We start from the raw sequence: 288,358 nt of genomic DNA on the forward strand, positions 1-288,358 counted from the left end.
CTGCTGTTGTGGGAAACGGCCACAAGGATGCAGCATTTCTCGATTCCCAAATCTGGGTACTAGGGCAGCAGAGCCGTTCTGGAAGTTGTCTGCCTAGGTTTTCAATTTGGATGGAATGTGCCAGGAAAACCCCCCATAAGTTTATGTCTCATTACTCCTAGTTCGTTGTTTTAATTTTTTCAATTGGGGTAATGGTTAGAATGTTGCTTGTCCAAGGTGTACACACTCTGGTTCATCTACATATCATATATACCTATTTATGTAGAGATCCTCTTCCCGTGTAAATTATTACAGAGTGTTCCGTAATCCTTCCTTGCTATATGGTCGGTCTTTTTGATATATGTATATAATATGTATTTGTATACATATGGTAACGCTAATCTTCATGTATCCATTCCCCCCACCTTTCCTTTTAGATAAGCATAGTTTTTTTTTTTTAATAAGTCTGTGATTGCCTTTCTCTGTGGAAATATGTTCATTTGTGTCAGTTATTAGATAACGCCTATAAGTGATATCATAGGTTATAGGACTTTTCCTTTCCGACTTACCTCATGTTCTGTGATTATCTCCAAGATCATCTATGGTGCCTCAAACAGCAGTGTTTCATTGTTTTCCATGGCTAGTATTCATTGTGTACATGGACCACTTCTTCTTTATCCTTTCGTCTGTTGATGGACATTTTGGTTGCTTCACTGTCTTGTCTATTGTGAATAAGGCTGCAGTGCAGCTTTTGCAGCCCGGGTCTTCTTCATTCTGGTCTTCTCAGGTGAGAGGCCCTTTGGTGCGCCTGCTGGATTGAATGGTACCTCAATTTTTCTTTTCAACGCAGCTTCTTTCTGTTCTCATTATTAGCGTTTAACCCTTTTACATCTCACCAGCAGCTAGAGGGTACACAGTTCTCTTAAACCTCTTCAGCATTTATTGTTTGTAGACTTTTTGCCAATGGTCAGTCGACTGGTGTGAGTTGAAAACTTTTTGTAGATTAGATTGCATGAGTCTAATACTTCCTGAGGCTGAGCTTTTATCCATTTTCCTTTTTTTTTAAAAGAGAGTGAGTAAAACTTACCTCTTCATACTATCTTCATGAACATTTTGCCTGTTTTGATTTTTTTTATCCATTCCCTACCTCAGCACAATTTTGAGGGCAGGTGTCCTTTACAGCCCTGAGTCCTTGTGAATGGTAAGTGACCATTAGCTGGGGGTTAAAAGCTGCTCTTGCGGGAATCGGCCACAAGGCGGCAGCATTTCTCCTTTACCAAATCTGGTTACTAGGGCAACAGAGCCTTACTGGAAGTGGTGTTCTAGGTTGTAAATTAGAATGGAATGTGCGAGGAAAAAGCCCTTTAAGTTTATGTCTCCTTACTTCTTGTTGGTATTTTTAACTTAACTTTTATTTTTTCTCACAGCAAACTTGATTACAATGTTTTGTTTGTTCTAGGTGTGCAAGATGTGGTTCTTTCACACATATACATATATCTATTCTTCTTCGGATCCTTTTCCCATGTAGGTTATGACACAATGTTGAGTAGTCTTCTCTTGGTATTGCGTAGGTCTTTGGTGATTCTATATTTCACATGTGTTTGTATCTCTCTGTTAACCTCAATATGGTAATGTATCCAATCCTCACACCTGTCCATTTGGTGAACCATAAGTTTTTTAATGAATCTATGAAAGTGTTTCTCTGTGGAAATATCTTTGTTTGTATCATTTTTTAGGTAACACCTATATGTGATACGATAGGATATGTGTTTTTCGCTTTCTCACTTACTCCAAGTTGCGTGATTACTTCTAGACTCATCTGTGGTGCTGGAAATGGCATCGTTTCATTTTTTTCACTAGCTCATATTCCATCTGTACAGGTAGCAGTTCTTCTTTGTCCACCCATCTGTCGGTGGACTTTTTGGTTACTTCCATATCTTGGCTACTGTAATACTATGCAATGCAGATTTGCGTGCCTGTGTCCTTCCAATTCTGTCTTCTTAGTTTATAGGTCCAGGAATAGGTCTGCTGGAACATATGGTAGCTCAATGTTTACCTTTTAAAGGCACCTCTATTCTGTTCTCCTTAGTGGCTCTTTCCAGGTTACGTCCCACTTAAAGTGGAGGGTATGTATTTCTTCCCAGCTCCTTCAGGATTTATTCTTTGTAGTTTTTGCTGATGGTTATTCTGAGTGGTGTGAGCTGATACCTCTTTGTGGTTGAATTTGCATGTGTCTCATAATGCGTTGAAATTGATCTTTAAGACATGTCCTTTTTATTTTTCCAGCTGTGATTAGAGCTTATTTCTTCAAAGTGTTTTCTTAAAGTATGTGTCACCATTTGAAATATTTTGGCCATTATCTCCCTCAAGACATTTTGAGGGCAGGTTTCATTTACAGCCCTGCAGTACTTGTTCATATGAAGTGACCATTAGCTCAGGCTTTAAACCTGCTTTTGCAGGTAACGGCCAGAGAGCGGCAGCCTTTCTACGTTCCCCTTGCTGGTACTAGGGAAACAGACCTACCGGCCAGTGGTGTTCTTCGGTTATAAGTTAGAGTGCCATGTGCCCGGATAAACCCACAAATGTTGATGTCTCCTTGCTTTTGTTTGTTTTTAAATTTCATTTATATTTATTATTAGAGTAATATTCCATTGTGTACGTGGACCACTTCTTCTTGGTGCATTCCTCGGTTGATGGACATTTTCATTGCTTCCAAGTGCTGGCTATGGTAAATCTTGCTGGCGTACAGGTTTGCCAGCCTGTGACTTTTTGATTCTCATTTTCTCAGGTGATAGGCCAAGCAGTGGTTGTGATTGATTGACTGGTAGCTCAATGTTTCCCTTTTCAAAGCACCTACACTGTGTTTTCATTAGTGGCTCTTTACATGCCCCCCCTTACAACCGAGGGTACGCATTTCTCCACACTCCCTTCACCGTTTATTTTTTGCAGCATTTTTCCTAATGGCCATTCTGACTGCTGTGAGCTGATAGGTTTTTGTAATATGGGTATGCCTGTCATTAAATTTTTTTAAAATTCATCATATTCCTACATCGTTCTCTTTTCTCTTAAAAGAAAAAACCGTGAGTACAATGTAGCTCTTGAAATTGTCTTCTTCGAAGGTTGCCCTCTTTTGAATTTTTTGGTCGATTTTTGACCCCAGAAATTTTCTGGAGGGCAGGTGTCATTTACAGAACTGCAAGTTGGTGAAAATTTAGTGACCTTTCGCAGTGGGTTCAAACCTGCTGTTGTGGGAAACGGCCACAAGGAGGTAGCATTTCTCCATTCCCCAATCTGGGTACTAGGGCAGCAGAGCCTTTCTGGAAGTCATTGTCCTAGGTTGTAAATTAGAATGGAATTTGCCAGGAGAAATCCCCATAAGTTTATGTCTCATTACTTCTTCTTGGTTTTTAAAAGTTTTTTAATCTGGGTAAAGTTTAGAATATTGTTTATCCTAGGTGTACACAATCTGGTTCATTTGTACATTATGTATGTCTATTAATGTACAGATCCTCTTCCCATGTAAAATATTACAGTGTTCCGTCGACCTCCCTTGCTATATGTTCGGACTTTTTGATACATGTACAAAATATGTATTTGTATATGTATAGTAACACTAATCTTCATTTCTCAATTTCCCCCCTCCTTTCCTTTCAGATGAGCATAGTTTGTTTTCTCAGCCTGTGAGTGTCTTTCTCTTTGGAAATACGTTCATCTGTGCCAGTTATTAGATAATGCCATAAGTGATAATATAGGATATAGGTGTTTTGCTTTCCGACCTACTTCATGTTTTGTGATTATCTCCAGGCTCATCTATGGTGCCTCAAAGAGCAGTGCTTCAATGTTTTCCATGGCTAATATTCCATGTGTACATGGACCACTTCTTCTTGGTGCATTCCTCTGTTGATGGACATTTTCGTTGCTTCCAAGTGTTGCCTATGGTAAATATTGCTGGAGTGCAGGATTGCCAGCCTGTGATTTTTGATTTTCCTTTTCTCAGGGGATAGACCCAGCAGTGGGTATGATTGATTGACTGGTATGGTAGCTCAACGTTTACCTTTTCAAGGCACCTCAATTGTGCTTTCATTAGTGGCTCTTACCACGTCCCCCTTAGAATCGAGGGTACGCATTTCTCCACAATCACGTCAGCATTTCTAGTTTGCAGCATTTTTGTTGATGGCCATTCTGACTGGTGTGAGCTGACAGGTTTTTGTAATTTGGGTTTACATGTCTGTAAAAATTCCTACAATTCATCATTTTTCCACGCCTTTTACTTTTCTGTTAAAAGAAAAAAGAAAGAAAGTGTGAGTGTAATATACCTCTTCAAATTTTCTTTTTGGAAGGTTGCACTCTAGAATTTTTTGGTCGATTTTCGACCTCAGTATTTTTTGGAGGGCCGGTGTCATTTACAGACCTGCAATTGGTGAATAATTAGTGACCTTTTGCAGTGGGTTCAAAGCTGCTGTTGTGGGAAACGGCCACAAGGATGCAGCATTTCTCGATTCCCAAATCTGGGTACTAGGGCAGCAGAGCCGTTCTGGAAGTTGTCTGCCTAGGTTTTCAATTTGGATGGAATGTGCCAGGAAAACCCCCCATAAGTTTATGTCTCATTACTCCTAGTTCGTTGTTTTAATTTTTTCAATTGGGGTAATGGTTAGAATGTTGCTTGTCCAAGGTGTACACACTCTGGTTCATCTACATATCATATATACCTATTTATGTAGAGATCCTCTTCCCGTGTAAATTATTACAGAGTGTTCCGTAATCCTTCCTTGCTATATGGTCGGTCTTTTTGATATATGTATATAATATGTATTTGTATACATATGGTAACGCTAATCTTCATGTATCCATTCCCCCCACCTTTCCTTTTAGATAAGCATAGTTTTTTTTTTTTAATAAGTCTGTGATTGCCTTTCTCTGTGGAAATATGTTCATTTGTGTCAGTTATTAGATAACGCCTATAAGTGATATCATAGGTTATAGGACTTTTCCTTTCCGACTTACCTCATGTTCTGTGATTATCTCCAAGATCATCTATGGTGCCTCAAAGAGCAGTGTTTCATTGTTTTCCATGGCTAGTATTCATTGTGTACATGGACCACTTCTTCTTTATCCTTTCGTCTGTTGATGGACATTTTGGTTGCTTCACTGTCTTGTCTATTGTGAATAAGGCTGCAGTGCAGCTTTTGCAGCCCGGGTCTTCTTCATTCTGGTCTTCTCAGGTGAGAGGCCCTTTGGTGCGCCTGCTGGATTGAATGGTACCTCAATTTTTCTTTTCAACGCAGCTTCTTTCTGTTCTCATTATTAGCGTTTAACCCTTTTACATCTCACCAGCAGCTAGAGGGTACACAGTTCTCTTAAACCTCTTCAGCATTTATTGTTTGTAGACTTTTTGCCAATGGTCAGTCGACTGGTGTGAGTTGAAAACTTTTTGTAGATTAGATTGCATGAGTCTAATACTTCCTGAGGCTGAGCTTTTATCCATTTTCCTTTTTTTTTAAAAGAGAGTGAGTAAAACTTACCTCTTCATACTATCTTCGTGAACATTTTGCCTGTTTTGATTTTTTTTATCCATTCCCTACCTCAGCACAATTTTGAGGGCAGGTGTCCTTTACAGCCCTGAGTCCTTGTGAATGGTAAGTGACCATTAGCTGGGGGTTAAAAGCTGCTCTTGCGGGAATCGGCCACAAGGCGGCAGCATTTCTCCTTTACCAAATCTGGTTACTAGGGCAACAGAGCCTTACTGGAAGTGGTGTTCTAGGTTGTAAATTAGATTGGAATGTGCGAGGAAAAAGCCCTTTAAGTTTATGTCTCCTTACTTCTTGTTGGTATTTTTAACTTAATTTTTATTTTTTCTCACAGCAAACTTGATTACAATGTTTTGTTTGTTCTAGGTGTGCAAGATGTGGTTCTTTCACACATATACATATATCTATTCTTCTTCGGATCCTTTTCCCATGTAGGTTATGACACAATGTTGAGTAGTCTTCTCTTGGTATTGCGTAGGTCTTTGGTGATTCTATATTTCACATGTGTTTGTATCTCTCTGTTAACCTCAATATGGTAATGTATCCAATCCTCACACCTGTCCATTTGGTGAACCATAAGTTTTTTAATGAATCTATGAAAGTGTTTCTCTGTGGAAATATCTTTGTTTGTATCATTTTTTAGGTAACACCTATATGTGATACGATAGGATATGTGTTTTTCGCTTTCTCACTTACTCCAAGTTGCGTGATTACTTCTAGACTCATCTGTGGTGCTGGAAATGGCATCGTTTCATTTTTTTCACTAGCTCATATTCCATCTGTACAGGTAGCAGTTCTTCTTTGTCCACCCATCTGTCGGTGGACTTTTTGGTTACTTCCATATCTTGGCTACTGTAATACTATGCAATGCAGATTTGCGTGCCTGTGTCCTTCCAATTCTGTCTTCTTAGTTTATAGGTCCAGGAATAGGTCTGCTGGAACATATGGTAGCTCAATGTTTACCTTTTACAGGCACCTCTATTCTGTTCTCCTTAGTGGCTCTTTCCAGGTTACGTCCCACTTAAAGTGGAGGGTATGTATTTCTTCCCAGCTCCTTCAGGATTTATTCTTTGTAGTTTTTGCTGATGGTTATTCTGAGTGGTGTGAGCTGATACCTCTTTGTGGTTGAATTTGCATGTGTCTCATAATGCGTTGAAATTGATCTTTAAGACATGTCCTTTTTATTTTTCCAGCTGTGATTAGAGCTTATTTCTTCAAAGTGTTTTCTTAAAGTATGTGTCACCATTTGAAATATTTTGGCCATTATCTCCCTCAAGACATTTTGAGGGCAGGTTTCATTTACAGCCCTGCAGTACTTGTTCATATGAAGTGACCATTAGCTCAGGCTTTAAACCTGCTTTTGCAGGTAACGGCCAGAGAGCGGCAGCCTTTCTACGTTCCCCTTGCTGGTACTAGGGAAACAGACCTACCGGCCAGTGGTGTTCTTCGGTTATAAGTTAGAGTGCCATGTGCCCGGATAAACCCACAAATGTTGATGTCTCCTTGCTTTTGTTTGTTTTTAAATTTCATTTATATTTATTATTAGAGTAATATTCCATTGTGTACGTGGACCACTTCTTCTTGGTGCATTCCTCGGTTGATGGACATTTTCATTGCTTCCAAGTGCTGGCTATGGTAAATCTTGCTGGCGTACAGGTTTGCCAGCCTGTGACTTTTTGATTCTCATTTTCTCAGGTGATAGGCCAAGCAGTGGTTGTGATTGATTGACTGGTAGCTCAATGTTTCCCTTTTCAAAGCACCTACACTGTGTTTTCATTAGTGGCTCTTTACATGCCCCCCCTTACAACCGAGGGTACGCATTTCTCCACACTCCCTTCACCGTTTATTTTTTGCAGCATTTTTCCTAATGGCCATTCTGACTGCTGTGAGCTGATAGGTTTTTGTAATATGGGTATGCCTGTCATTAAATTTTTTTAAAATTCATCATATTCCTACATCGTTCTCTTTTCTCTTAAAAGAAAAAACCGTGAGTACAATGTAGCTCTTGAAATTGTCTTCTTCGAAGGTTGCCCTCTTTTGAATTTTTTGGTCGATTTTTGACCCCAGAAATTTTCTGGAGGGCAGGTGTCATTTACAGAACTGCAAGTTGGTGAAAATTTAGTGACCTTTCGCAGTGGGTTCAAACCTGCTGTTGTGGGAAACGGCCACAAGGAGGTAGCATTTCTCCATTCCCCAATCTGGGTACTAGGGCAGCAGAGCCTTTCTGGAAGTCATTGTCCTAGGTTGTAAATTAGAATGGAATTTGCCAGGAGAAATCCCCATAAGTTTATGTCTCATTACTTCTTCTTGGTTTTTAAAAGTTTTTTAATCTGGGTAAAGTTTAGAATATTGTTTATCCTAGGTGTACACAATCTGGTTCATTTGTACATTATGTATGTCTATTAATGTACAGATCCTCTTCCCATGTAAAATATTACAGTGTTCCGTCGACCTCCCTTGCTATATGTTCGGTCTTTTTGATACATGTACAAAATATGTATTTGTATATGTATAGTAACACTAATCTTCATTTCTCAATTTCCCCCCTCCTTTCCTTTCAGATGAGCATAGTTTGTTTTCTCAGCCTGTGAGGGTCTTTCTCTTTGGAAATACGTTCATCTGTGCCAGTTATTAGATAATGCCATAAGTGACAATATAGGATATAGGTGTTTTGCTTTCCGACCTACTTCATGTTTTGTGATTATCTCCAGGCTCATCTATGGTGCCTCAAAGAGCAGTGCTTCAATGTTTTCCATGGCTAATATTCCATGTGTACATGGACCACTTCTTCTTGGTGCATTCCTCTGTTGATGGACATTTTCGTTGCTTCCAAGTGTTGCCTATGGTAAATATTGCTGGAGTGCAGGATTGCCAGCCTGTGATTTTTGATTTTCCTTTTCTCAGGGGATAGACCCAGCAGTGGGTATGATTGATTGACTGGTATGGTAGCTCAACGTTTACCTTTTCAAGGCACCTCAATTGTGCTTTCATTAGTGGCTCTTACCACGTCCCCCTTAGAATCGAGGGTACGCATTTCTCCACAATCACGTCAGCATTTCTAGTTTGCAGCATTTTTGTTGATGGCCATTCTGACTGGTGTGAGCTGACAGGTTTTTGTAATTTGGGTTTACATGTCTGTAAAAATTCCTACAATTCATCATTTTTCCACGCCTTTTACTTTTCTGTTAAAAGAAAAAAGAAAGAAAGTGTGAGTGTAATATACCTCTTCAAATTTTCTTTTTGGAAGGTTGCACTCTAGAATTTTTTGGTCGATTTTCGACCTCAGTATTTTTTGGAGGGCCGGTGTCATTTACAGACCTGCAATTGGTGAATAATTAGTGACCTTTTGCAGTGGGTTCAAAGCTGCTGTTGTGGGAAACGGCCACAAGGATGCAGCATTTCTCGATTCCCAAATCTGGGTACTAGGGCAGCAGAGCCGTTCTGGAAGTTGTCTGCCTAGGTTTTCAATTTGGATGGAATGTGCCAGGAAAACCCCCCATAAGTTTATGTCTCATTACTCCTAGTTCGTTGTTTTAATTTTTTCAATTGGGGTAATGGTTAGAATGTTGCTTGTCCAAGGTGTACACACTCTGGTTCATCTACATATCATATATACCTATTTATGTAGAGATCCTCTTCCCGTGTAAATTATTACAGAGTGTTCCGTAATCCTTCCTTGCTATATGGTCGGTCTTTTTGATATATGTATATAATATGTATTTGTATACATATGGTAACGCTAATCTTCATGTATCCATTCCCCCCACCTTTCCTTTTAGATAAGCATAGTTTTTTTTTTAATAAGTCTGTGATTGCCTTTCTCTGTGGAAATATGTTCATTTGTGTCAGTTATTAGATAACGCCTATAAGTGATATCATAGGTTATAGGACTTTTCCTTTCCGACTTACCTCATGTTCTGTGATTATCTCCAAGATCATCTATGGTGCCTCAAAGAGCAGTGTTTCATTGTTTTCCATGGCTAGTATTCATTGTGTACATGGACCACTTCTTCTTTATCCTTTCGTCTGTTGATGGACATTTTGGTTGCTTCACTGTCTTGTCTATTGTGAATAAGGCTGCAGTGCAGCTTTTGCAGCCCGGGTCTTCTTCATTCTGGTCTTCTCAGGTGAGAGGCCCTTTGGTGCGCCTGCTGGATTGAATGGTACCTCAATTTTTCTTTTCAACGCAGCTTCTTTCTGTTCTCATTATTAGCGTTTAACCCTTTTACATCTCACCAGCAGCTAGAGGGTACACAGTTCTCTTAAACCTCTTCAGCATTTATTGTTTGTAGACTTTTTGCCAATGGTCAGTCGACTGGTGTGAGTTGAAAACTTTTTGTAGATTAGATTGCATGAGTCTAATACTTCCTGAGGCTGAGCTTTTATCCATTTTCCTTTTTTTTTAAAAGAGAGTGAGTAAAACTTACCTCTTCATACTATCTTCGTGAACATTTTGCCTGTTTTGAATTTTTTTATCCATTCCCTACCTCAGCACAATTTTGAGGGCAGGTGTCCTTTACAGCCCTGAGTCCTTGTGAATGGTAAGTGACCATTAGCTGGGGGTTAAAAGCTGCTCTTGCGGGAATCGGCCACAAGGCGGCAGCATTTCTCCTTTACCAAATCTGGTTACTAGGGCAACAGAGCCTTACTGGAAGTGGTGTTCTAGGTTGTAAATTAGATTGGAATGTGCGAGGAAAAAGCCCTTTAAGTTTATGTCTCCTTACTTCTTGTTGGTATTTTTAACTTAATTTTTATTTTTTCTCACAGCAAACTTGATTACAATGTTTTGTTTGTTCTAGGTGTGCAAGATGTGGTTCTTTCACACATATACATATATCTATTCTTCTTCGGATCCTTTTCCCATGTAGGTTATGACACAATGTTGAGTAGTCTTCTCTTGGTATTGCGTAGGTCTTTGGTGATTCTATATTTCACACGTGTTTGTATCTCTCTGTTAACCTCAATATGGTAATGTATCCAATCCTCACACCTGTCCATTTGGTGAACCATAAGTTTTTTAATGAATCTATGAAAGTGTTTCTCTGTGGAAATATCTTTGTTTGTATCATTTTTTAGGTAACACCTATATGTGATACGATAGGATATGTGTTTTTCGCTTTCTCACTTACTCCAAGTTGCGTGATTACTTCTAGACTCATCTGTGGTGCTGGAAATGGCATCGTTTCATTTTTTTCACTAGCTCATATTCCATCTGTACAGGTAGCAGTTCTTCTTTGTCCACCCATCTGTCGGTGGACTTTTTGGTTACTTCCATATCTTGGCTACTGTAATACTATGCAATGCAGATTTGCGTGCCTGTGTCCTTCCAATTCTGTCTTCTTAGTTTATAGGTCCAGGAATAGGTCTGCTGGAACATATGGTAGCTCAATGTTTACCTTTTAAAGGCACCTCTATTCTGTTCTCCTTAGTGGCTCTTTCCAGGTTACGTCCCACTTAAAGTGGAGGGTATGTATTTCTTCCCAGCTCCTTCAGGATTTATTCTTTGTAGTTTTTGCTGATGGTTATTCTGAGTGGTGTGAGCTGATACCTCTTTGTGGTTGAATTTGCATGTGTCTCATAATGCGTTGAAATTGATCTTTAAGACATGTCCTTTTTATTTTTCCAGCTGTGATTAGAGCTTATTTCTTCAAAGTGTTTTCTTAAAGTATGTGTCACCATTTGAAATATTTTGGCCATTATCTCCCTCAAGACATTTTGAGGGCAGGTTTCATTTACAGCCCTGCAGTACTTGTTCATATGAAGTGACCATTAGCTCAGGCTTTAAACCTGCTTTTGCAGGTAACGGCCAGAGAGCGGCAGCCTTTCTACGTTCCCCTTGCTGGTACTAGGGAAACAGACCTACCGGCCAGTGGTGTTCTTCGGTTATAAGTTAGAGTGCCATGTGCCCGGATAAACCCACAAATGTTGATGTCTCCTTGCTTTTGTTTGTTTTTAAATTTCATTTATAGTTATTATTAGAGTAATATTCCATTGTGTACGTGGACCACTTCTTCTTGGTGCATTCCTCGGTTGATGGACATTTTCATTGCTTCCAAGTGCTGGCTATGGTAAATCTTGCTGGCGTACAGGTTTGCCAGCCTGTGACTTTTTGATTCTCATTTTCTCAGGTGATAGGCCAAGCAGTGGTTGTGATTGATTGACTGGTAGCTCAATGTTTCCCTTTTCAAAGCACCTACACTGTGTTTTCATTAGTGGCTCTTTACATGCCCCCCCTTACAACCGAGGGTACGCATTTCTCCACACTCCCTTCACCGTTTATTTTTTGCAGCATTTTTCCTAATGGCCATTCTGACTGCTGTGAGCTGATAGGTTTTTGTAATATGGGTATGCCTGTCATTAAATTTTTTAAAATTCATCATATTCCTACATCGTTCTCTTTTCTCTTAAAAGAAAAAACCGTGAGTACAATGTAGCTCTTGAAATTGTCTTCTTCGAAGGTTGCCCTCTTTTGAATTTTTTGGTCGATTTTTGACCCCAGAAATTTTCTGGAGGGCAGGTGTCATTTACAGAACTGCAAGTTGGTGAAAATTTAGTGACCTTTCGCAGTGGGTTCAAACCTGCTGTTGTGGGAAACGGCCACAAGGAGGTAGCATTTCTCCATTCCCCAATCTGGGTACTAGGGCAGCAGAGCCTTTCTGGAAGTCATTGTCCTAGGTTGTAAATTAGAATGGAATTTGCCAGGAGAAATCCCCATAAGTTTATGTCTCATTACTTCTTCTTGGTTTTTAAAAGTTTTTTAATCTGGGTAAAGTTTAGAATATTGTTTATCCTAGGTGTACACAATCTGGTTCATTTGTACATTATGTATGTCTATTAATGTACAGATCCTCTTCCCATGTAAAATATTACAGTGTTCCGTCGACCTCCCTTGCTATATGTTCGGTCTTTTTGATACATGTACAAAATATGTATTTGTATATGTATAGTAACACTAATCTTCATTTCTCAATTTCCCCCCTCCTTTCCTTTCAGATGAGCATAGTTTGTTTTCTCAGCCTGTGAGGGTCTTTCTCTTTGGAAATACGTTCATCTGTGCCAGTTATTAGATAATGCCATAAGTGACAATATAGGATATAGGTGTTTTGCTTTCCGACCTACTTCATGTTTTGTGATTATCTCCAGGCTCATCTATGGTGCCTCAAAGAGCAGTGCTTCAATGTTTTCCATGGCTAATATTCCATGTGTACATGGACCACTTCTTCTTGGTGCATTCCTCTGTTGATGGACATTTTCGTTGCTTCCAAGTGTTGCCTATGGTAAATATTGCTGGAGTGCAGGATTGCCAGCCTGTGATTTTTGATTTTCCTTTTCTCAGGGGATAGACCCAGCAGTGGGTATGATTGATTGACTGGTATGGTAGCTCAACGTTTACCTTTTCAAGGCACCTCAATTGTGCTTTCATTAGTGGCTCTTACCACGTCCCCCTTAGAATCGAGGGTACGCATTTCTCCACAATCACGTCAGCATTTCTAGTTTGCAGCATTTTTGTTGATGGCCATTCTGACTGGTGTGAGCTGACAGGTTTTTGTAATTTGGGTTTACATGTCTGTAAAAATTCCTACAATTCATCATTTTTCCACGCCTTTTACTTTTCTGTTAAAAGAAAAAAGAAAGAAAGTGTGAGTGTAATATACCTCTTCAAATTTTCTTTTTGGAAGGTTGCACTCTAGAATTTTTTGGTCGATTTTCGACCTCAGTATTTTTTGGAGGGCCGGTGTCATTTACAGACCTGCAATTGGTGAATAATTAGTGACCTTTTGCAGTGGGTTCAAAGCTGCTGTTGTGGGAAACGGCCACAAGGATGCAGCATTTCTCGATTCCCAAATCTGGGTACTAGGGCAGCAGAGCCGTTCTGGAAGTTGTCTGCCTAGGTTTTCAATTTGGATGGAATGTGCCAGGAAAACCCCCCATAAGTTTATGTCTCATTACTCCTAGTTCGTTGTTTTAATTTTTTCAATTGGGGTAATGGTTAGAATGTTGCTTGTCCAAGGTGTACACACTCTGGTTCATCTACATATCATATATACCTATTTATGTAGAGATCCTCTTCCCGTGTAAATTATTACAGAGTGTTCCGTAATCCTTCCTTGCTATATGGTCGGTCTTTTTGATATATGTATATAATATGTATTTGTATACATATGGTAACGCTAATCTTCATGTATCCATTCCCCCCACCTTTCCTTTTAGATAAGCATAGTTTTTTTTTTTTTAATAAGTCTGTGATTGCCTTTCTCTGTGGAAATATGTTCATTTGTGTCAGTTATTAGATAACGCCTATAAGTGATATCATAGGTTATAGGACTTTTCCTTTCCGACTTACCTCATGTTCTGTGATTATCTCCAAGATCATCTATGGTGCCTCAAAGAGCAGTGTTTCATTGTTTTCCATGGCTAGTATTCATTGTGTACATGGACCACTTCTTCTTTATCCTTTCGTCTGTTGATGGACATTTTGGTTGCTTCACTGTCTTGTCTATTGTGAATAAGGCTGCAGTGCAGCTTTTGCAGCCCGGGTCTTCTTCATTCTGGTCTTCTCAGGTGAGAGGCCCTTTGGTGCGCCTGCTGGATTGAATGGTACCTCAATTTTTCTTTTCAACGCAGCTTCTTTCTGTTCTCATTATTAGCGTTTAACCCTTTTACATCTCACCAGCAGCTAGAGGGTACACAGTTCTCTTAAACCTCTTCAGCATTTATTGTTTGTAGACTTTTTGCCAATGGTCAGTCGACTGGTGTGAGTTGAAAACTTTTTGTAGATTAGATTGCATGAGTCTAATACTTCCTGAGGCTGAGCTTTTATCCATTTTCCTTTTTTTTTAAAAGAGAGTGAGTAAAACTTACCTCTTCATACTATCTTCGTGAACATTTTGCCTGTTTTGAATTTTTTTATCCATTCCCTACCTCAGCACAATTTTGAGGGCAGGTGTCCTTTACAGCCCTGAGTCCTTGTGAATGGTAAGTGACCATTAGCTGGGGGTTAAAAGCTGCTCTTGCGGGAATCGGCCACAAGGCGGCAGCATTTCTCCTTTACCAAATCTGGTTACTAGGGCAACAGAGCCTTACTGGAAGTGGTGTTCTAGGTTGTAAATTAGAATGGAATGTGCGAGGAAAAAGCCCTTTAAGTTTATGTCTCCTTACTTCTTGTTGGTATTTTTAACTTAATTTTTATTTTTTCTCACAGCAAACTTGATTACAATGTTTTGTTTGTTCTAGGTGTGCAAGATGTGGTTCTTTCACACATATACATATATCTATTCTTCTTCGGATCCTTTTCCCATGTAGGTTATGACACAATGTTGAGTAGTCTTCTCTTGGTATTGCGTAGGTCTTTGGTGATTCTATATTTCACATGTGTTTGTATCTCTCTGTTAACCTCAATATGGTAATGTATCCAATCCTCACACCTGTCCATTTGGTGAACCATAAGTTTTTAATGAATCTATGAAAGTGTTTCTCTGTGGAAATATCTTTGTTTGTATCATTTTTTAGGTAACACCTATATGTGATACGATAGGATATGTGTTTTTCGCTTTCTCACTTACTCCAAGTTGCGTGATTACTTCTAGACTCATCTGTGGTGCTGGAAATGGCATCGTTTCATTTTTTTCACTAGCTCATATTCCATCTGTACAGGTAGCAGTTCTTCTTTGTCCACCCATCTGTCGGTGGACTTTTTGGTTACTTCCATATCTTGGCTACTGTAATACTATGCAATGCAGATTTGCGTGCCTGTGTCCTTCCAATTCTGTCTTCTTAGTTTATAGGTCCAGGAATAGGTCTGCTGGAACATATGGTAGCTCAATGTTTACCTTTTAAAGGCACCTCTATTCTGTTCTCCTTAGTGGCTCTTTCCAGGTTACGTCCCACTTAAAGTGGAGGGTATGTATTTCTTCCCAGCTCCTTCAGGATTTATTCTTTGTAGTTTTTGCTGATGGTTATTCTGAGTGGTGTGAGCTGATACCTCTTTGTGGTTGAATTTGCATGTGTCTCATAATGCGTTGAAATTGATCTTTAAGACATGTCCTTTTTATTTTTCCAGCTGTGATTAGAGCTTATTTCTTCAAAGTGTTTTCTTAAAGTATGTGTCACCATTTGAAATATTTTGGCCATTATCTCCCTCAAGACATTTTGAGGGCAGGTTTCATTTACAGCCCTGCAGTACTTGTTCATATGAAGTGACCATTAGCTCAGGCTTTAAACCTGCTTTTGCAGGTAACGGCCAGAGAGCGGCAGCCTTTCTACGTTCCCCTTGCTGGTACTAGGGAAACAGACCTACCGGCCAGTGGTGTTCTTCGGTTATAAGTTAGAGTGCCATGTGCCCGGATAAACCCACAAATGTTGATGTCTCCTTGCTTTTGTTTGTTTTTAAATTTCATTTATATTTATTATTAGAGTAATATTCCATTGTGTACGTGGACCACTTCTTCTTGGTGCATTCCTCGGTTGATGGACATTTTCATTGCTTCCAAGTGCTGGCTATGGTAAATCTTGCTGGCGTACAGGTTTGCCAGCCTGTGACTTTTTGATTCTCATTTTCTCAGGTGATAGGCCAAGCAGTGGTTGTGATTGATTGACTGGTAGCTCAATGTTTCCCTTTTCAAAGCACCTACACTGTGTTTTCATTAGTGGCTCTTTACATGCCCCCCCTTACAACCGAGGGTACGCATTTCTCCACACTCCCTTCACCGTTTATTTTTTGCAGCATTTTTCCTAATGGCCATTCTGACTGCTGTGAGCTGATAGGTTTTTGTAATATGGGTATGCCTGTCATTAAATTTTTTTAAAATTCATCATATTCCTACATCGTTCTCTTTTCTCTTAAAAGAAAAAACCGTGAGTACAATGTAGCTCTTGAAATTGTCTTCTTCGAAGGTTGCCCTCTTTTGAATTTTTTGGTCGATTTTTGACCCCAGAAATTTTCTGGAGGGCAGGTGTCATTTACAGAACTGCAAGTTGGTGAAAATTTAGTGACCTTTCGCAGTGGGTTCAAACCTGCTGTTGTGGGAAACGGCCACAAGGAGGTAGCATTTCTCCATTCCCCAATCTGGGTACTAGGGCAGCAGAGCCTTTCTGGAAGTCATTGTCCTAGGTTGTAAATTAGAATGGAATTTGCCAGGAGAAATCCCCATAAGTTTATGTCTCATTACTTCTTCTTGGTTTTTAAAAGTTTTTTAATCTGGGTAAAGTTTAGAATATTGTTTATCCTAGGTGTACACAATCTGGTTCATTTGTACATTATGTATGTCTATTAATGTACAGATCCTCTTCCCATGTAAAATATTACAGTGTTCCGTCGACCTCCCTTGCTATATGTTCGGTCTTTTTGATACATGTACAAAATATGTATTTGTATATGTATAGTAACACTAATCTTCATTTCTCAATTTCCCCCCTCCTTTCCTTTCAGATGAGCATAGTTTGTTTTCTCAGCCTGTGAGGGTCTTTCTCTTTGGAAATACGTTCATCTGTGCCAGTTATTAGAGAATGCCATAAGTGATAATATAGGATATAGGTGTTTTGCTTTCCGACCTACTTCATGTTTTGTGATTATCTCCAGGCTCATCTATGGTGCCTCAAAGAGCAGTGCTTCAATGTTTTCCATGGCTAATATTCCATGTGTACATGGACCACTTCTTCTTGGTGCATTCCTCTGTTGATGGACATTTTCGTTGCTTCCAAGTGTTGCCTATGGTAAATATTGCTGGAGTGCAGGATTGCCAGCCTGTGATTTTTGATTTTCCTTTTCTCAGGGGATAGACCCAGCAGTGGGTATGATTGATTGACTGGTATGGTAGCTCAACGTTTACCTTTTCAAGGCACCTCAATTGTGCTTTCATTAGTGGCTCTTACCACGTCCCCCTTAGAATCGAGGGTACGCATTTCTCCACAATCACGTCAGCATTTCTAGTTTGCAGCATTTTTGTTGATGGCCATTCTGACTGGTGTGAGCTGACAGGTTTTTGTAATTTGGGTTTACATGTCTGTAAAAATTCCTACAATTCATCATTTTTCCACGCCTTTTACTTTTCTGTTAAAAGAAAAAAGAAAGAAAGTGTGAGTGTAATATACCTCTTCAAATTTTCTTTTTGGAAGGTTGCACTCTAGAATTTTTTGGTCGATTTTCGACCTCAGTATTTTTTGGAGGGCCGGTGTCATTTACAGACCTGCAATTGGTGAATAATTAGTGACCTTTTGCAGTGGGTTCAAAGCTGCTGTTGTGGGAAACGGCCACAAGGATGCAGCATTTCTCGATTCCCAAATCTGGGTACTAGGGCAGCAGAGCCGTTCTGGAAGTTGTCTGCCTAGGTTTTCAATTTGGATGGAATGTGCCAGGAAAACCCCCCATAAGTTTATGTCTCATTACTCCTAGTTCGTTGTTTTAATTTTTTCAATTGGGGTAATGGTTAGAATGTTGCTTGTCCAAGGTGTACACACTCTGGTTCATCTACATATCATATATACCTATTTATGTAGAGATCCTCTTCCCGTGTAAATTATTACAGAGTGTTCCGTAATCCTTCCTTGCTATATGTTCGGTCTTTTTGATATATGTATATAATATGTATTTGTATACATATGGTAACGCTAATCTTCATGTATCCATTCCCCCCACCTTTCCTTTTAGATAAGCATAGTTTTTTTTTTTTTTAATAAGTCTGTGATTGCCTTTCTCTGTGGAAATATGTTCATTTGTGTCAGTTATTAGATAACGCCTATAAGTGATATCATAGGTTATAGGACTTTTCCTTTCCGACTTACCTCATGTTCTGTGATTATCTCCAAGATCATCTATGGTGCCTCAAAGAGCAGTGTTTCATTGTTTTCCATGGCTAGTATTCATTGTGTACATGGACCACTTCTTCTTTATCCTTTCGTCTGTTGATGGACATTTTGGTTGCTTCACTGTCTTGTCTATTGTGAATAAGGCTGCAGTGCAGCTTTTGCAGCCCGGGTCTTCTTCATTCTGGTCTTCTCAGGTGAGAGGCCCTTTGGTGCGCCTGCTGGATTGAATGGTACCTCAATTTTTCTTTTCAACGCAGCTTCTTTCTGTTCTCATTATTAGCGTTTAACCCTTTTACATCTCACCAGCAGCTAGAGGGTACACAGTTCTCTTAAACCTCTTCAGCATTTATTGTTTGTAGACTTTTTGCCAATGGTCAGTCGACTGGTGTGAGTTGAAAACTTTTTGTAGATTAGATTGCATGAGTCTAATACTTCCTGAGGCTGAGCTTTTATCCATTTTCCTTTTTTTTTAAAAGAGAGTGAGTAAAACTTACCTCTTCATACTATCTTCGTGAACATTTTGCCTGTTTTGAATTTTTTTATCCATTCCCTACCTCAGCACAATTTTGAGGGCAGGTGTCCTTTACAGCCCTGAGTCCTTGTGAATGGTAAGTGACCATTAGCTGGGGGTTAAAAGCTGCTCTTGCGGGAATCGGCCACAAGGCGGCAGCATTTCTCCTTTACCAAATCTGGTTACTAGGGCAACAGAGCCTTACTGGAAGTGGTGTTCTAGGTTGTAAATTAGATTGGAATGTGCGAGGAAAAAGCCCTTTAAGTTTATGTCTCCTTACTTCTTGTTGGTATTTTTAACTTAATTTTTATTTTTTCTCACAGCAAACTTGATTACAATGTTTTGTTTGTTCTAGGTGTGCAAGATGTGGTTCTTTCACACATATACATATATCTATTCTTCTTCGGATCCTTTTCCCATGTAGGTTATGACACAATGTTGAGTAGTCTTCTCTTGGTATTGCGTAGGTCTTTGGTGATTCTATATTTCACATGTGTTTGTATCTCTCTGTTAACCTCAATATGGTAATGTATCCAATCCTCACACCTGTCCATTTGGTGAACCATAAGTTTTTTAATGAATCTATGAAAGTGTTTCTCTGTGGAAATATCTTTGTTTGTATCATTTTTTAGGTAACACCTATATGTGATACGATAGGATATGTGTTTTTCGCTTTCTCACTTACTCCAAGTTGCGTGATTACTTCTAGACTCATCTGTGGTGCTGGAAATGGCATCGTTTCATTTTTTTCACTAGCTCATATTCCATCTGTACAGGTAGCAGTTCTTCTTTGTCCACCCATCTGTCGGTGGACTTTTTGGTTACTTCCATATCTTGGCTACTGTAATACTATGCAATGCAGATTTGCGTGCCTGTGTCCTTCCAATTCTGTCTTCTTAGTTTATAGGTCCAGGAATAGGTCTGCTGGAACATATGGTAGCTCAATGTTTACCTTTTACAGGCACCTCTATTCTGTTCTCCTTAGTGGCTCTTTCCAGGTTACGTCCCACTTAAAGTGGAGGGTATGTATTTCTTCCCAGCTCCTTCAGGATTTATTCTTTGTAGTTTTTGCTGATGGTTATTCTGAGTGGTGTGAGCTGATACCTCTTTGTGGTTGAATTTGCATGTGTCTCATAATGCGTTGAAATTGATCTTTAAGACATGTCCTTTTTATTTTTCCAGCTGTGATTAGAGCTTATTTCTTCAAAGTGTTTTCTTAAAGTATGTGTCACCATTTGAAATATTTTGGCCATTATCTCCCTCAAGACATTTTGAGGGCAGGTTTCATTTACAGCCCTGCAGTACTTGTTCATATGAAGTGACCATTAGCTCAGGCTTTAAACCTGCTTTTGCAGGTAACGGCCAGAGAGCGGCAGCCTTTCTACGTTCCCCTTGCTGGTACTAGGGAAACAGACCTACCGGCCAGTGGTGTTCTTCGGTTATAAGTTAGAGTGCCATGTGCCCGGATAAACCCACAAATGTTGATGTCTCCTTGCTTTTGTTTGTTTTTAAATTTCATTTATAGTTATTATTAGAGTAATATTCCATTGTGTACGTGGACCACTTCTTCTTGGTGCATTCCTCGGTTGATGGACATTTTCATTGCTTCCAAGTGCTGGCTATGGTAAATCTTGCTGGCGTACAGGTTTGCCAGCCTGTGACTTTTTGATTCTCATTTTCTCAGGTGATAGGCCAAGCAGTGGTTGTGATTGATTGACTGGTAGCTCAATGTTTCCCTTTTCAAAGCACCTACACTGTGTTTTCATTAGTGGCTCTTTACATGCCCCCCCTTACAACCGAGGGTACGCATTTCTCCACACTCCCTTCACCGTTTATTTTTTGCAGCATTTTTCCTAATGGCCATTCTGACTGCTGTGAGCTGATAGGTTTTTGTAATATGGGTATGCCTGTCATTAAATTTTTTAAAATTCATCATATTCCTACATCGTTCTCTTTTCTCTTAAAAGAAAAAACCGTGAGTACAATGTAGCTCTTGAAATTGTCTTCTTCGAAGGTTGCCCTCTTTTGAATTTTTTGGTCGATTTTGGACCCCAGAAATTTTCTGGAGGGCAGGTGTCATTTACAGAACTGCAAGTTGGTGAAAATTTAGTGACCTTTCGCAGTGGGTTCAAACCTGCTGTTGTGGGAAACGGCCACAAGGAGGTAGCATTTCTCCATTCCCCAATCTGGGTACTAGGGCAGCAGAGCCTTTCTGGAAGTCATTGTCCTAGGTTGTAAATTAGAATGGAATTTGCCAGGAGAAATCCCCATAAGTTTATGTCTCATTACTTCTTCTTGGTTTTTAAAAGTTTTTTAATCTGGGTAAAGTTTAGAATATTGTTTATCCTAGGTGTACACAATCTGGTTCATTTGTACATTATGTATGTCTATTAATGTACAGATCCTCTTCCCATGTAAAATATTACAGTGTTCCGTCGACCTCCCTTGCTATATGTTCGGACTTTTTGATACATGTACAAAATATGTATTTGTATATGTATAGTAACACTAATCTTCATTTCTCAATTTCCCCCCTCCTTTCCTTTCAGATGAGCATAGTTTGTTTTCTCAGCCTGTGAGGGTCTTTCTCTTTGGAAATACGTTCATCTGTGCCAGTTATTAGAGAATGCCATAAGTGATAATATAGGATATAGGTGTTTTGCTTTCCGACCTACTTCATGTTTTGTGATTATCTCCAGGCTCATCTATGGTGCCTCAAAGAGCAGTGCTTCAATGTTTTCCATGGCTAATATTCCATGTGTACATGGACCACTTCTTCTTGGTGCATTCCTCTGTTGATGGACATTTTCGTTGCTTCCGAGTGTTGCCTATGGTAAATATTGCTGGAGTGCAGGATTGCCAGCCTGTGATTTTTGATTTTCCTTTTCTCAGGGGATAGACCCAGCAGTGGGTATGATTGATTGACTGGTATGGTAGCTCAACGTTTACCTTTTCAAGGCACCTCAATTGTGCTTTCATTAGTGGCTCTTACCACGTCCCCCTTAGAATCGAGGGTACGCATTTCTCCACAATCACGTCAGCATTTCTAGTTTGCAGCATTTTTGTTGATGGCCATTCTGACTGGTGTGAGCTGACAGGTTTTTGTAATTTGGGTTTACATGTCTGTAAAAATTCCTACAATTCATCATTTTTCCACGCCTTTTACTTTTCTGTTAAAAGAAAAAAGAAAGAAAGTGTGAGTGTAATATACCTCTTCAAATTTTCTTTTTGGAAGGTTGCACTCTAGAATTTTTTGGTCGATTTTCGACCTCAGTATTTTTTGGAGGGCCGGTGTCATTTACAGACCTGCAATTGGTGAATAATTAGTGACCTTTTGCAGTGGGTTCAAAGCTGCTGTTGTGGGAAACGGCCACAAGGATGCAGCATTTCTCGATTCCCAAATCTGGGTACTAGGGCAGCAGAGCCGTTCTGGAAGTTGTCTGCCTAGGTTTTCAATTTGGATGGAATGTGCCAGGAAAACCCCCCATAAGTTTATGTCTCATTACTCCTAGTTCGTTGTTTTAATTTTTTCAATTGGGGTAATGGTTAGAATGTTGCTTGTCCAAGGTGTACACACTCTGGTTCATCTACATATCATATATACCTATTTATGTAGAGATCCTCTTCCCATGTAAATTATTACAGAGTGTTCCGTAATCCTTCCTTGCTATATGGTCGGTCTTTTTGATATATGTATATAATATGTATTTGTATACATATGGTAACGCTAATCTTCATGTATCCATTCCCCCCACCTTTCCTTTTAGATAAGCATAGTTTTTTTTTTTTTAATAAGTCTGTGATTGCCTTTCTCTGTGGAAATATGTTCATTTGTGTCAGTTATTAGATAACGCCTATAAGTGATATCATAGGTTATAGGACTTTTCCTTTCCGACTTACCTCATGTTCTGTGATTATCTCCAAGATCATCTATGGTGCCTCAAAGAGCAGTGTTTCATTGTTTTCCATGGCTAGTATTCATTGTGTACATGGACCACTTCTTCTTTATCCTTTCGTCTGTTGATGGACATTTTGGTTGCTTCACTGTCTTGTCTATTGTGAATAAGGCTGCAGTGCAGCTTTTGCAGCCCGGGTCTTCTTCATTCTGGTCTTCTCAGGTGAGAGGCCCTTTGGTGCGCCTGCTGGATTGAATGGTACCTCAATTTTTCTTTTCAACGCAGCTTCTTTCTGTTCTCATTATTAGCGTTTAACCCTTTTACATCTCACCAGCAGCTAGAGGGTACACAGTTCTCTTAAACCTCTTCAGCATTTATTGTTTGTAGACTTTTTGCCAATGGTCAGTCGACTGGTGTGAGTTGAAAACTTTTTGTAGATTAGATTGCATGAGTCTAATACTTCCTGAGGCTGAGCTTTTATCCATTTTCCTTTTTTTTTAAAAGAGAGTGAGTAAAACTTACCTCTTCATACTATCTTCGTGAACATTTTGCCTGTTTTGAATTTTTTTATCCATTCCCTACCTCAGCACAATTTTGAGGGCAGGTGTCCTTTACAGCCCTGAGTCCTTGTGAATGGTAAGTGACCATTAGCTGGGGGTTAAAAGCTGCTCTTGCGGGAATCGGCCACAAGGCGGCAGCATTTCTCCTTTACCAAATCTGGTTACTAGGGCAACAGAGCCTTACTGGAAGTGGTGTTCTAGGTTGTAAATTAGAATGGAATGTGCGAGGAAAAAGCCCTTTAAGTTTATGTCTCCTTACTTCTTGTTGGTATTTTTAACTTAATTTTTATTTTTTCTCACAGCAAACTTGATTACAATGTTTTGTTTGTTCTAGGTGTGCAAGATGTGGTTCTTTCACACATATACATATATCTATTCTTCTTCGGATCCTTTTCCCATGTAGGTTATGACACAATGTTGAGTAGTCTTCTCTTGGTATTGCGTAGGTCTTTGGTGATTCTATATTTCACATGTGTTTGTATCTCTCTGTTAACCTCAATATGGTAATGTATCCAATCCTCACACCTGTCCATTTGGTGAACCATAAGTTTTTTAATGAATCTATGAAAGTGTTTCTCTGTGGAAATATCTTTGTTTGTATCATTTTTTAGGTAACACCTATATGTGATACGATAGGATATGTGTTTTTCGCTTTCTCACTTACTCCAAGTTGCGTGATTACTTCTAGACTCATCTGTGGTGCTGGAAATGGCATCGTTTCATTTTTTTCACTAGCTCATATTCCATCTGTACAGGTAGCAGTTCTTCTTTGTCCACCCATCTGTCGGTGGACTTTTTGGTTACTTCCATATCTTGGCTACTGTAATACTATGCAATGCAGATTTGCATGCCTGTGTCCTTCCAATTCTGTCTTCTTAGTTTATAGGTCCAGGAATAGGTCTGCTGGAACATATGGTAGCTCAATGTTTACCTTTTAAAGGCACCTCTATTCTGTTCTCCTTAGTGGCTCTTTCCAGGTTACGTCCCACTTAAAGTGGAGGGTATGTATTTCTTCCCAGCTCCTTCAGGATTTATTCTTTGTAGTTTTTGCTGATGGTTATTCTGAGTGGTGTGAGCTGATACCTCTTTGTGGTTGAATTTGCATGTGTCTCATAATGCGTTGAAATTGATCTTTAAGACATGTCCTTTTTATTTTTCCAGCTGTGATTAGAGCTTATTTCTTCAAAGTGTTTTCTTAAAGTATGTGTCACCATTTGAAATATTTTGGCCATTATCTCCCTCAAGACATTTTGAGGGCAGGTTTCATTTACAGCCCTGCAGTACTTGTTCATATGAAGTGACCATTAGCTCAGGCTTTAAACCTGCTTTTGCAGGTAACGGCCAGAGAGCGGCAGCCTTTCTACGTTCCCCTTGCTGGTACTAGGGAAACAGACCTACCGGCCAGTGGTGTTCTTCGGTTATAAGTTAGAGTGCCATGTGCCCGGATAAACCCACAAATGTTGATGTCTCCTTGCTTTTGTTTGTTTTTAAATTTCATTTATATTTATTATTAGAGTAATATTCCATTGTGTACGTGGACCACTTCTTCTTGGTGCATTCCTCGGTTGATGGACATTTTCATTGCTTCCAAGTGCTGGCTATGGTAAATCTTGCTGGCGTACAGGTTTGCCAGCCTGTGACTTTTTGATTCTCATTTTCTCAGGTGATAGGCCAAGCAGTGGTTGTGATTGATTGACTGGTAGCTCAATGTTTCCCTTTTCAAAGCACCTACACTGTGTTTTCATTAGTGGCTCTTTACATGCCCCCCCTTACAACCGAGGGTACGCATTTCTCCACACTCCCTTCACCGTTTATTTTTTGCAGCATTTTTCCTAATGGCCATTCTGACTGCTGTGAGCTGATAGGTTTTTGTAATATGGGTATGCCTGTCATTAAATTTTTTTAAAATTCATCATATTCCTACATCGTTCTCTTTTCTCTTAAAAGAAAAAACCGTGAGTACAATGTAGCTCTTGAAATTGTCTTCTTCGAAGGTTGCCCTCTTTTGAATTTTTTGGTCGATTTTTGACCCCAGAAATTTTCTGGAGGGCAGGTGTCATTTACAGAACTGCAAGTTGGTGAAAATTTAGTGACCTTTCGCAGTGGGTTCAAACCTGCTGTTGTGGGAAACGGCCACAAGGAGGTAGCATTTCTCCATTCCCCAATCTGGGTACTAGGGCAGCAGAGCCTTTCTGGAAGTCATTGTCCTAGGTTGTAAATTAGAATGGAATTTGCCAGGAGAAATCCCCATAAGTTTATGTCTCATTACTTCTTCTTGGTTTTTAAAAGTTTTTTAATCTGGGTAAAGTTTAGAATATTGTTTATCCTAGGTGTACACAATCTGGTTCATTTGTACATTATGTATGTCTATTAATGTACAGATCCTCTTCCCATGTAAAATATTACAGTGTTCCGTCGACCTCCCTTGCTATATGTTCGGTCTTTTTGATACATGTACAAAATATGTATTTGTATATGTATAGTAACACTAATCTTCATTTCTCAATTTCCCCCCTCCTTTCCTTTCAGATGAGCATAGTTTGTTTTCTCAGCCTGTGAGGGTCTTTCTCTTTGGAAATACGTTCATCTGTGCCAGTTATTAGAGAATGCCATAAGTGATAATATAGGATATAGGTGTTTTGCTTTCCGACCTACTTCATGTTTTGTGATTATCTCCAGGCTCATCTATGGTGCCTCAAAGAGCAGTGCTTCAATGTTTTCCATGGCTAATATTCCATGTGTACATGGACCACTTCTTCTTGGTGCATTCCTCTGTTGATGGACATTTTCGTTGCTTCCAAGTGTTGCCTATGGTAAATATTGCTGGAGTGCAGGATTGCCAGCCTGTGATTTTTGATTTTCCTTTTCTCAGGGGATAGACCCAGCAGTGGGTATGATTGATTGACTGGTATGGTAGCTCAACGTTTACCTTTTCAAGGCACCTCAATTGTGCTTTCATTAGTGGCTCTTACCACGTCCCCCTTAGAATCGAGGGTACGCATTTCTCCACAATCACGTCAGCATTTCTAGTTTGCAGCATTTTTGTTGATGGCCATTCTGACTGGTGTGAGCTGACAGGTTTTTGTAATTTGGGTTTACATGTCTGTAAAAATTCCTACAATTCATCATTTTTCCACGCCTTTTACTTTTCTGTTAAAAGAAAAAAGAAAGAAAGTGTGAGTGTAATATACCTCTTCAAATTTTCTTTTTGGAAGGTTGCACTCTAGAATTTTTTGGTCGATTTTCGACCTCAGTATTTTTTGGAGGGCCGGTGTCATTTACAGACCTGCAATTGGTGAATAATTAGTGACCTTTTGCAGTGGGTTCAAAGCTGCTGTTGTGGGAAACGGCCACAAGGATGCAGCATTTCTCGATTCCCAAATCTGGGTACTAGGGCAGCAGAGCCGTTCTGGAAGTTGTCTGCCTAGGTTTTCAATTTGGATGGAATGTGCCAGGAAAACCCCCCATAAGTTTATGTCTCATTACTCCTAGTTCGTTGTTTTAATTTTTTCAATTGGGGTAATGGTTAGAATGTTGCTTGTCCAAGGTGTACACACTCTGGTTCATCTACATATCATATATACCTATTTATGTAGAGATCCTCTTCCCGTGTAAATTATTACAGAGTGTTCCGTAATCCTTCCTTGCTATATGGTCGGTCTTTTTGATATATGTATATAATATGTATTTGTATACATATGGTAACGCTAATCTTCATGTATCCATTCCCCCCACCTTTCCTTTTAGATAAGCATAGTTTTTTTTTTTTTTAATAAGTCTGTGATTGCCTTTCTCTGTGGAAATATGTTCATTTGTGTCAGTTATTAGATAACGCCTATAAGTGATATCATAGGTTATAGGACTTTTCCTTTCCGACTTACCTCATGTTCTGTGATTATCTCCAAGATCATCTATGGTGCCTCAAAGAGCAGTGTTTCATTGTTTTCCATGGCTAGTATTCATTGTGTACATGGACCACTTCTTCTTTATCCTTTCGTCTGTTGATGGACATTTTGGTTGCTTCACTGTCTTGTCTATTGTGAATAAGGCTGCAGTGCAGCTTTTGCAGCCCGGGTCTTCTTCATTCTGGTCTTCTCAGGTGAGAGGCCCTTTGGTGCGCCTGCTGGATTGAATGGTACCTCAATTTTTCTTTTCAACGCAGCTTCTTTCTGTTCTCATTATTAGCGTTTAACCCTTTTACATCTCACCAGCAGCTAGAGGGTACACAGTTCTCTTAAACCTCTTCAGCATTTATTGTTTGTAGACTTTTTGCCAATGGTCAGTCGACTGGTGTGAGTTGAAAACTTTTTGTAGATTAGATTGCATGAGTCTAATACTTCCTGAGGCTGAGCTTTTATCCATTTTCCTTTTTTTTTAAAAGAGAGTGAGTAAAACTTACCTCTTCATACTATCTTCGTGAACATTTTGCCTGTTTTGAATTTTTTTATCCATTCCCTACCTCAGCACAATTTTGAGGGCAGGTGTCCTTTACAGCCCTGAGTCCTTGTGAATGGTAAGTGACCATTAGCTGGGGGTTAAAAGCTGCTCTTGCGGGAATCGGCCACAAGGCGGCAGCATTTCTCCTTTACCAAATCTGGTTACTAGGGCAACAGAGCCTTACTGGAAGTGGTGTTCTAGGTTGTAAATTAGAATGGAATGTGCGAGGAAAAAGCCCTTTAAGTTTATGTCTCCTTACTTCTTGTTGGTATTTTTAACTTAATTTTTATTTTTTCTCACAGCAAACTTGATTACAATGTTTTGTTTGTTCTAGGTGTGCAAGATGTGGTTCTTTCACACATATACATATATCTATTCTTCTTCGGATCCTTTTCCCATGTAGGTTATGACACAATGTTGAGTAGTCTTCTCTTGGTATTGCGTAGGTCTTTGGTGATTCTATATTTCACATGTGTTTGTATCTCTCTGTTAACCTCAATATGGTAATGTATCCAATCCTCACACCTGTCCATTTGGTGAACCATAAGTTTTTTAATGAATCTATGAAAGTGTTTCTCTGTGGAAATATCTTTGTTTGTATCATTTTTTAGGTAACACCTATATGTGATACGATAGGATATGTGTTTTTCGCTTTCTCACTTACTCCAAGTTGCGTGATTACTTCTAGACTCATCTGTGGTGCTGGAAATGGCATCGTTTCATTTTTTTCACTAGCTCATATTCCATCTGTACAGGTAGCAGTTCTTCTTTGTCCACCCATCTGTCGGTGGACTTTTTGGTTACTTCCATATCTTGGCTACTGTAATACTATGCAATGCAGATTTGCGTGCCTGTGTCCTTCCAATTCTGTCTTCTTAGTTTATAGGTCCAGGAATAGGTCTGCTGGAACATATGGTAGCTCAATGTTTACCTTTTACAGGCACCTCTATTCTGTTCTCCTTAGTGGCTCTTTCCAGGTTACGTCCCACTTAAAGTGGAGGGTATGTATTTCTTCCCAGCTCCTTCAGGATTTATTCTTTGTAGTTTTTGCTGATGGTTATTCTGAGTGGTGTGAGCTGATACCTCTTTGTGGTTGAATTTGCATGTGTCTCATAATGCGTTGAAATTGATCTTTAAGACATGTCCTTTTTATTTTTCCAGCTGTGATTAGAGCTTATTTCTTCAAAGTGTTTTCTTAAAGTATGTGTCACCATTTGAAATATTTTGGCCATTATCTCCCTCAAGACATTTTGAGGGCAGGTTTCATTTACAGCCCTGCAGTACTTGTTCATATGAAGTGACCATTAGCTCAGGCTTTAAACCTGCTTTTGCAGGTAACGGCCAGAGAGCGGCAGCCTTTCTACGTTCCCCTTGCTGGTACTAGGGAAACAGACCTACCGGCCAGTGGTGTTCTTCGGTTATAAGTTAGAGTGCCATGTGCCCGGATAAACCCACAAATGTTGATGTCTCCTTGCTTTTGTTTGTTTTTAAATTTCATTTATATTTATTATTAGAGTAATATTCCATTGTGTACGTGGACCACTTCTTCTTGGTGCATTCCTCGGTTGATGGACATTTTCATTGCTTCCAAGTGCTGGCTATGGTAAATCTTGCTGGCGTACAGGTTTGCCAGCCTGTGACTTTTTGATTCTCATTTTCTCAGGTGATAGGCCAAGCAGTGGTTGTGATTGATTGACTGGTAGCTCAATGTTTCCCTTTTCAAAGCACCTACACTGTGTTTTCATTAGTGGCTCTTTACATGCCCCCCCTTACAACCGAGGGTACGCATTTCTCCACACTCCCTTCACCGTTTATTTTTTGCAGCATTTTTCCTAATGGCCATTCTGACTGCTGTGAGCTGATAGGTTTTTGTAATATGGGTATGCCTGTCATTAAATTTTTTTAAAATTCATCATATTCCTACATCGTTCTCTTTTCTCTTAAAAGAAAAAACCGTGAGTACAATGTAGCTCTTGAAATTGTCTTCTTCGAAGGTTGCCCTCTTTTGAATTTTTTGGTCGATTTTTGACCCCAGAAATTTTCTGGAGGGCAGGTGTCATTTACAGAACTGCAAGTTGGTGAAAATTTAGTGACCTTTCGCAGTGGGTTCAAACCTGCTGTTGTGGGAAACGGCCACAAGGAGGTAGCATTTCTCCATTCCCCAATCTGGGTACTAGGGCAGCAGAGCCTTTCTGGAAGTCATTGTCCTAGGTTGTAAATTAGAATGGAATTTGCCAGGAGAAATCCCCATAAGTTTATGTCTCATTACTTCTTCTTGGTTTTTAAAAGTTTTTTAATCTGGGTAAAGTTTAGAATATTGTTTATCCTAGGTGTACACAATCTGGTTCATTTGTACATTATGTATGTCTATTAATGTACAGATCCTCTTCCCATGTAAAATATTACAGTGTTCCGTCGACCTCCCTTGCTATATGTTCGGACTTTTTGATACATGTACAAAATATGTATTTGTATATGTATAGTAACACTAATCTTCATTTCTCAATTTCCCCCCTCCTTTCCTTTCAGATGAGCATAGTTTGTTTTCTCAGCCTGTGAGTGTCTTTCTCTTTGGAAATACGTTCATCTGTGCCAGTTATTAGATAATGCCATAAGTGATAATATAGGATATAGGTGTTTTGCTTTCCGACCTACTTCATGTTTTGTGATTATCTCCAGGCTCATCTATGGTGCCTCAAAGAGCAGTGCTTCAATGTTTTCCATGGCTAATATTCCATGTGTACATGGACCACTTCTTCTTGGTGCATTCCTCTGTTGATGGACATTTTCGTTGCTTCCGAGTGTTGCCTATGGTAAATATTGCTGGAGTGCAGGATTGCCAGCCTGTGATTTTTGATTTTCCTTTTCTCAGGGGATAGACCCAGCAGTGGGTATGATTGATTGACTGGTATGGTAGCTCAACGTTTACCTTTTCAAGGCACCTCAATTGTGCTTTCATTAGTGGCTCTTACCACGTCCCCCTTAGAATCGAGGGTACGCATTTCTCCACAATCACGTCAGCATTTCTAGTTTGCAGCATTTTTGTTGATGGCCATTCTGACTGGTGTGAGCTGACAGGTTTTTGTAATTTGGGTTTACATGTCTGTAAAAATTCCTACAATTCATCATTTTTCCACGCCTTTTACTTTTCTGTTAAAAGAAAAAAGAAAGAAAGTGTGAGTGTAATATACCTCTTCAAATTTTCTTTTTGGAAGGTTGCACTCTAGAATTTTTTGGTCGATTTTCGACCTCAGTATTTTTTGGAGGGCCGGTGTCATTTACAGACCTGCAATTGGTGAATAATTAGTGACCTTTTGCAGTGGGTTCAAAGCTGCTGTTGTGGGAAACGGCCACAAGGATGCAGCATTTCTCGATTCCCAAATCTGGGTACTAGGGCAGCAGAGCCGTTCTGGAAGTTGTCTGCCTAGGTTTTCAATTTGGATGGAATGTGCCAGGAAAACCCCCCATAAGTTTATGTCTCATTACTCCTAGTTCGTTGTTTTAATTTTTTCAATTGGGGTAATGGTTAGAATGTTGCTTGTCCAAGGTGTACACACTCTGGTTCATCTACATATCATATATACCTATTTATGTAGAGATCCTCTTCCCGTGTAAATTATTACAGAGTGTTCCGTAATCCTTCCTTGCTATATGGTCGGTCTTTTTGATATATGTATATAATATGTATTTGTATACATATGGTAACGCTAATCTTCATGTATCCATTCCCCCCACCTTTCCTTTTAGATAAGCATAGTTTTTTTTTTTTTAATAAGTCTGTGATTGCCTTTCTCTGTGGAAATATGTTCATTTGTGTCAGTTATTAGATAACGCCTATAAGTGATATCATAGGTTATAGGACTTTTCCTTTCCGACTTACCTCATGTTCTGTGATTATCTCCAAGATCATCTATGGTGCCTCAAAGAGCAGTGTTTCATTGTTTTCCATGGCTAGTATTCATTGTGTACATGGACCACTTCTTCTTTATCCTTTCGTCTGTTGATGGACATTTTGGTTGCTTCACTGTCTTGTCTATTGTGAATAAGGCTGCAGTGCAGCTTTTGCAGCCCGGGTCTTCTTCATTCTGGTCTTCTCAGGTGAGAGGCCCTTTGGTGCGCCTGCTGGATTGAATGGTACCTCAATTTTTCTTTTCAACGCAGCTTCTTTCTGTTCTCATTATTAGCGTTTAACCCTTTTACATCTCACCAGCAGCTAGAGGGTACACAGTTCTCTTAAACCTCTTCAGCATTTATTGTTTGTAGACTTTTTGCCAATGGTCAGTCGACTGGTGTGAGTTGAAAACTTTTTGTAGATTAGATTGCATGAGTCTAATACTTCCTGAGGCTGAGCTTTTATCCATTTTCCTTTTTTTTTAAAAGAGAGTGAGTAAAACTTACCTCTTCATACTATCTTCGTGAACATTTTGCCTGTTTTGAATTTTTTTATCCATTCCCTACCTCAGCACAATTTTGAGGGCAGGTGTCCTTTACAGCCCTGAGTCCTTGTGAATGGTAAGTGACCATTAGCTGGGGGTTAAAAGCTGCTCTTGCGGGAATCGGCCACAAGGCGGCAGCATTTCTCCTTTACCAAATCTGGTTACTAGGGCAACAGAGCCTTACTGGAAGTGGTGTTCTAGGTTGTAAATTAGAATGGAATGTGCGAGGAAAAAGCCCTTTAAGTTTATGTCTCCTTACTTCTTGTTGGTATTTTTAACTTAATTTTTATTTTTTCTCACAGCAAACTTGATTACAATGTTTTGTTTGTTCTAGGTGTGCAAGATGTGGTTCTTTCACACATATACATATATCTATTCTTCTTCGGATCCTTTTCCCATGTAGGTTATGACACAATGTTGAGTAGTCTTCTCTTGGTATTGCGTAGGTCTTTGGTGATTCTATATTTCACATGTGTTTGTATCTCTCTGTTAACCTCAATATGGTAATGTATCCAATCCTCACACCTGTCCATTTGGTGAACCATAAGTTTTTTAATGAATCTATGAAAGTGTTTCTCTGTGGAAATATCTTTGTTTGTATCATTTTTTAGGTAACACCTATATGTGATACGATAGGATATGTGTTTTTCGCTTTCTCACTTACTCCAAGTTGCGTGATTACTTCTAGACTCATCTGTGGTGCTGGAAATGGCATCGTTTCATTTTTTTCACTAGCTCATATTCCATCTGTACAGGTAGCAGTTCTTCTTTGTCCACCCATCTGTCGGTGGACTTTTTGGTTACTTCCATATCTTGGCTACTGTAATACTATGCAATGCAGATTTGCGTGCCTGTGTCCTTCCAATTCTGTCTTCTTAGTTTATAGGTCCAGGAATAGGTCTGCTGGAACATATGGTAGCTCAATGTTTACCTTTTACAGGCACCTCTATTCTGTTCTCCTTAGTGGCTCTTTCCAGGTTACGTCCCACTTAAAGTGGAGGGTATGTATTTCTTCCCAGCTCCTTCAGGATTTATTCTTTGTAGTTTTTGCTGATGGTTATTCTGAGTGGTGTGAGCTGATACCTCTTTGTGGTTGAATTTGCATGTGTCTCATAATGCGTTGAAATTGATCTTTAAGACATGTCCTTTTTATTTTTCCAGCTGTGATTAGAGCTTATTTCTTCAAAGTGTTTTCTTAAAGTATGTGTCACCATTTGAAATATTTTGGCCATTATCTCCCTCAAGACATTTTGAGGGCAGGTTTCATTTACAGCCCTGCAGTACTTGTTCATATGAAGTGACCATTAGCTCAGGCTTTAAACCTGCTTTTGCAGGTAACGGCCAGAGAGCGGCAGCCTTTCTACGTTCCCCTTGCTGGTACTAGGGAAACAGACCTACCGGCCAGTGGTGTTCTTCGGTTATAAGTTAGAGTGCCATGTGCCCGGATAAACCCACAAATGTTGATGTCTCCTTGCTTTTGTTTGTTTTTAAATTTCATTTATATTTATTATTAGAGTAATATTCCATTGTGTACGTGGACCACTTCTTCTTGGTGCATTCCTCGGTTGATGGACATTTTCATTGCTTCCAAGTGCTGGCTATGGTAAATCTTGCTGGCGTACAGGTTTGCCAGCCTGTGACTTTTTGATTCTCATTTTCTCAGGTGATAGGCCAAGCAGTGGTTGTGATTGATTGACTGGTAGCTCAATGTTTCCCTTTTCAAAGCACCTACACTGTGTTTTCATTAGTGGCTCTTTACATGCCCCCCCTTACAACCGAGGGTACGCATTTCTCCACACTCCCTTCACCGTTTATTTTTTGCAGCATTTTTCCTAATGGCCATTCTGACTGCTGTGAGCTGATAGGTTTTTGTAATATGGGTATGCCTGTCATTAAATTTTTTTAAAATTCATCATATTCCTACATCGTTCTCTTTTCTCTTAAAAGAAAAAACCGTGAGTACAATGTAGCTCTTGAAATTGTCTTCTTCGAAGGTTGCCCTCTTTTGAATTTTTTGGTCGATTTTTGACCCCAGAAATTTTCTGGAGGGCAGGTGTCATTTACAGAACTGCAAGTTGGTGAAAATTTAGTGACCTTTCGCAGTGGGTTCAAACCTGCTGTTGTGGGAAACGGCCACAAGGAGGTAGCATTTCTCCATTCCCCAATCTGGGTACTAGGGCAGCAGAGCCTTTCTGGAAGTCATTGTCCTAGGTTGTAAATTAGAATGGAATTTGCCAGGAGAAATCCCCATAAGTTTATGTCTCATTACTTCTTCTTGGTTTTTAAAAGTTTTTTAATCTGGGTAAAGTTTAGAATATTGTTTATCCTAGGTGTACACAATCTGGTTCATTTGTACATTATGTATGTCTATTAATGTACAGATCCTCTTCCCATGTAAAATATTACAGTGTTCCGTCGACCTCCCTTGCTATATGTTCGGACTTTTTGATACATGTACAAAATATGTATTTGTATATGTATAGTAACACTAATCTTCATTTCTCAATTTCCCCCCTCCTTTCCTTTCAGATGAGCATAGTTTGTTTTCTCAGCCTGTGAGTGTCTTTCTCTTTGGAAATACGTTCATCTGTGCCAGTTATTAGATAATGCCATAAGTGATAATATAGGATATAGGTGTTTTGCTTTCCGACCTACTTCATGTTTTGTGATTATCTCCAGGCTCATCTATGGTGCCTCAAAGAGCAGTGCTTCAATGTTTTCCATGGCTAATATTCCATGTGTACATGGACCACTTCTTCTTGGTGCATTCCTCTGTTGATGGACATTTTCGTTGCTTCCAAGTGTTGCCTATGGTAAATATTGCTGGAGTGCAGGATTGCCAGCCTGTGATTTTTGATTTTCCTTTTCTCAGGGGATAGACCCAGCAGTGGGTATGATTGATTGACTGGTATGGTAGCTCAACGTTTACCTTTTCAAGGCACCTCAATTGTGCTTTCATTAGTGGCTCTTACCACGTCCCCCTTAGAATCGAGGGTACGCATTTCTCCACAATCACGTCAGCATTTCTAGTTTGCAGCATTTTTGTTGATGGCCATTCTGACTGGTGTGAGCTGACAGGTTTTTGTAATTTGGGTTTACATGTCTGTAAAAATTCCTACAATTCATCATTTTTCCACGCCTTTTACTTTTCTGTTAAAAGAAAAAAGAAAGAAAGTGTGAGTGTAATATACCTCTTCAAATTTTCTTTTTGGAAGGTTGCACTCTAGAATTTTTTGGTCGATTTTCGACCTCAGTATTTTTTGGAGGGCCGGTGTCATTTACAGACCTGCAATTGGTGAATAATTAGTGACCTTTTGCAGTGGGTTCAAAGCTGCTGTTGTGGGAAACGGCCACAAGGATGCAGCATTTCTCGATTCCCAAATCTGGGTACTAGGGCAGCAGAGCCGTTCTGGAAGTTGTCTGCCTAGGTTTTCAATTTGGATGGAATGTGCCAGGAAAACCCCCCATAAGTTTATGTCTCATTACTCCTAGTTCGTTGTTTTAATTTTTTCAATTGGGGTAATGGTTAGAATGTTGCTTGTCCAAGGTGTACACACTCTGGTTCATCTACATATCATATATACCTATTTATGTAGAGATCCTCTTCCCGTGTAAATTATTACAGAGTGTTCCGTAATCCTTCCTTGCTATATGGTCGGTCTTTTTGATATATGTATATAATATGTATTTGTATACATATGGTAACGCTAATCTTCATGTATCCATTCCCCCCACCTTTCCTTTTAGATAAGCATAGTTTTTTTTTTTTTAATAAGTCTGTGATTGCCTTTCTCTGTGGAAATATGTTCATTTGTGTCAGTTATTAGATAACGCCTATAAGTGATATCATAGGTTATAGGACTTTTCCTTTCCGACTTACCTCATGTTCTGTGATTATCTCCAAGATCATCTATGGTGCCTCAAAGAGCAGTGTTTCATTGTTTTCCATGGCTAGTATTCATTGTGTACATGGACCACTTCTTCTTTATCCTTTCGTCTGTTGATGGACATTTTGGTTGCTTCACTGTCTTGTCTATTGTGAATAAGGCTGCAGTGCAGCTTTTGCAGCCCGGGTCTTCTTCATTCTGGTCTTCTCAGGTGAGAGGCCCTTTGGTGCGCCTGCTGGATTGAATGGTACCTCAATTTTTCTTTTCAACGCAGCTTCTTTCTGTTCTCATTATTAGCGTTTAACCCTTTTACATCTCACCAGCAGCTAGAGGGTACACAGTTCTCTTAAACCTCTTCAGCATTTATTGTTTGTAGACTTTTTGCCAATGGTCAGTCGACTGGTGTGAGTTGAAAACTTTTTGTAGATTAGATTGCATGAGTCTAATACTTCCTGAGGCTGAGCTTTTATCCATTTTCCTTTTTTTTTAAAAGAGAGTGAGTAAAACTTACCTCTTCATACTATCTTCGTGAACATTTTGCCTGTTTTGAATTTTTTTATCCATTCCCTACCTCAGCACAATTTTGAGGGCAGGTGTCCTTTACAGCCCTGAGTCCTTGTGAATGGTAAGTGACCATTAGCTGGGGGTTAAAAGCTGCTCTTGCGGGAATCGGCCACAAGGCGGCAGCATTTCTCCTTTACCAAATCTGGTTACTAGGGCAACAGAGCCTTACTGGAAGTGGTGTTCTAGGTTGTAAATTAGAATGGAATGTGCGAGGAAAAAGCCCTTTAAGTTTATGTCTCCTTACTTCTTGTTGGTATTTTTAACTTAATTTTTATTTTTTCTCACAGCAAACTTGATTACAATGTTTTGTTTGTTCTAGGTGTGCAAGATGTGGTTCTTTCACACATATACATATATCTATTCTTCTTCGGATCCTTTTCCCATGTAGGTTATGACACAATGTTGAGTAGTCTTCTCTTGGTATTGCGTAGGTCTTTGGTGATTCTATATTTCACATGTGTTTGTATCTCTCTGTTAACCTCAATATGGTAATGTATCCAATCCTCACACCTGTCCATTTGGTGAACCATAAGTTTTTTAATGAATCTATGAAAGTGTTTCTCTGTGGAAATATCTTTGTTTGTATCATTTTTTAGGTAACACCTATATGTGATACGATAGGATATGTGTTTTTCGCTTTCTCACTTACTCCAAGTTGCGTGATTACTTCTAGACTCATCTGTGGTGCTGGAAATGGCATCGTTTCATTTTTTTCACTAGCTCATATTCCATCTGTACAGGTAGCAGTTCTTCTTTGTCCACCCATCTGTCGGTGGACTTTTTGGTTACTTCCATATCTTGGCTACTGTAATACTATGCAATGCAGATTTGCGTGCCTGTGTCCTTCCAATTCTGTCTTCTTAGTTTATAGGTCCAGGAATAGGTCTGCTGGAACATATGGTAGCTCAATGTTTACCTTTTACAGGCACCTCTATTCTGTTCTCCTTAGTGGCTCTTTCCAGGTTACGTCCCACTTAAAGTGGAGGGTATGTATTTCTTCCCAGCTCCTTCAGGATTTATTCTTTGTAGTTTTTGCTGATGGTTATTCTGAGTGGTGTGAGCTGATACCTCTTTGTGGTTGAATTTGCATGTGTCTCATAATGCGTTGAAATTGATCTTTAAGACATGTCCTTTTTCTTTTTCCAGCTGTGATTAGAGCTTATTTCTTCAAAGTGTTTTCTTAAAGTATGTGTCACCATTTGAAATATTTTGGCCATTATCTCCCTCAAGACATTTTGAGGGCAGGTTTCATTTACAGCCCTGCAGTACTTGTTCATATGAAGTGACCATTAGCTCAGGCTTTAAACCTGCTTTTGCAGGTAACGGCCAGAGAGCGGCAGCCTTTCTACGTTCCCCTTGCTGGTACTAGGGAAACAGACCTACCGGCCAGTGGTGTTCTTCGGTTATAAGTTAGAGTGCCATGTGCCCGGATAAACCCACAAATGTTGATGTCTCCTTGCTTTTGTTTGTTTTTAAATTTCATTTATATTTATTATTAGAGTAATATTCCATTGTGTACGTGGACCACTTCTTCTTGGTGCATTCCTCGGTTGATGGACATTTTCATTGCTTCCAAGTGCTGGCTATGGTAAATCTTGCTGGCGTACAGGTTTGCCAGCCTGTGACTTTTTGATTCTCATTTTCTCAGGTGATAGGCCAAGCAGTGGTTGTGATTGATTGACTGGTAGCTCAATGTTTCCCTTTTCAAAGCACCTACACTGTGTTTTCATTAGTGGCTCTTTACATGCCCCCCCTTACAACCGAGGGTACGCATTTCTCCACACTCCCTTCACCGTTTATTTTTTGCAGCATTTTTCCTAATGGCCATTCTGACTGCTGTGAGCTGATAGGTTTTTGTAATATGGGTATGCCTGTCATTAAATTTTTTTAAAATTCATCATATTCCTACATCGTTCTCTTTTCTCTTAAAAGAAAAAACCGTGAGTACAATGTAGCTCTTGAAATTGTCTTCTTCGAAGGTTGCCCTCTTTTGAATTTTTTGGTCGATTTTGGACCCCAGAAATTTTCTGGAGGGCAGGTGTCATTTACAGAACTGCAAGTTGGTGAAAATTTAGTGACCTTTCGCAGTGGGTTCAAACCTGCTGTTGTGGGAAACGGCCACAAGGAGGTAGCATTTCTCCATTCCCCAATCTGGGTACTAGGGCAGCAGAGCCTTTCTGGAAGTCATTGTCCTAGGTTGTAAATTAGAATGGAATTTGCCAGGAGAAATCCCCATAAGTTTATGTCTCATTACTTCTTCTTGGTTTTTAAAAGTTTTTTAATCTGGGTAAAGTTTAGAATATTGTTTATCCTAGGTGTACACAATCTGGTTCATTTGTACATTATGTATGTCTATTAATGTACAGATCCTCTTCCCATGTAAAATATTACAGTGTTCCGTCGACCTCCCTTGCTATATGTTCGGACTTTTTGATACATGTACAAAATATGTATTTGTATATGTATAGTACCACTAATCTTCATTTCTCAATTTCCCCCCTCCTTTCCTTTCAGATGAGCATAGTTTGTTTTCTCAGCCTGTGAGTGTCTTTCTCTTTGGAAATACGTTCATCTGTGCCAGTTATTAGATAATGCCATAAGTGATAATATAGGATATAGGTGTTTTGCTTTCCGACCTACTTCATGTTTTGTGATTATCTCCAGGCTCATCTATGGTGCCTCAAAGAGCAGTGCTTCAATGTTTTCCATGGCTAATATTCCATGTGTACATGGACCACTTCTTCTTGGTGCATTCCTCTGTTGATGGACATTTTCGTTGCTTCCAAGTGTTGCCTATGGTAAATATTGCTGGAGTGCAGGATTGCCAGCCTGTGATTTTTGATTTTCCTTTTCTCAGGGGATAGACCCAGCAGTGGGTATGATTGATTGACTGGTATGGTAGCTCAACGTTTACCTTTTCAAGGCACCTCAATTGTGCTTTCATTAGTGGCTCTTACCACGTCCCCCTTAGAATCGAGGGTACGCATTTCTCCACAATCACGTCAGCATTTCTAGTTTGCAGCATTTTTGTTGATGGCCATTCTGACTGGTGTGAGCTGACAGGTTTTTGTAATTTGGGTTTACATGTCTGTAAAAATTCCTACAATTCATCATTTTTCCACGCCTTTTACTTTTCTGTTAAAAGAAAAAAGAAAGAAAGTGTGAGTGTAATATACCTCTTCAAATTTTCTTTTTGGAAGGTTGCACTCTAGAATTTTTTGGTCGATTTTCGACCTCAGTATTTTTTGGAGGGCCGGTGTCATTTACAGACCTGCAATTGGTGAATAATTAGTGACCTTTTGCAGTGGGTTCAAAGCTGCTGTTGTGGGAAACGGCCACAAGGATGCAGCATTTCTCGATTCCCAAATCTGGGTACTAGGGCAGCAGAGCCGTTCTGGAAGTTGTCTGCCTAGGTTTTCAATTTGGATGGAATGTGCCAGGAAAACCCCCCATAAGTTTATGTCTCATTACTCCTAGTTCGTTGTTTTAATTTTTTCAATTCGGGTAATGGTTAGAATGTTGCTTGTCCAAGGTGTACACACTCTGGTTCATCTACATATCATATATACCTATTTATGTAGAGATCCTCTTCCCGTGTAAATTATTACAGAGTGTTCCGTAATCCTTCCTTGCTATATGGTCGGTCTTTTTGATATATGTATATAATATGTATTTGTATACATATGGTAACGCTAATCTTCATGTATCCATTCCCCCCACCTTTCCTTTTAGATAAGCATAGTTTTTTTTTTTTTAATAAGTCTGTGATTGCCTTTCTCTGTGGAAATATGTTCATTTGTGTCAGTTATTAGATAACGCCTATAAGTGATATCATAGGTTATAGGACTTTTCCTTTCCGACTTACCTCATGTTCTGTGATTATCTCCAAGATCATCTATGGTGCCTCAAAGAGCAGTGTTTCATTGTTTTCCATGGCTAGTATTCATTGTGTACATGGACCACTTCTTCTTTATCCTTTCGTCTGTTGATGGACATTTTGGTTGCTTCACTGTCTTGTCTATTGTGAATAAGGCTGCAGTGCAGCTTTTGCAGCCCGGGTCTTCTTCATTCTGGTCTTCTCAGGTGAGAGGCCCTTTGGTGCGCCTGCTGGATTGAATGGTACCTCAATTTTTCTTTTCAACGCAGCTTCTTTCTGTTCTCATTATTAGCGTTTAACCCTTTTACATCTCACCAGCAGCTAGAGGGTACACAGTTCTCTTAAACCTCTTCAGCATTTATTGTTTGTAGACTTTTTGCCAATGGTCAGTCGACTGGTGTGAGTTGAAAACTTTTTGTAGATTAGATTGCATGAGTCTAATACTTCCTGAGGCTGAGCTTTTATCCATTTTCCTTTTTTTTTAAAAGAGAGTGAGTAAAACTTACCTCTTCATACTATCTTCGTGAACATTTTGCCTGTTTTGAATTTTTTTATCCATTCCCTACCTCAGCACAATTTTGAGGGCAGGTGTCCTTTACAGCCCTGAGTCCTTGTGAATGGTAAGTGACCATTAGCTGGGGGTTAAAAGCTGCTCTTGCGGGAATCGGCCACAAGGCGGCAGCATTTCTCCTTTACCAAATCTGGTTACTAGGGCAACAGAGCCTTACTGGAAGTGGTGTTCTAGGTTGTAAATTAGAATGGAATGTGCGAGGAAAAAGCCCTTTAAGTTTATGTCTCCTTACTTCTTGTTGGTATTTTTAACTTAATTTTTATTTTTTCTCACAGCAAACTTGATTACAATGTTTTGTTTGTTCTAGGTGTGCAAGATGTGGTTCTTTCACACATATACATATATCTATTCTTCTTCGGATCCTTTTCCCATGTAGGTTATGACACAATGTTGAGTAGTCTTCTCTTGGTATTGCGTAGGTCTTTGGTGATTCTATATTTCACATGTGTTTGTATCTCTCTGTTAACCTCAATATGGTAATGTATCCAATCCTCACACCTGTCCATTTGGTGAACCATAAGTTTTTTAATGAATCTATGAAAGTGTTTCTCTGTGGAAATATCTTTGTTTGTATCATTTTTTAGGTAACACCTATATGTGATACGATAGGATATGTGTTTTTCGCTTTCTCACTTACTCCAAGTTGCGTGATTACTTCTAGACTCATCTGTGGTGCTGGAAATGGCATCGTTTCATTTTTTTCACTAGCTCATATTCCATCTGTACAGGTAGCAGTTCTTCTTTGTCCACCCATCTGTCGGTGGACTTTTTGGTTACTTCCATATCTTGGCTACTGTAATACTATGCAATGCAGATTTGCGTGCCTGTGTCCTTCCAATTCTGTCTTCTTAGTTTATAGGTCCAGGAATAGGTCTGCTGGAACATATGGTAGCTCAATGTTTACCTTTTACAGGCACCTCTATTCTGTTCTCCTTAGTGGCTCTTTCCAGGTTACGTCCCACTTAAAGTGGAGGGTATGTATTTCTTCCCAGCTCCTTCAGGATTTATTCTTTGTAGTTTTTGCTGATGGTTATTCTGAGTGGTGTGAGCTGATACCTCTTTGTGGTTGAATTTGCATGTGTCTCATAATGCGTTGAAATTGATCTTTAAGACATGTCCTTTTTATTTTTCCAGCTGTGATTAGAGCTTATTTCTTCAAAGTGTTTTCTTAAAGTATGTGTCACCATTTGAAATATTTTGGCCATTATCTCCCTCAAGACATTTTGAGGGCAGGTTTCATTTACAGCCCTGCAGTACTTGTTCATATGAAGTGACCATTAGCTCAGGCTTTAAACCTGCTTTTGCAGGTAACGGCCAGAGAGCGGCAGCCTTTCTACGTTCCCCTTGCTGGTACTAGGGAAACAGACCTACCGGCCAGTGGTGTTCTTCGGTTATAAGTTAGAGTGCCATGTGCCCGGATAAACCCACAAATGTTGATGTCTCCTTGCTTTTGTTTGTTTTTAAATTTCATTTATATTTATTATTAGAGTAATATTCCATTGTGTACGTGGACCACTTCTTCTTGGTGCATTCCTCGGTTGATGGACATTTTCATTGCTTCCAAGTGCTGGCTATGGTAAATCTTGCTGGCGTACAGGTTTGCCAGCCTGTGACTTTTTGATTCTCATTTTCTCAGGTGATAGGCCAAGCAGTGGTTGTGATTGATTGACTGGTAGCTCAATGTTTCCCTTTTCAAAGCACCTACACTGTGTTTTCATTAGTGGCTCTTTACATGCCCCCCCTTACAACCGAGGGTACGCATTTCTCCACACTCCCTTCACCGTTTATTTTTTGCAGCATTTTTCCTAATGGCCATTCTGACTGCTGTGAGCTGATAGGTTTTTGTAATATGGGTATGCCTGTCATTAAATTTTTTTAAAATTCATCATATTCCTACATCGTTCTCTTTTCTCTTAAAAGAAAAAACCGTGAGTACAATGTAGCTCTTGAAATTGTCTTCTTCGAAGGTTGCCCTCTTTTGAATTTTTTGGTCGATTTTTGACCCCAGAAATTTTCTGGAGGGCAGGTGTCATTTACAGAACTGCAAGTTGGTGAAAATTTAGTGACCTTTCGCAGTGGGTTCAAACCTGCTGTTGTGGGAAACGGCCACAAGGAGGTAGCATTTCTCCATTCCCCAATCTGGGTACTAGGGCAGCAGAGCCTTTCTGGAAGTCATTGTCCTAGGTTGTAAATTAGAATGGAATTTGCCAGGAGAAATCCCCATAAGTTTATGTCTCATTACTTCTTCTTGGTTTTTAAAAGTTTTTTAATCTGGGTAAAGTTTAGAATATTGTTTATCCTAGGTGTACACAATCTGGTTCATTTGTACATTATGTATGTCTATTAATGTACAGATCCTCTTCCCATGTAAAATATTACAGTGTTCCGTCGACCTCCCTTGCTATATGTTCGGACTTTTTGATACATGTACAAAATATGTATTTGTATATGTATAGTAACACTAATCTTCATTTCTCAATTTCCCCCCTCCTTTCCTTTCAGATGAGCATAGTTTGTTTTCTCAGCCTGTGAGTGTCTTTCTCTTTGGAAATACGTTCATCTGTGCCAGTTATTAGATAATGCCATAAGTGATAATATAGGATATAGGTGTTTTGCTTTCCGACCTACTTCATGTTTTGTGATTATCTCCAGGCTCATCTATGGTGCCTCAAAGAGCAGTGCTTCAATGTTTTCCATGGCTAATATTCCATGTGTACATGGACCACTTCTTCTTGGTGCATTCCTCTGTTGATGGACATTTTCGTTGCTTCCAAGTGTTGCCTATGGTAAATATTGCTGGAGTGCAGGATTGCCAGCCTGTGATTTTTGATTTTCCTTTTCTCAGGGGATAGACCCAGCAGTGGGTATGATTGATTGACTGGTATGGTAGCTCAACGTTTACCTTTTCAAGGCACCTCAATTGTGCTTTCATTAGTGGCTCTTACCACGTCCCCCTTAGAATCGAGGGTACGCATTTCTCCACAATCACGTCAGCATTTCTAGTTTGCAGCATTTTTGTTGATGGCCATTCTGACTGGTGTGAGCTGACAGGTTTTTGTAATTTGGGTTTACATGTCTGTAAAAATTCCTACAATTCATCATTTTTCCACGCCTTTTACTTTTCTGTTAAAAGAAAAAAGAAAGAAAGTGTGAGTGTAATATACCTCTTCAAATTTTCTTTTTGGAAGGTTGCACTCTAGAATTTTTTGGTCGATTTTCGACCTCAGTATTTTTTGGAGGGCCGGTGTCATTTACAGACCTGCAATTGGTGAATAATTAGTGACCTTTTGCAGTGGGTTCAAAGCTGCTGTTGTGGGAAACGGCCACAAGGATGCAGCATTTCTCGATTCCCAAATCTGGGTACTAGGGCAGCAGAGCCGTTCTGGAAGTTGTCTGCCTAGGTTTTCAATTTGGATGGAATGTGCCAGGAAAACCCCCCATAAGTTTATGTCTCATTACTCCTAGTTCGTTGTTTTAATTTTTTCAATTGGGGTAATGGTTAGAATGTTGCTTGTCCAAGGTGTACACACTCTGGTTCATCTACATATCATATATACCTATTTATGTAGAGATCCTCTTCCCGTGTAAATTATTACAGAGTGTTCCGTAATCCTTCCTTGCTATATGGTCGGTCTTTTTGATATATGTATATAATATGTATTTGTATACATATGGTAACGCTAATCTTCATGTATCCATTCCCCCCACCTTTCCTTTTAGATAAGCATAGTTTTTTTTTTTTTAATAAGTCTGTGATTGCCTTTCTCTGTGGAAATATGTTCATTTGTGTCAGTTATTAGATAACGCCTATAAGTGATATCATAGGTTATAGGACTTTTCCTTTCCGACTTACCTCATGTTCTGTGATTATCTCCAAGATCATCTATGGTGCCTCAAAGAGCAGTGTTTCATTGTTTTCCATGGCTAGTATTCATTGTGTACATGGACCACTTCTTCTTTATCCTTTCGTCTGTTGATGGACATTTTGGTTGCTTCACTGTCTTGTCTATTGTGAATAAGGCTGCAGTGCAGCTTTTGCAGCCCGGGTCTTCTTCATTCTGGTCTTCTCAGGTGAGAGGCCCTTTGGTGCGCCTGCTGGATTGAATGGTACCTCAATTTTTCTTTTCAACGCAGCTTCTTTCTGTTCTCATTATTAGCGTTTAACCCTTTTACATCTCACCAGCAGCTAGAGGGTACACAGTTCTCTTAAACCTCTTCAACATTTATTGTTTGTAGACTTTTTGCCAATGGTCAGTCGACTGGTGTGAGTTGAAAACTTTTTGTAGATTAGATTGCATGAGTCTAATACTTCCTGAGGCTGAGCTTTTATCCATTTTCCTTTTTTTTTAAAAGAGAGTGAGTAAAACTTACCTCTTCATACTATCTTCGTGAACATTTTGCCTGTTTTGAATTTTTTTATCCATTCCCTACCTCAGCACAATTTTGAGGGCAGGTGTCCTTTACAGCCCTGAGTCCTTGTGAATGGTAAGTGACCATTAGCTGGGGGTTAAAAGCTGCTCTTGCGGGAATCGGCCACAAGGCGGCAGCATTTCTCCTTTACCAAATCTGGTTACTAGGGCAACAGAGCCTTACTGGAAGTGGTGTTCTAGGTTGTAAATTAGAATGGAATGTGCGAGGAAAAAGCCCTTTAAGTTTATGTCTCCTTACTTCTTGTTGGTATTTTTAACTTAATTTTTATTTTTTCTCACAGCAAACTTGATTACAATGTTTTGTTTGTTCTAGGTGTGCAAGATGTGGTTCTTTCACACATATACATATATCTATTCTTCTTCGGATCCTTTTCCCATGTAGGTTATGACACAATGTTGAGTAGTCTTCTCTTGGTATTGCGTAGGTCTTTGGTGATTCTATATTTCACATGTGTTTGTATCTCTCTGTTAACCTCAATATGGTAATGTATCCAATCCTCACACCTGTCCATTTGGTGAACCATAAGTTTTTTAATGAATCTATGAAAGTGTTTCTCTGTGGAAATATCTTTGTTTGTATCATTTTTTAGGTAACACCTATATGTGATACGATAGGATATGTGTTTTTCGCTTTCTCACTTACTCCAAGTTGCGTGATTACTTCTAGACTCATCTGTGGTGCTGGAAATGGCATCGTTTCATTTTTTTCACTAGCTCATATTCCATCTGTACAGGTAGCAGTTCTTCTTTGTCCACCCATCTGTCGGTGGACTTTTTGGTTACTTCCATATCTTGGCTACTGTAATACTATGCAATGCAGATTTGCGTGCCTGTGTCCTTCCAATTCTGTCTTCTTAGTTTATAGGTCCAGGAATAGGTCTGCTGGAACATATGGTAGCTCAATGTTTACCTTTTACAGGCACCTCTATTCTGTTCTCCTTAGTGGCTCTTTCCAGGTTACGTCCCACTTAAAGTGGAGGGTATGTATTTCTTCCCAGCTCCTTCAGGATTTATTCTTTGTAGTTTTTGCTGATGGTTATTCTGAGTGGTGTGAGCTGATACCTCTTTGTGGTTGAATTTGCATGTGTCTCATAATGCGTTGAAATTGATCTTTAAGACATGTCCTTTTTCTTTTTCCAGCTGTGATTAGAGCTTATTTCTTCAAAGTGTTTTCTTAAAGTATGTGTCACCATTTGAAATATTTTGGCCATTATCTCCCTCAAGACATTTTGAGGGCAGGTTTCATTTACAGCCCTGCAGTACTTGTTCATATGAAGTGACCATTAGCTCAGGCTTTAAACCTGCTTTTGCAGGTAACGGCCAGAGAGCGGCAGCCTTTCTACGTTCCCCTTGCTGGTACTAGGGAAACAGACCTACCGGCCAGTGGTGTTCTTCGGTTATAAGTTAGAGTGCCATGTGCCCGGATAAACCCACAAATGTTGATGTCTCCTTGCTTTTGTTTGTTTTTAAATTTCATTTATATTTATTATTAGAGTAATATTCCATTGTGTACGTGGACCACTTCTTCTTGGTGCATTCCTCGGTTGATGGACATTTTCATTGCTTCCAAGTGCTGGCTATGGTAAATCTTGCTGGCGTACAGGTTTGCCAGCCTGTGACTTTTTGATTCTCATTTTCTCAGGTGATAGGCCAAGCAGTGGTTGTGATTGATTGACTGGTAGCTCAATGTTTCCCTTTTCAAAGCACCTACACTGTGTTTTCATTAGTGGCTCTTTACATGCCCCCCCTTACAACCGAGGGTACGCATTTCTCCACACTCCCTTCACCGTTTATTTTTTGCAGCATTTTTCCTAATGGCCATTCTGACTGCTGTGAGCTGATAGGTTTTTGTAATATGGGTATGCCTGTCATTAAATTTTTTTAAAATTCATCATATTCCTACATCGTTCTCTTTTCTCTTAAAAGAAAAAACCGTGAGTACAATGTAGCTCTTGAAATTGTCTTCTTCGAAGGTTGCCCTCTTTTGAATTTTTTGGTCGATTTTGGACCCCAGAAATTTTCTGGAGGGCAGGTGTCATTTACAGAACTGCAAGTTGGTGAAAATTTAGTGACCTTTCGCAGTGGGTTCAAACCTGCTGTTGTGGGAAACGGCCACAAGGAGGTAGCATTTCTCCATTCCCCAATCTGGGTACTAGGGCAGCAGAGCCTTTCTGGAAGTCATTGTCCTAGGTTGTAAATTAGAATGGAATTTGCCAGGAGAAATCCCCATAAGTTTATGTCTCATTACTTCTTCTTGGTTTTTAAAAGTTTTTTAATCTGGGTAAAGTTTAGAATATTGTTTATCCTAGGTGTACACAATCTGGTTCATTTGTACATTATGTATGTCTATTAATGTACAGATCCTCTTCCCATGTAAAATATTACAGTGTTCCGTCGACCTCCCTTGCTATATGTTCGGACTTTTTGATACATGTACAAAATATGTATTTGTATATGTATAGTACCACTAATCTTCATTTCTCAATTTCCCCCCTCCTTTCCTTTCAGATGAGCATAGTTTGTTTTCTCAGCCTGTGAGTGTCTTTCTCTTTGGAAATACGTTCATCTGTGCCAGTTATTAGATAATGCCATAAGTGATAATATAGGATATAGGTGTTTTGCTTTCCGACCTACTTCATGTTTTGTGATTATCTCCAGGCTCATCTATGGTGCCTCAAAGAGCAGTGCTTCAATGTTTTCCATGGCTAATATTCCATGTGTACATGGACCACTTCTTCTTGGTGCATTCCTCTGTTGATGGACATTTTCGTTGCTTCCAAGTGTTGCCTATGGTAAATATTGCTGGAGTGCAGGATTGCCAGCCTGTGATTTTTGATTTTCCTTTTCTCAGGGGATAGACCCAGCAGTGGGTATGATTGATTGACTGGTATGGTAGCTCAACGTTTACCTTTTCAAGGCACCTCAATTGTGCTTTCATTAGTGGCTCTTACCACGTCCCCCTTAGAATCGAGGGTACGCATTTCTCCACAATCACGTCAGCATTTCTAGTTTGCAGCATTTTTGTTGATGGCCATTCTGACTGGTGTGAGCTGACAGGTTTTTGTAATTTGGGTTTACATGTCTGTAAAAATTCCTACAATTCATCATTTTTCCACGCCTTTTACTTTTCTGTTAAAAGAAAAAAGAAAGAAAGTGTGAGTGTAATATACCTCTTCAAATTTTCTTTTTGGAAGGTTGCACTCTAGAATTTTTTGGTCGATTTTCGACCTCAGTATTTTTTGGAGGGCCGGTGTCATTTACAGACCTGCAATTGGTGAATAATTAGTGACCTTTTGCAGTGGGTTCAAAGCTGCTGTTGTGGGAAACGGCCACAAGGATGCAGCATTTCTCGATTCCCAAATCTGGGTACTAGGGCAGCAGAGCCGTTCTGGAAGTTGTCTGCCTAGGTTTTCAATTTGGATGGAATGTGCCAGGAAAACCCCCCATAAGTTTATGTCTCATTACTCCTAGTTCGTTGTTTTAATTTTTTCAATTGGGGTAATGGTTAGAATGTTGCTTGTCCAAGGTGTACACACTCTGGTTCATCTACATATCATATATACCTATTTATGTAGAGATCCTCTTCCCGTGTAAATTATTACAGAGTGTTCCGTAATCCTTCCTTGCTATATGGTCGGTCTTTTTGATATATGTATATAATATGTATTTGTATACATATGGTAACGCTAATCTTCATGTATCCATTCCCCCCACCTTTCCTTTTAGATAAGCATAGTTTTTTTTTTTTTTAATAAGTCTGTGATTGCCTTTCTCTGTGGAAATATGTTCATTTGTGTCAGTTATTAGATAACGCCTATAAGTGATATCATAGGTTATAGGACTTTTCCTTTCCGACTTACCTCATGTTCTGTGATTATCTCCAAGATCATCTATGGTGCCTCAAAGAGCAGTGTTTCATTGTTTTCCATGGCTAGTATTCATTGTGTACATGGACCACTTCTTCTTTATCCTTTCGTCTGTTGATGGACATTTTGGTTGCTTCACTGTCTTGTCTATTGTGAATAAGGCTGCAGTGCAGCTTTTGCAGCCCGGGTCTTCTTCATTCTGGTCTTCTCAGGTGAGAGGCCCTTTGGTGCGCCTGCTGGATTGAATGGTACCTCAATTTTTCTTTTCAACGCAGCTTCTTTCTGTTCTCATTATTAGCGTTTAACCCTTTTACATCTCACCAGCAGCTAGAGGGTACACAGTTCTCTTAAACCTCTTCAGCATTTATTGTTTGTAGACTTTTTGCCAATGGTCAGTCGACTGGTGTGAGTTGAAAACTTTTTGTAGATTAGATTGCATGAGTCTAATACTTCCTGAGGCTGAGCTTTTATCCATTTTCCTTTTTTTTTAAAAGAGAGTGAGTAAAACTTACCTCTTCATACTATCTTCGTGAACATTTTGCCTGTTTTGAATTTTTTTATCCATTCCCTACCTCAGCACAATTTTGAGGGCAGGTGTCCTTTACAGCCCTGAGTCCTTGTGAATGGTAAGTGACCATTAGCTGGGGGTTAAAAGCTGCTCTTGCGGGAATCGGCCACAAGGCGGCAGCATTTCTCCTTTACCAAATCTGGTTACTAGGGCAACAGAGCCTTACTGGAAGTGGTGTTCTAGGTTGTAAATTAGAATGGAATGTGCGAGGAAAAAGCCCTTTAAGTTTATGTCTCCTTACTTCTTGTTGGTATTTTTAACTTAATTTTTATTTTTTCTCACAGCAAACTTGATTACAATGTTTTGTTTGTTCTAGGTGTGCAAGATGTGGTTCTTTCACACATATACATATATCTATTCTTCTTCGGATCCTTTTCCCATGTAGGTTATGACACAATGTTGAGTAGTCTTCTCTTGGTATTGCGTAGGTCTTTGGTGATTCTATATTTCACATGTGTTTGTATCTCTCTGTTAACCTCAATATGGTAATGTATCCAATCCTCACACCTGTCCATTTGGTGAACCATAAGTTTTTTAATGAATCTATGAAAGTGTTTCTCTGTGGAAATATCTTTGTTTGTATCATTTTTTAGGTAACACCTATATGTGATACGATAGGATATGTGTTTTTCGCTTTCTCACTTACTCCAAGTTGCGTGATTACTTCTAGACTCATCTGTGGTGCTGGAAATGGCATCGTTTCATTTTTTTCACTAGCTCATATTCCATCTGTACAGGTAGCAGTTCTTCTTTGTCCACCCATCTGTCGGTGGACTTTTTGGTTACTTCCATATCTTGGCTACTGTAATACTATGCAATGCAGATTTGCGTGCCTGTGTCCTTCCAATTCTGTCTTCTTAGTTTATAGGTCCAGGAATAGGTCTGCTGGAACATATGGTAGCTCAATGTTTACCTTTTAAAGGCACCTCTATTCTGTTCTCCTTAGTGGCTCTTTCCAGGTTACGTCCCACTTAAAGTGGAGGGTATGTATTTCTTCCCAGCTCCTTCAGGATTTATTCTTTGTAGTTTTTGCTGATGGTTATTCTGAGTGGTGTGAGCTGATACCTCTTTGTGGTTGAATTTGCATGTGTCTCATAATGCGTTGAAATTGATCTTTAAGACATGTCCTTTTTCTTTTTCCAGCTGTGATTAGAGCTTATTTCTTCAAAGTGTTTTCTTAAAGTATGTGTCACCATTTGAAATATTTTGGCCATTATCTCCCTCAAGACATTTTGAGGGCAGGTTTCATTTACAGCCCTGCAGTACTTGTTCATATGAAGTGACCATTAGCTCAGGCTTTAAACCTGCTTTTGCAGGTAACGGCCAGAGAGCGGCAGCCTTTCTACGTTCCCCTTGCTGGTACTAGGGAAACAGACCTACCGGCCAGTGGTGTTCTTCGGTTATAAGTTAGAGTGCCATGTGCCCGGATAAACCCACAAATGTTGATGTCTCCTTGCTTTTGTTTGTTTTTAAATTTCATTTATATTTATTATTAGAGTAATATTCCATTGTGTACGTGGACCACTTCTTCTTGGTGCATTCCTCGGTTGATGGACATTTTCATTGCTTCCAAGTGCTGGCTATGGTAAATCTTGCTGGCGTACAGGTTTGCCAGCCTGTGACTTTTTGATTCTCATTTTCTCAGGTGATAGGCCAAGCAGTGGTTGTGATTGATTGACTGGTAGCTCAATGTTTCCCTTTTCAAAGCACCTACACTGTGTTTTCATTAGTGGCTCTTTACATGCCCCCCCTTACAACCGAGGGTACGCATTTCTCCACACTCCCTTCACCGTTTATTTTTTGCAGCATTTTTCCTAATGGCCATTCTGACTGCTGTGAGCTGATAGGTTTTTGTAATATGGGTATGCCTGTCATTAAATTTTTTTAAAATTCATCATATTCCTACATCGTTCTCTTTTCTCTTAAAAGAAAAAACCGTGAGTACAGTGTAGCTCTTGAAATTGTCTTCTTCGAAGGTTGCCCTCTTTTGAATTTTTTGGTCGATTTTTGACCCCAGAAATTTTCTGGAGGGCAGGTGTCATTTACAGAACTGCAAGTTGGTGAAAATTTAGTGACCTTTCGCAGTGGGTTCAAACCTGCTGTTGTGGGAAACGGCCACAAGGAGGTAGCATTTCTCCATTCCCCAATCTGGGTACTAGGGCAGCAGAGCCTTTCTGGAAGTCATTGTCCTAGGTTGTAAATTAGAATGGAATTTGCCAGGAGAAATCCCCATAAGTTTATGTCTCATTACTTCTTCTTGGTTTTTAAAAGTTTTTTAATCTGGGTAAAGTTTAGAATATTGTTTATCCTAGGTGTACACAATCTGGTTCATTTGTACATTATGTATGTCTATTAATGTACAGATCCTCTTCCCATGTAAAATATTACAGTGTTCCGTCGACCTCCCTTGCTATATGTTCGGACTTTTTGATACATGTACAAAATATGTATTTGTATATGTATAGTAACACTAATCTTCATTTCTCAATTTCCCCCCTCCTTTCCTTTCAGATGAGCATAGTTTGTTTTCTCAGCCTGTGAGTGTCTTTCTCTTTGGAAATACGTTCATCTGTGCCAGTTATTAGATAATGCCATAAGTGATAATATAGGATATAGGTGTTTTGCTTTCCGACCTACTTCATGTTTTGTGATTATCTCCAGGCTCATCTATGGTGCCTCAAAGAGCAGTGCTTCAATGTTTTCCATGGCTAATATTCCATGTGTACATGGACCACTTCTTCTTGGTGCATTCCTCTGTTGATGGACATTTTCGTTGCTTCCAAGTGTTGCCTATGGTAAATATTGCTGGAGTGCAGGATTGCCAGCCTGTGATTTTTGATTTTCCTTTTCTCAGGGGATAGACCCAGCAGTGGGTATGATTGATTGACTGGTATGGTAGCTCAACGTTTACCTTTTCAAGGCACCTCAATTGTGCTTTCATTAGTGGCTCTTACCACGTCCCCCTTAGAATCGAGGGTACGCATTTCTCCACAATCACGTCAGCATTTCTAGTTTGCAGCATTTTTGTTGATGGCCATTCTGACTGGTGTGAGCTGACAGGTTTTTGTAATTTGGGTTTACATGTCTGTAAAAATTCCTACAATTCATCATTTTTCCACGCCTTTTACTTTTCTGTTAAAAGAAAAAAGAAAGAAAGTGTGAGTGTAATATACCTCTTCAAATTTTCTTTTTGGAAGGTTGCACTCTAGAATTTTTTGGTCGATTTTCGACCTCAGTATTTTTTGGAGGGCCGGTGTCATTTACAGACCTGCAATTGGTGAATAATTAGTGACCTTTTGCAGTGGGTTCAAAGCTGCTGTTGTGGGAAACGGCCACAAGGATGCAGCATTTCTCGATTCCCAAATCTGGGTACTAGGGCAGCAGAGCCGTTCTGGAAGTTGTCTGCCTAGGTTTTCAATTTGGATGGAATGTGCCAGGAAAACCCCCCATAAGTTTATGTCTCATTACTCCTAGTTCGTTGTTTTAATTTTTTCAATTGGGGTAATGGTTAGAATGTTGCTTGTCCAAGGTGTACACACTCTGGTTCATCTACATATCATATATACCTATTTATGTAGAGATCCTCTTCCCGTGTAAATTATTACAGAGTGTTCCGTAATCCTTCCTTGCTATATGGTCGGTCTTTTTGATATATGTATATAATATGTATTTGTATACATATGGTAACGCTAATCTTCATGTATCCATTCCCCCCACCTTTCCTTTTAGATAAGCATAGTTTTTTTTTTTTTTAATAAGTCTGTGATTGCCTTTCTCTGTGGAAATATGTTCATTTGTGTCAGTTATTAGATAACGCCTATAAGTGATATCATAGGTTATAGGACTTTTCCTTTCCGACTTACCTCATGTTCTGTGATTATCTCCAAGATCATCTATGGTGCCTCAAAGAGCAGTGTTTCATTGTTTTCCATGGCTAGTATTCATTGTGTACATGGACCACTTCTTCTTTATCCTTTCGTCTGTTGATGGACATTTTGGTTGCTTCACTGTCTTGTCTATTGTGAATAAGGCTGCAGTGCAGCTTTTGCAGCCCGGGTCTTCTTCATTCTGGTCTTCTCAGGTGAGAGGCCCTTTGGTGCGCCTGCTGGATTGAATGGTACCTCAATTTTTCTTTTCAACGCAGCTTCTTTCTGTTCTCATTATTAGCGTTTAACCCTTTTACATCTCACCAGCAGCTAGAGGGTACACAGTTCTCTTAAACCTCTTCAGCATTTATTGTTTGTAGACTTTTTGCCAATGGTCAGTCGACTGGTGTGAGTTGAAAACTTTTTGTAGATTAGATTGCATGAGTCTAATACTTCCTGAGGCTGAGCTTTTATCCATTTTCCTTTTTTTTTAAAAGAGAGTGAGTAAAACTTACCTCTTCATACTATCTTCGTGAACATTTTGCCTGTTTTGAATTTTTTTATCCATTCCCTACCTCAGCACAATTTTGAGGGCAGGTGTCCTTTACAGCCCTGAGTCCTTGTGAATGGTAAGTGACCATTAGCTGGGGGTTAAAAGCTGCTCTTGCGGGAATCGGCCACAAGGCGGCAGCATTTCTCCTTTACCAAATCTGGTTACTAGGGCAACAGAGCCTTACTGGAAGTGGTGTTCTAGGTTGTAAATTAGAATGGAATGTGCGAGGAAAAAGCCCTTTAAGTTTATGTCTCCTTACTTCTTGTTGGTATTTTTAACTTAATTTTTATTTTTTCTCACAGCAAACTTGATTACAATGTTTTGTTTGTTCTAGGTGTGCAAGATGTGGTTCTTTCACACATATACATATATCTATTCTTCTTCGGATCCTTTTCCCATGTAGGTTATGACACAATGTTGAGTAGTCTTCTCTTGGTATTGCGTAGGTCTTTGGTGATTCTATATTTCACATGTGTTTGTATCTCTCTGTTAACCTCAATATGGTAATGTATCCAATCCTCACACCTGTCCATTTGGTGAACCATAAGTTTTTTAATGAATCTATGAAAGTGTTTCTCTGTGGAAATATCTTTGTTTGTATCATTTTTTAGGTAACACCTATATGTGATACGATAGGATATGTGTTTTTCGCTTTCTCACTTACTCCAAGTTGCGTGATTACTTCTAGACTCATCTGTGGTGCTGGAAATGGCATCGTTTCATTTTTTTCACTAGCTCATATTCCATCTGTACAGGTAGCAGTTCTTCTTTGTCCACCCATCTGTCGGTGGACTTTTTGGTTACTTCCATATCTTGGCTACTGTAATACTATGCAATGCAGATTTGCGTGCCTGTGTCCTTCCAATTCTGTCTTCTTAGTTTATAGGTCCAGGAATAGGTCTGCTGGAACATATGGTAGCTCAATGTTTACCTTTTAAAGGCACCTCTATTCTGTTCTCCTTAGTGGCTCTTTCCAGGTTACGTCCCACTTAAAGTGGAGGGTATGTATTTCTTCCCAGCTCCTTCAGGATTTATTCTTTGTAGTTTTTGCTGATGGTTATTCTGAGTGGTGTGAGCTGATACCTCTTTGTGGTTGAATTTGCATGTGTCTCATAATGCGTTGAAATTGATCTTTAAGACATGTCCTTTTTCTTTTTCCAGCTGTGATTAGAGCTTATTTCTTCAAAGTGTTTTCTTAAAGTATGTGTCACCATTTGAAATATTTTGGCCATTATCTCCCTCAAGACATTTTGAGGGCAGGTTTCATTTACAGCCCTGCAGTACTTGTTCATATGAAGTGACCATTAGCTCAGGCTTTAAACCTGCTTTTGCAGGTAACGGCCAGAGAGCGGCAGCCTTTCTACGTTCCCCTTGCTGGTACTAGGGAAACAGACCTACCGGCCAGTGGTGTTCTTCGGTTATAAGTTAGAGTGCCATGTGCCCGGATAAACCCACAAATGTTGATGTCTCCTTGCTTTTGTTTGTTTTTAAATTTCATTTATATTTATTATTAGAGTAATATTCCATTGTGTACGTGGACCACTTCTTCTTGGTGCATTCCTCGGTTGATGGACATTTTCATTGCTTCCAAGTGCTGGCTATGGTAAATCTTGCTGGCGTACAGGTTTGCCAGCCTGTGACTTTTTGATTCTCATTTTCTCAGGTGATAGGCCAAGCAGTGGTTGTGATTGATTGACTGGTAGCTCAATGTTTCCCTTTTCAAAGCACCTACACTGTGTTTTCATTAGTGGCTCTTTACATGCCCCCCCTTACAACCGAGGGTACGCATTTCTCCACACTCCCTTCACCGTTTATTTTTTGCAGCATTTTTCCTAATGGCCATTCTGACTGCTGTGAGCTGATAGGTTTTTGTAATATGGGTATGCCTGTCATTAAATTTTTTTAAAATTCATCATATTCCTACATCGTTCTCTTTTCTCTTAAAAGAAAAAACCGTGAGTACAATGTAGCTCTTGAAATTGTCTTCTTCGAAGGTTGCCCTCTTTTGAATTTTTTGGTCGATTTTTGACCCCAGAAATTTTCTGGAGGGCAGGTGTCATTTACAGAACTGCAAGTTGGTGAAAATTTAGTGACCTTTCGCAGTGGGTTCAAACCTGCTGTTGTGGGAAACGGCCACAAGGAGGTAGCATTTCTCCATTCCCCAATCTGGGTACTAGGGCAGCAGAGCCTTTCTGGAAGTCATTGTCCTAGGTTGTAAATTAGAATGGAATTTGCCAGGAGAAATCCCCATAAGTTTATGTCTCATTACTTCTTCTTGGTTTTTAAAAGTTTTTTAATCTGGGTAAAGTTTAGAATATTGTTTATCCTAGGTGTACACAATCTGGTTCATTTGTACATTATGTATGTCTATTAATGTACAGATCCTCTTCCCATGTAAAATATTACAGTGTTCCGTCGACCTCCCTTGCTATATGTTCGGACTTTTTGATACATGTACAAAATATGTATTTGTATATGTATAGTAACACTAATCTTCATTTCTCAATTTCCCCCCTCCTTTCCTTTCAGATGAGCATAGTTTGTTTTCTCAGCCTGTGAGTGTCTTTCTCTTTGGAAATACGTTCATCTGTGCCAGTTATTAGATAATGCCATAAGTGATAATATAGGATATAGGTGTTTTGCTTTCCGACCTACTTCATGTTTTGTGATTATCTCCAGGCTCATCTATGGTGCCTCAAAGAGCAGTGCTTCAATGTTTTCCATGGCTAATATTCCATGTGTACATGGACCACTTCTTCTTGGTGCATTCCTCTGTTGATGGACATTTTCGTTGCTTCCAAGTGTTGCCTATGGTAAATATTGCTGGAGTGCAGGATTGCCAGCCTGTGATTTTTGATTTTCCTTTTCTCAGGGGATAGACCCAGCAGTGGGTATGATTGATTGACTGGTATGGTAGCTCAACGTTTACCTTTTCAAGGCACCTCAATTGTGCTTTCATTAGTGGCTCTTACCACGTCCCCCTTAGAATCGAGGGTACGCATTTCTCCACAATCACGTCAGCATTTCTAGTTTGCAGCATTTTTGTTGATGGCCATTCTGACTGGTGTGAGCTGACAGGTTTTTGTAATTTGGGTTTACATGTCTGTAAAAATTCCTACAATTCATCATTTTTCCACGCCTTTTACTTTTCTGTTAAAAGAAAAAAGAAAGAAAGTGTGAGTGTAATATACCTCTTCAAATTTTCTTTTTGGAAGGTTGCACTCTAGAATTTTTTGGTCGATTTTCGACCTCAGTATTTTTTGGAGGGCCGGTGTCATTTACAGACCTGCAATTGGTGAATAATTAGTGACCTTTTGCAGTGGGTTCAAAGCTGCTGTTGTGGGAAACGGCCACAAGGATGCAGCATTTCTCGATTCCCAAATCTGGGTACTAGGGCAGCAGAGCCGTTCTGGAAGTTGTCTGCCTAGGTTTTCAATTTGGATGGAATGTGCCAGGAAAACCCCCCATAAGTTTATGTCTCATTACTCCTAGTTCGTTGTTTTAATTTTTTCAATTGGGGTAATGGTTAGAATGTTGCTTGTCCAAGGTGTACACACTCTGGTTCATCTACATATCATATATACCTATTTATGTAGAGATCCTCTTCCCGTGTAAATTATTACAGAGTGTTCCGTAATCCTTCCTTGCTATATGGTCGGTCTTTTTGATATATGTATATAATATGTATTTGTATACATATGGTAACGCTAATCTTCATGTATCCATTCCCCCCACCTTTCCTTTTAGATAAGCATAGTTTTTTTTTTTTTAATAAGTCTGTGATTGCCTTTCTCTGTGGAAATATGTTCATTTGTGTCAGTTATTAGATAACGCCTATAAGTGATATCATAGGTTATAGGACTTTTCCTTTCCGACTTACCTCATGTTCTGTGATTATCTCCAAGATCATCTATGGTGCCTCAAAGAGCAGTGTTTCATTGTTTTCCATGGCTAGTATTCATTGTGTACATGGACCACTTCTTCTTTATCCTTTCGTCTGTTGATGGACATTTTGGTTGCTTCACTGTCTTGTCTATTGTGAATAAGGCTGCAGTGCAGCTTTTGCAGCCCGGGTCTTCTTCATTCTGGTCTTCTCAGGTGAGAGGCCCTTTGGTGCGCCTGCTGGATTGAATGGTACCTCAATTTTTCTTTTCAACGCAGCTTCTTTCTGTTCTCATTATTAGCGTTTAACCCTTTTACATCTCACCAGCAGCTAGAGGGTACACAGTTCTCTTAAACCTCTTCAGCATTTATTGTTTGTAGACTTTTTGCCAATGGTCAGTCGACTGGTGTGAGTTGAAAACTTTTTGTAGATTAGATTGCATGAGTCTAATACTTCCTGAGGCTGAGCTTTTATCCATTTTCCTTTTTTTTTAAAAGAGAGTGAGTAAAACTTACCTCTTCATACTATCTTCGTGAACATTTTGCCTGTTTTGAATTTTTTTATCCATTCCCTACCTCAGCACAATTTTGAGGGCAGGTGTCCTTTACAGCCCTGAGTCCTTGTGAATGGTAAGTGACCATTAGCTGGGGGTTAAAAGCTGCTCTTGCGGGAATCGGCCACAAGGCGGCAGCATTTCTCCTTTACCAAATCTGGTTACTAGGGCAACAGAGCCTTACTGGAAGTGGTGTTCTAGGTTGTAAATTAGAATGGAATGTGCGAGGAAAAAGCCCTTTAAGTTTATGTCTCCTTACTTCTTGTTGGTATTTTTAACTTAATTTTTATTTTTTCTCACAGCAAACTTGATTACAATGTTTTGTTTGTTCTAGGTGTGCAAGATGTGGTTCTTTCACACATATACATATATCTATTCTTCTTCGGATCCTTTTCCCATGTAGGTTATGACACAATGTTGAGTAGTCTTCTCTTGGTATTGCGTAGGTCTTTGGTGATTCTATATTTCACATGTGTTTGTATCTCTCTGTTAACCTCAATATGGTAATGTATCCAATCCTCACACCTGTCCATTTGGTGAACCATAAGTTTTTTAATGAATCTATGAAAGTGTTTCTCTGTGGAAATATCTTTGTTTGTATCATTTTTTAGGTAACACCTATATGTGATACGATAGGATATGTGTTTTTCGCTTTCTCACTTACTCCAAGTTGCGTGATTACTTCTAGACTCATCTGTGGTGCTGGAAATGGCATCGTTTCATTTTTTTCACTAGCTCATATTCCATCTGTACAGGTAGCAGTTCTTCTTTGTCCACCCATCTGTCGGTGGACTTTTTGGTTACTTCCATATCTTGGCTACTGTAATACTATGCAATGCAGATTTGCGTGCCTGTGTCCTTCCAATTCTGTCTTCTTAGTTTATAGGTCCAGGAATAGGTCTGCTGGAACATATGGTAGCTCAATGTTTACCTTTTACAGGCACCTCTATTCTGTTCTCCTTAGTGGCTCTTTCCAGGTTACGTCCCACTTAAAGTGGAGGGTATGTATTTCTTCCCAGCTCCTTCAGGATTTATTCTTTGTAGTTTTTGCTGATGGTTATTCTGAGTGGTGTGAGCTGATACCTCTTTGTGGTTGAATTTGCATGTGTCTCATAATGCGTTGAAATTGATCTTTAAGACATGTCCTTTTTCTTTTTCCAGCTGTGATTAGAGCTTATTTCTTCAAAGTGTTTTCTTAAAGTATGTGTCACCATTTGAAATATTTTGGCCATTATCTCCCTCAAGACATTTTGAGGGCAGGTTTCATTTACAGCCCTGCAGTACTTGTTCATATGAAGTGACCATTAGCTCAGGCTTTAAACCTGCTTTTGCAGGTAACGGCCAGAGAGCGGCAGCCTTTCTACGTTCCCCTTGCTGGTACTAGGGAAACAGACCTACCGGCCAGTGGTGTTCTTCGGTTATAAGTTAGAGTGCCATGTGCCCGGATAAACCCACAAATGTTGATGTCTCCTTGCTTTTGTTTGTTTTTAAATTTCATTTATATTTATTATTAGAGTAATATTCCATTGTGTACGTGGACCACTTCTTCTTGGTGCATTCCTCGGTTGATGGACATTTTCATTGCTTCCAAGTGCTGGCTATGGTAAATCTTGCTGGCGTACAGGTTTGCCAGCCTGTGACTTTTTGATTCTCATTTTCTCAGGTGATAGGCCAAGCAGTGGTTGTGATTGATTGACTGGTAGCTCAATGTTTCCCTTTTCAAAGCACCTACACTGTGTTTTCATTAGTGGCTCTTTACATGCCCCCCCTTACAACCGAGGGTACGCATTTCTCCACACTCCCTTCACCGTTTATTTTTTGCAGCATTTTTCCTAATGGCCATTCTGACTGCTGTGAGCTGATAGGTTTTTGTAATATGGGTATGCCTGTCATTAAATTTTTTTAAAATTCATCATATTCCTACATCGTTCTCTTTTCTCTTAAAAGAAAAAACCGTGAGTACAATGTAGCTCTTGAAATTGTCTTCTTCGAAGGTTGCCCTCTTTTGAATTTTTTGGTCGATTTTGGACCCCAGAAATTTTCTGGAGGGCAGGTGTCATTTACAGAACTGCAAGTTGGTGAAAATTTAGTGACCTTTCGCAGTGGGTTCAAACCTGCTGTTGTGGGAAACGGCCACAAGGAGGTAGCATTTCTCCATTCCCCAATCTGGGTACTAGGGCAGCAGAGCCTTTCTGGAAGTCATTGTCCTAGGTTGTAAATTAGAATGGAATTTGCCAGGAGAAATCCCCATAAGTTTATGTCTCATTACTTCTTCTTGGTTTTTAAAAGTTTTTTAATCTGGGTAAAGTTTAGAATATTGTTTATCCTAGGTGTACACAATCTGGTTCATTTGTACATTATGTATGTCTATTAATGTACAGATCCTCTTCCCATGTAAAATATTACAGTGTTCCGTCGACCTCCCTTGCTATATGTTCGGACTTTTTGATACATGTACAAAATATGTATTTGTATATGTATAGTACCACTAATCTTCATTTCTCAATTTCCCCCCTCCTTTCCTTTCAGATGAGCATAGTTTGTTTTCTCAGCCTGTGAGTGTCTTTCTCTTTGGAAATACGTTCATCTGTGCCAGTTATTAGATAATGCCATAAGTGATAATATAGGATATAGGTGTTTTGCTTTCCGACCTACTTCATGTTTTGTGATTATCTCCAGGCTCATCTATGGTGCCTCAAAGAGCAGTGCTTCAATGTTTTCCATGGCTAATATTCCATGTGTACATGGACCACTTCTTCTTGGTGCATTCCTCTGTTGATGGACATTTTCGTTGCTTCCAAGTGTTGCCTATGGTAAATATTGCTGGAGTGCAGGATTGCCAGCCTGTGATTTTTGATTTTCCTTTTCTCAGGGGATAGACCCAGCAGTGGGTATGATTGATTGACTGGTATGGTAGCTCAACGTTTACCTTTTCAAGGCACCTCAATTGTGCTTTCATTAGTGGCTCTTACCACGTCCCCCTTAGAATCGAGGGTACGCATTTCTCCACAATCACGTCAGCATTTCTAGTTTGCAGCATTTTTGTTGATGGCCATTCTGACTGGTGTGAGCTGACAGGTTTTTGTAATTTGGGTTTACATGTCTGTAAAAATTCCTACAATTCATCATTTTTCCACGCCTTTTACTTTTCTGTTAAAAGAAAAAAGAAAGAAAGTGTGAGTGTAATATACCTCTTCAAATTTTCTTTTTGGAAGGTTGCACTCTAGAATTTTTTGGTCGATTTTCGACCTCAGTATTTTTTGGAGGGCCGGTGTCATTTACAGACCTGCAATTGGTGAATAATTAGTGACCTTTTGCAGTGGGTTCAAAGCTGCTGTTGTGGGAAACGGCCACAAGGATGCAGCATTTCTCGATTCCCAAATCTGGGTACTAGGGCAGCAGAGCCGTTCTGGAAGTTGTCTGCCTAGGTTTTCAATTTGGATGGAATGTGCCAGGAAAACCCCCCATAAGTTTATGTCTCATTACTCCTAGTTCGTTGTTTTAATTTTTTCAATTGGGGTAATGGTTAGAATGTTGCTTGTCCAAGGTGTACACACTCTGGTTCATCTACATATCATATATACCTATTTATGTAGAGATCCTCTTCCCGTGTAAATTATTACAGAGTGTTCCGTAATCCTTCCTTGCTATATGGTCGGTCTTTTTGATATATGTATATAATATGTATTTGTATACATATGGTAACGCTAATCTTCATGTATCCATTCCCCCCACCTTTCCTTTTAGATAAGCATAGTTTTTTTTTTTTTTAATAAGTCTGTGATTGCCTTTCTCTGTGGAAATATGTTCATTTGTGTCAGTTATTAGATAACGCCTATAAGTGATATCATAGGTTATAGGACTTTTCCTTTCCGACTTACCTCATGTTCTGTGATTATCTCCAAGATCATCTATGGTGCCTCAAAGAGCAGTGTTTCATTGTTTTCCATGGCTAGTATTCATTGTGTACATGGACCACTTCTTCTTTATCCTTTCGTCTGTTGATGGACATTTTGGTTGCTTCACTGTCTTGTCTATTGTGAATAAGGCTGCAGTGCAGCTTTTGCAGCCCGGGTCTTCTTCATTCTGGTCTTCTCAGGTGAGAGGCCCTTTGGTGCGCCTGCTGGATTGAATGGTACCTCAATTTTTCTTTTCAACGCAGCTTCTTTCTGTTCTCATTATTAGCGTTTAACCCTTTTACATCTCACCAGCAGCTAGAGGGTACACAGTTCTCTTAAACCTCTTCAGCATTTATTGTTTGTAGACTTTTTGCCAATGGTCAGTCGACTGGTGTGAGTTGAAAACTTTTTGTAGATTAGATTGCATGAGTCTAATACTTCCTGAGGCTGAGCTTTTATCCATTTTCCTTTTTTTTTAAAAGAGAGTGAGTAAAACTTACCTCTTCATACTATCTTCGTGAACATTTTGCCTGTTTTGAATTTTTTTATCCATTCCCTACCTCAGCACAATTTTGAGGGCAGGTGTCCTTTACAGCCCTGAGTCCTTGTGAATGGTAAGTGACCATTAGCTGGGGGTTAAAAGCTGCTCTTGCGGGAATCGGCCACAAGGCGGCAGCATTTCTCCTTTACCAAATCTGGTTACTAGGGCAACAGAGCCTTACTGGAAGTGGTGTTCTAGGTTGTAAATTAGAATGGAATGTGCGAGGAAAAAGCCCTTTAAGTTTATGTCTCCTTACTTCTTGTTGGTATTTTTAACTTAATTTTTATTTTTTCTCACAGCAAACTTGATTACAATGTTTTGTTTGTTCTAGGTGTGCAAGATGTGGTTCTTTCACACATATACATATATCTATTCTTCTTCGGATCCTTTTCCCATGTAGGTTATGACACAATGTTGAGTAGTCTTCTCTTGGTATTGCGTAGGTCTTTGGTGATTCTATATTTCACATGTGTTTGTATCTCTCTGTTAACCTCAATATGGTAATGTATCCAATCCTCACACCTGTCCATTTGGTGAACCATAAGTTTTTTAATGAATCTATGAAAGTGTTTCTCTGTGGAAATATCTTTGTTTGTATCATTTTTTAGGTAACACCTATATGTGATACGATAGGATATGTGTTTTTCGCTTTCTCACTTACTCCAAGTTGCGTGATTACTTCTAGACTCATCTGTGGTGCTGGAAATGGCATCGTTTCATTTTTTTCACTAGCTCATATTCCATCTGTACAGGTAGCAGTTCTTCTTTGTCCACCCATCTGTCGGTGGACTTTTTGGTTACTTCCATATCTTGGCTACTGTAATACTATGCAATGCAGATTTGCGTGCCTGTGTCCTTCCAATTCTGTCTTCTTAGTTTATAGGTCCAGGAATAGGTCTGCTGGAACATATGGTAGCTCAATGTTTACCTTTTACAGGCACCTCTATTCTGTTCTCCTTAGTGGCTCTTTCCAGGTTACGTCCCACTTAAAGTGGAGGGTATGTATTTCTTCCCAGCTCCTTCAGGATTTATTCTTTGTAGTTTTTGCTGATGGTTATTCTGAGTGGTGTGAGCTGATACCTCTTTGTGGTTGAATTTGCATGTGTCTCATAATGCGTTGAAATTGATCTTTAAGACATGTCCTTTTTCTTTTTCCAGCTGTGATTAGAGCTTATTTCTTCAAAGTGTTTTCTTAAAGTATGTGTCACCATTTGAAATATTTTGGCCATTATCTCCCTCAAGACATTTTGAGGGCAGGTTTCATTTACAGCCCTGCAGTACTTGTTCATATGAAGTGACCATTAGCTCAGGCTTTAAACCTGCTTTTGCAGGTAACGGCCAGAGAGCGGCAGCCTTTCTACGTTCCCCTTGCTGGTACTAGGGAAACAGACCTACCGGCCAGTGGTGTTCTTCGGTTATAAGTTAGAGTGCCATGTGCCCGGATAAACCCACAAATGTTGATGTCTCCTTGCTTTTGTTTGTTTTTAAATTTCATTTATATTTATTATTAGAGTAATATTCCATTGTGTACGTGGACCACTTCTTCTTGGTGCATTCCTCGGTTGATGGACATTTTCATTGCTTCCAAGTGCTGGCTATGGTAAATCTTGCTGGCGTACAGGTTTGCCAGCCTGTGACTTTTTGATTCTCATTTTCTCAGGTGATAGGCCAAGCAGTGGTTGTGATTGATTGACTGGTAGCTCAATGTTTCCCTTTTCAAAGCACCTACACTGTGTTTTCATTAGTGGCTCTTTACATGCCCCCCCTTACAACCGAGGGTACGCATTTCTCCACACTCCCTTCACCGTTTATTTTTTGCAGCATTTTTCCTAATGGCCATTCTGACTGCTGTGAGCTGATAGGTTTTTGTAATATGGGTATGCCTGTCATTAAATTTTTTTAAAATTCATCATATTCCTACATCGTTCTCTTTTCTCTTAAAAGAAAAAACCGTGAGTACAATGTAGCTCTTGAAATTGTCTTCTTCGAAGGTTGCCCTCTTTTGAATTTTTTGGTCGATTTTTGACCCCAGAAATTTTCTGGAGGGCAGGTGTCATTTACAGAACTGCAAGTTGGTGAAAATTTAGTGACCTTTCGCAGTGGGTTCAAACCTGCTGTTGTGGGAAACGGCCACAAGGAGGTAGCATTTCTCCATTCCCCAATCTGGGTACTAGGGCAGCAGAGCCTTTCTGGAAGTCATTGTCCTAGGTTGTAAATTAGAATGGAATTTGCCAGGAGAAATCCCCATAAGTTTATGTCTCATTACTTCTTCTTGGTTTTTAAAAGTTTTTTAATCTGGGTAAAGTTTAGAATATTGTTTATCCTAGGTGTACACAATCTGGTTCATTTGTACATTATGTATGTCTATTAATGTACAGATCCTCTTCCCATGTAAAATATTACAGTGTTCCGTCGACCTCCCTTGCTATATGTTCGGACTTTTTGATACATGTACAAAATATGTATTTGTATATGTATAGTAACACTAATCTTCATTTCTCAATTTCCCCCCTCCTTTCCTTTCAGATGAGCATAGTTTGTTTTCTCAGCCTGTGAGTGTCTTTCTCTTTGGAAATACGTTCATCTGTGCCAGTTATTAGATAATGCCATAAGTGATAATATAGGATATAGGTGTTTTGCTTTCCGACCTACTTCATGTTTTGTGATTATCTCCAGGCTCATCTATGGTGCCTCAAAGAGCAGTGCTTCAATGTTTTCCATGGCTAATATTCCATGTGTACATGGACCACTTCTTCTTGGTGCATTCCTCTGTTGATGGACGTTTTCGTTGCTTCCAAGTGTTGCCTATGGTAAATATTGCTGGAGTGCAGGATTGCCAGCCTGTGATTTTTGATTTTCCTTTTCTCAGGGGATAGACCCAGCAGTGGGTATGATTGATTGACTGGTATGGTAGCTCAACGTTTACCTTTTCAAGGCACCTCAATTGTGCTTTCATTAGTGGCTCTTACCACGTCCCCCTTAGAATCGAGGGTACGCATTTCTCCACAATCACGTCAGCATTTCTAGTTTGCAGCATTTTTGTTGATGGCCATTCTGACTGGTGTGAGCTGACAGGTTTTTGTAATTTGGGTTTACATGTCTGTAAAAATTCCTACAATTCATCATTTTTCCACGCCTTTTACTTTTCTGTTAAAAGAAAAAAGAAAGAAAGTGTGAGTGTAATATACCTCTTCAAATTTTCTTTTTGGAAGGTTGCACTCTAGAATTTTTTGGTCGATTTTCGACCTCAGTATTTTTTGGAGGGCCGGTGTCATTTACAGACCTGCAATTGGTGAATAATTAGTGACCTTTTGCAGTGGGTTCAAAGCTGCTGTTGTGGGAAACGGCCACAAGGATGCAGCATTTCTCGATTCCCAAATCTGGGTACTAGGGCAGCAGAGCCGTTCTGGAAGTTGTCTGCCTAGGTTTTCAATTTGGATGGAATGTGCCAGGAAAACCCCCCATAAGTTTATGTCTCATTACTCCTAGTTCGTTGTTTTAATTTTTTCAATTGGGGTAATGGTTAGAATGTTGCTTGTCCAAGGTGTACACACTCTGGTTCATCTACATATCATATATACCTATTTATGTAGAGATCCTCTTCCCATGTAAATTATTACAGAGTGTTCCGTAATCCTTCCTTGCTATATGGTCGGTCTTTTTGATATATGTATATAATATGTATTTGTATACATATGGTAACGCTAATCTTCATGTATCCATTCCCCCCACCTTTCCTTTTAGATAAGCATAGTTTTTTTTTTTTTAATAAGTCTGTGATTGCCTTTCTCTGTGGAAATATGTTCATTTGTGTCAGTTATTAGATAACGCCTATAAGTGATATCATAGGTTATAGGACTTTTCCTTTCCGACTTACCTCATGTTCTGTGATTATCTCCAAGATCATCTATGGTGCCTCAAAGAGCAGTGTTTCATTGTTTTCCATGGCTAGTATTCATTGTGTACATGGACCACTTCTTCTTTATCCTTTCGTCTGTTGATGGACATTTTGGTTGCTTCACTGTCTTGTCTATTGTGAATAAGGCTGCAGTGCAGCTTTTGCAGCCCGGGTCTTCTTCATTCTGGTCTTCTCAGGTGAGAGGCCCTTTGGTGCGCCTGCTGGATTGAATGGTACCTCAATTTTTCTTTTCAACGCAGCTTCTTTCTGTTCTCATTATTAGCGTTTAACCCTTTTACATCTCACCAGCAGCTAGAGGGTACACAGTTCTCTTAAACCTCTTCAGCATTTATTGTTTGTAGACTTTTTGCCAATGGTCAGTCGACTGGTGTGAGTTGAAAACTTTTTGTAGATTAGATTGCATGAGTCTAATACTTCCTGAGGCTGAGCTTTTATCCATTTTCCTTTTTTTTTAAAAGAGAGTGAGTAAAACTTACCTCTTCATACTATCTTCGTGAACATTTTGCCTGTTTTGAATTTTTTTATCCATTCCCTACCTCAGCACAATTTTGAGGGCAGGTGTCCTTTACAGCCCTGAGTCCTTGTGAATGGTAAGTGACCATTAGCTGGGGGTTAAAAGCTGCTCTTGCGGGAATCGGCCACAAGGCGGCAGCATTTCTCCTTTACCAAATCTGGTTACTAGGGCAACAGAGCCTTACTGGAAGTGGTGTTCTAGGTTGTAAATTAGAATGGAATGTGCGAGGAAAAAGCCCTTTAAGTTTATGTCTCCTTACTTCTTGTTGGTATTTTTAACTTAATTTTTATTTTTTCTCACAGCAAACTTGATTACAATGTTTTGTTTGTTCTAGGTGTGCAAGATGTGGTTCTTTCACACATATACATATATCTATTCTTCTTCGGATCCTTTTCCCATGTAGGTTATGACACAATGTTGAGTAGTCTTCTCTTGGTATTGCGTAGGTCTTTGGTGATTCTATATTTCACATGTGTTTGTATCTCTCTGTTAACCTCAATATGGTAATGTATCCAATCCTCACACCTGTCCATTTGGTGAACCATAAGTTTTTTAATGAATCTATGAAAGTGTTTCTCTGTGGAAATATCTTTGTTTGTATCATTTTTTAGGTAACACCTATATGTGATACGATAGGATATGTGTTTTTCGCTTTCTCACTTACTCCAAGTTGCGTGATTACTTCTAGACTCATCTGTGGTGCTGGAAATGGCATCGTTTCATTTTTTTCACTAGCTCATATTCCATCTGTACAGGTAGCAGTTCTTCTTTGTCCACCCATCTGTCGGTGGACTTTTTGGTTACTTCCATATCTTGGCTACTGTAATACTATGCAATGCAGATTTGCGTGCCTGTGTCCTTCCAATTCTGTCTTCTTAGTTTATAGGTCCAGGAATAGGTCTGCTGGAACATATGGTAGCTCAATGTTTACCTTTTAAAGGCACCTCTATTCTGTTCTCCTTAGTGGCTCTTTCCAGGTTACGTCCCACTTAAAGTGGAGGGTATGTATTTCTTCCCAGCTCCTTCAGGATTTATTCTTTGTAGTTTTTGCTGATGGTTATTCTGAGTGGTGTGAGCTGATACCTCTTTGTGGTTGAATTTGCATGTGTCTCATAATGCGTTGAAATTGATCTTTAAGACATGTCCTTTTTATTTTTCCAGCTGTGATTAGAGCTTATTTCTTCAAAGTGTTTTCTTAAAGTATGTGTCACCATTTGAAATATTTTGGCCATTATCTCCCTCAAGACATTTTGAGGGCAGCTTTCATTTACAGCCCTGCAGTACTTGTTCATATGAAGTGACCATTAGCTCAGGCTTTAAACCTGCTTTTGCAGGTAACGGCCAGAGAGCGGCAGCCTTTCTACGTTCCCCTTGCTGGTACTAGGGAAACAGACCTACCGGCCAGTGGTGTTCTTCGGTTATAAGTTAGAGTGCCATGTGCCCGGATAAACCCACAAATGTTGATGTCTCCTTGCTTTTGTTTGTTTTTAAATTTCATTTATATTTATTATTAGAGTAATATTCCATTGTGTACGTGGACCACTTCTTCTTGGTGCATTCCTCGGTTGATGGACATTTTCATTGCTTCCAAGTGCTGGCTATGGTAAATCTTGCTGGCGTACAGGTTTGCCAGCCTGTGACTTTTTGATTCTCATTTTCTCAGGTGATAGGCCAAGCAGTGGTTGTGATTGATTGACTGGTAGCTCAATGTTTCCCTTTTCAAAGCACCTACACTGTGTTTTCATTAGTGGCTCTTTACATGCCCCCCCTTACAACCGAGGGTACGCATTTCTCCACACTCCCTTCACCGTTTATTTTTTGCAGCATTTTTCCTAATGGCCATTCTGACTGCTGTGAGCTGATAGGTTTTTGTAATATGGGTATGCCTGTCATTAAATTTTTTTAAAATTCATCATATTCCTACATCGTTCTCTTTTCTCTTAAAAGAAAAAACCGTGAGTACAGTGTAGCTCTTGAAATTGTCTTCTTTGAAGGTTGCCCTCTTTTGAATTTTTTGGTCGATTTTTGACCCCAGAAATTTTCTGGAGGGCAGGTGTCATTTACAGAACTGCAAGTTGGTGAAAATTTAGTGACCTTTCGCAGTGGGTTCAAACCTGCTGTTGTGGGAAACGGCCACAAGGAGGTAGCATTTCTCCATTCCCCAATCTGGGTACTAGGGCAGCAGAGCCTTTCTGGAAGTCATTGTCCTAGGTTGTAAATTAGAATGGAATTTGCCAGGAGAAATCCCCATAAGTTTATGTCTCATTACTTCTTCTTGGTTTTTAAAAGTTTTTTAATCTGGGTAAAGTTTAGAATATTGTTTATCCTAGGTGTACACAATCTGGTTCATTTGTACATTATGTATGTCTATTAATGTACAGATCCTCTTCCCATGTAAAATATTACAGTGTTCCGTCGACCTCCCTTGCTATATGTTCGGACTTTTTGATACATGTACAAAATATGTATTTGTATATGTATAGTAACACTAATCTTCATTTCTCAATTTCCCCCCTCCTTTCCTTTCAGATGAGCATAGTTTGTTTTCTCAGCCTGTGAGTGTCTTTCTCTTTGGAAATACGTTCATCTGTGCCAGTTATTAGATAATGCCATAAGTGATAATATAGGATATAGGTGTTTTGCTTTCCGACCTACTTCATGTTTTGTGATTATCTCCAGGCTCATCTATGGTGCCTCAAAGAGCAGTGCTTCAATGTTTTCCATGGCTAATATTCCATGTGTACATGGACCACTTCTTCTTGGTGCATTCCTCTGTTGATGGACGTTTTCGTTGCTTCCAAGTGTTGCCTATGGTAAATATTGCTGGAGTGCAGGATTGCCAGCCTGTGATTTTTGATTTTCCTTTTCTCAGGGGATAGACCCAGCAGTGGGTATGATTGATTGACTGGTATGGTAGCTCAACGTTTACCTTTTCAAGGCACCTCAATTGTGCTTTCATTAGTGGCTCTTACCACGTCCCCCTTAGAATCGAGGGTACGCATTTCTCCACAATCACGTCAGCATTTCTAGTTTGCAGCATTTTTGTTGATGGCCATTCTGACTGGTGTGAGCTGACAGGTTTTTGTAATTTGGGTTTACATGTCTGTAAAAATTCCTACAATTCATCATTTTTCCACGCCTTTTACTTTTCTGTTAAAAGAAAAAAGAAAGAAAGTGTGAGTGTAATATACCTCTTCAAATTTTCTTTTTGGAAGGTTGCACTCTAGAATTTTTTGGTCGATTTTCGACCTCAGTATTTTTTGGAGGGCCGGTGTCATTTACAGACCTGCAATTGGTGAATAATTAGTGACCTTTTGCAGTGGGTTCAAAGCTGCTGTTGTGGGAAACGGCCACAAGGATGCAGCATTTCTCGATTCCCAAATCTGGGTACTAGGGCAGCAGAGCCGTTCTGGAAGTTGTCTGCCTAGGTTTTCAATTTGGATGGAATGTGCCAGGAAAACCCCCCATAAGTTTATGTCTCATTACTCCTAGTTCGTTGTTTTAATTTTTTCAATTGGGGTAATGGTTAGAATGTTGCTTGTCCAAGGTGTACACACTCTGGTTCATCTACATATCATATATACCTATTTATGTAGAGATCCTCTTCCCGTGTAAATTATTACAGAGTGTTCCGTAATCCTTCCTTGCTATATGGTCGGTCTTTTTGATATATGTATATAATATGTATTTGTATACATATGGTAACGCTAATCTTCATGTATCCATTCCCCCCACCTTTCCTTTTAGATAAGCATAGTTTTTTTTTTTTTTAATAAGTCTGTGATTGCCTTTCTCTGTGGAAATATGTTCATTTGTGTCAGTTATTAGATAACGCCTATAAGTGATATCATAGGTTATAGGACTTTTCCTTTCCGACTTACCTCATGTTCTGTGATTATCTCCAAGATCATCTATGGTGCCTCAAAGAGCAGTGTTTCATTGTTTTCCATGGCTAGTATTCATTGTGTACATGGACCACTTCTTCTTTATCCTTTCGTCTGTTGATGGACATTTTGGTTGCTTCACTGTCTTGTCTATTGTGAATAAGGCTGCAGTGCAGCTTTTGCAGCCCGGGTCTTCTTCATTCTGGTCTTCTCAGGTGAGAGGCCCTTTGGTGCGCCTGCTGGATTGAATGGTACCTCAATTTTTCTTTTCAACGCAGCTTCTTTCTGTTCTCATTATTAGCGTTTAACCCTTTTACATCTCACCAGCAGCTAGAGGGTACACAGTTCTCTTAAACCTCTTCAGCATTTATTGTTTGTAGACTTTTTGCCAATGGTCAGTCGACTGGTGTGAGTTGAAAACTTTTTGTAGATTAGATTGCATGAGTCTAATACTTCCTGAGGCTGAGCTTTTATCCATTTTCCTTTTTTTTTAAAAGAGAGTGAGTAAAACTTACCTCTTCATACTATCTTCGTGAACATTTTGCCTGTTTTGATTTTTTTTATCCATTCCCTACCTCAGCACAATTTTGAGGGCAGGTGTCCTTTACAGCCCTGAGTCCTTGTGAATGGTAAGTGACCATTAGCTGGGGGTTAAAAGCTGCTCTTGCGGGAATCGGCCACAAGGCGGCAGCATTTCTCCTTTACCAAATCTGGTTACTAGGGCAACAGAGCCTTACTGGAAGTGGTGTTCTAGGTTGTAAATTAGAATGGAATGTGCGAGGAAAAAGCCCTTTAAGTTTATGTCTCCTTACTTCTTGTTGGTATTTTTAACTTAATTTTTATTTTTTCTCACAGCAAACTTGATTACAATGTTTTGTTTGTTCTAGGTGTGCAAGATGTGGTTCTTTCACACATATACATATATCTATTCTTCTTCGGATCCTTTTCCCATGTAGGTTATGACACAATGTTGAGTAGTCTTCTCTTGGTATTGCGTAGGTCTTTGGTGATTCTATATTTCACATGTGTTTGTATCTCTCTGTTAACCTCAATATGGTAATGTATCCAATCCTCACACCTGTCCATTTGGTGAACCATAAGTTTTTTAATGAATCTATGAAAGTGTTTCTCTGTGGAAATATCTTTGTTTGTATCATTTTTTAGGTAACACCTATATGTGATACGATAGGATATGTGTTTTTCGCTTTCTCACTTACTCCAAGTTGCGTGATTACTTCTAGACTCATCTGTGGTGCTGGAAATGGCATCGTTTCATTTTTTTCACTAGCTCATATTCCATCTGTACAGGTAGCAGTTCTTCTTTGTCCACCCATCTGTCGGTGGACTTTTTGGTTACTTCCATATCTTGGCTACTGTAATACTATGCAATGCAGATTTGCGTGCCTGTGTCCTTCCAATTCTGTCTTCTTAGTTTATAGGTCCAGGAATAGGTCTGCTGGAACATATGGTAGCTCAATGTTTACCTTTTAAAGGCACCTCTATTCTGTTCTCCTTAGTGGCTCTTTCCAGGTTACGTCCCACTTAAAGTGGAGGGTATGTATTTCTTCCCAGCTCCTTCAGGATTTATTCTTTGTAGTTTTTGCTGATGGTTATTCTGAGTGGTGTGAGCTGATACCTCTTTGTGGTTGAATTTGCATGTGTCTCATAATGCGTTGAAATTGATCTTTAAGACATGTCCTTTTTCTTTTTCCAGCTGTGATTAGAGCTTATTTCTTCAAAGTGTTTTCTTAAAGTATGTGTCACCATTTGAAATATTTTGGCCATTATCTCCCTCAAGACATTTTGAGGGCAGCTTTCATTTACAGCCCTGCAGTACTTGTTCATATGAAGTGACCATTAGCTCAGGCTTTAAACCTGCTTTTGCAGGTAACGGCCAGAGAGCGGCAGCCTTTCTACGTTCCCCTTGCTGGTACTAGGGAAACAGACCTACCGGCCAGTGGTGTTCTTCGGTTATAAGTTAGAGTGCCATGTGCCCGGATAAACCCACAAATGTTGATGTCTCCTTGCTTTTGTTTGTTTTTAAATTTCATTTATATTTATTATTAGAGTAATATTCCATTGTGTACGTGGACCACTTCTTCTTGGTGCATTCCTCGGTTGATGGACATTTTCATTGCTTCCAAGTGCTGGCTATGGTAAATCTTGCTGGCGTACAGGTTTGCCAGCCTGTGACTTTTTGATTCTCATTTTCTCAGGTGATAGGCCAAGCAGTGGTTGTGATTGATTGACTGGTAGCTCAATGTTTCCCTTTTCAAAGCACCTACACTGTGTTTTCATTAGTGGCTCTTTACATGCCCCCCCTTACAACCGAGGGTACGCATTTCTCCACACTCCCTTCACCGTTTATTTTTTGCAGCATTTTTCCTAATGGCCATTCTGACTGCTGTGAGCTGATAGGTTTTTGTAATATGGGTATGCCTGTCATTAAATTTTTTTAAAATTCATCATATTCCTACATCGTTCTCTTTTCTCTTAAAAGAAAAAACCGTGAGTACAGTGTAGCTCTTGAAATTGTCTTCTTCGAAGGTTGCCCTCTTTTGAATTTTTTGGTCGATTTTTGACCCCAGAAATTTTCTGGAGGGCAGGTGTCATTTACAGAACTGCAAGTTGGTGAAAATTTAGTGACCTTTCGCAGTGGGTTCAAACCTGCTGTTGTGGGAAACGGCCACAAGGAGGTAGCATTTCTCCATTCCCCAATCTGGGTACTAGGGCAGCAGAGCCTTTCTGGAAGTCATTGTCCTAGGTTGTAAATTAGAATGGAATTTGCCAGGAGAAATCCCCATAAGTTTATGTCTCATTACTTCTTCTTGGTTTTTAAAAGTTTTTTAATCTGGGTAAAGTTTAGAATATTGTTTATCCTAGGTGTACACAATCTGGTTCATTTGTACATTATGTATGTCTATTAATGTACAGATCCTCTTCCCATGTAAAATATTACAGTGTTCCGTCGACCTCCCTTGCTATATGTTCGGTCTTTTTGATACATGTACAAAATATGTATTTGTATATGTATAGTACCACTAATCTTCATTTCTCAATTTCCCCCCTCCTTTCCTTTCAGATGAGCATAGTTTGTTTTCTCAGCCTGTGAGTGTCTTTCTCTTTGGAAATACGTTCATCTGTGCCAGTTATTAGATAATGCCATAAGTGATAATATAGGATATAGGTGTTTTGCTTTCCGACCTACTTCATGTTTTGTGATTATCTCCAGGCTCATCTATGGTGCCTCAAAGAGCAGTGCTTCAATGTTTTCCATGGCTAATATTCCATGTGTACATGGACCACTTCTTCTTGGTGCATTCCTCTGTTGATGGACGTTTTCGTTGCTTCCAAGTGTTGCCTATGGTAAATATTGCTGGAGTGCAGGATTGCCAGCCTGTGATTTTTGATTTTCCTTTTCTCAGGGGATAGACCCAGCAGTGGGTATGATTGATTGACTGGTATGGTAGCTCAACGTTTACCTTTTCAAGGCACCTCAATTGTGCTTTCATTAGTGGCTCTTACCACGTCCCCCTTAGAATCGAGGGTACGCATTTCTCCACAATCACGTCAGCATTTCTAGTTTGCAGCATTTTTGTTGATGGCCATTCTGACTGGTGTGAGCTGACAGGTTTTTGTAATTTGGGTTTACATGTCTGTAAAAATTCCTACAATTCATCATTTTTCCACGCCTTTTACTTTTCTGTTAAAAGAAAAAAGAAAGAAAGTGTGAGTGTAATATACCTCTTCAAATTTTCTTTTTGGAAGGTTGCACTCTAGAATTTTTTGGTCGATTTTCGACCTCAGTATTTTTTGGAGGGCCGGTGTCATTTACAGACCTGCAATTGGTGAATAATTAGTGACCTTTTGCAGTGGGTTCAAAGCTGCTGTTGTGGGAAACGGCCACAAGGATGCAGCATTTCTCGATTCCCAAATCTGGGTACTAGGGCAGCAGAGCCGTTCTGGAAGTTGTCTGCCTAGGTTTTCAATTTGGATGGAATGTGCCAGGAAAACCCCCCATAAGTTTATGTCTCATTACTCCTAGTTCGTTGTTTTAATTTTTTCAATTGGGGTAATGGTTAGAATGTTGCTTGTCCAAGGTGTACACACTCTGGTTCATCTACATATCATATATACCTATTTATGTAGAGATCCTCTTCCCGTGTAAATTATTACAGAGTGTTCCGTAATCCTTCCTTGCTATATGGTCGGTCTTTTTGATATATGTATATAATATGTATTTGTATACATATGGTAACGCTAATCTTCATGTATCCATTCCCCCCACCTTTCCTTTTAGATAAGCATAGTTTTTTTTTTTTAATAAGTCTGTGATTGCCTTTCTCTGTGGAAATATGTTCATTTGTGTCAGTTATTAGATAACGCCTATAAGTGATATCATAGGTTATAGGACTTTTCCTTTCCGACTTACCTCATGTTCTGTGATTATCTCCAAGATCATCTATGGTGCCTCAAAGAGCAGTGTTTCATTGTTTTCCATGGCTAGTATTCATTGTGTACATGGACCACTTCTTCTTTATCCTTTCGTCTGTTGATGGACATTTTGGTTGCTTCACTGTCTTGTCTATTGTGAATAAGGCTGCAGTGCAGCTTTTGCAGCCCGGGTCTTCTTCATTCTGGTCTTCTCAGGTGAGAGGCCCTTTGGTGCGCCTGCTGGATTGAATGGTACCTCAATTTTTCTTTTCAACGCAGCTTCTTTCTGTTCTCATTATTAGCGTTTAACCCTTTTACATCTCACCAGCAGCTAGAGGGTACACAGTTCTCTTAAACCTCTTCAGCATTTATTGTTTGTAGACTTTTTGCCAATGGTCAGTCGACTGGTGTGAGTTGAAAACTTTTTGTAGATTAGATTGCATGAGTCTAATACTTCCTGAGGCTGAGCTTTTATCCATTTTCCTTTTTTTTTAAAAGAGAGTGAGTAAAACTTACCTCTTCATACTATCTTCGTGAACATTTTGCCTGTTTTGAATTTTTTTATCCATTCCCTACCTCAGCACAATTTTGAGGGCAGGTGTCCTTTACAGCCCTGAGTCCTTGTGAATGGTAAGTGACCATTAGCTGGGGGTTAAAAGCTGCTCTTGCGGGAATCGGCCACAAGGCGGCAGCATTTCTCCTTTACCAAATCTGGTTACTAGGGCAACAGAGCCTTACTGGAAGTGGTGTTCTAGGTTGTAAATTAGAATGGAATGTGCGAGGAAAAAGCCCTTTAAGTTTATGTCTCCTTACTTCTTGTTGGTATTTTTAACTTAATTTTTATTTTTTCTCACAGCAAACTTGATTACAATGTTTTGTTTGTTCTAGGTGTGCAAGATGTGGTTCTTTCACACATATACATATATCTATTCTTCTTCGGATCCTTTTCCCATGTAGGTTATGACACAATGTTGAGTAGTCTTCTCTTGGTATTGCGTAGGTCTTTGGTGATTCTATATTTCACATGTGTTTGTATCTCTCTGTTAACCTCAATATGGTAATGTATCCAATCCTCACACCTGTCCATTTGGTGAACCATAAGTTTTTTAATGAATCTATGAAAGTGTTTCTCTGTGGAAATATCTTTGTTTGTATCATTTTTTAGGTAACACCTATATGTGATACGATAGGATATGTGTTTTTCGCTTTCTCACTTACTCCAAGTTGCGTGATTACTTCTAGACTCATCTGTGGTGCTGGAAATGGCATCGTTTCATTTTTTTCACTAGCTCATATTCCATCTGTACAGGTAGCAGTTCTTCTTTGTCCACCCATCTGTCGGTGGACTTTTTGGTTACTTCCATATCTTGGCTACTGTAATACTATGCAATGCAGATTTGCGTGCCTGTGTCCTTCCAATTCTGTCTTCTTAGTTTATAGGTCCAGGAATAGGTCTGCTGGAACATATGGTAGCTCAATGTTTACCTTTTAAAGGCACCTCTATTCTGTTCTCCTTAGTGGCTCTTTCCAGGTTACGTCCCACTTAAAGTGGAGGGTATGTATTTCTTCCCAGCTCCTTCAGGATTTATTCTTTGTAGTTTTTGCTGATGGTTATTCTGAGTGGTGTGAGCTGATACCTCTTTGTGGTTGAATTTGCATGTGTCTCATAATGCGTTGAAATTGATCTTTAAGACATGTCCTTTTTATTTTTCCAGCTGTGATTAGAGCTTATTTCTTCAAAGTGTTTTCTTAAAGTATGTGTCACCATTTGAAATATTTTGGCCATTATCTCCCTCAAGACATTTTGAGGGCAGCTTTCATTTACAGCCCTGCAGTACTTGTTCATATGAAGTGACCATTAGCTCAGGCTTTAAACCTGCTTTTGCAGGTAACGGCCAGAGAGCGGCAGCCTTTCTACGTTCCCCTTGCTGGTACTAGGGAAACAGACCTACCGGCCAGTGGTGTTCTTCGGTTATAAGTTAGAGTGCCATGTGCCCGGATAAACCCACAAATGTTGATGTCTCCTTGCTTTTGTTTGTTTTTAAATTTCATTTATATTTATTATTAGAGTAATATTCCATTGTGTACGTGGACCACTTCTTCTTGGTGCATTCCTCGGTTGATGGACATTTTCATTGCTTCCAAGTGCTGGCTATGGTAAATCTTGCTGGCGTACAGGTTTGCCAGCCTGTGACTTTTTGATTCTCATTTTCTCAGGTGATAGGCCAAGCAGTGGTTGTGATTGATTGACTGGTAGCTCAATGTTTCCCTTTTCAAAGCACCTACACTGTGTTTTCATTAGTGGCTCTTTACATGCCCCCCCTTACAACCGAGGGTACGCATTTCTCCACACTCCCTTCACCGTTTATTTTTTGCAGCATTTTTCCTAATGGCCATTCTGACTGCTGTGAGCTGATAGGTTTTTGTAATATGGGTATGCCTGTCATTAAATTTTTTTAAAATTCATCATATTCCTACATCGTTCTCTTTTCTCTTAAAAGAAAAAACCGTGAGTACAGTGTAGCTCTTGAAATTGTCTTCTTCGAAGGTTGCCCTCTTTTGAATTTTTTGGTCGATTTTTGACCCCAGAAATTTTCTGGAGGGCAGGTGTCATTTACAGAACTGCAAGTTGGTGAAAATTTAGTGACCTTTCGCAGTGGGTTCAAACCTGCTGTTGTGGGAAACGGCCACAAGGAGGTAGCATTTCTCCATTCCCCAATCTGGGTACTAGGGCAGCAGAGCCTTTCTGGAAGTCATTGTCCTAGGTTGTAAATTAGAATGGAATTTGCCAGGAGAAATCCCCATAAGTTTATGTCTCATTACTTCTTCTTGGTTTTTAAAAGTTTTTTAATCTGGGTAAAGTTTAGAATATTGTTTATCCTAGGTGTACACAATCTGGTTCATTTGTACATTATGTATGTCTATTAATGTACAGATCCTCTTCCCATGTAAAATATTACAGTGTTCCGTCGACCTCCCTTGCTATATGTTCGGACTTTTTGATACATGTACAAAATATGTATTTGTATATGTATAGTAACACTAATCTTCATTTCTCAATTTCCCCCCTCCTTTCCTTTCAGATGAGCATAGTTTGTTTTCTCAGCCTGTGAGTGTCTTTCTCTTTGGAAATACGTTCATCTGTGCCAGTTATTAGATAATGCCATAAGTGATAATATAGGATATAGGTGTTTTGCTTTCCGACCTACTTCATGTTTTGTGATTATCTCCAGGCTCATCTATGGTGCCTCAAAGAGCAGTGCTTCAATGTTTTCCATGGCTAATATTCCATGTGTACATGGACCACTTCTTCTTGGTGCATTCCTCTGTTGATGGACATTTTCGTTGCTTCCAAGTGTTGCCTATGGTAAATATTGCTGGAGTGCAGGATTGCCAGCCTGTGATTTTTGATTTTCCTTTTCTCAGGGGATAGACCCAGCAGTGGGTATGATTGATTGACTGGTATGGTAGCTCAACGTTTACCTTTTCAAGGCACCTCAATTGTGCTTTCATTAGTGGCTCTTACCACGTCCCCCTTAGAATCGAGGGTACGCATTTCTCCACAATCACGTCAGCATTTCTAGTTTGCAGCATTTTTGTTGATGGCCATTCTGACTGGTGTGAGCTGACAGGTTTTTGTAATTTGGGTTTACATGTCTGTAAAAATTCCTACAATTCATCATTTTTCCACGCCTTTTACTTTTCTGTTAAAAGAAAAAAGAAAGAAAGTGTGAGTGTAATATACCTCTTCAAATTTTCTTTTTGGAAGGTTGCACTCTAGAATTTTTTGGTCGATTTTCGACCTCAGTATTTTTTGGAGGGCCGGTGTCATTTACAGACCTGCAATTGGTGAATAATTAGTGACCTTTTGCAGTGGGTTCAAAGCTGCTGTTGTGGGAAACGGCCACAAGGATGCAGCATTTCTCGATTCCCAAATCTGGGTACTAGGGCAGCAGAGCCGTTCTGGAAGTTGTCTGCCTAGGTTTTCAATTTGGATGGAATGTGCCACGAAAACCCCCCATAAGTTTATGTCTCATTACTCCTAGTTCGTTGTTTTAATTTTTTCAATTGGGGTAATGGTTAGAATGTTGCTTGTCCAAGGTGTACACACTCTGGTTCGTCTACATATCATATATACCTATTTATGTAGAGATCCTCTTCCCGTGTAAATTATTACAGAGTGTTCCGTAATCCTTCCTTGCTATATGGTCGGTCTTTTTGATATATGTATATAATATGTATTTGTATACATATGGTAACGCTAATCTTCATGTATCCATTCCCCCCACCTTTCCTTTTAGATAAGCATAGTTTTTTTTTTTTTTAATAAGTCTGTGATTGCCTTTCTCTGTGGAAATATGTTCATTTGTGTCAGTTATTAGATAACGCCTATAAGTGATATCATAGGTTATAGGACTTTTCCTTTCCGACTTACCTCATGTTCTGTGATTATCTCCAAGATCATCTATGGTGCCTCAAAGAGCAGTGTTTCATTGTTTTCCATGGCTAGTATTCATTGTGTACATGGACCACTTCTTCTTTATCCTTTCGTCTGTTGATGGACATTTTGGTTGCTTCACTGTCTTGTCTATTGTGAATAAGGCTGCAGTGCAGCTTTTGCAGCCCGGGTCTTCTTCATTCTGGTCTTCTCAGGTGAGAGGCCCTTTGGTGCGCCTGCTGGATTGAATGGTACCTCAATTTTTCTTTTCAACGCAGCTTCTTTCTGTTCTCATTATTAGCGTTTAACCCTTTTACATCTCACCAGCAGCTAGAGGGTACACAGTTCTCTTAAACCTCTTCAGCATTTATTGTTTGTAGACTTTTTGCCAATGGTCAGTCGACTGGTGTGAGTTGAAAACTTTTTGTAGATTAGATTGCATGAGTCTAATACTTCCTGAGGCTGAGCTTTTATCCATTTTCCTTTTTTTTTAAAAGAGAGTGAGTAAAACTTACCTCTTCATACTATCTTCGTGAACATTTTGCCTGTTTTGAATTTTTTTATCCATTCCCTACCTCAGCACAATTTTGAGGGCAGGTGTCCTTTACAGCCCTGAGTCCTTGTGAATGGTAAGTGACCATTAGCTGGGGGTTAAAAGCTGCTCTTGCGGGAATCGGCCACAAGGCGGCAGCATTTCTCCTTTACCAAATCTGGTTACTAGGGCAACAGAGCCTTACTGGAAGTGGTGTTCTAGGTTGTAAATTAGAATGGAATGTGCGAGGAAAAAGCCCTTTAAGTTTATGTCTCCTTACTTCTTGTTGGTATTTTTAACTTAATTTTTATTTTTTCTCACAGCAAACTTGATTACAATGTTTTGTTTGTTCTAGGTGTGCAAGATGTGGTTCTTTCACACATATACATATATCTATTCTTCTTCGGATCCTTTTCCCATGTAGGTTATGACACAATGTTGAGTAGTCTTCTCTTGGTATTGCGTAGGTCTTTGGTGATTCTATATTTCACATGTGTTTGTATCTCTCTGTTAACCTCAATATGGTAATGTATCCAATCCTCACACCTGTCCATTTGGTGAACCATAAGTTTTTTAATGAATCTATGAAAGTGTTTCTCTGTGGAAATATCTTTGTTTGTATCATTTTTTAGGTAACACCTATATGTGATACGATAGGATATGTGTTTTTCGCTTTCTCACTTACTCCAAGTTGCGTGATTACTTCTAGACTCATCTGTGGTGCTGGAAATGGCATCGTTTCATTTTTTTCACTAGCTCATATTCCATCTGTACAGGTAGCAGTTCTTCTTTGTCCACCCATCTGTCGGTGGACTTTTTGGTTACTTCCATATCTTGGCTACTGTAATACTATGCAATGCAGATTTGCGTGCCTGTGTCCTTCCAATTCTGTCTTCTTAGTTTATAGGTCCAGGAATAGGTCTGCTGGAACATATGGTAGCTCAATGTTTACCTTTTAAAGGCACCTCTATTCTGTTCTCCTTAGTGGCTCTTTCCAGGTTACGTCCCACTTAAAGTGGAGGGTATGTATTTCTTCCCAGCTCCTTCAGGATTTATTCTTTGTAGTTTTTGCTGATGGTTATTCTGAGTGGTGTGAGCTGATACCTCTTTGTGGTTGAATTTGCATGTGTCTCATAATGCGTTGAAATTGATCTTTAAGACATGTCCTTTTTCTTTTTCCAGCTGTGATTAGAGCTTATTTCTTCAAAGTGTTTTCTTAAAGTATGTGTCACCATTTGAAATATTTTGGCCATTATCTCCCTCAAGACATTTTGAGGGCAGCTTTCATTTACAGCCCTGCAGTACTTGTTCATATGAAGTGACCATTAGCTCAGGCTTTAAACCTGCTTTTGCAGGTAACGGCCAGAGAGCGGCAGCCTTTCTACGTTCCCCTTGCTGGTACTAGGGAAACAGACCTACCGGCCAGTGGTGTTCTTCGGTTATAAGTTAGAGTGCCATGTGCCCGGATAAACCCACAAATGTTGATGTCTCCTTGCTTTTGTTTGTTTTTAAATTTCATTTATATTTATTATTAGAGTAATATTCCATTGTGTACGTGGACCACTTCTTCTTGGTGCATTCCTCGGTTGATGGACATTTTCATTGCTTCCAAGTGCTGGCTATGGTAAATCTTGCTGGCGTACAGGTTTGCCAGCCTGTGACTTTTTGATTCTCATTTTCTCAGGTGATAGGCCAAGCAGTGGTTGTGATTGATTGACTGGTAGCTCAATGTTTCCCTTTTCAAAGCACCTACACTGTGTTTTCATTAGTGGCTCTTTACATGCCCCCCCTTACAACCGAGGGTACGCATTTCTCCACACTCCCTTCACCGTTTATTTTTTGCAGCATTTTTCCTAATGGCCATTCTGACTGCTGTGAGCTGATAGGTTTTTGTAATATGGGTATGCCTGTCATTAAATTTTTTTAAAATTCATCATATTCCTACATCGTTCTCTTTTCTCTTAAAAGAAAAAACCGTGAGTACAATGTAGCTCTTGAAATTGTCTTCTTCGAAGGTTGCCCTCTTTTGAATTTTTTGGTCGATTTTTGACCCCAGAAATTTTCTGGAGGGCAGGTGTCATTTACAGAACTGCAAGTTGGTGAAAATTTAGTGACCTTTCGCAGTGGGTTCAAACCTGCTGTTGTGGGAAACGGCCACAAGGAGGTAGCATTTCTCCATTCCCCAATCTGGGTACTAGGGCAGCAGAGCCTTTCTGGAAGTCATTGTCCTAGGTTGTAAATTAGAATGGAATTTGCCAGGAGAAATCCCCATAAGTTTATGTCTCATTACTTCTTCTTGGTTTTTAAAAGTTTTTTAATCTGGGTAAAGTTTAGAATATTGTTTATCCTAGGTGTACACAATCTGGTTCATTTGTACATTATGTATGTCTATTAATGTACAGATCCTCTTCCCATGTAAAATATTACAGTGTTCCGTCGACCTCCCTTGCTATATGTTCGGTCTTTTTGATACATGTACAAAATATGTATTTGTATATGTATAGTACCACTAATCTTCATTTCTCAATTTCCCCCCTCCTTTCCTTTCAGATGAGCATAGTTTGTTTTCTCAGCCTGTGAGTGTCTTTCTCTTTGGAAATACGTTCATCTGTGCCAGTTATTAGATAATGCCATAAGTGATAATATAGGATATAGGTGTTTTGCTTTCCGACCTACTTCATGTTTTGTGATTATCTCCAGGCTCATCTATGGTGCCTCAAAGAGCAGTGCTTCAATGTTTTCCATGGCTAATATTCCATGTGTACATGGACCACTTCTTCTTGGTGCATTCCTCTGTTGATGGACATTTTCGTTGCTTCCAAGTGTTGCCTATGGTAAATATTGCTGGAGTGCAGGATTGCCAGCCTGTGATTTTTGATTTTCCTTTTCTCAGGGGATAGACCCAGCAGTGGGTATGATTGATTGACTGGTATGGTAGCTCAACGTTTACCTTTTCAAGGCACCTCAATTGTGCTTTCATTAGTGGCTCTTACCACGTCCCCCTTAGAATCGAGGGTACGCATTTCTCCACAATCACGTCAGCATTTCTAGTTTGCAGCATTTTTGTTGATGGCCATTCTGACTGGTGTGAGCTGACAGGTTTTTGTAATTTGGGTTTACATGTCTGTAAAAATTCCTACAATTCATCATTTTTCCACGCCTTTTACTTTTCTGTTAAAAGAAAAAAGAAAGAAAGTGTGAGTGTAATATACCTCTTCAAATTTTCTTTTTGGAAGGTTGCACTCTAGAATTTTTTGGTCGATTTTCGACCTCAGTATTTTTTGGAGGGCCGGTGTCATTTACAGACCTGCAATTGGTGAATAATTAGTGACCTTTTGCAGTGGGTTCAAAGCTGCTGTTGTGGGAAACGGCCACAAGGATGCAGCATTTCTCGATTCCCAAATCTGGGTACTAGGGCAGCAGAGCCGTTCTGGAAGTTGTCTGCCTAGGTTTTCAATTTGGATGGAATGTGCCAGGAAAACCCCCCATAAGTTTATGTCTCATTACTCCTAGTTCGTTGTTTTAATTTTTTCAATTCGGGTAATGGTTAGAATGTTGCTTGTCCAAGGTGTACACACTCTGGTTCATCTACATATCATATATACCTATTTATGTAGAGATCCTCTTCCCGTGTAAATTATTACAGAGTGTTCCGTAATCCTTCCTTGCTATATGGTCGGTCTTTTTGATATATGTATATAATATGTATTTGTATACATATGGTAACGCTAATCTTCATGTATCCATTCCCCCCACCTTTCCTTTTAGATAAGCATAGTTTTTTTTTTTTTAATAAGTCTGTGATTGCCTTTCTCTGTGGAAATATGTTCATTTGTGTCAGTTATTAGATAACGCCTATAAGTGATATCATAGGTTATAGGACTTTTCCTTTCCGACTTACCTCATGTTCTGTGATTATCTCCAAGATCATCTATGGTGCCTCAAAGAGCAGTGTTTCATTGTTTTCCATGGCTAGTATTCATTGTGTACATGGACCACTTCTTCTTTATCCTTTCGTCTGTTGATGGACATTTTGGTTGCTTCACTGTCTTGTCTATTGTGAATAAGGCTGCAGTGCAGCTTTTGCAGCCCGGGTCTTCTTCATTCTGGTCTTCTCAGGTGAGAGGCCCTTTGGTGCGCCTGCTGGATTGAATGGTACCTCAATTTTTCTTTTCAACGCAGCTTCTTTCTGTTCTCATTATTAGCGTTTAACCCTTTTACATCTCACCAGCAGCTAGAGGGTACACAGTTCTCTTAAACCTCTTCAGCATTTATTGTTTGTAGACTTTTTGCCAATGGTCAGTCGACTGGTGTGAGTTGAAAACTTTTTGTAGATTAGATTGCATGAGTCTAATACTTCCTGAGGCTGAGCTTTTATCCATTTTCCTTTTTTTTTAAAAGAGAGTGAGTAAAACTTACCTCTTCATACTATCTTCGTGAACATTTTGCCTGTTTTGAATTTTTTTATCCATTCCCTACCTCAGCACAATTTTGAGGGCAGGTGTCCTTTACAGCCCTGAGTCCTTGTGAATGGTAAGTGACCATTAGCTGGGGGTTAAAAGCTGCTCTTGCGGGAATCGGCCACAAGGCGGCAGCATTTCTCCTTTACCAAATCTGGTTACTAGGGCAACAGAGCCTTACTGGAAGTGGTGTTCTAGGTTGTAAATTAGAATGGAATGTGCGAGGAAAAAGCCCTTTAAGTTTATGTCTCCTTACTTCTTGTTGGTATTTTTAACTTAATTTTTATTTTTTCTCACAGCAAACTTGATTACAATGTTTTGTTTGTTCTAGGTGTGCAAGATGTGGTTCTTTCACACATATACATATATCTATTCTTCTTCGGATCCTTTTCCCATGTAGGTTATGACACAATGTTGAGTAGTCTTCTCTTGGTATTGCGTAGGTCTTTGGTGATTCTATATTTCACATGTGTTTGTATCTCTCTGTTAACCTCAATATGGTAATGTATCCAATCCTCACACCTGTCCATTTGGTGAACCATAAGTTTTTTAATGAATCTATGAAAGTGTTTCTCTGTGGAAATATCTTTGTTTGTATCATTTTTTAGGTAACACCTATATGTGATACGATAGGATATGTGTTTTTCGCTTTCTCACTTACTCCAAGTTGCGTGATTACTTCTAGACTCATCTGTGGTGCTGGAAATGGCATCGTTTCATTTTTTTCACTAGCTCATATTCCATCTGTACAGGTAGCAGTTCTTCTTTGTCCACCCATCTGTCGGTGGACTTTTTGGTTACTTCCATATCTTGGCTACTGTAATACTATGCAATGCAGATTTGCGTGCCTGTGTCCTTCCAATTCTGTCTTCTTAGTTTATAGGTCCAGGAATAGGTCTGCTGGAACATATGGTAGCTCAATGTTTACCTTTTAAAGGCACCTCTATTCTGTTCTCCTTAGTGGCTCTTTCCAGGTTACGTCCCACTTAAAGTGGAGGGTATGTATTTCTTCCCAGCTCCTTCAGGATTTATTCTTTGTAGTTTTTGCTGATGGTTATTCTGAGTGGTGTGAGCTGATACCTCTTTGTGGTTGAATTTGCATGTGTCTCATAATGCGTTGAAATTGATCTTTAAGACATGTCCTTTTTATTTTTCCAGCTGTGATTAGAGCTTATTTCTTCAAAGTGTTTTCTTAAAGTATGTGTCACCATTTGAAATATTTTGGCCATTATCTCCCTCAAGACATTTTGAGGGCAGCTTTCATTTACAGCCCTGCAGTACTTGTTCATATGAAGTGACCATTAGCTCAGGCTTTAAACCTGCTTTTGCAGGTAACGGCCAGAGAGCGGCAGCCTTTCTACGTTCCCCTTGCTGGTACTAGGGAAACAGACCTACCGGCCAGTGGTGTTCTTCGGTTATAAGTTAGAGTGCCATGTGCCCGGATAAACCCACAAATGTTGATGTCTCCTTGCTTTTGTTTGTTTTTAAATTTCATTTATAGTTATTATTAGAGTAATATTCCATTGTGTACGTGGACCACTTCTTCTTGGTGCATTCCTCGGTTGATGGACATTTTCATTGCTTCCAAGTGCTGGCTATGGTAAATCTTGCTGGCGTACAGGTTTGCCAGCCTGTGACTTTTTGATTCTCATTTTCTCAGGTGATAGGCCAAGCAGTGGTTGTGATTGATTGACTGGTAGCTCAATGTTTCCCTTTTCAAAGCACCTACACTGTGTTTTCATTAGTGGCTCTTTACATGCCCCCCCTTACAACCGAGGGTACGCATTTCTCCACACTCCCTTCACCGTTTATTTTTTGCAGCATTTTTCCTAATGGCCATTCTGACTGCTGTGAGCTGATAGGTTTTTGTAATATGGGTATGCCTGTCATTAAATTTTTTTAAAATTCATCATATTCCTACATCGTTCTCTTTTCTCTTAAAAGAAAAAACCGTGAGTACAGTGTAGCTCTTGAAATTGTCTTCTTCGAAGGTTGCCCTCTTTTGAATTTTTTGGTCGATTTTTGACCCCAGAAATTTTCTGGAGGGCAGGTGTCATTTACAGAACTGCAAGTTGGTGAAAATTTAGTGACCTTTCGCAGTGGGTTCAAACCTGCTGTTGTGGGAAACGGCCACAAGGAGGTAGCATTTCTCCATTCCCCAATCTGGGTACTAGGGCAGCAGAGCCTTTCTGGAAGTCATTGTCCTAGGTTGTAAATTAGAATGGAATTTGCCAGGAGAAATCCCCATAAGTTTATGTCTCATTACTTCTTCTTGGTTTTTAAAAGTTTTTTAATCTGGGTAAAGTTTAGAATATTGTTTATCCTAGGTGTACACAATCTGGTTCATTTGTACATTATGTATGTCTATTAATGTACAGATCCTCTTCCCATGTAAAATATTACAGTGTTCCGTCGACCTCCCTTGCTATATGTTCGGACTTTTTGATACATGTACAAAATATGTATTTGTATATGTATAGTAACACTAATCTTCATTTCTCAATTTCCCCCCTCCTTTCCTTTCAGATGAGCATAGTTTGTTTTCTCAGCCTGTGAGTGTCTTTCTCTTTGGAAATACGTTCATCTGTGCCAGTTATTAGATAATGCCATAAGTGATAATATAGGATATAGGTGTTTTGCTTTCCGACCTACTTCATGTTTTGTGATTATCTCCAGGCTCATCTATGGTGCCTCAAAGAGCAGTGCTTCAATGTTTTCCATGGCTAATATTCCATGTGTACATGGACCACTTCTTCTTGGTGCATTCCTCTGTTGATGGACATTTTCGTTGCTTCCAAGTGTTGCCTATGGTAAATATTGCTGGAGTGCAGGATTGCCAGCCTGTGATTTTTGATTTTCCTTTTCTCAGGGGATAGACCCAGCAGTGGGTATGATTGATTGACTGGTATGGTAGCTCAACGTTTACCTTTTCAAGGCACCTCAATTGTGCTTTCATTAGTGGCTCTTACCACGTCCCCCTTAGAATCGAGGGTACGCATTTCTCCACAATCACGTCAGCATTTCTAGTTTGCAGCATTTTTGTTGATGGCCATTCTGACTGGTGTGAGCTGACAGGTTTTTGTAATTTGGGTTTACATGTCTGTAAAAATTCCTACAATTCATCATTTTTCCACGCCTTTTACTTTTCTGTTAAAAGAAAAAAGAAAGAAAGTGTGAGTGTAATATACCTCTTCAAATTTTCTTTTTGGAAGGTTGCACTCTAGAATTTTTTGGTCGATTTTCGACCTCAGTATTTTTTGGAGGGCCGGTGTCATTTACAGACCTGCAATTGGTGAATAATTAGTGACCTTTTGCAGTGGGTTCAAAGCTGCTGTTGTGGGAAACGGCCACAAGGATGCAGCATTTCTCGATTCCCAAATCTGGGTACTAGGGCAGCAGAGCCGTTCTGGAAGTTGTCTGCCTAGGTTTTCAATTTGGATGGAATGTGCCACGAAAACCCCCCATAAGTTTATGTCTCATTACTCCTAGTTCGTTGTTTTAATTTTTTCAATTGGGGTAATGGTTAGAATGTTGCTTGTCCAAGGTGTACACACTCTGGTTCGTCTACATATCATATATACCTATTTATGTAGAGATCCTCTTCCCGTGTAAATTATTACAGAGTGTTCCGTAATCCTTCCTTGCTATATGGTCGGTCTTTTTGATATATGTATATAATATGTATTTGTATACATATGGTAACGCTAATCTTCATGTATCCATTCCCCCCACCTTTCCTTTTAGATAAGCATAGTTTTTTTTTTTTTTAATAAGTCTGTGATTGCCTTTCTCTGTGGAAATATGTTCATTTGTGTCAGTTATTAGATAACGCCTATAAGTGATATCATAGGTTATAGGACTTTTCCTTTCCGACTTACCTCATGTTCTGTGATTATCTCCAAGATCATCTATGGTGCCTCAAAGAGCAGTGTTTCATTGTTTTCCATGGCTAGTATTCATTGTGTACATGGACCACTTCTTCTTTATCCTTTCGTCTGTTGATGGACATTTTGGTTGCTTCACTGTCTTGTCTATTGTGAATAAGGCTGCAGTGCAGCTTTTGCAGCCCGGGTCTTCTTCATTCTGGTCTTCTCAGGTGAGAGGCCCTTTGGTGCGCCTGCTGGATTGAATGGTACCTCAATTTTTCTTTTCAACGCAGCTTCTTTCTGTTCTCATTATTAGCGTTTAACCCTTTTACATCTCACCAGCAGCTAGAGGGTACACAGTTCTCTTAAACCTCTTCAGCATTTATTGTTTGTAGACTTTTTGCCAATGGTCAGTCGACTGGTGTGAGTTGAAAACTTTTTGTAGATTAGATTGCATGAGTCTAATACTTCCTGAGGCTGAGCTTTTATCCATTTTCCTTTTTTTTTTAAAAGAGAGTGAGTAAAACTTACCTCTTCATACTATCTTCGTGAACATTTTGCCTGTTTTGAATTTTTTTATCCATTCCCTACCTCAGCACAATTTTGAGGGCAGGTGTCCTTTACAGCCCTGAGTCCTTGTGAATGGTAAGTGACCATTAGCTGGGGGTTAAAAGCTGCTCTTGCGGGAATCGGCCACAAGGCGGCAGCATTTCTCCTTTACCAAATCTGGTTACTAGGGCAACAGAGCCTTACTGGAAGTGGTGTTCTAGGTTGTAAATTAGAATGGAATGTGCGAGGAAAAAGCCCTTTAAGTTTATGTCTCCTTACTTCTTGTTGGTATTTTTAACTTAATTTTTATTTTTTCTCACAGCAAACTTGATTACAATGTTTTGTTTGTTCTAGGTGTGCAAGATGTGGTTCTTTCACACATATACATATATCTATTCTTCTTCGGATCCTTTTCCCATGTAGGTTATGACACAATGTTGAGTAGTCTTCTCTTGGTATTGCGTAGGTCTTTGGTGATTCTATATTTCACATGTGTTTGTATCTCTCTGTTAACCTCAATATGGTAATGTATCCAATCCTCACACCTGTCCATTTGGTGAACCATAAGTTTTTTAATGAATCTATGAAAGTGTTTCTCTGTGGAAATATCTTTGTTTGTATCATTTTTTAGGTAACACCTATATGTGATACGATAGGATATGTGTTTTTCGCTTTCTCACTTACTCCAAGTTGCGTGATTACTTCTAGACTCATCTGTGGTGCTGGAAATGGCATCGTTTCATTTTTTTCACTAGCTCATATTCCATCTGTACAGGTAGCAGTTCTTCTTTGTCCACCCATCTGTCGGTGGACTTTTTGGTTACTTCCATATCTTGGCTACTGTAATACTATGCAATGCAGATTTGCGTGCCTGTGTCCTTCCAATTCTGTCTTCTTAGTTTATAGGTCCAGGAATAGGTCTGCTGGAACATATGGTAGCTCAATGTTTACCTTTTAAAGGCACCTCTATTCTGTTCTCCTTAGTGGCTCTTTCCAGGTTACGTCCCACTTAAAGTGGAGGGTATGTATTTCTTCCCAGCTCCTTCAGGATTTATTCTTTGTAGTTTTTGCTGATGGTTATTCTGAGTGGTGTGAGCTGATACCTCTTTGTGGTTGAATTTGCATGTGTCTCATAATGCGTTGAAATTGATCTTTAAGACATGTCCTTTTTCTTTTTCCAGCTGTGATTAGAGCTTATTTCTTCAAAGTGTTTTCTTAAAGTATGTGTCACCATTTGAAATATTTTGGCCATTATCTCCCTCAAGACATTTTGAGGGCAGCTTTCATTTACAGCCCTGCAGTACTTGTTCATATGAAGTGACCATTAGCTCAGGCTTTAAACCTGCTTTTGCAGGTAACGGCCAGAGAGCGGCAGCCTTTCTACGTTCCCCTTGCTGGTACTAGGGAAACAGACCTACCGGCCAGTGGTGTTCTTCGGTTATAAGTTAGAGTGCCATGTGCCCGGATAAACCCACAAATGTTGATGTCTCCTTGCTTTTGTTTGTTTTTAAATTTCATTTATATTTATTATTAGAGTAATATTCCATTGTGTACGTGGACCACTTCTTCTTGGTGCATTCCTCGGTTGATGGACATTTTCATTGCTTCCAAGTGCTGGCTATGGTAAATCTTGCTGGCGTACAGGTTTGCCAGCCTGTGACTTTTTGATTCTCATTTTCTCAGGTGATAGGCCAAGCAGTGGTTGTGATTGATTGACTGGTAGCTCAATGTTTCCCTTTTCAAAGCACCTACACTGTGTTTTCATTAGTGGCTCTTTACATGCCCCCCCTTACAACCGAGGGTACGCATTTCTCCACACTCCCTTCACCGTTTATTTTTTGCAGCATTTTTCCTAATGGCCATTCTGACTGCTGTGAGCTGATAGGTTTTTGTAATATGGGTATGCCTGTCATTAAATTTTTTTAAAATTCATCATATTCCTACATCGTTCTCTTTTCTCTTAAAAGAAAAAACCGTGAGTACAATGTAGCTCTTGAAATTGTCTTCTTCGAAGGTTGCCCTCTTTTGAATTTTTTGGTCGATTTTTGACCCCAGAAATTTTCTGGAGGGCAGGTGTCATTTACAGAACTGCAAGTTGGTGAAAATTTAGTGACCTTTCGCAGTGGGTTCAAACCTGCTGTTGTGGGAAACGGCCACAAGGAGGTAGCATTTCTCCATTCCCCAATCTGGGTACTAGGGCAGCAGAGCCTTTCTGGAAGTCATTGTCCTAGGTTGTAAATTAGAATGGAATTTGCCAGGAGAAATCCCCATAAGTTTATGTCTCATTACTTCTTCTTGGTTTTTAAAAGTTTTTTAATCTGGGTAAAGTTTAGAATATTGTTTATCCTAGGTGTACACAATCTGGTTCATTTGTACATTATGTATGTCTATTAATGTACAGATCCTCTTCCCATGTAAAATATTACAGTGTTCCGTCGACCTCCCTTGCTATATGTTCGGTCTTTTTGATACATGTACAAAATATGTATTTGTATATGTATAGTACCACTAATCTTCATTTCTCAATTTCCCCCCTCCTTTCCTTTCAGATGAGCATAGTTTGTTTTCTCAGCCTGTGAGTGTCTTTCTCTTTGGAAATACGTTCATCTGTGCCAGTTATTAGATAATGCCATAAGTGATAATATAGGATATAGGTGTTTTGCTTTCCGACCTACTTCATGTTTTGTGATTATCTCCAGGCTCATCTATGGTGCCTCAAAGAGCAGTGCTTCAATGTTTTCCATGGCTAATATTCCATGTGTACATGGACCACTTCTTCTTGGTGCATTCCTCTGTTGATGGACATTTTCGTTGCTTCCAAGTGTTGCCTATGGTAAATATTGCTGGAGTGCAGGATTGCCAGCCTGTGATTTTTGATTTTCCTTTTCTCAGGGGATAGACCCAGCAGTGGGTATGATTGATTGACTGGTATGGTAGCTCAACGTTTACCTTTTCAAGGCACCTCAATTGTGCTTTCATTAGTGGCTCTTACCACGTCCCCCTTAGAATCGAGGGTACGCATTTCTCCACAATCACGTCAGCATTTCTAGTTTGCAGCATTTTTGTTGATGGCCATTCTGACTGGTGTGAGCTGACAGGTTTTTGTAATTTGGGTTTACATGTCTGTAAAAATTCCTACAATTCATCATTTTTCCACGCCTTTTACTTTTCTGTTAAAAGAAAAAAGAAAGAAAGTGTGAGTGTAATATACCTCTTCAAATTTTCTTTTTGGAAGGTTGCACTCTAGAATTTTTTGGTCGATTTTCGACCTCAGTATTTTTTGGAGGGCCGGTGTCATTTACAGACCTGCAATTGGTGAATAATTAGTGACCTTTTGCAGTGGGTTCAAAGCTGCTGTTGTGGGAAACGGCCACAAGGATGCAGCATTTCTCGATTCCCAAATCTGGGTACTAGGGCAGCAGAGCCGTTCTGGAAGTTGTCTGCCTAGGTTTTCAATTTGGATGGAATGTGCCAGGAAAACCCCCCATAAGTTTATGTCTCATTACTCCTAGTTCGTTGTTTTAATTTTTTCAATTGGGGTAATGGTTAGAATGTTGCTTGTCCAAGGTGTACACACTCTGGTTCATCTACATATCATATATACCTATTTATGTAGAGATCCTCTTCCCGTGTAAATTATTACAGAGTGTTCCGTAATCCTTCCTTGCTATATGGTCGGTCTTTTTGATATATGTATATAATATGTATTTGTATACATATGGTAACGCTAATCTTCATGTATCCATTCCCCCCACCTTTCCTTTTAGATAAGCATAGTTTTTTTTTTTTTAATAAGTCTGTGATTGCCTTTCTCTGTGGAAATATGTTCATTTGTGTCAGTTATTAGATAACGCCTATAAGTGATATCATAGGTTATAGGACTTTTCCTTTCCGACTTACCTCATGTTCTGTGATTATCTCCAAGATCATCTATGGTGCCTCAAAGAGCAGTGTTTCATTGTTTTCCATGGCTAGTATTCATTGTGTACATGGACCACTTCTTCTTTATCCTTTCGTCTGTTGATGGACATTTTGGTTGCTTCACTGTCTTGTCTATTGTGAATAAGGCTGCAGTGCAGCTTTTGCAGCCCGGGTCTTCTTCATTCTGGTCTTCTCAGGTGAGAGGCCCTTTGGTGCGCCTGCTGGATTGAATGGTACCTCAATTTTTCTTTTCAACGCAGCTTCTTTCTGTTCTCATTATTAGCGTTTAACCCTTTTACATCTCACCAGCAGCTAGAGGGTACACAGTTCTCTTAAACCTCTTCAGCATTTATTGTTTGTAGACTTTTTGCCAATGGTCAGTCGACTGGTGTGAGTTGAAAACTTTTTGTAGATTAGATTGCATGAGTCTAATACTTCCTGAGGCTGAGCTTTTATCCATTTTCCTTTTTTTTTAAAAGAGAGTGAGTAAAACTTACCTCTTCATACTATCTTCGTGAACATTTTGCCTGTTTTGAATTTTTTTATCCATTCCCTACCTCAGCACAATTTTGAGGGCAGGTGTCCTTTACAGCCCTGAGTCCTTGTGAATGGTAAGTGACCATTAGCTGGGGGTTAAAAGCTGCTCTTGCGGGAATCGGCCACAAGGCGGCAGCATTTCTCCTTTACCAAATCTGGTTACTAGGGCAACAGAGCCTTACTGGAAGTGGTGTTCTAGGTTGTAAATTAGAATGGAATGTGCGAGGAAAAAGCCCTTTAAGTTTATGTCTCCTTACTTCTTGTTGGTATTTTTAACTTAATTTTTATTTTTTCTCACAGCAAACTTGATTACAATGTTTTGTTTGTTCTAGGTGTGCAAGATGTGGTTCTTTCACACATATACATATATCTATTCTTCTTCGGATCCTTTTCCCATGTAGGTTATGACACAATGTTGAGTAGTCTTCTCTTGGTATTGCGTAGGTCTTTGGTGATTCTATATTTCACATGTGTTTGTATCTCTCTGTTAACCTCAATATGGTAATGTATCCAATCCTCACACCTGTCCATTTGGTGAACCATAAGTTTTTTAATGAATCTATGAAAGTGTTTCTCTGTGGAAATATCTTTGTTTGTATCATTTTTTAGGTAACACCTATATGTGATACGATAGGATATGTGTTTTTCGCTTTCTCACTTACTCCAAGTTGCGTGATTACTTCTAGACTCATCTGTGGTGCTGGAAATGGCATCGTTTCATTTTTTTCACTAGCTCATATTCCATCTGTACAGGTAGCAGTTCTTCTTTGTCCACCCATCTGTCGGTGGACTTTTTGGTTACTTCCATATCTTGGCTACTGTAATACTATGCAATGCAGATTTGCGTGCCTGTGTCCTTCCAATTCTGTCTTCTTAGTTTATAGGTCCAGGAATAGGTCTGCTGGAACATATGGTAGCTCAATGTTTACCTTTTAAAGGCACCTCTATTCTGTTCTCCTTAGTGGCTCTTTCCAGGTTACGTCCCACTTAAAGTGGAGGGTATGTATTTCTTCCCAGCTCCTTCAGGATTTATTCTTTGTAGTTTTTGCTGATGGTTATTCTGAGTGGTGTGAGCTGATACCTCTTTGTGGTTGAATTTGCATGTGTCTCATAATGCGTTGAAATTGATCTTTAAGACATGTCCTTTTTATTTTTCCAGCTGTGATTAGAGCTTATTTCTTCAAAGTGTTTTCTTAAAGTATGTGTCACCATTTGAAATATTTTGGCCATTATCTCCCTCAAGACATTTTGAGGGCAGCTTTCATTTACAGCCCTGCAGTACTTGTTCATATGAAGTGACCATTAGCTCAGGCTTTAAACCTGCTTTTGCAGGTAACGGCCAGAGAGCGGCAGCCTTTCTACGTTCCCCTTGCTGGTACTAGGGAAACAGACCTACCGGCCAGTGGTGTTCTTCGGTTATAAGTTAGAGTGCCATGTGCCCGGATAAACCCACAAATGTTGATGTCTCCTTGCTTTTGTTTGTTTTTAAATTTCATTTATAGTTATTATTAGAGTAATATTCCATTGTGTACGTGGACCACTTCTTCTTGGTGCATTCCTCGGTTGATGGACATTTTCATTGCTTCCAAGTGCTGGCTATGGTAAATCTTGCTGGCGTACAGGTTTGCCAGCCTGTGACTTTTTGATTCTCATTTTCTCAGGTGATAGGCCAAGCAGTGGTTGTGATTGATTGACTGGTAGCTCAATGTTTCCCTTTTCAAAGCACCTACACTGTGTTTTCATTAGTGGCTCTTTACATGCCCCCCCTTACAACCGAGGGTACGCATTTCTCCACACTCCCTTCACCGTTTATTTTTTGCAGCATTTTTCCTAATGGCCATTCTGACTGCTGTGAGCTGATAGGTTTTTGTAATATGGGTATGCCTGTCATTAAATTTTTTTAAAATTCATCATATTCCTACATCGTTCTCTTTTCTCTTAAAAGAAAAAACCGTGAGTACAGTGTAGCTCTTGAAATTGTCTTCTTCGAAGGTTGCCCTCTTTTGAATTTTTTGGTCGATTTTTGACCCCAGAAATTTTCTGGAGGGCAGGTGTCATTTACAGAACTGCAAGTTGGTGAAAATTTAGTGACCTTTCGCAGTGGGTTCAAACCTGCTGTTGTGGGAAACGGCCACAAGGAGGTAGCATTTCTCCATTCCCCAATCTGGGTACTAGGGCAGCAGAGCCTTTCTGGAAGTCATTGTCCTAGGTTGTAAATTAGAATGGAATTTGCCAGGAGAAATCCCCATAAGTTTATGTCTCATTACTTCTTCTTGGTTTTTAAAAGTTTTTTAATCTGGGTAAAGTTTAGAATATTGTTTATCCTAGGTGTACACAATCTGGTTCATTTGTACATTATGTATGTCTATTAATGTACAGATCCTCTTCCCATGTAAAATATTACAGTGTTCCGTCGACCTCCCTTGCTATATGTTCGGACTTTTTGATACATGTACAAAATATGTATTTGTATATGTATAGTACCACTAATCTTCATTTCTCAATTTCCCCCCTCCTTTCCTTTCAGATGAGCATAGTTTGTTTTCTCAGCCTGTGAGTGTCTTTCTCTTTGGAAATACGTTCATCTGTGCCAGTTATTAGATAATGCCATAAGTGATAATATAGGATATAGGTGTTTTGCTTTCCGACCTACTTCATGTTTTGTGATTATCTCCAGGCTCATCTATGGTGCCTCAAAGAGCAGTGCTTCAATGTTTTCCATGGCTAATATTCCATGTGTACATGGACCACTTCTTCTTGGTGCATTCCTCTGTTGATGGACATTTTCGTTGCTTCCAAGTGTTGCCTATGGTAAATATTGCTGGAGTGCAGGATTGCCAGCCTGTGATTTTTGATTTTCCTTTTCTCAGGGGATAGACCCAGCAGTGGGTATGATTGATTGACTGGTATGGTAGCTCAACGTTTACCTTTTCAAGGCACCTCAATTGTGCTTTCATTAGTGGCTCTTACCACGTCCCCCTTAGAATCGAGGGTACGCATTTCTCCACAATCACGTCAGCATTTCTAGTTTGCAGCATTTTTGTTGATGGCCATTCTGACTGGTGTGAGCTGACAGGTTTTTGTAATTTGGGTTTACATGTCTGTAAAAATTCCTACAATTCATCATTTTTCCACGCCTTTTACTTTTCTGTTAAAAGAAAAAAGAAAGAAAGTGTGAGTGTAATATACCTCTTCAAATTTTCTTTTTGGAAGGTTGCACTCTAGAATTTTTTGGTCGATTTTCGACCTCAGTATTTTTTGGAGGGCCGGTGTCATTTACAGACCTGCAATTGGTGAATAATTAGTGACCTTTTGCAGTGGGTTCAAAGCTGCTGTTGTGGGAAACGGCCACAAGGATGCAGCATTTCTCGATTCCCAAATCTGGGTACTAGGGCAGCAGAGCCGTTCTGGAAGTTGTCTGCCTAGGTTTTCAATTTGGATGGAATGTGCCAGGAAAACCCCCCATAAGTTTATGTCTCATTACTCCTAGTTCGTTGTTTTAATTTTTTCAATTGGGGTAATGGTTAGAATGTTGCTTGTCCAAGGTGTACACACTCTGGTTCATCTACATATCATATATACCTATTTATGTAGAGATCCTCTTCCCGTGTAAATTATTACAGAGTGTTCCGTAATCCTTCCTTGCTATATGGTCGGTCTTTTTGATATATGTATATAATATGTATTTGTATACATATGGTAACGCTAATCTTCATGTATCCATTCCCCCCACCTTTCCTTTTAGATAAGCATAGTTTTTTTTTTTTTTAATAAGTCTGTGATTGCCTTTCTCTGTGGAAATATGTTCATTTGTGTCAGTTATTAGATAACGCCTATAAGTGATATCATAGGTTATAGGACTTTTCCTTTCCGACTTACCTCATGTTCTGTGATTATCTCCAAGATCATCTATGGTGCCTCAAAGAGCAGTGTTTCATTGTTTTCCATGGCTAGTATTCATTGTGTACATGGACCACTTCTTCTTTATCCTTTCGTCTGTTGATGGACATTTTGGTTGCTTCACTGTCTTGTCTATTGTGAATAAGGCTGCAGTGCAGCTTTTGCAGCCCGGGTCTTCTTCATTCTGGTCTTCTCAGGTGAGAGGCCCTTTGGTGCGCCTGCTGGATTGAATGGTACCTCAATTTTTCTTTTCAACGCAGCTTCTTTCTGTTCTCATTATTAGCGTTTAACCCTTTTACATCTCACCAGCAGCTAGAGGGTACACAGTTCTCTTAAACCTCTTCAGCATTTATTGTTTGTAGACTTTTTGCCAATGGTCAGTCGACTGGTGTGAGTTGAAAACTTTTTGTAGATTAGATTGCATGAGTCTAATACTTCCTGAGGCTGAGCTTTTATCCATTTTCCTTTTTTTTTTAAAAGAGAGTGAGTAAAACTTACCTCTTCATACTATCTTCGTGAACATTTTGCCTGTTTTGAATTTTTTTATCCATTCCCTACCTCAGCACAATTTTGAGGGCAGGTGTCCTTTACAGCCCTGAGTCCTTGTGAATGGTAAGTGACCATTAGCTGGGGGTTAAAAGCTGCTCTTGCGGGAATCGGCCACAAGGCGGCAGCATTTCTCCTTTACCAAATCTGGTTACTAGGGCAACAGAGCCTTACTGGAAGTGGTGTTCTAGGTTGTAAATTAGAATGGAATGTGCGAGGAAAAAGCCCTTTAAGTTTATGTCTCCTTACTTCTTGTTGGTATTTTTAACTTAATTTTTATTTTTTCTCACAGCAAACTTGATTACAATGTTTTGTTTGTTCTAGGTGTGCAAGATGTGGTTCTTTCACACATATACATATATCTATTCTTCTTCGGATCCTTTTCCCATGTAGGTTATGACACAATGTTGAGTAGTCTTCTCTTGGTATTGCGTAGGTCTTTGGTGATTCTATATTTCACATGTGTTTGTATCTCTCTGTTAACCTCAATATGGTAATGTATCCAATCCTCACACCTGTCCATTTGGTGAACCATAAGTTTTTTAATGAATCTATGAAAGTGTTTCTCTGTGGAAATATCTTTGTTTGTATCATTTTTTAGGTAACACCTATATGTGATACGATAGGATATGTGTTTTTCGCTTTCTCACTTACTCCAAGTTGCGTGATTACTTCTAGACTCATCTGTGGTGCTGGAAATGGCATCGTTTCATTTTTTTCACTAGCTCATATTCCATCTGTACAGGTAGCAGTTCTTCTTTGTCCACCCATCTGTCGGTGGACTTTTTGGTTACTTCCATATCTTGGCTACTGTAATACTATGCAATGCAGATTTGCGTGCCTGTGTCCTTCCAATTCTGTCTTCTTAGTTTATAGGTCCAGGAATAGGTCTGCTGGAACATATGGTAGCTCAATGTTTACCTTTTAAAGGCACCTCTATTCTGTTCTCCTTAGTGGCTCTTTCCAGGTTACGTCCCACTTAAAGTGGAGGGTATGTATTTCTTCCCAGCTCCTTCAGGATTTATTCTTTGTAGTTTTTGCTGATGGTTATTCTGAGTGGTGTGAGCTGATACCTCTTTGTGGTTGAATTTGCATGTGTCTCATAATGCGTTGAAATTGATCTTTAAGACATGTCCTTTTTCTTTTTCCAGCTGTGATTAGAGCTTATTTCTTCAAAGTGTTTTCTTAAAGTATGTGTCACCATTTGAAATATTTTGGCCATTATCTCCCTCAAGACATTTTGAGGGCAGGTTTCATTTACAGCCCTGCAGTACTTGTTCATATGAAGTGACCATTAGCTCAGGCTTTAAACCTGCTTTTGCAGGTAACGGCCAGAGAGCGGCAGCCTTTCTACGTTCCCCTTGCTGGTACTAGGGAAACAGACCTACCGGCCAGTGGTGTTCTTCGGTTATAAGTTAGAGTGCCATGTGCCCGGATAAACCCACAAATGTTGATGTCTCCTTGCTTTTGTTTGTTTTTAAATTTCATTTATAGTTATTATTAGAGTAATATTCCATTGTGTACGTGGACCACTTCTTCTTGGTGCATTCCTCGGTTGATGGACATTTTCATTGCTTCCAAGTGCTGGCTATGGTAAATCTTGCTGGCGTACAGGTTTGCCAGCCTGTGACTTTTTGATTCTCATTTTCTCAGGTGATAGGCCAAGCAGTGGTTGTGATTGATTGACTGGTAGCTCAATGTTTCCCTTTTCAAAGCACCTACACTGTGTTTTCATTAGTGGCTCTTTACATGCCCCCCCTTACAACCGAGGGTACGCATTTCTCCACACTCCCTTCACCGTTTATTTTTTGCAGCATTTTTCCTAATGGCCATTCTGACTGCTGTGAGCTGATAGGTTTTTGTAATATGGGTATGCCTGTCATTAAATTTTTTTAAAATTCATCATATTCCTACATCGTTCTCTTTTCTCTTAAAAGAAAAAACCGTGAGTACAGTGTAGCTCTTGAAATTGTCTTCTTCGAAGGTTGCCCTCTTTTGAATTTTTTGGTCGATTTTTGACCCCAGAAATTTTCTGGAGGGCAGGTGTCATTTACAGAACTGCAAGTTGGTGAAAATTTAGTGACCTTTCGCAGTGGGTTCAAACCTGCTGTTGTGGGAAACGGCCACAAGGAGGTAGCATTTCTCCATTCCCCAATCTGGGTACTAGGGCAGCAGAGCCTTTCTGGAAGTCATTGTCCTAGGTTGTAAATTAGAATGGAATTTGCCAGGAGAAATCCCCATAAGTTTATGTCTCATTACTTCTTCTTGGTTTTTAAAAGTTTTTTAATCTGGGTAAAGTTTAGAATATTGTTTATCCTAGGTGTACACAATCTGGTTCATTTGTACATTATGTATGTCTATTAATGTACAGATCCTCTTCCCATGTAAAATATTACAGTGTTCCGTCGACCTCCCTTGCTATATGTTCGGTCTTTTTGATACATGTACAAAATATGTATTTGTATATGTATAGTACCACTAATCTTCATTTCTCAATTTCCCCCCTCCTTTCCTTTCAGATGAGCATAGTTTGTTTTCTCAGCCTGTGAGTGTCTTTCTCTTTGGAAATACGTTCATCTGTGCCAGTTATTAGATAATGCCATAAGTGATAATATAGGATATAGGTGTTTTGCTTTCCGACCTACTTCATGTTTTGTGATTATCTCCAGGCTCATCTATGGTGCCTCAAAGAGCAGTGCTTCAATGTTTTCCATGGCTAATATTCCATGTGTACATGGACCACTTCTTCTTGGTGCATTCCTCTGTTGATGGACGTTTTCGTTGCTTCCAAGTGTTGCCTATGGTAAATATTGCTGGAGTGCAGGATTGCCAGCCTGTGATTTTTGATTTTCCTTTTCTCAGGGGATAGACCCAGCAGTGGGTATGATTGATTGACTGGTATGGTAGCTCAACGTTTACCTTTTCAAGGCACCTCAATTGTGCTTTCATTAGTGGCTCTTACCACGTCCCCCTTAGAATCGAGGGTACGCATTTCTCCACAATCACGTCAGCATTTCTAGTTTGCAGCATTTTTGTTGATGGCCATTCTGACTGGTGTGAGCTGACAGGTTTTTGTAATTTGGGTTTACATGTCTGTAAAAATTCCTACAATTCATCATTTTTCCACGCCTTTTACTTTTCTGTTAAAAGAAAAAAGAAAGAAAGTGTGAGTGTAATATACCTCTTCAAATTTTCTTTTTGGAAGGTTGCACTCTAGAATTTTTTGGTCGATTTTCGACCTCAGTATTTTTTGGAGGGCCGGTGTCATTTACAGACCTGCAATTGGTGAATAATTAGTGACCTTTTGCAGTGGGTTCAAAGCTGCTGTTGTGGGAAACGGCCACAAGGATGCAGCATTTCTCGATTCCCAAATCTGGGTACTAGGGCAGCAGAGCCGTTCTGGAAGTTGTCTGCCTAGGTTTTCAATTTGGATGGAATGTGCCAGGAAAACCCCCCATAAGTTTATGTCTCATTACTCCTAGTTCGTTGTTTTAATTTTTTCAATTCGGGTAATGGTTAGAATGTTGCTTGTCCAAGGTGTACACACTCTGGTTCATCTACATATCATATATACCTATTTATGTAGAGATCCTCTTCCCGTGTAAATTATTACAGAGTGTTCCGTAATCCTTCCTTGCTATATGGTCGGTCTTTTTGATATATGTATATAATATGTATTTGTATACATATGGTAACGCTAATCTTCATGTATCCATTCCCCCCACCTTTCCTTTTAGATAAGCATAGTTTTTTTTTTTTTAATAAGTCTGTGATTGCCTTTCTCTGTGGAAATATGTTCATTTGTGTCAGTTATTAGATAACGCCTATAAGTGATATCATAGGTTATAGGACTTTTCCTTTCCGACTTACCTCATGTTCTGTGATTATCTCCAAGATCATCTATGGTGCCTCAAAGAGCAGTGTTTCATTGTTTTCCATGGCTAGTATTCATTGTGTACATGGACCACTTCTTCTTTATCCTTTCGTCTGTTGATGGACATTTTGGTTGCTTCACTGTCTTGTCTATTGTGAATAAGGCTGCAGTGCAGCTTTTGCAGCCCGGGTCTTCTTCATTCTGGTCTTCTCAGGTGAGAGGCCCTTTGGTGCGCCTGCTGGATTGAATGGTACCTCCATTTTTCTTTTCAACGCAGCTTCTTTCTGTTCTCATTATTAGCGTTTAACCCTTTTACATCTCACCAGCAGCTAGAGGGTACACAGTTCTCTTAAACCTCTTCAGCATTTATTGTTTGTAGACTTTTTGCCAATGGTCAGTCGACTGGTGTGAGTTGAAAACTTTTTGTAGATTAGATTGCATGAGTCTAATACTTCCTGAGGCTGAGCTTTTATCCATTTTCCTTTTTTTTTAAAAGAGAGTGAGTAAAACTTACCTCTTCATACTATCTTCGTGAACATTTTGCCTGTTTTGAATTTTTTTATCCATTCCCTACCTCAGCACAATTTTGAGGGCAGGTGTCCTTTACAGCCCTGAGTCCTTGTGAATGGTAAGTGACCATTAGCTGGGGGTTAAAAGCTGCTCTTGCGGGAATCGGCCACAAGGCGGCAGCATTTCTCCTTTACCAAATCTGGTTACTAGGGCAACAGAGCCTTACTGGAAGTGGTGTTCTAGGTTGTAAATTAGATTGGAATGTGCGAGGAAAAAGCCCTTTAAGTTTATGTCTCCTTACTTCTTGTTGGTATTTTTAACTTAATTTTTATTTTTTCTCACAGCAAACTTGATTACAATGTTTTGTTTGTTCTAGGTGTGCAAGATGTGGTTCTTTCACACATATACATATATCTATTCTTCTTCGGATCCTTTTCCCATGTAGGTTATGACACAATGTTGAGTAGTCTTCTCTTGGTATTGCGTAGGTCTTTGGTGATTCTATATTTCACATGTGTTTGTATCTCTCTGTTAACCTCAATATGGTAATGTATCCAATCCTCACACCTGTCCATTTGGTGAACCATAAGTTTTTTAATGAATCTATGAAAGTGTTTCTCTGTGGAAATATCTTTGTTTGTATCATTTTTTAGGTAACACCTATATGTGATACGATAGGATATGTGTTTTTCGCTTTCTCACTTACTCCAAGTTGCGTGATTACTTCTAGACTCATCTGTGGTGCTGGAAATGGCATCGTTTCATTTTTTTCACTAGCTCATATTCCATCTGTACAGGTAGCAGTTCTTCTTTGTCCACCCATCTGTCGGTGGACTTTTTGGTTACTTCCATATCTTGGCTACTGTAATACTATGCAATGCAGATTTGCGTGCCTGTGTCCTTCCAATTCTGTCTTCTTAGTTTATAGGTCCAGGAATAGGTCTGCTGGAACATATGGTAGCTCAATGTTTACCTTTTAAAGGCACCTCTATTCTGTTCTCCTTAGTGGCTCTTTCCAGGTTACGTCCCACTTAAAGTGGAGGGTATGTATTTCTTCCCAGCTCCTTCAGGATTTATTCTTTGTAGTTTTTGCTGATGGTTATTCTGAGTGGTGTGAGCTGATACCTCTTTGTGGTTGAATTTGCATGTGTCTCATAATGCGTTGAAATTGATCTTTAAGACATGTCCTTTTTATTTTTCCAGCTGTGATTAGAGCTTATTTCTTCAAAGTGTTTTCTTAAAGTATGTGTCACCATTTGAAATATTTTGGCCATTATCTCCCTCAAGACATTTTGAGGGCAGCTTTCATTTACAGCCCTGCAGTACTTGTTCATATGAAGTGACCATTAGCTCAGGCTTTAAACCTGCTTTTGCAGGTAACGGCCAGAGAGCGGCAGCCTTTCTACGTTCCCCTTGCTGGTACTAGGGAAACAGACCTACCGGCCAGTGGTGTTCTTCGGTTATAAGTTAGAGTGCCATGTGCCCGGATAAACCCACAAATGTTGATGTCTCCTTGCTTTTGTTTGTTTTTAAATTTCATTTATATTTATTATTAGAGTAATATTCCATTGTGTACGTGGACCACTTCTTCTTGGTGCATTCCTCGGTTGATGGACATTTTCATTGCTTCCAAGTGCTGGCTATGGTAAATCTTGCTGGCGTACAGGTTTGCCAGCCTGTGACTTTTTGATTCTCATTTTCTCAGGTGATAGGCCAAGCAGTGGTTGTGATTGATTGACTGGTAGCTCAATGTTTCCCTTTTCAAAGCACCTACACTGTGTTTTCATTAGTGGCTCTTTACATGCCCCCCCTTACAACCGAGGGTACGCATTTCTCCACACTCCCTTCACCGTTTATTTTTTGCAGCATTTTTCCTAATGGCCATTCTGACTGCTGTGAGCTGATAGGTTTTTGTAATATGGGTATGCCTGTCATTAAATTTTTTTTAAAATTCATCATATTCCTACATCGTTCTCTTTTCTCTTAAAAGAAAAAACCGTGAGTACAATGTAGCTCTTGAAATTGTCTTCTTCGAAGGTTGCCCTCTTTTGAATTTTTTGGTCGATTTTTGACCCCAGAAATTTTCTGGAGGGCAGGTGTCATTTACAGAACTGCAAGTTGGTGAAAATTTAGTGACCTTTCGCAGTGGGTTCAAACCTGCTGTTGTGGGAAACGGCCACAAGGAGGTAGCATTTCTCCATTCCCCAATCTGGGTACTAGGGCAGCAGAGCCTTTCTGGAAGTCATTGTCCTAGGTTGTAAATTAGAATGGAATTTGCCAGGAGAAATCCCCATAAGTTTATGTCTCATTACTTCTTCTTGGTTTTTAAAAGTTTTTTAATCTGGGTAAAGTTTAGAATATTGTTTATCCTAGGTGTACACAATCTGGTTCATTTGTACATTATGTATGTCTATTAATGTACAGATCCTCTTCCCATGTAAAATATTACAGTGTTCCGTCGACCTCCCTTGCTATATGTTCGGTCTTTTTGATACATGTACAAAATATGTATTTGTATATGTATAGTACCACTAATCTTCATTTCTCAATTTCCCCCCTCCTTTCCTTTCAGATGAGCATAGTTTGTTTTCTCAGCCTGTGAGTGTCTTTCTCTTTGGAAATACGTTCATCTGTGCCAGTTATTAGATAATGCCATAAGTGATAATATAGGATATAGGTGTTTTGCTTTCCGACCTACTTCATGTTTTGTGATTATCTCCAGGCTCATCTATGGTGCCTCAAAGAGCAGTGCTTCAATGTTTTCCATGGCTAATATTCCATGTGTACATGGACCACTTCTTCTTGGTGCATTCCTCTGTTGATGGACATTTTCGTTGCTTCCAAGTGTTGCCTATGGTAAATATTGCTGGAGTGCAGGATTGCCAGCCTGTGATTTTTGATTTTCCTTTTCTCAGGGGATAGACCCAGCAGTGGGTATGATTGATTGACTGGTATGGTAGCTCAACGTTTACCTTTTCAAGGCACCTCAATTGTGCTTTCATTAGTGGCTCTTACCACGTCCCCCTTAGAATCGAGGGTACGCATTTCTCCACAATCACGTCAGCATTTCTAGTTTGCAGCATTTTTGTTGATGGCCATTCTGACTGGTGTGAGCTGACAGGTTTTTGTAATTTGGGTTTACATGTCTGTAAAAATTCCTACAATTCATCATTTTTCCACGCCTTTTACTTTTCTGTTAAAAGAAAAAAGAAAGAAAGTGTGAGTGTAATATACCTCTTCAAATTTTCTTTTTGGAAGGTTGCACTCTAGAATTTTTTGGTCGATTTTCGACCTCAGTATTTTTTGGAGGGCCGGTGTCATTTACAGACCTGCAATTGGTGAATAATTAGTGACCTTTTGCAGTGGGTTCAAAGCTGCTGTTGTGGGAAACGGCCACAAGGATGCAGCATTTCTCGATTCCCAAATCTGGGTACTAGGGCAGCAGAGCCGTTCTGGAAGTTGTCTGCCTAGGTTTTCAATTTGGATGGAATGTGCCACGAAAACCCCCCATAAGTTTATGTCTCATTACTCCTAGTTCGTTGTTTTAATTTTTTCAATTGGGGTAATGGTTAGAATGTTGCTTGTCCAAGGTGTACACACTCTGGTTCATCTACATATCATATATACCTATTTATGTAGAGATCCTCTTCCCGTGTAAATTATTACAGAGTGTTCCGTAATCCTTCCTTGCTATATGGTCGGTCTTTTTGATATATGTATATAATATGTATTTGTATACATATGGTAACGCTAATCTTCATGTATCCATTCCCCCCACCTTTCCTTTTAGATAAGCATAGTTTTTTTTTTTTTTAATAAGTCTGTGATTGCCTTTCTCTGTGGAAATATGTTCATTTGTGTCAGTTATTAGATAACGCCTATAAGTGATATCATAGGTTATAGGACTTTTCCTTTCCGACTTACCTCATGTTCTGTGATTATCTCCAAGATCATCTATGGTGCCTCAAAGAGCAGTGTTTCATTGTTTTCCATGGCTAGTATTCATTGTGTACATGGACCACTTCTTCTTTATCCTTTCGTCTGTTGATGGACATTTTGGTTGCTTCACTGTCTTGTCTATTGTGAATAAGGCTGCAGTGCAGCTTTTGCAGCCCGGGTCTTCTTCATTCTGGTCTTCTCAGGTGAGAGGCCCTTTGGTGCGCCTGCTGGATTGAATGGTACCTCCATTTTTCTTTTCAACGCAGCTTCTTTCTGTTCTCATTATTAGCGTTTAACCCTTTTACATCTCACCAGCAGCTAGAGGGTACACAGTTCTCTTAAACCTCTTCAGCATTTATTGTTTGTAGACTTTTTGCCAATGGTCAGTCGACTGGTGTGAGTTGAAAACTTTTTGTAGATTAGATTGCATGAGTCTAATACTTCCTGAGGCTGAGCTTTTATCCATTTTCCTTTTTTTTTAAAAGAGAGTGAGTAAAACTTACCTCTTCATACTATCTTCGTGAACATTTTGCCTGTTTTGAATTTTTTTATCCATTCCCTACCTCAGCACAATTTTGAGGGCAGGTGTCCTTTACAGCCCTGAGTCCTTGTGAATGGTAAGTGACCATTAGCTGGGGGTTAAAAGCTGCTCTTGCGGGAATCGGCCACAAGGCGGCAGCATTTCTCCTTTACCAAATCTGGTTACTAGGGCAACAGAGCCTTACTGGAAGTGGTGTTCTAGGTTGTAAATTAGATTGGAATGTGCGAGGAAAAAGCCCTTTAAGTTTATGTCTCCTTACTTCTTGTTGGTATTTTTAACTTAATTTTTATTTTTTCTCACAGCAAACTTGATTACAATGTTTTGTTTGTTCTAGGTGTGCAAGATGTGGTTCTTTCACACATATACATATATCTATTCTTCTTCGGATCCTTTTCCCATGTAGGTTATGACACAATGTTGAGTAGTCTTCTCTTGGTATTGCGTAGGTCTTTGGTGATTCTATATTTCACATGTGTTTGTATCTCTCTGTTAACCTCAATATGGTAATGTATCCAATCCTCACACCTGTCCATTTGGTGAACCATAAGTTTTTTAATGAATCTATGAAAGTGTTTCTCTGTGGAAATATCTTTGTTTGTATCATTTTTTAGGTAACACCTATATGTGATACGATAGGATATGTGTTTTTCGCTTTCTCACTTACTCCAAGTTGCGTGATTACTTCTAGACTCATCTGTGGTGCTGGAAATGGCATCGTTTCATTTTTTTCACTAGCTCATATTCCATCTGTACAGGTAGCAGTTCTTCTTTGTCCACCCATCTGTCGGTGGACTTTTTGGTTACTTCCATATCTTGGCTACTGTAATACTATGCAATGCAGATTTGCGTGCCTGTGTCCTTCCAATTCTGTCTTCTTAGTTTATAGGTCCAGGAATAGGTCTGCTGGAACATATGGTAGCTCAATGTTTACCTTTTACAGGCACCTCTATTCTGTTCTCCTTAGTGGCTCTTTCCAGGTTACGTCCCACTTAAAGTGGAGGGTATGTATTTCTTCCCAGCTCCTTCAGGATTTATTCTTTGTAGTTTTTGCTGATGGTTATTCTGAGTGGTGTGAGCTGATACCTCTTTGTGGTTGAATTTGCATGTGTCTCATAATGCGTTGAAATTGATCTTTAAGACATGTCCTTTTTCTTTTTCCAGCTGTGATTAGAGCTTATTTCTTCAAAGTGTTTTCTTAAAGTATGTGTCACCATTTGAAATATTTTGGCCATTATCTCCCTCAAGACATTTTGAGGGCAGCTTTCATTTACAGCCCTGCAGTACTTGTTCATATGAAGTGACCATTAGCTCAGGCTTTAAACCTGCTTTTGCAGGTAACGGCCAGAGAGCGGCAGCCTTTCTACGTTCCCCTTGCTGGTACTAGGGAAACAGACCTACCGGCCAGTGGTGTTCTTCGGTTATAAGTTAGAGTGCCATGTGCCCGGATAAACCCACAAATGTTGATGTCTCCTTGCTTTTGTTTGTTTTTAAATTTCATTTATAGTTATTATTAGAGTAATATTCCATTGTGTACGTGGACCACTTCTTCTTGGTGCATTCCTCGGTTGATGGACATTTTCATTGCTTCCAAGTGCTGGCTATGGTAAATCTTGCTGGCGTACAGGTTTGCCAGCCTGTGACTTTTTGATTCTCATTTTCTCAGGTGATAGGCCAAGCAGTGGTTGTGATTGATTGACTGGTAGCTCAATGTTTCCCTTTTCAAAGCACCTACACTGTGTTTTCATTAGTGGCTCTTTACATGCCCCCCCTTACAACCGAGGGTACGCATTTCTCCACACTCCCTTCACCGTTTATTTTTTGCAGCATTTTTCCTAATGGCCATTCTGACTGCTGTGAGCTGATAGGTTTTTGTAATATGGGTATGCCTGTCATTAAATTTTTTTAAAATTCATCATATTCCTACATCGTTCTCTTTTCTCTTAAAAGAAAAAACCGTGAGTACAATGTAGCTCTTGAAATTGTCTTCTTCGAAGGTTGCCCTCTTTTGAATTTTTTGGTCGATTTTTGACCCCAGAAATTTTCTGGAGGGCAGGTGTCATTTACAGAACTGCAAGTTGGTGAAAATTTAGTGACCTTTCGCAGTGGGTTCAAACCTGCTGTTGTGGGAAACGGCCACAAGGAGGTAGCATTTCTCCATTCCCCAATCTGGGTACTAGGGCAGCAGAGCCTTTCTGGAAGTCATTGTCCTAGGTTGTAAATTAGAATGGAATTTGCCAGGAGAAATCCCCATAAGTTTATGTCTCATTACTTCTTCTTGGTTTTTAAAAGTTTTTTAATCTGGGTAAAGTTTAGAATATTGTTTATCCTAGGTGTACACAATCTGGTTCATTTGTACATTATGTATGTCTATTAATGTACAGATCCTCTTCCCATGTAAAATATTACAGTGTTCCGTCGACCTCCCTTGCTATATGTTCGGTCTTTTTGATACATGTACAAAATATGTATTTGTATATGTATAGTACCACTAATCTTCATTTCTCAATTTCCCCCCTCCTTTCCTTTCAGATGAGCATAGTTTGTTTTCTCAGCCTGTGAGTGTCTTTCTCTTTGGAAATACGTTCATCTGTGCCAGTTATTAGATAATGCCATAAGTGATAATATAGGATATAGGTGTTTTGCTTTCCGACCTACTTCATGTTTTGTGATTATCTCCAGGCTCATCTATGGTGCCTCAAAGAGCAGTGCTTCAATGTTTTCCATGGCTAATATTCCATGTGTACATGGACCACTTCTTCTTGGTGCATTCCTCTGTTGATGGACATTTTCGTTGCTTCCAAGTGTTGCCTATGGTAAATATTGCTGGAGTGCAGGATTGCCAGCCTGTGATTTTTGATTTTCCTTTTCTCAGGGGATAGACCCAGCAGTGGGTATGATTGATTGACTGGTATGGTAGCTCAACGTTTACCTTTTCAAGGCACCTCAATTGTGCTTTCATTAGTGGCTCTTACCACGTCCCCCTTAGAATCGAGGGTACGCATTTCTCCACAATCACGTCAGCATTTCTAGTTTGCAGCATTTTTGTTGATGGCCATTCTGACTGGTGTGAGCTGACAGGTTTTTGTAATTTGGGTTTACATGTCTGTAAAAATTCCTACAATTCATCATTTTTCCACGCCTTTTACTTTTCTGTTAAAAGAAAAAAGAAAGAAAGTGTGAGTGTAATATACCTCTTCAAATTTTCTTTTTGGAAGGTTGCACTCTAGAATTTTTTGGTCGATTTTCGACCTCAGTATTTTTTGGAGGGCCGGTGTCATTTACAGACCTGCAATTGGTGAATAATTAGTGACCTTTTGCAGTGGGTTCAAAGCTGCTGTTGTGGGAAACGGCCACAAGGATGCAGCATTTCTCGATTCCCAAATCTGGGTACTAGGGCAGCAGAGCCGTTCTGGAAGTTGTCTGCCTAGGTTTTCAATTTGGATGGAATGTGCCAGGAAAACCCCCCATAAGTTTATGTCTCATTACTCCTAGTTCGTTGTTTTAATTTTTTCAATTCGGGTAATGGTTAGAATGTTGCTTGTCCAAGGTGTACACACTCTGGTTCATCTACATATCATATATACCTATTTATGTAGAGATCCTCTTCCCGTGTAAATTATTACAGAGTGTTCCGTAATCCTTCCTTGCTATATGGTCGGTCTTTTTGATATATGTATATAATATGTATTTGTATACATATGGTAACGCTAATCTTCATGTATCCATTCCCCCCACCTTTCCTTTTAGATAAGCATAGTTTTTTTTTTTTTAATAAGTCTGTGATTGCCTTTCTCTGTGGAAATATGTTCATTTGTGTCAGTTATTAGATAACGCCTATAAGTGATATCATAGGTTATAGGACTTTTCCTTTCCGACTTACCTCATGTTCTGTGATTATCTCCAAGATCATCTATGGTGCCTCAAAGAGCAGTGTTTCATTGTTTTCCATGGCTAGTATTCATTGTGTACATGGACCACTTCTTCTTTATCCTTTCGTCTGTTGATGGACATTTTGGTTGCTTCACTGTCTTGTCTATTGTGAATAAGGCTGCAGTGCAGCTTTTGCAGCCCGGGTCTTCTTCATTCTGGTCTTCTCAGGTGAGAGGCCCTTTGGTGCGCCTGCTGGATTGAATGGTACCTCCATTTTTCTTTTCAACGCAGCTTCTTTCTGTTCTCATTATTAGCGTTTAACCCTTTTACATCTCACCAGCAGCTAGAGGGTACACAGTTCTCTTAAACCTCTTCAGCATTTATTGTTTGTAGACTTTTTGCCAATGGTCAGTCGACTGGTGTGAGTTGAAAACTTTTTGTAGATTAGATTGCATGAGTCTAATACTTCCTGAGGCTGAGCTTTTATCCATTTTCCTTTTTTTTTAAAAGAGAGTGAGTAAAACTTACCTCTTCATACTATCTTCGTGAACATTTTGCCTGTTTTGAATTTTTTTATCCATTCCCTACCTCAGCACAATTTTGAGGGCAGGTGTCCTTTACAGCCCTGAGTCCTTGTGAATGGTAAGTGACCATTAGCTGGGGGTTAAAAGCTGCTCTTGCGGGAATCGGCCACAAGGCGGCAGCATTTCTCCTTTACCAAATCTGGTTACTAGGGCAACAGAGCCTTACTGGAAGTGGTGTTCTAGGTTGTAAATTAGATTGGAATGTGCGAGGAAAAAGCCCTTTAAGTTTATGTCTCCTTACTTCTTGTTGGTATTTTTAACTTAATTTTTATTTTTTCTCACAGCAAACTTGATTACAATGTTTTGTTTGTTCTAGGTGTGCAAGATGTGGTTCTTTCACACATATACATATATCTATTCTTCTTCGGATCCTTTTCCCATGTAGGTTATGACACAATGTTGAGTAGTCTTCTCTTGGTATTGCGTAGGTCTTTGGTGATTCTATATTTCACATGTGTTTGTATCTCTCTGTTAACCTCAATATGGTAATGTATCCAATCCTCACACCTGTCCATTTGGTGAACCATAAGTTTTTTAATGAATCTATGAAAGTGTTTCTCTGTGGAAATATCTTTGTTTGTATCATTTTTTAGGTAACACCTATATGTGATACGATAGGATATGTGTTTTTCGCTTTCTCACTTACTCCAAGTTGCGTGATTACTTCTAGACTCATCTGTGGTGCTGGAAATGGCATCGTTTCATTTTTTTCACTAGCTCATATTCCATCTGTACAGGTAGCAGTTCTTCTTTGTCCACCCATCTGTCGGTGGACTTTTTGGTTACTTCCATATCTTGGCTACTGTAATACTATGCAATGCAGATTTGCGTGCCTGTGTCCTTCCAATTCTGTCTTCTTAGTTTATAGGTCCAGGAATAGGTCTGCTGGAACATATGGTAGCTCAATGTTTACCTTTTAAAGGCACCTCTATTCTGTTCTCCTTAGTGGCTCTTTCCAGGTTACGTCCCACTTAAAGTGGAGGGTATGTATTTCTTCCCAGCTCCTTCAGGATTTATTCTTTGTAGTTTTTGCTGATGGTTATTCTGAGTGGTGTGAGCTGATACCTCTTTGTGGTTGAATTTGCATGTGTCTCATAATGCGTTGAAATTGATCTTTAAGACATGTCCTTTTTATTTTTCCAGCTGTGATTAGAGCTTATTTCTTCAAAGTGTTTTCTTAAAGTATGTGTCACCATTTGAAATATTTTGGCCATTATCTCCCTCAAGACATTTTGAGGGCAGCTTTCATTTACAGCCCTGCAGTACTTGTTCATATGAAGTGACCATTAGCTCAGGCTTTAAACCTGCTTTTGCAGGTAACGGCCAGAGAGCGGCAGCCTTTCTACGTTCCCCTTGCTGGTACTAGGGAAACAGACCTACCGGCCAGTGGTGTTCTTCGGTTATAAGTTAGAGTGCCATGTGCCCGGATAAACCCACAAATGTTGATGTCTCCTTGCTTTTGTTTGTTTTTAAATTTCATTTATATTTATTATTAGAGTAATATTCCATTGTGTACGTGGACCACTTCTTCTTGGTGCATTCCTCGGTTGATGGACATTTTCATTGCTTCCAAGTGCTGGCTATGGTAAATCTTGCTGGCGTACAGGTTTGCCAGCCTGTGACTTTTTGATTCTCATTTTCTCAGGTGATAGGCCAAGCAGTGGTTGTGATTGATTGACTGGTAGCTCAATGTTTCCCTTTTCAAAGCACCTACACTGTGTTTTCATTAGTGGCTCTTTACATGCCCCCCCTTACAACCGAGGGTACGCATTTCTCCACACTCCCTTCACCGTTTATTTTTTGCAGCATTTTTCCTAATGGCCATTCTGACTGCTGTGAGCTGATAGGTTTTTGTAATATGGGTATGCCTGTCATTAAATTTTTTTTAAAATTCATCATATTCCTACATCGTTCTCTTTTCTCTTAAAAGAAAAAACCGTGAGTACAATGTAGCTCTTGAAATTGTCTTCTTCGAAGGTTGCCCTCTTTTGAATTTTTTGGTCGATTTTTGACCCCAGAAATTTTCTGGAGGGCAGGTGTCATTTACAGAACTGCAAGTTGGTGAAAATTTAGTGACCTTTCGCAGTGGGTTCAAACCTGCTGTTGTGGGAAACGGCCACAAGGAGGTAGCATTTCTCCATTCCCCAATCTGGGTACTAGGGCAGCAGAGCCTTTCTGGAAGTCATTGTCCTAGGTTGTAAATTAGAATGGAATTTGCCAGGAGAAATCCCCATAAGTTTATGTCTCATTACTTCTTCTTGGTTTTTAAAAGTTTTTTAATCTGGGTAAAGTTTAGAATATTGTTTATCCTAGGTGTACACAATCTGGTTCATTTGTACATTATGTATGTCTATTAATGTACAGATCCTCTTCCCATGTAAAATATTACAGTGTTCCGTCGACCTCCCTTGCTATATGTTCGGTCTTTTTGATACATGTACAAAATATGTATTTGTATATGTATAGTACCACTAATCTTCATTTCTCAATTTCCCCCCTCCTTTCCTTTCAGATGAGCATAGTTTGTTTTCTCAGCCTGTGAGTGTCTTTCTCTTTGGAAATACGTTCATCTGTGCCAGTTATTAGATAATGCCATAAGTGATAATATAGGATATAGGTGTTTTGCTTTCCGACCTACTTCATGTTTTGTGATTATCTCCAGGCTCATCTATGGTGCCTCAAAGAGCAGTGCTTCAATGTTTTCCATGGCTAATATTCCATGTGTACATGGACCACTTCTTCTTGGTGCATTCCTCTGTTGATGGACATTTTCGTTGCTTCCAAGTGTTGCCTATGGTAAATATTGCTGGAGTGCAGGATTGCCAGCCTGTGATTTTTGATTTTCCTTTTCTCAGGGGATAGACCCAGCAGTGGGTATGATTGATTGACTGGTATGGTAGCTCAACGTTTACCTTTTCAAGGCACCTCAATTGTGCTTTCATTAGTGGCTCTTACCACGTCCCCCTTAGAATCGAGGGTACGCATTTCTCCACAATCACGTCAGCATTTCTAGTTTGCAGCATTTTTGTTGATGGCCATTCTGACTGGTGTGAGCTGACAGGTTTTTGTAATTTGGGTTTACATGTCTGTAAAAATTCCTACAATTCATCATTTTTCCACGCCTTTTACTTTTCTGTTAAAAGAAAAAAGAAAGAAAGTGTGAGTGTAATATACCTCTTCAAATTTTCTTTTTGGAAGGTTGCACTCTAGAATTTTTTGGTCGATTTTCGACCTCAGTATTTTTTGGAGGGCCGGTGTCATTTACAGACCTGCAATTGGTGAATAATTAGTGACCTTTTGCAGTGGGTTCAAAGCTGCTGTTGTGGGAAACGGCCACAAGGATGCAGCATTTCTCGATTCCCAAATCTGGGTACTAGGGCAGCAGAGCCGTTCTGGAAGTTGTCTGCCTAGGTTTTCAATTTGGATGGAATGTGCCAGGAAAACCCCCCATAAGTTTATGTCTCATTACTCCTAGTTCGTTGTTTTAATTTTTTCAATTCGGGTAATGGTTAGAATGTTGCTTGTCCAAGGTGTACACACTCTGGTTCATCTACATATCATATATACCTATTTATGTAGAGATCCTCTTCCCGTGTAAATTATTACAGAGTGTTCCGTAATCCTTCCTTGCTATATGGTCGGTCTTTTTGATATATGTATATAATATGTATTTGTATACATATGGTAACGCTAATCTTCATGTATCCATTCCCCCCACCTTTCCTTTTAGATAAGCATAGTTTTTTTTTTTTTAATAAGTCTGTGATTGCCTTTCTCTGTGGAAATATGTTCATTTGTGTCAGTTATTAGATAACGCCTATAAGTGATATCATAGGTTATAGGACTTTTCCTTTCCGACTTACCTCATGTTCTGTGATTATCTCCAAGATCATCTATGGTGCCTCAAAGAGCAGTGTTTCATTGTTTTCCATGGCTAGTATTCATTGTGTACATGGACCACTTCTTCTTTATCCTTTCGTCTGTTGATGGACATTTTGGTTGCTTCACTGTCTTGTCTATTGTGAATAAGGCTGCAGTGCAGCTTTTGCAGCCCGGGTCTTCTTCATTCTGGTCTTCTCAGGTGAGAGGCCCTTTGGTGCGCCTGCTGGATTGAATGGTACCTCCATTTTTCTTTTCAACGCAGCTTCTTTCTGTTCTCATTATTAGCGTTTAACCCTTTTACATCTCACCAGCAGCTAGAGGGTACACAGTTCTCTTAAACCTCTTCAGCATTTATTGTTTGTAGACTTTTTGCCAATGGTCAGTCGACTGGTGTGAGTTGAAAACTTTTTGTAGATTAGATTGCATGAGTCTAATACTTCCTGAGGCTGAGCTTTTATCCATTTTCCTTTTTTTTTAAAAGAGAGTGAGTAAAACTTACCTCTTCATACTATCTTCGTGAACATTTTGCCTGTTTTGAATTTTTTTATCCATTCCCTACCTCAGCACAATTTTGAGGGCAGGTGTCCTTTACAGCCCTGAGTCCTTGTGAATGGTAAGTGACCATTAGCTGGGGGTTAAAAGCTGCTCTTGCGGGAATCGGCCACAAGGCGGCAGCATTTCTCCTTTACCAAATCTGGTTACTAGGGCAACAGAGCCTTACTGGAAGTGGTGTTCTAGGTTGTAAATTAGATTGGAATGTGCGAGGAAACAGCCCTTTAAGTTTATGTCTCCTTACTTCTTGTTGGTATTTTTAACTTAATTTTTATTTTTTCTCACAGCAAACTTGATTACAATGTTTTGTTTGTTCTAGGTGTGCAAGATGTGGTTCTTTCACACATATACATATATCTATTCTTCTTCGGATCCTTTTCCCATGTAGGTTATGACACAATGTTGAGTAGTCTTCTCTTGGTATTGCGTAGGTCTTTGGTGATTCTATATTTCACATGTGTTTGTATCTCTCTGTTAACCTCAATATGGTAATGTATCCAATCCTCACACCTGTCCATTTGGTGAACCATAAGTTTTTTAATGAATCTATGAAAGTGTTTCTCTGTGGAAATATCTTTGTTTGTATCATTTTTTAGGTAACACCTATATGTGATACGATAGGATATGTGTTTTTCGCTTTCTCACTTACTCCAAGTTGCGTGATTACTTCTAGACTCATCTGTGGTGCTGGAAATGGCATTGTTTCATTTTTTTCACTAGCTCATATTCCATCTGTACAGGTAGCAGTTCTTCTTTGTCCACCCATCTGTCGGTGGACTTTTTGGTTACTTCCATATCTTGGCTACTGTAATACTATGCAATGCAGATTTGCGTGCCTGTGTCCTTCCAATTCTGTCTTCTTAGTTTATAGGTCCAGGAATAGGTCTGCTGGAACATATGGTAGCTCAATGTTTACCTTTTACAGGCACCTCTATTCTGTTCTCCTTAGTGGCTCTTTCCAGGTTACGTCCCACTTAAAGTGGAGGGTATGTATTTCTTCCCAGCTCCTTCAGGATTTATTCTTTGTAGTTTTTGCTGATGGTTATTCTGAGTGGTGTGAGCTGATACCTCTTTGTGGTTGAATTTGCATGTGTCTCATAATGCGTTGAAATTGATCTTTAAGACATGTCCTTTTTCTTTTTCCAGCTGTGATTAGAGCTTATTTCTTCAAAGTGTTTTCTTAAAGTATGTGTCACCATTTGAAATATTTTGGCCATTATCTCCCTCAAGACATTTTGAGGGCAGCTTTCATTTACAGCCCTGCAGTACTTGTTCATATGAAGTGACCATTAGCTCAGGCTTTAAACCTGCTTTTGCAGGTAACGGCCAGAGAGCGGCAGCCTTTCTACGTTCCCCTTGCTGGTACTAGGGAAACAGACCTACCGGCCAGTGGTGTTCTTCGGTTATAAGTTAGAGTGCCATGTGCCCGGATAAACCCACAAATGTTGATGTCTCCTTGCTTTTGTTTGTTTTTAAATTTCATTTATATTTATTATTAGAGTAATATTCCATTGTGTACGTGGACCACTTCTTCTTGGTGCATTCCTCGGTTGATGGACATTTTCATTGCTTCCAAGTGCTGGCTATGGTAAATCTTGCTGGCGTACAGGTTTGCCAGCCTGTGACTTTTTGATTCTCATTTTCTCAGGTGATAGGCCAAGCAGTGGTTGTGATTGATTGACTGGTAGCTCAATGTTTCCCTTTTCAAAGCACCTACACTGTGTTTTCATTAGTGGCTCTTTACATGCCCCCCCTTACAACCGAGGGTACGCATTTCTCCACACTCCCTTCACCGTTTATTTTTTGCAGCATTTTTCCTAATGGCCATACTGACTGCTGTGAGCTGATAGGTTTTTGTAATATGGGTATGCCTGTCATTAAATTTTTTTAAAATTCATCATATTCCTACATCGTTCTCTTTTCTCTTAAAAGAAAAAACCGTGAGTACAATGTAGCTCTTGAAATTGTCTTCTTCGAAGGTTGCCCTCTTTTGAATTTTTTGGTCGATTTTTGACCCCAGAAATTTTCTGGAGGGCAGGTGTCATTTACAGAACTGCAAGTTGGTGAAAATTTAGTGACCTTTCGCAGTGGGTTCAAACCTGCTGTTGTGGGAAACGGCCACAAGGAGGTAGCATTTCTCCATTCCCCAATCTGGGTACTAGGGCAGCAGAGCCTTTCTGGAAGTCATTGTCCTAGGTTGTAAATTAGAATGGAATTTGCCAGGAGAAATCCCCATAAGTTTATGTCTCATTACTTCTTCTTGGTTTTTAAAAGTTTTTTAATCTGGGTAAAGTTTAGAATATTGTTTATCCTAGGTGTACACAATCTGGTTCATTTGTACATTATGTATGTCTATTAATGTACAGATCCTCTTCCCATGTAAAATATTACAGTGTTCCGTCGACCTCCCTTGCTATATGTTCGGTCTTTTTGATACATGTACAAAATATGTATTTGTATATGTATAGTACCACTAATCTTCATTTCTCAATTTCCCCCCTCCTTTCCTTTCAGATGAGCATAGTTTGTTTTCTCAGCCTGTGAGTGTCTTTCTCTTTGGAAATACGTTCATCTGTGCCAGTTATTAGATAATGCCATAAGTGATAATATAGGATATAGGTGTTTTGCTTTCCGACCTACTTCATGTTTTGTGATTATCTCCAGGCTCATCTATGGTGCCTCAAAGAGCAGTGCTTCAATGTTTTCCATGGCTAATATTCCATGTGTACATGGACCACTTCTTCTTGGTGCATTCCTCTGTTGATGGACATTTTCGTTGCTTCCAAGTGTTGCCTATGGTAAATATTGCTGGAGTGCAGGATTGCCAGCCTGTGATTTTTGATTTTCCTTTTCTCAGGGGATAGACCCAGCAGTGGGTATGATTGATTGACTGGTATGGTAGCTCAACGTTTACCTTTTCAAGGCACCTCAATTGTGCTTTCATTAGTGGCTCTTACCACGTCCCCCTTAGAATCGAGGGTACGCATTTCTCCACAATCACGTCAGCATTTCTAGTTTGCAGCATTTTTGTTGATGGCCATTCTGACTGGTGTGAGCTGACAGGTTTTTGTAATTTGGGTTTACATGTCTGTAAAAATTCCTACAATTCATCATTTTTCCACGCCTTTTACTTTTCTGTTAAAAGAAAAAAGAAAGAAAGTGTGAGTGTAATATACCTCTTCAAATTTTCTTTTTGGAAGGTTGCACTCTAGAATTTTTTGGTCGATTTTCGACCTCAGTATTTTTTGGAGGGCCGGTGTCATTTACAGACCTGCAATTGGTGAATAATTAGTGACCTTTTGCAGTGGGTTCAAAGCTGCTGTTGTGGGAAACGGCCACAAGGATGCAGCATTTCTCGATTCCCAAATCTGGGTACTAGGGCAGCAGAGCCGTTCTGGAAGTTGTCTGCCTAGGTTTTCAATTTGGATGGAATGTGCCAGGAAAACCCCCCATAAGTTTATGTCTCATTACTCCTAGTTCGTTGTTTTAATTTTTTCAATTCGGGTAATGGTTAGAATGTTGCTTGTCCAAGGTGTACACACTCTGGTTCATCTACATATCATATATACCTATTTATGTAGAGATCCTCTTCCCGTGTAAATTATTACAGAGTGTTCCGTAATCCTTCCTTGCTATATGGTCGGTCTTTTTGATATATGTATATAATATGTATTTGTATACATATGGTAACGCTAATCTTCATGTATCCATTCCCCCCACCTTTCCTTTTAGATAAGCATAGTTTTTTTTTTTTTAATAAGTCTGTGATTGCCTTTCTCTGTGGAAATATGTTCATTTGTGTCAGTTATTAGATAACGCCTATAAGTGATATCATAGGTTATAGGACTTTTCCTTTCCGACTTACCTCATGTTCTGTGATTATCTCCAAGATCATCTATGGTGCCTCAAAGAGCAGTGTTTCATTGTTTTCCATGGCTAGTATTCATTGTGTACATGGACCACTTCTTCTTTATCCTTTCGTCTGTTGATGGACATTTTGGTTGCTTCACTGTCTTGTCTATTGTGAATAAGGCTGCAGTGCAGCTTTTGCAGCCCGGGTCTTCTTCATTCTGGTCTTCTCAGGTGAGAGGCCCTTTGGTGCGCCTGCTGGATTGAATGGTACCTCCATTTTTCTTTTCAACGCAGCTTCTTTCTGTTCTCATTATTAGCGTTTAACCCTTTTACATCTCACCAGCAGCTAGAGGGTACACAGTTCTCTTAAACCTCTTCAGCATTTATTGTTTGTAGACTTTTTGCCAATGGTCAGTCGACTGGTGTGAGTTGAAAACTTTTTGTAGATTAGATTGCATGAGTCTAATACTTCCTGAGGCTGAGCTTTTATCCATTTTCCTTTTTTTTTAAAAGAGAGTGAGTAAAACTTACCTCTTCATACTATCTTCGTGAACATTTTGCCTGTTTTGAATTTTTTTATCCATTCCCTACCTCAGCACAATTTTGAGGGCAGGTGTCCTTTACAGCCCTGAGTCCTTGTGAATGGTAAGTGACCATTAGCTGGGGGTTAAAAGCTGCTCTTGCGGGAATCGGCCACAAGGCGGCAGCATTTCTCCTTTACCAAATCTGGTTACTAGGGCAACAGAGCCTTACTGGAAGTGGTGTTCTAGGTTGTAAATTAGATTGGAATGTGCGAGGAAAAAGCCCTTTAAGTTTATGTCTCCTTACTTCTTGTTGGTATTTTTAACTTAATTTTTATTTTTTCTCACAGCAAACTTGATTACAATGTTTTGTTTGTTCTAGGTGTGCAAGATGTGGTTCTTTCACACATATACATATATCTATTCTTCTTCGGATCCTTTTCCCATGTAGGTTATGACACAATGTTGAGTAGTCTTCTCTTGGTATTGCGTAGGTCTTTGGTGATTCTATATTTCACATGTGTTTGTATCTCTCTGTTAACCTCAATATGGTAATGTATCCAATCCTCACACCTGTCCATTTGGTGAACCATAAGTTTTTTAATGAATCTATGAAAGTGTTTCTCTGTGGAAATATCTTTGTTTGTATCATTTTTTAGGTAACACCTATATGTGATACGATAGGATATGTGTTTTTCGCTTTCTCACTTACTCCAAGTTGCGTGATTACTTCTAGACTCATCTGTGGTGCTGGAAATGGCATCGTTTCATTTTTTTCACTAGCTCATATTCCATCTGTACAGGTAGCAGTTCTTCTTTGTCCACCCATCTGTCGGTGGACTTTTTGGTTACTTCCATATCTTGGCTACTGTAATACTATGCAATGCAGATTTGCGTGCCTGTGTCCTTCCAATTCTGTCTTCTTAGTTTATAGGTCCAGGAATAGGTCTGCTGGAACATATGGTAGCTCAATGTTTACCTTTTAAAGGCACCTCTATTCTGTTCTCCTTAGTGGCTCTTTCCAGGTTACGTCCCACTTAAAGTGGAGGGTATGTATTTCTTCCCAGCTCCTTCAGGATTTATTCTTTGTAGTTTTTGCTGATGGTTATTCTGAGTGGTGTGAGCTGATACCTCTTTGTGGTTGAATTTGCATGTGTCTCATAATGCGTTGAAATTGATCTTTAAGACATGTCCTTTTTATTTTTCCAGCTGTGATTAGAGCTTATTTCTTCAAAGTGTTTTCTTAAAGTATGTGTCACCATTTGAAATATTTTGGCCATTATCTCCCTCAAGACATTTTGAGGGCAGCTTTCATTTACAGCCCTGCAGTACTTGTTCATATGAAGTGACCATTAGCTCAGGCTTTAAACCTGCTTTTGCAGGTAACGGCCAGAGAGCGGCAGCCTTTCTACGTTCCCCTTGCTGGTACTAGGGAAACAGACCTACCGGCCAGTGGTGTTCTTCGGTTATAAGTTAGAGTGCCATGTGCCCGGATAAACCCACAAATGTTGATGTCTCCTTGCTTTTGTTTGTTTTTAAATTTCATTTATATTTATTATTAGAGTAATATTCCATTGTGTACGTGGACCACTTCTTCTTGGTGCATTCCTCGGTTGATGGACATTTTCATTGCTTCCAAGTGCTGGCTATGGTAAATCTTGCTGGCGTACAGGTTTGCCAGCCTGTGACTTTTTGATTCTCATTTTCTCAGGTGATAGGCCAAGCAGTGGTTGTGATTGATTGACTGGTAGCTCAATGTTTCCCTTTTCAAAGCACCTACACTGTGTTTTCATTAGTGGCTCTTTACATGCCCCCCCTTACAACCGAGGGTACGCATTTCTCCACACTCCCTTCACCGTTTATTTTTTGCAGCATTTTTCCTAATGGCCATTCTGACTGCTGTGAGCTGATAGGTTTTTGTAATATGGGTATGCCTGTCATTAAATTTTTTTAAAATTCATCATATTCCTACATCGTTCTCTTTTCTCTTAAAAGAAAAAACCGTGAGTACAATGTAGCTCTTGAAATTGTCTTCTTCGAAGGTTGCCCTCTTTTGAATTTTTTGGTCGATTTTTGACCCCAGAAATTTTCTGGAGGGCAGGTGTCATTTACAGAACTGCAAGTTGGTGAAAATTTAGTGACCTTTCGCAGTGGGTTCAAACCTGCTGTTGTGGGAAACGGCCACAAGGAGGTAGCATTTCTCCATTCCCCAATCTGGGTACTAGGGCAGCAGAGCCTTTCTGGAAGTCATTGTCCTAGGTTGTAAATTAGAATGGAATTTGCCAGGAGAAATCCCCATAAGTTTATGTCTCATTACTTCTTCTTGGTTTTTAAAAGTTTTTTAATCTGGGTAAAGTTTAGAATATTGTTTATCCTAGGTGTACACAATCTGGTTCATTTGTACATTATGTATGTCTATTAATGTACAGATCCTCTTCCCATGTAAAATATTACAGTGTTCCGTCGACCTCCCTTGCTATATGTTCGGTCTTTTTGATACATGTACAAAATATGTATTTGTATATGTATAGTAACACTAATCTTCATTTCTCAATTTCCCCCCTCCTTTCCTTTCAGATGAGCATAGTTTGTTTTCTCAGCCTGTGAGGGTCTTTCTCTTTGGAAATACGTTCATCTGTGCCAGTTATTAGATAATGCCATAAGTGATAATATAGGATATAGGTGTTTTGCTTTCCGACCTACTTCATGTTTTGTGATTATCTCCAGGCTCATCTATGGTGCCTCAAAGAGCAGTGCTTCAATGTTTTCCATGGCTAATATTCCATGTGTACATGGACCACTTCTTCTTGGTGCATTCCTCTGTTGATGGACATTTTCGTTGCTTCCAAGTGTTGCCTATGGTAAATATTGCTGGAGTGCAGGATTGCCAGCCTGTGATTTTTGATTTTCCTTTTCTCAGGGGATAGACCCAGCAGTGGGTATGATTGATTGACTGGTATGGTAGCTCAACGTTTACCTTTTCAAGGCACCTCAATTGTGCTTTCATTAGTGGCTCTTACCACGTCCCCCTTAGAATCGAGGGTACGCATTTCTCCACAATCACGTCAGCATTTCTAGTTTGCAGCATTTTTGTTGATGGCCATTCTGACTGGTGTGAGCTGACAGGTTTTTGTAATTTGGGTTTACATGTCTGTAAAAATTCCTACAATTCATCATTTTTCCACGCCTTTTACTTTTCTGTTAAAAGAAAAAAGAAAGAAAGTGTGAGTGTAATATACCTCTTCAAATTTTCTTTTTGGAAGGTTGCACTCTAGAATTTTTTGGTCGATTTTCGACCTCAGTATTTTTTGGAGGGCCGGTGTCATTTACAGACCTGCAATTGGTGAATAATTAGTGACCTTTTGCAGTGGGTTCAAAGCTGCTGTTGTGGGAAACGGCCACAAGGATGCAGCATTTCTCGATTCCCAAATCTGGGTACTAGGGCAGCAGAGCCGTTCTGGAAGTTGTCTGCCTAGGTTTTCAATTTGGATGGAATGTGCCAGGAAAACCCCCCATAAGTTTATGTCTCATTACTCCTAGTTCGTTGTTTTAATTTTTTCAATTCGGGTAATGGTTAGAATGTTGCTTGTCCAAGGTGTACACACTCTGGTTCATCTACATATCATATATACCTATTTATGTAGAGATCCTCTTCCCATGTAAATTATTACAGAGTGTTCCGTAATCCTTCCTTGCTATATGGTCGGTCTTTTTGATATATGTATATAATATGTATTTGTATACATATGGTAACGCTAATCTTCATGTATCCATTCCCCCCACCTTTCCTTTTAGATAAGCATAGTTTTTTTTTTAATAAGTCTGTGATTGCCTTTCTCTGTGGAAATATGTTCATTTGTGTCAGTTATTAGATAACGCCTATAAGTGATATCATAGGTTATAGGACTTTTCCTTTCTGACTTACCTCATGTTCTGTGATTATCTCCAAGATCATCTATGGTGCCTCAAAGAGCAGTGTTTCATTGTTTTCCATGGCTAGTATTCATTGTGTACATGGACCACTTCTTCTTTATCCTTTCGTCTGTTGATGGACATTTTGGTTGCTTCACTGTCTTGTCTATTGTGAATAAGGCTGCAGTGCAGCTTTTGCAGCCCGGGTCTTCTTCATTCTGGTCTTCTCAGGTGAGAGGCCCTTTGGTGCGCCTGCTGGATTGAATGGTACCTCAATTTTTCTTTTCAACGCAGCTTCTTTCTGTTCTCATTATTAGCATTTAACCCTTTTACATCTCACCAGCAGCTAGAGGGTACACAGTTCTCTTAAACCTCTTCAGCATTTATTGTTTGTAGACTTTTTGCCAATGGTCAGTCGACTGGTGTGAGTTGAAAACTTTTTGTAGATTAGATTGCATGAGTCTAATACTTCCTGAGGCTGAGCTTTTATCCATTTTCCTTTTTTTAAAAAGAGAGTGAGTAAAACTTACCTCTTCATACTATCTTCGTGAACATTTTGCCTGTTTTGAATTTTTTTATCCATTCCCTACCTCAGCACAATTTTGAGGGCAGGTGTCCTTTACAGCCCTGAGTCCTTGTGAATGGTAAGTGACCATTAGCTGGGGGTTAAAAGCTGCTCTTGCGGGAATCGGCCACAAGGCGGCAGCATTTCTCCTTTACCAAATCTGGTTACTAGGGCAACAGAGCCTTACTGGAAGTGGTGTTCTAGGTTGTAAATTAGAATGGAATGTGCGAGGAAAAAGCCCTTTAAGTTTATGTCTCCTTACTTCTTGTTGGTATTTTTAACTTAATTTTTATTTTTTCTCACAGCAAACTTGATTACAATGTTTTGTTTGTTCTAGGTGTGCAAGATGTGGTTCTTTCACACATATACATATATCTATTCTTCTTTGGATCCTTTTCCCATGTAGGTTATGACACAATGTTGAGTAGTCTTCTCTTGGTATTGCGTAGGTCTTTGGTGATTCTATATTTCACATGTGTTTGTATCTCTCTGTTAACCTCAATATGGTAATGTATCCAATCCTCACACCTGTCCATTTGGTGAACCATAAGTTTTTTAATGAATCTATGAAAGTGTTTCTCTGTGGAAATATCTTTGTTTGTATCATTTTTTAGGTAACACCTATATGTGATACGATAGGATATGTGTTTTTCGCTTTCTCACTTACTCCAAGTTGCGTGATTACTTCTAGACTCATCTGTGGTGCTGGAAATGGCATCGTTTCATTTTTTTCACTAGCTCATATTCCATCTGTACAGGTAGCAGTTCTTCTTTGTCCACCCATCTGTCGGTGGACTTTTTGGTTACTTCCATATCTTGGCTACTGTAATACTATGCAATGCAGATTTGCGTGCCTGTGTCCTTCCAATTCTGTCTTCTTAGTTTATAGGTCCAGGAATAGGTCTGCTGGAACATATGGTAGCTCAATGTTTACCTTTTACAGGCACCTCTATTCTGTTCTCCTTAGTGGCTCTTTCCAGGTTACGTCCCACTTAAAGTGGAGGGTATGTATTTCTTCCCAGCTCCTTCAGGATTTATTCTTTGTAGTTTTTGCTGATGGTTATTCTGAGTGGTGTGAGCTGATACCTCTTTGTGGTTGAATTTGCATGTGTCTCATAATGCGTTGAAATTGATCTTTAAGACATGTCCTTTTTATTTTTCCAGCTGTGATTAGAGCTTATTTCTTCAAAGTGTTTTCTTAAAGTATGTGTCACCATTTGAAATATTTTGGCCATTATCTCCCTCAAGACATTTTGAGGGCAGGTTTCATTTACAGCCCTGCAGTACTTGTTCATATGAAGTGACCATTAGCTCAGGCTTTAAACCTGCTTTTGCAGGTAACGGCCAGAGAGCGGCAGCCTTTCTACGTTCCCCTTGCTGGTACTAGGGAAACAGACCTACCGGCCAGTGGTGTTCTTCGGTTATAAGTTAGAGTGCCATGTGCCCGGATAAACCCACAAATGTTGATGTCTCCTTGCTTTTGTTTGTTTTTAAATTTCATTTATATTTATTATTAGAGTAATATTCCATTGTGTACGTGGACCACTTCTTCTTGGTGCATTCCTCGGTTGATGGACATTTTCATTGCTTCCAAGTGCTGGCTATGGTAAATCTTGCTGGCGTACAGGTTTGCCAGCCTGTGACTTTTTGATTCTCATTTTCTCAGGTGATAGGCCAAGCAGTGGTTGTGATTGATTGACTGGTAGCTCAATGTTTCCCTTTTCAAAGCACCTACACTGTGTTTTCATTAGTGGCTCTTTACATGCCCCCCCTTACAACCGAGGGTACGCATTTCTCCACACTCCCTTCACCGTTTATTTTTTGCAGCATTTTTCCTAATGGCCATTCTGACTGCTGTGAGCTGATAGGTTTTTGTAATATGGGTATGCCTGTCATTAAATTTTTTAAAATTCATCATATTCCTACATCGTTCTCTTTTCTCTTAAAAGAAAAAACCGTGAGTACAATGTAGCTCTTGAAATTGTCTTCTTCGAAGGTTGCCCTCTTTTGAATTTTTTGGTCGATTTTTGACCCCAGAAATTTTCTGGAGGGCAGGTGTCATTTACAGAACTGCAAGTTGGTGAAAATTTAGTGACCTTTCGCAGTGGGTTCAAACCTGCTGTTGTGGGAAACGGCCACAAGGAGGTAGCATTTCTCCATTCCCCAATCTGGGTACTAGGGCAGCAGAGCCTTTCTGGAAGTCATTGTCCTAGGTTGTAAATTAGAATGGAATTTGCCAGGAGAAATCCCCATAAGTTTATGTCTCATTACTTCTTCTTGGTTTTTAAAAGTTTTTTAATCTGGGTAAAGTTTAGAATATTGTTTATCCTAGGTGTACACAATCTGGTTCATTTGTACATTATGTATGTCTATTAATGTACAGATCCTCTTCCCATGTAAAATATTACAGTGTTCCGTCGACCTCCCTTGCTATATGTTCGGACTTTTTGATACATGTACAAAATATGTATTTGTATATGTATAGTAACACTAATCTTCATTTCTCAATTTCCCCCCTCCTTTCCTTTCAGATGAGCATAGTTTGTTTTCTCAGCCTGTGAGTGTCTTTCTCTTTGGAAATACGTTCATCTGTGCCAGTTATTAGATAATGCCATAAGTGATAATATAGGATATAGGTGTTTTGCTTTCCGACCTACTTCATGTTTTGTGATTATCTCCAGGCTCATCTATGGTGCCTCAAAGAGCAGTGCTTCAATGTTTTCCATGGCTAATATTCCATGTGTACATGGACCACTTCTTCTTGGTGCATTCCTCTGTTGATGGACATTTTCGTTGCTTCCAAGTGTTGCCTATGGTAAATATTGCTGGAGTGCAGGATTGCCAGCCTGTGATTTTTGATTTTCCTTTTCTCAGGGGATAGACCCAGCAGTGGGTATGATTGATTGACTGGTATGGTAGCTCAACGTTTACCTTTTCAAGGCACCTCAATTGTGCTTTCATTAGTGGCTCTTACCACGTCCCCCTTAGAATCGAGGGTACGCATTTCTCCACAATCACGTCAGCATTTCTAGTTTGCAGCATTTTTGTTGATGGCCATTCTGACTGGTGTGAGCTGACAGGTTTTTGTAATTTGGGTTTACATGTCTGTAAAAATTCCTACAATTCATCATTTTTCCACGCCTTTTACTTTTCTGTTAAAAGAAAAAAGAAAGAAAGTGTGAGTGTAATATACCTCTTCAAATTTTCTTTTTGGAAGGTTGCACTCTAGAATTTTTTGGTCGATTTTCGACCTCAGTATTTTTTGGAGGGCCGGTGTCATTTACAGACCTGCAATTGGTGAATAATTAGTGACCTTTTGCAGTGGGTTCAAAGCTGCTGTTGTGGGAAACGGCCACAAGGATGCAGCATTTCTCGATTCCCAAATCTGGGTACTAGGGCAGCAGAGCCGTTCTGGAAGTTGTCTGCCTAGGTTTTCAATTTGGATGGAATGTGCCACGAAAACCCCCCATAAGTTTATGTCTCATTACTCCTAGTTCGTTGTTTTAATTTTTTCAATTGGGGTAATGGTTAGAATGTTGCTTGTCCAAGGTGTACACACTCTGGTTCATCTACATATCATATATACCTATTTATGTAGAGATCCTCTTCCCGTGTAAATTATTACAGAGTGTTCCGTAATCCTTCCTTGCTATATGGTCGGTCTTTTTGATATATGTATATAATATGTATTTGTATACATATGGTAACGCTAATCTTCATGTATCCATTCCCCCCACCTTTCCTTTTAGATAAGCATAGTTTTTTTTTTAATAAGTCTGTGATTGCCTTTCTCTGTGGAAATATGTTCATTTGTGTCAGTTATTAGATAACGCCTATAAGTGATATCATAGGTTATAGGACTTTTCCTTTCTGACTTACCTCATGTTCTGTGATTATCTCCAAGATCATCTATGGTGCCTCAAAGAGCAGTGTTTCATTGTTTTCCATGGCTAGTATTCATTGTGTACATGGACCACTTCTTCTTTATCCTTTCGTCTGTTGATGGACATTTTGGTTGCTTCACTGTCTTGTCTATTGTGAATAAGGCTGCAGTGCAGCTTTTGCAGCCCGGGTCTTCTTCATTCTGGTCTTCTCAGGTGAGAGGCCCTTTGGTGCGCCTGCTGGATTGAATGGTACCTCAATTTTTCTTTTCAACGCAGCTTCTTTCTGTTCTCATTATTAGCATTTAACCCTTTTACATCTCACCAGCAGCTAGAGGGTACACAGTTCTCTTAAACCTCTTCAGCATTTATTGTTTGTAGACTTTTTGCCAATGGTCAGTCGACTGGTGTGAGTTGAAAACTTTTTGTAGATTAGATTGCATGAGTCTAATACTTCCTGAGGCTGAGCTTTTATCCATTTTCCTTTTTTTAAAAAGAGAGTGAGTAAAACTTACCTCTTCATACTATCTTCGTGAACATTTTGCCTGTTTTGAATTTTTTTATCCATTCCCTACCTCAGCACAATTTTGAGGGCAGGTGTCCTTTACAGCCCTGAGTCCTTGTGAATGGTAAGTGACCATTAGCTGGGGGTTAAAAGCTGCTCTTGCGGGAATCGGCCACAAGGCGGCAGCATTTCTCCTTTACCAAATCTGGTTACTAGGGCAACAGAGCCTTACTGGAAGTGGTGTTCTAGGTTGTAAATTAGAATGGAATGTGCGAGGAAAAAGCCCTTTAAGTTTATGTCTCCTTACTTCTTGTTGGTATTTTTAACTTAATTTTTATTTTTTCTCACAGCAAACTTGATTACAATGTTTTGTTTGTTCTAGGTGTGCAAGATGTGGTTCTTTCACACATATACATATATCTATTCTTCTTTGGATCCTTTTCCCATGTAGGTTATGACACAATGTTGAGTAGTCTTCTCTTGGTATTGCGTAGGTCTTTGGTGATTCTATATTTCACATGTGTTTGTATCTCTCTGTTAACCTCAATATGGTAATGTATCCAATCCTCACACCTGTCCATTTGGTGAACCATAAGTTTTTTAATGAATCTATGAAAGTGTTTCTCTGTGGAAATATCTTTGTTTGTATCATTTTTTAGGTAACACCTATATGTGATACGATAGGATATGTGTTTTTCGCTTTCTCACTTACTCCAAGTTGCGTGATTACTTCTAGACTCATCTGTGGTGCTGGAAATGGCATCGTTTCATTTTTTTCACTAGCTCATATTCCATCTGTACAGGTAGCAGTTCTTCTTTGTCCACCCATCTGTCGGTGGACTTTTTGGTTACTTCCATATCTTGGCTACTGTAATACTATGCAATGCAGATTTGCGTGCCTGTGTCCTTCCAATTCTGTCTTCTTAGTTTATAGGTCCAGGAATAGGTCTGCTGGAACATATGGTAGCTCAATGTTTACCTTTTACAGGCACCTCTATTCTGTTCTCCTTAGTGGCTCTTTCCAGGTTACGTCCCACTTAAAGTGGAGGGTATGTATTTCTTCCCAGCTCCTTCAGGATTTATTCTTTGTAGTTTTTGCTGATGGTTATTCTGAGTGGTGTGAGCTGATACCTCTTTGTGGTTGAATTTGCATGTGTCTCATAATGCGTTGAAATTGATCTTTAAGACATGTCCTTTTTATTTTTCCAGCTGTGATTAGAGCTTATTTCTTCAAAGTGTTTTCTTAAAGTATGTGTCACCATTTGAAATATTTTGGCCATTATCTCCCTCAAGACATTTTGAGGGCAGGTTTCATTTACAGCCCTGCAGTACTTGTTCATATGAAGTGACCATTAGCTCAGGCTTTAAACCTGCTTTTGCAGGTAACGGCCAGAGAGCGGCAGCCTTTCTACGTTCCCCTTGCTGGTACTAGGGAAACAGACCTACCGGCCAGTGGTGTTCTTCGGTTATAAGTTAGAGTGCCATGTGCCCGGATAAACCCACAAATGTTGATGTCTCCTTGCTTTTGTTTGTTTTTAAATTTCATTTATATTTATTATTAGAGTAATATTCCATTGTGTACGTGGACCACTTCTTCTTGGTGCATTCCTCGGTTGATGGACATTTTCATTGCTTCCAAGTGCTGGCTATGGTAAATCTTGCTGGCGTACAGGTTTGCCAGCCTGTGACTTTTTGATTCTCATTTTCTCAGGTGATAGGCCAAGCAGTGGTTGTGATTGATTGACTGGTAGCTCAATGTTTCCCTTTTCAAAGCACCTACACTGTGTTTTCATTAGTGGCTCTTTACATGCCCCCCCTTACAACCGAGGGTACGCATTTCTCCACACTCCCTTCACCGTTTATTTTTTGCAGCATTTTTCCTAATGGCCATTCTGACTGCTGTGAGCTGATAGGTTTTTGTAATATGGGTATGCCTGTCATTAAATTTTTTAAAATTCATCATATTCCTACATCGTTCTCTTTTCTCTTAAAAGAAAAAACCGTGAGTACAATGTAGCTCTTGAAATTGTCTTCTTCGAAGGTTGCCCTCTTTTGAATTTTTTGGTCGATTTTTGACCCCAGAAATTTTCTGGAGGGCAGGTGTCATTTACAGAACTGCAAGTTGGTGAAAATTTAGTGACCTTTCGCAGTGGGTTCAAACCTGCTGTTGTGGGAAACGGCCACAAGGAGGTAGCATTTCTCCATTCCCCAATCTGGGTACTAGGGCAGCAGAGCCTTTCTGGAAGTCATTGTCCTAGGTTGTAAATTAGAATGGAATTTGCCAGGAGAAATCCCCATAAGTTTATGTCTCATTACTTCTTCTTGGTTTTTAAAAGTTTTTTAATCTGGGTAAAGTTTAGAATATTGTTTATCCTAGGTGTACACAATCTGGTTCATTTGTACATTATGTATGTCTATTAATGTACAGATCCTCTTCCCATGTAAAATATTACAGTGTTCCGTCGACCTCCCTTGCTATATGTTCGGACTTTTTGATACATGTACAAAATATGTATTTGTATATGTATAGTAACACTAATCTTCATTTCTCAATTTCCCCCCTCCTTTCCTTTCAGATGAGCATAGTTTGTTTTCTCAGCCTGTGAGTGTCTTTCTCTTTGGAAATACGTTCATCTGTGCCAGTTATTAGATAATGCCATAAGTGATAATATAGGATATAGGTGTTTTGCTTTCCGACCTACTTCATGTTTTGTGATTATCTCCAGGCTCATCTATGGTGCCTCAAAGAGCAGTGCTTCAATGTTTTCCATGGCTAATATTCCATGTGTACATGGACCACTTCTTCTTGGTGCATTCCTCTGTTGATGGACATTTTCGTTGCTTCCAAGTGTTGCCTATGGTAAATATTGCTGGAGTGCAGGATTGCCAGCCTGTGATTTTTGATTTTCCTTTTCTCAGGGGATAGACCCAGCAGTGGGTATGATTGATTGACTGGTATGGTAGCTCAACGTTTACCTTTTCAAGGCACCTCAATTGTGCTTTCATTAGTGGCTCTTACCACGTCCCCCTTAGAATCGAGGGTACGCATTTCTCCACAATCACGTCAGCATTTCTAGTTTGCAGCATTTTTGTTGATGGCCATTCTGACTGGTGTGAGCTGACAGGTTTTTGTAATTTGGGTTTACATGTCTGTAAAAATTCCTACAATTCATCATTTTTCCACGCCTTTTACTTTTCTGTTAAAAGAAAAAAGAAAGAAAGTGTGAGTGTAATATACCTCTTCAAATTTTCTTTTTGGAAGGTTGCACTCTAGAATTTTTTGGTCGATTTTCGACCTCAGTATTTTTTGGAGGGCCGGTGTCATTTACAGACCTGCAATTGGTGAATAATTAGTGACCTTTTGCAGTGGGTTCAAAGCTGCTGTTGTGGGAAACGGCCACAAGGATGCAGCATTTCTCGATTCCCAAATCTGGGTACTAGGGCAGCAGAGCCGTTCTGGAAGTTGTCTGCCTAGGTTTTCAATTTGGATGGAATGTGCCACGAAAACCCCCCATAAGTTTATGTCTCATTACTCCTAGTTCGTTGTTTTAATTTTTTCAATTGGGGTAATGGTTAGAATGTTGCTTGTCCAAGGTGTACACACTCTGGTTCGTCTACATATCATATATACCTATTTATGTAGAGATCCTCTTCCCGTGTAAATTATTACAGAGTGTTCCGTAATCCTTCCTTGCTATATGGTCGGTCTTTTTGATATATGTATATAATATGTATTTGTATACATATGGTAACGCTAATCTTCATGTATCCATTCCCCCCACCTTTCCTTTTAGATAAGCATAGTTTTTTTTTTTTTAATAAGTCTGTGATTGCCTTTCTCTGTGGAAATATGTTCATTTGTGTCAGTTATTAGATAACGCCTATAAGTGATATCATAGGTTATAGGACTTTTCCTTTCCGACTTACCTCATGTTCTGTGATTATCTCCAAGATCATCTATGGTGCCTCAAAGAGCAGTGTTTCATTGTTTTCCATGGCTAGTATTCATTGTGTACATGGACCACTTCTTCTTTATCCTTTCGTCTGTTGATGGACATTTTGGTTGCTTCACTGTCTTGTCTATTGTGAATAAGGCTGCAGTGCAGCTTTTGCAGCCCGGGTCTTCTTCATTCTGGTCTTCTCAGGTGAGAGGCCCTTTGGTGCGCCTGCTGGATTGAATGGTACCTCAATTTTTCTTTTCAACGCAGCTTCTTTCTGTTCTCATTATTAGCGTTTAACCCTTTTACATCTCACCAGCAGCTAGAGGGTACACAGTTCTCTTAAACCTCTTCAGCATTTATTGTTTGTAGACTTTTTGCCAATGGTCAGTCGACTGGTGTGAGTTGAAAACTTTTTGTAGATTAGATTGCATGAGTCTAATACTTCCTGAGGCTGAGCTTTTATCCATTTTCCTTTTTTTTTAAAAGAGAGTGAGTAAAACTTACCTCTTCATACTATCTTCGTGAACATTTTGCCTGTTTTGAATTTTTTTATCCATTCCCTACCTCAGCACAATTTTGAGGGCAGGTGTCCTTTACAGCCCTGAGTCCTTGTGAATGGTAAGTGACCATTAGCTGGGGGTTAAAAGCTGCTCTTGCGGGAATCGGCCACAAGGCGGCAGCATTTCTCCTTTACCAAATCTGGTTACTAGGGCAACAGAGCCTTACTGGAAGTGGTGTTCTAGGTTGTAAATTAGATTGGAATGTGCGAGGAAAAAGCCCTTTAAGTTTATGTCTCCTTACTTCTTGTTGGTATTTTTAACTTAATTTTTATTTTTTCTCACAGCAAACTTGATTACAATGTTTTGTTTGTTCTAGGTGTGCAAGATGTGGTTCTTTCACACATATACATATATCTATTCTTCTTCGGATCCTTTTCCCATGTAGGTTATGACACAATGTTGAGTAGTCTTCTCTTGGTATTGCGTAGGTCTTTGGTGATTCTATATTTCACATGTGTTTGTATCTCTCTGTTAACCTCAATATGGTAATGTATCCAATCCTCACACCTGTCCATTTGGTGAACCATAAGTTTTTTAATGAATCTATGAAAGTGTTTCTCTGTGGAAATATCTTTGTTTGTATCATTTTTTAGGTAACACCTATATGTGATACGATAGGATATGTGTTTTTCGCTTTCTCACTTACTCCAAGTTGCGTGATTACTTCTAGACTCATCTGTGGTGCTGGAAATGGCATCGTTTCATTTTTTCACTAGCTCATATTCCATCTGTACAGGTAGCAGTTCTTCTTTGTCCACCCATCTGTCGGTGGACTTTTTGGTTACTTCCATATCTTGGCTACTGTAATACTATGCAATGCAGATTTGCGTGCCTGTGTCCTTCCAATTCTGTCTTCTTAGTTTATAGGTCCAGGAATAGGTCTGCTGGAACATATGGTAGCTCAATGTTTACCTTTTAAAGGCACCTCTATTCTGTTCTCCTTAGTGGCTCTTTCCAGGTTACGTCCCACTTAAAGTGGAGGGTATGTATTTCTTCCCAGCTCCTTCAGGATTTATTCTTTGTAGTTTTTGCTGATGGTTATTCTGAGTGGTGTGAGCTGATACCTCTTTGTGGTTGAATTTGCATGTGTCTCATAATGCGTTGAAATTGATCTTTAAGACATGTCCTTTTTATTTTTCCAGCTGTGATTAGAGCTTATTTCTTCAAAGTGTTTTCTTAAAGTATGTGTCACCATTTGAAATATTTTGGCCATTATCTCCCTCAAGACATTTTGAGGGCAGGTTTCATTTACAGCCCTGCAGTACTTGTTCATATGAAGTGACCATTAGCTCAGGCTTTAAACCTGCTTTTGCAGGTAACGGCCAGAGAGCGGCAGCCTTTCTACGTTCCCCTTGCTGGTACTAGGGAAACAGACCTACCGGCCAGTGGTGTTCTTCGGTTATAAGTTAGAGTGCCATGTGCCCGGATAAACCCACAAATGTTGATGTCTCCTTGCTTTTGTTTGTTTTTAAATTTCATTTATAGTTATTATTAGAGTAATATTCCATTGTGTACGTGGACCACTTCTTCTTGGTGCATTCCTCGGTTGATGGACATTTTCATTGCTTCCAAGTGCTGGCTATGGTAAATCTTGCTGGCGTACAGGTTTGCCAGCCTGTGACTTTTTGATTCTCATTTTCTCAGGTGATAGGCCAAGCAGTGGTTGTGATTGATTGACTGGTAGCTCAATGTTTCCCTTTTCAAAGCACCTACACTGTGTTTTCATTAGTGGCTCTTTACATGCCCCCCCTTACAACCGAGGGTACGCATTTCTCAACACTCCCTTCACCGTTTATTTTTTGCAGCATTTTTCCTAATGGCCATTCTGACTGCTGTGAGCTGATAGGTTTTTGTAATATGGGTATGCCTGTCATTAAATTTTTTAAAATTCATCATATTCCTACATCGTTCTCTTTTCTCTTAAAAGAAAAAACCGTGAGTACAATATAGCTCTTGAAATTGTCTTCTTCGAAGGTTGCCCTCTTTTGAATTTTTTGGTCGATTTTTGACCCCAGAAATTTTCTGGAGGGCAGGTGTCATTTACAGAACTGCAAGTTGGTGAAAATTTAGTGACCTTTCGCAGTGGGTTCAAACCTGCTGTTGTGGGAAACGGCCACAAGGAGGTAGCATTTCTCCATTCCCCAATCTGGGTACTAGGGCAGCAGAGCCTTTCTGGAAGTCATTGTCCTAGGTTGTAAATTAGAATGGAATTTGCCAGGAGAAATCCCCATAAGTTTATGTCTCATTACTTCTTCTTGGTTTTTAAAAGTTTTTTAATCTGGGTAAAGTTTAGAATATTGTTTATCCTAGGTGTACACAATCTGGTTCATTTGTACATTATGTATGTCTATTAATGTACAGATCCTCTTCCCATGTAAAATATTACAGTGTTCCGTCGACCTCCCTTGCTATATGTTCGGTCTTTTTGATACATGTACAAAATATGTATTTGTATATGTATAGTACCACTAATCTTCATTTCTCAATTTCCCCCCTCCTTTCCTTTCAGATGAGCATAGTTTGTTTTCTCAGCCTGTGAGTGTCTTTCTCTTTGGAAATACGTTCATCTGTGCCAGTTATTAGATAATGCCATAAGTGATAATATAGGATATAGGTGTTTTGCTTTCCGACCTACTTCATGTTTTGTGATTATCTCCAGGCTCATCTATGGTGCCTCAAAGAGCAGTGCTTCAATGTTTTCCATGGCTAATATTCCATGTGTACATGGACCACTTCTTCTTGGTGCATTCCTCTGTTGATGGACATTTTCGTTGCTTCCAAGTGTTGCCTATGGTAAATATTGCTGGAGTGCAGGATTGCCAGCCTGTGATTTTTGATTTTCCTTTTCTCAGGGGATAGACCCAGCAGTGGGTATGATTGATTGACTGGTATGGTAGCTCAACGTTTACCTTTTCAAGGCACCTCAATTGTGCTTTCATTAGTGGCTCTTACCACGTCCCCCTTAGAATCGAGGGTACGCATTTCTCCACAATCACGTCAGCATTTCTAGTTTGCAGCATTTTTGTTGATGGCCATTCTGACTGGTGTGAGCTGACAGGTTTTTGTAATTTGGGTTTACATGTCTGTAAAAATTCCTACAATTCATCATTTTTCCACGCCTTTTACTTTTCTGTTAAAAGAAAAAAGAAAGAAAGTGTGAGTGTAATATACCTCTTCAAATTTTCTTTTTGGAAGGTTGCACTCTAGAATTTTTTGGTCGATTTTCGACCTCAGTATTTTTTGGAGGGCCGGTGTCATTTACAGACCTGCAATTGGTGAATAATTAGTGACCTTTTGCAGTGGGTTCAAAGCTGCTGTTGTGGGAAACGGCCACAAGGATGCAGCATTTCTCGATTCCCAAATCTGGGTACTAGGGCAGCAGAGCCGTTCTGGAAGTTGTCTGCCTAGGTTTTCAATTTGGATGGAATGTGCCAGGAAAACCCCCCATAAGTTTATGTCTCATTACTCCTAGTTCGTTGTTTTAATTTTTTCAATTCGGGTAATGGTTAGAATGTTGCTTGTCCAAGGTGTACACACTCTGGTTCATCTACATATCATATATACCTATTTATGTAGAGATCCTCTTCCCGTGTAAATTATTACAGAGTGTTCCGTAATCCTTCCTTGCTATATGGTCGGTCTTTTTGATATATGTATATAATATGTATTTGTATACATATGGTAACGCTAATCTTCATGTATCCATTCCCCCCACCTTTCCTTTTAGATAAGCATAGTTTTTTTTTTTTTAATAAGTCTGTGATTGCCTTTCTCTGTGGAAATATGTTCATTTGTGTCAGTTATTAGATAACGCCTATAAGTGATATCATAGGTTATAGGACTTTTCCTTTCCGACTTACCTCATGTTCTGTGATTATCTCCAAGATCATCTATGGTGCCTCAAAGAGCAGTGTTTCATTGTTTTCCATGGCTAGTATTCATTGTGTACATGGACCACTTCTTCTTTATCCTTTCGTCTGTTGATGGACATTTTGGTTGCTTCACTGTCTTGTCTATTGTGAATAAGGCTGCAGTGCAGCTTTTGCAGCCCGGGTCTTCTTCATTCTGGTCTTCTCAGGTGAGAGGCCCTTTGGTGCGCCTGCTGGATTGAATGGTACCTCAATTTTTCTTTTCAACGCAGCTTCTTTCTGTTCTCATTATTAGCGTTTAACCCTTTTACATCTCACCAGCAGCTAGAGGGTACACAGTTCTCTTAAACCTCTTCAGCATTTATTGTTTGTAGACTTTTTGCCAATGGTCAGTCGACTGGTGTGAGTTGAAAACTTTTTGTAGATTAGATTGCATGAGTCTAATACTTCCTGAGGCTGAGCTTTTATCCATTTTCCTTTTTTTTTAAAAGAGAGTGAGTAAAACTTACCTCTTCATACTATCTTCGTGAACATTTTGCCTGTTTTGAATTTTTTTATCCATTCCCTACCTCAGCACAATTTTGAGGGCAGGTGTCCTTTACAGCCCTGAGTCCTTGTGAATGGTAAGTGACCATTAGCTGGGGGTTAAAAGCTGCTCTTGCGGGAATCGGCCACAAGGCGGCAGCATTTCTCCTTTACCAAATCTGGTTACTAGGGCAACAGAGCCTTACTGGAAGTGGTGTTCTAGGTTGTAAATTAGAATGGAATGTGCGAGGAAAAAGCCCTTTAAGTTTATGTCTCCTTACTTCTTGTTGGTATTTTTAACTTAATTTTTATTTTTTCTCACAGCAAACTTGATTACAATGTTTTGTTTGTTCTAGGTGTGCAAGATGTGGTTCTTTCACACATATACATATATCTATTCTTCTTCGGATCCTTTTCCCATGTAGGTTATGACACAATGTTGAGTAGTCTTCTCTTGGTATTGCGTAGGTCTTTGGTGATTCTATATTTCACATGTGTTTGTATCTCTCTGTTAACCTCAATATGGTAATGTATCCAATCCTCACACCTGTCCATTTGGTGAACCATAAGTTTTTTAATGAATCTATGAAAGTGTTTCTCTGTGGAAATATCTTTGTTTGTATCATTTTTTAGGTAACACCTATATGTGATACGATAGGATATGTGTTTTTCGCTTTCTCACTTTCTCCAAGTTGCGTGATTACTTCTAGACTCATCTGTGGTGCTGGAAATGGCATCGTTTCATTTTTTTCACTAGCTCATATTCCATCTGTACAGGTAGCAGTTCTTCTTTGTCCACCCATCTGTCGGTGGACTTTTTGGTTACTTCCATATCTTGGCTACTGTAATACTATGCAATGCAGATTTGCGTGCCTGTGTCCTTCCAATTCTGTCTTCTTAGTTTATAGGTCCAGGAATAGGTCTGCTGGAACATATGGTAGCTCAATGTTTACCTTTTAAAGGCACCTCTATTCTGTTCTCCTTAGTGGCTCTTTCCAGGTTACGTCCCACTTAAAGTGGAGGGTATGTATTTCTTCCCAGCTCCTTCAGGATTTATTCTTTGTAGTTTTTGCTGATGGTTATTCTGAGTGGTGTGAGCTGATACCTCTTTGTGGTTGAATTTGCATGTGTCTCATAATGCGTTGAAATTGATCTTTAAGACATGTCCTTTTTATTTTTCCAGCTGTGATTAGAGCTTATTTCTTCAAAGTGTTTTCTTAAAGTATGTGTCACCATTTGAAATATTTTGGCCATTATCTCCCTCAAGACATTTTGAGGGCAGGTTTCATTTACAGCCCTGCAGTACTTGTTCATATGAAGTGACCATTAGCTCAGGCTTTAAACCTGCTTTTGCAGGTAACGGCCAGAGAGCGGCAGCCTTTCTACGTTCCCCTTGCTGGTACTAGGGAAACAGACCTACCGGCCAGTGGTGTTCTTCGGTTATAAGTTAGAGTGCCATGTGCCCGGATAAACCCACAAATGTTGATGTCTCCTTGCTTTTGTTTGTTTTTAAATTTCATTTATAGTTATTATTAGAGTAATATTCCATTGTGTACGTGGACCACTTCTTCTTGGTGCATTCCTCGGTTGATGGACATTTTCATTGCTTCCAAGTGCTGGCTATGGTAAATCTTGCTGGCGTACAGGTTTGCCAGCCTGTGACTTTTTGATTCTCATTTTCTCAGGTGATAGGCCAAGCAGTGGTTGTGATTGATTGACTGGTAGCTCAATGTTTCCCTTTTCAAAGCACCTACACTGTGTTTTCATTAGTGGCTCTTTACATGCCCCCCCTTACAACCGAGGGTACGCATTTCTCCACACTCCCTTCACCGTTTATTTTTTGCAGCATTTTTCCTAATGGCCATTCTGACTGCTGTGAGCTGATAGGTTTTTGTAATATGGGTATGCCTGTCATTAAATTTTTTAAAATTCATCATATTCCTACATCGTTCTCTTTTCTCTTAAAAGAAAAAACCGTGAGTACAATGTAGCTCTTGAAATTGTCTTCTTCGAAGGTTGCCCTCTTTTGAATTTTTTGGTCGATTTTTGACCCCAGAAATTTTCTGGAGGGCAGGTGTCATTTACAGAACTGCAAGTTGGTGAAAATTTAGTGACCTTTCGCAGTGGGTTCAAACCTGCTGTTGTGGGAAACGGCCACAAGGAGGTAGCATTTCTCCATTCCCCAATCTGGGTACTAGGGCAGCAGAGCCTTTCTGGAAGTCATTGTCCTAGGTTGTAAATTAGAATGGAATTTGCCAGGAGAAATCCCCATAAGTTTATGTCTCATTACTTCTTCTTGGTTTTTAAAAGTTTTTTAATCTGGGTAAAGTTTAGAATATTGTTTATCCTAGGTGTACACAATCTGGTTCATTTGTACATTATGTATGTCTATTAATGTACAGATCCTCTTCCCATGTAAAATATTACAGTGTTCCGTCGACCTCCCTTGCTATATGTTCGGACTTTTTGATACATGTACAAAATATGTATTTGTATATGTATAGTAACACTAATCTTCATTTCTCAATTTCCCCCCTCCTTTCCTTTCAGATGAGCATAGTTTGTTTTCTCAGCCTGTGAGTGTCTTTCTCTTTGGAAATACGTTCATCTGTGCCAGTTATTAGATAATGCCATAAGTGATAATATAGGATATAGGTGTTTTGCTTTCCGACCTACTTCATGTTTTGTGATTATCTCCAGGCTCATCTATGGTGCCTCAAAGAGCAGTGCTTCAATGTTTTCCATGGCTAATATTCCATGTGTACATGGACCACTTCTTCTTGGTGCATTCCTCTGTTGATGGACATTTTCGTTGCTTCCAAGTGTTGCCTATGGTAAATATTGCTGGAGTGCAGGATTGCCAGCCTGTGATTTTTGATTTTCCTTTTCTCAGGGGATAGACCCAGCAGTGGGTATGATTGATTGACTGGTATGGTAGCTCAACGTTTACCTTTTCAAGGCACCTCAATTGTGCTTTCATTAGTGGCTCTTACCACGTCCCCCTTAGAATCGAGGGTACGCATTTCTCCACAATCACGTCAGCATTTCTAGTTTGCAGCATTTTTGTTGATGGCCATTCTGACTGGTGTGAGCTGACAGGTTTTTGTAATTTGGGTTTACATGTCTGTAAAAATTCCTACAATTCATCATTTTTCCACGCCTTTTACTTTTCTGTTAAAAGAAAAAAGAAAGAAAGTGTGAGTGTAATATACCTCTTCAAATTTTCTTTTTGGAAGGTTGCACTCTAGAATTTTTTGGTCGATTTTCGACCTCAGTATTTTTTGGAGGGCCGGTGTCATTTACAGACCTGCAATTGGTGAATAATTAGTGACCTTTTGCAGTGGGTTCAAAGCTGCTGTTGTGGGAAACGGCCACAAGGATGCAGCATTTCTCGATTCCCAAATCTGGGTACTAGGGCAGCAGAGCCGTTCTGGAAGTTGTCTGCCTAGGTTTTCAATTTGGATGGAATGTGCCACGAAAACCCCCCATAAGTTTATGTCTCATTACTCGTAGTTCGTTGTTTTAATTTTTTCAATTGGGGTAATGGTTAGAATGTTGCTTGTCCAAGGTGTACACACTCTGGTTCATCTACATATTCTATATACCTTTTTATGTAGAGATCCTTTCCCGTGTAAATTATTACAGAGTGTTCCATAATCCTTCCTTGCTATATGGTCGTCTTTTTGATATATGTATATAATATGTATTTGTATACATATGGTAACGCTAATCTTCATGTATCCATTCCCCCCACCTTTCCTTTTAGATAAGCATAGTTTTTTTTTAATAAGTCTGTGATTGCCTTTCTCTGTGGAAATATGTTCATTTGTGTCAGTTATTAGATAACGCCTATAAGTGATATCATAGGATATAGGACTTTTGCTTTCCGACTTACCTCATGTTCTGTGATTATCTCCAAGATCATCTATGGTGCCTCAAAGAGCAGTGTTTCGTTGTTTTCCATGGCTAGTATTCATTGTGTACATGGACCACTTCTTCTTTATCCTTTCATCTGTTGATGGACATTTTGGTTGCTTCACTGTCTTGTCTATTGTGAATAAGGCTGCAGTGCAGCTTTTGCAGCCCGGGTCTTCTTCATTCTGGTCTTCTCAGGTGAGAGGCCCTTTGGTGCGCCTGCTGGATTGAATGGTACCTCAATTTTTCCTTTTCAACGCAGCTCCTTTCTGTTCTCATTATTAGCGTTTAACCCTTTTACATCTCACCAGCAGCTAGAGGGTACACAGTTCTCTAAAACCTCTTCAGCATTTATTGTTTGTAGACTTTTTGCCAATGGTCAGTCGACTGGTGTGAGTTGAAAACATTTGGAGATTAGATTGCATGAGTCTAATTCTTCCTGAGTCTGAGCTTTTATCCATTTTCCTTTCTTTAAAAAGAGAGTGAGTAAAACTTACCTCTTCATACTATCTTCGTGAACATTTTGCCTGTTTTGAATTTTTTTATCCATTCCCTACCTCAGCACAATTTTGAGGGCAGGTGTCCTTTACAGCCCTGAGTCCTTGTGAATGGTAAGTGACCATTAGCTGGGGGTTAAAAGCTGCTCTTGCGGGAATCGGCCACAAGGCGGCAGCATTTCTCCTTTACCAAATCTGGTTACTAGGGCAACAGAGCCTTACTGGAAGTGGTGTTCTAGGTTGTAAATTAGAATGGAATGTGCGAGGAAAAAGCCCTTTAAGTTTATGTCTCCTTACTTCTCGTTGGTATTTTTAACTTAATTTTTATTTTTTCTCACAGCAAACTTGATTACAATGTTTTGTTTGTTCTAGGTGTGCAAGATGTGGTTCTTTCACACATATACATATATCTATTCTTCTTCGGATCCTTTTCCCATGTAGGTTATGACACAATGTTGAGTAGTCTTCTCTTGGTATTGCGTAGGTCTTTGGTGATTCTATATTTCACATGTGTTTGTATCTCTCTGTTAACCTCAATATGGTAATGTATCCAATCCTCACACCTGTCCATTTGGTGAACCATAAGTTTTTTAATGAATCTATGAAATTGTTTCTCTGTGGAAATATCTTTGTTTGTATCATTTTTTAGGTAACACCTATATGTGATATGATAGGATATGTGTTTTTCACTTTCTCACTTACTCCAAGTTGCGTGATTACTTCTAGACTCATCTGTGGTGCTGGAAATGGCATCGTTTCATTTTTTTCACTAGCTCATATTCCATCTGTATAGGTAGCAGTTCTTCTTTGTCCACCCATCTGTCGGTGGACTTTTTGGTTACTTCCATATCTTGGCTACTGTAATACTATGCAATGCAGATTTGCGTGCCTGTGTCCTTCCAATTCTGTCTTCTTAGTTTATAGGTCCAAGAATAGGTCTGCTGGATCATATAGTAGCTCAATGTTTACCTTTTAAAGGCACCTCTATTCTGTTCTCCTTAGTGGCTCTTTCCAGGTTACGTCCCACTTAAAGTGGAGGGTATGTATTTCTTCCCAGCACCTTCAGGATTTATTCTTTGTAGTTTTTGCTGATGGTTATTTTGAGTGGTGTGAGCTGATACCTCTTTGTGGTTGATTTGCATGTGTCTCATAATGCATTGAAATTGATCTTTAAGACATGTCCTTTCTATTTTTCCAGCTGTGATTAGAGCTTATTTCTTCAAAGTGTTTTCTTAATGTATGTGTCACCATTTGAAATATTTTGGCCATTATCTCCCTCAAGACATTTTGAGGGCAGGTTTCATTTACAGCCCTGCAGTACTTGTTCATATGAAGTGACCATTAGCTCAGGCTTTAAACTTGCTTTTGCAGGTAACTGCCAGAGGGTGGCAGCGTTTCTATGTTCCCCACTCTGGTAACTAGGGAAACAGTCCTTCTGGCCAGTGGTGGTCCTGTGGTATAAATTAGCATGGAATGTGCCCCAATAAACCCACAAAAGCTGATGTCTCCTTACTTTTGTTTTTTTAATTTAATTTTTATTTTTATTTTAGTAATATTCCATTGTGTACATGGAGCACATCTTCTTTGTGCATTCCTCTGGTGATGCACATATTCATTGTTTCCAAATATTGGCTATGGTAAATTTTGCTGGAATGCAGGATTGCCAACTCCTGTCTTTTTGATCCTCATCTTCTCAGGTGATAGCCCCAGCAGTGGGCATGGAAAAATGCTCAACATCTTGAATTAATAAAGACATGCTAATGCAATCTACAAAAACATTTACCTCACAACAGTCAGAATGATCATCACCAAAAAATCTACAAACAATAAATGCTGAACGGGTATTAGAGAACTGTGTACCCTCTAGCAGCTGATTGGATGTAAACTGGTAACAGTCAGTAGTGAGAACATAATGGAGGTGAGTTTAAAGTTAAACATTGAGCTACTATATGAACTGGAAAGCCCACTGCTGGGACTATCACCTTAGAAGACCAGAATCAAAAAGACACAGGCTGGCAATCCTGCACTGCAGCAATATTTACCATAGCCAAAAGTTGGAAACAACCAAAATGTCCTTCAACAGATGAATGCACAAAGAAGAAGTTTTCATTGTACACAGTCGAATATTAGCCATGGAAAAAAATGAAACAGTGACGTTTGCAACACCATAGAAAGACCTAGATATAATCACACAACTTGAAGTAACGAAGAAACTGAAAGACAGATATCCTATGATATCACTTTTAGGTTTTACCTAAAAATTGATACACATGAACTTATTTCCAAGACAAGGGCACTAATGGATGAAGAAAACAAAATTATATTTAACCAAATGGAAAGGTGTGAGGCATGTATAAATTAGGATATGATGGATGACAGACCTATACTAATACATATGAAAAATATAAATCACCAAAACCTAGGCTATACCTACAGAGGTCTACTCAACACTCTGTAATAACCTACGTGGGATAGGATCCAAAGATCTATAGATACATATATATAATGAACCAGATTCTGTACACCTAGAAGAAACACAACATTTTTATCAAATTTGCTCTAATAAAAAATAAATTTAAAAATCAAACAGAAAGTAAGGAGATATAAGCTGTTAGGTGTTGTCTTGGCACATTCCACTCTAATTTTCAGCCTACTAACACGATTTCCAGGCAGGCTCTGTTGCCCAAGTGCCGAGAGTTGGAAATGTAGAAATGCTGCCTCCTTGTGGCCATTTAACGCAAGACCAGCTTTAACCCCACAACTAATGGTCAGTTAATATTCAGAAGGGCTCAGGGCTGTAAAGGACACCTGCCCTCAAAAAATGTCCTGGGGCAGGGAATGGGCAAAAAACTCAACACACAGGAAATTTTTCAAGAAGATCATTGGTAAGTTTTACTCACTTATTTTTAAGGGGTAAGTTTTACTCACTTTTTCTTAAAAAGGAAAATGGATATAAACTAAACATAAAGAATTATTAGACTAATGCAAATTTAATCTACAAAAAGTTTCAACTCGCACCAGTCAAATAACCATTAGTAAAACGTCTACGAACAATAAATGCTGAAGGGGTTTTAGCCAATTCTGTGCCCTGTAGCGGCTGGTGAGATGTAAAGTGGTAAGAGCCAATAATGAGAAGAGAAAGGAGCTGCGTTTAAAAGTAAAAATTGAGCCACCATTTGATCCAGCAGGACCAGAGCTGGGCCTATCACCAGAGAAGAGCAGAATCGAGAAGACACAGGCTGCAAAAGCTGCACTGCAGCGGTATACACAATAGGCAAGACAAGGAAGCAACTAAAATGTCCATCAACATGAATAGACAAAGAAGAAGTGGTCGGGGTACACAATGGAATATTTGCCATGGGAAACAATGAAACACTGCTCTTTGCAGCACCGTAGATGAGCCTAGATATAATCACAGAATATGAGGTAATTCGGAAAGAAAAAGAAAAATATACTATGATATTACTTATAGGTATTATCTAACAACTGACAAAAATGAATATATTTATTTCCACAGAGAAAGACACTCACAGAGTTAGAAGACAAACAACTATGCTTATGTTTAATATAACAGTGAGCATACATATAGAAATACATGTTAAATACATATATCAAAAAGACCGACCATATAGAAATGGAGGTCTATGGAACACTCTAAATAATTTACATGAGTAGGTGATCTGTACATGAAGAAATATATGTAATGTACAATTGAAACAGAATGTCTACACCAAGGAAAAACAATATACTAAAAATTAAAATAATGAACAAGAAGTAATGAGACATAAACTTCAGGGTCTTTTTCCTGGCACATTCCATTCTGATTTACAACCAAGAACACCACTTCCAGTAAGGCTCTGTTGCCCTAGTAACCAGATTTGGTAAAGGAGAAATGCTGCCGCCTTGTGGCCGATTCCCGCAAGAGCAGCTTTTAACCAACAGCTAATGGTCACTTACCATTCACAAGGACTCAGGGCTATAAAGGACACCTGCCCTCAAAATTGTGCTGAGGTAGGGAATGGATAAAAAAAATTCAAAAGAGGCAAAATTTTAAAGAAGATAGTATGAAGAGGTAAGTTTTACTCACGCTCTTTTAAAAAAAAAAGGAAAATGGATAAAAGCTCAAACTCAGGGAGTGTTAGACCCATGCAATCTAATCTACAAAAAGTTTCAACTTACACCAGTCGACTGACCATCAGCAAAAAGTCTACAAACAATAAATGCTGAAGGGGTTTTACAGAACTGTGTACCCTCTACCTGCTGGTGAGACATAAAGGGGTAACAGCCAATAATTAGAACAGAAAGGAGCTGTGTTTAAAAGTAAAAATGGAGGTACCATTCAATCCAGCCGGCGCACCATTGGACGTCTCACCTGAGAAGACAAGAATCGAGAAGACACAGGCTGCAAAAGCTGCAGTGCAGCCTTATTCACAATAGCCAAGACAGTGAAGCAATCAAAATGTCCAACAACAGGTGAATGGATAAAGAAGAAGTGGTCCATGTACACAATGGAATATTAGCCATGGAAGACAATGAAGCATTGCACTCTGAGGCACCACAAATGAGTCTGGAAATAATCACGAAACATGAGGTAAGTCGGAAAGCAAAAGACCTATATTCTATGATATCACTTATAGGCGTTATCTAATAACTGACACAAATGAACATATTTCCACAGAGAAAGACACTCACAGACTTAGAAAACAAACTATGCTCATCTAAAAGGAAAGGTGGGGGGAATGGATAAATTAAGATTAGTGTTACTATATGTATACAAACACATATTTTATACATATCTCAAAAAGACCGACCATATAGCAAGGGAGGTGTGCGGAACCCTCTGTAACATTTTACATGGGAAGAGGATCTGTACTTGAATAGACATATATAATGTACAAATGAACCAGATTGTGTACACCTAGGAAAAACAATATTCTAAGCTTTACCCCAATTAAAAAAATTTTTAAAACCAAGAAGAAATAATGAGACATAAACTTATGGGGGTTTCTCCATGCACATTCCAATGTAATTTACAACCTAGGAACACGACTTCCAGAAAGGCTCTGCTGCCCTAATACCCAGATTTGGGAATGGACAAATGCTGCCTGCTTGAGGCCACCTCCCACAACATCACCTTTAAACCCATTGCTAAAGGTCACTAAATAGTCACCAAACTTGCAGTTCGGGAAATGACACCTGCTCTCTAAAAAAATTCTGGGGTGGAAAATTGACCAAAAAATTAAACAGAGGGCAACCTTCCAAGAAGACAATTTCAAGAGTTATATTGTATTCCCAATTGTTTCCTTTTTTGAACAGAAAAGAAAACGGCGGAGAAAAATGATGAGTTTTATGATTTTTCAGAGACATACAAACCCAAATTACAAAAACCTATCAGCTCACAGCAGCCAGAAGGGCCATTAGCATAAATGCTGCAAACAATAAATGCTGAAGTGATTGTGGAGAATTGCGTACCCTCGATTCTAAGGGGGACGTGGTAAGAGCCACTAATGAAAACACAAAGTAGGTGCTTGGAAAAGGGAAACACGGTGCTACCAGTCAATGAATCACACCCACTGCTGGGCCTATCACCTGAGAAAATGAGAATCAAAAAGTCACAGGCTGGCAATCATGCACTCCAACATTATTTACCATAGCCAACAATTGGAAGCAATGAAAATGTCCATCAACCGAGGAATGCACAAAGTCGAAGTGGTCCACGTACACAGTGGAAAATTACTCCAATAAAAAATAAAAATTAAATTTAAAAATCCAACAAATGTAAAGAGACATCAGCTTGTGTGGGTTTGTCCAGGCACACTCCACTCTAATTTATAACCGAGAAACACCACAGGCCGCAAGGGCTTTCCCCTAGTTACAAGGGTGGGGAACATAGAAAGGCTGCCGCCCTCTGGCAGTTACCTGCAAAAGCAGCTTTAAAGCCTGTGCTAATGGTCATTTCATAGGAAGAAGTACTGCAGAACTGTAAATGAAACCTGCCTTCGAAATGTCTTGAGGGAGGTCATGGCCAAAACATTTCAAAATGTGACACATACTTTAAGAGAACACTTTGAAGAACTAAGGGGTAATCATAGCTTGAAAAATAAAAAGGACATGCCTTCAAGCTCAATTTCAACGGATTATGAGGCACGTGCTAATTCAACCACAAAGAGGTATCAGATCACACTTGTCAGAATAACCATCAGCAAGAAAACTACAAACAATAAATGCTGAAGGTGTTGTAGAGAAATGCATACCCTCAACTTCAAGGGGGACGTAAGTTGGAATGGGCCACGAACTAGAGCAGAATGGAGGTGCCTTAAAAAGGTAAACATTGAGCTACCATATGATCCAGCAGGCCCACTCCTCGACCTATAATCTAAGAAGAGAGAATTGGAAAGACACAGGCAGGCAAATCTGCATGGCACAGTATTACAATAGCCAAGATATGGAAGTAACCAAAAAGTCCACCAACAGATGGGTGGACACAGAAGAACTCCTCCATGTACAGATGGAATATTCGCTAGTGAAAAAAATGAAACAATGCCATTTGCAGCACCATAGATGAGTCTAGACGTAATCACACCACCTGTAGTAAGTGAGAAAGCAAAAGACATATATCCTATCATATCACTTTTTGGAGTTACTTAAAAATTGATACCAATGAAGATATTTCCACAGGGAAAGGCAATCACAGATTCATTAAAAAACTTATGGTTCACCAAATAGAAAGGGATGAGGATTGGATACATTACCATATTAAGGTTAACAGAGATATACAAACCATGTGAAATATATAATCACCAAAGACATAAGGAAGACCAGGAGAAGACTACTCAATATTGTGCCATAACCCACATGGGAAAAGAATGCGAGGAAGAATAGATACACGTATATGTGTGAAAGAACCACATTTGCACACCGAACAAACAAACCATTTTAATCAAATTGGCTTGGATAAAAAATAAAAAGTAAATTATAAATATGAACAAGAAGTAATGAGACATAAACATAAAGGGCTTTTTCCTGCCACATTGCATTCTAATTTACAACCTAGAACACCACCTCCATTAAGGCTCTGTTTCCCCAGTTACCAAATTTGGTAAAGGGGAAATGATGCCACCTTGTGGCCGTTTCCTGCAAGAGCAGCTTTAAACTCACAGCTAATGGTCACTTAACATTCACAAGGACTCAGGGCTGTAAAGGACACCTGCCCTAAAAAATTGTGCTGAACTAGGGAATGGACAAAAAAATTCAAAACAGGCAAATGTTTCAAGAAGAGCGTATGAAGAGTTACGTCTTACTCACGCTCTTTTGAAAAAAAAAGGAAAATGGATAAAAGCTCAACCTCAGGGAGTGTTAGACCCATGCAACCTAATCTACAAAAAGTTTCAACTTACACCAGTCGACTGACCATCAGCAAAATGTCTACAAACAATAAATGCTGAAGGGGATTCAGAGAACTGTGTACCCTCTACCTGCTGGTGAGACGTAAAGGGGTAACAGCCAATAATGAGAAAAGAAAGGAGCTGTGTTTAAAAGTAAAAATGGAGGCACCATTCAATCCAGCAGGCGCGTCATTGGACGTCTCACCTGAGAAGACAAGAATCGAGAAGACACAGGCCGCAAAAGCTGCAGTGCAGCCTTATTCACAACAGCCAAGACAGTGAAGCAATCAAAATGTCCAACAAGAGGTGAATGGATAAAAAAGAAGTGGTCCATGTACACAATGGAATATTAGCCATGGAAAACAATGAACCATTGCTCTTTGAGGCACCACAAATGAGTCTGGAGATAATCACGAAACATGAGGTAAGTCCGAAAGCAAAAGACCTATATTCTATGATATCACTTATAGGCGTTATCTAATAACTGACACAAATGAACATATTTCCACAGAGAAAGACACTCACAGACTTAGAAAACAAACTATGCTCATCTAAAAGGAAAGGTGGGGGGAATGGATAAATTAAGATTAGTGTTACTATATGTATACAAACAAATATTATATACATATCTCAAAAAGACCGACTATATAGCAAGGGAGGTGTGTGGAACCCTCTGTAACATTTTACATGGGAAGAGGATCTGTACTTGAATAGACATATATAATGTACAAATGAACCAGATTGTGTAAACCTAGGACAAACAATATTCTAAGCTTTACCACAATTAAAAAAAAAAATTTAAAACCAAGAAGAAATAATGAGATATAAACTAATGGGGGATTCTCCATGCACATTCCAATGTAATTTACAACCTAGGAACACGACTTCCAGAAAGGCTCTGCTGCCCTAATACCCAGATTTGGGAATGGACAAATGCTGCCTGCTTGAGGCCACTTCCCACAACATCACCTTTAAACCCATTGCTAAAGGTCACTAAATATTCACCAAACTTGCAGTTCGGGAAATGACACCTGCTCTCTAAAAAAATTCTGGGGTGGAAAATTGACCACAAAGTTAAACAGAGGGCAACCTTCCAAGAAGACAATTTCAAGAGATATATTGTATTCCCAATTGTTTCCTTTTTTTAACAGAAAAGAAAACGGCGGAGAAATATGATGAGTTTTACGAATTTTCAGAGACATGCAAACCCAAATTATAAAAATCTATCAGCTCACAGCAGCCAGAAGGGCCATTAGCATAAATGCTGCAAACAATAAATGCTGAAGCGATTGTGGAGAAATGTGTACCCTCGATTCTAAAGGGGACGTGGTAAGTGCCACTAATGAAAACAAACAGAAGGTGCTTTGAAAAGGGAAAAACGGTGCTACCAGTCAGTCAGTCACACCCAGTGCTGGGCCTATCACCTGAGAAAATGAGAATCAAAAAGTCACAGGCTGGCAATCCTGCACTCCAACAATATTTACCATAGCCAACACTTGGAAGCAATGAAAATGTCCATCAACTGAGGAATGCACAAAGTAGAAGTGGTCCACGTACACAGTGGAAAATTACTCCAATAAAAAATAAAAATTACATTTAAAAATCCAAAAAAAGTAAGGAGACATCAGCTTGCGTGGGTTTGTCCAGGCACACTCCACTCTAATTTAAAACCGAGAAACACCACAGTCCGCAAGGGCTTTCCCCTAGTTACAAGGGTGGGGAACATAGAAAGGCTGCCACCCTATGGCAGTTACCTGCAAAACCAGCTTTAAAGCCTGTGCTAATGGTCATTTCATAGGAAGAAATAATGCAGGACTATAAATGAAACCTGCTCTCAAAATGTCTTGAGGGAGGTAATGGCCAAAACATTTAAAAATGTGACACATACTTTAAGAGAGCACTTTGAAGAACTAAGGGTTAATCTCAGCTTGAAAAATAAATAGGACTTGCCTTCAAGCTCAATTTCAAAGGATTATGAGGCACGTGCGAATTCAACCACAAAGAGGTATCAGATCACAATTGTCAGAATAACCATCAGCAAGAAAACTACAAACAATAAATGCTGAAGGTGTTGTAGAGAAATGCATACCCTCAACTTCAAGGGGGACGTAACTTGGAAAGGGCCACGAAATAGAACAGAATGGAGGTGCATTAAAAAGGTCAACATTGAGCTACCATATGATCCAGCAGGCCCACTCCTCGACCTATAATCTAAGAAGAGAGAATTGGAAAGACACAGGCAGGCAAATCTGCATGGCACAGTATTACAATAGCCAATATATGGAAGGAACCAAAAAGTCCACCAACAGATGGGTGGACACAGAAGAACTCCTCCATGTACAGATGGAATATTCGCTAGTGAAAAAAATGAAACAATGCCATTTGCAGCACCATAGATGAGTCTAGACGTAATCACGCCACCTGTAGTCATTGAGAAAGCAAAAGACACATATCCTATCATATCACTTTTTGCAGTTACTTAAAAATTGATACCAATGAAGATATTTCCACAGAGAAAGGCAATCACAGATTCATTAAAAAAACTTATGGTTCACCAAATAGAAAGGGATGAGGATTGGTTACATTACCATATTGGGGTTAACAAAGATATACAAACCATGTGAAATATATAACCACCAAAGACGTACGGAAGACCAGGAGAGGGACTACTCAACATTGTGCCATAACCTACATGGGAAAAGGATGCGAGGAAGAATAGATACACGTATATGTGTGAAAGAACCACATCTTGCACACCTAGAACAAACAAACCATTGTAATCAAATTTGCTGGGATAAAAAATAAAAAGTAAATTACAAATATGAACAAGAAGTAATGAGACATAAACTAAAGGGCTTTTTCCTGGCATATTCCATTCTAATATACAACCTAGAACACCACTTCAATTAAGGCTCTGTTTCCCTAGTAAACAAATTTGGTAAAGGAGAAATGCTGCCAATTTGTGGCCGTTTCCTGCAAGAGCAGCTTTAAACTCACAGCTAATGGTCACTTAACATTCACAAGGACTCAGGGCTGTAAAGGACACTTGCCCTAAAAATTGGTGCTGAAGTAGGGAATGGACAAAACAATTCAAAACAGGCAAATGTTTCAAGAAGAGATTATGAAGAGTTAAGTTTTACTCACACTCTTTTAAAAAAAAAGGAAAATGGATAAAAGCTCAACCTCAGGGAGTGTTAGACCCATGCAATCTAATCCAGAAAAAGTTTCAACTGACACCAGTCGACTGACCATCAGCAAAAAGTCTACAAACAATAAATGCTGAAGGGGTTTCAGAGAACTGTGTACCCTCTACCTGCTGGTGAGACGTAAAGGGGTAACAGCCAATAATGAGAAAAGAAAGGAGCTGTGTTTAAAAGTAAAAATGGAGGCACCATTCAATCCAGCAGGCGCATCATTGGACGTCTCACCTGAGAAGACAAGAATCGAGAAGACACAGGCCGCAAAAGCTGCAGTGCAGCCTTATTCACAATAGCCAAGACAGTGAAGCAATCAAAATGTACAACAACAGGTGAATGGATAAAGAAGAAGTGGTCCATGTACACAATGGAATATTAGCCATGGAAGACAATGAAGCATTGCTCTCTGAGGCACCACAAATGAGTCTGGAAATAATCACGAAACATGAGGTAAGTCGGAAAGCAAAAGACCTATATTCTATGATATCACTTATAGGCGTTATCTAATAACTGACACAAATGAACATATTTCCAAAGAGAAAGACACTCACAGACTTAGAAAACAAACTATGCTCATCTAAAAGGAATGGTTGGGGGAATGGGTAAATTAAGATTAGTGTTACTATATGTATACAAACACATATTATATACATATCTCAAAAAGACCGACCATATAGCAAGGGAGGTCTGCGGAACCCTCTGTAACATTTTACATGGGAAGAGGATCTGTACTTGAATAGACATATATAACGTACAAATGAACCAGATTGTGTACATCTAGGACAAACAATATTCTAAGCTTTACCCCAACTAAAAAAAAAATGTAAAACCAAGAAGAAATAATGAGACATAAACTAATGGGGGTTTCTCCATGCATATTCCAATGTAATTTACAACCTAGGAACACGACTTCCAGAAAGGCTCTGCTGCCCTAATACCCAGATTTGGGAATGGACAAATGCTGCCTGCTTGAGGCCACCTCCCACAACATCACCTTTAAACCCATTGCTAAAGGTCACTAAATAGTCACCAAACTTGCAGTTCGGGAAATGACACCTGCTCTCTAAAAAAATTCTGGGGTGGAAAATTGACCAAAAAATTAAACAGAGGGCAACCTTCCAAGAAGACAATTTCAAGAGTTATATTGTATTCCCAATTGTTTCCTTTTTTGAACAGAAAAGAAAACGGCGGAGAAAAATGATGAGTTTTACGAATTTTCAGACACATGCAAACCCAAATTACAAAAACCTATCAGCTCACAGCAGCCAGAAGGGCCATTAGCATAAATGCTGCAAACAATAAATGCTGAAGCGATTGTGGAGAAATGCGTACCCTCGATTCTAAGGGGGACGTGGTAAGAGCCACTAATGAAAACACAAAGTAGGTGCTTGGAAAAGGGAAACACGGTGCTACCAGTCAATGAATCACACCCACTGCTGGGCCTATCACCTGAGAAAATGAGGATCAAAAAGTCACAGGCTGGCAATCATGCACTCCAACAATATTTACCATAGCCAACAATTGGAAGCAATGAAAATGTCCATCAACCGAGGAATGCACAAAGTCGAAGTGGTCCACGTACACAGTGGAAATTTACTCCAATAAAAAATAAAAATTAAATTTAAAAATCCAACAAAAGTAAAGAGACATCAGCTTGTGTGGGTTTGTCCAGGCACGCTCCACTCTAATTTATAACCCAGAAACACCGCAGGCCGCAAGGGCTTTCCCCTAGTTACAAGGGTGGGGAACATAGAAAGGCTGCCGCCCTCTGGCAGTTACCTGCAAAAGCAGCTTTAAAGCCTGTGCTAATGGTCATTTCATAGGAAGAAGTACTGCAGAACTGTAAATGAAACCTGCCTTCGAAATGTCTTGAGGGAGGTCATGGCCAAAACATTTCAAAATGTGACACATACTTTAAGAGAACACTTTGAAGAACTAAGGGGTAATCATAGCTTGAAAAATAAAAAGGACATGCCTTCAAGCTCAATTTCAACGGATTATGAGGCACGTGCTAATTCAACCACAAAGAGGTTTCAGATCACACTTGTCAGAATAACCATCAGCAAGAAAACTACAAACAATAAATGCTGAAGGTGTTGTAGAGAAATGCATACCCTCAACTTCAAGGGGGACGTAAGTTGGAATGGGCCACGAACTAGAGCAGAATGGAGGTGCCTTAAAAAGGTAAACATTGAGCTACCATATGATCCAGCAGGCCCACTCCTCGACCTATAATCTAAGAAGAGAGAATTGGAAAGACACAGGCAGGCAAATCTGCATGGCACAGTATTACAATAGCCAAGATATGGAAGTAACCAAAAAGTCCACCAACAGATGGGTGGACACAGAAGAACTCCTCCATGTACAGATGGAATATTCGCTAGTGAAAAAAATGAAACAATGCCATTTGCAGCACCATAGATGAGTCTAGACGTAATCACACCACCTGTAGTAAGTGAGAAAGCAAAAGACATATATCCTATCATATCACTTTTTGGAGTTACTTAAAAATTGATACCAATGAAGATATTTCCACAGGGAAAGGCAATCACAGATTCATTAAAAAACTTATGGTTCACCAAATAGAAAGGGATGAGGATTGGATACATTACCATATTAAGGTTAACAGAGATATACAAACCATGTGAAATATATAATCACCAAAGACATAAGGAAGACCAGGAGAAAACTACTCAATATTGTGCCATAACCCACATGGGAAAAGAATGCGAGGAAGAATAGATACACGTATATGTGTGAAAGAACCACATTTGCACACCGAACAAACAAACCATTTTAATCAAATTGGCTTGGATAAAAAATAAAAAGTAAATTATAAATATGAACAAGATGTAATGAGACATAAACATAAAGGGTTTTTTCCTGCCACATTGCATTCTAATTTACAACCTAGAACACCACCTCCATTAAGGCTCTGTTTCCCCAGTTACCAAATTTGGTAAAGGGGAAATGATGCCACCTTGTGGCCGTTTCCTGCAAGAGCAGCTTTAAAATCACAGCTAATGGTCACTTAACATTCACAAGGACTCAGGGCTGTAAAGGACACCTGCCCTAAAAAATTGTGCTGAACTAGGGAATGGACAAAAAAATTCAAAACAGGCAAATGTTTCAAGAAGAGCATATGAAGAGTTACGTCTTACTCACGCTCTTTTGAAAAAAAAAGGAAAATGGATAAAAGCTCAACCTCAGGGAGTGTTAGACCCATGCAATCTAATCTACAAAAAGTTTCAACTTACACCAGTCCACTGACCATCAGCAAAAAGTCTACAAACAATAAATGCTGAAGGGGTTTCAGAGAACTGTGTACCCTCTACCTGCTGGTGAGACGTAAAGGGGTAACAGCCAATAATGAGAAAAGAAAGGAGCTGTGTTTAAAAGTAAAAATGGAGGCACCATTCAATCCAGCAGGCGCGTCATTGGACGTCTCACCTGAGAAGACAAGAATCGAGAAGACACAGGCCGCAAAAGCTGCAGTGCAGCCTTATTCACAATAGCCAAGACAGTGAAGCAATCAAAATGTCCAACAAGAGGTGAATGGATAAAAAAGAAGTGGTCCATGTACACAATGGAATATTAGCCATGGAAAACAATGAACCATTGCTCTTTGAGGCACCACAAATGAGTCTGGAGACAATCACGAAACATGAGGTAAGTCGGAAAGCAAAAGACCTATATTCTATGATATCACTTATAGGCGTTATCTAATAACTGACACAAATGAACATATTTCCACAGAGAAAGACACTCACAGACTTAGAAAACAAACTATGCTCATCTAAAAGGAAAGGTGGGGGGAATGGATAAATTAAGATTAGTGTTACTATATGTATACAAACAAATATTATATACATATCTCAAAAAGACCGACTATATAGCAAGGGAGGTGTGTGGAACCCTCTGTAACATTTTACATGGGAAGACGATCTGTACTTGAATAGACATATATAATGTACAAATGAACCAGATTGTGTAAACCTAGGACAAACAATATTCTAAGATTTACCACAATTAAAAAAAAAATTTAAAACCAAGAAGAAATAATGAGACATAAACTTATGGGGGTTTCTCCATGCACATTCCAATGTAATTTACAACCTAGGAACACGACTTCCAGAAAGGCTCTGCTGCCCTAATACCCAGATTTGGGAATGGAGAAATGCTGCCTGCTTGAGGCCACTTCCCACAACATCACCTTTAAACCCATTGCTAAAGGTCACTAAATAGTCACCAAACTTGCAGTTCGGGAAATGACACCTGCTCTCTAAAAAAATTCTGGGGTGGAAAATTGACCAAAAAATTAAACAGAGGGCAACCTTCCAAGAAGACAATTTCAAGAGATATATTGTATTCCCAATTGTTTCCTTTTTTTAACAGAAAAGAAAACGGCGGAGAAATATGATGAGTTTTACGAATTTTCAGAGACATGCAAACCCAAATTATAAAAATCTATCAGCTCACAGCAGCCAGAAGGGCCATTAGCATAAATGCTGCAAACAATAAATGCTGAAGCGATTGTGGAGAAATGTGTACCCTCGATTCTAAAGGGGACGTGGTAAGTGCCACTAATGAAAACAAACAGAAGGTGCTTTGAAAAGGGAAAAACGGTGCTACCAGTCAGTCAGTCACACCCAGTGCTGGGCCTATCACCTGAGAAAATGAGAATCAAAAAGTCACAGGCTGGCAATCCTGCACTCCAACAATATTTACCATAGCCAACACTTGGAAGCAATGAAAATGTCCATCAACTGAGGAATGCACAAAGTAGAAGTGGTCCACGTACACAGTGGAAAATTACTCCAATAAAAAATAAAAATTACATTTAAAAATCCAAAAAAAGTAAGGAGACATCAGCTTGCGTGGGTTTGTCCAGGCACACTCCACTCTAATTTAAAACCGAGAAACACCACAGTCCGCAAGGGCTTTCCCCTAGTTACAAGGGTGGGGAACATAGAAAGGCTGCCACCCTATGGCAGTTACCTGCAAAACCAGCTTTAAAGCCTGTGCTAATGGTCATTTCATAGGAAGAAATAATGCAGGACTATAAATGAAACCTGCTCTCAAAATGTCTTGAGGGAGGTAATGGCCAAAACATTTAAAAATGTGACACATACTTTAAGAGAGCACTTTGAAGAACTAAGGGTTAATCTCAGCTTGAAAAATAAATAGGACTTGCCTTCAAGCTCAATTTCAAAGGATTATGAGGCACGTGCGAATTCAACCACAAAGAGGTATCAGATCACAATTGTCAGAATAACCATCAGCAAGAAAACTACAAACAATAAATGCTGAAGGTGTTGTAGAGAAATGCATACCCTCAACTTCAAGGGGGACGTAACTTGGAAAGGGCCACGAAATAGAACAGAATGGAGGTGCATTAAAAAGGTCAACATTGAGCTACCATATGATCCAGCAGGCCCACTCCTCGACCTATAATCTAAGAAGAGAGAATTGGAAAGACACAGGCAGGCAAATCTGCATGGCACAGTATTACAATAGCCAATATATGGAAGGAACCAAAAAGTCCACCAACAGATGGGTGGACACAGAAGAACTCCTCCATGTACAGATGGAATATTCGCTAGTGAAAAAAATGAAACAATGCCATTTGCAGCACCATAGATGAGTCTAGACGTAATCACGCCACCTGTAGTCATTGAGAAAGCAAAAGACACATATCCTATCATATCACTTTTTGCAGTTACTTAAAAATTGATACCAATGAAGATATTTCCACAGAGAAAGGCAATCACAGATTCATTAAAAAAACTTATGGTTCACCAAATAGAAAGGGATGAGGATTGGTTACATTACCATATTGGGGTTAACAAAGATATACAAACCATGTGAAATATATAACCACCAAAGACGTACGGAAGACCAGGAGAGGGACTACTCAACATTGTGCCATAACCTACATGGGAAAAGGATGCGAGGAAGAATAGATACACGTATATGTGTGAAAGAACCACATCTTGCACACCTAGAACAAACAAACCATTGTAATCAAATTTGCTGGGATAAAAAATAAAAAGTAAATTACAAATATGAACAAGAAGTAATGAGACATAAACTAAAGGGCTTTTTCCTGGCATATTCCATTCTAATATACAACCTAGAACACCACTTCAATTAAGGCTCTGTTTCCCTAGTAAACAAATTTGGTAAAGGAGAAATGCTGCCAATTTGTGGCCGTTTCCTGCAAGAGCAGCTTTAAACTCACAGCTAATGGTCACTTAACATTCACAAGGACTCAGGGCTGTAAAGGACACTTGCCCTAAAAATTGGTGCTGAAGTAGGGAATGGACAAAACAATTCAAAACAGGCAAATGTTTCAAGAAGAGATTATGAAGAGTTAAGTTTTACTCACACTCTTTTAAAAAAAAAGGAAAATGGATAAAAGCTCAACCTCAGGGAGTGTTAGACCCATGCAATCTAATCCAGAAAAAGTTTCAACTGACACCAGTCGACTGACCATCAGCAAAAAGTCTACAAACAATAAATGCTGAAGGGGTTTCAGAGAACTGTGTACCCTCTACCTGCTGGTGAGACGTAAAGGGGTAACAGCCAATAATGAGAAAAGAAAGGAGCTGTGTTTAAAAGTAAAAATGGAGGCACCATTCAATCCAGCAGGCGCATCATTGGACGTCTCACCTGAGAAGACAAGAATCGAGAAGACACAGGCCGCAAAAGCTGCAGTGCAGCCTTATTCACAATAGCCAAGACAGTGAAGCAATCAAAATGTACAACAACAGGTGAATGGATAAAGAAGAAGTGGTCCATGTACACAATGGAATATTAGCCATGGAAGACAATGAAGCATTGCTCTCTGAGGCACCACAAATGAGTCTGGAAATAATCACGAAACATGAGGTAAGTCGGAAAGCAAAAGACCTATATTCTATGATATCACTTATAGGCGTTATCTAATAACTGACACAAATGAACATATTTCCAAAGAGAAAGACACTCACAGACTTAGAAAACAAACTATGCTCATCTAAAAGGAATGGTTGGGGGAATGGGTAAATTAAGATTAGTGTTACTATATGTATACAAACACATATTATATACATATCTCAAAAAGACCGACCATATAGCAAGGGAGGTCTGCGGAACCCTCTGTAACATTTTACATGGGAAGAGGATCTGTACTTGAATAGACATATATAACGTACAAATGAACCAGATTGTGTACATCTAGGACAAACAATATTCTAAGCTTTACCCCAACTAAAAAAAAAATGTAAAACCAAGAAGAAATAATGAGACATAAACTAATGGGGGTTTCTCCATGCATATTCCAATGTAATTTACAACCTAGGAACACGACTTCCAGAAAGGCTCTGCTGCCCTAATACCCAGATTTGGGAATGGACAAATGCTGCCTGCTTGAGGCCACCTCCCACAACATCACCTTTAAACCCATTGCTAAAGGTCACTAAATAGTCACCAAACTTGCAGTTCGGGAAATGACACCTGCTCTCTAAAAAAATTCTGGGGTGGAAAATTGACCAAAAAATTAAACAGAGGGCAACCTTCCAAGAAGACAATTTCAAGAGTTATATTGTATTCCCAATTGTTTCCTTTTTTGAACAGAAAAGAAAACGGCGGAGAAAAATGATGAGTTTTACGAATTTTCAGACACATGCAAACCCAAATTACAAAAACCTATCAGCTCACAGCAGCCAGAAGGGCCATTAGCATAAATGCTGCAAACAATAAATGCTGAAGCGATTGTGGAGAAATGCGTACCCTCGATTCTAAGGGGGACGTGGTAAGAGCCACTAATGAAAACACAAAGTAGGTGCTTGGAAAAGGGAAACACGGTGCTACCAGTCAATGAATCACACCCACTGCTGGGCCTATCACCTGAGAAAATGAGGATCAAAAAGTCACAGGCTGGCAATCATGCACTCCAACAATATTTACCATAGCCAACAATTGGAAGCAATGAAAATGTCCATCAACCGAGGAATGCACAAAGTCGAAGTGGTCCACGTACACAGTGGAAATTTACTCCAATAAAAAATAAAAATTAAATTTAAAAATCCAACAAAAGTAAAGAGACATCAGCTTGTGTGGGTTTGTCCAGGCACGCTCCACTCTAATTTATAACCCAGAAACACCGCAGGCCGCAAGGGCTTTCCCCTAGTTACAAGGGTGGGGAACATAGAAAGGCTGCCGCCCTCTGGCAGTTACCTGCAAAAGCAGCTTTAAAGCCTGTGCTAATGGTCATTTCATAGGAAGAAGTACTGCAGAACTGTAAATGAAACCTGCCTTCGAAATGTCTTGAGGGAGGTCATGGCCAAAACATTTCAAAATGTGACACATACTTTAAGAGAACACTTTGAAGAACTAAGGGGTAATCATAGCTTGAAAAATAAAAAGGACATGCCTTCAAGCTCAATTTCAACGGATTATGAGGCACGTGCTAATTCAACCACAAAGAGGTTTCAGATCACACTTGTCAGAATAACCATCAGCAAGAAAACTACAAACAATAAATGCTGAAGGTGTTGTAGAGAAATGCATACCCTCAACTTCAAGGGGGACGTAAGTTGGAATGGGCCACGAACTAGAGCAGAATGGAGGTGCCTTAAAAAGGTAAACATTGAGCTACCATATGATCCAGCAGGCCCACTCCTCGACCTATAATCTAAGAAGAGAGAATTGGAAAGACACAGGCAGGCAAATCTGCATGGCACAGTATTACAATAGCCAAGATATGGAAGTAACCAAAAAGTCCACCAACAGATGGGTGGACACAGAAGAACTCCTCCATGTACAGATGGAATATTCGCTAGTGAAAAAAATGAAACAATGCCATTTGCAGCACCATAGATGAGTCTAGACGTAATCACACCACCTGTAGTAAGTGAGAAAGCAAAAGACATATATCCTATCATATCACTTTTTGGAGTTACTTAAAAATTGATACCAATGAAGATATTTCCACAGGGAAAGGCAATCACAGATTCATTAAAAAACTTATGGTTCACCAAATAGAAAGGGATGAGGATTGGATACATTACCATATTAAGGTTAACAGAGATATACAAACCATGTGAAATATATAATCACCAAAGACATAAGGAAGACCAGGAGAAAACTACTCAATATTGTGCCATAACCCACATGGGAAAAGAATGCGAGGAAGAATAGATACACGTATATGTGTGAAAGAACCACATTTGCACACCGAACAAACAAACCATTTTAATCAAATTGGCTTGGATAAAAAATAAAAAGTAAATTATAAATATGAACAAGATGTAATGAGACATAAACATAAAGGGTTTTTTCCTGCCACATTGCATTCTAATTTACAACCTAGAACACCACCTCCATTAAGGCTCTGTTTCCCCAGTTACCAAATTTGGTAAAGGGGAAATGATGCCACCTTGTGGCCGTTTCCTGCAAGAGCAGCTTTAAAATCACAGCTAATGGTCACTTAACATTCACAAGGACTCAGGGCTGTAAAGGACACCTGCCCTAAAAAATTGTGCTGAACTAGGGAATGGACAAAAAAATTCAAAACAGGCAAATGTTTCAAGAAGAGCATATGAAGAGTTACGTCTTACTCACGCTCTTTTGAAAAAAAAAGGAAAATGGATAAAAGCTCAACCTCAGGGAGTGTTAGACCCATGCAATCTAATCTACAAAAAGTTTCAACTTACACCAGTCCACTGACCATCAGCAAAAAGTCTACAAACAATAAATGCTGAAGGGGTTTCAGAGAACTGTGTACCCTCTACCTGCTGGTGAGACGTAAAGGGGTAACAGCCAATAATGAGAAAAGAAAGGAGCTGTGTTTAAAAGTAAAAATGGAGGCACCATTCAATCCAGCAGGCGCGTCATTGGACGTCTCACCTGAGAAGACAAGAATCGAGAAGACACAGGCCGCAAAAGCTGCAGTGCAGCCTTATTCACAATAGCCAAGACAGTGAAGCAATCAAAATGTCCAACAAGAGGTGAATGGATAAAAAAGAAGTGGTCCATGTACACAATGGAATATTAGCCATGGAAAACAATGAACCATTGCTCTTTGAGGCACCACAAATGAGTCTGGAGACAATCACGAAACATGAGGTAAGTCGGAAAGCAAAAGACCTATATTCTATGATATCACTTATAGGCGTTATCTAATAACTGACACAAATGAACATATTTCCACAGAGAAAGACACTCACAGACTTAGAAAACAAACTATGCTCATCTAAAAGGAAAGGTGGGGGGAATGGATAAATTAAGATTAGTGTTACTATATGTATACAAACAAATATTATATACATATCTCAAAAAGACCGACTATATAGCAAGGGAGGTGTGTGGAACCCTCTGTAACATTTTACATGGGAAGACGATCTGTACTTGAATAGACATATATAATGTACAAATGAACCAGATTGTGTAAACCTAGGACAAACAATATTCTAAGATTTACCACAATTAAAAAAAAAATTTAAAACCAAGAAGAAATAATGAGACATAAACTTATGGGGGTTTCTCCATGCACATTCCAATGTAATTTACAACCTAGGAACACGACTTCCAGAAAGGCTCTGCTGCCCTAATACCCAGATTTGGGAATGGAGAAATGCTGCCTGCTTGAGGCCACTTCCCACAACATCACCTTTAAACCCATTGCTAAAGGTCACTAAATAGTCACCAAACTTGCAGTTCGGGAAATGACACCTGCTCTCTAAAAAAATTCTGGGGTGGAAAATTGACCAAAAAATTAAACAGAGGGCAACCTTCCAAGAAGACAATTTCAAGAGATATATTGTATTCCCAATTGTTTCCTTTTTTTAACAGAAAAGAAAACGGCGGAGAAATATGATGAGTTTTACGAATTTTCAGAGACATGCAAACCCAAATTATAAAAATCTATCAGCTCACAGCAGCCAGAAGGGCCATTAGCATAAATGCTGCAAACAATAAATGCTGAAGCGATTGTGGAGAAATGTGTACCCTCGATTCTAAAGGGGACGTGGTAAGTGCCACTAATGAAAACAAACAGAAGGTGCTTTGAAAAGGGAAAAACGGTGCTACCAGTCAGTCAGTCACACCCAGTGCTGGGCCTATCACCTGAGAAAATGAGAATCAAAAAGTCACAGGCTGGCAATCCTGCACTCCAACAATATTTACCATAGCCAACACTTGGAAGCAATGAAAATGTCCATCAACTGAGGAATGCACAAAGTAGAAGTGGTCCACGTACACAGTGGAAAATTACTCCAATAAAAAATAAAAATTACATTTAAAAATCCAAAAAAAGTAAGGAGACATCAGCTTGCGTGGGTTTGTCCAGGCACACTCCACTCTAATTTAAAACCGAGAAACACCACAGTCCGCAAGGGCTTTCCCCTAGTTACAAGGGTGGGGAACATAGAAAGGCTGCCACCCTATGGCAGTTACCTGCAAAACCAGCTTTAAAGCCTGTGCTAATGGTCATTTCATAGGAAGAAATAATGCAGGACTATAAATGAAACCTGCTCTCAAAATGTCTTGAGGGAGGTAATGGCCAAAACATTTAAAAATGTGACACATACTTTAAGAGAGCACTTTGAAGAACTAAGGGTTAATCTCAGCTTGAAAAATAAATAGGACTTGCCTTCAAGCTCAATTTCAAAGGATTATGAGGCACGTGCGAATTCAACCACAAAGAGGTATCAGATCACAATTGTCAGAATAACCATCAGCAAGAAAACTACAAACAATAAATGCTGAAGGTGTTGTAGAGAAATGCATACCCTCAACTTCAAGGGGGACGTAACTTGGAAAGGGCCACGAAATAGAACAGAATGGAGGTGCATTAAAAAGGTCAACATTGAGCTACCATATGATCCAGCAGGCCCACTCCTCGACCTATAATCTAAGAAGAGAGAATTGGAAAGACACAGGCAGGCAAATCTGCATGGCACAGTATTACAATAGCCAATATATGGAAGGAACCAAAAAGTCCACCAACAGATGGGTGGACACAGAAGAACTCCTCCATGTACAGATGGAATATTCGCTAGTGAAAAAAATGAAACAATGCCATTTGCAGCACCATAGATGAGTCTAGACGTAATCACGCCACCTGTAGTCATTGAGAAAGCAAAAGACACATATCCTATCATATCACTTTTTGCAGTTACTTAAAAATTGATACCAATGAAGATATTTCCACAGAGAAAGGCAATCACAGATTCATTAAAAAAACTTATGGTTCACCAAATAGAAAGGGATGAGGATTGGTTACATTACCATATTGGGGTTAACAAAGATATACAAACCATGTGAAATATATAACCACCAAAGACGTACGGAAGACCAGGAGAGGGACTACTCAACATTGTGCCATAACCTACATGGGAAAAGGATGCGAGGAAGAATAGATACACGTATATGTGTGAAAGAACCACATCTTGCACACCTAGAACAAACAAACCATTGTAATCAAATTTGCTGGGATAAAAAATAAAAAGTAAATTACAAATATGAACAAGAAGTAATGAGACATAAACTAAAGGGCTTTTTCCTGGCATATTCCATTCTAATATACAACCTAGAACACCACTTCAATTAAGGCTCTGTTTCCCTAGTAAACAAATTTGGTAAAGGAGAAATGCTGCCAATTTGTGGCCGTTTCCTGCAAGAGCAGCTTTAAACTCACAGCTAATGGTCACTTAACATTCACAAGGACTCAGGGCTGTAAAGGACACTTGCCCTAAAAATTGGTGCTGAAGTAGGGAATGGACAAAACAATTCAAAACAGGCAAATGTTTCAAGAAGAGATTATGAAGAGTTAAGTTTTACTCACACTCTTTTAAAAAAAAAGGAAAATGGATAAAAGCTCAACCTCAGGGAGTGTTAGACCCATGCAATCTAATCCAGAAAAAGTTTCAACTGACACCAGTCGACTGACCATCAGCAAAAAGTCTACAAACAATAAATGCTGAAGGGGTTTCAGAGAACTGTGTACCCTCTACCTGCTGGTGAGACGTAAAGGGGTAACAGCCAATAATGAGAAAAGAAAGGAGCTGTGTTTAAAAGTAAAAATGGAGGCACCATTCAATCCAGCAGGCGCATCATTGGACGTCTCACCTGAGAAGACAAGAATCGAGAAGACACAGGCCGCAAAAGCTGCAGTGCAGCCTTATTCACAATAGCCAAGACAGTGAAGCAATCAAAATGTACAACAACAGGTGAATGGATAAAGAAGAAGTGGTCCATGTACACAATGGAATATTAGCCATGGAAGACAATGAAGCATTGCTCTCTGAGGCACCACAAATGAGTCTGGAAATAATCACGAAACATGAGGTAAGTCGGAAAGCAAAAGACCTATATTCTATGATATCACTTATAGGCGTTATCTAATAACTGACACAAATGAACATATTTCCAAAGAGAAAGACACTCACAGACTTAGAAAACAAACTATGCTCATCTAAAAGGAATGGTTGGGGGAATGGGTAAATTAAGATTAGTGTTACTATATGTATACAAACACATATTATATACATATCTCAAAAAGACCGACCATATAGCAAGGGAGGTCTGCGGAACCCTCTGTAACATTTTACATGGGAAGAGGATCTGTACTTGAATAGACATATATAACGTACAAATGAACCAGATTGTGTACATCTAGGACAAACAATATTCTAAGCTTTACCCCAACTAAAAAAAAAATGTAAAACCAAGAAGAAATAATGAGACATAAACTAATGGGGGTTTCTCCATGCATATTCCAATGTAATTTACAACCTAGGAACACGACTTCCAGAAAGGCTCTGCTGCCCTAATACCCAGATTTGGGAATGGACAAATGCTGCCTGCTTGAGGCCACCTCCCACAACATCACCTTTAAACCCATTGCTAAAGGTCACTAAATAGTCACCAAACTTGCAGTTCGGGAAATGACACCTGCTCTCTAAAAAAATTCTGGGGTGGAAAATTGACCAAAAAATTAAACAGAGGGCAACCTTCCAAGAAGACAATTTCAAGAGTTATATTGTATTCCCAATTGTTTCCTTTTTTGAACAGAAAAGAAAACGGCGGAGAAAAATGATGAGTTTTACGAATTTTCAGACACATGCAAACCCAAATTACAAAAACCTATCAGCTCACAGCAGCCAGAAGGGCCATTAGCATAAATGCTGCAAACAATAAATGCTGAAGCGATTGTGGAGAAATGCGTACCCTCGATTCTAAGGGGGACGTGGTAAGAGCCACTAATGAAAACACAAAGTAGGTGCTTGGAAAAGGGAAACACGGTGCTACCAGTCAATGAATCACACCCACTGCTGGGCCTATCACCTGAGAAAATGAGGATCAAAAAGTCACAGGCTGGCAATCATGCACTCCAACAATATTTACCATAGCCAACAATTGGAAGCAATGAAAATGTCCATCAACCGAGGAATGCACAAAGTCGAAGTGGTCCACGTACACAGTGGAAATTTACTCCAATAAAAAATAAAAATTAAATTTAAAAATCCAACAAAAGTAAAGAGACATCAGCTTGTGTGGGTTTGTCCAGGCACGCTCCACTCTAATTTATAACCCAGAAACACCGCAGGCCGCAAGGGCTTTCCCCTAGTTACAAGGGTGGGGAACATAGAAAGGCTGCCGCCCTCTGGCAGTTACCTGCAAAAGCAGCTTTAAAGCCTGTGCTAATGGTCATTTCATAGGAAGAAGTACTGCAGAACTGTAAATGAAACCTGCCTTCGAAATGTCTTGAGGGAGGTCATGGCCAAAACATTTCAAAATGTGACACATACTTTAAGAGAACACTTTGAAGAACTAAGGGGTAATCATAGCTTGAAAAATAAAAAGGACATGCCTTCAAGCTCAATTTCAACGGATTATGAGGCACGTGCTAATTCAACCACAAAGAGGTATCAGATCACACTTGTCAGAATAACCATCAGCAAGAAAACTACAAACAATAAATGCTGAAGGTGTTGTAGAGAAATGCATACCCTCAACTTCAAGGGGGACGTAAGTTGGAATGGGCCACGAACTAGAGCAGAATGGAGGTGCCTTAAAAAGGTAAACATTGAGCTACCATATGATCCAGCAGGCCCACTCCTCGACCTATAATCTAAGAAGAGAGAATTGGAAAGACACAGGCAGGCAAATCTGCATGGCACAGTATTACAATAGCCAAGATATGGAAGTAACCAAAAGGTCCACCAACAGATGGGTGGACACAGAAGAACTCCTCCATGTACAGATGGAATATTCGCTAGTGAAAAAAATGAAACAATGCCATTTGCAGCACCATAGATGAGTCTAGACGTAATCACACCACCTGTAGTAAGTGAGAAAGCAAAAGACATATATCCTATCATATCACTTTTTGGAGTTACTTAAAAATTGATACCAATGAAGATATTTCCACAGGGAAAGGCAATCACAGATTCATTAAAAAACTTATGGTTCACCAAATAGAAAGGGATGAGGATTGGATACATTACCATATTAAGGTTAACAGAGATATACAAACCATGTGAAATATATAATCACCAAAGACATAAGGAAGACCAGGAGAAAACTACTCAATATTGTGCCATAACCCACATGGGAAAAGAATGCGAGGAAGAATAGATACACGTATATGTGTGAAAGAACCACATTTGCACACCGAACAAACAAACCATTTTAATCAAATTGGCTTGGATAAAAAATAAAAAGTAAATTATAAATATGAACAAGATGTAATGAGACATAAACATAAAGGGTTTTTTCCTGCCACATTGCATTCTAATTTACAACCTAGAACACCACCTCCATTAAGGCTCTGTTTCCCCAGTTACCAAATTTGGTAAAGGGGAAATGATGCCACCTTGTGGCCGTTTCCTGCAAGAGCAGCTTTAAAATCACAGCTAATGGTCACTTAACATTCACAAGGACTCAGGGCTGTAAAGGACACCTGCCCTAAAAAATTGTGCTGAACTAGGGAATGGACAAAAAAATTCAAAACAGGCAAATGTTTCAAGAAGAGCATATGAAGAGTTACGTTTTACTCACGCTCTTTTGAAAAAAAAAAGGAAAATGGATAAAAGCTCAACCTCAGGGAGTGTTAGACCCATGCAATCTAATCTACAAAAAGTTTCAACTTACACCAGTCCACTGACCATCAGCAAAAAGTCTACAAACAATAAATGCTGAAGGGGTTTCAGAGAACTGTGTACCCTCTACCTGCTGGTGAGATGTAAAGGGGTAACAGCCAATAATGAGAAAAGAAAGGAGCTGTGTTTAAAAGTAAAAATGGAGGCACCATTCAATCCAGCAGGCGCGTCATTGGACGTCTCACCTGAGAAGACAAGAATCGAGAAGACACAGGCCGCAAAAGCTGCAGTGCAGCCTTATTCACAATAGCCAAGACAGTGAAGCAATCAAAATGTCCAACAACAGGTGAATGGATAAAAAAGAAGTGGTCCATGTACACAATGGAATATTAGCCATGGAAAACAATGAACCATTGCTCTTTGAGGCACCACAAATGAGTCTGGAGACAATCACGAAACATGAGGTAAGTCGGAAAGCAAAAGACCTATATTCTATGATATCACTTATAGGCGTTATCTAATAACTGACACAAATGAACATATTTCCACAGAGAAAGACACTCACAGACTTAGAAAACAAACTATGCTCATCTAAAAGGAAAGGTGGGGGGAATGGATAAATTAAGATTAGTGTTACTATATGTATACAAACAAATATTATATACATATCTCAAAAAGACCGACTATATAGCAAGGGAGGTGTGTGGAACCCTCTGTAACATTTTACATGGGAAGACGATCTGTACTTGAATAGACATATATAATGTACAAATGAACCAGATTGTGTAAACCTAGGACAAACAATATTCTAAGATTTACCACAATTAAAAAAAAAATTTAAAACCAAGAAGAAATAATGAGACATAAACTTATGGGGGTTTCTCCATGCACATTCCAATGTAATTTACAACCTAGGAACACGACTTCCAGAAAGGCTCTGCTGCCCTAATACCCAGATTTGGGAATGGAGAAATGCTGCCTGCTTGAGGCCACTTCCCACAACATCACCTTTAAACCCATTGCTAAAGGTCACTAAATAGTCACCAAACTTGCAGTTCGGGAAATGACACCTGCTCTCTAAAAAAATTCTGGGGTGGAAAATTGACCAAAAAATTAAACAGAGGGCAACCTTCCAAGAAGACAATTTCAAGAGATATATTGTATTCCCAATTGTTTCCTTTTTTTAACAGAAAAGAAAACGGCGGAGAAATATGATGAGTTTTACGAATTTTCAGAGACATGCAAACCCAAATTATAAAAATCTATCAGCTCACAGCAGCCAGAAGGGCCATTAGCATAAATGCTGCAAACAATAAATGCTGAAGCGATTGTGGAGAAATGTGTACCCTCGATTCTAAAGGGGACGTGGTAAGTGCCACTAATGAAAACAAACAGAAGGTGCTTTGAAAAGGGAAAAACGGTGCTACCAGTCAGTCAGTCACACCCAGTGCTGGGCCTATCACCTGAGAAAATGAGAATCAAAAAGTCACAGGCTGGCAATCCTGCACTCCAACAATATTTACCATAGCCAACACTTGGAAGCAATGAAAATGTCCATCAACTGAGGAATGCACAAAGTAGAAGTGGTCCACGTACACAGTGGAAAATTACTCCAATAAAAAATAAAAATTACATTTAAAAATCCAAAAAAAGTAAGGAGACATCAGCTTGCGTGGGTTTGTCCAGGCACACTCCACTCTAATTTAAAACCGAGAAACACCACAGTCCGCAAGGGCTTTCCCCTAGTTACAAGGGTGGGGAACATAGAAAGGCTGCCACCCTATGGCAGTTACCTGCAAAACCAGCTTTAAAGCCTGTGCTAATGGTCATTTCATAGGAAGAAATAATGCAGGACTATAAATGAAACCTGCTCTCAAAATGTCTTGAGGGAGGTAATGGCCAAAACATTTAAAAATGTGACACATACTTTAAGAGAGCACTTTGAAGAACTAAGGGTTAATCTCAGCTTGAAAAATAAATAGGACTTGCCTTCAAGCTCAATTTCAAAGGATTATGAGGCACGTGCGAATTCAACCACAAAGAGGTATCAGATCACAATTGTCAGAATAACCATCAGCAAGAAAACTACAAACAATAAATGCTGAAGGTGTTGTAGAGAAATGCATACCCTCAACTTCAAGGGGGATGTAACTTGGAAAGGGCCACGAAATAGAACAGAATGGAGGTGCATTAAAAAGGTCAACATTAAGCTACCATATGATGCAGCAGGCCCACTCCTCGACCTATAATCTAAGAAGAGAGAATTGGAAAGACACAGGCAGGCAAATCTGCATGGCACAGTATTACAATAGCCAAGATATGGAAGGAACCAAAAAGTCCACCAACAGATGGGTGGACACAGAAGAACTCCTCCATGTACAGATGGAATATTCGCTAGTGAAAAAAATGAAACAATGCCATTTGCAGCACCATAGATGAGTCTAGACGTAATCACGCCACCTGTAGTCAGTGAGAAAGCAAAAGACACATATCCTATCATATCACTTTTTGGAGTTACTTAAAAATTGATACCAATGAAGATATTTCCCCAGAGAAAGGCAATCACAGATTCATTAAAAAAACTTATGGTTCACTAAATAGAAAGGGATGAGGATTGGTTACATTACCATATTGGGGTTAACAAAGATATACAAACCATGTGAAATATATAACCACCAAAGACGTACGAAAGACCAGGAGAGGGACTACTCAACATTGTGCCATAACCTACATGGGAAAAGGATGCGAGGAAGAATAGATACACGTATATGTGTGAAAGAACCACATCTTGCACACCTAGAACAAACAAACCATTGTAATCAAATTTGCTGGGATAAAAAATAAAAAGTAAATTACAAATATGAACAAGAAGTAATGAGACATAAACTAAAGGGCTTTTTCCTGGCATATTCCATTCTAATATACAACCTAGAACACCACTTCCATTAAGGCTCTGTTTCCCTAGTAAACAAATTTGGTAAAGGAGAAATGCTGCCACCTTGTGGCCGTTTCCTGCAAGAGCAGCTTTAAACTCACAGCTAATGGTCACTTAACATTCACAAGGACTCAGGGCTGTAAAGGACACTTGCCCTAAAAATTGGTGCTGAAGTAGGGAATGGACAAACAAATTCAAAACAGGCAAATGTTTCAAGAAGAGATTATGAAGAGTTAAGTTTTACTCACACTCTTTTTCAAAAAAAGGAAAATGGATAAAAGCTCAACCTCAGGGAGTGTTAGACGCATGCAATCTAATCTACAAAAAGTTTCCACTTACACCAGTCGACTGACCATCAGCAAAAAGTCTACAAACAATAAAGGCTGAAGGGGTTTCAGAGAACTGTGTACCCTCTACCTGCTGGTGAGACGTAAAGGGGTAACAGCCAATAATGAGAAAAGAAAGGAGCTGTGTTTAAAAGTAAAAATGGAGGCACCATTCAATCCAGCAGGCGCAACATTGGACGTCTCACCTGAGAAGACAAGAATCGAGAAGACACAGGCCGCAAAAGCTGCAGTGCAGCCTTATTCACAATAGCCAAGACAGTGAAGCAATCAAAATGTCCAACAACAGGTGAATGGATAAAGAAGTGGTCCATGTACACAATGGAATATTAGCCATGGAAGACAATGAAGCATTGCTCTCTGAGGCACCACAAATGAGTCTGGAAATAATCACGAAACATGAGGTAAGTCGGAAAGCAAAAGACCTATATTCTATGATATCACTTATAGGCGTTATCTAATAACTGACACAAATGAACATATTTCCACAGAGAAAGACACTCACAGACTTAGAAAACAAACTATGCTCATCTAAAAGGAAAGGTGGGGGGAATGGATAAATTAAGATTAGTGTTACTATATGTATACAAACACATATTTTATACATATCTCAAAAAGACCGACTATATAGCAAGGGAGGTGTGTGGAACCCTCTGTAACATTTTACATGGGAAGACGATCTGTACTTGAATACACATATATAACGTACAAATGAACCAGATTGTGTACATCTAGGACAAACAATATTCTAAGCTTTACCCCAACTAAAAAAAAAATTTAAAACCAAGAAGAAATAATGAGACATAAACTAATGGGGGTTTCTCCATGCATATTCCAATGTAATTTACAACCTAGGAACACGACTTCCAGAAAGGCTCTGCTGCCCTAATACCCAGATTTGGGAATGGACAAATGCTGCCTGCTTGAGGCCACCTCCCACAACCTCACCTTTAAACCCATTGCTAAAGGTCACTAAATACTCACCAAACTTGCAGTTCGGGAAATGACACCTGCTCTCTAAAAAAATTCTGGGGTGGAAAATTGACCAAAAAATTAAACAGAGGGCAACCTTCCAAGAAGACAATTTCAAGAGTTATATTGTATTCCCAATTGTTTCCTTTTTTGAACAGAAAAGAAAACGGCGGAGAAAAATGATGAGTTTTACGAATTTTCAGAGACATGCAAACCCAAATTACAAAAACCTATCAGCTCACAGCAGCCAGAAGGGCCATTAGCATAAATGCTGCAAACAATAAATGCTGAAGCGATTGTGGAGAAATGCGTACCCTCGATTCTAAGGGGGACGTGGTAAGAGCCACTAATGAAAACACAAAGTAGGTGCTTGGAAAAGGGAAACACGGTGCTACCAGTCAATGAATCACACCCACTGCTGGGCCTATCACCTGAGAAAATGAGGATCAAAAAGTCACAGGCTGGCAATCATGCACTCCAACAATATTTACCATAGCCAACAATTGGAAGCAATGAAAATGTCCATCAACCGAGGAATGCACAAAGTCGAAGTGGTCCACGTACACAGTGGAAATTTACTCCAATAAAAAATAAAAATTAAATTTAAAAATCCAACAAAAGTAAAGAGACATCAGCTTGTGTGGGTTTGTCCAGGCACGCTCCACTCTAATTTATAACCGAGAAACACCGCAGGCCGCAAGGGCTTTCCCCTAGTTACAAGGGTGGGGAACATAGAAAGGCTGCCGCCCTCTGGCAGTTACCTGCAAAAGCAGCTTTAAAGCCTGTGCTAATGGTCATTTCATAGGAAGAAGTACTGCAGAACTGTAAATGAAACCTGCCTTCGAAATGTCTTGAGGGAGGTCATGGCCAAAACATTTCAAAATGTGACACATACTTTAAGAGAACACTTTGAAGAACTAAGGGGTAATCATAGCTTGAAAAATAAAAAGGACATGCCTTCAAGCTCAATTTCAACGGATTATGAGGCACGTGCTAATTCAACCACAAAGAGGTTTCAGATCACACTTGTCAGAATAACCATCAGCAAGAAAACTACAAACAATAAATGCTGAAGGTGTTGTAGAGAAATGCATACCCTCAACTTCAAGGGGGACGTAAGTTGGAATGGGCCACGAACTAGAGCAGAATGGAGGTGCCTTAAAAAGGTAAACATTGAGCTACCATATGATCCAGCAGGCCCACTCCTCGACCTATAATCTAAGAAGAGAGAATTGGAAAGACACAGGCAGGCAAATCTGCATGGCACAGTATTACAATAGCCAAGATATGGAAGTAACCAAAAAGTCCACCAACAGATGGGTGGACACAGAAGAACTCCTCCATGTACAGATGGAATATTCGCTAGTGAAAAAAATGAAACAATGCCATTTGCAGCACCATAGATGAGTCTAGACGTAATCACACCACCTGTAGTAAGTGAGAAAGCAAAAGACATATATCCTATCATATCACTTTTTGGAGTTACTTAAAAATTGATACCAATGAAGATATTTCCACAGGGAAAGGCAATCACAGATTCATTAAAAAACTTATGGTTCACCAAATAGAAAGGGATGAGGATTGGATACATTACCATATTAAGGTTAACAGAGATATACAAACCATGTGAAATATATAATCACCAAAGACATAAGGAAGACCAGGAGAAAACTACTCAATATTGTGCCATAACCCACATGGGAAAAGAATGCGAGGAAGAATAGATACACGTATATGTGTGAAAGAACCACATTTGCACACCGAACAAACAAACCATTTTAATCAAATTGGCTTGGATAAAAAATAAAAAGTAAATTATAAATATGAACAAGATGTAATGAGACATAAACATAAAGGGTTTTTTCCTGCCACATTGCATTCTAATTTACAACCTAGAACACCACCTCCATTAAGGCTCTGTTTCCCCAGTTACCAAATTTGGTAAAGGGGAAATGATGCCACCTTGTGGCCGTTTCCTGCAAGAGCAGCTTTAAAATCACAGCTAATGGTCACTTAACATTCACAAGGACTCAGGGCTGTAAAGGACACCTGCCCTAAAAAATTGTGCTGAACTAGGGAATGGACAAAAAAATTCAAAACAGGCAAATGTTTCAAGAAGAGCATATGAAGAGTTACGTTTTACTCACGCTCTTTTGAAAAAAAAAGGAAAATGGATAAAAGCTCAACCTCAGGGAGTGTTAGACCCATGCAATCTAATCTACAAAAAGTTTCAACTTACACCAGTCCACTGACCATCAGCAAAAAGTCTACAAACAATAAATGCTGAAGGGGTTTCAGAGAACTGTGTACCCTCTACCTGCTGGTGAGACGTAAAGGGGTAACAGCCAATAATGAGAAAAGAAAGGAGCTGTGTTTAAAAGTAAAAATGGAGGCACCATTCAATCCAGCAGGCGCGTCATTGGACGTCTCACCTGAGAAGACAAGAATCGAGAAGACACAGGCCGCAAAAGCTGCAGTGCAGCCTTATTCACAATAGCCAAGACAGTGAAGCAATCAAAATGTCCAACAAGAGGTGAATGGATAAAAAAGAAGTGGTCCATGTACACAATGGAATATTAGCCATGGAAAACAATGAACCATTGCTCTTTGAGGCACCACAAATGAGTCTGGAGACAATCACGAAACATGAGGTAAGTCGGAAAGCAAAAGACCTATATTCTATGATATCACTTATAGGCGTTATCTAATAACTGACACAAATGAACATATTTCCACAGAGAAAGACACTCACAGACTTAGAAAACAAACTATGCTCATCTAAAAGGAAAGGTGGGGGGAATGGATAAATTAAGATTAGTGTTACTATATGTATACAAACAAATATTATATACATATCTCAAAAAGACCGACTATATAGCAAGGGAGGTGTGTGGAACCCTCTGTAACATTTTACATGGGAAGAGGATCTGTACTTGAATAGACATATATAATGTACAAATGAACCAGATTGTGTAAACCTAGGACAAACAATATTCTAAGATTTACCACAATTAAAAAAAAAATTTAAAACCAAGAAGAAATAATGAGACATAAACTTATGGGGGTTTCTCCATGCACATTCCAATGTAATTTACAACCTAGGAACACGACTTCCAGAAAGGCTCTGCTGCCCTAATACCCAGATTTGGGAATGGAGAAATGCTGCCTGCTTGAGGCCACTTCCCACAACATCACCTTTAAACCCATTGCTAAAGGTCACTAAATAGTCACCAAACTTGCAGTTCGGGAAATGACACCTGCTCTCTAAAAAAATTCTGGGGTGGAAAATTGACCAAAAAATTAAACAGAGGGCAACCTTCCAAGAAGACAATTTCAAGAGATATATTGTATTCCCAATTGTTTCCTTTTTTTAACAGAAAAGAAAACGGCGGAGAAATATGATGAGTTTTACGAATTTTCAGAGACATGCAAACCCAAATTATAAAAATCTATCAGCTCACAGCAGCCAGAAGGGCCATTAGCATAAATGCTGCAAACAATAAATGCTGAAGCGATTGTGGAGAAATGTGTACCCTCGATTCTAAAGGGGACGTGGTAAGTGCCACTAATGAAAACAAACAGAAGGTGCTTTGAAAAGGGAAAAACGGTGCTACCAGTCAGTCAGTCACACCCAGTGCTGGGCCTATCACCTGAGAAAATGAGAATCAAAAAGTCACAGGCTGGCAATCCTGCACTCCAACAATATTTACCATAGCCAACACTTGGAAGCAATGAAAATGTCCATCAACTGAGGAATGCACAAAGTAGAAGTGGTCCACGTACACAGTGGAAAATTACTCCAATAAAAAATAAAAATTACATTTAAAAATCCAAAAAAAGTAAGGAGACATCAGCTTGCGTGGGTTTGTCCAGGCACACTCCACTCTAATTTAAAACCGAGAAACACCACAGTCCGCAAGGGCTTTCCCCTAGTTACAAGGGTGGGGAACATAGAAAGGCTGCCACCCTATGGCAGTTACCTGCAAAACCAGCTTTAAAGCCTGTGCTAATGGTCATTTCATAGGAAGAAATAATGCAGGACTATAAATGAAACCTGCTCTCAAAATGTCTTGAGGGAGGTAATGGCCAAAACATTTAAAAATGTGACACATACTTTAAGAGAGCATTTTGAAGAACTAAGGGTTAATCTCAGCTTGAAAAATAAATAGGACTTGCCTTCAAGCTCAATTTCAAAGGATTATGAGGCACGTGCGAATTCAAACACAAAGAGGTATCAGATCACAATTGTCAGAATAACCATCAGCAAGAAAACTACAAACAATAAATGCTGAAGGTGTTGTAGAGAAATGCATACCCTCAACTTCAAGGGGGACGTAACTTGGAAAGGGCCACGAAATAGAACAGAATGGAGGTGCATTAAAAAGGTCAACATTGAGCTACCATATGATCCAGCAGGCCCACTCCTCGACCTATAATCTAAGAAGAGAGAATTGGAAAGACACAGGCAGGCAAATCTGCATGGCACAGTATTACAATAGCCAAGATATGGAAGGAACCAAAAAGTCCACCAACAGATGGGTGGACACAGAAGAACTCCTCCATGTACAGATGGAATATTCGCTAGTGAAAAAAATGAAACAATGCCATTTGCAGCACCATAGATGAGTCTAGACGTAATCACGCCACCTGTAGTCAGTGAGAAAGCAAAAGACACATATCCTATCATATCACGTTTTGGAGTTACTTAAAAATTGATACCAATGAAGATATTTCCACAGAGAAAGGCAATCACAGATTCATTAAAAAAACTTATGGTTCACCAAATAGAAAGGGATGAGGATTGGTTACATTACCATATTGGGGTTAACAAAGATATACAAACCATGTGAAATATATAACCACCAAAGACGTACGGAAGACCAGGAGAGGGACTACTCAACATTGTGCCATAACCTACATGGGAAAAGGATGCGAGGAAGAATAGATACACGTATATGTGTGAAAGAACCACATTTTGCACACCTAGAACAAACAAACCATTGTAATCAAATTTGCTGGGATAAAAAATAAAAAGTAAATTACAAATATGAACAAGAAGTAATGAGACATAAACTAAAGGGCTTTTTCCTGGCATATTCCATTCTAATATACAACCTAGAACACCACTTCCATTAAGGCTCTGTTTCCCTAGTAAACAAATTTGGTAAAGGAGAAATGCTGCCACCTTGTGGCCGTTTCCTGCAAGAGCAGCTTTAAACTCACAGCTAATGGTCACTTAACATTCACAAGGACTCAGGGCTGTAAAGGACACTTGCTCTAAAAATTGGTGCTGAAGTAGGGAATGGACAAACAAATTCAAAACAGGCAAATGTTTTAAGAAGAGATTATGAAGAGTTAAGTTTTACTCACACTCTTTTCCAAAAAAAGGAAAATGGATAAAAGCTCAACCTCAGGGAGTGTTAGACGCATGCAATCTACTCTACAAAAAGTTTCCACTTACACCAGTCGACTGACCATCAGCAAAAAGTCTACAAACAATAAATGCTGAAGGGGTTTCAGAGAACTGTGTACCCTCTACCTGCTGGTGAGACGTAAAGGGGTAACAGCCAATAATGAGAAAAGAAAGGAGCTGTGTTTAAAAGTAAAAATGGAGGCACCATTCAATCCAGCAGGCGCAACATTGGACGTCTCACCTGAGAAGACAAGAATCGAGAAGACACAGGCCGCAAAAACTGCAGTGCAGCCTTATTCACAATAGCCAAGACAGTGAAGCAATCAAAATGTCCAACAACAGGTGAATGGATAAAGAAGTGGTCCATGTACACAATGGAATATTAGCCATGGAAGACAATGAAGCATTGCTCTCTGAGGCACCACAAATGAGTCTGGAAATAATCACGAAACATGAGGTAAGTCGGAAAGCAAAAGACCTATATTCTATGATATCACTTATAGGCGTTATCTAATAACTGACACAAATGAACATATTTCCACAGAGAAAGACACTCACAGACTTAGAAAACAAACTATGCTCATCTAAAAGGAAAGGTGGGGGGAATGGATAAATTAAGATTAGTGTTACTATATGTATACAAACACATATTTTATACATATCTCAAAAAGACCGACTATATAGCAAGGGAGGTGTGTGGAACCCTCTGTAACATTTTACATGGGAAGACGATCTGTACTTGAATAGACATATATAACGTACAAATGAACCAGATTGTGTACATCTAGGACAAACAATATTCTAAGCTTTACCCCAACTAAAAAAAAAATTTAAAACCAAGAAGAAATAATGAGACATAAACTAATGGGGGTTTCTCCATGCATATTCCAATGTAATTTACAACCTAGGAACACGACTTCCAGAAAGGCTCTGCTGCCCTAATACCCAGATTTGGGAATGGACAAATGCTGCCTGCTTGAGGCCACCTCCCACAACATCACCTTTAAACCCATTGCTAAAGGTCACTAAATAGTCACCAAACTTGCAGTTCGGGAAATGACACCTGCTCTCTAAAAAAATTCTGGGGTGGAAAATTGACCAAAAAATTAAACAGAGGACAACCTTCCAAGAAGACAATTTCAAGAGTTATATTGTATTCCCAATTGTTTCCTTTTTTGAACAGAAAAGAAAATGGCGGAGAAAAATGATGAGTTTTACGAATTTTCAGAGACATGCAAACCCAAATTACAAAAACCTATCAGCTCACAGCAGCCAGAAGGGCCATTAGCATAAATGCTGCAAACAATAAATGCTGAAGCGATTGTGGAGAAATGCGTACCCTCGATTCTAAGGGGGACGTGGTAAGAGCCACTAATGAAAACACAAAGTAGGTGCTTGGAAAAGGGAAACACGGTGCTACCAGTCAATGAATCACACCCACTGCTGGGCCTATCACCTGAGAAAATGAGGATCAAAAAGTCACAGGCTGGCAATCATGCACTCCAACAATATTTACCATAGCCAACAATTGGAAGCAATGAAAATGTCCATCAACCGAGGAATGCACAAAGTCGAAGTGGTCCACGTACACAGTGGAAATTTACTCCAATAAAAAATAAAAATTACATTTAAAAATCCAACAAAAGTAAAGAGACATCAGCTTGTGTGGGTTTGTCCAGGCACGCTCCACTCTAATTTATAACCGAGAAACACCGCAGGCCGCAAGGGCTTTCCCCTAGTTACAAGGGTGGGGAACATAGAAAGGCTGCCGCCCTCTGGCAGTTACCTGCAAAAGCAGCTTTAAAGCCTGTGCTAATGGTCATTTCATAGGAAGAAGTACTGCAGAACTGTAAATGAAACCTGCCTTCGAAATGTCTTGAGGGAGGTCATGGCCAAAACATTTCAAAATGTGACACATACTTTAAGAGAACACTTTGAAGAACTAAGGGGTAATCATAGCTTGAAAAATAAAAAGGACATGCCTTCAAGCTCAATTTCAACGGATTATGAGGCACGTGCTAATTCAACCACAAAGAGGTTTCAGATCACACTTGTCAGAATAACCATCAGCAAGAAAACTACAAACAATAAATGCTGAAGGTGTTGTAGAGAAATGCATACCCTCAACTTCAAGGGGGACGTAAGTTGGAATGGGCCACGAACTAGAGCAGAATGGAGGTGCCTTAAAAAGGTAAACATTGAGCTACCATATGATCCAGCAGGCCCACTCCTCGACCTATAATCTAAGAAGAGAGAATTGGAAAGACACAGGCAGGCAAATCTGCATGGCACAGTATTACAATAGCCAAGATATGGAAGTAACCAAAAAGTCCACCAACAGATGGGTGGACACAGAAGAACTCCTCCATGTACAGATGGAATATTCGCTAGTGAAAAAAATGAAACAATGCCATTTGCAGCACCATAGATGAGTCTAGACGTAATCACACCACCTGTAGTAAGTGAGAAAGCAAAAGACATATATCCTATCATATCACTTTTTGGAGTTACTTAAAAATTGATACCAATGAAGATATTTCCACAGGGAAAGGCAATCACAGATTCATTAAAAAACTTATGGTTCACCAAATAGAAAGGGATGAGGATTGGATACATTACCATATTAAGGTTAACAGAGATATACAAACCATGTGAAATATATAATCACCAAAGACATAAGGAAGACCAGGAGAAAACTACTCAATATTGTGCCATAACCCACATGGGAAAAGAATGCGAGGAAGAATAGATACACGTATATGTGTGAAAGAACCACATTTGCACACCGAACAAACAAACCATTTTAATCAAATTGGCTTGGATAAAAAATAAAAAGTAAATTATAAATATGAACAAGATGTAATGAGACATAAACATAAAGGGTTTTTTCCTGCCACATTGCATTCTAATTTACAACCTAGAACACCACCTCCATTAAGGCTCTGTTTCCCCAGTTACCAAATTTGGTAAAGGGGAAATGATGCCACCTTGTGGCCGTTTCCTGCAAGAGCAGCTTTAAAATCACAGCTAATGGTCACTTAACATTCACAAGGACTCAGGGCTGTAAAGGACACCTGCCCTAAAAAATTGTGCTGAACTAGGGAATGGACAAAAAAATTCAAAACAGGCAAATGTTTCAAGAAGAGCATATGAAGAGTTACGTTTTACTCACGCTCTTTTGAAAAAAAAAGGAAAATGGATAAAAGCTCAACCTCAGGGAGTGTTAGACCCATGCAATCTAATCTACAAAAAGTTTCAACTTACACCAGTCCACTGACCATCAGCAAAAAGTCTACAAACAATAAATGCTGAAGGGGTTTCAGAGAACTGTGTACCCTCTACCTGCTGGTGAGACGTAAAGGGGTAACAGCCAATAATGAGAAAAGAAAGGAGCTGTGTTTAAAAGTAAAAATGGAGGCACCATTCAATCCAGCAGGCGCGTCATTGGACGTCTCACCTGAGAAGACAAGAATCGAGAAGACACAGGCCGCAAAAGCTGCAGTGCAGCCTTATTCACAATAGCCAAGACAGTGAAGCAATCAAAATGTCCAACAAGAGGTGAATGGATAAAAAAGAAGTGGTCCATGTACACAATGGAATATTAGCCATGGAAAACAATGAACCATTGCTCTTTGAGGCACCACAAATGAGTCTGGAGACAATCACGAAACATGAGGTAAGTCGGAAAGCAAAAGACCTATATTCTATGATATCACTTATAGGCGTTATCTAATAACTGACACAAATGAACATATTTCCACAGAGAAAGACACTCACAGACTTAGAAAACAAACTATGCTCATCTAAAAGGAAAGGTGGGGGGAATGGATAAATTAAGATTAGTGTTACTATATGTATACAAACAAATATTATATACATATCTCAAAAAGACCGACTATATAGCAAGGGAGGTGTGTGGAACCCTCTGTAACATTTTACATGGGAAGAGGATCTGTACTTGAATAGACATATATAATGTACAAATGAACCAGATTGTGTAAACCTAGGACAAACAATATTCTAAGATTTACCACAATTAAAAAAAAAATTTAAAACCAAGAAGAAATAATGAGACATAAACTTATGGGGGTTTCTCCATGCACATTCCAATGTAATTTACAACCTAGGAACACGACTTCCAGAAAGGCTCTGCTGCCCTAATACCCAGATTTGGGAATGGAGAAATGCTGCCTGCTTGAGGCCACTTCCCACAACATCACCTTTAAACCCATTGCTAAAGGTCACTAAATAGTCACCAAACTTGCAGTTCGGGAAATGACACCTGCTCTCTAAAAAAATTCTGGGGTGGAAAATTGACCAAAAAATTAAACAGAGGGCAACCTTCCAAGAAGACAATTTCAAGAGATATATTGTATTCCCAATTGTTTCCTTTTTTTAACAGAAAAGAAAACGGCGGAGAAATATGATGAGTTTTACGAATTTTCAGAGACATGCAAACCCAAATTATAAAAATCTATCAGCTCACAGCAGCCAGAAGGGCCATTAGCATAAATGCTGCAAACAATAAATGCTGAAGCGATTGTGGAGAAATGTGTACCCTCGATTCTAAAGGGGACGTGGTAAGTGCCACTAATGAAAACAAACAGAAGGTGCTTTGAAAAGGGAAAAACGGTGCTACCAGTCAGTCAGTCACACCCAGTGCTGGGCCTATCACCTGAGAAAATGAGAATCAAAAAGTCACAGGCTGGCAATCCTGCACTCCAACAATATTTACCATAGCCAACACTTGGAAGCAATGAAAATGTCCATCAACTGAGGAATGCACAAAGTAGAAGTGGTCCACGTACACAGTGGAAAATTACTCCAATAAAAAATAAAAATTACATTTAAAAATCCAAAAAAAGTAAGGAGACATCAGCTTGCGTGGGTTTGTCCAGGCACACTCCACTCTAATTTAAAACCGAGAAACACCACAGTCCGCAAGGGCTTTCCCCTAGTTACAAGGGTGGGGAACATAGAAAGGCTGCCACCCTATGGCAGTTACCTGCAAAACCAGCTTTAAAGCCTGTGCTAATGGTCATTTCATAGGAAGAAATAATGCAGGACTATAAATGAAACCTGCTCTCAAAATGTCTTGAGGGAGGTAATGGCCAAAACATTTAAAAATGTGACACATACTTTAAGAGAGCACTTTGAAGAACTAAGGGTTAATCTCAGCTTGAAAAATAAATAGGACTTGCCTTCAAGCTCAATTTCAAAGGATTATGAGGCACGTGCGAATTCAACCACAAAGAGGTATCAGATCACAATTGTCAGAATAACCATCAGCAAGAAAATTACAAACAATAAATGCTGAAGGTGTTGTAGAGAAATGCATACCCTCAACTTCAAGGGGGACGTAACTTGGAAAGGGCCACGAAATAGAACAGAATGGAGGTGCATTAAAAAGGTCAACATTGAGCTACCATATGATGCAGCAGGCCCACTCCTCGACCTATAATCTAAGAAGAGAGAATTGGAAAGACACAGGCAGGCAAATCTGCATGGCACAGTATTACAATAGCCAAGATATGGAAGGAACCAAAAAGTCCACCAACAGATGGGTGGACACAGAAGAACTCCTCCATGTACAGATGGAATATTCGCTAGTGAAAAAAATGAAACAATGCCATTTGCAGCACCATAGATGAGTCTAGACGTAATCACGCCACCTGTAGTCAGTGAGAAAGCAAAAGACACATATCCTATCATATCACTTTTTGGAGTTACTTAAAAATTGATACCAATGAAGATATTTCCACAGAGAAAGGCAATCACAGATTCATTAAAAAAACTTATGGTTCACCAAATAGAAAGGGATGAGGATTGGTTACATTACCATATTGGGGTTAACAAAGATATACAAACCATGTGAAATATATAACCACCAAAGACGTACGGAAGACCAGGAGAGGGACTACTCAACATTGTGCCATAACCTACATGGGAAAAGGATGCGAGGAAGAATAGATACACGTATATGTGTGAAAGAACCACATCTTGCACACCTAGAACAAACAAACCATTGTAATCAAATTTGCTGGGATAAAAAATAAAAAGTAAATTACAAATATGAACAAGAAGTAATGAGACATAAACTAAAGGGCTTTTTCCTGGCATATTCCATTCTAATATACAACCTAGAACACCACTTCCATTAAGGCTCTGTTTCCCTAGTAAACAAATTTGGTAAAGGAGAAATGCTGCCACCTTGTGGCCGTTTCCTGCAAGAGCAGCTTTAAACTCACAGCTAATGGTCACTTAACATTCACAAGGACTCAGGGCTGTAAAGGACACTTGCTCTAAAAATTGGTGCTGAAGTAGGGAATGGACAAACAAATTCAAAACAGGCAAATGTTTCAAGAAGAGATTATGAAGAGTTAAGTTTTACTCACACTCTTTTTCAAAAAAAGGAAAATGGATAAAAGCTCAACCTCAGGGAGTGTTAGACGCATGCAATCTACTCTACAAAAAGTTTCCACTTACACCAGTCGACTGACCATCAGCAAAAAGTCTACAAACAATAAAGGCTGAAGGGGTTTCAGAGAACTGTGTACCCTCTACCTGCTGGTGAGACGTAAAGGGGTAACAGCCAATAATGAGAAAAGAAAGGAGCTGTGTTTAAAAGTAAAAATGGAGGCACCATTCAATCCAGCAGGCGCAACATTGGACGTCTCACCTGAGAAGACAAGAATCGAGAAGACACAGGCCGCAAAAGCTGCAGTGCAGCCTTATTCACAATAGCCAAGACAGTGAAGCAATCAAAATGTCCAACAACAGGTGAATGGATAAAGAAGTGGTCCATGTACACAATGGAATATTAGCCATGGAAGACAATGAAGCATTGCTCTCTGAGGCACCACAAATGAGTCTGGAAATAATCACGAAACATGAGGTAAGTCGGAAAGCAAAAGACCTATATTCTATGATATCACTTATAGGCGTTATCTAATAACTGACACAAATGAACATATTTCCACAGAGAAAGACACTCACAGACTTAGAAAACAAACTATGCTCATCTAAAAGGAAAGGTGGGGGGAATGGATAAATTAAGATTAGTGTTACTATATGTATACAAACACATATTTTATACATATCTCAAAAAGACCGACTATATAGCAAGGGAGGTGTGTGGAACCCTCTGTAACATTTTACATGGGAAGACGATCTGTACTTGAATAGACATATATAACGTACAAATGAACCAGATTGTGTACATCTAGGACAAACAATATTCTAAGCTTTACCCCAACTAAAAAAAAAATTTAAAACCAAGAAGAAATAATGAGACATAAACTAATGGGGGTTTCTCCATGCATATTCCAATGTAATTTACAACCTAGGAACACGACTTCCAGAAAGGCTCTGCTGCCCTAATACCCAGATTTGGGAATGGACAAATGCTGCCTGCTTGAGGCCACCTCCCACAACATCACCTTTAAACCCATTGCTAAAGGTCACTAAATAGTCACCAAACTTGCAGTTCGGGAAATGACACCTGCTCTCTAAAAAAATTCTGGGGTGGAAAATTGACCAAAAAATTAAACAGAGGGCAACCTTCCAAGAAGACAATTTCAAGAGTTATATTGTATTCCCAATTGTTTCCTTTTTTGAACAGAAAAGAAAACGGCGGAGAAAAATGATGAGTTTTACGAATTTTCAGACACATGCAAACCCAAATTACAAAAACCTATCAGCTCACAGCAGCCAGAAGGGCCATTAGCATAAATGCTGCAAACAATAAATGCTGAAGCGATTGTGGAGAAATGCGTACCCTCGATTCTAAAGGGGACGTGGTAAGAGCCACTAATGAAAACACAAAGTAGGTGCTTGGAAAAGGGAAACACGGTGCTACCAGTCAATGAATCACACCCACTGCTGGGCCTATCACCTGAGAAAATGAGGATCAAAAAGTCACAGGCTGGCAATCATGCACTCCAACAATATTTACCATAGCCAACAATTGGAAGCAATGAAAATGTCCATCAACCGAGGAATGCACAAAGTCGAAGTGGTCCACGTACACAGTGGAAATTTACTCCAATAAAAAATAAAAATTACATTTAAAAATCCAACAAAAGTAAAGAGACATCAGCTTGTGTGGGTTTGTCCAGGCACGCTCCACTCTAATTTATAACCGAGAAACACCACAGGCCGCAAGGGCTTTCCCCTAGTTACAAGGGTGGGGAACATAGAAAGGCTGCCGCCCTCTGGCAGTTACCTGCAAAAGCAGCTTTAAAGCCTGTGCTAATGGTCATTTCATAGGAAGAAGTACTGCAGAACTGTAAATGAAACCTGCCTTCGAAATGTCTTGAGGGAGGTCATGGCCAAAACATTTCAAAATGTGACACATACTTTAAGAGAACACTTTGAAGAACTAAGGGGTAATCATAGCTTGAAAAATAAAAAGGACATGCCTTCAAGCTCAATTTCAACGGATTATGAGGCACGTGCTAATTCAACCACAAAGAGGTTTCAGATCACACTTGTCAGAATAACCATCAGCAAGAAAACTACAAACAATAAATGCTGAAGGTGTTGTAGAGAAATGCATACCCTCAACTTCAAGGGGGACGTAAGTTGGAATGGGCCACGAACTAGAGCAGAATGGAGGTGCCTTAAAAAGGTAAACATTGAGCTACCATATGATCCAGCAGGCCCACTCCTCGACCTATAATCTAAGAAGAGAGAATTGGAAAGACACAGGCAGGCAAATCTGCATGGCACAGTATTACAATAGCCAAGATATGGAAGTAACCAAAAAGTCCACCAACAGATGGGTGGACACAGAAGAACTCCTCCATGTACAGATGGAATATTCGCTAGTGAAAAAAATGAAACAATGCCATTTGCAGCACCATAGATGAGTCTAGACGTAATCACACCACCTGTAGTAAGTGAGAAAGCAAAAGACATATATCCTATCATATCACTTTTTGGAGTTACTTAAAAATTGATACCAATGAAGATATTTCCACAGGGAAAGGCAATCACAGATTCATTAAAAAACTTATGGTTCACCAAATAGAAAGGGATGAGGATTGGATACATTACCATATTAAGGTTAACAGAGATATACAAACCATGTGAAATATATAATCACCAAAGACATAAGGAAGACCAGGAGAAAACTACTCAATATTGTGCCATAACCCACATGGGAAAAGAATGCGAGGAAGAATAGATACACGTATATGTGTGAAAGAACCACATTTGCACACCGAACAAACAAACCATTTTAATCAAATTGGCTTGGATAAAAAATAAAAAGTAAATTATAAATATGAACAAGATGTAATGAGACATAAACATAAAGGGTTTTTTCCTGCCACATTGCATTCTAATTTACAACCTAGAACACCACCTCCATTAAGGCTCTGTTTCCCCAGTTACCAAATTTGGTAAAGGGGAAATGATGCCACCTTGTGGCCGTTTCCTGCAAGAGCAGCTTTAAAATCACAGCTAATGGTCACTTAACATTCACAAGGACTCAGGGCTGTAAAGGACACCTGCCCTAAAAAATTGTGCTGAACTAGGGAATGGACAAAAAAATTCAAAACAGGCAAATGTTTCAAGAAGAGCATATGAAGAGTTACGTTTTACTCATGCTCTTTTGAAAAAAAAAGGAAAATGGATAAAAGCTCAACCTCAGGGAGTGTTAGACCCATGCAATCTAATCTACAAAAAGTTTCAACTTACACCAGTCCACTGACCATCAGCAAAAAGTCTACAAACAATAAATGCTGAAGGGGTTTCAGAGAACTGTGTACCCTCTACCTGCTGGTGAGACGTAAAGGGGTAACAGCCAATAATGAGAAAAGAAAGGAGCTGTGTTTAAAAGTAAAAATGGAGGCACCATTCAATCCAGCAGGCGCGTCATTGGACGTCTCACCTGAGAAGACAAGAATCGAGAAGACACAGGCCGCAAAAGCTGCAGTGCAGCCTTATTCACAATAGCCAAGACAGTGAAGCAATCAAAATGTCCAACAAGAGGTGAATGGATAAAAAAGAAGTGGTCCATGTACACAATGGAATATTAGCCATGGAAAACAATGAACCATTGCTCTTTGAGGCACCACAAATGAGTCTGGAGACAATCACGAAACATGAGGTAAGTCGGAAAGCAAAAGACCTATATTCTATGATATCACTTATAGGCGTTATCTAATAACTGACACAAATGAACATATTTCCACAGAGAAAGACACTCACAGACTTAGAAAACAAACTATGCTCATCTAAAAGGAAAGGTGGGGGGAATGGATAAATTAAGATTAGTGTTACTATATGTATACAAACAAATATTATATACATATCTCAAAAAGACCGACTATATAGCAAGGGAGGTGTGTGGAACCCTCTGTAACATTTTACATGGGAAGAGGATCTGTACTTGAATAGACATATATAATGTACAAATGAACCAGATTGTGTAAACCTAGGACAAACAATATTCTAAGATTTACCACAATTAAAAAAAAAATTTAAAACCAAGAAGAAATAATGAGACATAAACTTATGGGGGTTTCTCCATGCACATTCCAATGTAATTTACAACCTAGGAACACGACTTCCAGAAAGGCTCTGCTGCCCTAATACCCAGATTTGGGAATGGAGAAATGCTGCCTGCTTGAGGCCACTTCCCACAACATCACCTTTAAACCCATTGCTAAAGGTCACTAAATAGTCACCAAACTTGCAGTTCGGGAAATGACACCTGCTCTCTAAAAAAATTCTGGGGTGGAAAATTGACCAAAAAATTAAACAGAGGGCAACCTTCCAAGAAGACAATTTCAAGAGATATATTGTATTCCCAATTGTTTCCTTTTTTTAACAGAAAAGAAAACGGCGGAGAAATATGATGAGTTTTACGAATTTTCAGAGACATGCAAACCCAAATTATAAAAATCTATCAGCTCACAGCAGCCAGAAGGGCCATTAGCATAAATGCTGCAAACAATAAATGCTGAAGCGATTGTGGAGAAATGTGTACCCTCGATTCTAAAGGGGACGTGGTAAGTGCCACTAATGAAAACAAACAGAAGGTGCTTTGAAAAGGGAAAAACGGTGCTACCAGTCAGTCAGTCACACCCAGTGCTGGGCCTATCACCTGAGAAAATGAGAATCAAAAAGTCACAGGCTGGCAATCCTGCACTCCAACAATATTTACCATAGCCAACACTTGGAAGCAATGAAAATGTCCATCAACTGAGGAATGCACAAAGTAGAAGTGGTCCACGTACACAGTGGAAAATTACTCCAATAAAAAATAAAAATTACATTTAAAAATCCAAAAAAAGTAAGGAGACATCAGCTTGCGTGGGTTTGTCCAGGCACACTCCACTCTAATTTAAAACCGAGAAACACCACAGTCCGCAAGGGCTTTCCCCTAGTTACAAGGGTGGGGAACATAGAAAGGCTGCCACCCTATGGCAGTTACCTGCAAAACCAGCTTTAAAGCCTGTGCTAATGGTCATTTCATAGGAAGAAATAATGCAGGACTATAAATGAAACCTGCTCTCAAAATGTCTTGAGGGAGGTAATGGCCAAAACATTTAAAAATGTGACACATACTTTAAGAGAGCACTTTGAAGAACTAAGGGTTAATCTCAGCTTGAAAAATAAATAGGACTTGCCTTCAAGCTCAATTTCAAAGGATTATGAGGCACGTGCGAATTCAACCACAAAGAGGTATCAGATCACAATTGTCAGAATAACCATCAGCAAGAAAATTACAAACAATAAATGCTGAAGGTGTTGTAGAGAAATGCATACCCTCAACTTCAAGGGGGACGTAACTTGGAAAGGGCCACGAAATAGAACAGAATGGAGGTGCATTAAAAAGGTCAACATTGAGCTACCATATGATGCAGCAGGCCCACTCCTCGACCTATAATCTAAGAAGAGAGAATTGGAAAGACACAGGCAGGCAAATCTGCATGGCACAGTATTACAATAGCCAAGATATGGAAGGAACCAAAAAGTCCACCAACAGATGGGTGGACACAGAAGAACTCCTCCATGTACAGATGGAATATTCGCTAGTGAAAAAAATGAAACAATGCCATTTGCAGCACCATAGATGAGTCTAGACGTAATCACGCCACCTGTAGTCAGTGAGAAAGCAAAAGACACATATCCTATCATATCACTTTTTGGAGTTACTTAAAAATTGATACCAATGAAGATATTTCCACAGAGAAAGGCAATCACAGATTCATTAAAAAAACTTATGGTTCACCAAATAGAAAGGGATGAGGATTGGTTACATTACCATATTGGGGTTAACAAAGATATACAAACCATGTGAAATATATAACCACCAAAGACGTACGGAAGACCAGGAGAGGGACTACTCAACATTGTGCCATAACCTACATGGGAAAAGGATGCGAGGAAGAATAGATACACGTATATGTGTGAAAGAACCACATCTTGCACACCTAGAACAAACAAACCATTGTAATCAAATTTGCTGGGATAAAAAATAAAAAGTAAATTACAAATATGAACAAGAAGTAATGAGACATAAACTAAAGGGCTTTTTCCTGGCATATTCCATTCTAATATACAACCTAGAACACCACTTCCATTAAGGCTCTGTTTCCCTAGTAAACAAATTTGGTAAAGGAGAAATGCTGCCACCTTGTGGCCGTTTCCTGCAAGAGCAGCTTTAAACTCACAGCTAATGGTCACTTAACATTCACAAGGACTCAGGGCTGTAAAGGACACTTGCTCTAAAAATTGGTGCTGAAGTAGGGAATGGACAAACAAATTCAAAACAGGCAAATGTTTCAAGAAGAGATTATGAAGAGTTAAGTTTTACTCACACTCTTTTTCAAAAAAAGGAAAATGGATAAAAGCTCAACCTCAGGGAGTGTTAGACGCATGCAATCTACTCTACAAAAAGTTTCCACTTACACCAGTCGACTGACCATCAGCAAAAAGTCTACAAACAATAAAGGCTGAAGGGGTTTCAGAGAACTGTGTACCCTCTACCTGCTGGTGAGACGTAAAGGGGTAACAGCCAATAATGAGAAAAGAAAGGAGCTGTGTTTAAAAGTAAAAATGGAGGCACCATTCAATCCAGCAGGCGCAACATTGGACGTCTCACCTGAGAAGACAAGAATCGAGAAGACACAGGCCGCAAAAGCTGCAGTGCAGCCTTATTCACAATAGCCAAGACAGTGAAGCAATCAAAATGTCCAACAACAGGTGAATGGATAAAGAAGTGGTCCATGTACACAATGGAATATTAGCCATGGAAGACAATGAAGCATTGCTCTCTGAGGCACCACAAATGAGTCTGGAAATAATCACGAAACATGAGGTAAGTCGGAAAGCAAAAGACCTATATTCTATGATATCACTTATAGGCGTTATCTAATAACTGACACAAATGAACATATTTCCACAGAGAAAGACACTCACAGACTTAGAAAACAAACTATGCTCATCTAAAAGGAAAGGTGGGGGGAATGGATAAATTAAGATTAGTGTTACTATATGTATACAAACACATATTTTATACATATCTCAAAAAGACCGACTATATAGCAAGGGAGGTGTGTGGAACCCTCTGTAACATTTTACATGGGAAGACGATCTGTACTTGAATAGACATATATAACGTACAAATGAACCAGATTGTGTACATCTAGGACAAACAATATTCTAAGCTTTACCCCAACTAAAAAAAAAATTTAAAACCAAGAAGAAATAATGAGACATAAACTAATGGGGGTTTCTCCATGCATATTCCAATGTAATTTACAACCTAGGAACACGACTTCCAGAAAGGCTCTGCTGCCCTAATACCCAGATTTGGGAATGGACAAATGCTGCCTGCTTGAGGCCACCTCCCACAACATCACCTTTAAACCCATTGCTAAAGGTCACTAAATAGTCACCAAACTTGCAGTTCGGGAAATGACACCTGCTCTCTAAAAAAATTCTGGGGTGGAAAATTGACCAAAAAATTAAACAGAGGGCAACCTTCCAAGAAGACAATTTCAAGAGTTATATTGTATTCCCAATTGTTTCCTTTTTTGAACAGAAAAGAAAACGGCGGAGAAAAATGATGAGTTTTACGAATTTTCAGAGACATGCAAACCCAAATTACAAAAACCTATCAGCTCACAGCAGCCAGAAGGGCCATTAGCATAAATGCTGCAAACAATAAATGCTGAAGCGATTGTGGAGAAATGCGTACCCTCGATTCTAAAGGGGACGTGGTAAGAGCCACTAATGAAAACACAAAGTAGGTGCTTGGAAAAGGGAAACACGGTGCTACCAGTCAATGAATCACACCCACTGCTGGGCCTATCACCTGAGAAAATGAGGATCAAAAAGTCACAGGCTGGCAATCATGCACTCCAACAATATTTACCATAGCCAACAATTGGAAGCAATGAAAATGTCCATCAACCGAGGAATGCACAAAGTCGAAGTGGTCCACGTACACAGTGGAAATTTACTCCAATAAAAAATAAAAATTACATTTAAAAATCCAACAAAAGTAAAGAGACATCAGCTTGTGTGGGTTTGTCCAGGCACGCTCCACTCTAATTTATAACCGAGAAACACCGCAGGCCGCAAGGGCTTTCCCCTAGTTACAAGGGTGGGGAACATAGAAAGGCTGCCGCCCTCTGGCAGTTACCTGCAAAAGCAGCTTTAAAGCCTGTGCTAATGGTCATTTCATAGGAAGAAGTACTGCAGAACTGTAAATGAAACCTGCCTTCGAAATGTCTTGAGGGAGGTCATGGCCAAAACATTTCAAAATGTGACACATACTTTAAGAGAACACTTTGAAGAACTAAGGGGTAATCATAGCTTGAAAAATAAAAAGGACATGCCTTCAAGCTCAATTTCAACGGATTATGAGGCACGTGCTAATTCAACCACAAAGAGGTTTCAGATCACACTTGTCAGAATAACCATCAGCAAGAAAACTACAAACAATAAATGCTGAAGGTGTTGTAGAGAAATGCATACCCTCAACTTCAAGGGGGACGTAAGTTGGAATGGGCCACGAACTAGAGCAGAATGGAGGTGCCTTAAAAAGGTAAACATTGAGCTACCATATGATCCAGCAGGCCCACTCCTCGACCTATAATCTAAGAAGAGAGAATTGGAAAGACACAGGCAGGCAAATCTGCATGGCACAGTATTACAATAGCCAAGATATGGAAGTAACCAAAAAGTCCACCAACAGATGGGTGGACACAGAAGAACTCCTCCATGTACAGATGGAATATTCGCTAGTGAAAAAAATGAAACAATGCCATTTGCAGCACCATAGATGAGTCTAGACGTAATCACACCACCTGTAGTCAGTGAGAAAGCAAAAGACATATATCCTATCATATCACTTTTTGGAGTTACTTAAAAATTGATACCAATGAAGATATTTCCACAGGGAAAGGCAATCACAGATTCATTAAAAAACTTATGGTTCACCAAATAGAAAGGGATGAGGATTGGATACATTACCATATTAAGGTTAACAGAGATATACAAACCATGTGAAATATATAATCACCAAAGACATAAGGAAGACCAGGAGAAAACTACTCAATATTGTGCCATAACCCACATGGGAAAAGAATGCGAGGAAGAATAGATACACGTATATGTGTGAAAGAACCACATTTGCACACCGAACAAACAAACCATTTTAATCAAATTGGCTTGGATAAAAAATAAAAAGTAAATTATAAATATGAACAAGATGTAATGAGACATAAACATAAAGGGTTTTTTCCTGCCACATTGCATTCTAATTTACAACCTAGAACACCACCTCCATTAAGGCTCTGTTTCCCCAGTTACCAAATTTGGTAAAGGGGAAATGATGCCACCTTGTGGCCGTTTCCTGCAAGAGCAGCTTTAAAATCACAGCTAATGGTCACTTAACATTCACAAGGACTCAGGGCTGTAAAGGACACCTGCCCTAAAAAATTGTGCTGAACTAGGGAATGGACAAAAAAATTCAAAACAGGCAAATGTTTCAAGAAGAGCATATGAAGAGTTACGTTTTACTCACGCTCTTTTGAAAAAAAAAGGAAAATGGATAAAAGCTCAACCTCAGGGAGTGTTAGACCCATGCAATCTAATCTACAAAAAGTTTCAACTTACACCAGTCCACTGACCATCAGCAAAAAGTCTACAAACAATAAATGCTGAAGGGGTTTCAGAGAACTGTGTACCCTCTACCTGCTGGTGAGACGTAAAGGGGTAACAGCCAATAATGAGAAAAGAAAGGAGCTGTGTTTAAAAGTAAAAATGGAGGCACCATTCAATCCAGCAGGCGCGTCATTGGACGTCTCACCTGAGAAGACAAGAATCGAGAAGACACAGGCCGCAAAAGCTGCAGTGCAGCCTTATTCACAATAGCCAAGACAGTGAAGCAATCAAAATGTCCAACAAGAGGTGAATGGATAAAAAAGAAGTGGTCCATGTACACAATGGAATATTAGCCATGGAAAACAATGAACCATTGCTCTTTGAGGCACCACAAATGAGTCTGGAGACAATCACGAAACATGAGGTAAGTCGGAAAGCAAAAGACCTATATTCTATGATATCACTTATAGGCGTTATCTAATAACTGACACAAATGAACATATTTCCACAGAGAAAGACACTCACAGACTTAGAAAACAAACTATGCTCATCTAAAAGGAAAGGTGGGGGGAATGGATAAATTAAGATTAGTGTTACTATATGTATACAAACAAATATTATATACATATCTCAAAAAGACCGACTATATAGCAAGGGAGGTGTGTGGAACCCTCTGTAACATTTTACATGGGAAGACGATCTGTACTTGAATAGACATATATAATGTACAAATGAACCAGATTGTGTAAACCTAGGACAAACAATATTCTAAGATTTACCACAATTAAAAAAAAAATTTAAAACCAAGAAGAAATAATGAGACATAAACTTATGGGGGTTTCTCCATGCACATTCCAATGTAATTTACAACCTAGGAACACGACTTCCAGAAAGGCTCTGCTGCCCTAATACCCAGATTTGGGAATGGAGAAATGCTGCCTGCTTGAGGCCACTTCCCACAACATCACCTTTAAACCCATTGCTAAAGGTCACTAAATAGTCACCAAACTTGCAGTTCGGGAAATGACACCTGCTCTCTAAAAAAATTCTGGGGTGGAAAATTGACCAAAAAATTAAACAGAGGGCAACCTTCCAAGAAGACAATTTCAAGAGATATATTGTATTCCCAATTGTTTCCTTTTTTTAACAGAAAAGAAAACGGCGGAGAAATATGATGAGTTTTACGAATTTTCAGAGACATGCAAACCCAAATTATAAAAATCTATCAGCTCACAGCAGCCAGAAGGGCCATTAGCATAAATGCTGCAAACAATAAATGCTGAAGCGATTGTGGAGAAATGTGTACCCTCGATTCTAAAGGGGACGTGGTAAGTGCCACTAATGAAAACAAACAGAAGGTGCTTTGAAAAGGGAAAAACGGTGCTACCAGTCAGTCAGTCACACCCAGTGCTGGGCCTATCACCTGAGAAAATGAGAATCAAAAAGTCACAGGCTGGCAATCCTGCACTCCAACAATATTTACCATAGCCAACACTTGGAAGCAATGAAAATGTCCATCAACTGAGGAATGCACAAAGTAGAAGTGGTCCACGTACACAGTGGAAAATTACTCCAATAAAAAATAAAAATTACATTTAAAAATCCAAAAAAAGTAAGGAGACATCAGCTTGCGTGGGTTTGTCCAGGCACACTCCACTCTAATTTAAAACCGAGAAACACCACAGTCCGCAAGGGCTTTCCCCTAGTTACAAGGGTGGGGAACATAGAAAGGCTGCCACCCTATGGCAGTTACCTGCAAAACCAGCTTTAAAGCCTGTGCTAATGGTCATTTCATAGGAAGAAATAATGCAGGACTATAAATGAAACCTGCTCTCAAAATGTCTTGAGGGAGGTAATGGCCAAAACATTTAAAAATGTGACACATACTTTAAGAGAGCACTTTGAAGAACTAAGGGTTAATCTCAGCTTGAAAAATAAATAGGACTTGCCTTCAAGCTCAATTTCAAAGGATTATGAGGCACGTGCGAATTCAACCACAAAGAGGTATCAGATCACAATTGTCAGAATAACCATCAGCAAGAAAACTACAAACAATAAATGCTGAAGGTGTTGTAGAGAAATGCATACCCTCAACTTCAAGGGGGACGTAACTTGGAAAGGGCCACGAAATAGAACAGAATGGAGGTGCATTAAAAAGGTCAACATTAAGCTACCATATGATGCAGCAGGCCCACTCCTCGACCTATAATCTAAGAAGAGAGAATTGGAAAGACACAGGCAGGCAAATCTGCATGGCACAGTATTACAATAGCCAAGATATGGAAGGAACCAAAAAGTCCACCAACAGATGGGTGGACACAGAAGAACTCCTCCATGTACAGATGGAATATTCGCTAGTGAAAAAAATGAAACAATGCCATTTGCAGCACCATAGATGAGTCTAGACGTAATCACGCCACCTGTAGTCAGTGAGAAAGCAAAAGACACATATCCTATCATATCACGTTTTGGAGTTACTTAAAAATTGATACCAATGAAGATATTTCCACAGAGAAAGGCAATCACAGATTCATTAAAAAAACTTATGGTTCACCAAATAGAAAGGGATGAGGATTGGTTACATTACCATATTGGGGTTAACAAAGATATACAAACCATGTGAAATATATAACCACCAAAGACGTACGGAAGACCAGGAGAGGGACTACTCAACATTGTGCCATAACCTACATGGGAAAAGGATGCGAGGAAGAATAGATACACGTATATGTGTGAAAGAACCACATTTTGCACACCTAGAACAAACAAACCATTGTAATCAAATTTGCTGGGATAAAAAATAAAAAGTAAATTACAAATATGAACAAGAAGTAATGAGACATAAACTAAAGGGCTTTTTCCTGGCATATTCCATTCTAATATACAACCTAGAACACCACTTCCATTAAGGCTCTGTTTCCCTAGTAAACAAATTTGGTAAAGGAGAAATGCTGCCACCTTGTGGCCGTTTCCTGCAAGAGCAGCTTTAAACTCACAGCTAATGGTCACTTAACATTCACAAGGACTCAGGGCTGTAAAGGACACTTGCTCTAAAAATTGGTGCTGAAGTAGGGAATGGACAAACAAATTCAAAACAGGCAAATGTTTTAAGAAGAGATTATGAAGAGTTAAGTTTTACTCACACTCTTTTTCAAAAAAAGGAAAATGGATAAAAGCTCAACCTCAGGGAGTGTTAGACGCATGCAATCTACTCTACAAAAAGTTTCCACTTACACCAGTCGACTGACCATCAGCAAAAAGTCTACAAACAATAAATGCTGAAGGGGTTTCAGAGAACTGTGTACCCTCTACCTGCTGGTGAGACGTAAAGGGGTAACAGCCAATAATGAGAAAAGAAAGGAGCTGTGTTTAAAAGTAAAAATGGAGGCACCATTCAATCCAGCAGGCGCAACATTGGACGTCTCACCTGAGAAGACAAGAATCGAGAAGACACAGGCCGCAAAAACTGCAGTGCAGCCTTATTCACAATAGCCAAGACAGTGAAGCAATCAAAATGTCCAACAACAGGTGAATGGATAAAGAAGTGGTCCATGTACACAATGGAATATTAGCCATGGAAGACAATGAAGCATTGCTCTCTGAGGCACCACAAATGAGTCTGGAAATAATCACGAAACATGAGGTAAGTCGGAAAGCAAAAGACCTATATTCTATGATATCACTTATAGGCGTTATCTAATAACTGACACAAATGAACATATTTCCACAGAGAAAGACACTCACAGACTTAGAAAACAAACTATGCTCATCTAAAAGGAAAGGTGGGGGGAATGGATAAATTAAGATTAGTGTTACTATATGTATACAAACACATATTTTATACATATCTCAAAAAGACCGACTATATAGCAAGGGAGGTGTGTGGAACCCTCTGTAACATTTTACATGGGAAGACGATCTGTACTTGAATAGACATATATAACGTACAAATGAACCAGATTGTGTACATCTAGGACAAACAATATTCTAAGCTTTACCCCAACTAAAAAAAAAATTTAAAACCAAGAAGAAATAATGAGACATAAACTAATGGGGGTTTCTCCATGCATATTCCAATGTAATTTACAACCTAGGAACACGACTTCCAGAAAGGCTCTGCTGCCCTAATACCCAGATTTGGGAATGGACAAATGCTGCCTGCTTGAGGCCACCTCCCACAACATCACCTTTAAACCCATTGCTAAAGGTCACTAAATAGTCACCAAACTTGCAGTTCGGGAAATGACACCTGCTCTCTAAAAAAATTCTGGGGTGGAAAATTGACCAAAAAATTAAACAGAGGGCAACCTTCCAAGAAGACAATTTCAAGAGTTATATTGTATTCCCAATTGTTTCCTTTTTTGAACAGAAAAGAAAACGGCGGAGAAAAATGATGAGTTTTACGAATTTTCAGAGACATGCAAACCCAAATTACAAAAACCTATCAGCTCACAGCAGCCAGAAGGGCCATTAGCATAAATGCTGCAAACAATAAATGCTGAAGCGATTGTGGAGAAATGCGTACCCTCGATTCTAAGGGGGACGTGGTAAGAGCCACTAATGAAAACACAAAGTAGGTGCTTGGAAAAGGGAAACACGGTGCTACCAGTCAATGAATCACACCCACTGCTGGGCCTATCACCTGAGAAAATGAGGATCAAAAAGTCACAGGCTGGCAATCATGCACTCCAACAATATTTACCATAGCCAACAATTGGAAGCAATGAAAATGTCCATCAACCGAGGAATGCACAAAGTCGAAGTGGTCCACGTACACAGTGGAAATTTACTCCAATAAAAAATAAAAATTACATTTAAAAATCCAACAAAAGTAAAGAGACATCAGCTTGTGTGGGTTTGTCCAGGCACGCTCCACTCTAATTTATAACCGAGAAACACCGCAGGCCGCAAGGGCTTTCCCCTAGTTACAAGGGTGGGGAACATAGAAAGGCTGCCGCCCTCTGGCAGTTACCTGCAAAAGCAGCTTTAAAGCCTGTGCTAATGGTCATTTCATAGGAAGAAGTACTGCAGAACTGTAAATGAAACCTGCCTTCGAAATGTCTTGAGGGAGGTCATGGCCAAAACATTTCAAAATGTGACACATACTTTAAGAGAACACTTTGAAGAACTAAGGGGTAATCATAGCTTGAAAAATAAAAAGGACATGCCTTCAAGCTCAATTTCAACGGATTATGAGGCACGTGCTAATTCAACCACAAAGAGGTTTCAGATCACACTTGTCAGAATAACCATCAGCAAGAAAACTACAAACAATAAATGCTGAAGGTGTTGTAGAGAAATGCATACCCTCAACTTCAAGGGGGACGTAAGTTGGAATGGGCCACGAACTAGAGCAGAATGGAGGTGCCTTAAAAAGGTAAACATTGAGCTACCATATGATCCAGCAGGCCCACTCCTCGACCTATAATCTAAGAAGAGAGAATTGGAAAGACACAGGCAGGCAAATCTGCATGGCACAGTATTACAATAGCCAAGATATGGAAGTAACCAAAAAGTCCACCAACAGATGGGTGGACACAGAAGAACTCCTCCATGTACAGATGGAATATTCGCTAGTGAAAAAAATGAAACAATGCCATTTGCAGCACCATAGATGAGTCTAGACGTAATCACACCACCTGTAGTAAGTGAGAAAGCAAAAGACATATATCCTATCATATCACTTTTTGGAGTTACTTAAAAATTGATACCAATGAAGATATTTCCACAGGGAAAGGCAATCACAGATTCATTAAAAAACTTATGGTTCACCAAATAGAAAGGGATGAGGATTGGATACATTACCATATTAAGGTTAACAGAGATATACAAACCATGTGAAATATATAATCACCAAAGACATAAGGAAGACCAGGAGAAAACTACTCAATATTGTGCCAAAACCCACATGGGAAAAGAATGCGAGGAAGAATAGATACACGTATATGTGTGAAAGAACCACATTTGCACACCGAACAAACAAACCATTTTAATCAAATTGGCTTGGATAAAAAATAAAAAGTAAATTATAAATATGAACAAGATGTAATGAGACATAAACATAAAGGGTTTTTTCCTGCCACATTGCATTCTAATTTACAACCTAGAACACCACCTCCATTAAGGCTCTGTTTCCCCAGTTACCAAATTTGGTAAAGGGGAAATGATGCCACCTTGTGGCCGTTTCCTGCAAGAGCAGCTTTAAAATCACAGCTAATGGTCACTTAACATTCACAAGGACTCAGGGCTGTAAAGGACACCTGCCCTAAAAAATTGTGCTGAACTAGGGAATGGACAAAAAAATTCAAAACAGGCAAATGTTTCAAGAAGAGCATATGAAGAGTTACGTTTTACTCACGCTCTTTTGAAAAAAAAAGGAAAATGGATAAAAGCTCAACCTCAGGGAGTGTTAGACCCATGCAATCTAATCTACAAAAAGTTTCAACTTACACCAGTCCACTGACCATCAGCAAAAAGTCTACAAACAATAAATGCTGAAGGGGTTTCAGAGAACTGTGTACCCTCTACCTGCTGGTGAGACGTAAAGGGGTAACAGCCAATAATGAGAAAAGAAAGGAGCTGTGTTTAAAAGTAAAAATGGAGGCACCATTCAATCCAGCAGGCGCGTCATTGGACGTCTCACCTGAGAAGACAAGAATCGAGAAGACACAGGCCGCAAAAGCTGCAGTGCAGCCTTATTCACAATAGCCAAGACAGTGAAGCAATCAAAATGTCCAACAAGAGGTGAATGGATAAAAAAGAAGTGGTCCATGTACACAATGGAATATTAGCCATGGAAAACAATGAACCATTGCTCTTTGAGGCACCACAAATGAGTCTGGAGACAATCACGAAACATGAGGTAAGTCGGAAAGCAAAAGACCTATATTCTATGATATCACTTATAGGCGTTATCTAATAACTGACACAAATGAACATATTTCCACAGAGAAAGACACTCACAGACTTAGAAAACAAACTATGCTCATCTAAAAGGAAAGGTGGGGGGAATGGATAAATTAAGATTAGTGTTACTATATGTATACAAACAAATATTATATACATATCTCAAAAAGACCGACTATATAGCAAGGGAGGTGTGTGGAACCCTCTGTAACATTTTACATGGGAAGACGATCTGTACTTGAATAGACATATATAATGTACAAATGAACCAGATTGTGTAAACCTAGGACAAACAATATTCTAAGATTTACCACAATTAAAAAAAAAATTTAAAACCAAGAAGAAATAATGAGACATAAACTTATGGGGGTTTCTCCATGCACATTCCAATGTAATTTACAACCTAGGAACACGACTTCCAGAAAGGCTCTGCTGCCCTAATACCCAGATTTGGGAATGGAGAAATGCTGCCTGCTTGAGGCCACTTCCCACAACATCACCTTTAAACCCATTGCTAAAGGTCACTAAATAGTCACCAAACTTGCAGTTCGGGAAATGACACCTGCTCTCTAAAAAAATTCTGGGGTGGAAAATTGACCAAAAAATTAAACAGAGGGCAACCTTCCAAGAAGACAATTTCAAGAGATATATTGTATTCCCAATTGTTTCCTTTTTTTAACAGAAAAGAAAACGGCGGAGAAATATGATGAGTTTTACGAATTTTCAGAGACATGCAAACCCAAATTATAAAAATCTATCAGCTCACAGCAGCCAGAAGGGCCATTAGCATAAATGCTGCAAACAATAAATGCTGAAGCGATTGTGGAGAAATGTGTACCCTCGATTCTAAAGGGGACGTGGTAAGTGCCACTAATGAAAACAAACAGAAGGTGCTTTGAAAAGGGAAAAACGGTGCTACCAGTCAGTCAGTCACACCCAGTGCTGGGCCTATCACCTGAGAAAATGAGAATCAAAAAGTCACAGGCTGGCAATCCTGCACTCCAACAATATTTACCATAGCCAACACTTGGAAGCAATGAAAATGTCCATCAACTGAGGAATGCACAAAGTAGAAGTGGTCCACGTACACAGTGGAAAATTACTCCAATAAAAAATAAAAATTACATTTAAAAATCCAAAAAAAGTAAGGAGACATCAGCTTGCGTGGGTTTGTCCAGGCACACTCCACTCTAATTTAAAACCGAGAAACACCACAGTCCGCAAGGGCTTTCCCCTAGTTACAAGGGTGGGGAACATAGAAAGGCTGCCACCCTATGGCAGTTACCTGCAAAACCAGCTTTAAAGCCTGTGCTAATGGTCATTTCATAGGAAGAAATAATGCAGGACTATAAATGAAACCTGCTCTCAAAATGTCTTGAGGGAGGTAATGGCCAAAACATTTAAAAATGTGACACATACTTTAAGAGAGCACTTTGAAGAACTAAGGGTTAATCTCAGCTTGAAAAATAAATAGGACTTGCCTTCAAGCTCAATTTCAAAGGATTATGAGGCACGTGCGAATTCAACCACAAAGAGGTATCAGATCACAATTGTCAGAATAACCATCAGCAAGAAAATTACAAACAATAAATGCTGAAGGTGTTGTAGAGAAATGCATACCCTCAACTTCAAGGGGGACGTAACTTGGAAAGGGCCACGAAATAGAACAGAATGGAGGTGCATTAAAAAGGTCAACATTGAGCTACCATATGATGCAGCAGGCCCACTCCTCGACCTATAATCTAAGAAGAGAGAATTGGAAAGACACAGGCAGGCAAATCTGCATGGCACAGTATTACAATAGCCAAGATATGGAAGGAACCAAAAAGTCCACCAACAGATGGGTGGACACAGAAGAACTCCTCCATGTACAGATGGAATATTCGCTAGTGAAAAAAATGAAACAATGCCATTTGCAGCACCATAGATGAGTCTAGACGTAATCACGCCACCTGTAGTCAGTGAGAAAGCAAAAGACACATATCCTATCATATCACTTTTTGGAGTTACTTAAAAATTGATACCAATGAAGATATTTCCACAGAGAAAGGCAATCACAGATTCATTAAAAAAACTTATGGTTCACCAAATAGAAAGGGATGAGGATTGGTTACATTACCATATTGGGGTTAACAAAGATATACAAACCATGTGAAATATATAACCACCAAAGACGTACGGAAGACCAGGAGAGGGACTACTCAACATTGTGCCATAACCTACATGGGAAAAGGATGCGAGGAAGAATAGATACACGTATATGTGTGAAAGAACCACATCTTGCACACCTAGAACAAACAAACCATTGTAATCAAATTTGCTGGGATAAAAAATAAAAAGTAAATTACAAATATGAACAAGAAGTAATGAGACATAAACTAAAGGGCTTTTTCCTGGCATATTCCATTCTAATATACAACCTAGAACACCACTTCCATTAAGGCTCTGTTTCCCTAGTAAACAAATTTGGTAAAGGAGAAATGCTGCCACCTTGTGGCCGTTTCCTGCAAGAGCAGCTTTAAACTCACAGCTAATGGTCACTTAACATTCACAAGGACTCAGGGCTGTAAAGGACACTTGCTCTAAAAATTGGTGCTGAAGTAGGGAATGGACAAACAAATTCAAAACAGGCAAATGTTTCAAGAAGAGATTATGAAGAGTTAAGTTTTACTCACACTCTTTTTCAAAAAAAGGAAAATGGATAAAAGCTCAACCTCAGGGAGTGTTAGACGCATGCAATCTACTCTACAAAAAGTTTCCACTTACACCAGTCGACTGACCATCAGCAAAAAGTCTACAAACAATAAAGGCTGAAGGGGTTTCAGAGAACTGTGTACCCTCTACCTGCTGGTGAGACGTAAAGGGGTAACAGCCAATAATGAGAAAAGAAAGGAGCTGTGTTTAAAAGTAAAAATGGAGGCACCATTCAATCCAGCAGGCGCAACATTGGACGTCTCACCTGAGAAGACAAGAATCGAGAAGACACAGGCCGCAAAAGCTGCAGTGCAGCCTTATTCACAATAGCCAAGACAGTGAAGCAATCAAAATGTCCAACAACAGGTGAATGGATAAAGAAGTGGTCCATGTACACAATGGAATATTAGCCATGGAAGACAATGAAGCATTGCTCTCTGAGGCACCACAAATGAGTCTGGAAATAATCACGAAACATGAGGTAAGTCGGAAAGCAAAAGACCTATATTCTATGATATCACTTATAGGCGTTATCTAATAACTGACACAAATGAACATATTTCCACAGAGAAAGACACTCACAGACTTAGAAAACAAACTATGCTCATCTAAAAGGAAAGGTGGGGGGAATGGATAAATTAAGATTAGTGTTACTATATGTATACAAACACATATTTTATACATATCTCAAAAAGACCGACTATATAGCAAGGGAGGTGTGTGGAACCCTCTGTAACATTTTACATGGGAAGACGATCTGTACTTGAATAGACATATATAACGTACAAATGAACCAGATTGTGTACATCTAGGACAAACAATATTCTAAGCTTTACCCCAACTAAAAAAAAAATTTAAAACCAAGAAGAAATAATGAGACATAAACTAATGGGGGTTTCTCCATGCATATTCCAATGTAATTTACAACCTAGGAACACGACTTCCAGAAAGGCTCTGCTGCCCTAATACCCAGATTTGGGAATGGACAAATGCTGCCTGCTTGAGGCCACCTCCCACAACATCACCTTTAAACCCATTGCTAAAGGTCACTAAATAGTCACCAAACTTGCAGTTCGGGAAATGACACCTGCTCTCTAAAAAAATTCTGGGGTGGAAAATTGACCAAAAAATTAAACAGAGGGCAACCTTCCAAGAAGACAATTTCAAGAGTTATATTGTATTCCCAATTGTTTCCTTTTTTGAACAGAAAAGAAAACGGCGGAGAAAAATGATGAGTTTTACGAATTTTCAGACACATGCAAACCCAAATTACAAAAACCTATCAGCTCACAGCAGCCAGAAGGGCCATTAGCATAAATGCTGCAAACAATAAATGCTGAAGCGATTGTGGAGAAATGCGTACCCTCGATTCTAAAGGGGACGTGGTAAGAGCCACTAATGAAAACACAAAGTAGGTGCTTGGAAAAGGGAAACACGGTGCTACCAGTCAATGAATCACACCCACTGCTGGGCCTATCACCTGAGAAAATGAGGATCAAAAAGTCACAGGCTGGCAATCATGCACTCCAACAATATTTACCATAGCCAACAATTGGAAGCAATGAAAATGTCCATCAACCGAGGAATGCACAAAGTCGAAGTGGTCCACGTACACAGTGGAAATTTACTCCAATAAAAAATAAAAATTACATTTAAAAATCCAACAAAAGTAAAGAGACATCAGCTTGTGTGGGTTTGTCCAGGCACGCTCCACTCTAATTTATAACCGAGAAACACCACAGGCCGCAAGGGCTTTCCCCTAGTTACAAGGGTGGGGAACATAGAAAGGCTGCCGCCCTCTGGCAGTTACCTGCAAAAGCAGCTTTAAAGCCTGTGCTAATGGTCATTTCATAGGAAGAAGTACTGCAGAACTGTAAATGAAACCTGCCTTCGAAATGTCTTGAGGGAGGTCATGGCCAAAACATTTCAAAATGTGACACATACTTTAAGAGAACACTTTGAAGAACTAAGGGGTAATCATAGCTTGAAAAATAAAAAGGACATGCCTTCAAGCTCAATTTCAACGGATTATGAGGCACGTGCTAATTCAACCACAAAGAGGTTTCAGATCACACTTGTCAGAATAACCATCAGCAAGAAAACTACAAACAATAAATGCTGAAGGTGTTGTAGAGAAATGCATACCCTCAACTTCAAGGGGGACGTAAGTTGGAATGGGCCACGAACTAGAGCAGAATGGAGGTGCCTTAAAAAGGTAAACATTGAGCTACCATATGATCCAGCAGGCCCACTCCTCGACCTATAATCTACGAAGAGAGAATTGGAAAGACACAGGCAGGCAAATCTGCATGGCACAGTATTACAATAGCCAAGATATGGAAGTAACCAAAAAGTCCACCAACAGATGGGTGGACACAGAAGAACTCCTCCATGTACAGATGGAATATTCGCTAGTGAAAAAAATGAAACAATGCCATTTGCAGCACCATAGATGAGTCTAGACGTAATCACACCACCTGTAGTAAGTGAGAAAGCAAAAGACATATATCCTATCATATCACTTTTTGGAGTTACTTAAAAATTGATACCAATGAAGATATTTCCACAGGGAAAGGCAATCACAGATTCATTAAAAAACTTATGGTTCACCAAATAGAAAGGGATGAGGATTGGATACATTACCATATTAAGGTTAACAGAGATATACAAACCATGTGAAATATATAATCACCAAAGACATAAGGAAGACCAGGAGAAAACTACTCAATATTGTGCCATAACCCACATGGGAAAAGAATGCGAGGAAGAATAGATACACGTATATGTGTGAAAGAACCACATTTGCACACCGAACAAACAAACCATTTTAATCAAATTGGCTTGGATAAAAAATAAAAAGTAAATTATAAATATGAACAAGATGTAATGAGACATAAACATAAAGGGTTTTTTCCTGCCACATTGCATTCTAATTTACAACCTAGAACACCACCTCCATTAAGGCTCTGTTTCCCCAGTTACCAAATTTGGTAAAGGGGAAATGATGCCACCTTGTGGCCGTTTCCTGCAAGAGCAGCTTTAAAATCACAGCTAATGGTCACTTAACATTCACAAGGACTCAGGGCTGTAAAGGACACCTGCCCTAAAAAATTGTGCTGAACTAGGGAATGGACAAAAAAATTCAAAACAGGCAAATGTTTCAAGAAGAGCATATGAAGAGTTACGTTTTACTCACGCTCTTTTGAAAAAAAAAGGAAAATGGATAAAAGCTCAACCTCAGGGAGTGTTAGACCCATGCAATCTAATCTACAAAAAGTTTCAACTTACACCAGTCCACTGACCATCAGCAAAAAGTCTACAAACAATAAATGCTGAAGGGGTTTCAGAGAACTGTGTACCCTCTACCTGCTGGTGAGACGTAAAGGGGTAACAGCCAATAATGAGAAAAGAAAGGAGCTGTGTTTAAAAGTAAAAATGGAGGCACCATTCAATCCAGCAGGCGCGTCATTGGACGTCTCACCTGAGAAGACAAGAATCGAGAAGACACAGGCCGCAAAAGCTGCAGTGCAGCCTTATTCACAATAGCCAAGACAGTGAAGCAATCAAAATGTCCAACAAGAGGTGAATGGATAAAAAAGAAGTGGTCCATGTACACAATGGAATATTAGCCATGGAAAACAATGAACCATTGCTCTTTGAGGCACCACAAATGAGTCTGGAGACAATCACGAAACATGAGGTAAGTCGGAAAGCAAAAGACCTATATTCTATGATATCACTTATAGGCGTTATCTAATAACTGACACAAATGAACATATTTCCACAGAGAAAGACACTCACAGACTTAGAAAACAAACTATGCTCATCTAAAAGGAAAGGTGGGGGGAATGGATAAATTAAGATTAGTGTTACTATATGTATACAAACAAATATTATATACATATCTCAAAAAGACCGACTATATAGCAAGGGAGGTGTGTGGAACCCTCTGTAACATTTTACATGGGAAGACGATCTGTACTTGAATAGACATATATAATGTACAAATGAACCAGATTGTGTAAACCTAGGACAAACAATATTCTAAGATTTACCACAATTAAAAAAAAAATTTAAAACCAAGAAGAAATAATGAGACATAAACTTATGGGGGTTTCTCCATGCACATTCCAATGTAATTTACAACCTAGGAACACGACTTCCAGAAAGGCTCTGCTGCCCTAATACCCAGATTTGGGAATGGAGAAATGCTGCCTGCTTGAGGCCACTTCCCACAACATCACCTTTAAACCCATTGCTAAAGGTCACTAAATAGTCACCAAACTTGCAGTTCGGGAAATGACACCTGCTCTCTAAAAAAATTCTGGGGTGGAAAATTGACCAAAAAATTAAACAGAGGGCAACCTTCCAAGAAGACAATTTCAAGAGATATATTGTATTCCCAATTGTTTCCTTTTTTTAACAGAAAAGAAAACGGCGGAGAAATATGATGAGTTTTACGAATTTTCAGAGACATGCAAACCCAAATTATAAAAATCTATCAGCTCACAGCAGCCAGAAGGGCCATTAGCATAAATGCTGCAAACAATAAATGCTGAAGCGATTGTGGAGAAATGTGTACCCTCGATTCTAAAGGGGACGTGGTAAGTGCCACTAATGAAAACAAACAGAAGGTGCTTTGAAAAGGGAAAAACGGTGCTACCAGTCAGTCAGTCACACCCAGTGCTGGGCCTATCACCTGAGAAAATGAGAATCAAAAAGTCACAGGCTGGCAATCCTGCACTCCAACAATATTTACCATAGCCAACACTTGGAAGCAATGAAAATGTCCATCAACTGAGGAATGCACAAAGTAGAAGTGGTCCACGTACACAGTGGAAAATTACTCCAATAAAAAATAAAAATTACATTTAAAAATCCAAAAAAAGTAAGGAGACATCAGCTTGCGTGGGTTTGTCCAGGCACACTCCACTCTAATTTAAAACCGAGAAACACCACAGTCCGCAAGGGCTTTCCCCTAGTTACAAGGGTGGGGAACATAGAAAGGCTGCCACCCTATGGCAGTTACCTGCAAAACCAGCTTTAAAGCCTGTGCTAATGGTCATTTCATAGGAAGAAATAATGCAGGACTATAAATGAAACCTGCTCTCAAAATGTCTTGAGGGAGGTAATGGCCAAAACATTTAAAAATGTGACACATACTTTAAGAGAGCATTTTGAAGAACTAAGGGTTAATCTCAGCTTGAAAAATAAATAGGACTTGCCTTCAAGCTCAATTTCAAAGGATTATGAGGCACGTGCGAATTCAACCACAAAGAGGTATCAGATCACAATTGTCAGAATAACCATCAGCAAGAAAACTACAAACAATAAATGCTGAAGGTGTTGTAGAGAAATGCATACCCTCAACTTCAAGGGGGACGTAACTTGGAAAGGGCCACGAAATAGAACAGAATGGAGGTGCATTAAAAAGGTCAACATTAAGCTACCATATGATGCAGCAGGCCCACTCCTCGACCTATAATCTAAGAAGAGAGAATTGGAAAGACACAGGCAGGCAAATCTGCATGGCACAGTATTACAATAGCCAAGATATGGAAGGAACCAAAAAGTCCACCAACAGATGGGTGGACACAGAAGAACTCCTCCATGTACAGATGGAATATTCGCTAGTGAAAAAAATGAAACAATGCCATTTGCAGCACCATAGATGAGTCTAGACGTAATCACGCCACCTGTAGTCAGTGAGAAAGCAAAAGACACATATCCTATCATATCACGTTTTGGAGTTACTTAAAAATTGATACCAATGAAGATATTTCCACAGAGAAAGGCAATCACAGATTCATTAAAAAAACTTATGGTTCACCAAATAGAAAGGGATGAGGATTGGTTACATTACCATATTGGGGTTAACAAAGATATACAAACCATGTGAAATATATAACCACCAAAGACGTACGGAAGACCAGGAGAGGGACTACTCAACATTGTGCCATAACCTACATGGGAAAAGGATGCGAGGAAGAATAGATACACGTATATGTGTGAAAGAACCACATCTTGCACACCTAGAACAAACAAACCATTGTAATCAAATTTGCTGGGATAAAAAATAAAAAGTAAATTACAAATATGAACAAGAAGTAATGAGACATAAACTAAAGGGCTTTTTCCTGGCATATTCCATTCTAATATACAACCTAGAACACCACTTCCATTAAGGCTCTGTTTCCCTAGTAAACAAATTTGGTAAAGGAGAAATGCTGCCACCTTGTGGCCGTTTCCTGCAAGAGCAGCTTTAAACTCACAGCTAATGGTCACTTAACATTCACAAGGACTCAGGGCTGTAAAGGACACTTGCTCTAAAAATTGGTGCTGAAGTAGGGAATGGACAAACAAATTCAAAACAGGCAAATGTTTTAAGAAGAGATTATGAAGAGTTAAGTTTTACTCACACTCTTTTTCAAAAAAAGGAAAATGGATAAAAGCTCAACCTCAGGGAGTGTTAGACGCATGCAATCTACTCTACAAAAAGTTTCCACTTACACCAGTCGACTGACCATCAGCAAAAAGTCTACAAACAATAAATGCTGAAGGGGTTTCAGAGAACTGTGTACCCTCTACCTGCTGGTGAGACGTAAAGGGGTAACAGCCAATAATGAGAAAAGAAAGGAGCTGTGTTTAAAAGTAAAAATGGAGGCACCATTCAATCCAGCAGGCGCAACATTGGACGTCTCACCTGAGAAGACAAGAATCGAGAAGACACAGGCCGCAAAAACTGCAGTGCAGCCTTATTCACAATAGCCAAGACAGTGAAGCAATCAAAATGTCCAACAACAGGTGAATGGATAAAGAAGTGGTCCATGTACACAATGGAATATTAGCCATGGAAGACAATGAAGCATTGCTCTCTGAGGCACCACAAATGAGTCTGGAAATAATCACGAAACATGAGGTAAGTCGGAAAGCAAAAGACCTATATTCTATGATATCACTTATAGGCGTTATCTAATAACTGACACAAATGAACATATTTCCACAGAGAAAGACACTCACAGACTTAGAAAACAAACTATGCTCATCTAAAAGGAAAGGTGGGGGGAATGGATAAATTAAGATTAGTGTTACTATATGTATACAAACACATATTTTATACATATCTCAAAAAGACCGACTATATAGCAAGGGAGGTGTGTGGAACCCTCTGTAACATTTTACATGGGAAGACGATCTGTACTTGAATAGACATATATAACGTACAAATGAACCAGATTGTGTACATCTAGGACAAACAATATTCTAAGCTTTACCCCAACTAAAAAAAAAATTTAAAACCAAGAAGAAATAATGAGACATAAACTAATGGGGGTTTCTCCATGCATATTCCAATGTAATTTACAACCTAGGAACACGACTTCCAGAAAGGCTCTGCTGCCCTAATACCCAGATTTGGGAATGGACAAATGCTGCCTGCTTGAGGCCACCTCCCACAACATCACCTTTAAACCCATTGCTAAAGGTCACTAAATAGTCACCAAACTTGCAGTTCGGGAAATGACACCTGCTCTCTAAAAAAGTTCTGGGGTGGAAAATTGACCAAAAAATTAAACAGAGGACAACCTTCCAAGAAGACAATTTCAAGAGTTATATTGTATTCCCAATTGTTTCCTTTTTTGAACAGAAAAGAAAATGGCGGAGAAAAATGATGAGTTTTACGAATTTTCAGAGACATGCAAACCCAAATTACAAAAACCTATCAGCTCACAGCAGCCAGAAGGGCCATTAGCATAAATGCTGCAAACAATAAATGCTGAAGCGATTGTGGAGAAATGCGTACCCTCGATTCTAAGGGGGACGTGGTAAGAGCCACTAATGAAAACACAAAGTAGGTGCTTGGAAAAGGGAAACACGGTGCTACCAGTCAATGAATCACACCCACTGCTGGGCCTATCACCTGAGAAAATGAGGATCAAAAAGTCACAGGCTGGCAATCATGCACTCCAACAATATTTACCATAGCCAACAATTGGAAGCAATGAAAATGTCCATCAACCGAGGAATGCACAAAGTCGAAGTGGTCCACGTACACAGTGGAAATTTACTCCAATAAAAAATAAAAATTACATTTAAAAATCCAACAAAAGTAAAGAGACATCAGCTTGTGTGGGTTTGTCCAGGCACGCTCCACTCTAATTTATAACCGAGAAACACCGCAGGCCGCAAGGGCTTTCCCCTAGTTACAAGGGTGGGGAACATAGAAAGGCTGCCGCCCTCTGGCAGTTACCTGCAAAAGCAGCTTTAAAGCCTGTGCTAATGGTCATTTCATAGGAAGAAGTACTGCAGAACTGTAAATGAAACCTGCCTTCGAAATGTCTTGAGGGAGGTCATGGCCAAAACATTTCAAAATGTGACACATACTTTAAGAGAACACTTTGAAGAACTAAGGGGTAATCATAGCTTGAAAAATAAAAAGGACATGCCTTCAAGCTCAATTTCAACGGATTATGAGGCACGTGCTAATTCAACCACAAAGAGGTTTCAGATCACACTTGTCAGAATAACCATCAGCAAGAAAACTACAAACAATAAATGCTGAAGGTGTTGTAGAGAAATGCATACCCTCAACTTCAAGGGGGACGTAAGTTGGAATGGGCCACGAACTAGAGCAGAATGGAGGTGCCTTAAAAAGGTAAACATTGAGCTACCATATGATCCAGCAGGCCCACTCCTCGACCTATAATCTAAGAAGAGAGAATTGGAAAGACACAGGCAGGCAAATCTGCATGGCACAGTATTACAATAGCCAAGATATGGAAGTAACCAAAAAGTCCACCAACAGATGGGTGGACACAGAAGAACTCCTCCATGTACAGATGGAATATTCGCTAGTGAAAAAAATGAAACAATGCCATTTGCAGCACCATAGATGAGTCTAGACGTAATCACACCACCTGTAGTAAGTGAGAAAGCAAAAGACATATATCCTATCATATCACTTTTTGGAGTTACTTAAAAATTGATACCAATGAAGATATTTCCACAGGGAAAGGCAATCACAGATTCATTAAAAAACTTATGGTTCACCAAATAGAAAGGGATGAGGATTGGATACATTACCATATTAAGGTTAACAGAGATATACAAACCATGTGAAATATATAATCACCAAAGACATAAGGAAGACCAGGAGAAAACTACTCAATATTGTGCCATAACCCACATGGGAAAAGAATGCGAGGAAGAATAGATACACGTATATGTGTGAAAGAACCACATTTGCACACCGAACAAACAAACCATTTTAATCAAATTGGCTTGGATAAAAAATAAAAAGTAAATTATAAATATGAACAAGATGTAATGAGACATAAACATAAAGGGTTTTTTCCTGCCACATTGCATTCTAATTTACAACCTAGAACACCACCTCCATTAAGGCTCTGTTTCCCCAGTTACCAAATTTGGTAAAGGGGAAATGATGCCACCTTGTGGCCGTTTCCTGCAAGAGCAGCTTTAAAATCACAGCTAATGGTCACTTAACATTCACAAGGACTCAGGGCTGTAAAGGACACCTGCCCTAAAAAATTGTGCTGAACTAGGGAATGGACAAAAAAATTCAAAACAGGCAAATGTTTCAAGAAGAGCATATGAAGAGTTACGTTTTACTCACGCTCTTTTGAAAAAAAAAGGAAAATGGATAAAAGCTCAACCTCAGGGAGTGTTAGACCCATGCAATCTAATCTACAAAAAGTTTCAACTTACACCAGTCCACTGACCATCAGCAAAAAGTCTACAAACAATAAATGCTGAAGGGGTTTCAGAGAACTGTGTACCCTCTACCTGCTGGTGAGACGTAAAGGGGTAACAGCCAATAATGAGAAAAGAAAGGAGCTGTGTTTAAAAGTAAAAATGGAGGCACCATTCAATCCAGCAGGCGCGTCATTGGACGTCTCACCTGAGAAGACAAGAATCGAGAAGACACAGGCCGCAAAAGCTGCAGTGCAGCCTTATTCACAATAGCCAAGACAGTGAAGCAATCAAAATGTCCAACAAGAGGTGAATGGATAAAAAAGAAGTGGTCCATGTACACAATGGAATATTAGCCATGGAAAACAATGAACCATTGCTCTTTGAGGCACCACAAATGAGTCTGGAGACAATCACGAAACATGAGGTAAGTCGGAAAGCAAAAGACCTATATTCTATGATATCACTTATAGGCGTTATCTAATAACTGACACAAATGAACATATTTCCACAGAGAAAGACACTCACAGACTTAGAAAACAAACTATGCTCATCTAAAAGGAAAGGTGGGGGGAATGGATAAATTAAGATTAGTGTTACTATATGTATACAAACAAATATTATATACATATCTCAAAAAGACCGACTATATAGCAAGGGAGGTGTGTGGAACCCTCTGTAACATTTTACATGGGAAGACGATCTGTACTTGAATAGACATATATAATGTACAAATGAACCAGATTGTGTAAACCTAGGACAAACAATATTCTAAGATTTACCACAATTAAAAAAAAAATTTAAAACCAAGAAGAAATAATGAGACATAAACTTATGGGGGTTTCTCCATGCACATTCCAATGTAATTTACAACCTAGGAACACGACTTCCAGAAAGGCTCTGCTGCCCTAATACCCAGATTTGGGAATGGAGAAATGCTGCCTGCTTGAGGCCACTTCCCACAACATCACCTTTAAACCCATTGCTAAAGGTCACTAAATAGTCACCAAACTTGCAGTTCGGGAAATGACACCTGCTCTCTAAAAAAATTCTGGGGTGGAAAATTGACCAAAAAATTAAACAGAGGGCAACCTTCCAAGAAGACAATTTCAAGAGATATATTGTATTCCCAATTGTTTCCTTTTTTTAACAGAAAAGAAAACGGCGGAGAAATATGATGAGTTTTACGAATTTTCAGAGACATGCAAACCCAAATTATAAAAATCTATCAGCTCACAGCAGCCAGAAGGGCCATTAGCATAAATGCTGCAAACAATAAATGCTGAAGCGATTGTGGAGAAATGTGTACCCTCGATTCTAAAGGGGACGTGGTAAGTGCCACTAATGAAAACAAACAGAAGGTGCTTTGAAAAGGGAAAAACGGTGCTACCAGTCAGTCAGTCACACCCAGTGCTGGGCCTATCACCTGAGAAAATGAGAATCAAAAAGTCACAGGCTGGCAATCCTGCACTCCAACAATATTTACCATAGCCAACACTTGGAAGCAATGAAAATGTCCATCAACTGAGGAATGCACAAAGTAGAAGTGGTCCACGTACACAGTGGAAAATTACTCCAATAAAAAATAAAAATTACATTTAAAAATCCAAAAAAAGTAAGGAGACATCAGCTTGCGTGGGTTTGTCCAGGCACACTCCACTCTAATTTAAAACCGAGAAACACCACAGTCCGCAAGGGCTTTCCCCTAGTTACAAGGGTGGGGAACATAGAAAGGCTGCCACCCTATGGCAGTTACCTGCAAAACCAGCTTTAAAGCCTGTGCTAATGGTCATTTCATAGGAAGAAATAATGCAGGACTATAAATGAAACCTGCTCTCAAAATGTCTTGAGGGAGGTAATGGCCAAAACATTTAAAAATGTGACACATACTTTAAGAGAGCACTTTGAAGAACTAAGGGTTAATCTCAGCTTGAAAAATAAATAGGACTTGCCTTCAAGCTCAATTTCAAAGGATTATGAGGCACGTGCGAATTCAACCACAAAGAGGTATCAGATCACAATTGTCAGAATAACCATCAGCAAGAAAATTACAAACAATAAATGCTGAAGGTGTTGTAGAGAAATGCATACCCTCAACTTCAAGGGGGACGTAACTTGGAAAGGGCCACGAAATAGAACAGAATGGAGGTGCATTAAAAAGGTCAACATTGAGCTACCATATGATGCAGCAGGCCCACTCCTCGACCTATAATCTAAGAAGAGAGAATTGGAAAGACACAGGCAGGCAAATCTGCATGGCACAGTATTACAATAGCCAAGATATGGAAGGAACCAAAAAGTCCACCAACAGATGGGTGGACACAGAAGAACTCCTCCATGTACAGATGGAATATTCGCTAGTGAAAAAAATGAAACAATGCCATTTGCAGCACCATAGATGAGTCTAGACGTAATCACGCCACCTGTAGTCAGTGAGAAAGCAAAAGACACATATCCTATCATATCACTTTTTGGAGTTACTTAAAAATTGATACCAATGAAGATATTTCCACAGAGAAAGGCAATCACAGATTCATTAAAAAAACTTATGGTTCACCAAATAGAAAGGGATGAGGATTGGTTACATTACCATATTGGGGTTAACAAAGATATACAAACCATGTGAAATATATAACCACCAAAGACGTACGGAAGACCAGGAGAGGGACTACTCAACATTGTGCCATAACCTACATGGGAAAAGGATGCGAGGAAGAATAGATACACGTATATGTGTGAAAGAACCACATCTTGCACACCTAGAACAAACAAACCATTGTAATCAAATTTGCTGGGATAAAAAATAAAAAGTAAATTACAAATATGAACAAGAAGTAATGAGACATAAACTAAAGGGCTTTTTCCTGGCATATTCCATTCTAATATACAACCTAGAACACCACTTCCATTAAGGCTCTGTTTCCCTAGTAAACAAATTTGGTAAAGGAGAAATGCTGCCACCTTGTGGCCGTTTCCTGCAAGAGCAGCTTTAAACTCACAGCTAATGGTCACTTAACATTCACAAGGACTCAGGGCTGTAAAGGACACTTGCTCTAAAAATTGGTGCTGAAGTAGGGAATGGACAAACAAATTCAAAACAGGCAAATGTTTCAAGAAGAGATTATGAAGAGTTAAGTTTTACTCACACTCTTTTTCAAAAAAAGGAAAATGGATAAAAGCTCAACCTCAGGGAGTGTTAGACGCATGCAATCTACTCTACAAAAAGTTTCCACTTACACCAGTCGACTGACCATCAGCAAAAAGTCTACAAACAATAAAGGCTGAAGGGGTTTCAGAGAACTGTGTACCCTCTACCTGCTGGTGAGACGTAAAGGGGTAACAGCCAATAATGAGAAAAGAAAGGAGCTGTGTTTAAAAGTAAAAATGGAGGCACCATTCAATCCAGCAGGCGCAACATTGGACGTCTCACCTGAGAAGACAAGAATCGAGAAGACACAGGCCGCAAAAGCTGCAGTGCAGCCTTATTCACAATAGCCAAGACAGTGAAGCAATCAAAATGTCCAACAACAGGTGAATGGATAAAGAAGTGGTCCATGTACACAATGGAATATTAGCCATGGAAGACAATGAAGCATTGCTCTCTGAGGCACCACAAATGAGTCTGGAAATAATCACGAAACATGAGGTAAGTCGGAAAGCAAAAGACCTATATTCTATGATATCACTTATAGGCGTTATCTAATAACTGACACAAATGAACATATTTCCACAGAGAAAGACACTCACAGACTTAGAAAACAAACTATGCTCATCTAAAAGGAAAGGTGGGGGGAATGGATAAATTAAGATTAGTGTTACTATATGTATACAAACACATATTTTATACATATCTCAAAAAGACCGACTATATAGCAAGGGAGGTGTGTGGAACCCTCTGTAACATTTTACATGGGAAGACGATCTGTACTTGAATAGACATATATAACGTACAAATGAACCAGATTGTGTACATCTAGGACAAACAATATTCTAAGCTTTACCCCAACTAAAAAAAAAATTTAAAACCAAGAAGAAATAATGAGACATAAACTAATGGGGGTTTCTCCATGCATATTCCAATGTAACTTACAACCTAGGAACACGACTTCCAGAAAGGCTCTGCTGCCCTAATACCCAGATTTGGGAATGGACAAATGCTGCCTGCTTGAGGCCACCTCCCACAACATCACCTTTAAACCCATTGCTAAAGGTCACTAAATAGTCACCAAACTTGCAGTTCGGGAAATGACACCTGCTCTCTAAAAAAATTCTGGGGTGGAAAATTGACCAAAAAATTAAACAGAGGGCAACCTTCCAAGAAGACAATTTCAAGAGTTATATTGTATTCCCAATTGTTTCCTTTTTTGAACAGAAAAGAAAACGGCGGAGAAAAATGATGAGTTTTACGAATTTTCAGAGACATGCAAACCCAAATTACAAAAACCTATCAGCTCACAGCAGCCAGAAGGGCCATTAGCATAAATGCTGCAAACAATAAATGCTGAAGCGATTGTGGAGAAATGCGTACCCTCGATTCTAAAGGGGACGTGGTAAGAGCCACTAATGAAAACACAAAGTAGGTGCTTGGAAAAGGGAAACACGGTGCTACCAGTCAATGAATCACACCCACTGCTGGGCCTATCACCTGAGAAAATGAGGATCAAAAAGTCACAGGCTGGCAATCATGCACTCCAACAATATTTACCATAGCCAACAATTGGAAGCAATGAAAATGTCCATCAACCGAGGAATGCACAAAGTCGAAGTGGTCCACGTACACAGTGGAAATTTACTCCAATAAAAAATAAAAATTACATTTAAAAATCCAACAAAAGTAAAGAGACATCAGCTTGTGTGGGTTTGTCCAGGCACGCTCCACTCTAATTTATAACCGAGAAACACCGCAGGCCGCAAGGGCTTTCCCCTAGTTACAAGGGTGGGGAACATAGAAAGGCTGCCGCCCTCTGGCAGTTACCTGCAAAAGCAGCTTTAAAGCCTGTGCTAATGGTCATTTCATAGGAAGAAGTACTGCAGAACTGTAAATGAAACCTGCCTTCGAAATGTCTTGAGGGAGGTCATGGCCAAAACATTTCAAAATGTGACACATACTTTAAGAGAACACTTTGAAGAACTAAGGGGTAATCATAGCTTGAAAAATAAAAAGGACATGCCTTCAAGCTCAATTTCAACGGATTATGAGGCACGTGCTAATTCAACCACAAAGAGGTTTCAGATCACACTTGTCAGAATAACCATCAGCAAGAAAACTACAAACAATAAATGCTGAAGGTGTTGTAGAGAAATGCATACCCTCAACTTCAAGGGGGACGTAAGTTGGAATGGGCCACGAACTAGAGCAGAATGGAGGTGCCTTAAAAAGGTAAACATTGAGCTACCATATGATCCAGCAGGCCCACTCCTCGACCTATAATCTAAGAAGAGAGAATTGGAAAGACACAGGCAGGCAAATCTGCATGGCACAGTATTACAATAGCCAAGATATGGAAGTAACCAAAAAGTCCACCAACAGATGGGTGGACACAGAAGAACTCCTCCATGTACAGATGGAATATTCGCTAGTGAAAAAAATGAAACAATGCCATTTGCAGCACCATAGATGAGTCTAGACGTAATCACACCACCTGTAGTAAGTGAGAAAGCAAAAGACATATATCCTATCATATCACTTTTTGGAGTTACTTAAAAATTGATACCAATGAAGATATTTCCACAGGGAAAGGCAATCACAGATTCATTAAAAAACTTATGGTTCACCAAATAGAAAGGGATGAGGATTGGATACATTACCATATTAAGGTTAACAGAGATATACAAACCATGTGAAATATATAATCACCAAAGACATAAGGAAGACCAGGAGAAAACTACTCAATATTGTGCCATAACCCACATGGGAAAAGAATGCGAGGAAGAATAGATACACGTATATGTGTGAAAGAACCACATTTGCACACCGAACAAACAAACCATTTTAATCAAATTGGCTTGGATAAAAAATAAAAAGTAAATTATAAATATGAACAAGATGTAATGAGACATAAACATAAAGGGTTTTTTCCTGCCACATTGCATTCTAATTTACAACCTAGAACACCACCTCCATTAAGGCTCTGTTTCCCCAGTTACCAAATTTGGTAAAGGGGAAATGATGCCACCTTGTGGCCGTTTCCTGCAAGAGCAGCTTTAAAATCACAGCTAATGGTCACTTAACATTCACAAGGACTCAGGGCTGTAAAGGACACCTGCCCTAAAAAATTGTGCTGAACTAGGGAATGGACAAAAAAATTCAAAACAGGCAAATGTTTCAAGAAGAGCATATGAAGAGTTACGTTTTACTCACGCTCTTTTGAAAAAAAAAGGAAAATGGATAAAAGCTCAACCTCAGGGAGTGTTAGACCCATGCAATCTAATCTACAAAAAGTTTCAACTTACACCAGTCCACTGACCATCAGCAAAAAGTCTACAAACAATAAATGCTGAAGGGGTTTCAGAGAACTGTGTACCCTCTACCTGCTGGTGAGACGTAAAGGGGTAACAGCCAATAATGAGAAAAGAAAGGAGCTGTGTTTAAAAGTAAAAATGGAGGCACCATTCAATCCAGCAGGCGCGTCATTGGACGTCTCACCTGAGAAGACAAGAATCGAGAAGACACAGGCCGCAAAAGCTGCAGTGCAGCCTTATTCACAATAGCCAAGACAGTGAAGCAATCAAAATGTCCAACAAGAGGTGAATGGATAAAAAAGAAGTGGTCCATGTACACAATGGAATATTAGCCATGGAAAACAATGAACCATTGCTCTTTGAGGCACCACAAATGAGTCTGGAGACAATCACGAAACATGAGGTAAGTCGGAAAGCAAAAGACCTATATTCTATGATATCACTTATAGGCGTTATCTAATAACTGACACAAATGAACATATTTCCACAGAGAAAGACACTCACAGACTTAGAAAACAAACTATGCTCATCTAAAAGGAAAGGTGGGGGGAATGGATAAATTAAGATTAGTGTTACTATATGTATACAAACAAATATTATATACATATCTCAAAAAGACCGACTATATAGCAAGGGAGGTGTGTGGAACCCTCTGTAACATTTTACATGGGAAGACGATCTGTACTTGAATAGACATATATAATGTACAAATGAACCAGATTGTGTAAACCTAGGACAAACAATATTCTAAGATTTACCACAATTAAAAAAAAAATTTAAAACCAAGAAGAAATAATGAGACATAAACTTATGGGGGTTTCTCCATGCACATTCCAATGTAATTTACAACCTAGGAACACGACTTCCAGAAAGGCTCTGCTGCCCTAATACCCAGATTTGGGAATGGAGAAATGCTGCCTGCTTGAGGCCACTTCCCACAACATCACCTTTAAACCCATTGCTAAAGGTCACTAAATAGTCACCAAACTTGCAGTTCGGGAAATGACACCTGCTCTCTAAAAAAATTCTGGGGTGGAAAATTGACCAAAAAATTAAACAGAGGGCAACCTTCCAAGAAGACAATTTCAAGAGATATATTGTATTCCCAATTGTTTCCTTTTTTTAACAGAAAAGAAAACGGCGGAGAAATATGATGAGTTTTACGAATTTTCAGAGACATGCAAACCCAAATTATAAAAATCTATCAGCTCACAGCAGCCAGAAGGGCCATTAGCATAAATGCTGCAAACAATAAATGCTGAAGCGATTGTGGAGAAATGTGTACCCTCGATTCTAAAGGGGACGTGGTAAGTGCCACTAATGAAAACAAACAGAAGGTGCTTTGAAAAGGGAAAAACGGTGCTACCAGTCAGTCAGTCACACCCAGTGCTGGGCCTATCACCTGAGAAAATGAGAATCAAAAAGTCACAGGCTGGCAATCCTGCACTCCAACAATATTTACCATAGCCAACACTTGGAAGCAATGAAAATGTCCATCAACTGAGGAATGCACAAAGTAGAAGTGGTCCACGTACACAGTGGAAAATTACTCCAATAAAAAATAAAAATTACATTTAAAAATCCAAAAAAAGTAAGGAGACATCAGCTTGCGTGGGTTTGTCCAGGCACACTCCACTCTAATTTAAAACCGAGAAACACCACAGTCCGCAAGGGCTTTCCCCTAGTTACAAGGGTGGGGAACATAGAAAGGCTGCCACCCTATGGCAGTTACCTGCAAAACCAGCTTTAAAGCCTGTGCTAATGGTCATTTCATAGGAAGAAATAATGCAGGACTATAAATGAAACCTGCTCTCAAAATGTCTTGAGGGAGGTAATGGCCAAAACATTTAAAAATGTGACACATACTTTAAGAGAGCACTTTGAAGAACTAAGGGTTAATCTCAGCTTGAAAAATAAATAGGACTTGCCTTCAAGCTCAATTTCAAAGGATTATGAGGCACGTGCGAATTCAACCACAAAGAGGTATCAGATCACAATTGTCAGAATAACCATCAGCAAGAAAATTACAAACAATAAATGCTGAAGGTGTTGTAGAGAAATGCATACCCTCAACTTCAAGGGGGACGTAACTTGGAAAGGGCCACGAAATAGAACAGAATGGAGGTGCATTAAAAAGGTCAACATTGAGCTACCATATGATGCAGCAGGCCCACTCCTCGACCTATAATCTAAGAAGAGAGAATTGGAAAGACACAGGCAGGCAAATCTGCATGGCACAGTATTACAATAGCCAAGATATGGAAGGAACCAAAAAGTCCACCAACAGATGGGTGGACACAGAAGAACTCCTCCATGTACAGATGGAATATTCGCTAGTGAAAAAAATGAAACAATGCCATTTGCAGCACCATAGATGAGTCTAGACGTAATCACGCCACCTGTAGTCAGTGAGAAAGCAAAAGACACATATCCTATCATATCACTTTTTGGAGTTACTTAAAAATTGATACCAATGAAGATATTTCCACAGAGAAAGGCAATCACAGATTCATTAAAAAAACTTATGGTTCACCAAATAGAAAGGGATGAGGATTGGTTACATTACCATATTGGGGTTAACAAAGATATACAAACCATGTGAAATATATAACCACCAAAGACGTACGGAAGACCAGGAGAGGGACTACTCAACATTGTGCCATAACCTACATGGGAAAAGGATGCGAGGAAGAATAGATACACGTATATGTGTGAAAGAACCACATCTTGCACACCTAGAACAAACAAACCATTGTAATCAAATTTGCTGGGATAAAAAATAAAAAGTAAATTACAAATATGAACAAGAAGTAATGAGACATAAACTAAAGGGCTTTTTCCTGGCATATTCCATTCTAATATACAACCTAGAACACCACTTCCATTAAGGCTCTGTTTCCCTAGTAAACAAATTTGGTAAAGGAGAAATGCTGCCACCTTGTGGCCGTTTCCTGCAAGAGCAGCTTTAAACTCACAGCTAATGGTCACTTAACATTCACAAGGACTCAGGGCTGTAAAGGACACTTGCTCTAAAAATTGGTGCTGAAGTAGGGAATGGACAAACAAATTCAAAACAGGCAAATGTTTCAAGAAGAGATTATGAAGAGTTAAGTTTTACTCACACTCTTTTTCAAAAAAAGGAAAATGGATAAAAGCTCAACCTCAGGGAGTGTTAGACGCATGCAATCTACTCTACAAAAAGTTTCCACTTACACCAGTCGACTGACCATCAGCAAAAAGTCTACAAACAATAAAGGCTGAAGGGGTTTCAGAGAACTGTGTACCCTCTACCTGCTGGTGAGACGTAAAGGGGTAACAGCCAATAATGAGAAAAGAAAGGAGCTGTGTTTAAAAGTAAAAATGGAGGCACCATTCAATCCAGCAGGCGCAACATTGGACGTCTCACCTGAGAAGACAAGAATCGAGAAGACACAGGCCGCAAAAGCTGCAGTGCAGCCTTATTCACAATAGCCAAGACAGTGAAGCAATCAAAATGTCCAACAACAGGTGAATGGATAAAGAAGTGGTCCATGTACACAATGGAATATTAGCCATGGAAGACAATGAAGCATTGCTCTCTGAGGCACCACAAATGAGTCTGGAAATAATCACGAAACATGAGGTAAGTCGGAAAGCAAAAGACCTATATTCTATGATATCACTTATAGGCGTTATCTAATAACTGACACAAATGAACATATTTCCACAGAGAAAGACACTCACAGACTTAGAAAACAAACTATGCTCATCTAAAAGGAAAGGTGGGGGGAATGGATAAATTAAGATTAGTGTTACTATATGTATACAAACACATATTTTATACATATCTCAAAAAGACCGACTATATAGCAAGGGAGGTGTGTGGAACCCTCTGTAACATTTTACATGGGAAGACGATCTGTACTTGAATAGACATATATAACGTACAAATGAACCAGATTGTGTACATCTAGGACAAACAATATTCTAAGCTTTACCCCAACTAAAAAAAAAATTTAAAACCAAGAAGAAATAATGAGACATAAACTAATGGGGGTTTCTCCATGCATATTCCAATGTAATTTACAACCTAGGAACACGACTTCCAGAAAGGCTCTGCTGCCCTAATACCCAGATTTGGGAATGGACAAATGCTGCCTGCTTGAGGCCACCTCCCACAACATCACCTTTAAACCCATTGCTAAAGGTCACTAAATAGTCACCAAACTTGCAGTTCGGGAAATGACACCTGCTCTCTAAAAAAATTCTGGGGTGGAAAATTGACCAAAAAATTAAACAGAGGGCAACCTTCCAAGAAGACAATTTCAAGAGTTATATTGTATTCCCAATTGTTTCCTTTTTTGAACAGAAAAGAAAACGGCGGAGAAAAATGATGAGTTTTACGAATTTTCAGACACATGCAAACCCAAATTACAAAAACCTATCAGCTCACAGCAGCCAGAAGGGCCATTAGCATAAATGCTGCAAACAATAAATGCTGAAGCGATTGTGGAGAAATGCGTACCCTCGATTCTAAGGGGGACGTGGTAAGAGCCACTAATGAAAACACAAAGTAGGTGCTTGGAAAAGGGAAACACGGTGCTACCAGTCAATGAATCACACCCACTGCTGGGCCTATCACCTGAGAAAATGAGGATCAAAAAGTCACAGGCTGGCAATCATGCACTCCAACAATATTTACCATAGCCAACAATTGGAAGCAATGAAAATGTCCATCAACCGAGGAATGCACAAAGTCGAAGTGGTCCACGTACACAGTGGAAATTTACTCCAATAAAAAATAAAAATTACATTTAAAAATCCAACAAAAGTAAAGAGACATCAGCTTGTGTGGGTTTGTCCAGGCACGCTCCACTCTAATTTATAACCGAGAAACACCGCAGGCCGCAAGGGCTTTCCCCTAGTTACAAGGGTGGGGAACATAGAAAGGCTGCCGCCCTCTGGCAGTTACCTGCAAAAGCAGCTTTAAAGCCTGTGCTAATGGTCATTTCATAGGAAGAAGTACTGCAGAACTGTAAATGAAACCTGCCTTCGAAATGTCTTGAGGGAGGTCATGGCCAAAACATTTCAAAATGTGACACATACTTTAAGAGAACACTTTGAAGAACTAAGGGGTAATCATAGCTTGAAAAATAAAAAGGACATGCCTTCAAGCTCAATTTCAACGGATTATGAGGCACGTGCTAATTCAACCACAAAGAGGTTTCAGATCACACTTGTCAGAATAACCATCAGCAAGAAAACTACAAACAATAAATGCTGAAGGTGTTGTAGAGAAATGCATACCCTCAACTTCAAGGGGGACGTAAGTTGGAATGGGCCACGAACTAGAGCAGAATGGAGGTGCCTTAAAAAGGTAAACATTGAGCTACCATATGATCCAGCAGGCCCACTCCTCGACCTATAATCTAAGAAGAGAGAATTGGAAAGACACAGGCAGGCAAATCTGCATGGCACAGTATTACAATAGCCAAGATATGGAAGGAACCAAAAAGTCCACCAACAGATGGGTGGACACAGAAGAACTCCTCCATGTACAGATGGAATATTCGCTAGTGAAAAAAATGAAACAATGCCATTTGCAGCACCATAGATGAGTCTAGACGTAATCACACCACCTGTAGTAAGTGAGAAAGCAAAAGACATATATCCTATCATATCACTTTTTGGAGTTACTTAAAAATTGATACCAATGAAGATATTTCCACAGGGAAAGGCAATCACAGATTCATTAAAAAACTTATGGTTCACCAAATAGAAAGGGATGAGGATTGGATACATTACCATATTAAGGTTAACAGAGATATACAAACCATGTGAAATATATAATCACCAAAGACATAAGGAAGACCAGGAGAAAACTACTCAATATTGTGCCATAACCCACATGGGAAAAGAATGCGAGGAAGAATAGATACACGTATATGTGTGAAAGAACCACATTTGCACACCGAACAAACAAACCATTTTAATCAAATTGGCTTGGATAAAAAATAAAAAGTAAATTATAAATATGAACAAGATGTAATGAGACATAAACATAAAGGGTTTTTTCCTGCCACATTGCATTCTAATTTACAACCTAGAACACCACCTCCATTAAGGCTCTGTTTCCCCAGTTACCAAATTTGGTAAAGGGGAAATGATGCCACCTTGTGGCCGTTTCCTGCAAGAGCAGCTTTAAAATCACAGCTAATGGTCACTTAACATTCACAAGGACTCAGGGCTGTAAAGGACACCTGCCCTAAAAAATTGTGCTGAACTAGGGAATGGACAAAAAAATTCAAAACAGGCAAATGTTTCAAGAAGAGCATATGAAGAGTTACGTTTTACTCACGCTCTTTTGAAAAAAAAAGGAAAATGGATAAAAGCTCAACCTCAGGGAGTGTTAGACCCATGCAATCTAATCTACAAAAAGTTTCAACTTACACCAGTCCACTGACCATCAGCAAAAAGTCTACAAACAATAAATGCTGAAGGGGTTTCAGAGAACTGTGTACCCTCTACCTGCTGGTGAGACGTAAAGGGGTAACAGCCAATAATGAGAAAAGAAAGGAGCTGTGTTTAAAAGTAAAAATGGAGGCACCATTCAATCCAGCAGGCGCGTCATTGGACGTCTCACCTGAGAAGACAAGAATCGAGAAGACACAGGCCGCAAAAGCTGCAGTGCAGCCTTATTCACAATAGCCAAGACAGTGAAGCAATCAAAATGTCCAACAAGAGGTGAATGGATAAAAAAGAAGTGGTCCATGTACACAATGGAATATTAGCCATGGAAAACAATGAACCATTGCTCTTTGAGGCACCACAAATGAGTCTGGAGACAATCACGAAACATGAGGTAAGTCGGAAAGCAAAAGACCTATATTCTATGATATCACTTATAGGCGTTATCTAATAACTGACACAAATGAACATATTTCCACAGAGAAAGACACTCACAGACTTAGAAAACAAACTATGCTCATCTAAAAGGAAAGGTGGGGGGAATGGATAAATTAAGATTAGTGTTACTATATGTATACAAACAAATATTATATACATATCTCAAAAAGACCGACTATATAGCAAGGGAGGTGTGTGGAACCCTCTGTAACATTTTACATGGGAAGACGATCTGTACTTGAATAGACATATATAATGTACAAATGAACCAGATTGTGTAAACCTAGGACAAACAATATTCTAAGATTTACCACAATTAAAAAAAAAATTTAAAACCAAGAAGAAATAATGAGACATAAACTTATGGGGGTTTCTCCATGCACATTCCAATGTAATTTACAACCTAGGAACACGACTTCCAGAAAGGCTCTGCTGCCCTAATACCCAGATTTGGGAATGGAGAAATGCTGCCTGCTTGAGGCCACTTCCCACAACATCACCTTTAAACCCATTGCTAAAGGTCACTAAATAGTCACCAAACTTGCAGTTCGGGAAATGACACCTGCTCTCTAAAAAAATTCTGGGGTGGAAAATTGACCAAAAAATTAAACAGAGGGCAACCTTCCAAGAAGACAATTTCAAGAGATATATTGTATTCCCAATTGTTTCCTTTTTTTAACAGAAAAGAAAACGGCGGAGAAATATGATGAGTTTTACGAATTTTCAGAGACATGCAAACCCAAATTATAAAAATCTATCAGCTCACAGCAGCCAGAAGGGCCATTAGCATAAATGCTGCAAACAATAAATGCTGAAGCGATTGTGGAGAAATGTGTACCCTCGATTCTAAAGGGGACGTGGTAAGTGCCACTAATGAAAACAAACAGAAGGTGCTTTGAAAAGGGAAAAACGGTGCTACCAGTCAGTCAGTCACACCCAGTGCTGGGCCTATCACCTGAGAAAATGAGAATCAAAAAGTCACAGGCTGGCAATCCTGCACTCCAACAATATTTACCATAGCCAACACTTGGAAGCAATGAAAATGTCCATCAACTGAGGAATGCACAAAGTAGAAGTGGTCCACGTACACAGTGGAAAATTACTCCAATAAAAAATAAAAATTACATTTAAAAATCCAAAAAAAGTAAGGAGACATCAGCTTGCGTGGGTTTGTCCAGGCACACTCCACTCTAATTTAAAACCGAGAAACACCACAGTCCGCAAGGGCTTTCCCCTAGTTACAAGGGTGGGGAACATAGAAAGGCTGCCACCCTATGGCAGTTACCTGCAAAACCAGCTTTAAAGCCTGTGCTAATGGTCATTTCATAGGAAGAAATAATGCAGGACTATAAATGAAACCTGCTCTCAAAATGTCTTGAGGGAGGTAATGGCCAAAACATTTAAAAATGTGACACATACTTTAAGAGAGCATTTTGAAGAACTAAGGGTTAATCTCAGCTTGAAAAATAAATAGGACTTGCCTTCAAGCTCAATTTCAAAGGATTATGAGGCACGTGCGAATTCAACCACAAAGAGGTATCAGATCACAATTGTCAGAATAACCATCAGCAAGAAAACTACAAACAATAAATGCTGAAGGTGTTGTAGAGAAATGCATACCCTCAACTTCAAGGGGGACGTAACTTGGAAAGGGCCACGAAATAGAACAGAATGGAGGTGCATTAAAAAGGTCAACATTAAGCTACCATATGATGCAGCAGGCCCACTCCTCGACCTATAATCTAAGAAGAGAGAATTGGAAAGACACAGGCAGGCAAATCTGCATGGCACAGTATTACAATAGCCAAGATATGGAAGGAACCAAAAAGTCCACCAACAGATGGGTGGACACAGAAGAACTCCTCCATGTACAGATGGAATATTCGCTAGTGAAAAAAATGAAACAATGCCATTTGCAGCACCATAGATGAGTCTAGACGTAATCACGCCACCTGTAGTCAGTGAGAAAGCAAAAGACACATATCCTATCATATCACGTTTTGGAGTTACTTAAAAATTGATACCAATGAAGATATTTCCACAGAGAAAGGCAATCACAGATTCATTAAAAAAACTTATGGTTCACCAAATAGAAAGGGATGAGGATTGGTTACATTACCATATTGGGGTTAACAAAGATATACAAACCATGTGAAATATATAACCACCAAAGACGTACGGAAGACCAGGAGAGGGACTACTCAACATTGTGCCATAACCTACATGGGAAAAGGATGCGAGGAAGAATAGATACACGTATATGTGTGAAAGAACCACATCTTGCACACCTAGAACAAACAAACCATTGTAATCAAATTTGCTGGGATAAAAAATAAAAAGTAAATTACAAATATGAACAAGAAGTAATGAGACATAAACTAAAGGGCTTTTTCCTGGCATATTCCATTCTAATATACAACCTAGAACACCACTTCCATTAAGGCTCTGTTTCCCTAGTAAACAAATTTGGTAAAGGAGAAATGCTGCCACCTTGTGGCCGTTTCCTGCAAGAGCAGCTTTAAACTCACAGCTAATGGTCACTTAACATTCACAAGGACTCAGGGCTGTAAAGGACACTTGCTCTAAAAATTGGTGCTGAAGTAGGGAATGGACAAACAAATTCAAAACAGGCAAATGTTTTAAGAAGAGATTATGAAGAGTTAAGTTTTACTCACACTCTTTTTCAAAAAAAGGAAAATGGATAAAAGCTCAACCTCAGGGAGTGTTAGACGCATGCAATCTACTCTACAAAAAGTTTCCACTTACACCAGTCGACTGACCATCAGCAAAAAGTCTACAAACAATAAATGCTGAAGGGGTTTCAGAGAACTGTGTACCCTCTACCTGCTGGTGAGACGTAAAGGGGTAACAGCCAATAATGAGAAAAGAAAGGAGCTGTGTTTAAAAGTAAAAATGGAGGCACCATTCAATCCAGCAGGCGCAACATTGGACGTCTCACCTGAGAAGACAAGAATCGAGAAGACACAGGCCGCAAAAACTGCAGTGCAGCCTTATTCACAATAGCCAAGACAGTGAAGCAATCAAAATGTCCAACAACAGGTGAATGGATAAAGAAGTGGTCCATGTACACAATGGAATATTAGCCATGGAAGACAATGAAGCATTGCTCTCTGAGGCACCACAAATGAGTCTGGAAATAATCACGAAACATGAGGTAAGTCGGAAAGCAAAAGACCTATATTCTATGATATCACTTATAGGCGTTATCTAATAACTGACACAAATGAACATATTTCCACAGAGAAAGACACTCACAGACTTAGAAAACAAACTATGCTCATCTAAAAGGAAAGGTGGGGGGAATGGATAAATTAAGATTAGTGTTACTATATGTATACAAACACATATTTTATACATATCTCAAAAAGACCGACTATATAGCAAGGGAGGTGTGTGGAACCCTCTGTAACATTTTACATGGGAAGACGATCTGTACTTGAATAGACATATATAACGTACAAATGAACCAGATTGTGTACATCTAGGACAAACAATATTCTAAGCTTTACCCCAACTAAAAAAAAAATTTAAAACCAAGAAGAAATAATGAGACATAAACTAATGGGGGTTTCTCCATGCATATTCCAATGTAATTTACAACCTAGGAACACGACTTCCAGAAAGGCTCTGCTGCCCTAATACCCAGATTTGGGAATGGACAAATGCTGCCTGCTTGAGGCCACCTCCCACAACATCACCTTTAAACCCATTGCTAAAGGTCACTAAATAGTCACCAAACTTGCAGTTCGGGAAATGACACCTGCTCTCTAAAAAAATTCTGGGGTGGAAAATTGACCAAAAAATTAAACAGAGGACAACCTTCCAAGAAGACAATTTCAAGAGTTATATTGTATTCCCAATTGTTTCCTTTTTTGAACAGAAAAGAAAATGGCGGAGAAAAATGATGAGTTTTACGAATTTTCAGAGACATGCAAACCCAAATTACAAAAACCTATCAGCTCACAGCAGCCAGAAGGGCCATTAGCATAAATGCTGCAAACAATAAATGCTGAAGCGATTGTGGAGAAATGCGTACCCTCGATTCTAAGGGGGACGTGGTAAGAGCCACTAATGAAAACACAAAGTAGGTGCTTGGAAAAGGGAAACACGGTGCTACCAGTCAATGAATCACACCCACTGCTGGGCCTATCACCTGAGAAAATGAGGATCAAAAAGTCACAGGCTGGCAATCATGCACTCCAACAATATTTACCATAGCCAACAATTGGAAGCAATGAAAATGTCCATCAACCGAGGAATGCACAAAGTCGAAGTGGTCCACGTACACAGTGGAAATTTACTCCAATAAAAAATAAAAATTACATTTAAAAATCCAACAAAAGTAAAGAGACATCAGCTTGTGTGGGTTTGTCCAGGCACGCTCCACTCTAATTTATAACCGAGAAACACCGCAGGCCGCAAGGGCTTTCCCCTAGTTACAAGGGTGGGGAACATAGAAAGGCTGCCGCCCTCTGGCAGTTACCTGCAAAAGCAGCTTTAAAGCCTGTGCTAATGGTCATTTCATAGGAAGAAGTACTGCAGAACTGTAAATGAAACCTGCCTTCGAAATGTCTTGAGGGAGGTCATGGCCAAAACATTTCAAAATGTGACACATACTTTAAGAGAACACTTTGAAGAACTAAGGGGTAATCATAGCTTGAAAAATAAAAAGGACATGCCTTCAAGCTCAATTTCAACGGATTATGAGGCACGTGCTAATTCAACCACAAAGAGGTTTCAGATCACACTTGTCAGAATAACCATCAGCAAGAAAACTACAAACAATAAATGCTGAAGGTGTTGTAGAGAAATGCATACCCTCAACTTCAAGGGGGACGTAAGTTGGAATGGGCCACGAACTAGAGCAGAATGGAGGTGCCTTAAAAAGGTAAACATTGAGCTACCATATGATCCAGCAGGCCCACTCCTCGACCTATAATCTAAGAAGAGAGAATTGGAAAGACACAGGCAGGCAAATCTGCATGGCACAGTATTACAATAGCCAAGATATGGAAGTAACCAAAAAGTCCACCAACAGATGGGTGGACACAGAAGAACTCCTCCATGTACAGATGGAATATTCGCTAGTGAAAAAAATGAAACAATGCCATTTGCAGCACCATAGATGAGTCTAGACGTAATCACACCACCTGTAGTAAGTGAGAAAGCAAAAGACATATATCCTATCATATCACTTTTTGGAGTTACTTAAAAATTGATACCAATGAAGATATTTCCACAGGGAAAGGCAATCACAGATTCATTAAAAAACTTATGGTTCACCAAATAGAAAGGGATGAGGATTGGATACATTACCATATTAAGGTTAACAGAGATATACAAACCATGTGAAATATATAATCACCAAAGACATAAGGAAGACCAGGAGAAAACTACTCAATATTGTGCCATAACCCACATGGGAAAAGAATGCGAGGAAGAATAGATACACGTATATGTGTGAAAGAACCACATTTGCACACCGAACAAACAAACCATTTTAATCAAATTGGCTTGGATAAAAAATAAAAAGTAAATTATAAATATGAACAAGATGTAATGAGACATAAACATAAAGGGTTTTTTCCTGCCACATTGCATTCTAATTTACAACCTAGAACACCACCTCCATTAAGGCTCTGTTTCCCCAGTTACCAAATTTGGTAAAGGGGAAATGATGCCACCTTGTGGCCGTTTCCTGCAAGAGCAGCTTTAAAATCACAGCTAATGGTCACTTAACATTCACAAGGACTCAGGGCTGTAAAGGACACCTGCCCTAAAAAATTGTGCTGAACTAGGGAATGGACAAAAAAATTCAAAACAGGCAAATGTTTCAAGAAGAGCATATGAAGAGTTACGTTTTACTCACGCTCTTTTGAAAAAAAAAGGAAAATGGATAAAAGCTCAACCTCAGGGAGTGTTAGACCCATGCAATCTAATCTACAAAAAGTTTCAACTTACACCAGTCCACTGACCATCAGCAAAAAGTCTACAAACAATAAATGCTGAAGGGGTTTCAGAGAACTGTGTACCCTCTACCTGCTGGTGAGACGTAAAGGGGTAACAGCCAATAATGAGAAAAGAAAGGAGCTGTGTTTAAAAGTAAAAATGGAGGCACCATTCAATCCAGCAGGCGCGTCATTGGACGTCTCACCTGAGAAGACAAGAATCGAGAAGACACAGGCCGCAAAAGCTGCAGTGCAGCCTTATTCACAATAGCCAAGACAGTGAAGCAATCAAAATGTCCAACAAGAGGTGAATGGATAAAAAAGAAGTGGTCCATGTACACAATGGAATATTAGCCATGGAAAACAATGAACCATTGCTCTTTGAGGCACCACAAATGAGTCTGGAGACAATCACGAAACATGAGGTAAGTCGGAAAGCAAAAGACCTATATTCTATGATATCACTTATAGGCGTTATCTAATAACTGACACAAATGAACATATTTCCACAGAGAAAGACACTCACAGACTTAGAAAACAAACTATGCTCATCTAAAAGGAAAGGTGGGGGGAATGGATAAATTAAGATTAGTGTTACTATATGTATACAAACAAATATTATATACATATCTCAAAAAGACCGACTATATAGCAAGGGAGGTGTGTGGAACCCTCTGTAACATTTTACATGGGAAGACGATCTGTACTTGAATAGACATATATAATGTACAAATGAACCAGATTGTGTAAACCTAGGACAAACAATATTCTAAGATTTACCACAATTAAAAAAAAAATTTAAAACCAAGAAGAAATAATGAGACATAAACTTATGGGGGTTTCTCCATGCACATTCCAATGTAATTTACAACCTAGGAACACGACTTCCAGAAAGGCTCTGCTGCCCTAATACCCAGATTTGGGAATGGAGAAATGCTGCCTGCTTGAGGCCACTTCCCACAACATCACCTTTAAACCCATTGCTAAAGGTCACTAAATAGTCACCAAACTTGCAGTTCGGGAAATGACACCTGCTCTCTAAAAAAATTCTGGGGTGGAAAATTGACCAAAAAATTAAACAGAGGGCAACCTTCCAAGAAGACAATTTCAAGAGATATATTGTATTCCCAATTGTTTCCTTTTTTTAACAGAAAAGAAAACGGCGGAGAAATATGATGAGTTTTACGAATTTTCAGAGACATGCAAACCCAAATTATAAAAATCTATCAGCTCACAGCAGCCAGAAGGGCCATTAGCATAAATGCTGCAAACAATAAATGCTGAAGCGATTGTGGAGAAATGTGTACCCTCGATTCTAAAGGGGACGTGGTAAGTGCCACTAATGAAAACAAACAGAAGGTGCTTTGAAAAGGGAAAAACGGTGCTACCAGTCAGTCAGTCACACCCAGTGCTGGGCCTATCACCTGAGAAAATGAGAATCAAAAAGTCACAGGCTGGCAATCCTGCACTCCAACAATATTTACCATAGCCAACACTTGGAAGCAATGAAAATGTCCATCAACTGAGGAATGCACAAAGTAGAAGTGGTCCACGTACACAGTGGAAAATTACTCCAATAAAAAATAAAAATTACATTTAAAAATCCAAAAAAAGTAAGGAGACATCAGCTTGCGTGGGTTTGTCCAGGCACACTCCACTCTAATTTAAAACCGAGAAACACCACAGTCCGCAAGGGCTTTCCCCTAGTTACAAGGGTGGGGAACATAGAAAGGCTGCCACCCTATGGCAGTTACCTGCAAAACCAGCTTTAAAGCCTGTGCTAATGGTCATTTCATAGGAAGAAATAATGCAGGACTATAAATGAAACCTGCTCTCAAAATGTCTTGAGGGAGGTAATGGCCAAAACATTTAAAAATGTGACACATACTTTAAGAGAGCACTTTGAAGAACTAAGGGTTAATCTCAGCTTGAAAAATAAATAGGACTTGCCTTCAAGCTCAATTTCAAAGGATTATGAGGCACGTGCGAATTCAACCACAAAGAGGTATCAGATCACAATTGTCAGAATAACCATCAGCAAGAAAACTACAAACAATAAATGCTGAAGGTGTTGTAGAGAAATGCATACCCTCAACTTCAAGGGGGACGTAACTTGGAAAGGGCCACGAAATAGAACAGAATGGAGGTGCATTAAAAAGGTCAACATTGAGCTACCATATGATGCAGCAGGCCCACTCCTCGACCTATAATCTAAGAAGAGAGAATTGGAAAGACACAGGCAGGCAAATCTGCATGGCACAGTATTACAATAGCCAAGATATGGAAGGAACCAAAAAGTCCACCAACAGATGGGTGGACACAGAAGAACTCCTCCATGTACAGATGGAATATTCGCTAGTGAAAAAAATGAAACAATGCCATTTGCAGCACCATAGATGAGTCTAGACGTAATCACGCCACCTGTAGTCAGTGAGAAAGCAAAAGACACATATCCTATCATATCACTTTTTGGAGTTACTTAAAAATTGATACCAATGAAGATATTTCCACAGAGAAAGGCAATCACAGATTCATTAAAAAAACTTATGGTTCACCAAATAGAAAGGGATGAGGATTGGTTACATTACCATATTGGGGTTAACAAAGATATACAAACCATGTGAAATATATAACCACCAAAGACGTACGGAAGACCAGGAGAGGGACTACTCAACATTGTGCCATAACCTACATGGGAAAAGGATGCGAGGAAGAATAGATACACGTATATGTGTGAAAGAACCACATCTTGCACACCTAGAACAAACAAACCATTGTAATCAAATTTGCTGGGATAAAAAATAAAAAGTAAATTACAAATATGAACAAGAAGTAATGAGACATAAACTAAAGGGCTTTTTCCTGGCATATTCCATTCTAATATACAACCTAGAACACCACTTCCATTAAGGCTCTGTTTCCCTAGTAAACAAATTTGGTAAAGGAGAAATGCTGCCACCTTGTGGCCGTTTCCTGCAAGAGCAGCTTTAAACTCACAGCTAATGGTCACTTAACATTCACAAGGACTCAGGGCTGTAAAGGACACTTGCTCTAAAAATTGGTGCTGAAGTAGGGAATGGACAAACAAATTCAAAACAGGCAAATGTTTCAAGAAGAGATTATGAAGAGTTAAGTTTTACTCACACTCTTTTTCAAAAAAAGGAAAATGGATAAAAGCTCAACCTCAGGGAGTGTTAGACGCATGCAATCTACTCTACAAAAAGTTTCCACTTACACCAGTCGACTGACCATCAGCAAAAAGTCTACAAACAATAAAGGCTGAAGGGGTTTCAGAGAACTGTGTACCCTCTACCTGCTGGTGAGACGTAAAGGGGTAACAGCCAATAATGAGAAAAGAAAGGAGCTGTGTTTAAAAGTAAAAATGGAGGCACCATTCAATCCAGCAGGCGCAACATTGGACGTCTCACCTGAGAAGACAAGAATCGAGAAGACACAGGCCGCAAAAGCTGCAGTGCAGCCTTATTCACAATAGCCAAGACAGTGAAGCAATCAAAATGTCCAACAACAGGTGAATGGATAAAGAAGTGGTCCATGTACACAATGGAATATTAGCCATGGAAGACAATGAAGCATTGCTCTCTGAGGCACCACAAATGAGTCTGGAAATAATCACGAAACATGAGGTAAGTCGGAAAGCAAAAGACCTATATTCTATGATATCACTTATAGGCGTTATCTAATAACTGACACAAATGAACATATTTCCACAGAGAAAGACACTCACAGACTTAGAAAACAAACTATGCTCATCTAAAAGGAAAGGTGGGGGGAATGGATAAATTAAGATTAGTGTTACTATATGTATACAAACACATATTTTATACATATCTCAAAAAGACCGACTATATAGCAAGGGAGGTGTGTGGAACCCTCTGTAACATTTTACATGGGAAGACGATCTGTACTTGAATAGACATATATAACGTACAAATGAACCAGATTGTGTACATCTAGGACAAACAATATTCTAAGCTTTACCCCAACTAAAAAAAAAATTTAAAACCAAGAAGAAATAATGAGACATAAACTAATGGGGGTTTCTCCATGCATATTCCAATGTAATTTACAACCTAGGAACACGACTTCCAGAAAGGCTCTGCTGCCCTAATACCCAGATTTGGGAATGGACAAATGCTGCCTGCTTGAGGCCACCTCCCACAACATCACCTTTAAACCCATTGCTAAAGGTCACTAAATAGTCACCAAACTTGCAGTTCGGGAAATGACACCTGCTCTCTAAAAAAATTCTGGGGTGGAAAATTGACCAAAAAATTAAACAGAGGGCAACCTTCCAAGAAGACAATTTCAAGAGTTATATTGTATTCCCAATTGTTTCCTTTTTTGAACAGAAAAGAAAACGGCGGAGAAAAATGATGAGTTTTACGAATTTTCAGACACATGCAAACCCAAATTACAAAAACCTATCAGCTCACAGCAGCCAGAAGGGCCATTAGCATAAATGCTGCAAACAATAAATGCTGAAGCGATTGTGGAGAAATGCGTACCCTCGATTCTAAAGGGGACGTGGTAAGAGCCACTAATGAAAACACAAAGTAGGTGCTTGGAAAAGGGAAACACGGTGCTACCAGTCAATGAATCACACCCACTGCTGGGCCTATCACCTGAGAAAATGAGGATCAAAAAGTCACAGGCTGGCAATCATGCACTCCAACAATATTTACCATAGCCAACAATTGGAAGCAATGAAAATGTCCATCAACCGAGGAATGCACAAAGTCGAAGTGGTCCACGTACACAGTGGAAATTTACTCCAATAAAAAATAAAAATTACATTTAAAAATCCAACAAAAGTAAAGAGACATCAGCTTGTGTGGGTTTGTCCAGGCACGCTCCACTCTAATTTATAACCGAGAAACACCACAGGCCGCAAGGGCTTTCCCCTAGTTACAAGGGTGGGGAACATAGAAAGGCTGCCGCCCTCTGGCAGTTACCTGCAAAAGCAGCTTTAAAGCCTGTGCTAATGGTCATTTCATAGGAAGAAGTACTGCAGAACTGTAAATGAAACCTGCCTTCGAAATGTCTTGAGGGAGGTCATGGCCAAAACATTTCAAAATGTGACACATACTTTAAGAGAACACTTTGAAGAACTAAGGGGTAATCATAGCTTGAAAAATAAAAAGGACATGCCTTCAAGCTCAATTTCAACGGATTATGAGGCACGTGCTAATTCAACCACAAAGAGGTTTCAGATCACACTTGTCAGAATAACCATCAGCAAGAAAACTACAAACAATAAATGCTGAAGGTGTTGTAGAGAAATGCATACCCTCAACTTCAAGGGGGACGTAAGTTGGAATGGGCCACGAACTAGAGCAGAATGGAGGTGCCTTAAAAAGGTAAACATTGAGCTACCATATGATCCAGCAGGCCCACTCCTCGACCTATAATCTAAGAAGAGAGAATTGGAAAGACACAGGCAGGCAAATCTGCATGGCACAGTATTACAATAGCCAAGATATGGAAGTAACCAAAAAGTCCACCAACAGATGGGTGGACACAGAAGAACTCCTCCATGTACAGATGGAATATTCGCTAGTGAAAAAAATGAAACAATGCCATTTGCAGCACCATAGATGAGTCTAGACGTAATCACACCACCTGTAGTAAGTGAGAAAGCAAAAGACATATATCCTATCATATCACTTTTTGGAGTTACTTAAAAATTGATACCAATGAAGATATTTCCACAGGGAAAGGCAATCACAGATTCATTAAAAAACTTATGGTTCACCAAATAGAAAGGGATGAGGATTGGATACATTACCATATTAAGGTTAACAGAGATATACAAACCATGTGAAATATATAATCACCAAAGACATAAGGAAGACCAGGAGAAAACTACTCAATATTGTGCCATAACCCACATGGGAAAAGAATGCGAGGAAGAATAGATACACGTATATGTGTGAAAGAACCACATTTGCACACCGAACAAACAAACCATTTTAATCAAATTGGCTTGGATAAAAAATAAAAAGTAAATTATAAATATGAACAAGATGTAATGAGACATAAACATAAAGGGTTTTTTCCTGCCACATTGCATTCTAATTTACAACCTAGAACACCACCTCCATTAAGGCTCTGTTTCCCCAGTTACCAAATTTGGTAAAGGGGAAATGATGCCACCTTGTGGCCGTTTCCTGCAAGAGCAGCTTTAAAATCACAGCTAATGGTCACTTAACATTCACAAGGACTCAGGGCTGTAAAGGACACCTGCCCTAAAAAATTGTGCTGAACTAGGGAATGGACAAAAAAATTCAAAACAGGCAAATGTTTCAAGAAGAGCATATGAAGAGTTACGTTTTACTCACGCTCTTTTGAAAAAAAAAGGAAAATGGATAAAAGCTCAACCTCAGGGAGTGTTAGACCCATGCAATCTAATCTACAAAAAGTTTCAACTTACACCAGTCCACTGACCATCAGCAAAAAGTCTACAAACAATAAATGCTGAAGGGGTTTCAGAGAACTGTGTACCCTCTACCTGCTGGTGAGACGTAAAGGGGTAACAGCCAATAATGAGAAAAGAAAGGAGCTGTGTTTAAAAGTAAAAATGGAGGCACCATTCAATCCAGCAGGCGCGTCATTGGACGTCTCACCTGAGAAGACAAGAATCGAGAAGACACAGGCCGCAAAAGCTGCAGTGCAGCCTTATTCACAATAGCCAAGACAGTGAAGCAATCAAAATGTCCAACAAGAGGTGAATGGATAAAAAAGAAGTGGTCCATGTACACAATGGAATATTAGCCATGGAAAACAATGAACCATTGCTCTTTGAGGCACCACAAATGAGTCTGGAGACAATCACGAAACATGAGGTAAGTCGGAAAGCAAAAGACCTATATTCTATGATATCACTTATAGGCGTTATCTAATAACTGACACAAATGAACATATTTCCACAGAGAAAGACACTCACAGACTTAGAAAACAAACTATGCTCATCTAAAAGGAAAGGTGGGGGGAATGGATAAATTAAGATTAGTGTTACTATATGTATACAAACAAATATTATATACATATCTCAAAAAGACCGACTATATAGCAAGGGAGGTGTGTGGAACCCTCTGTAACATTTTACATGGGAAGACGATCTGTACTTGAATAGACATATATAATGTACAAATGAACCAGATTGTGTAAACCTAGGACAAACAATATTCTAAGATTTACCACAATTAAAAAAAAAATTTAAAACCAAGAAGAAATAATGAGACATAAACTTATGGGGGTTTCTCCATGCACATTCCAATGTAATTTACAACCTAGGAACACGACTTCCAGAAAGGCTCTGCTGCCCTAATACCCAGATTTGGGAATGGAGAAATGCTGCCTGCTTGAGGCCACTTCCCACAACATCACCTTTAAACCCATTGCTAAAGGTCACTAAATAGTCACCAAACTTGCAGTTCGGGAAATGACACCTGCTCTCTAAAAAAATTCTGGGGTGGAAAATTGACCAAAAAATTAAACAGAGGGCAACCTTCCAAGAAGACAATTTCAAGAGATATATTGTATTCCCAATTGTTTCCTTTTTTTAACAGAAAAGAAAACGGCGGAGAAATATGATGAGTTTTACGAATTTTCAGAGACATGCAAACCCAAATTATAAAAATCTATCAGCTCACAGCAGCCAGAAGGGCCATTAGCATAAATGCTGCAAACAATAAATGCTGAAGCGATTGTGGAGAAATGTGTACCCTCGATTCTAAAGGGGACGTGGTAAGTGCCACTAATGAAAACAAACAGAAGGTGCTTTGAAAAGGGAAAAACGGTGCTACCAGTCAGTCAGTCACACCCAGTGCTGGGCCTATCACCTGAGAAAATGAGAATCAAAAAGTCACAGGCTGGCAATCCTGCACTCCAACAATATTTACCATAGCCAACACTTGGAAGCAATGAAAATGTCCATCAACTGAGGAATGCACAAAGTAGAAGTGGTCCACGTACACAGTGGAAAATTACTCCAATAAAAAATAAAAATTACATTTAAAAATCCAAAAAAAGTAAGGAGACATCAGCTTGCGTGGGTTTGTCCAGGCACACTCCACTCTAATTTAAAACCGAGAAACACCACAGTCCGCAAGGGCTTTCCCCTAGTTACAAGGGTGGGGAACATAGAAAGGCTGCCACCCTATGGCAGTTACCTGCAAAACCAGCTTTAAAGCCTGTGCTAATGGTCATTTCATAGGAAGAAATAATGCAGGACTATAAATGAAACCTGCTCTCAAAATGTCTTGAGGGAGGTAATGGCCAAAACATTTAAAAATGTGACACATACTTTAAGAGAGCATTTTGAAGAACTAAGGGTTAATCTCAGCTTGAAAAATAAATAGGACTTGCCTTCAAGCTCAATTTCAAAGGATTATGAGGCACGTGCGAATTCAACCACAAAGAGGTATCAGATCACAATTGTCAGAATAACCATCAGCAAGAAAACTACAAACAATAAATGCTGAAGGTGTTGTAGAGAAATGCATACCCTCAACTTCAAGGGGGACGTAACTTGGAAAGGGCCACGAAATAGAACAGAATGGAGGTGCATTAAAAAGGTCAACATTAAGCTACCATATGATGCAGCAGGCCCACTCCTCGACCTATAATCTAAGAAGAGAGAATTGGAAAGACACAGGCAGGCAAATCTGCATGGCACAGTATTACAATAGCCAAGATATGGAAGGAACCAAAAAGTCCACCAACAGATGGGTGGACACAGAAGAACTCCTCCATGTACAGATGGAATATTCGCTAGTGAAAAAAATGAAACAATGCCATTTGCAGCACCATAGATGAGTCTAGACGTAATCACGCCACCTGTAGTCAGTGAGAAAGCAAAAGACACATATCCTATCATATCACGTTTTGGAGTTACTTAAAAATTGATACCAATGAAGATATTTCCACAGAGAAAGGCAATCACAGATTCATTAAAAAAACTTATGGTTCACCAAATAGAAAGGGATGAGGATTGGTTACATTACCATATTGGGGTTAACAAAGATATACAAACCATGTGAAATATATAACCACCAAAGACGTACGGAAGACCAGGAGAGGGACTACTCAACATTGTGCCATAACCTACATGGGAAAAGGATGCGAGGAAGAATAGATACACGTATATGTGTGAAAGAACCACATCTTGCACACCTAGAACAAACAAACCATTGTAATCAAATTTGCTGGGATAAAAAATAAAAAGTAAATTACAAATATGAACAAGAAGTAATGAGACATAAACTAAAGGGCTTTTTCCTGGCATATTCCATTCTAATATACAACCTAGAACACCACTTCCATTAAGGCTCTGTTTCCCTAGTAAACAAATTTGGTAAAGGAGAAATGCTGCCACCTTGTGGCCGTTTCCTGCAAGAGCAGCTTTAAACTCACAGCTAATGGTCACTTAACATTCACAAGGACTCAGGGCTGTAAAGGACACTTGCTCTAAAAATTGGTGCTGAAGTAGGGAATGGACAAACAAATTCAAAACAGGCAAATGTTTTAAGAAGAGATTATGAAGAGTTAAGTTTTACTCACACTCTTTTTCAAAAAAAGGAAAATGGATAAAAGCTCAACCTCAGGGAGTGTTAGACGCATGCAATCTACTCTACAAAAAGTTTCCACTTACACCAGTCGACTGACCATCAGCAAAAAGTCTACAAACAATAAATGCTGAAGGGGTTTCAGAGAACTGTGTACCCTCTACCTGCTGGTGAGACGTAAAGGGGTAACAGCCAATAATGAGAAAAGAAAGGAGCTGTGTTTAAAAGTAAAAATGGAGGCACCATTCAATCCAGCAGGCGCAACATTGGACGTCTCACCTGAGAAGACAAGAATCGAGAAGACACAGGCCGCAAAAACTGCAGTGCAGCCTTATTCACAATAGCCAAGACAGTGAAGCAATCAAAATGTCCAACAACAGGTGAATGGATAAAGAAGTGGTCCATGTACACAATGGAATATTAGCCATGGAAGACAATGAAGCATTGCTCTCTGAGGCACCACAAATGAGTCTGGAAATAATCACGAAACATGAGGTAAGTCGGAAAGCAAAAGACCTATATTCTATGATATCACTTATAGGCGTTATCTAATAACTGACACAAATGAACATATTTCCACAGAGAAAGACACTCACAGACTTAGAAAACAAACTATGCTCATCTAAAAGGAAAGGTGGGGGGAATGGATAAATTAAGATTAGTGTTACTATATGTATACAAACACATATTTTATACATATCTCAAAAAGACCGACTATATAGCAAGGGAGGTGTGTGGAACCCTCTGTAACATTTTACATGGGAAGACGATCTGTACTTGAATAGACATATATAACGTACAAATGAACCAGATTGTGTACATCTAGGACAAACAATATTCTAAGCTTTACCCCAACTAAAAAAAAAATTTAAAACCAAGAAGAAATAATGAGACATAAACTAATGGGGGTTTCTCCATGCATATTCCAATGTAATTTACAACCTAGGAACACGACTTCCAGAAAGGCTCTGCTGCCCTAATACCCAGATTTGGGAATGGACAAATGCTGCCTGCTTGAGGCCACCTCCCACAACATCACCTTTAAACCCATTGCTAAAGGTCACTAAATAGTCACCAAACTTGCAGTTCGGGAAATGACACCTGCTCTCTAAAAAAATTCTGGGGTGGAAAATTGACCAAAAAATTAAACAGAGGACAACCTTCCAAGAAGACAATTTCAAGAGTTATATTGTATTCCCAATTGTTTCCTTTTTTGAACAGAAAAGAAAATGGCGGAGAAAAATGATGAGTTTTACGAATTTTCAGAGACATGCAAACCCAAATTACAAAAACCTATCAGCTCACAGCAGCCAGAAGGGCCATTAGCATAAATGCTGCAAACAATAAATGCTGAAGCGATTGTGGAGAAATGCGTACCCTCGATTCTAAGGGGGACGTGGTAAGAGCCACTAATGAAAACACAAAGTAGGTGCTTGGAAAAGGGAAACACGGTGCTACCAGTCAATGAATCACACCCACTGCTGGGCCTATCACCTGAGAAAATGAGGATCAAAAAGTCACAGGCTGGCAATCATGCACTCCAACAATATTTACCATAGCCAACAATTGGAAGCAATGAAAATGTCCATCAACCGAGGAATGCACAAAGTCGAAGTGGTCCACGTACACAGTGGAAATTTACTCCAATAAAAAATAAAAATTACATTTAAAAATCCAACAAAAGTAAAGAGACATCAGCTTGTGTGGGTTTGTCCAGGCACGCTCCACTCTAATTTATAACCGAGAAACACCGCAGGCCGCAAGGGCTTTCCCCTAGTTACAAGGGTGGGGAACATAGAAAGGCTGCCGCCCTCTGGCAGTTACCTGCAAAAGCAGCTTTAAAGCCTGTGCTAATGGTCATTTCATAGGAAGAAGTACTGCAGAACTGTAAATGAAACCTGCCTTCGAAATGTCTTGAGGGAGGTCATGGCCAAAACATTTCAAAATGTGACACATACTTTAAGAGAACACTTTGAAGAACTAAGGGGTAATCATAGCTTGAAAAATAAAAAGGACATGCCTTCAAGCTCAATTTCAACGGATTATGAGGCACGTGCTAATTCAACCACAAAGAGGTTTCAGATCACACTTGTCAGAATAACCATCAGCAAGAAAACTACAAACAATAAATGCTGAAGGTGTTGTAGAGAAATGCATACCCTCAACTTCAAGGGGGACGTAAGTTGGAATGGGCCACGAACTAGAGCAGAATGGAGGTGCCTTAAAAAGGTAAACATTGAGCTACCATATGATCCAGCAGGCCCACTCCTCGACCTATAATCTAAGAAGAGAGAATTGGAAAGACACAGGCAGGCAAATCTGCATGGCACAGTATTACAATAGCCAAGATATGGAAGTAACCAAAAAGTCCACCAACAGATGGGTGGACACAGAAGAACTCCTCCATGTACAGATGGAATATTCGCTAGTGAAAAAAATGAAACAATGCCATTTGCAGCACCATAGATGAGTCTAGACGTAATCACACCACCTGTAGTAAGTGAGAAAGCAAAAGACATATATCCTATCATATCACTTTTTGGAGTTACTTAAAAATTGATACCAATGAAGATATTTCCACAGGGAAAGGCAATCACAGATTCATTAAAAAACTTATGGTTCACCAAATAGAAAGGGATGAGGATTGGATACATTACCATATTAAGGTTAACAGAGATATACAAACCATGTGAAATATATAATCACCAAAGACATAAGGAAGACCAGGAGAAAACTACTCAATATTGTGCCATAACCCACATGGGAAAAGAATGCGAGGAAGAATAGATACACGTATATGTGTGAAAGAACCACATTTGCACACCGAACAAACAAACCATTTTAATCAAATTGGCTTGGATAAAAAATAAAAAGTAAATTATAAATATGAACAAGATGTAATGAGACATAAACATAAAGGGTTTTTTCCTGCCACATTGCATTCTAATTTACAACCTAGAACACCACCTCCATTAAGGCTCTGTTTCCCCAGTTACCAAATTTGGTAAAGGGGAAATGATGCCACCTTGTGGCCGTTTCCTGCAAGAGCAGCTTTAAAATCACAGCTAATGGTCACTTAACATTCACAAGGACTCAGGGCTGTAAAGGACACCTGCCCTAAAAAATTGTGCTGAACTAGGGAATGGACAAAAAAATTCAAAACAGGCAAATGTTTCAAGAAGAGCATATGAAGAGTTACGTTTTACTCACGCTCTTTTGAAAAAAAAAGGAAAATGGATAAAAGCTCAACCTCAGGGAGTGTTAGACCCATGCAATCTAATCTACAAAAAGTTTCAACTTACACCAGTCCACTGACCATCAGCAAAAAGTCTACAAACAATAAATGCTGAAGGGGTTTCAGAGAACTGTGTACCCTCTACCTGCTGGTGAGACGTAAAGGGGTAACAGCCAATAATGAGAAAAGAAAGGAGCTGTGTTTAAAAGTAAAAATGGAGGCACCATTCAATCCAGCAGGCGCGTCATTGGACGTCTCACCTGAGAAGACAAGAATCGAGAAGACACAGGCCGCAAAAGCTGCAGTGCAGCCTTATTCACAATAGCCAAGACAGTGAAGCAATCAAAATGTCCAACAAGAGGTGAATGGATAAAAAAGAAGTGGTCCATGTACACAATGGAATATTAGCCATGGAAAACAATGAACCATTGCTCTTTGAGGCACCACAAATGAGTCTGGAGACAATCACGAAACATGAGGTAAGTCGGAAAGCAAAAGACCTATATTCTATGATATCACTTATAGGCGTTATCTAATAACTGACACAAATGAACATATTTCCACAGAGAAAGACACTCACAGACTTAGAAAACAAACTATGCTCATCTAAAAGGAAAGGTGGGGGGAATGGATAAATTAAGATTAGTGTTACTATATGTATACAAACAAATATTATATACATATCTCAAAAAGACCGACTATATAGCAAGGGAGGTGTGTGGAACCCTCTGTAACATTTTACATGGGAAGACGATCTGTACTTGAATAGACATATATAATGTACAAATGAACCAGATTGTGTAAACCTAGGACAAACAATATTCTAAGATTTACCACAATTAAAAAAAAAATTTAAAACCAAGAAGAAATAATGAGACATAAACTTATGGGGGTTTCTCCATGCACATTCCAATGTAATTTACAACCTAGGAACACGACTTCCAGAAAGGCTCTGCTGCCCTAATACCCAGATTTGGGAATGGAGAAATGCTGCCTGCTTGAGGCCACTTCCCACAACATCACCTTTAAACCCATTGCTAAAGGTCACTAAATAGTCACCAAACTTGCAGTTCGGGAAATGACACCTGCTCTCTAAAAAAATTCTGGGGTGGAAAATTGACCAAAAAATTAAACAGAGGGCAACCTTCCAAGAAGACAATTTCAAGAGATATATTGTATTCCCAATTGTTTCCTTTTTTTAACAGAAAAGAAAACGGCGGAGAAATATGATGAGTTTTACGAATTTTCAGAGACATGCAAACCCAAATTATAAAAATCTATCAGCTCACAGCAGCCAGAAGGGCCATTAGCATAAATGCTGCAAACAATAAATGCTGAAGCGATTGTGGAGAAATGTGTACCCTCGATTCTAAAGGGGACGTGGTAAGTGCCACTAATGAAAACAAACAGAAGGTGCTTTGAAAAGGGAAAAACGGTGCTACCAGTCAGTCAGTCACACCCAGTGCTGGGCCTATCACCTGAGAAAATGAGAATCAAAAAGTCACAGGCTGGCAATCCTGCACTCCAACAATATTTACCATAGCCAACACTTGGAAGCAATGAAAATGTCCATCAACTGAGGAATGCACAAAGTAGAAGTGGTCCACGTACACAGTGGAAAATTACTCCAATAAAAAATAAAAATTACATTTAAAAATCCAAAAAAAGTAAGGAGACATCAGCTTGCGTGGGTTTGTCCAGGCACACTCCACTCTAATTTAAAACCGAGAAACACCACAGTCCGCAAGGGCTTTCCCCTAGTTACAAGGGTGGGGAACATAGAAAGGCTGCCACCCTATGGCAGTTACCTGCAAAACCAGCTTTAAAGCCTGTGCTAATGGTCATTTCATAGGAAGAAATAATGCAGGACTATAAATGAAACCTGCTCTCAAAATGTCTTGAGGGAGGTAATGGCCAAAACATTTAAAAATGTGACACATACTTTAAGAGAGCACTTTGAAGAACTAAGGGTTAATCTCAGCTTGAAAAATAAATAGGACTTGCCTTCAAGCTCAATTTCAAAGGATTATGAGGCACGTGCGAATTCAACCACAAAGAGGTATCAGATCACAATTGTCAGAATAACCATCAGCAAGAAAACTACAAACAATAAATGCTGAAGGTGTTGTAGAGAAATGCATACCCTCAACTTCAAGGGGGACGTAACTTGGAAAGGGCCACGAAATAGAACAGAATGGAGGTGCATTAAAAAGGTCAACATTGAGCTACCATATGATCCAGCAGGCCCACTCCTCGACCTATAATCTAAGAAGAGAGAATTGGAAAGACACAGGCAGGCAAATCTGCATGGCACAGTATTACAATAGCCAAGATATGGAAGGAACCAAAAAGTCCACCAACAGATGGGTGGACACAGAAGAACTCCTCCATGTACAGATGGAATATTCGCTAGTGAAAAAAATGAAACAATGCCATTTGCAGCACCATAGATGAGTCTAGACGTAATCACGCCACCTGTAGTCAGTGAGAAAGCAAAAGACACATATCCTATCATATCACTTTTTGGAGTTACTTAAAAATTGATACCAATGAAGATATTTCCACAGAGAAAGGCAATCACAGATTCATTAAAAAAACTTATGGTTCACCAAATAGAAAGGGATGAGGATTGGTTACATTACCATATTGGGGTTAACAAAGATATACAAACCATGTGAAATATATAACCACCAAAGACGTACGGAAGACAAGGAGAGGGACTACTCAACATTGTGCCATAACCTACATGGGAAAAGGATGCGAGGAAGAATAGATACACGTATATGTGTGAAAGAACCACATCTTGCACACCTAGAACAAACAAACCATTGTAATCAAATTTGCTGGGATAAAAAATAAAAAGTAAATTACAAATATGAACAAGAAGTAATGAGACATAAACTAAAGGGCTTTTTCCTGGCATATTCCATTCTAATATACAACCTAGAACACCACTTCAATTAAGGCTCTGTTTCCCTAGTAAACAAATTTGGTAAAGGAGAAATGCTGCCAATTTGTGGCCGTTTCCTGCAAGAGCAGCTTTAAACTCACAGCTAATGGTCACTTAACATTCACAAGGACTCAGGGCTGTAAAGGACACTTGCCCTAAAAATTGGTGCTGAAGTAGGGAATGGACAAAACAATTCAAAACAGGCAAATGTTTCAAGAAGAGATTATGAAGAGTTAAGTTTTACTCACAATCTTTTAAAAAAAAAGGAAAATGGATAAAAGCTCAACCTCAGGGAGTGTTAGACCCATGCAATCTAATCCAGAAAAAGTTTCAACTGACACCAGTCGACTGACCATCAGCAAAAAGTCTACAAACAATAAATGCTGAAGGGGTTTCAGAGAACTGTGTACCCTCTACCTGCTGGTGAGACGTAAAGGGGTAACAGCCAATAATGAGAAAAGAAAGGAGCTGTGTTTAAAAGTAAAAATGGAGGCACCATTCAATCCAGCAGGCGCATCATTGGACGTCTCACCTGAGAAGACAAGAATCGAGAAGACACAGGCCGCAAAAGCTGCAGTGCAGCCTTATTCACAATAGCCAAGACAGTGAAGCAATCAAAATGTACAACAACAGGTGAATGGATAAAGAAGAAGTGGTCCATGTACACAATGGAATATTAGCCATGGAAGACAATGAAGCATTGCTCTCTGAGGCACCACAAATGAGTCTGGAAATAATCACGAAACATGAGGTAAGTCGGAAAGCAAAAGACCTATATTCTATGATATCACTTATAGGCGTTATCTAATAACTGACACAAATGAACATATTTCCAAAGAGAAAGACACTCACAGACTTAGAAAACAAACTATGCTCATCTAAAAGGAATGGTTGGGGGAATGGGTAAATTAAGATTAGTGTTACTATATGTATACAAACACATATTATATACATATCTCAAAAAGACCGACCATATAGCAAGGGAGGTCTGCGGAACCCTCAGTAACATTTTACATGGGAAGAGGATCTGTACTTGAATACACATATATAATGTACAAATGAACCAGATCATGTACACCTAGGACAAACAATATTCTAAGCTTTACCCCAATTAAAAAATTTTTTAAACCAAGAAGAAATAATGAGACATAATCTTATGGGGGTTTCTCCATGCACATTCCAATGTAATTTACAACCTAGGAACACGACTTCCAGAAAGACTCTGCTGCCCTAGTACCCAGATTTGGGAATGGAGAAATGCTGCCTCCTCGAGGCCACTTCCCACAACAGCAGCTTTAAATCTACTGCCAAAGGTCACTAAATAGTCACCAAACTTGCAGTTCGGTAAATGACACCTGCTCTCTAAAAAAATTCTGGGGTGTAAAATCGATCAAAAAATTCAAAAGAGGGCAACCTTCCAAGAAGACAATAGCAAGACTTATATTGTACTCCCAATTGTTTCCTTTTTTAACAGAAAAGAAAACGGCAGAGAAAAATGATGAGTTTTACGAATTTTCAAAGACATGCAAACCCAAATTACAAAAACCTATCAGCTCACAGCAGCCAGAAGGGCCATTAGCATAAATGCTGCAAACAATAAATGCTGAAACGATTGTGGAGAAATGCGTACCCTCAATTCTAAGGGGGACGTGGTAAGAGCCACTAATGAAAACACAAAGAAGGTGCTTTGAAAAGGGTAACACGGTGCTACCAGTCAATCAATCACACCCACTGCTGGGCCTATCACGTTGGAAAATGAGAATCAAAAAGTCACAGGCTGGCAATCATGCACTCCAACAATATTTATCATACCGAACAATTGGAAGCAATGAAAATGTCCATCAACCGAGGAATGCACAAAGTAGAAGTGGTCCACGTACAAAGTGGAAAATTACTCCAATAAAAAATAAAAATTACATTTAAAAATCCAACAAAAGTAAAGAGACATCAGCTTGTGTGGGTTTGTCCAGGCACACTCCACTCTAATTTATAACCGAGAAACACCACAGTCCGCAAGGGCTTTCCCCTAGTTACAAGGGTGGGGAACATAGAAAGGCTGCCACCCTATGGCAGTTACCTGCAAAACCAGCTTTAAAGCCTGTGCTAATGGTCATTTCATAGGAAGAAGTAATGCAGGACTGTAAATGAAACCTGCCCTCAAAATGTCTTGAGGGAGGTCATGGCCAAAACATTTCAAAATGTGACACATACTTTAAGAGAACACTTTGAAGAACTAAGGGGTAATCACAGCTTGAAAAATAAAAAGGACTTGCCTTCAAGCTCAATTTCAAAGGATTATGAGGCACGTGCGAATTCAACCACAAAGAGGTATCAGATCACAATTGTCAGAATAACCATCAGCAAGAAAACTACCAACAATAAATGCTGAAGGTGTTGTAGAGAAATGCATACCCTCAACTTCAAGGGGGACGTAACTTGGAAAGGGCCACGAAATAGAACAGAATGGAGGTGCATTAAAAAGGTCAACATTGAGCTACCATATGATCCAGCAGGCCCACTCCTCGACCTATAATCTAAGAAGAGAGAATTGGAAAGACACAGGCAGGCAAATCTGCATGGCACAGTATTACAATAGCCAAGATATGGAAGGAACCAAAAAGTCCACCAACAGATGGGTGGACACAGAAGAACTCCTCCATGTACAGATGGAATATTCGCTAGTGAAAAAAATGAAACAATGCCATTTGCAGCACCATAGATGAGTCTAGACGTAATCACGCCACGTGTAGTAAGTGAGAAAGCAAAAGACACATATCCTATCATATCACTTTTAGGAGTTACTTAAAAATTGATACCAATGAAGATATTTCCACAGAGAAAGGCAATCACAGATTCATTAAAAAAACTTATGGTTCACCAAATAGAAAGGGATGAGGATTGGTTACATTACCATATTGGGGTTAACAAAGATATACAAACCATGTGAAATATATAACCACCAAAGACGTACGGAAGACCAGGAGAGAGACTACTCAACATTGCGCCATAACCTACATGGGAAAAGGATGCGAGGAAGAATAGATACACGTATATGTGTGAAAGAACCACATCTTGCACACCTAGAGCAAACAAACCTTTGTAATCAAATTTGCTGGGATAAAAAATAAAAAGTAAATTACAAATATGAACAAGAAGTAATGAGATATAAACTAAAGGGCTTTTTCCTGGCATATTCCTTTCTAATATACAACCTAGAACACCACTTCCATTAAGGCTCTGTTTCCCTAGTAAACAAATTTGGTAAAGGAGAAATGCTGCCACCTTGTGGCCGTTTCCTGCAGGAGCAGCTTTAAAATCACAGCTAATGGTCACTTAACATTCACAAGGACTCAGGGCTCTAAAGGACACTTGCCCTAAAAATTGGTGCTGAAGTAGGGAATGGACAAAACAATTCAAAACAGGCAAATGTTTCAAGAAGAGATTATGAAGAGTTAAGTTTTACTCACACTCTTTTTCAAAAAAAGGAAAATGGATAAAAGCTCAACCTCAGGGAGTGTTAGACGCATGCAATCTACTCTACAAAAAGTTTCCACTTACACCAGTCGACTGACCATCAGCAAAAAGTCTACAAACAATAAAGGCTGAAGGGGTTTCAGAGAACTGTGTACCCTCTACCTGCTGGTGAGACGTAAAGGGGTAACAGCCAATAATGAGAAAAGAAAGGAGCTGTGTTTAAAAGTAAAAATGGAGGCACCATTCAATCCAGCAGGCGCAACATTGGACGTCTCACCTGAGAAGACAAGAATCGAGAAGACACAGGCCGCAAAAGCTGCAGTGCAGCCTTATTCACAATAGCCAAGACAGTGAAGCAATCAAAATGTCCAACAACAGGTGAATGGATAAAGAAGTGGTCCATGTACACAATGGAATATTAGCCATGGAAGACAATGAAGCATTGCTCTCTGAGGCACCACAAATGAGTCTGGAAATAATCACGAAACATGAGGTAAGTCGGAAAGCAAAAGACCTATATTCTATGATATCACTTATAGGCGTTATCTAATAACTGACACAAATGAACATATTTCCACAGAGAAAGACACTCACAGACTTAGAAAACAAACTATGCTCATCTAAAAGGAAAGGAGGGGGGAATGGATAAATTAAGATTAGTGTTACTATATGTATACAAACACATATTTTATACATATCTCAAAAAGACCGACTATATAGCAAGGGAGGTGTGTGGAACCCTCTGTAACATTTTACATGGGAAGAGGATCTGTACTTGAATAGACATATATAATGTACAAATGAACCAGATTGTGTACATCTAGGACAAACAATATTCTAAGCTTTACCCCAATTAAAAAAAAAATGTAAAACCAAGAAGAAATAATGAGACATAAACTAATGGGGGTTTCTCCATGCATATTCCAATGTAATTTACAACCTAGGAACACGACTTCCAGAAAGGCTCTGCTGCCCTAATACCCAGATTTGGGAATGGACAAATGCTGCCTGCTTGAGGCCACCTCCCACAACATCACCTTTAAACCCATTGCTAAAGGTCACTAAATAGTCACCAAACTTGCAGTTCGGGAAATGACACCTGCTCTCTAAAAAAATTCTGGGGTGGAAAATTGACCAAAAAATTAAACAGAGGGCAACCTTCCAAGAAGACAATTTCAAGAGTTATATTGTATTCCCAATTGTTTCCTTTTTTGAACAGAAAAGAAAACGGCGGAGAAAAATGATGAGTTTTACGAATTTTCAGACACATGCAAACCCAAATTACAAAAACCTATCAGCTCACAGCAGCCAGAAGGGCCATTAGCATAAATGCTGCAAACAATAAATGCTGAAGCGATTGTGGAGAAATGCGTACCCTCGATTCTAAGGGGGACGTGGTAAGAGCCACTAATGAAAACACAAAGTAGGTGCTTGGAAAAGGGAAACACGGTGCTACCAGTCAATGAATCACACCCACTGCTGGGCCTATCACCTGAGAAAATGAGGATCAAAAAGTCACAGGCTGGCAATCATGCACTCCAACAATATTTACCATAGCCAACAATTGGAAGCAATGAAAATGTCCATCAACCGAGGAATGCACAAAGTCGAAGTGGTCCACGTACACAGTGGAAATTTACTCCAATAAAAAATAAAAATTAAATTTAAAAATCCAACAAATGTAAAGAGACATCAGCTTGTGTGGGTTTGTCCAGGCACGCTCCACTCTAATTTATAACCGAGAAACACCACAGGCCGCAAGGGCTTTCCCCTAGTTACAAGGGTGGGGAACATAGAAAGGCTGCCGCCCTCTGGCAGTTACCTGCAAAAGCAGCTTTAAAGCCTGTGCTAATGGTCATTTCATAGGAAGAAGTACTGCAGAACTGTAAATGAAACCTGCCTTCGAAATGTCTTGAGGGAGGTCATGGCCAAAACATTTCAAAATGTGACACATACTTTAAGAGAACACTTTGAAGAACTAAGGGGTAATCATAGCTTGAAAAATAAAAAGGACATGCCTTCAAGCTCAATTTCAACGGATTATGAGGCACGTGCTAATTCAACCACAAAGAGGTTTCAGATCACACTTGTCAGAATAACCATCAGCAAGAAAACTACAAACAATAAATGCTGAAGGTGTTGTAGAGAAATGCATACCCTCAACTTCAAGGGGGACGTAAGTTGGAATGGGCCACGAACTAGAGCAGAATGGAGGTGCATTAAAAAGGTCAACATTGAGCTACCATATGATCCAGCAGGCCCACTCCTCGACCTATAATCTAAGAAGAGAGAATTGGAAAGACACAGGCAAGCAAATCTGCATGGCACAGTATTACAATAGCCAAGATATGGAAGTAACCAATAAGTCCACCAACAGATGGGTGGACACAGAAGAACTCCTCCATGTACAGATGGAATATTCGCTAGTGAAAAAAATGAAACAATGTCATTTGCAGCACCATAGATGAGTCTAGACGTAATCACGCCACCTGTAGTCAGTGAGAAAGCAAAAGACACATAACCTATCATATCACTTTTTGCAGTTACTTAAAAATTGATACCAATGAAGATATTTCCACAGAGAAAGGCAATCACAGATTCATTAAAAAAACTTATGGTTCACCAAATAGAAAGGGATGAGGATTGGTTACATTACCATATTGGGGTTAACAAAGATATACAAACCATGTGAAATATATAACCACCAAAGACGTACGGAAGACCAGGAGAGAGACTACTCAACATTGTGCTATAACCTACATGGGAAAAGGATGTGAGGAAGAATAGATACACGTATATGTGTGAAAGAACCACATCTTGCACACCTAGAGCAAACAAAACATTGTAATCAAATTTGCTGGGATAAAAAATAAATTACAAATATGAACAAGAAGTAATGAGATATAAACTAAAGGGCTTTTTCCTGCCACACTGCATTCTAATTTACAACCTAGAACACCACCTCCATTAAGGCTCTGTTTCCCCAGTTACCAAATTTGGTAAAGGAGAAATGATGCCACCTTGTGGCCGTTTCCTGCAAGAGCAGCTTTAAAATCACAGCTAATAGTCACTTAACATTCACAAGGACTCAGGGCTGTAAAGGACACCTGCCCTAAAAAATTGGTGCTGAAGTAGGGAATGGACAAAAAAATTCAAAACAGGCAAATGTTTCAAGAAGAGCGTATGAAGAGTTACGTTTTACTCACGCTCTTTTGAAAAAAAAAGGAAAATGGATAAAAGCTCAACCTCAGGGAGTGTTAGACCCATGCAATCTAATCTACAAAAAGTTTCAACTTACACCAGTCGACTGACCATCAGCAAAAAGTCTACAAACAATAAATGCTGAAGGGGTTTCAGAGAACTGTGTACCCTCTACCTGCTGGTGAGACGTAAAGGGGTAAGAGCCAATAATGAGAAAAGAAAGGAGCTGTGTTTAAAAGTAAAAATGGAGGTACCATTCAATCCAGCAGGCACGTCATTGCACGTCTCACCTGAGAAGACAAGAATCGAGAAGACACAGGCCGCAAAAGCTGCAGTGCAGCCTTATTCACAATAGCCAAGACAGTGAAGCAATCAAAATGTCCAACAACAGGTGAATGGATAAAAAAGAAGTGGTCCATGTACACAATGGAATATTAGCCATGGAAAACAATGAACCATTGCTCTTTGAGGCACCACAAATGAGTCTGGAGATAATCACGAAACATGAGGTAAGTCCGAAAGCAAAAGACCTATATTCTATGATATCACTTATAGGCGTTATCTAATAACTGACACAAATGAACATATTTCCACAGAGAAAGACACTCACAGACTTAGAAAACAAACTATGCTCATCTAAAAGGAAAGGTGGGGGGAATGGATAAATTAAGATTAGTGTACTATATGTATACAAACACATATTATATATATATCACAAAAAGACCGACCATATAGCAAGGGAGGTGTGCGGAACCCTCTGTAACATTTTACATGGGAAGAGGATCTGTACTTGAATAGACATATATAATGTACAATTGAACCAGATTGTGTACACCTAGGAGAAACAATATTCTAAGCTTTACCCCAATTAAAAAAATTTTTAAAACCAAGAAGAAATAATGAGACATAAACTTATGGGGGTTTCTCCATGCACATTCCAATGTAATTTACAACCTAGGAACACGACTTCCAGAAAGGCTCTGCTGCCCTAATACCCAGATTTGGGAATGGAGAAATGCTGCCTGCTTGAGGCCACCTCCCACAACATCACCTTTAAACCCATTGCTAAAGGTCACTAAATAGTCACCAAACTTGCAGTTCAGGAAATGACACCTGCTCTCTAAAAAAATTCTGGGGTGGAAAATTGACCAAAAAATTAAACAGAGGGCAACCTTCCAAGAAGACAATTTCAAGAGATATATTGTATTCCCAATTGTTTCCTTTTTTTAACAGAAAAGAAAACGGCGGAGAAATATGATGAGTTTTACGAATTTTCAGAGACATGCAAACCCAAATTATAAAAATCTATCAGCTCACAGCAGCCAGAAGGGCCATTAGCATAAATGCTGCAAACAATAAATGCTGAAGCGATTGTGGAGAATTGTGTACCCTCGATTCTAAAGGGGACGTGGTAAGTGCCACTAATGAAAACAAAGAGAAGGTGCTTTGAAAAGGGAAAAACGGTGCTACCAGTCAGTCAGTCACACCCAGTGCTGGGCCTATCACCTGAGAAAATGAGAATCAAAAAGTCACAGGCTGGCAATCATGCACTCCAACATTATTTACCATAGCCAACAATTGGAAGCAATGAAAATGTCCATCAACCGAGGAATGCACAAAGTCGAAGTGGTCCACGTACACAGTGGAAAATTACTCCAATAAAAAATAAAAATTAAATTTAAAAATCCAACAAATGTAAAGAGACATCAGCTTGTGTGGGTTTGTCCAGGCACACTCCACTCTAATTTAAAACCGAGAAACACCACAGGCCGCAAGGGCTTTCCCCTAGTTACAAGGGTGGGGAACATAGAAAGGCTGCCACCCTATGGCAGTTACCTGCAAAACCAGCTTTAAAGCCTGTGCTAATGGTCATTTCATAGGAAGAAATAATGCAGGACTATAAATGAAACCTGCCCTCAAAATGTCTTGAGGGAGGTAATGGCCAAAACATTTCAAAATGTGACACATACTTTAAGAGAGCACTTTGAAGAACTAAGCGTTAATCACAGCTTGAAAAATAAATAGGACTTGCCTTCAAGCTCAATTTCAAAGGATTATGAGGCACGTGCGAATTCAACCACAAAGAGGTATCAGATCACACTTGTCAGAATAACCATCAGCAAGAAAACTACAAACAATAAATGCTGAAGGTGTTGTAGAGAAATGCATACCCTCAACTTCAAGGGGGACGTAACTTGGAAAGGGCCACGAAATAGAACAGAATGGAGGTGCATTAAAAAGGTCAACATTGAGCTACCATATGATCCAGCAGGCCCACTCCTCGACCTATAATCTAAGAAGAGAGAATTGGAAAGACACAGGCAGGCAAATCTGCATGGCACAGTATTACAATAGCCAAGATATGGAAGGAACCAAAAAGTCCACCAACAGATGGGTGGACACAGAAGAACTCCTCCATGTACAGATGGAATATTCGCTAGTGAAAAAAATGAAACAATGCCATTTGCAGCACCATAGATGAGTCTAGACGTAATCACGCCACCTGTAGTCAGTGAGAAAGCAAAAGACACATATCCTATCATATCACTTTTAGGAGTTACTTAAAAATTGATACCAATGAAGATATTTCCACCGAGAAAGGCAATCACAGATTCATTAAAAAAACTTATGGTTCACCAAATAGAAAGGGATGAGGATTGGTTACATTACCATATTGGGGTTAACAAAGATATAAAAACCATGTGAAATATATAACCACCAAATACGTACGGAAGACCAGGAGAGAGACTACTCAACATTGTGCCATAACCTACATGGGAAAAGGATGCGAGGAAGAATAGATACACGTATATGTGTGAAAGAACCACATTTGCACACCGAACAAACAAACCATTTTAATCAAATTGGCTTGGATAAAAAATAAAAAGTAAATTATAAATATGAACAAGAAGTAATGAGACATAAACATAAAGGGCTTTTTCCTGCCACATTGCATTCTAATTTACAACCTAGAACACCACCTCCATTAAGGCTCTGTTTCCCCAGTTACCAAATTTGGTAAAGGGGAAATGATGCCACCTTGTGGCCGTTTCCTGCAAGAGCAGGTTTAAAATCACAGCTAATGGTCACTTAACATTCACAAGGACTCAGGGCTGTAAAGGACACCTGCCCTAAAAAATTGTGCTGAACTAGGGAATGGACAAAAAAATTCAAAACAGGCAAATGTTTCAAGAAGAGCGTATGAAGAGTTACGTGTTACTCACGCTCTTTTGAAAAAAAAAGGAAAATGGATAAAAGCTCAACCTCAGGGAGTGTTAGACCCATGCAATCTAATCTACAAAAAGTTTCAACTTACACCAGTCCACTGACCATCAGCAAAAAGTCTACAAACAATAAATGCTGAAGGGGATTCAGAGAACTGTGTACCCTCTACCTGCTGGTGAGACGTAAAGGGGTAACAGCCAATAATGAGAAAAGAAAGGAGCTGTGTTTAAAAGTAAAAATGGAGGCACCATTCAATCCAGCAGGCGCGTCATTGGACGTCTCACCTGAGAAGACAAGAATCGAGAAGACACAGGCCGCAAAAGCTGCAGTGCAGCCTTATTCACAACAGCCAAGACAGTGAAGCAATCAAAATGTCCAACAAGAGGTGAATGGATAAAAAAGAAGTGGTCCATGTACACAATGGAATATTAGCCATGGAAAACAATGAACCATTGCTCTTTGAGGCACCACAAATGAGTCTGGAGATAATCACGAAACATGAGGTAAGTCCGAAAGCAAAAGACCTATATTCTATGATATCACTTATAGGCGTTATCTAATAACTGACACAAATGAACATATTTCCACAGAGAAAGACACTCACAGACTTAGAAAACAAACTATGCTCATCTAAAAGGAAAGGTGGGGGGAATGGATAAATTAAGATTAGTGTTACTATATGTATACAAACAAATATTATATACATATCTCAAAAAGACCGACTATATAGCAAGGGAGGTGTGTGGAACCCTCTGTAACATTTTACATGGGAAGAGGATCTGTACTTGAATAGACATATATAATGTACAAATGAAGCAGATTGTGTAAACCTAGGACAAACAATATTCTAAGCTTTACCACAATTTAAAAAAAAAAATTTAAAACCAAGAAGAAATAATGAGATATAAACTAATGGGGGTTTCTCCATGCACATTCCAATGTAATTTACAACCTAGGAACACGACTTCCAGAAAGGCTCTGCTGCCCTAATACCCAGATTTGGGAATGGAGAAATGCTGCCTGCTTGAGGCCACTTCCCACAACATCACCTTTAAACCCATTGCTAAAGGTCACTAAATAGTCACCAAACTTGCAGTTCGGGAAATGACACCTGCTCTCTAAAAAAATTCTGGGGTGGAAAATTGACCAAAAAATTAAACAGAGGGCAACCTTCCAAGAAGACAATTTCAAGAGATATATTGTATTCCCAATTGTTTCCTTTTTTTAACAGAAAAGAAAACGGCGGAGAAATATGATGAGTTTTACGAATTTTCAGAGACATGCAAACCCAAATTATAAAAATCTATCAGCTCACAGCAGCCAGAAGGGCCATTAGCATAAATGCTGCAAACAATAAATGCTGAAGCGATTGTGGAGAATTGTGTACCCTCGATTCTAAAGGGGACGTGGTAAGTGCCACTAATGAAAACAAACAGAAGGTGCTTTGAAAAGGGAAAAACGGTGCTACCAGTCAGTCAGTCACACCCAGTGCTGGGCCTATCACCTGAGAAAATGAGAATCAAAAAGTCACAGGCTGGCAATCATGCACTCCAACATTATTTACCATAGCCAACAATTGGAAGCAATGAAAATGTCCATCAACCGAGGAATGCACAAAGTCGAAGTGGTCCACGTACACAGTGGAAAATTACTCCAATAAAAAATAAAAATTAAATTTAAAAATCCAACAAATGTAAAGAGACATCAGCTTGTGTGGGTTTGTCCAGGCACTCTCCACTCTAATTTATAACCGAGAAACACTACAGGCCGCAAGGGCTTTCCCCTAGTTACAAGGGTGGGGAACATAGAAAGGCTGCCACCCTATGGCAGTTACCTGCAAAACCAGCTTTAAAGCCTGTGCTAATGGTCATTTCATAGGAAGAAATAATGCAGGACTATAAATGAAACCTGCCCTCAAAATGTCTTGAGGGAGGTAATGGCCAAAACATTTAAAAATGTGACACATACTTTAAGAGAGCACTTTGAAGAACTAAGGGTTAATCACAGCTTGAAAAATAAATAGGACTTGCCTTCAAGCTCAATTTCAAAGGATTATGAGGCACGTGCGAATTCAACCACAAAGAGGTATCAGATCACACTTGTCAGAATAACCATCAGCAAGAAAACTACAAACAATAAATGCTGAAGGTGTTGTAGAGAAATGCATACCCTCAACTTCAAGGGGGACGTAACTTGGAAAGGGCCACGAAATAGAACAGAATGGAGGTGCATTAAAAAGGTCAACATTCAGCTACCATATGATCCAGCAGGCCCACTCCTCGACCTATAATCTAAGAAGAGAGAATTGGAAAGACACAGGCAGGCAAATCTGCATGGCACAGTATTACAATAGCCAAGATATGGAAGGAACCAAAAAGTCCACCAACAGATGGGTGGACACAGAAGAACTCCTCCATGTACAGATGGAATATTCGCTAGTGAAAAAAATGAAACAATGCCATTTGCAGCACCATAGATGAGTCTAGATGTAATCACGCCACCTGTAGTCAGTGAGAAAGCAAAAGACACATATCCTATCATATCACTTTTTGCAGTTACTTAAAAATTGATACCAATGAAGATATTTCCACAGAGAAAGGCAATCACAGATTCATTAAAAAAACTTATGGTTCACCAAATAGAAAGGGATGAGGATTGGTTACATTACCATATTGGGGTTAACAAAGATATACAAACCATGTGAAATATATAACCACCAAAGACGTACGGAAGACCAGGAGAGAGACTACTCAACATTGTGCCATAACCTACATGGGAAAAGGATGCGAGGAAGAATAGATACACGTATATGTGTGAAAGAACCACATCTTGCACACCTAGAACAAACAAACCATTGTAATCGAATTTGCTGGGATAAAAAATAAAAAGTAAATTACAAATATGAACAAGAAGTAATGAGACATAAACTAAAGGGCTTTTTCCTGGCATATTCCATTCTAATATACAACCTAGAACACCACTTCCATTAAGGCTCTGTTTCCCTAGTAAACAAATTTGGTAAAGGAGAAATGCTGCCAACTTGTGGCCGTTTCCTGCAAGAGCAGCTTTAAACTCACAGCTAATGGTCACTTAACATTCACAAGGACTCAGGGCTGTAAAGGACACTTGCCCTAAAAATTGGTGCTGAAGTAGGGAATGGACAAAACAATTGAAAACAGGCAAATGTTTCAAGAAGAGATTATGAAGAGTTAAGTTTTACTCACACTCTTTTAAAAAAAAAGGAAAATGGATAAAAGCTCAACCTCAGGGAGTGTTAGACGCATGCAATCTAATCCAGAAAAAGTTTCAACTGACACCAGTCGACTGACCATCAGCAAAAAGTCTACAAACAATAAATGCTGAAGGGGTTTCAGAGAACTGTGTACCCTCTACCTGCTGGTGAGACGTAAAGGGGTAACAGCCAATAATGAGAAAAGAAAGGAGCTGTGTTTAAAAGTAAAAATGGAGGCACCATTCAATCCAGCAGGCGCGTCATTGGACGTCTCACCTGAGAAGACAAGAATCGAGAAGACACAGGCCGCAAAAGCTGCAGTGCAGCCTTATTCACAATAGCCAAGACAGTGAAGCAATCAAAATGTCCAACAAGAGGTGAATGGATAAAAAAGAAGTGGTCCATGTACACAATGGAATATTAGCCATGGAAAACAATGAAGCATTGCTCTCTGAGGCACCACAAATGAGTCTGGAAATAATCACGAAACATGAGGTAAGTCGGAAAGCAAAAGACCTATATTCTATGATATCACTTATAGGCGTTATCTAATAACTGACACAAATGAACATATTTCCACAGAGAAAGACACTCACAGACTTAGAAAACAAACTATGCTCATCTAAAAGGAAAGGTGGGGGGAATGGATAAATTAAGATTAGTGTTACTATATGTATACAAACACATATTTTATACATATCTCAAAAAGACCGACTATATAGCAAGGGAGGTGTGTGGAACCCTCTGTAACATTTTACATGGGAAGACGATCTGTACTTGAATACACATATATAAAGTACAAATGAACCAGATTGTGTACATCTAGGACAAACAATATTCTAAGCTTTACCCCAACTAAAAAAAAAATTTAAAACCAAGAAGAAATAATGAGACATAAACTAATGGGGGTTTCTCCATGCATATTCCAATGTAATTTACAACCTAGGAACACGACTTCCAGAAAGGCTCTGCTGCCCTAATACCCAGATTTGGGAATGGACAAATGCTGCCTGCTTGAGGCCACCTCCCACAACATCACCTTTAAACCCATTGCTAAAGGTCACTAAATATTCACCAAACTTGCAGTTCGGGAAATGACACCTGCTCTCTAAAAAAATTCTGGGGTGGAAAATTGACCAAAAAATTAAACAGAGGGCAACCTTCCAAGAAGACAATTTCAAGAGTTATATTGTATTCCCAATTGTTTCCTTTTTTGAACAGAAAAGAAAACGGCGGAGAAAAATGATGAGTTTTACGAATTTTCAGAGACATGCAAACCCAAATTACAAAAACCTATCAGCTCACAGCAGCCAGAAGGGCCATTAGCATAAATGCTGCAAACAATAAATGCTGAAGCGATTGTGGAGAAATGCGTACCCTCGATTCTAAGGGGGACGTGGTAAGAGCCACTAATGAAAACACAAAGTAGGTGCTTGGAAAAGGGAAACACGGTGCTACCAGTCAATGAATCACACCCACTGCTGGGCCTATCACCTGAGAAAATGAGGATCAGAAAGTCACAGGCTGGCAATCATGCACTCCAACAATATTTACCATAGCCAACAATTGGAAGCAATGAAAATGTCCATCAACCGAGGAATGCACAAAGTCGAAGTGGTCCACGTACACAGTGGAAATTTACTCCAATAAAAAATAAAAATTACATTTAAAAATCCAACAAAAGTAAAGAGACATCAGCTTGTGTGGGTTTGTCCAGGCACGCTCCACTCTAATTTATAACCGAGAAACACCACAGGCCGCAAGGGCTTTCCCCTAGTTACAAGGGTGGGGAACATAGAAAGGCTGCCGCCCTCTGGCAGTTACCTGCAAAAGCAGCTTTAAAGCCTGTGCTAATGGTCATTTCATAGGAAGAAGTACTGCAGAACTGTAAATGAAACCTGCCTTCGAAATGTCTTGAGGGAGGTCATGGCCAAAACATTTCAAAATGTGACACATACTTTAAGAGAACACTTTGAAGAACTAAGGGGTAATCATAGCTTGAAAAATAAAAAGGACATGCCTTCAAGCTCAATTTCAACGGATTATGAGGCACGTGCTAATTCAACCACAAAGAGGTTTCAGATCACACTTGTCAGAATAACCATCAGCAAGAAAACTACAAACAATAAATGCTGAAGGTGTTGTAGAGAAATGCATACCCTCAACTTCAAGGGGGACGTAAGTTGGAATGGGCCACGAACTAGAGCAGAATGGAGGTGCCTTAAAAAGGTAAACATTGAGCTACCATATGATCCAGCAGGCCCACTCCTCGACCTATAATCTAAGAAGAGAGAATTGGAAAGACACAGGCAGGCAAATCTGCATGGCACAGTATTACAATAGCCAAGATATGGAAGTAACCAAAAAGTCCACCAACAGATGGGTGGACACAGAAGAACTCCTCCATGTACAGATGGAATATTCGCTAGTGAAAAAAATGAAACAATGCCATTTGCAGCACCATAGATGAGTCTAGACGTAATCACACCACCTGTAGTAAGTGAGAAAGCAAAAGACATATATCCTATCATATCACTTTTTGGAGTTACTTAAAAATTGATACCAATGAAGATATTTCCACAGGGAAAGGCAATCACAGATTCATTAAAAAACTTATGGTTCACCAAATAGAAAGGGATGAGGATTGGATACATTACCATATTAAGGTTAACAGAGATATACAAACCATGTGAAATATATAATCACCAAAGACATAAGGAAGACCAGGAGAAAACTACTCAATATTGTGCCATAACCCACATGGGAAAAGAATGCGAGGAAGAATAGATACACGTATATGTGTGAAAGAACCACATTTGCACACCGAACAAACAAACCATTTTAATCAAATTGGCTTGGATAAAAAATAAAAAGTAAATTATAAATATGAACAAGATGTAATGAGACATAAACATAAAGGGTTTTTTCCTGCCACATTGCATTCTAATTTACAACCTAGAACACCACCTCCATTAAGGCTCTGTTTCCCCAGTTACCAAATTTGGTAAAGGGGAAATGATGCCACCTTGTGGCCGTTTCCTGCAAGAGCAGCTTTAAAATCACAGCTAATGGTCACTTAACATTCACAAGGACTCAGGGCTGTAAAGGACACCTGCCCTAAAAAATTGTGCTGAACTAGGGAATGGACAAAAAAATTCAAAACAGGCAAATGTTTCAAGAAGAGCATATGAAGAGTTACGTTTTACTCACGCTCTTTTGAAAAAAAAAGGAAAATGGATAAAAGCTCAACCTCAGGGAGTGTTAGACCCATGCAATCTAATCTACAAAAAGTTTCAACTTACACCAGTCCACTGACCATCAGCAAAAAGTCTACAAACAATAAATGCTGAAGGGGTTTCAGAGAACTGTGTACCCTCTACCTGCTGGTGAGACGTAAAGGGGTAACAGCCAATAATGAGAAAAGAAAGGAGCTGTGTTTAAAAGTAAAAATGGAGGCACCATTCAATCCAGCAGGCGCGTCATTGGACGTCTCACCTGAGAAGACAAGAATCGAGAAGACACAGGCCGCAAAAGCTGCAGTGCAGCCTTATTCACAATAGCCAAGACAGTGAAGCAATCAAAATGTCCAACAAGAGGTGAATGGATAAAAAAGAAGTGGTCCATGTACACAATGGAATATTAGCCATGGAAAACAATGAACCATTGCTCTTTGAGGCACCACAAATGAGTCTGGAGACAATCACGAAACATGAGGTAAGTCGGAAAGCAAAAGACCTATATTCTATGATATCACTTATAGGCGTTATCTAATAACTGACACAAATGAACATATTTCCACAGAGAAAGACACTCACAGACTTAGAAAACAAACTATGCTCATCTAAAAGGAAAGGTGGGGGGAATGGATAAATTAAGATTAGTGTTACTATATGTATACAAACAAATATTATATACATATCTCAAAAAGACCGACTATATAGCAAGGGAGGTGTGTGGAACCCTCTGTAACATTTTACATGGGAAGACGATCTGTACTTGAATAGACATATATAATGTACAAATGAACCAGATTGTGTAAACCTAGGACAAACAATATTCTAAGATTTACCACAATTAAAAAAAAAATTTAAAACCAAGAAGAAATAATGAGACATAAACTTATGGGGGTTTCTCCATGCACATTCCAATGTAATTTACAACCTAGGAACACGACTTCCAGAAAGGCTCTGCTGCCCTAATACCCAGATTTGGGAATGGAGAAATGCTGCCTGCTTGAGGCCACTTCCCACAACATCACCTTTAAACCCATTGCTAAAGGTCACTAAATAGTCACCAAACTTGCAGTTCGGGAAATGACACCTGCTCTCTAAAAAAATTCTGGGGTGGAAAATTGACCAAAAAATTAAACAGAGGGCAACCTTCCAAGAAGACAATTTCAAGAGATATATTGTATTCCCAATTGTTTCCTTTTTTTAACAGAAAAGAAAACGGCGGAGAAATATGATGAGTTTTACGAATTTTCAGAGACATGCAAACCCAAATTATAAAAATCTATCAGCTCACAGCAGCCAGAAGGGCCATTAGCATAAATGCTGCAAACAATAAATGCTGAAGCGATTGTGGAGAAATGTGTACCCTCGATTCTAAAGGGGACGTGGTAAGTGCCACTAATGAAAACAAACAGAAGGTGCTTTGAAAAGGGAAAAACGGTGCTACCAGTCAGTCAGTCACACCCAGTGCTGGGCCTATCACCTGAGAAAATGAGAATCAAAAAGTCACAGGCTGGCAATCCTGCACTCCAACAATATTTACCATAGCCAACACTTGGAAGCAATGAAAATGTCCATCAACTGAGGAATGCACAAAGTAGAAGTGGTCCACGTACACAGTGGAAAATTACTCCAATAAAAAATAAAAATTACATTTAAAAATCCAAAAAAAGTAAGGAGACATCAGCTTGCGTGGGTTTGTCCAGGCACACTCCACTCTAATTTAAAACCGAGAAACACCACAGTCCGCAAGGGCTTTCCCCTAGTTACAAGGGTGGGGAACATAGAAAGGCTGCCACCCTATGGCAGTTACCTGCAAAACCAGCTTTAAAGCCTGTGCTAATGGTCATTTCATAGGAAGAAATAATGCAGGACTATAAATGAAACCTGCTCTCAAAATGTCTTGAGGGAGGTAATGGCCAAAACATTTAAAAATGTGACACATACTTTAAGAGAGCACTTTGAAGAACTAAGGGTTAATCTCAGCTTGAAAAATAAATAGGACTTGCCTTCAAACTCAATTTCAAAGGATTATGAGGCACGTGCGAATTCAACCACAAAGAGGTATCAGATCACAATTGTCAGAATAACCATCAGCAAGAAAACTACAAACAATAAATGCTGAAGGTGTTGTAGAGAAATGCATACCCTCAACTTCAAGGGGGACGTAACTTGGAAAGGGCCACGAAATAGAACAGAATGGAGGTGCATTAAAAAGGTCAACATTGAGCTACCATATGATCCAGCAGGCCCACTCCTCGACCTATAATCTAAGAAGAGAGAATTGGAAAGACACAGGCAGGCAAATCTGCATGGCACAGTATTACAATAGCCAAGATATGGAAGGAACCAAAAAGTCCACCAACAGATGGGTGGACACAGAAGAACTCCTCCATGTACAGATGGAATATTCGCTAGTGAAAAAAATGAAACAATGCCATTTGCAGCACCATAGATGAGTCTAGACGTAATCACGCCACCTGTAGTCAGTGAGAAAGCAAAAGACACATATCCTATCATATCACTTTTTGGAGTTACTTAAAAATTGATACCAATGAAGATATTTCCACAGAGAAAGGCAATCACAGATTCATTAAAAAAACTTATGGTTCACCAAATAGAAAGGGATGAGGATTGGTTACATTACCATATTGGGGTTAACAAAGATATACAAACCATGTGAAATATATAACCACCAAAGACGTACGGAAGACAAGGAGAGGGACTACTCAACATTGTGCCATAACCTACATGGGAAAAGGATGCGAGGAAGAATAGATACACGTATATGTGTGAAAGAACCACATCTTGCACACCTAGAACAAACAAACCATTGTAATCAAATTTGCTGGGATAAAAAATAAAAAGTAAATTACAAATATGAACAAGAAGTAATGAGACATAAACTAAAGGGCTTTTTCCTGGCATATTCCATTCTAATATACAACCTAGAACACCACTTCAATTAAGGCTCTGTTTCCCTAGTAAACAAATTTGGTAAAGGAGAAATGCTGCCAATTTGTGGCCGTTTCCTGCAAGAGCAGCTTTAAACTCACAGCTAATGGTCACTTAACATTCACAAGGACTCAGGGCTGTAAAGGACACTTGCCCTAAAAATTGGTGCTGAAGTAGGGAATGGACAAAACAATTCAAAACAGGCAAATGTTTCAAGAAGAGATTATGAAGAGTTAAGTTTTACTCACAATCTTTTAAAAAAAAAGGAAAATGGATAAAAGCTCAACCTCAGGGAGTGTTAGACCCATGCAATCTAATCCAGAAAAAGTTTCAACTGACACCAGTCGACTGACCATCAGCAAAAAGTCTACAAACAATAAATGCTGAAGGGGTTTCAGAGAACTGTGTACCCTCTACCTGCTGGTGAGACGTAAAGGGGTAACAGCCAATAATGAGAAAAGAAAGGAGCTGTGTTTAAAAGTAAAAATGGAGGCACCATTCAATCCAGCAGGCGCATCATTGGACGTCTCACCTGAGAAGACAAGAATCGAGAAGACACAGGCCGCAAAAGCTGCAGTGCAGCCTTATTCACAATAGCCAAGACAGTGAAGCAATCAAAATGTACAACAACAGGTGAATGGATAAAGAAGAAGTGGTCCATGTACACAATGGAATATTAGCCATGGAAGACAATGAAGCATTGCTCTCTGAGGCACCACAAATGAGTCTGGAAATAATCACGAAACATGAGGTAAGTCGGAAAGCAAAAGACCTATATTCTATGATATCACTTATAGGCGTTATCTAATAACTGACACAAATGAACATATTTCCAAAGAGAAAGACACTCACAGACTTAGAAAACAAACTATGCTCATCTAAAAGGAATGGTTGGGGGAATGGGTAAATTAAGATTAGTGTTACTATATGTATACAAACACATATTATATACATATCTCAAAAAGACCGACCATATAGCAAGGGAGGTCTGCGGAACCCTCAGTAACATTTTACATGGGAAGAGGATCTGTACTTGAATACACATATATAATGTACAAATGAACCAGATCATGTACACCTAGGACAAACAATATTCTAAGCTTTACCCCAATTAAAAAATTTTTTAAACCAAGAAGAAATAATGAGACATAATCTTATGGGGGTTTCTCCATGCACATTCCAATGTAATTTACAACCTAGGAACACGACTTCCAGAAAGACTCTGCTGCCCTAGTACCCAGATTTGGGAATGGAGAAATGCTGCCTCCTCGAGGCCACTTCCCACAACAGCAGCTTTAAATCTACTGCCAAAGGTCACTAAATAGTCACCAAACTTGCAGTTCGGTAAATGACACCTGCTCTCTAAAAAAATTCTGGGGTGTAAAATCGATCAAAAAATTCAAAAGAGGGCAACCTTCCAAGAAGACAATAGCAAGACTTATATTGTACTCCCAATTGTTTCCTTTTTTAACAGAAAAGAAAACGGCAGAGAAAAATGATGAGTTTTACGAATTTTCAAAGACATGCAAACCCAAATTACAAAAACCTATCAGCTCACAGCAGCCAGAAGGGCCATTAGCATAAATGCTGCAAACAATAAATGCTGAAACGATTGTGGAGAAATGCGTACCCTCAATTCTAAGGGGGACGTGGTAAGAGCCACTAATGAAAACACAAAGAAGGTGCTTTGAAAAGGGTAACACGGTGCTACCAGTCAATCAATCACACCCACTGCTGGGCCTATCACGTTGGAAAATGAGAATCAAAAAGTCACAGGCTGGCAATCATGCACTCCAACAATATTTATCATACCGAACAATTGGAAGCAATGAAAATGTCCATCAACCGAGGAATGCACAAAGTAGAAGTGGTCCACGTACAAAGTGGAAAATTACTCCAATAAAAAATAAAAATTACATTTAAAAATCCAACAAAAGTAAAGAGACATCAGCTTGTGTGGGTTTGTCCAGGCACACTCCACTCTAATTTATAACCGAGAAACACCACAGTCCGCAAGGGCTTTCCCCTAGTTACAAGGGTGGGGAACATAGAAAGGCTGCCACCCTATGGCAGTTACCTGCAAAACCAGCTTTAAAGCCTGTGCTAATGGTCATTTCATAGGAAGAAGTAATGCAGGACTGTAAATGAAACCTGCCCTCAAAATGTCTTGAGGGAGGTCATGGCCAAAACATTTCAAAATGTGACACATACTTTAAGAGAACACTTTGAAGAACTAAGGGGTAATCACAGCTTGAAAAATAAAAAGGACTTGCCTTCAAGCTCAATTTCAAAGGATTATGAGGCACGTGCGAATTCAACCACAAAGAGGTATCAGATCACAATTGTCAGAATAACCATCAGCAAGAAAACTACCAACAATAAATGCTGAAGGTGTTGTAGAGAAATGCATACCCTCAACTTCAAGGGGGACGTAACTTGGAAAGGGCCACGAAATAGAACAGAATGGAGGTGCATTAAAAAGGTCAACATTGAGCTACCATATGATCCAGCAGGCCCACTCCTCGACCTATAATCTAAGAAGAGAGAATTGGAAAGACACAGGCAGGCAAATCTGCATGGCACAGTATTACAATAGCCAAGATATGGAAGGAACCAAAAAGTCCACCAACAGATGGGTGGACACAGAAGAACTCCTCCATGTACAGATGGAATATTCGCTAGTGAAAAAAATGAAACAATGCCATTTGCAGCACCATAGATGAGTCTAGACGTAATCACGCCACGTGTAGTAAGTGAGAAAGCAAAAGACACATATCCTATCATATCACTTTTAGGAGTTACTTAAAAATTGATACCAATGAAGATATTTCCACAGAGAAAGGCAATCACAGATTCATTAAAAAAACTTATGGTTCACCAAATAGAAAGGGATGAGGATTGGTTACATTACCATATTGGGGTTAACAAAGATATACAAACCATGTGAAATATATAACCACCAAAGACGTACGGAAGACCAGGAGAGAGACTACTCAACATTGCGCCATAACCTACATGGGAAAAGGATGCGAGGAAGAATAGATACACGTATATGTGTGAAAGAACCACATCTTGCACACCTAGAGCAAACAAACCTTTGTAATCAAATTTGCTGGGATAAAAAATAAAAAGTAAATTACAAATATGAACAAGAAGTAATGAGATATAAACTAAAGGGCTTTTTCCTGGCATATTCCTTTCTAATATACAACCTAGAACACCACTTCCATTAAGGCTCTGTTTCCCTAGTAAACAAATTTGGTAAAGGAGAAATGCTGCCACCTTGTGGCCGTTTCCTGCAGGAGCAGCTTTAAAATCACAGCTAATGGTCACTTAACATTCACAAGGACTCAGGGCTCTAAAGGACACTTGCCCTAAAAATTGGTGCTGAAGTAGGGAATGGACAAAACAATTCAAAACAGGCAAATGTTTCAAGAAGAGATTATGAAGAGTTAAGTTTTACTCACACTCTTTTTCAAAAAAAGGAAAATGGATAAAAGCTCAACCTCAGGGAGTGTTAGACGCATGCAATCTACTCTACAAAAAGTTTCCACTTACACCAGTCGACTGACCATCAGCAAAAAGTCTACAAACAATAAAGGCTGAAGGGGTTTCAGAGAACTGTGTACCCTCTACCTGCTGGTGAGACGTAAAGGGGTAACAGCCAATAATGAGAAAAGAAAGGAGCTGTGTTTAAAAGTAAAAATGGAGGCACCATTCAATCCAGCAGGCGCAACATTGGACGTCTCACCTGAGAAGACAAGAATCGAGAAGACACAGGCCGCAAAAGCTGCAGTGCAGCCTTATTCACAATAGCCAAGACAGTGAAGCAATCAAAATGTCCAACAACAGGTGAATGGATAAAGAAGTGGTCCATGTACACAATGGAATATTAGCCATGGAAGACAATGAAGCATTGCTCTCTGAGGCACCACAAATGAGTCTGGAAATAATCACGAAACATGAGGTAAGTCGGAAAGCAAAAGACCTATATTCTATGATATCACTTATAGGCGTTATCTAATAACTGACACAAATGAACATATTTCCACAGAGAAAGACACTCACAGACTTAGAAAACAAACTATGCTCATCTAAAAGGAAAGGAGGGGGGAATGGATAAATTAAGATTAGTGTTACTATATGTATACAAACACATATTTTATACATATCTCAAAAAGACCGACTATATAGCAAGGGAGGTGTGTGGAACCCTCTGTAACATTTTACATGGGAAGAGGATCTGTACTTGAATAGACATATATAATGTACAAATGAACCAGATTGTGTACATCTAGGACAAACAATATTCTAAGCTTTACCCCAATTAAAAAAAAAATGTAAAACCAAGAAGAAATAATGAGACATAAACTAATGGGGGTTTCTCCATGCATATTCCAATGTAATTTACAACCTAGGAACACGACTTCCAGAAAGGCTCTGCTGCCCTAATACCCAGATTTGGGAATGGACAAATGCTGCCTGCTTGAGGCCACCTCCCACAACATCACCTTTAAACCCATTGCTAAAGGTCACTAAATAGTCACCAAACTTGCAGTTCGGGAAATGACACCTGCTCTCTAAAAAAATTCTGGGGTGGAAAATTGACCAAAAAATTAAACAGAGGGCAACCTTCCAAGAAGACAATTTCAAGAGTTATATTGTATTCCCAATTGTTTCCTTTTTTGAACAGAAAAGAAAACGGCGGAGAAAAATGATGAGTTTTACGAATTTTCAGACACATGCAAACCCAAATTACAAAAACCTATCAGCTCACAGCAGCCAGAAGGGCCATTAGCATAAATGCTGCAAACAATAAATGCTGAAGCGATTGTGGAGAAATGCGTACCCTCGATTCTAAGGGGGACGTGGTAAGAGCCACTAATGAAAACACAAAGTAGGTGCTTGGAAAAGGGAAACACGGTGCTACCAGTCAATGAATCACACCCACTGCTGGGCCTATCACCTGAGAAAATGAGGATCAAAAAGTCACAGGCTGGCAATCATGCACTCCAACAATATTTACCATAGCCAACAATTGGAAGCAATGAAAATGTCCATCAACCGAGGAATGCACAAAGTCGAAGTGGTCCACGTACACAGTGGAAATTTACTCCAATAAAAAATAAAAATTAAATTTAAAAATCCAACAAATGTAAAGAGACATCAGCTTGTGTGGGTTTGTCCAGGCACGCTCCACTCTAATTTATAACCGAGAAACACCACAGGCCGCAAGGGCTTTCCCCTAGTTACAAGGGTGGGGAACATAGAAAGGCTGCCGCCCTCTGGCAGTTACCTGCAAAAGCAGCTTTAAAGCCTGTGCTAATGGTCATTTCATAGGAAGAAGTACTGCAGAACTGTAAATGAAACCTGCCTTCGAAATGTCTTGAGGGAGGTCATGGCCAAAACATTTCAAAATGTGACACATACTTTAAGAGAACACTTTGAAGAACTAAGGGGTAATCATAGCTTGAAAAATAAAAAGGACATGCCTTCAAGCTCAATTTCAACGGATTATGAGGCACGTGCTAATTCAACCACAAAGAGGTTTCAGATCACACTTGTCAGAATAACCATCAGCAAGAAAACTACAAACAATAAATGCTGAAGGTGTTGTAGAGAAATGCATACCCTCAACTTCAAGGGGGACGTAAGTTGGAATGGGCCACGAACTAGAGCAGAATGGAGGTGCATTAAAAAGGTCAACATTGAGCTACCATATGATCCAGCAGGCCCACTCCTCGACCTATAATCTAAGAAGAGAGAATTGGAAAGACACAGGCAAGCAAATCTGCATGGCACAGTATTACAATAGCCAAGATATGGAAGTAACCAATAAGTCCACCAACAGATGGGTGGACACAGAAGAACTCCTCCATGTACAGATGGAATATTCGCTAGTGAAAAAAATGAAACAATGTCATTTGCAGCACCATAGATGAGTCTAGACGTAATCACGCCACCTGTAGTCAGTGAGAAAGCAAAAGACACATAACCTATCATATCACTTTTTGCAGTTACTTAAAAATTGATACCAATGAAGATATTTCCACAGAGAAAGGCAATCACAGATTCATTAAAAAAACTTATGGTTCACCAAATAGAAAGGGATGAGGATTGGTTACATTACCATATTGGGGTTAACAAAGATATACAAACCATGTGAAATATATAACCACCAAAGACGTACGGAAGACCAGGAGAGAGACTACTCAACATTGTGCTATAACCTACATGGGAAAAGGATGTGAGGAAGAATAGATACACGTATATGTGTGAAAGAACCACATCTTGCACACCTAGAGCAAACAAAACATTGTAATCAAATTTGCTGGGATAAAAAATAAATTACAAATATGAACAAGAAGTAATGAGATATAAACTAAAGGGCTTTTTCCTGCCACACTGCATTCTAATTTACAACCTAGAACACCACCTCCATTAAGGCTCTGTTTCCCCAGTTACCAAATTTGGTAAAGGAGAAATGATGCCACCTTGTGGCCGTTTCCTGCAAGAGCAGCTTTAAAATCACAGCTAATAGTCACTTAACATTCACAAGGACTCAGGGCTGTAAAGGACACCTGCCCTAAAAAATTGGTGCTGAAGTAGGGAATGGACAAAAAAATTCAAAACAGGCAAATGTTTCAAGAAGAGCGTATGAAGAGTTACGTTTTACTCACGCTCTTTTGAAAAAAAAAGGAAAATGGATAAAAGCTCAACCTCAGGGAGTGTTAGACCCATGCAATCTAATCTACAAAAAGTTTCAACTTACACCAGTCGACTGACCATCAGCAAAAAGTCTACAAACAATAAATGCTGAAGGGGTTTCAGAGAACTGTGTACCCTCTACCTGCTGGTGAGACGTAAAGGGGTAAGAGCCAATAATGAGAAAAGAAAGGAGCTGTGTTTAAAAGTAAAAATGGAGGTACCATTCAATCCAGCAGGCACGTCATTGCACGTCTCACCTGAGAAGACAAGAATCGAGAAGACACAGGCCGCAAAAGCTGCAGTGCAGCCTTATTCACAATAGCCAAGACAGTGAAGCAATCAAAATGTCCAACAACAGGTGAATGGATAAAAAAGAAGTGGTCCATGTACACAATGGAATATTAGCCATGGAAAACAATGAACCATTGCTCTTTGAGGCACCACAAATGAGTCTGGAGATAATCACGAAACATGAGGTAAGTCCGAAAGCAAAAGACCTATATTCTATGATATCACTTATAGGCGTTATCTAATAACTGACACAAATGAACATATTTCCACAGAGAAAGACACTCACAGACTTAGAAAACAAACTATGCTCATCTAAAAGGAAAGGTGGGGGGAATGGATAAATTAAGATTAGTGTACTATATGTATACAAACACATATTATATATATATCACAAAAAGACCGACCATATAGCAAGGGAGGTGTGCGGAACCCTCTGTAACATTTTACATGGGAAGAGGATCTGTACTTGAATAGACATATATAATGTACAATTGAACCAGATTGTGTACACCTAGGAGAAACAATATTCTAAGCTTTACCCCAATTAAAAAAATTTTTAAAACCAAGAAGAAATAATGAGACATAAACTTATGGGGGTTTCTCCATGCACATTCCAATGTAATTTACAACCTAGGAACACGACTTCCAGAAAGGCTCTGCTGCCCTAATACCCAGATTTGGGAATGGAGAAATGCTGCCTGCTTGAGGCCACCTCCCACAACATCACCTTTAAACCCATTGCTAAAGGTCACTAAATAGTCACCAAACTTGCAGTTCAGGAAATGACACCTGCTCTCTAAAAAAATTCTGGGGTGGAAAATTGACCAAAAAATTAAACAGAGGGCAACCTTCCAAGAAGACAATTTCAAGAGATATATTGTATTCCCAATTGTTTCCTTTTTTTAACAGAAAAGAAAACGGCGGAGAAATATGATGAGTTTTACGAATTTTCAGAGACATGCAAACCCAAATTATAAAAATCTATCAGCTCACAGCAGCCAGAAGGGCCATTAGCATAAATGCTGCAAACAATAAATGCTGAAGCGATTGTGGAGAATTGTGTACCCTCGATTCTAAAGGGGACGTGGTAAGTGCCACTAATGAAAACAAAGAGAAGGTGCTTTGAAAAGGGAAAAACGGTGCTACCAGTCAGTCAGTCACACCCAGTGCTGGGCCTATCACCTGAGAAAATGAGAATCAAAAAGTCACAGGCTGGCAATCATGCACTCCAACATTATTTACCATAGCCAACAATTGGAAGCAATGAAAATGTCCATCAACCGAGGAATGCACAAAGTCGAAGTGGTCCACGTACACAGTGGAAAATTACTCCAATAAAAAATAAAAATTAAATTTAAAAATCCAACAAATGTAAAGAGACATCAGCTTGTGTGGGTTTGTCCAGGCACACTCCACTCTAATTTAAAACCGAGAAACACCACAGGCCGCAAGGGCTTTCCCCTAGTTACAAGGGTGGGGAACATAGAAAGGCTGCCACCCTATGGCAGTTACCTGCAAAACCAGCTTTAAAGCCTGTGCTAATGGTCATTTCATAGGAAGAAATAATGCAGGACTATAAATGAAACCTGCCCTCAAAATGTCTTGAGGGAGGTAATGGCCAAAACATTTCAAAATGTGACACATACTTTAAGAGAGCACTTTGAAGAACTAAGCGTTAATCACAGCTTGAAAAATAAATAGGACTTGCCTTCAAGCTCAATTTCAAAGGATTATGAGGCACGTGCGAATTCAACCACAAAGAGGTATCAGATCACACTTGTCAGAATAACCATCAGCAAGAAAACTACAAACAATAAATGCTGAAGGTGTTGTAGAGAAATGCATACCCTCAACTTCAAGGGGGACGTAACTTGGAAAGGGCCACGAAATAGAACAGAATGGAGGTGCATTAAAAAGGTCAACATTGAGCTACCATATGATCCAGCAGGCCCACTCCTCGACCTATAATCTAAGAAGAGAGAATTGGAAAGACACAGGCAGGCAAATCTGCATGGCACAGTATTACAATAGCCAAGATATGGAAGGAACCAAAAAGTCCACCAACAGATGGGTGGACACAGAAGAACTCCTCCATGTACAGATGGAATATTCGCTAGTGAAAAAAATGAAACAATGCCATTTGCAGCACCATAGATGAGTCTAGACGTAATCACGCCACCTGTAGTCAGTGAGAAAGCAAAAGACACATATCCTATCATATCACTTTTAGGAGTTACTTAAAAATTGATACCAATGAAGATATTTCCACCGAGAAAGGCAATCACAGATTCATTAAAAAAACTTATGGTTCACCAAATAGAAAGGGATGAGGATTGGTTACATTACCATATTGGGGTTAACAAAGATATAAAAACCATGTGAAATATATAACCACCAAATACGTACGGAAGACCAGGAGAGAGACTACTCAACATTGTGCCATAACCTACATGGGAAAAGGATGCGAGGAAGAATAGATACACGTATATGTGTGAAAGAACCACATTTGCACACCGAACAAACAAACCATTTTAATCAAATTGGCTTGGATAAAAAATAAAAAGTAAATTATAAATATGAACAAGAAGTAATGAGACATAAACATAAAGGGCTTTTTCCTGCCACATTGCATTCTAATTTACAACCTAGAACACCACCTCCATTAAGGCTCTGTTTCCCCAGTTACCAAATTTGGTAAAGGGGAAATGATGCCACCTTGTGGCCGTTTCCTGCAAGAGCAGGTTTAAAATCACAGCTAATGGTCACTTAACATTCACAAGGACTCAGGGCTGTAAAGGACACCTGCCCTAAAAAATTGTGCTGAACTAGGGAATGGACAAAAAAATTCAAAACAGGCAAATGTTTCAAGAAGAGCGTATGAAGAGTTACGTGTTACTCACGCTCTTTTGAAAAAAAAAGGAAAATGGATAAAAGCTCAACCTCAGGGAGTGTTAGACCCATGCAATCTAATCTACAAAAAGTTTCAACTTACACCAGTCCACTGACCATCAGCAAAAAGTCTACAAACAATAAATGCTGAAGGGGATTCAGAGAACTGTGTACCCTCTACCTGCTGGTGAGACGTAAAGGGGTAACAGCCAATAATGAGAAAAGAAAGGAGCTGTGTTTAAAAGTAAAAATGGAGGCACCATTCAATCCAGCAGGCGCGTCATTGGACGTCTCACCTGAGAAGACAAGAATCGAGAAGACACAGGCCGCAAAAGCTGCAGTGCAGCCTTATTCACAACAGCCAAGACAGTGAAGCAATCAAAATGTCCAACAAGAGGTGAATGGATAAAAAAGAAGTGGTCCATGTACACAATGGAATATTAGCCATGGAAAACAATGAACCATTGCTCTTTGAGGCACCACAAATGAGTCTGGAGATAATCACGAAACATGAGGTAAGTCCGAAAGCAAAAGACCTATATTCTATGATATCACTTATAGGCGTTATCTAATAACTGACACAAATGAACATATTTCCACAGAGAAAGACACTCACAGACTTAGAAAACAAACTATGCTCATCTAAAAGGAAAGGTGGGGGGAATGGATAAATTAAGATTAGTGTTACTATATGTATACAAACAAATATTATATACATATCTCAAAAAGACCGACTATATAGCAAGGGAGGTGTGTGGAACCCTCTGTAACATTTTACATGGGAAGAGGATCTGTACTTGAATAGACATATATAATGTACAAATGAAGCAGATTGTGTAAACCTAGGACAAACAATATTCTAAGCTTTACCACAATTTAAAAAAAAAAATTTAAAACCAAGAAGAAATAATGAGATATAAACTAATGGGGGTTTCTCCATGCACATTCCAATGTAATTTACAACCTAGGAACACGACTTCCAGAAAGGCTCTGCTGCCCTAATACCCAGATTTGGGAATGGAGAAATGCTGCCTGCTTGAGGCCACTTCCCACAACATCACCTTTAAACCCATTGCTAAAGGTCACTAAATAGTCACCAAACTTGCAGTTCGGGAAATGACACCTGCTCTCTAAAAAAATTCTGGGGTGGAAAATTGACCAAAAAATTAAACAGAGGGCAACCTTCCAAGAAGACAATTTCAAGAGATATATTGTATTCCCAATTGTTTCCTTTTTTTAACAGAAAAGAAAACGGCGGAGAAATATGATGAGTTTTACGAATTTTCAGAGACATGCAAACCCAAATTATAAAAATCTATCAGCTCACAGCAGCCAGAAGGGCCATTAGCATAAATGCTGCAAACAATAAATGCTGAAGCGATTGTGGAGAATTGTGTACCCTCGATTCTAAAGGGGACGTGGTAAGTGCCACTAATGAAAACAAACAGAAGGTGCTTTGAAAAGGGAAAAACGGTGCTACCAGTCAGTCAGTCACACCCAGTGCTGGGCCTATCACCTGAGAAAATGAGAATCAAAAAGTCACAGGCTGGCAATCATGCACTCCAACATTATTTACCATAGCCAACAATTGGAAGCAATGAAAATGTCCATCAACCGAGGAATGCACAAAGTCGAAGTGGTCCACGTACACAGTGGAAAATTACTCCAATAAAAAATAAAAATTAAATTTAAAAATCCAACAAATGTAAAGAGACATCAGCTTGTGTGGGTTTGTCCAGGCACTCTCCACTCTAATTTATAACCGAGAAACACCACAGGCCGCAAGGGCTTTCCCCTAGTTACAAGGGTGGGGAACATAGAAAGGCTGCCACCCTATGGCAGTTACCTGCAAAACCAGCTTTAAAGCCTGTGCTAATGGTCATTTCATAGGAAGAAATAATGCAGGACTATAAATGAAACCTGCCCTCAAAATGTCTTGAGGGAGGTAATGGCCAAAACATTTAAAAATGTGACACATACTTTAAGAGAGCACTTTGAAGAACTAAGGGTTAATCACAGCTTGAAAAATAAATAGGACTTGCCTTCAAGCTCAATTTCAAAGGATTATGAGGCACGTGCGAATTCAACCACAAAGAGGTATCAGATCACACTTGTCAGAATAACCATCAGCAAGAAAACTACAAACAATAAATGCTGAAGGTGTTGTAGAGAAATGCATACCCTCAACTTCAAGGGGGACGTAACTTGGAAAGGGCCACGAAATAGAACAGAATGGAGGTGCATTAAAAAGGTCAACATTCAGCTACCATATGATCCAGCAGGCCCACTCCTCGACCTATAATCTAAGAAGAGAGAATTGGAAAGACACAGGCAGGCAAATCTGCATGGCACAGTATTACAATAGCCAAGATATGGAAGGAACCAAAAAGTCCACCAACAGATGGGTGGACACAGAAGAACTCCTCCATGTACAGATGGAATATTCGCTAGTGAAAAAAATGAAACAATGCCATTTGCAGCACCATAGATGAGTCTAGATGTAATCACGCCACCTGTAGTCAGTGAGAAAGCAAAAGACACATATCCTATCATATCACTTTTTGCAGTTACTTAAAAATTGATACCAATGAAGATATTTCCACAGAGAAAGGCAATCACAGATTCATTAAAAAAACTTATGGTTCACCAAATAGAAAGGGATGAGGATTGGTTACATTACCATATTGGGGTTAACAAAGATATACAAACCATGTGAAATATATAACCACCAAAGACGTACGGAAGACCAGGAGAGAGACTACTCAACATTGTGCCATAACCTACATGGGAAAAGGATGCGAGGAAGAATAGATACACGTATATGTGTGAAAGAACCACATCTTGCACACCTAGAACAAACAAACCATTGTAATCGAATTTGCTGGGATAAAAAATAAAAAGTAAATTACAAATATGAACAAGAAGTAATGAGACATAAACTAAAGGGCTTTTTCCTGGCATATTCCATTCTAATATACAACCTAGAACACCACTTCCATTAAGGCTCTGTTTCCCTAGTAAACAAATTTGGTAAAGGAGAAATGCTGCCAACTTGTGGCCGTTTCCTGCAAGAGCAGCTTTAAACTCACAGCTAATGGTCACTTAACATTCACAAGGACTCAGGGCTGTAAAGGACACTTGCCCTAAAAATTGGTGCTGAAGTAGGGAATGGACAAAACAATTGAAAACAGGCAAATGTTTCAAGAAGAGATTATGAAGAGTTAAGTTTTACTCACACTCTTTTAAAAAAAAAGGAAAATGGATAAAAGCTCAACCTCAGGGAGTGTTAGACGCATGCAATCTAATCCAGAAAAAGTTTCAACTGACACCAGTCGACTGACCATCAGCAAAAAGTCTACAAACAATAAATGCTGAAGGGGTTTCAGAGAACTGTGTACCCTCTACCTGCTGGTGAGACGTAAAGGGGTAACAGCCAATAATGAGAAAAGAAAGGAGCTGTGTTTAAAAGTAAAAATGGAGGCACCATTCAATCCAGCAGGCGCGTCATTGGACGTCTCACCTGAGAAGACAAGAATCGAGAAGACACAGGCCGCAAAAGCTGCAGTGCAGCCTTATTCACAATAGCCAAGACAGTGAAGCAATCAAAATGTCCAACAAGAGGTGAATGGATAAAAAAGAAGTGGTCCATGTACACAATGGAATATTAGCCATGGAAAACAATGAAGCATTGCTCTCTGAGGCACCACAAATGAGTCTGGAAATAATCACGAAACATGAGGTAAGTCGGAAAGCAAAAGACCTATATTCTATGATATCACTTATAGGCGTTATCTAATAACTGACACAAATGAACATATTTCCACAGAGAAAGACACTCACAGACTTAGAAAACAAACTATGCTCATCTAAAAGGAAAGGTGGGGGGAATGGATAAATTAAGATTAGTGTTACTATATGTATACAAACACATATTTTATACATATCTCAAAAAGACCGACTATATAGCAAGGGAGGTGTGTGGAACCCTCTGTAACATTTTACATGGGAAGACGATCTGTACTTGAATACACATATATAAAGTACAAATGAACCAGATTGTGTACATCTAGGACAAACAATATTCTAAGCTTTACCCCAACTAAAAAAAAAATTTAAAACCAAGAAGAAATAATGAGACATAAACTAATGGGGGTTTCTCCATGCATATTCCAATGTAATTTACAACCTAGGAACACGACTTCCAGAAAGGCTCTGCTGCCCTAATACCCAGATTTGGGAATGGACAAATGCTGCCTGCTTGAGGCCACCTCCCACAACATCACCTTTAAACCCATTGCTAAAGGTCACTAAATATTCACCAAACTTGCAGTTCGGGAAATGACACCTGCTCTCTAAAAAAATTCTGGGGTGGAAAATTGACCAAAAAATTAAACAGAGGGCAACCTTCCAAGAAGACAATTTCAAGAGTTATATTGTATTCCCAATTGTTTCCTTTTTTGAACAGAAAAGAAAACGGCGGAGAAAAATGATGAGTTTTACGAATTTTCAGAGACATGCAAACCCAAATTACAAAAACCTATCAGCTCACAGCAGCCAGAAGGGCCATTAGCATAAATGCTGCAAACAATAAATGCTGAAGCGATTGTGGAGAAATGCGTACCCTCGATTCTAAGGGGGACGTGGTAAGAGCCACTAATGAAAACACAAAGTAGGTGCTTGGAAAAGGGAAACACGGTGCTACCAGTCAATGAATCACACCCACTGCTGGGCCTATCACCTGAGAAAATGAGGATCAGAAAGTCACAGGCTGGCAATCATGCACTCCAACAATATTTACCATAGCCAACAATTGGAAGCAATGAAAATGTCCATCAACCGAGGAATGCACAAAGTCGAAGTGGTCCACGTACACAGTGGAAATTTACTCCAATAAAAAATAAAAATTACATTTAAAAATCCAACAAAAGTAAAGAGACATCAGCTTGTGTGGGTTTGTCCAGGCACGCTCCACTCTAATTTATAACCGAGAAACACCACAGGCCGCAAGGGCTTTCCCCTAGTTACAAGGGTGGGGAACATAGAAAGGCTGCCGCCCTCTGGCAGTTACCTGCAAAAGCAGCTTTAAAGCCTGTGCTAATGGTCATTTCATAGGAAGAAGTACTGCAGAACTGTAAATGAAACCTGCCTTCGAAATGTCTTGAGGGAGGTCATGGCCAAAACATTTCAAAATGTGACACATACTTTAAGAGAACACTTTGAAGAACTAAGGGGTAATCATAGCTTGAAAAATAAAAAGGACATGCCTTCAAGCTCAATTTCAACGGATTATGAGGCACGTGCTAATTCAACCACAAAGAGGTTTCAGATCACACTTGTCAGAATAACCATCAGCAAGAAAACTACAAACAATAAATGCTGAAGGTGTTGTAGAGAAATGCATACCCTCAACTTCAAGGGGGACGTAAGTTGGAATGGGCCACGAACTAGAGCAGAATGGAGGTGCCTTAAAAAGGTAAACATTGAGCTACCATATGATCCAGCAGGCCCACTCCTCGACCTATAATCTAAGAAGAGAGAATTGGAAAGACACAGGCAGGCAAATCTGCATGGCACAGTATTACAATAGCCAAGATATGGAAGTAACCAAAAAGTCCACCAACAGATGGGTGGACACAGAAGAACTCCTCCATGTACAGATGGAATATTCGCTAGTGAAAAAAATGAAACAATGCCATTTGCAGCACCATAGATGAGTCTAGACGTAATCACACCACCTGTAGTAAGTGAGAAAGCAAAAGACATATATCCTATCATATCACTTTTTGGAGTTACTTAAAAATTGATACCAATGAAGATATTTCCACAGGGAAAGGCAATCACAGATTCATTAAAAAACTTATGGTTCACCAAATAGAAAGGGATGAGGATTGGATACATTACCATATTAAGGTTAACAGAGATATACAAACCATGTGAAATATATAATCACCAAAGACATAAGGAAGACCAGGAGAAAACTACTCAATATTGTGCCATAACCCACATGGGAAAAGAATGCGAGGAAGAATAGATACACGTATATGTGTGAAAGAACCACATTTGCACACCGAACAAACAAACCATTTTAATCAAATTGGCTTGGATAAAAAATAAAAAGTAAATTATAAATATGAACAAGATGTAATGAGACATAAACATAAAGGGTTTTTTCCTGCCACATTGCATTCTAATTTACAACCTAGAACACCACCTCCATTAAGGCTCTGTTTCCCCAGTTACCAAATTTGGTAAAGGGGAAATGATGCCACCTTGTGGCCGTTTCCTGCAAGAGCAGCTTTAAAATCACAGCTAATGGTCACTTAACATTCACAAGGACTCAGGGCTGTAAAGGACACCTGCCCTAAAAAATTGTGCTGAACTAGGGAATGGACAAAAAAATTCAAAACAGGCAAATGTTTCAAGAAGAGCATATGAAGAGTTACGTTTTACTCACGCTCTTTTGAAAAAAAAAGGAAAATGGATAAAAGCTCAACCTCAGGGAGTGTTAGACCCATGCAATCTAATCTACAAAAAGTTTCAACTTACACCAGTCCACTGACCATCAGCAAAAAGTCTACAAACAATAAATGCTGAAGGGGTTTCAGAGAACTGTGTACCCTCTACCTGCTGGTGAGACGTAAAGGGGTAACAGCCAATAATGAGAAAAGAAAGGAGCTGTGTTTAAAAGTAAAAATGGAGGCACCATTCAATCCAGCAGGCGCGTCATTGGACGTCTCACCTGAGAAGACAAGAATCGAGAAGACACAGGCCGCAAAAGCTGCAGTGCAGCCTTATTCACAATAGCCAAGACAGTGAAGCAATCAAAATGTCCAACAAGAGGTGAATGGATAAAAAAGAAGTGGTCCATGTACACAATGGAATATTAGCCATGGAAAACAATGAACCATTGCTCTTTGAGGCACCACAAATGAGTCTGGAGACAATCACGAAACATGAGGTAAGTCGGAAAGCAAAAGACCTATATTCTATGATATCACTTATAGGCGTTATCTAATAACTGACACAAATGAACATATTTCCACAGAGAAAGACACTCACAGACTTAGAAAACAAACTATGCTCATCTAAAAGGAAAGGTGGGGGGAATGGATAAATTAAGATTAGTGTTACTATATGTATACAAACAAATATTATATACATATCTCAAAAAGACCGACTATATAGCAAGGGAGGTGTGTGGAACCCTCTGTAACATTTTACATGGGAAGAGGATCTGTACTTGAATAGACATATATAATGTACAAATGAACCAGATTGTGTAAACCTAGGACAAACAATATTCTAAGATTTACCACAATTAAAAAAAAAATTTAAAACCAAGAAGAAATAATGAGACATAAACTTATGGGGGTTTCTCCATGCACATTCCAATGTAATTTACAACCTAGGAACACGACTTCCAGAAAGGCTCTGCTGCCCTAATACCCAGATTTGGGAATGGAGAAATGCTGCCTGCTTGAGGCCACTTCCCACAACATCACCTTTAAACCCATTGCTAAAGGTCACTAAATAGTCACCAAACTTGCAGTTCGGGAAATGACACCTGCTCTCTAAAAAAATTCTGGGGTGGAAAATTGACCAAAAAATTAAACAGAGGGCAACCTTCCAAGAAGACAATTTCAAGAGATATATTGTATTCCCAATTGTTTCCTTTTTTTAACAGAAAAGAAAACGGCGGAGAAATATGATGAGTTTTACGAATTTTCAGAGACATGCAAACCCAAATTATAAAAATCTATCAGCTCACAGCAGCCAGAAGGGCCATTAGCATAAATGCTGCAAACAATAAATGCTGAAGCGATTGTGGAGAAATGTGTACCCTCGATTCTAAAGGGGACGTGGTAAGTGCCACTAATGAAAACAAACAGAAGGTGCTTTGAAAAGGGAAAAACGGTGCTACCAGTCAGTCAGTCACACCCAGTGCTGGGCCTATCACCTGAGAAAATGAGAATCAAAAAGTCACAGGCTGGCAATCCTGCACTCCAACAATATTTACCATAGCCAACACTTGGAAGCAATGAAAATGTCCATCAACTGAGGAATGCACAAAGTAGAAGTGGTCCACGTACACAGTGGAAAATTACTCCAATAAAAAATAAAAATTACATTTAAAAATCCAAAAAAAGTAAGGAGACATCAGCTTGCGTGGGTTTGTCCAGGCACACTCCACTCTAATTTAAAACCGAGAAACACCACAGTCCGCAAGGGCTTTCCCCTAGTTACAAGGGTGGGGAACATAGAAAGGCTGCCACCCTATGGCAGTTACCTGCAAAACCAGCTTTAAAGCCTGTGCTAATGGTCATTTCATAGGAAGAAATAATGCAGGACTATAAATGAAACCTGCCCCCAAAATGTCTTGAGGGAGGTAATGGCCAAAACATTTAAAAATGTGACACATACTTTAAGAGAGCACTTTGAAGAACTAAGGGTTAATCTCAGCTTGAAAAATAAATAGGACTTGCCTTCAAGCTCAATTTCAAAGGATTATGAGGCACGTGCGAATTCAACCACAAAGAGGTATCAGATCACAATTGTCAGAATAACCATCAGCAAGAAAACTACAAACAATAAATGCTGAAGGTGTTGTAGAGAAATGCATACCCTCAACTTCAAGGGGGACGTAACTTGGAAAGGGCCACGAAATAGAACAGAATGGAGGTGCATTAAAAAGGTCAACATTAAGCTACCATATGATGCAGCAGGCCCACTCCTCGACCTATAATCTAAGAAGAGAGAATTGGAAAGACACAGGCAGGCAAATCTGCATGGCACAGTATTACAATAGCCAAGATATGGAAGGAACCAAAAAGTCCACCAACAGATGGGTGGACACAGAAGAACTCCTCCATGTACAGATGGAATATTCGCTAGTGAAAAAAATGAAACAATGCCATTTGCAGCACCATAGATGAGTCTAGACGTAATCACGCCACCTGTAGTCAGTGAGAAAGCAAAAGACACATATCCTATCATATCACTTTTTGGAGTTACTTAAAAATTGATACCAATGAAGATATTTCCACAGAGAAAGGCAATCACAGATTCATTAAAAAAACTTATGGTTCACTAAATAGAAAGGGATGAGGATTGGTTACATTACCATATTGGGGTTAACAAAGATATACAAACCATGTGAAATATATAACCACCAAAGACGTACGGAAGACCAGGAGAGGGACTACTCAACATTGTGCCATAACCTACATGGGAAAAGAATGCGAGGAAGAATAGATACACGTATATGTGTGAAAGAACCACATCTTGCAC

The sequence above is a fragment of the Balaenoptera borealis genome, assembly GCF_965194805.1.
Source record: "Balaenoptera borealis genome assembly, chromosome: 10".
NCBI classification, from domain to species: Eukaryota; Metazoa; Chordata; class Mammalia; order Artiodactyla; family Balaenopteridae; genus Balaenoptera; species Balaenoptera borealis.